The sequence below is a fragment of the Watersipora subatra genome, chromosome 1, assembly GCF_963576615.1.
Source record: "Watersipora subatra chromosome 1, tzWatSuba1.1, whole genome shotgun sequence".
NCBI classification, from domain to species: domain Eukaryota; kingdom Metazoa; phylum Bryozoa; class Gymnolaemata; order Cheilostomatida; family Watersiporidae; genus Watersipora; species Watersipora subatra.
The window spans coordinates 8,294,887-8,559,890 of NC_088708.1; the positions used below are offsets into that span (position 1 = coordinate 8,294,887).

The following is a 265,004-nucleotide window of genomic DNA, read 5'->3' on the forward strand; positions in this document are numbered from 1 at the left end:
TGATTTGAGATTTTTATAAAAGGCACTTGATATTAACTCTGTTCAATAAATTTTTCTCAAGTTCATCCGTTTGCAAAAATATCAGGTCTAAAAAAAGGCAGGTCTAGACTGAAATTGTCTTCCCCTAATTATTGTCCTATATATTTTTTCAAGCTTATAAAATAGTAACTAAACAGTGTCATTGTGTGAAAAACATTGATAATAACTGTAAGAGTTTTGGTAAACCCTTGGTCCTCAAGCTACACTCCGAATAATGCAGGGTCAAACATAGTCATAATAACAACCATGAAATTTCTGAAAATGTTAATTTCAAAACAAAAACAAAGATTCTCTAAACACAAGGTTTATTCTGAATCATGTTTGATTTTGACAGCCTTGCTGAGCATTTTAGTAAGGTTTAGGGCTATGACAGAGCTATAAGTTAGCTTTCTTAACGACTACCACCCACGCATTGAACAAACCCTGCAAGAAGCTCAGGCATTCCCTGAGCGTTTGTATTATTTACTCTACGCATATTTTGATCAATGCCTATTAGCTATTGCCTGCTTGTATAGCTTCAAGGCTCATAGCATTCAACTGAAGACCTAAAATAGCCACTAATATGAATTTTTTTTTAAAATCAATTAAAAATATTTGGTTTGAAGCCCTTACTTTGTACATGTAATTGAGTGAAAGAGATTAGCCTCAGATAGCACTAATTGGTTGCGGAGCAACTTCAGTGCAATTACAGTACGCTAATCTCTTTATAAATACTAAATAGATAGATTGCCATGAGATTCACTCAGCATGGCAGCGTGTTCACAGTCAGCGATGAGCGTCTTCTCACCTAGATCATCCTATCAATATCCCAACTGCGATAGTCTGTAGATGTGAATATAAATATAATTACTTAATGTAATGTATTCTCACGCTGCAGCGCAGTGTTAGCTATCAGATACAATATTTAGTACGACAAACTACTAAGAAAGCTTCCAACAAACTTACCTTAGCCCCTTTTGAGCTATCTGGTTTTTCTAAAAGATTCCAGACATATTTTCTTGCAAGATTGTAACGGTTGTCTCCAAACACTTCCAGAGCGTCTGAGTTCATATACTCCTTCTCCTTTCGCATCTCCTCTAGCACTTGATCCTTCCGAAGGTTAAACTTGTTAAGGCAGCACGGCTCAAGATAGTATTCCTCAATACCCCAGAACTCTAGTTCATCTCCGTATGACATGGTGCAGATATCATCCATTAGGTGCAACTTTCCTGTTCTGTAGAAGTCTATTATGGTCGCAAATGCAGTCGGATGTCTGTCGAAGAAATATTCGTTGCGTAAAATGTCATAGTCATCGCAAATTTTCATGATTGCATCATGGGTAGTTTGGCTATGTAGTCGACCAAGTCGTGTGTTTGGAATTCGATCGAGAGTTGACCAAAGCACTTCGTGTCTTTGTCCTCCAACATTTAACATTACTCTTCCAGACTTATTTCTACGTTGGAGAATATCATCTGAAGAAATTTTCGGTATCATATGGTAATCGTCTGCGGCACCGTTGCTCGCTCGCTCTTCGCTGTAGTCTCCGTGATTAGCTCGAAGCTTTGATTCTACCTCTGACCCAGTAGACATCGCGTCCCTCTCACCAGCGAAGCCGATTGTGACATAGGTATCGGCTGGTCTTTCAGTAGAGCCCAACAAGTCATCCGACTCGACTGTAACGCGAGGGAGGGTGCGACGACGTCCTCTCTCTCTTGCTATGATAGACGCTTTTCTAATCTTCTCTCGCTGCTTTCGATATTCTGCTGCAGACACGCTGTTCTCTAGTGAATTACTACAGTGATAATCAAACACAAACCAATATTATTGGAAAGTTCCCAATTACTGACTAAGCTCAACTCTACACAATGAATAACTGTTATTAGCTCATGCCTCCCTCAGCAGCTAGTATTTGGTGGAGACTAAAGTGTACAACGATCCTAACCCTTTCACCTTCTCTAACGCTCTGCCAGAGTTCTCTAGCTGTGCTGTTAAACTAGAATACATCCCCAGCTTAGATTGCGCAATATAATTTATTAATCACTAATGGAACAATATTAGCAATAGAGTCCACAAGAATAGGAATACGAAATTGATTTGCATGTATATTGTTGGCTTGTTTGCTGATAGTATTAGCTGGATTTGTATATAGATATTTCATGCCAATACCTGGACTTCTTTGGATATAATTTTTGAGCCCAGCTGTTGCTGTCTCATTCCCTGTTCTGTGTGCACTTTTGTTACACAATACACCCATGCAGATCTGCATGCGCTACACAGAAATTTATTCAGTTTCATACGCAGACCTCAACACATGATTTTCAGAAACTAAATGTTATTACAGTTATAATAATAATAAACCTGAAAAAGTTGTTAGCAGCCTTGCTGGGATTTACCTACTGAAAGAAAATTAGTGATTGACTGGGTTGTTATTTACATTCAATTCACAAGTTTTTTTTACAGAGCTCCACTCTCTATTTATTTCTTCTTGTAAACTTATTGTTTCTATATAAATAACGTATTTGTTGTATATCTATAGTCAATTTTATATAATGTTATAATTCTAATAAATATCCCTAAATGTTGACCAAAGAACTGAAACAATTGAAATCACTAAAATGGCTCCTAGAATTTATACTTTCATATGCACATCTGAGTAAACATAAGAAAATCACGCAATAGTAAAGCAAACGTTTCATGTAGTTTGATGAATAGAATAAACAGACAGACTGAGAAATGTTTAAAAACATTAAACTACTAATAGATTATAAAGCTTCCTTGCTCACTCTCTACTAGGCTGTTGTTCAATGGTATGTTTAGTAAAAAGGTGAAATGAATTCAGAATAACTCTTGGAAGCCTTTAGAAATATCACAGCAGGTGCTTGAAGAAATATAGTGTCAATTCTGAGCAATGCATGCTAATTAACTCACGCCATGCATTTCTCCTCTACCTCAGCCTTCCTCACTTAATGTTAGAGCTATCGAATGCTACCTCATTATCTCTTATTGTCTTCTTAGCCAGTAGATTGATATGCTTCAGTGAATAGCTACAAATGTTTTACACTCCGCTCTACCAAAACATCAAAAATATTTTGATATATGTTAATAGTTCTAGATGTAACAACAAAGGCACTATCGATAGCAGCTTGTGCGCATGGAAGACCCCAATGAGCCTAAAATCAAGAGTTGTTCTTTCATGAACAAAAAAGACATAACTCACACAGCAGCCACTTGACTTTGCTGTCTGTTCAATGGGTCTGCTTCTTCTCACGTAGACCTAATTTATAGCATGGCTTATTGATAGCATGCCTTATAGCGTGTTTCAGTCACCGAGCTTTATTCGTGCCATGCCTTGTTCATAGCATGCTTGAACCATAGCAAGCTTCTGTTGTAACATCCCTGTTTTTGCGGAGATGTATGTGATCATATGCTACCTGTACTAACAACAACTAGATGACTCGCTTTCAAAATTCAACGGTCAAATGCTTTGCGCTACTCAGGCTCGTTGTAAAATGATAAATGAGTAAAATGTAAATTTAAAATGGTAAAACTTTAACAGTACATGCACACAGAAACAAACTAAAAGATTGTTACCGCATAGTCTGCTATGGAATGGGTAAGCATGCAACAAGTATACACTTGTCTGCATTTGGCAATCTATATTAATTATTTTTGCAGAGCAAAGCAATATATACATTTATTCCTATCAATAATTAGCTTGCTAGTTTTTTAGACTATCCTGTTTGCATGATATCGAGAGAAAAAGAGAAAAACTTGCTGTGCACAAAACGATTTTGACATCAAACTCTTTGTATTTTCTCAATTCAACTCTAAAAGAATCTTTTGTTATAGTGTGTAAAAACTTGGAAAGACTTACATTTAGGTTTAGTCTATGAGTAAGTAGATTAACCTATCAAAGAATAAAAAGTTCAGTGAGCTAACCTGCGAGATGTGAGAGGTGACAGTGAGAAACTTCGATTGATGTAGCTTTTAAACATCCTTATGTCAGGACATTCAGTGCAAATAAGAAAGAGCTGTCTACATAGATTACTCTAAAGAAATTCTTAAGTTGACCGTTAGCAAATGCGTCAGAAGGAAACAGCAAGTCTCGTGTTAACCACTTAGTTATGCACAGACACATTAAGGAGTAGACCGTGGTCCTCAATAATGAAATTATCATAATTTTAACTGAAAATAATCTAATTGTATATGGAGTGTTTTTTCCATGTGTATATTAATGCCTCAGCCGTGACCATTCCTCTTTTGCAGTTCACATATGAGTTTTCTCATCTACCTGATACCCATCATCCATTTATCCATCTATGCAGTATACATGTATAGTTATCAATTCATCTATCTACTATCTACTATCTATCTACACAGTATTTAGTAATCTATTCATCTATCTACCCAGTATATAGTAATCTGTAATCTGTTTATCTATTTACTCAGTATATAGTAATCTATTCATCAATAGACTTAGTATATAATGATGACTTGGCATCTGTTCAGTCGTTCATTTCTTTTTCAATATACAATCTATGCTCTCATATACTTCAAGTATATATATATATATATCATTTTATGAATTCATCCAAGATTTCTCATAGACATGTGATTGGCTATAAGTCTGTTGTAGTCCAAAAATAGGAAATAACGTCATAGCTTTATAGTATAATTAAAACTATATTAACTTTGGTTCAGTTGCTGCTCAAAGTGCCTGCCAAGCACTCTAATGCTAGCCTCAGCTCCAATACACTCAACACCTCATCCTCAGTAATGCACACGTCATCACTATACACCTTGGTTCACATTATCTGATTGTCCAAAGCTGATTTTGATATTGCGCTAGTGATTCATGAATGCTGACATGTACGGAGGTCTAACCTTCAGGTTGCAACAAGTAAACAGATTTACAAGTATTTGCCTGATACATAAAACAAACCATAAAACCCTTGCTCACCTGAAAATATAGCGATCTATATATAGCATATCCTGCATTGCACAACTTGTGTTACAATAGCAGCACTCAGAGTGGTTGTAGTGTTTGTTATTTAACAATGCACATTATATGTTACGAATATAAATCGAAGTGTGTAGCTGAGTTGATCGGAGAATAGAAGAATGCAATGCTTTGGGCTAAAAACAAACAGCTGAACTAATTTGTATGAAACAATGTTGACCTGTTTATGGATCTTATTTGTTCAGTCAGCAAATATACTAAAGTCTGTTCAGGAGATCAACTCCAATTGATTTAGTAAGCCAAGCAACTATAGTTGAATGTGCTATTTGTATAGATGAATCGTTCATAATAAAGTATAACTTCTATTGCATTGATGATACTAAAACTCATTTGCACAGCAAACATTACTTGCGAGTCGTCATAACCTCTATATACAGACAGCAAGGGCTCTATGTACAGACAGCAAGGCCTCTATGTGCAGACAGCAAGAGCTCTATGTACAGACAGCAAGGGCTCTACGTACAGACAGCAAGGGCTCTATGTACAGACAGCAAGGGCTCTATGTACAGACAGCAAGGGCTCTATGTACAGACAGCAAGGGCTCTATGTACAGACAGCAAGGGCTCTATTGGCTATTGCTCTTTAGATGCAAATATGTTATTTGTAATTTTATAAATTGCTCATTTTTTTTGCAGTGCCATGTAGTGGCATAAGCTGTGAGCTAAGATAGTTTGCTTACTTTTACAAAGTTTTCAATTTTGTGACCCTGTTGGAGGGTCCATTCAGAGTGCTAAGATCAAAAACTTTCTGTCGTGAGTAATGAAACAAAAAAACACATGCATAGGTGAGGAAAAAATTCTGACCTTTACCCGACAAGTGTATAGGTATGTCAAATGTACATACATCTTTTGTCGCTATTCATTAAGTGGATACAGGGTTTGCTAAGTTCATTCTGTAAACATCTCTACTGACTATATCTACAATGAACTTGGCTGTAAACTTATTCTGGTTTTAGCAAAGATTACCCGATAGGATTTATGACAAATACAGTGTGTATATTGCAAGTTGGGTGGTAGGCGCCCTCGTTTCTTCGCTGTCTAAATTAAAAGAAAACAAAAGTTCATTAGATCAACACTTTCCTTTAGAGATTAATGTAAACTTACGATTCCAATTTTTATCATAAATCCTGTATAGAAATAGTATATAAAAAGGTATTCATTCATGGGGTATGCTAGCATAAATTTTATGTTTCCGCGCATAGTAAAACTGATTGGACATCCTACTAGCAACTGCAAAGCTAAAAAATATAGTGAGCATATAAGAATTCATAGCCAGCGGCAGCCAAAGGTCATGGCAAGCCAGAGGTCACGACAATCCCAGATTGTTTAATAACGTGATTAGATTGCGTGTACAAGCTGAATTTCTAGACAAGACAAAACAAGACACCGACAAATGAATTTTCAGCATACAGCTACTCCACCTATTTCACTCTTACTCTAACGTACTTCACACTTACTCTAACGTACTTTACACTTACTCTAATGTACTTTACACTTACTTTAACGTACTCTGCAATTACTCTAACATACTTTACACTTACACTAACATACTCTGCACTCTCTCTAATGTACTTTACACTTACTCTAACGTACTTTACACTTACTTTAATGTACTCCGCAATTACTCTAACATACTTTACACTTACTCTAACATACTCTGCACTCTCTCTAATGTACTTTACACTTACTCTAATGTACATGTACGTATTGTATAGTCAACTCATTATTTTCACTCAGAGTCGTTGGCCACCTGTTAGACAGATGGAAGTGCCCCCTAGAATAGCAGTTATGTCTTCAGGCTGCTATGATTTTCCATTGACATTTACAAGTTGACATTATACAATGAGCCTCTGCCTGTCTCGCGATGACTCTATGAGATAATTGATGACTGCTGTCACAGAAATTAGCTGATGAGTTGAGTTGATTAAAAATCCAATATTCTAGCTATGATTGTGTCCTTAACCTTTGAGTCAGCTGATAAAGGTCTTCTTTATATTACTAATTGTTACAAGAAACTACTGCCTTACCAAAAGAGTGCTGCTGTCAGTTGTCATCAACGGATCTCAGACTATTTTTTGTTAGTATATGCGGAAAGGACAGGCTTGGAGAGAGATGTGTGAATAACCCAAACCCTATTAAGAACATTCAATATCTAACAACCTAAAGCTAAGTTTTGAAACATGTGCTTCTGAAATAATGTTTTTGGTCATTTCAGTAAGCTGTAATAAATTGACTGAAATGTTTTGGAGAATTTTGTTTTTGTTTCAATAGCCATAATGCAAGAGACTTCGCAGCAGTTACCGTGGCCCACATTAGCCTTACCTACAGCTACCTCTACTGCAAGCAGCTTCTCTGCAGGAATGTTTATTGCTGAGCTGTTTACTGCTGAAACAATCACCATGTTTCCATGCTTTGAATGGATTCGGAGTTGCTTCTACTCCAAATCATAGAAACGGTAAAATCTGAACTATTTGATGCCATTTTGTTTCATTAACTTAGTGCAAAGGCATTCACTATGAAAGTACTTCGACAGCATAAAAACGCTCACTGCTGATGAATTTGTATCAATAATACTCGGCGAAGTTCTCCCCAGTGGAAGCAAAAATATTTTCGGCACACTTCAGCCGACAACCATATAGATGGTTGTTAAAAAGTGTTTTTCTGCTACTCACTATTGTTTCTACTTGATTTTTTTTATTTGCCTGAACATTTATGTGTCAAGAATACGTTGTTCGTACGAAAATGACAAAATAATTACTTTTTTAGCGCAAGTAGTTGACTACGCATGAATTTGGATAGTAAATTTGACCCCAACATGAGTTTACTTTAACAAGTTTTGTTTTGAGAGATACATCACACATCTTGGCAAGATCTCTAGTACAACTCCAAATCATTCAAATGGTAGGGTGCAAATTCATCAGCAGTGGACAACTCCAAATTCATTTGAAGCATGGAAACACATTCCTGTAGACACATTCACTGCAGAGACATTTACTGCAGGGACATTCATGGATGCTTGCTTCACCGAAAAGAGTTTTTATTTTAACACATTTACTACTGGGACCTGTTCTGCTGCCAGTACACACCCTTCAGCTCACTGAAACCTGTGTTCTGCTGCCAGTACACAGCCTTCAGCTCACTGAAACCTGTGTTCTGCTGCCAGTCACACCCTTTGGCTCACTGAAACCTGTGCCAGTAAAACCCTATTCGTACAGACCTGATCTATTGAGTGTTTCATGATTATTTTACAGTTTTGTGAGATTAAACCAGCCAGTACATTGATAACAAACAAAAGATTAACAAAAACTTTCATGTGTATGATTTTCACTTGTTGACTTGATACTGGTATATATGGTTATTACAAGGTTTCTTTTCTGCTTCTGGGATTAATATTCTCTCTCGCCTTTTGGTGCTATTTATTACCAGTTATTTTTGTGTGCACTGCATACGTATACATTAAAACTGGCTACCTGCTTCTTAGATATTTAAACCAAAATCTAAAAATGGCCATTGACAACATGATGGTAACTAATTTAATAAAATTAGCTTTTTTTGTACGACAGGAAGGTCTAATGGCTAGCATATATAGTATACACTATACATTCATTCACCTTTTCTGTCAGAAGAGAAGATTATAGCACAAATTGTAGCAGGATTCTTACATAACCTGATTTACATCTAGAAAAAATGACAATTGGTTGACTATGTAATCTTACCACAACATATTTTCTCAAATTTACCCATATATGTAACTCAAATTACTCAACAATACACAATATAATGTTGTTTTGCTATTGCATGCTGTGGAGGCACTACTAGAAATTATAGGTTTATTTACCCATAATTCTATGTATATATGTAAAGCTTTGATTTAAGATGTTGACATGGCATTATAATTGGTTATCTGACTTGATAAGTAATACAGCAGGATAATGTACAGATTATCAGGTTTTACACTTGATTGCTATTGGAATTGTGTACCAGTCTATATTAGAAAGGTGAAGTTACTGAACTTTATTGTTGAAGATGCTAAATATTAGGGCTTTTAACAAACTATCTCTGTACTCTAGAGTCTCATAAAATTGGTCCACAAAGAAAAACGCTTTTTGAATAACAAATGTAGTTCTTTGTCTTAAAAATATTTAGTTGACTCGTTACTTTCAACTGAGGCTATGAAAGGGACTAGATAGTGTTAGCTGACAACAATATGATGAAATAAAAACTTGGTCTATTTCATCATCACCAGTAGCTCTAAGCACCTTCATACCTCCTGGATTTATATTACTGATTGTGCTTTCCTCAACAACTATAAAGAGCTCACTCAAGTGTCGCTTTCGAGGTAAGAATGTCTACGCATTTCATACAATACATTGTAGTTATTTAAAAAAGTAAACGCGAAAGCAATTTTGTATCTTAGAGTTAGTCCTAAAATAGTTTCATTAAATATTTCCCTTATCTGCAATCCATTATTGTTTGAAAATAAATCGACTTGTCAGAAAACATGTTTCCAAATAAATTGTTAATAAATATTTTTAACATGTTCATAGTCATCAGTAATGCTGTCCCTCATAGACATATACAGCGACTAGTCAAATCTGTTAAGCCAAGCAATTCTTCGCAAAAGCTGAACTGCTAGCTTATTTACACAAATATCAGATTTAGGTAACTTCATCCGATAATGAGAACATGATAATATAAAAGGAAACAATGTAATACTTACATGCTATTGTCGACAGGTATACTGCTAGGTGAACCAGCTCCTAAGGCTATCGCGTTGTACATCGTTTTATTTCTGGGTAGTTAGCTATTCTGGTTTCTTCAGCGACTTATTTGTCACTCGTGGGCACGACAAAGAATGCGATTTTTCTTACTAAGATTGTCTTGAGAGAGAGCAAGTGTCTATGTCATTAATATTTAATATATGTGACTTATTATCATCTCGGGTCTGAGTCAATATTAACTTAAACTATGAACACCAGAAGTATCCGAGCTCGTCGCTGCCACCATGATATGCTCGAACACGATTTCAATGCTGCTAGAAATGTCTGTCATGAAGTTGACAGACATCTGCAAATAGACACGAAGTTACAAGTTGCAGAATTTAAGCAGAAAGATATGATTCCTCTGATAAAAGAAAGATGAAAGTGACAGAGCTCAACTGCCAGTGGATATTTGTGAAGAGCAAAGCTATCAAAATGTCAACTCATAATCAATAGAACTAATTGAGCCAGTTCTTCCCTTCTTCAGAGCTTCCTTGTAAAGCCGAGCTGAGGAGACGAGATGATGTCTGTGACTATATGCAAATAGTCTTCCAGTTTCAGTAATGATTCACATTGATTAAAATGCCTAAGGCGCCAAGTATGTATACTGTTGAACAGTTATCGTACCCTATACCAGATATATAAATACATACCTTGTCTTTGGCCTTCTCTACTAGCTGAGACGTAACTTCGATGTGAGAGCTGATTTAAAGAAAAATCAGACTTTTCCACGAATAGCTAAACTCAGAATTGTCCGTTCTAACTAGCATATCATACATCTCATTTACAGTGGGTGATTTAGGATAGACGTTTGAAACAATAGAGTAGCTTTTTCTGTTTATGCTGCCAACAAACACTAAGAAGCAATTTCATGTTTAGGCAAAGTTCCTATGACAACTAGAAAGTAGGTTGCTAGTAAACCTATAGAATTATCCTTTTCACTGAAGATATGATACATCTGAAACTTGACCTCTGGTGGTTAAACATGCTTGTTCTTCAGAATTCATTATGAACACTCTCATGTAACTGTAGTTAGAAACTCCATTGATTTCGACCATCTGGCAATGACACTAACAAGTTGAAAGATTCGTTAATATACAAGTACCCTGTTTATCAGCTGCTAAGCAGTGTCATATTGTATGTATTATATATATGTACTGTATGTATTTGCATAGATGAGCGAAAGACACAACGTGCTATGCCTAAATACACAAAACTGACAACGCTGTGAGATACAGCTGAGAACAAGTACTGGTAGAGACAACATGTAGCTCTGGCAATTGAGATGCAGAGAGGAGTAAAGAATGATACTGTGTGATAGAGAACAGACATTTAGGACAGACAATGAACAAACATTCAGGCATTTTACGAGCATTAAATGTTGGGAACTAAATAAAATATCCTCCATCATTCTCACCTTGGATATGGAAAATAAGACTAAGGAATTAGCAATACAGCGAGGATACAGCTAGAATTAACAAGAAATTGAAGGCGCTTCAAAAGTTCATTTGCTTCGTGTAGTTTGCATGTCTTTGTTGTGGTAAACATCGATGATAGAAACCAATTCAAATGATTCATTTGCTAGTTTATATAAAGAGTGGAGTTTATAGTCGCTACCTGCTACTACCAGATTTCTGCACGAACCCTTTAAAATCATCCAGAAATTGATCTTGGAATCCGTGTCTGCTATACAAACCCTTCTCAGGTCGAATCATTACAAGAGCACAATCTCTTTGTATATCACCTGTTATATTAAGAAGTTGTGTATACGTTCTTTGCAATTGCTGATGCTAAGCTACAAATGCATGTAACCAACTAAAGCCAACTGTTTCCCACTCAATAGTTTAGCAACAAATTGGAACAAGACAAAATCATTGTCAATTGAACAATATGAGTGAAAATCAATAAAAGTTTTCCTACATTCTAGTTTATAATTATTACTAATTTACAAAGAGTGTGCTGTTCTACAGTGATATTGTAGAGCATACATTTGACTTTGCTATGAATATGGAGAAACCTTTTGACAGTTAAGAGATAAGTGGTCTAACAACCAAATTACTTGACTCCATATTGATGACTAATTGAAGCTTATGTCAATCAGTATTTGTATTCAGGATGCACAAAAATGCAGAGTTCAATTCATTACATTATATATGCTATAACTAGAAATCAGAAAAATTGTTAATGATTGGAAACAGTTCACAAAGCACTTTTACAGCATAAGTAGCGCAGTATCTACTACAGGAAGTCTACTAATGGACGGATGTCAAGGAGGTGCTAAATCAGGTGTAGTCAGTCCAATGTTTTGGCTGACTAACATTTCCGGGCTGTTTGAGGAAGTAAGATTACGGCCATCAAGAGTTCTTGCCTGGTCAGCCAGGGGAGAGGCATAGAGGATCTGCCCTCCCATATCGGAACTTGTACTAGCCTATTCAATAAAGCATAGTAATATAACTGGGCTGACAATGCATGACTACACACAAGTACCGTATGCGGATGGGCAACAGAGGGTAATGTTGAGTAATATCATAAAAACAAAAAAATTTTTGCAAAAATGTACAATACATAGGCGTGGATAGTGTGCAGCTAAATTTTCAGTGAAAAACTGTTCATTTGAAAAAAAATTAACATATTTTGTTATTTTTTCTCAGTGGCAGATACCTGTAGACATCAAAGTCTACCCTGTAGAAAGCAGTCTCTGCCACAGGTAATTGAGAGACTGAAGAGGTTTTTCTGCATTCAATATTTAATTGTGAAAAACAAGTTTTTAAAATAGTTTTCGAAATACATACAACAGCCACTAAATGCGAATCCTTATATCAAACTGTTTATGGATTTGGGTTACCAGTGATGTTTGAAGCCTTAATATAAACAATACTATGATCAAGGTACAATTGATACTTATTAATACAGTTTGATAGAACAAAGTGACAGAACTGTGTAGTTTAGCACGTATTCTAGTAGATAAGACATATCCATAACTAGGACTGATTTTTTTTGTTAAAAAAGTTGGACCTATCTGGGAGTATATACGGCACTAACTTGTGCAATTCTCACCTGATTTGGCATTACTTTGTAACAAGATGAGTCAGTCACAATTACAACGTTCTCTGGAGAGATGTGGGTGAAATGCAACTGCTGATCATCCGCCTTTCTATTAGGAGAGGACAACAACTGCTGAGTGGGCACCATGACCCTTGAGCCAGAGAACTGAAACCAAAACACAGTAACGAAGCAGATGCATACATCTGCAATAACTCAGCAAGTCTGTCAACCGCTGTCAGTAAGATGACACAATGGACAAACTATAAGAGCTGTGAAGGAGTGTGATGAAAGTACAGATGGGAGGTTGAAGGTCAGTGTAAGCTGTCGCTATGGAAAGAATAGACTGACGAACTGGTGATCATCTATTACTTACAACGACAGCGTATTGAGAAATAAAGTACATATTTGAAAGTACATATATTATATATATATTGTATATAATATAAATATATATTATATATATTTGTAGATACTTGCAAGCAACAGCAGGCATACTAGATACAATCTGCGATGAGGACTTTGACAGACTTGAACACACAGAGTAAATAAGCGAAGTGAGGATTACCTGCTTATTCTGAGGGGCAACCATCCCAACTACCTCTGCAGAGAGAACTCCTTCCTTCCCCTGCTCCACTGTAAGATTTCAGAAGCCTCCGTTAGATATATTGGTACATGTAGTATTTGAACAGTATATAATGATGTACAACATGCATGTACATGATGCATAGATATAAAGTACAAACACAGTACATAGATATACGGTATATACACAATGTATAAGTATAAAGTACAAACACAGTACATAAATATACGGTATATACACAATGTATAGATATAAAGTACAAACACAGTACATAAATATACAGTGCATACACAATGCATAGATATAAAGTGCAAACACAGTACATAGATATAAAGTACAAACACAGTACATATACATGTAGATATACGGTACATACACAACACATAGAGAAGCAGTACAGACACAAATCCTAGAGAAACAGTACAAGCACCATACATAGAGATAATATACATATATGGTATGTGTACAGTGTACAAAAATATAGTACATGCATGTACAATGCATACAGATCAATAGACATACAGACTGCATATAGTTATTAGCATTTTTACATAAGATATAAATTAATATATAAAATATATGAATAATATATAAATTCCCAACTGACTCATTAGATTTGTAAAAATTTAAACCTTTTCCATAATGCAGGAAATATTTATGCAAGCATGGCTAACTTTAAATACAGCGCAATGCTGAAAGACAATAGGTCACTCTAAGTATAAAACTATAGAACCAAATGCTTAGGAACATGCAACAAAGCATCTACAAGAGTGTACATAATAAAGTGTATACAACAGAGTGTATACAATAGAGTGTATATGAAAAGAGTGCATACAAAGAGTGTGTATACCAAGAGAACATATATAAAAGCGTATATACAAAGAGAGTATACATAAGGTCTATACATTAAAGTGTATAGAACAGAGTTTATATAATAAGTGTATACAGAAAGACTGTATACACCAAAGTGTATACAAAGAGAGTATATACAACAGAGTGTATACAAAGAGAGTGTATACAACAGAGTGTATACAAAGAGAGTGTATGCAACAAAGTGTATACAAAGAGAGTATATACAACAGAGTGTATACAAAGAGAGTATATACAACAGAGTGTATACAAAGAGAGTATATACAACAGAGTGTATACAAAGAGAGTATATACAGCAGAGTGTATACAAAGAGAGTATATACAACAGAGTGTATACAAAGAGAGTGTATACAACAGAGTGTATACAAAGAGAGTGTATACAACAGAGTGTATACAAAGAGAGTATAGACAACAGAGTGTATACAAAGAGAGTATATACAACAGAGTGTATACAAAGAGAGTGTATACAACAGAGTGTATACAAAGAGAGTATATACAACAGAGTGCATAAAAAGAGAGTGTATACAACAAAGTGTATACAAAGAGAGTATATACAACAGAGTGTATACAAAGAGAGTATATACAACAGAGTGTATACAAAGAGAGTATATACAACAGAGTGTATACAAAGAAAGTGTATACAACAGAGTGAATACAAAGAGAGTGTATACAACAAAGTGTATACAAAGAGAGTATATACAACAAAGTGTATACAAAGAGAGTATATACAACAGAGTGTATACAAAGAGAGTATATACAACAGAGTGTATACAAAGAGAGTATATACAACAGAGTGTATACAAAGAGAGTATATACAACAGAGTGTATACAAAGAGCGTATATACAACAAAGTGTATACAATAGAGTGTAACCAAAAAGTACATACATGCGAGAAGCTGACTAGAAATCATATCCGCCTCAGCCATGGAAACCTCTGTCTCCCCGTGGGCAGTTCTCTTATGCATGGCGAGAGTAGAGGCCTGTCGATAGAGTTTACGGCAGCGGTTGCACATATATGGCTTGTCAGCGCTGTGTACTACCTGATGCTTATAGAGACTAGAATATTCTGTGAACCTTTTAGAGCAGCCCTCGTGAGAGCAGGCATATGGTTTCTCACCTGGAGCAATAGAAACAATCGAAGGTTTTGACTAATACAGGAATCTTACATTACCAGATTGAAAACAAGAGTAAATTACCAACATGTTGGTTGTCAGACAAGAGTAAATTACCAACATGTTGGTTGTCAGACAAGAGTAAATTACCAACATGTTGGTTGTCAGACAAGAGTAAATTACCAACATGTTGGTTGTCAGACAAGAGTAAATTACCAACATGTTGGTTGTCAAACAAGAGTAAATTACCAACATGTTGGTTGTCAGACAAGAGTAAATTACCAACATGTTGGTTGTCAGACAAGAGTAAATTACCAACATGTTGGTTGTCAGACAAGAGTAAATTACCAACATGTTGGTTGTCAGACAAGAGTAAATTACCAACATGTTGGTTGTCAGACAAGAGTAAATTACCAACATGTTGGTTGTCAGACAAGAGTAAATTACCAACATGTTGGTTGTCAAACAAGAGTAAATTACCAACATGTTGGTTGTCAGACAAGAGTAAATTACCAACATGTTGGTTGTCAGACAAGAGTAAATTACCAACATGTTGGTTGTCAGACAAGAGTAAATTACCAACATGTTGGTTGTCAGACAAGAGTAAATTACCAACATGTTGGTTGTCAGACAAGAGTAAATTACCAACATGTTGGTTGTCAGACAAGAGTAAATTACCAACATGTTGGTTGTCAGACAAGAGTAAATTACCAACATGTTGGTTGTCAGACAAGAGTAAATTACCAACATGTTGGTTGTCAGACAAGAGTAAATTACCAACATGTTGGTTGTCAGACAAGAGTAAATTACCAACATGTTTGTCGTCAGACAAGAGTAAATTACCAACATGTTGGTTGTCAGACAAGAGTAAATTACCAACATGTTGGTTGTCAAACAAGAGTAAATTACCAACATGTTGGTTGTCAGACAAGAGTAAATTACCAACATGTTGGTTGTCAGACAAGAGTAGACAATTACCAACATGTTGGTTGTCAGACAAGAGTAAATTACCAACATGTTGGTTGTCAGACAAGAATAGACAATTACCAACATGTTGGTTGTCAGACAAGAGTAAATTACCAACATGTTGGTTGTCAGACAAGAGTAGACAATTACCAACATGTTGGTTGTCAGACAAGAGTAGACAATTACCAACATGTTGGTTGTCAGACAAGAGTAGACAATTACCAACATGTTGGTTGTCAGACAAGAGTAGACAATTACCAACATGTTGTCAGATCAAAAGATCAGGATATCTCATAGCTTAACAATTAACTTAGACAACATTTTGGTAGATTTTATCAAAAAGTATCGATATTTTTTTATCATTTGTGATTGTTTTTGATGTTTGAGGTGATCTGACGGCCACGATGATTCAAGATCTGAATCAACAGAGCTTGATCACGGTTAAAATGCTCAGAAGAAAAATTTGTGCGAAATGACATTACTAGTTACTATTGCTTCTATAGTTAGTATCGGCTATTGCGTTTAAGTTGCAGCATTACGCGTCTCTATTCTGTGCGTCTCTTTGCTACTATAGACGTCATGATCAAACTATCGCTTGATCTGAGCGTTTTAACCGCGATCAAGTTTTATCGATTTTAGTCTTTAAACATCCTGGCAGTCAGATCACCTCGAACATCAAAAACAATCACAAATTATTGAAAATACCAACACTTTCTGAGGATACCTACTAAATTTTTGTGCAAGTTCATCTTTCACCCGCCTATAAAAGGAATACTCAATAAGCAAGCCACCGAGGCAGATATCGATGCAGACATCTTTACTGTAACGTATCACATGAATACGGTTAACTTATCGAGTAAAGAGAGAACTAAAACCGCGAGCGCTACTATAAAGTTTACTTTTATGGCAGGTCACAAACCCTAGAAGACTTCCAGTAGGTCAGGCTGAAGGCATCAGAAACAAAGCACATGCTAGAAGAATGAGTAAAGAAGAAAGCGATTCAAACTCGAGCTGCCCTGGGAGAACATCATCTCCTATTATTGCTGAAAAGATTACTAGATTACCGGCATGGCAATCCATTAATTGATAAGCGCAGTGTACTCGCAGTCTCCAGACCAGCTCTCCAACAATCCAATTAGTTCTTAGTACGGTTGGCATGCCCGCGCAACAGACAAAATACGATCGAGATGTCTATCAAAGTTGCTTACCCGTGTGGATCCTCATGTGGTTCCTGTGATTGGTGGCGCTCGCAAACCTTTTACCACACTCGTCACAAGAGTAAGGCTTCTCTCCCGTGTGTGTACGGATATGCACCTTGCGTATGTTTGTAGTGGTGAAGGAGCGATCACAGTCCTGAAAGGGACATCTAAAAGGCTTTTCTCCTACAGAAAATTAAAACGAAGTAAAACAAGCGCGCATAGGAAATGGAACATAAAACAGACAACTACATATGTCCACAATAAACAAAAAGAATGTAAACACATTTCTAACCGGTATGTGTCCTAATGTGCTTCTGTAGATCCCCTGATGTCTTGAATGCCTTTGTACAGTTTGCATTGACATGAGGACATTTGTACGGTTTTTCTCCTGTGTGAACTCTGATGTGGCTCTTAAGGCCATAGCTTGTAGAGAAGGTCTTGTCACAGCCTGTATAGCCACACACAAATGGCTTTCTCTCAAGATGACTGCGCTTATGGTACTGCAATTACACTAATACTTCTGCAGTCAAAGATATGAAAAAGCAGATATAAAAAGGAAGTTGTCAACTCACAGCAAAATGATGGAGATTAATACGTGTAGTTGAGTTTCGAATGCAAAGCAAATGTGCTTGAGATACAAGAACTATTGCAATGACAATAGTAAAAGTCTACCTGCAGATGGTGAATTGTGGTATAGACCTTCCTGCATCCTTCATTTTCACACTTGAATAACTTTTGTTCGCTAGAATGGTCGATAACTGTAGAAGGCATCCGCTTGTCCTAAAGAAGCCACACAATAACGCAAAAACATCTATGCAAAGACATTACAATAAAGAAGGTTAAGCGTGGCAACTGTGTAGATAATTGTGGCAAGTGTTTAGAAAAAGACTAATGGAAATTGAAAAGCATCACATCAGTATCAATGATACTAACATATACACTCCTTCACCAAACATAACCGTGATCAATTATTTGTTTAGATCCGTATCTATGACAGGAACTTGTCGACAATTTGATCAAGAGGATATAACTCTCAGTTGAATGTCTGTGTCCACTAATCTTCACATGCAAACTAATACAAGTAGTAATAGGTTCTATAGCTCAGTGGTAACCAACCCACGAATCAGCACCAGTTCGCCGACCAATCAGCACTGGACTGCACAATAATTAATTAGTTATCTCTGTTTTATTTATTATCTATGTCTGGGACAATAATAAAGGGGGACTTACTACTTCGACTACGGACTGTAGGATAAGAAAATATTAAGTATAAATGCAAATTACAAAAGATAGTTAATTGTCCAGGTGGTTGTTAGTTACTTTTGGGTTGATAATTCTCAATTGACTCTTCGGATTTCACGGGCAACAAGCCACAATGATTGCTACATATTCTCCACGCTCTTTTGTTATTCGCATTCATACTTAATATTTTCTCCTCCTACCAACTGTAGATAGAGTAGTTAGTTTCCCTCTAACACAGTCCCAGTCTAAGTCTTAATATTTTCTCTTTTATTCTTCTTTTATTCGTAAGTCTTTTATTTGAATGACCTTATCTTTTTCACATACCTGCCAAAATTTAATCCATCCAGGAAAGTGAGTAAGAAACAGGCGTCTTTTTATTATTATTAAAATTAATAATTTTAATAATAATAAAAAATAATATTTTTTATTAATATTTCAACCAGGGGTTGAAATAATAACGGGGTGTTATCATTTCAACCCCTGGCCCCAGTAAAATTGTCAAGCGTTGACCAGTCCGCAGTTAGAAAAAGGATGGGGACCACTGCTATAGCTCATTGAGGGTATCCAAGAGTAACAATTCCATTTACGTGATTTGAATATCTAGTTCAGATACCACAGACTTTGACAATTTTTAGAAACCTAAAACTTTTGAAAGCAGCAGTTTATGCAAATTTGAATTAACAAATTACAAAAAATGCATAAAACTTTTCTTCAAGTAGTCTGCAAATTTTAGTTTTGATGTGGCAGAATTGAAGGGATGAAAATGTAATCTAAAAATAAGAAAAACGGGAAAGTTTACCTCTGGCTCACCCAATTCATTCAGAATGTGCAGAGCAGATGCATCAATCGGTGAATGAAAAGCAGTTGCTGGAGGGTCATGACTGATGTACATTGTCGTCCCATCTTCAAAAATGATGGGTTGTGTCCCCTCTGCAACACCCGTTACCAATTTGGCCTCATACTGATTTAAACTTGGCAAAGTGCAGACAGACCAGAGCCATTTAGTGAGAGACATGGCATGATCTCAAACAGCTAAAGGATAACTGGGCAATTTAACGCTGCCAGTGAGTCTGTCATGCAATCATTTGACAAGGCGCTCCAAACTCATACTGCAACCAGCTTCTATTTGGCTAAATAAGAAATACAGTTAAGAAGAGATAGAGGTAACCTTTAGCGACACATGTAAACTAATCAAACTACAAGGAAATGTTATACATCCTAAAGCATAACTTGCATCTGAACCATAAAGGGCTCCAATATAATACAAATTAAAAAATATTTTATCCTAAGCTAAATGCAGTAATAGCTTGCAGTGCTGACCTACAGCGGTTATAAAGCAGTAAATTTAAACGCAAGAGTACCTTTGTATCTACTGAGCACATAGGCGGTCGAGCCATCTTCTAAGGTTACTGGCTGGCCATCCGCAAATTTAAGCTGCGTACCATCATCTGGAAGCATTTCACTTTCCCTTTCTTCTACAATACCAGCAACAATTATCAGTTGAGTGGGGTATCCATACGGGTATGCATATGATGTACAAATCCCAGTAACGTGCCCTTATAATTATACTGGAATCAATGCTGTTTTATGACCGATGAGATGCATGATGGCAAGTTACAACTGAGCCATAAAAGACTCATCAACAGTTAGTAAGTATTGTCTCTCATTGCGTCATTATAACTGGGACCTGAGAACTTTGTAAATTGATCATTCTGGTAGACTACGATAACTGACTGCTTCTTATAAAACAGACGTATTTGGTGAATGCTCAAGCGTTTTTATTGGATTAATACATGGGTCATAACCTTATAAATAGAGTAAATACCGCACTGAGAAAATATTGCTGAAAGTGGTGTATATATGATAACTCTTAGCTTATAAACACAAGTAGGTTTCAACAACTACTCAACTATAAATATCACACCTTGCCATACCTCAGAGAGGAATGCTGGCAATTTGAAAACACTCTAAAAAATTAGCAAAAAGCATCAGCTAAACAGAAACCATCACTGGTACATTTGTAAAATTTGAATAGTTGTTTGTTAAAATATCATTCTGAAATGTTTATATGAAAATGCAATAATTTAAAATAAAATTTTGAAATATGTTCTAGAAAACTATAAAGACCAGAATAGCTCCTGCAGTTACCAGGAACTATTCCTATAGTCCGTGGTAACTACAGGCGCTATTCCCATAGTTCCTGGTAACTATAGGGGGTATTCTTACTGCTACCAGGAACTAGAGGGGGTGTTTTTAGTGCTACCAGGAACTAGAGGGGATATTCTTACTGCTACCAGGAACTAAAGGGGGTATTCTTACTGCTACCAGGGACTAGAAGGGGTATTCTTACTGCTACCAGGCATTATAGGGGGTATTCTTGCTGCTACCAGGAACTAAAGGGGGTATTCTTACTGCTACCAGGAACTAGAGGGGGTATTCTTACTGCTACCAGGAACTAGAGGGGGTATTCTTACTGCTACCAGGAACTATAAGGAACATTCTTACTGCTACCAGGAACTATAGGGGGTATTCTTACTGCTAACAGGAACTATAGAGGGTATTCTTACTGCTACCAGGAACTATAAGGAACATTCTTACTGCTACCAGGAACTATAGGGGGTATTCTTACTGCTACCAGGAACTAGAGGGGGTATTCTTACTGCTACCAGGAACTAGATGGGGTATTCTTACTGCTACCAGGAACTATAGGGGGTATTCTTACTGCTAACAGGAACTATAGAGGGTATTCTTACTGCTACCAGGAACTATAAGGAACATTCTTACTGCTACCAGAAACTATAGGGGGTATTCTTACTGCTACCAGGAACTAGAGGGGGTATTCTTACTGCTACCAGGAACTAGATGGGGTATTCTTACTGCTACCAGGAACTATAAGGAACATTCTTACTGCTACCAGGAACTATAGGGGGTATTCTTACTGCTAACAGGAACTATAGGGGGTATTCTTACTGCTACCATGGACTAGAGGGGGTATTCTTACTGCTACCAGGGACTAGACGGGGTATTCTTACTGCTACCAGGAACTATAGGAGGTATTCTTACTCCTACCAGAAACTAGAGGGGGTATTTTTACTGCTACCAGAAACTAGAAGGGGTATTCTTACTGCTACCAGGGACTAGAAGGGGTATTCTTACTGCTACCAGGGACTAGAAGGGGTATTCTTACTGCTACCAGGAACTAGAGGGCGTATTCTCATAATCCCTGGTAACTACAGGAGATATTCTCATAGTCCCTGGTAACTACAGGAGATATTCTCATAGTCCCTGGTAGCTATAGGAGCTATTTTAGGAACTATTAGGTATATAAGAACTATTTCACGAACTAGATTTCCAAACTTGTTGAGGCTCAGATACATCATCGAGTTTCTATGAAACAATGTTTTATTGATAAAGAAATAATGTGATTGTGTGATGTTCCAGCACATATTTTCATACTAAAAATTTTAAACAATGATTGTTGACACTTTAGTTTCAGTGTCAGAGACGCATTGCAAAGCTTAGTCTAAACCATGAGTAAATATTTTCAGTAGCACAACCCATTGTAATAATTCTCTTAACATGTTATTGCCTCAGATTATGATTGGTAAGATTTTATTGAAGAGCGAGAGTGACATTCTTTTATAAATAGATGATGAATCATTGAGTACTGTTTGTTAAAAAACACATTAATTACATAAGTACTGTTTCAGTTTATTCAGGTTTTTCAATATCTTGGCTTTCAAATGAGCCATTGTTTGACATGATGAGACAGACAATGGTTGGTGTTTATAGGATTTCCCCAGAGCTCTACTGCAGAGATGTTCAATGGTATAGGCTCGAAAATTGTGACGTCACAATTTTTATATTAGGTGTTGTGTGCTCTTATCGCTTATTTTATTGCTTACCGGTTATATTTATCAGCTACGATAATGGCGCTAATGGCAGGCAAAGGTGGGACAACTCCAGAGAACCAATTAAGATGGCAAAGGAATCCGTGTCATTAGCTCTCCATGTACAGATTATTTCTATGATAAATAACTCAGATTCCAAGCACCATACTATGTTTTCCCGATTATATTATGCACTAGCCCTCTCTTTTTATTGTGATGTTGAGGGGTTTCAAGCATTGCATGATCTCGCGAAAGTGCAATTGACATATAGTCCTATGGCCATGCCACTGCAGGTCACAATTTATTCGATGTGATTTCATTACCTTTATCAACGACAGTATATTTATTGAAGCATAAATAATTAACCCAGAACATGTGTTTGTATTGGTCGGGCGTTAGCACGATCCCCGGGCTTTGTTGATTATCTAGAATCTTAGTTTATTATTAGCGCTAGCTCTCTGGGTTTAACAGAACCGATTGTCACAGAAAAGCGCAGCCTCAATGGCAGCGAAAGGGATCAATGACCTAAGGCTAAATAATAATTATGACATCACATTGTGTATATCACAACCAAGTGTTTTTTTATTGCAGGACATACTTTGGACACCCTGTTTTTCATAGTTCCATTATTCTTTGTGTATTAAATATAGGCTCATTCGAAAGCCAAGACTCTGATGTATTGAAATATATGATAAAAAATTATGTAATATATGTGCTTATGGACTTTAGAAGTTAACTGACAGCTTTTTAAATTACATCTATTTGTAACAATGTAATCATGATATTTCATTTGCAGCAATGATTGTGCTGTTAGAGATCCAAAAACCAGCTTTGGAGACAAAAATGATGCATGCTCCAAGCAGAGACAGAAGGCAGTCATTTGTTAGGCAAAACGCAGACTCTTGAATGAAATACGATGTCAATGCCTATGATTAGCTAAAGCGTGAAGGCGAAACAAAAGCACTTCTGTTAGTCGCCACTCTTATAAATTTTCCATTTAGTCACTATGTTTTGGTTCTCCAACATGACAGATAATTATAAGGACAAAGTCGAAGCAGATTCCACAAATACCAAAAAAGTTTGTGCCATAGTTATACATCCATAGTTATACATCCTGTGTTAACCTGTCAACATGTTAACCTTCGAGCGATGGAGCTAACAAAGTTATAGACTTATAGCCAATACTTGCCAGGCTTCAAATCGGGATGTACTTCTTTTTCTAAGCTCATAGAAGGACTGATATGCTCTAATCCACCTAAAATATTACAGTCATGCAAGCGCTTACTAGCCCTAGAAAGGGAATTAAATTACTGTTTTTGAATTTTGCAGAATTCTATGTAACAAAACTCTACTAGAAATAACAACCCCGGGTTTTCAGATATCCCCATCCAACAATGTTAATAAATTAGAGTATTCAGCGCTATACATAGCTATAATTGAGAGCAGCATTTAATCATTTATATAATATTTAATAGTTGTTTACTGAATATAATATATTTAGTATGTTATGGAGGCTGTTAAACAAACAGCTAGTTTAACAATAAAGAAGACTGGCTACACAGCGAAATGCAAAATAATATGATGACAAAAGAATGACAGACCTTTATCAACATCCGATGTGATGAAAGTTGAGTCAGTTGGTAAATGAACATCTGAAAGCAGATTGTGACCTGATGATGCTAAGCTGCGGTTCTCATCCTAAAAGAAGGCCAGAAGTTTTTGGTAATACCATAAGTTTAAGCAAAAGAGCAAAAAAGAAAGACACATTTTCAGTGATACAGTGTAAATAGGAATATGGACATAAGCTACTGTGAGCCAGTAGAGACTGATGACTGCTGAACTAACATTGCAATAGTATAAATATAAAGCATTTATTTCAACATTTTGTAAATATTTAAAAAAACTGTAAATAATCATGGAATAAACCCCTAACGAATTGTGAACCAATTTACATAACATTTGCGTGTAAATAAAAAGTTAAAAAAGATTTTGAACATGCTACTACATAGAACACCCATAATTTAACTCCCGCTGTAGTCGAATCCCAAGCCAATGTTTTGAAAATGAAACACATATATTCAGTGTTTTTGGATATTTTAAAACTTCGTGCCTACTATTAGTACCATCAAGTTAAATGTCACAAAAGTCGTTCTGTTTCACAGTTGCTTCTAAAAAAGGCAGTACACTGCCAGATTATGCAGAAATAATGGTGGCTAGCTTTACCCCTGACTGAAGACAAATCGTGAGTTGAGTAAACTAATTCAAAGTAGCGCAGGATGTATTTATATATTTATGGAACTCTATATAGCTAAATAAATGTGGTTAGCCGAACAGCAGAACTTTGACGACGTTAATAGCTAACGAAACAGGGGCTGAGCAATTCATAAGTCATTTGTTAAGGTATGTAATCTGCTCAGGAGATATACGCATAGTCATATACGTTAATAATATAAACATACAACATTATATCCAATTGGCAAGTGTAGAAATAATAAGTTTTATTTTAGCTCGCCTGAAACTGAGTAGCTAACCTAGACATTTAGTGAACTTAGACAAGATTAGTTGGCCATTTTCAGTTCAGAGGAATTTTCCCAAAAAACGCGTTGTCTTTAGCATAGCAAATGCTATTTGATAAATTATTTTAAACTAGATTTCACCACTTACACATCTACACTCGACCGAAAATTCATCAGTTAGTCTAAAGTCCAGGTTAAATATACATTGTAGTAGAACTATTCAGTAGTAATGCAATCACATTTGTCTAATAAGTTTCTCAAAATTTTTGCATGGCAGCATTCTCACCTCATCATCAGGATCATGCATCAAGAGAGGGCCCATATGTTCTGATGTGTCTTGGTGCATATTTTGATCGGTTGTTTCCATCATCATTGTCAGTGTACCTAAAATACAACAGAGCGCGTCATTGCATATGATTAGGAGAGTTGTGCTCTCACCATTTCGTCTGATAGATGATACAACTCCAAAATAATTCAACACATGAATAAATAACGCAGATCGACGGAATAATCGCGTCAAGAATTTAACAAGGCTATATTATGCTACAAACATGTTGTGTCAACAAAGTAAAACAACCCAAAAACTACCTACAGCTATCGGTTTAAAAATGTGTCTCAAACAGAAAGATAAGCATGCGGTGATTTACAAAAAGTGGATTCTGGGATTATTTATTACCCAAAAGTCTCCTTCAGTCGCAGGCATTTTTATGCTACGCAAGCGCATCACCCCAAAATGATTATTGATTTTAACTTTTGTTGTCTAGTTTAGAAAAATATTTTTAAAAATAATATGACAAAGTTTTGTATGTAATTAAATTAAAAAAAAAATTAAACAAATATATTTTTTGGGAAAGTCACAGGAAACAGCATGCGTTTGATTCGCAGTGTGACCTTTGACTATTCGTAAAGGTAAGATTTAAAAAAGATAACTATTTGTGAGTTTCTAGCCCGCAGTTCCTAACTCGTTTGCGGAATGTTGTACAAATGTTATAAAATTAAAATGTTATAAAAGTTATGCAAAACTGTTTTCTTATGTCCATGGTACTGCTGATTACATATAATCGCCAACATAGCTACACATTTTTCAAACTGACTGAAACTCGCAGGCTATGATCTCACAAATAATTATCTTTTTTAAATCTTACCATTCGTAAACTAAATCTTAACATTTATCGAAACTGGAATAGTTGTAAATTCGGATGTTTTTTTAATGCACGGATTGTTACAAAAATTATTAAATAATATTATGTACGGTTAGAATGAAAATGTGACTTTAAATGCTCAATCTTGTAGCCTAGATATTGGCTAGATTCCCTATGTGCGCATCATAAACATACCACTAATTGTCGTAGCTTCGTTTGGAAACTGAGAAATTTGATTAATGTCAATAAAAACTTGTTACATTTTAGATTAGAACTTGAGTATATGGTTTTAATTAGTTCTAAATTTTTATGTTGGGAATATTTGAGAGATGACTTATTAAAAAGACCTACTGAAGGAAACTACTTAACACAAGATCTCATGAATGGTTGTTAAAACATTAGAGCTGTTGGAAATATATGAGTGTATTCCAACAAGGTGGATGAACATTGGTTCAGTAGACGAAAAACGGCTCACTATACATGAACTCATGTCTGAAGGCGCTCACTCGGGCGCTATCAGTTTAGTCAGTTACGTGATACTCAAACGGTTGGCTGGCTGTGTTTTCTAGGTTTCTCAAAGCTAGTGGTGGCCTAAGCATTGTCGCTAATTGTGTTCAGCAATATATTTACCACAATTTACAAGAGCGCTCTTAATCAAATTACTGTAGATAGATACTCTGATTATGTAGTAGGAGAGATTTGAATATAAACTAGTAGGGGATAGTGGGACACATTGCAACGTGGGGCACAATGAAACACTCCTCAAATTTCTTGTTTGTTCACATCATTTTAAATTCTTACCTTACTATTTAAAGAGCTTTCTAGGTCATCTTATGAGATATTTTAATTGCATGAAATGAAAAGAACAGCAATTTAGGTGAGCCATGATTATGTAAAATTTAATGATAATGTTTTACCCTTTCATTTTCGTATCCAAATTTAGAAATTTGCATATTTTCTTTGTACATCATCCCATGTTAACAGAAGTCAATGGAGGCAGCTATAGACATGTTCTCTTCACAATGCACCCACCAACTTCATGATGTTGCATCATCATGAATTGGGATGAACATTTTGGTTACTCAGTGTCATGTGGGCACGTTGAAACACAAAGGGTATGGGGCAAGTTGCAACACGTTTTAATGATAAGAATGAAGGAGCAAGTTGCAACATTTCACAACTTACCCTTCTATTACTTACCCAACTTACCCTCCCCCTTATAGAGGGAACAGCTCGAGTAGCATTGAAACTGCTGTTTGATACAAACCTTGATGGCGTAGCTAAAAGTTAATCCTCTCGATGAACCCCTTAATTTCTGGACAATTTTAATATCATGACTGCAAATACTAATTCATAGAAAGAAAAGTTTCATCTTTATATCAACACTAGCTATACTACCCAGCGTTGCCGGGTAATATAGCTAGCTATACTACTCGGCATTGCCCGGGTAATAAAAGTCTTTGGACAGAAAATTGATTTGTATTTAACATATAACAACATTTGCCATTCTAACATTCAAACTACATATCATGAGAAAAGTGTTTTGTGTATTTGAAATAAATTAAGAGAGAAAATGGAAACAACTGTAACAGTTTTCAAACTTTGTCAAACAACTGTAACTTTAAAACTTCATATTACGAGGTAAATGTTTTGTGCTGGTCAAATAAATTGAAAAAAACATAAAACGTCTACAAAAGGATTTGAATGCAAATGTAAAATAATTAGCAAGTAATAGCTAAATTAAGTCTGTTTTACTATAATTACAATACAAGATGATTCGGTAATGATACAATTAATACGAGTTGAGAAAACAAAATAAAATTCTGATTATGTTGAAATAATAAAGGCAATTCGTGCATAGAAGTGTGTGTGTATAAAAAAGGTTACTGTTCCAGCAGAAGCTATCCATCAGAACTTTGAATACGATGATACTGATACCTCTCGATACTGGTACAAATGTAAAAATGAGATATCGTGCTCTCTTTGTCTGACTGAACGGAGAGGGAATGTCCAGGTTATTCCTACGGAGATAATACAATTATCCACGTAAAATGAATTGGCCTTGACTGCGATTTTTAGCAATTGAACCATCCAAAAAATGAAAATAGAAGTTCAAGAAAACACAAAAAAACATTGTGTTTCAAAGAATTAATAAAATTCATAATGTTTCAAATAATACGTCATTTAGCGTGTGCATACGCTACACAATATATGATTGTGTCTTTGGTCACCACGCTTTGTATAACTCAGTGGTAGAGCGCTTGAATTTAAAATTTGTGGTTGCAGTCTCCATGAGTTCAAAGTCATCAGAATGCGGAATTTTAAATTCAAAGATTTCAATAGCTATAGCTGGACAAACACACAGAAACACATAACGACAAATTTTGAGAGATATATTATAGATGTGTATAGGTTTTGTTTTACTGTGGTAGTTTTTTTGTTGTGATTGTTGTACAAGGTGTTTTGAAGTTCATAGCAAACTCTTTTCAAGTTTTTCTTGCTCAGATAAATGGTGGAAATTTCAATTGTTGGGCTGAAAATAAATTCAAGAAAACACAATTGTAAAAATAAAATTTACTATGAAATCAAAGACGTTTCAACATGCCCCATAGTTTGTTTCAACGTGCCCCTACCAGGCACATTGACACACCGATTATGCAATTAGTACTTTTGTGATATTTTCCAAAGTATACAACCACCATAATTGGCATTTGACATACAAATGGAAAACATATTTCTGCATCCTTTGTTATTATCTACATTATATTCCAATATTTTCGGAAAAAACGTTATACCCAAAATTTTTTTGTTGCAACGTGCCCACCTTCCCCTATACGAGTTACGTAGTGTGATTGTGCGACACTAATTCAACACTGGTACAGTTAGTGAGCGACAGGAATAAAAACAAAACAATGTTACTCATAGCATTTATTTGTCTGTTTTTATCTTTAATCATTGTGGGCAATCAGAAAATCTCATATAGATTTGATTTGTTTTATGCTAAATATATTTTTGATTTTTGCAAATTGTTAGCTATTGGAGTTTCTATTTACAACCTTTGTCGCAAAACCTGTTCCACAGTTTTCTATCTCATGCCAGTACATAAGAGGCCATGTTGACCGTAAAATGTGTTATGGTGTTTGAAAGATCTGCAAATTAAACTGGCTTTTTTATTTAGCAAATGTGTCCTCAATTACAGATCAACATTACAAAAATGCATTGGGACTGACAGTTGAGTGTAGAATATTCACTTGTGCAAGGTGCTGCTTCGTACAATAAGCACATACCATAATTATCCCATATAACGCATGCAGTGGAAATTAGTGATTTGATACTGTGCCATTCAATTTTAGTAGCTAGACAAGCTCCATTAAATGTTCGCATCAACACATAGTTCATTTAGTTGTTTTTGGTGCACGATTTTATACAGTTATACGTTTGCTAGCGATGCTGCTAGCAAGTTCAAGTAGCCTTTGTCAATCACATATGAATTACCCGGAGAGCTGCTTTCAATTCATAAAATTCTGTTTTGTTGTAAGAATGTAAAAAAATCAACAAAAATATCTTATTAGGCAAAAGAATTCTAGCATGCTGATATAAAACTATTAAGTGAGCACAACCAAGGGTAATGTATATATACTGAAACCTCTTCCTGTCTAAGCACTGAAATATGAAATCTTTATTCTTGAAATGAAATCAGGTTCTTCTCAGTTTGCTAGCGAATAGAAAAACACAACACAAATATAATGAAGAAACCATGCCTGCTAAATTTAAATGCTTGTGTCAACTGAGCAATCTGCAATCTATACTATAATAAGAGCCTGTGTTTCATAAATATATACTATAATAAGAGCCTGTTTCATAAATCTATACTATAATAAGAGTGCTGTCCACCTCTGTCCGAAGCCACGCCAAGAGCACTAGCAATAAAATTTCCTTGCGCGTCTATTGAACTCCAGTACTCCGATTTACAGTCCAGCACTCTAACCATTAAACCACTAAATTACTCTATTGTAACTGTCCTTGAATGAAAGAAAACAATTACCTGTATGCGTTGAGCCAATAACAAATATGTTAACAACCCATGCTCAGCGTAGTTTCGCTTTGCAAATTTTTTATTTTGATTGCAGTTAATTGTTAGCAATGACCAGTCGTGCTAGACGCATTACAGTTACGAATTTTTACTAATTTTAGATCTAAGGACTTTGAGTAATTGTTATTGAACAATAGTACGTACTACTGAGAGTTATTATTCATAAGTTATCAGTTGTATGCTTTAGTTCAGCCAAGCATTACGCCGTTCACGTATTATTTAAAATCTACAAAAATTAGTACATAATGAACATAGATATAAACAATTTTGGAACGATGTGTCAAAAGGTTTGTCACAAAAATGTGTCGAGTGCAATATCCTAACGTGATTCCATATTGAAGTCGTCTGTTCCTCTTACGAAAAATTAATTTGTTCTTTGATGTTTTAGAGTTGCAATGTTACTGGCACCAGCTGTTGTTATAAACGGCGTCAGATGGCTGGTGCCTGCCCTATGCATGGTTGCTCCTTCACCTCTCATCTTCTGTCTCATACAAATACTTCAGCTTGTCAAACCAGCATTGGGAAACAAGACGTTCGAGTTTATCGATGAAGTGATTTGGTCCTCTTTTCAGCGGACTGTTTTGTGCTTCTTTTCAAACATGAATGGTACTAAGGTAATATTGATTGTCAGGTTGTAATGTAGACTGTAGTACAGTAAGATTGTATCTTGTCTATCATTGTCTATCATTGTCTATCTTGTCGCTTGGACCACATGCTTTAATCAAGGTGTCGTGTGGCTGTTGGTCAACAAATAAATTGCTATTTGATTTATGTGCCATTTTGCTTGCAGCGTTTGAAATTTTTTTTTGTTTTGCTTGTTTATGTATAACCTGAGATCTTTGTTTTTAGGCTGTCTTTTCCGGAGACTATAAGGAGTTCTTTAACACTAAAGAAAATGTTTTGGTTATAAGCAATCACCAAACAAACGGTTTGTTTATCTCACCAAACCTTTCCAATGTGCTATTAGAGGCTGTCTAAGGCTACATATTAATAAGCAAGGGGTTGAGCGAATGCTTTGTTTCTAGAGAATGAGATAGCTGGCCTGCAAACCTAACACAGCTATTTCTAAAGAATACGATAGCTAGCTTGCGAACCAAACACAGCTGTGCTACTTAAAAACCTAGTTTTTCAATGATTCAGGCAATGATCAAGCTTGTAGTTGATTCCACCAAACATCCATAAACCTTTTTCTATTTGTATTATAGATTTCTAAATTTCCAAATTTGCTGAGTTTGTACAAGCAGCTCCTTTCCATCCATCAATAAACAAAATTAACAAACATTTTGCTCTAGTCATCACATGTGTTGCTGACATTCCTGTAAAGTTCCCAAAACTTGGACAGCAAGAATTTAGAGCAGGTCTGAGACATGTAATAAATTTCTACTGCTTCGTTTTGGAGGAGACTCTCTTGCACAATTGGTGCAAGGCGTTGTTGTTCCAAAAATGTATTTGAGGCTTACTCATTTCTAGTTGTTTTCAAAAACACTCAAATAAAAAGACAATTCGCCCATTTTGTATGGTTTTCCGTTTGTGAACCTTTCTTATTTTATTGAATGACTGGTTTTACAACCATTTAAAGCATTGTATATTTCAGCTTCGGTTGCACTCTATGGTTTGCAGTTGACTGGATCTGCATGAACATGCTGACATTAAGAGCAAAGGCTATGGGAAAGGTCAGATATATGCAGAAAGATGAGCTAAAATATATTCCACTGTTTGGACTGTATTTTTGGCAGGTACAGCTCAGCCGCAGTAAAACTTGTTCTCACAAGTGTATCATACATGTATAGGCATTCTTACCATATGAATTGACTGATTTTTCCTGAAAGAATGCGAGTCTTAGCTCATTTTCGAACCAGAAACGTCCCTTTCAATATCCCAGTATGCAGGAAATAAAAAACATCAACGAGCACCTGCTAAATCTGACACTTGATACTCATCATGACACTGATGTAATTACTCTAGCCTTGTTACTGAAAGATACCTTTTGAAAAGATACTATTTAAATATATTACTTTTAGCCAATACATCACAGCAATCGGGCGGTCCTAATACAATACATCTTAAATAGCAATTTTTTTTTTACCAACAATTAGCAGTTTTTATATTTAGAAATTTGGCTGGTCAGATGTTGGCACATAAAAACCTCACCAAATCAGTCTGCAGTTAAACTAAGAATTTTTGTAATTGTGTATTTGTAACAAGCTGTAATTAGGTGTTGCATTCCATTATATAATGATGTGCAACTTTGACAATTGACAAGCGTAAACATAACAATTACAGATAAGGATTACACATCTAATTAAGTTTTTGCTCTGTTGTAGCATGGATGCATAAATGTAGGTCGGCACGGCAGCTTCAAGGAAAGCAAGACTGTGTATCAGCTGAACTACCTGAGAAACTGCAACATACCGGTGCGTCATACACATACTTATTAACTAGCTGGAAGTATCCGAATTATCGGCGGTTTATTATTCAAGGTTTACAATCTGTACATAATTGCTAGCAGACAAATGTAGTCATGCTACTTGTCATTAAGGTCCAAACACACTAGGCGATTTTATCGCCTAGTCATGAGGAGGGCGGAGATATTGCTGGCGTGTACAAAAACGCACTTGAGCGATTCACTAGCAAACGATATAATGGGCGCTCTCATAAACTGCCAATAAACTTCCGTATCAATAGTTTCTTCGAAGTTGTTAATAAATTTAGGTAAGTCAAAATGGCGCCGTCTAGGAAACAACGTAAACAACTTACGCAATTGTTATTAAATCTATCTCACTTTCACGGATTGTACACTGCCTGCACTACAAGAAGACGTAAGAAAAAACGATTATTGTATTTTTAACTGTAATATTTTTACGATTTTTATACGTATTTTATTTTGTAGTGGTTTTTTATATTAAATATATTAAATATTTACCGTTCTCAAGATGGTCAACCTGCGCAACGATTGACTCCAAGTGTTGGTTTTCAACTCGGATTTTTTGTAATTTTTGTTTGTTATGGTGTACAGGACTGGGAGTGCTATTATTAAATTTGTGAACAATTCAGTGTTCCTTCTGAAGATGTTTCAATCGTAACAAAATAGCAAATTGTCGCTGCTGTACATTGGTGAACATCGATAAGAATTACCCGCCATAAAATTGCATTCGGGTAAAAACCAACCAATCGAAATGCATCTCGCTAGCGATAAAGTTGTGTAGAGAAAGTCTAGCGTTATTGCTCTGCATGAGCACGCTGAGTGAGTTCTAGCACAGATTAGCACCACGCAGCACGATATCGCTCTAAATATCGCCTAGTGTGTTTTCACCTTTACACGGAGCTTTGGTAAAATATTACTAATTTCGTTCGACCAAGTAAACAGGAGAACAGTTTTATCGTGTACATTCTTGTAGACTTGGTTAGTGATTTTCCCAGAAGGAACTCGTTACAACCCAGACAAGCCCACTGTGTTAGCCAAGAGCAAGCAGTTTGCTAGTAATAATGGTTTGTCTCACCTAATATGTGCCTTTCCTGTATATGACTATATGTATTTTTGTTTCTTGCACGTGTGTATCATGCTTTTGTATTTCATGCATGTGTGCTTTCTGTCCTGTGAGTGTGTTAGCACTTTACGTCTTATGTGTTCACCCTTTGTGCATGTGTGCACATTCTGTAGATGCGTGTAACTTGTGTATGTGGACATGTCTTGTGCGTGTCTGTGTGTTCCCTGTGCATATGTGTGTGTACCATGTAGATGTGTGCGTGCATGCATGTGGGTCCGCTTAAGGCCGGTTCACACTATGTCGTCATTTGTCAGCGTTTCCCTTTCGGGGTCCATCATCAATTATGTGAACCGTGAATTGATGTCTTTGATGAAGCATCGTAGACACGTTTGACAGTTTGCAGCTGTCAAACTTTCCCGATGTTTCGCCGAGCATTAACAACCGCCTTTCAAATGTGAACCATTTCGGCAATGGTAATTTGCGGTCGTGGATAGCGTGATTTATTCATATCCGTTCATGATAGTCACTGCGGGACTAGTTTTTGAATCCCGCATGCAAAAACAAAGAGGTTTTTGCGAAGATTTAAAAAGATGAATGTCACAGGGTATTTCCTGATGCAAACGCGGATGGGTATGTGAGGGTGAACATGGTTATCATCGACGATCACCGAAGTATAGTGGCACCAACGCCGAGATACAGCGATATAGTGTGAACCAGTCTTTAGGTCGATACAGGATATAATTTCCTCTATATTTATATCTTTTAGGTACACCACTTTTATATTGTTTGCTGATGGCTCTATTTAAAGGTTTACTTGCAACAAAATTCACATTACAGTTATTTAGTATCAAAAGATTCACCATGTCTTACTCTGTGGTGTTGTGGGTGCAAAATATATGGAAATGTGATTACAAGCTCTTAAAAGCTCAAAAACGAACAGTTAATCGCCGCTGTCACGAAACCGCCGTAGATTAGAATCAGTTTATTTCTCTGACGTAGTCAATCCATTTGGTTATTGTTTTGACACGTGATGTTCTCACGTAAATTGAAAGGCCAATAAAAGGCTCAGTATAAAACTTCTCGTAGCACTAGTTTATGACAAACACTTCGGGTTTTACCGAAGACCCGTATCAAATATAGATGCTCGTGATAGATTAAATAAATTAAATAGATGTAGGGCATGTATGTAGTGCAATATGTGTAGTGCAATTGATGCAGTACCTGTATGTAGTGCAATTAATGCAGTGCACGTAGGTAGTGCAATATATGTAGTCCAATGAATTTAGTGCTATGTATGTAGTGCAATGTGTCTAGTGTTTTGTATATAGTGCTATGTAGTTAGTACATTTATGAAGAGCTCACTATCTAGTGCTATATATAGCATAAAAGATGGCAATAAACAGTTCTATGATAATTTGCCATAAAATTGTAGTGCGAATTTTAAACAATAGCTTGTGTTCTTGCTTTTACTTTGTTCGTGCAGTCATACTTAAGCATTCAAACGTATCTGACCTTTGACCTCTGACCTTGGCCAATTTAACTAAAAATCTTGAGATTTTCATGCCTCAGACTGACCAAATATTCAACTTTTTACTTAACCGAAGGAAGCCTTTAATTTGTTCTGTTAAAAAATTTTATAAATAGAAGAGAAACAATTTTTCTGCTGTTTTTTATTTCCAACGATCTTTGCTAGGATTTATTGCCGTACTCTTTCATAAGATGTTTTTAGATTTTATAGTAGGCTAGTCTTTACTACTTTAATGTTTGTGTTTAAGTTGGTAAAAATAAAACATACAAAGTTTTACAAAAAAAAACCAAAACAAAAAACATACAAAAATACAAAATACACAGTATATTTCTACAGTTTTTTTATGGTATACAGTACAGAGACCCTAAGTAAACAAGGCTGATACAAGTTGCTACAGATACAGCAGTACAGTACATTCCTCAAGCTAGTCTAGTTTAATAATAGAATATTATGAGACAATCACTGTATTTTACATATTACCCACTCTCTTATTACACGTGGAAGCAGTTTATGATATAAAGCAGATGAAGTCTATGTTTACACACTATTCAACTCCGCATCAAATATAGAATATGCAGGCATGGAGTTTATCTATGGCTATGATTGAGCTTATATCTGGCATATGATAGAAACATGTCAGTTTCATATATTTGGCTCCACCTTCAGGGTTGCCACTACTCGAGCATGCACTGTCACCGAGGTATCGAGGTACATTCCTCGCTCTCCGAGAGCTCCACAATCATGTTCAGTCTGTGTATGACATCACCATAGCTTACGAATCCACAAGACATCTCTCAAGAGATGGGCAATATGAGAGGATTCAGGCTCCTGGGATGGTTGAGTTCATTCAGAGCTACTCTCCTAAGCTACATATTAACATCAAAAAGATAAAGGTAGCGGACATCCCGCATACAGACAAACTGGCCTTGACTCGCTGGCTCCATAGCTGCTATGAACGCAAGGACAGGTACTTGTATTCATTACATCTTCATGATATGTAATTTGCACAATGGCATATGCAGCTTTGGGGGCGCTGGATCCACACTATTTCTCTATGTGATGCCTTTGCAGTAGGTATTATTCAGGCGTTTTTAAAAGCTGAGTATAACAGTCAGTTTTATGTTTTTGATAAACTAATATTTAAAAAATTGTATTCAGATATTAATTTTGATAAACAACAACTGCCATGTTACGGAAAAATTTTGCCGTGTGTTAAAATATGATATGTTGATGTCATTATCCACCACCATTTCAAAGTGGAGCAAAGTGTTACTACTACGTGACTCATTCCTGATAGTAGAGAACTAGTTGTTATTGTGTGTGCGGATATAGTACCGCTTCTTTACATTATGAAAGGCTTGCTAAATAGTGAGATTTTTTGCTGCACAGTATCTTCTCATGATGTAAGGACACTGCAACCTTGCACCCACCAACTGGTGGCTTCTACCCCCTCCGACAAAACAGAGACCACCGTATCATAGTACGAACTTGCACCAGGTCAGGTGGCAGACCCCAGGGTCGTGTCACAAACCCGGGGTAGCATGGTACACCAGCCCAACAACCGTTGGGCCCTTACACCGCAAGAGAGCAATGTCAAAGTCTCACGACCTCCACGGTTCTCTGCCCCTGTTCCTATGGAACGCTGCCAAGTGATAGCCAGCGATCGAAAAACTCGGAAGAATCCAGAAGAGCTGAACACGGCGTCGCCTCTACCACGTCGATAGAGCGATGTAGTGCACACCACTCCGAAACAACTAGCTCTACCCCGAGCCCGGGAAGTACAAACCCCTAAGATATCACGCTTGAGTCAGCAACAGAAGGATGATCCCAACTTACGGCCCATTATCCAGGCCATATTGGGACAGACCAGCATTGACTCTCGAGTGGTGAGCGCTGAAACAGCACAGCTGTGGAAAACCCGGAGCCACCTGTTTCTGACAGAACAAGAGGAGCTTCAGATCACGGGACCTGAAGGGAAACGCCGGGCAATCTGCCCCCGTGCGCAAAGGAGGTCTTTGATCGAAAAGACTCATCAGGAGGCTCACTTTGGGGCGAACAAAGTCATAGCTGTGCTGAGACGAAATTGGTTTTGGCCTGGCCTGACGAGTCAGGTAAAGAGACTGGTCAGAATGTGTGGGGCTTATCAGCAAGCCAAGGGCACCGATCACCGCCGCAGCCGAGCTGAGACTCATCTGTACGCCGGTCGGCCTTGGCAGATCGTGGCAATTGATCTGTGCGGTCCACTCCCCCCTACCACAGCTGGAAATAATCTTATACTCGTACTCACAGGCCATTTCACGCGTTGGAGCGACGCCATACCGATACCAGACGGGAAGGCAACCACCATCGAAAGGATTTTGGATGAGCGAGTGTTCGCATATTTCGGCATCCCAGAAGTCATCCATTCCGACCAGGGAGCTCAGTTCCAGTCGGAGCTCTTCCAAGCATGCTGCGAAATCTGGGGATGCGACAAGACGCAAACATCTCCGTGCCGACCACAAGGCAACACTGTGGTTGAGCGTCTCAACAGAACGGTGGGCAACTCGCTGCGAGCCCTACTAGCAAGACAAGAGGTGGATAAGTGGGACAGACTGTTACCGCAGATAATGAGGACTATTTGGGCCACCCCCACCGCGTAACAGGCGAATCCACCAATTACCTGATGATGGGAAGGAAAACTCGGTTGCCCCCGGATATTCACCATCCTGTAGAGGCGCCAGAATTTACGGAGTAGGAATATGCCGTCGAATTACAGGAGCGATTGCAACAAGCCGGACAACTCCTGAGATACCAACAGTATCGACCCCGTGGAGAAGCGGATGTCCCACCTCTATTTACAGTTGGAGACCAAGTATGGCTGAAATCCTTCTACAAGGGGAAAGGAAAGAGGGCTAAACTCCAGCTGAAGTATATCGGGCCGTACAAAATTACGAAGAGTCTTCCGTATCAGGTATACGAGATGGAACGACACGGCAAGCGTACAGTCCAACACGAAGGACGGATCAAATTGTATCTCGAAACTACACCCACCGCTACCGAGACAACCACGACCGTGAAAACACCACCAGATCCAATTCCAGCTGAGTACGAGGAGATAACCATGGATGAAATTTTTCCGACACCTGCCACAGGCCCAGCCGAGACAGAAGTACCCGACGCAGCGGTCCAGGAATACCAGGAGATCATAGACCCACCGTCAGGAACTCCTCTGCCGGTCCAAGACGAAGAAATCCCAGGGTTAGAGACGGGGTCCGAGGATGGGTCCGAAGAAGGGACATATCAGTCCGCTAGTGATGAGGAGGGGGAGTCGGAAGTAACGGTTCCTCCCTGCCCAAGGCGCTCAGAATGGAAGCGACGGGTGCCTGAAGATGGAGAGACTACGTGACCCATGCGATAAGTTATCTCCCCGGAGTCCGAGGACGGACTCCAGTTTAAGGAGGGGGCGATGAAGTGAAATTATATAGATAGGACAACTATCGATAGAGGAGCTGCCTGGAGAGCTAAATATGATAACAGCTAAATAGATGAAGACCGTTCGGCTGTCTACCGGAAATCGCCCTTTAACAAACAATTGTATAGTAGTGATAATAGGATAGGGCTGCTAGACGGTACTGTTCGACCTAGACTATCATATAGTATCAGTTGCTTATTTTTATTGTAATAGTATAGCCGTAGGTACCTTTTATAATTGTTTTTAATCTGGCGATGGCAATTTCTTTACGCATTCCACTCGTATTTAATCTACATTTATTCACCCGGACTGAAGAGCTCAAGAAGCGGATATACAAAAAATTCTTGAGTAACTTTAGATTTTTATCACGCAGCTTACACCGACGTTATCACAACTACTACGTATCATATTCTCATTGCATTACTACGGTTGTACCTATATAATATTGTTATTATCGTGACTGCAATTGTGTTACTCATAATACAAACATCATCTCGCTTCTATACAAGACACTGCCTACGCTTGCTGGCTAATTTCCGTGAAGGTTGGAGCAATTTCTCTGAATTTAAACAAATTCCCTTTACTAACAATTATTCAAACTCCACGTCTATACAAAAATTGCATAGCATTAATATCATAGAGTGTAGCATTAATATCATAGAGCGTAGCATTGATATCATAGAGTGTAGCATTAATATCCTAGAGTGTAGCATTGATATCATAGAGTGTAGCATTGATATCATAGAGTGTAGCATTGATATCATAGAGTGTAGCATTGATATCATAGAGTATAGCATTGATATAGAGTGTAGCATTGATATCATAGAGTGTAGCATTGATATCATAGAGTGTAGCATTGATATCATAGAGTATAGCATTGATATAGAGTGTAGCATTGATATCATAGAGTGTAGCATTGATATCATAGAGTGTAGCATTGATATCATAGAGTGTAGCATTGATATCATAGAGTGTAGCATTGATATCATAGTGTAGCATTGATATCATAGAGTGTAGCATTGATATCATAGAGTGTAGTATTGATATCATAGAGTGTAGCATTGATATCATAGAGTGTAGCATTGATATCATAGAGTGTAGTATTGATATCATAGAGTGTAGCATTGATATCATAGAGTGTAGCATTGATATCATAGAGTGTAGCATTAATATCATAGAGTGTAGCATTGATATCATAGAGTGTAGCATTGATATCATAGAGTGTAGCATTGATATCATAGAGTATAGCATTGATATAGAGTGTAGCATTGATATCATAGAGTGTCGCATTGATATCATAGAGTGTAGCATTGATATCATAGAGTGTAGCATTGATATCATAGTGTAGCATTGATATCATAGAGTGTAGCATTGATATCATAGAGTGTAGTATTGATATCATAGAGTGTAGCATTGATATAGAGTGTAGCATTGATATCATAGAGTGTAGCATTAATATCATAGATAGTATATATAATATATAGTATTGATAATATAGAGTATAGCAGGTGGCAATTAGTACTGAGTGTTTGGAGTATGATCTGGTTTTTCACACAATCACATTAGGTGCAAAATATAATAATATATGGTCTGTTTGTACAGAATGATGGCTAAATTTATGGAGAAAGGAAAATTTGTTGAAGGAGACACACACTATGAGCCTGTCACTAGTTGGGCCCAAACACTGCCGTATAGCTGCCTTTTCCTCAGTATTACTGCCCTCACCCTCTGGCATCCATATGGAAGACGGAGCTATATTGTTGCCACATCACTGGGTGGCCTAGCTGGCATAGTCTGGATGAAATTTCATTGACTGATCCTAGTTGCTTTTATTAAAGAATATTTTACAATTCTTTTCGAACTCAGGTTGGAAAGTTCTATTAATTGAATAATTACATTTGAGCCACTAGGTGTAGTACATTTTCGACACAATGTAAAATATTTGATAATAAAGAGAAGTTTGTGTACAAAATGAATTATATTGAAAATTTAAAAAAGATAAGTTTTTGTTGATATTGTGCCACTACCTGTTTGCCGATATCAACAGTTATACACAAAGTATTTTCACTAAGAAAGCTGCCTTGTAAGAGTTTAGCTTTGGAAAATAAGCCAAGCAGAGGGGAGCGAATAAGCATATATAAAAGTGACAAAGGATATCAAAGTACAGAATATTGCTACTCGGGCTCATCATCACTCGAGTGGGCAGCATGACCGAGATTCATATTCTGCACGAGTTGGGAAATGTCCACTGGCTGCCTTGTAGGTCTTATAGGGTCTGTTGAAAATCTGGCTGCATTATTGTTTTGACCAGGATTGGTAGAAAGATCTCTTTGGGAATCTGGCGCAATGTCATTCTGAGAAGTTGCTACATAATTTTTTTCGGACCATGCCTCAGTTTGATGCGGTGTTGAAGCGATAGCAGCGTTAGATGTAGGAGGAGTTGTTGAACCACCTTCAACTGTTCGGTTTGCTGAAGCATTAGACACCCTTATACCTGCCTTTCCTTGAACTTCACTCACATGTTTAATACAGTCTCGCTTAATAGCTCGGCTTACATTTCGGTCATCTTTGCGATACTGTTCCATGTTTTCCAGATCTATAGTGTAGAGAAAACCAGCTATCTGCAGATCGAATACAGCTTTTGGATCTTCCTGGTACCTAGTGAGATCAATGAAAAATCACATGAGGACTGCTAATAGCAGCAGGCGCAAACTGCATTAGAGATGTTACAATGTTAGCTACTGACCTTTGTTCTATGTCTAAGGCTATTCGTTTCTCATAGAGCCACCAACCACGCCTTCTGGCCTGGTAAAACCACTGAATCTCATCAGTAAGAGTGTGAGGCTCCAAGTCAGACTTGTCAACCATCTCAGGATTTTCTAGATAGCTGAGAGGCACCACTCGCCGACACATAGCACAGCTCCTTGTGCGCGTTACTACTCCTTTGAGGCACAGGTAGCAGAATATATGGCTGCATGGTAGTTTCACGGGATGCACACATTCCTGGTAGCACACTGGACACTCCATCTTCACTTGTTTATCTACAATGTAAATAACATTTTCACTATCTGTTTGTCAAGGTTTGTCACTACATGCAAATACAAACGAGCTGTAACTAGTTCCAGACTTTTATCAACCCTGAGGGCTATCTACATGTGGCAGCAAAAACGGCAAGCTAAGTAAACAATTGCAAATAGCCTTTGCTTAGTTGTTGCCATCTAAAATAATTATTGAGATCTGTTTAGAACTAACTAATTTCGCAACTCCACAAGTGTTGTCGATGATTGCATTATATCAGGTTCTTATTTTCTGTTTGTTAAATTTTGTTTATTCAAAAGGGTAAAAGGCAATACTATAAAAAAAAAGTGGTATATACGTGTATGATTGTACCATGCCATTTCATCATAATTGGGCTTGAAATTATCCGACATGTCAAAGGTTTTTATGCGATGTATTTTACATTCTGTGACGAACTCTAAAAAGGTCAATTCGTGATTCTATCCAAATGGTAGTCTTTTGAATAACGTTCAAATGTAGGCAACCATTAGAAGTGTGAAAGTTTCTCTAACAAAAGCTCATAAAATCGTTGTTACTAGCATCTTCTAGTTCTACTAACTATCCCTTAAAATTTCTTCATTTTGTGTACTTGCCCTATGCCAAAACATAGTTTGAGCCTCCACTGATCACTTTAGATGGTAATATCTAAACAACATACTTTGAATATTTAAGGCAGATTCAAATCCAAGAAAGTTCTGGTCAGCTTGTAGGAGTCTGCAGATTTATCTGATCTCGATTCTATAAATTATAATGTTACCTGTTATGTTCGCTCATGATTAATGATTAACTCCTTTTTTGCATATGCATTTGAATAGCAGTGCAGTTTTCAATGATAGATATGCTAAAAACAACACGCTGTTCTTTTGCCAGGTCCGCTAAATACATTACCTTCTTGGTCTCCCAACTAATTTTGGGAAATGAAATTTTATCATCAAAATTAGCTCATAATATCTATAACAGCCTGATCCTGATTTGAAAAATAAAATGAGGGGCATTGACGAAAGCAATGTGATTGTTGACAGGATCACACAAGTTACCAGCATAGGAAAAACATGGCAAGCCCTGTATTCAGTCGCTTCGGCTGTGTAATGAACTACACGAAATACAATGTGTTCATAAAAAACAGTTGCTCCAACATGAAGACTTTGACATACAAAACCAATAACAGAAAAAATATATATTGAGGTCTGACTGCATCGCTTAGCTCATCGATGAAGTATACTATATTGTTAAATTTACAACTTATTATAAATTGCAGTTTGTTGATTATTAAGTAATTTATTACTTTAAGGCATCTCACAATATAGAGCATTTAAAACTCCATTTACTGTAAGACCTCTAATTGAATGACATGGCGCTCTATTTTTAACCCGTCCTCTAAAGTGGAGGTGGTAATTGGAGGTGGCATTTAAATAGAGGCTGGCGGTGTTTTTTGCAAATAGCTCATCAGAATTTTCGGAAGATAAATTTGGCCCTTTTACGGGTGAAGCGAATGTCACCTATATTTTGTCCTCTTTTGCCGGTGGAGCGATATTAAACCTTTTGGGTGCAATAAATTTACTAACTTACCTCCAACTTGTCAGAGATCTCTTAATAAATATGCATTGAGAAACCGAAAAATATTTCTAACAGTTAATATCTATTGCTTACATTTAACCTGCGATGATATTATAATCTGTGTACTGCTTTGCAATTTGTTAGAACTGTCAATTTTGATTTCATTTTAAATTTGAAAACATATTTTTATTTTATATCTATATTTAACAATATTGCACAAAAGCTCATTGCACTCTTTGATATGTTTGCTACAGTTGGCAGGGAGAACTGGCTTTTTACGTGCAATAGAAAAGGAGTTATGAGAGCCGATCCATTGTAAGCCGTGTTAAAATAACCGCAACGATGCTATTAAATAATATGCTAAAAAATAATATGCTATAAATCTGCACACTTATAAGTTATATTATGATAATTGATTAAATGCTACAAATATATATATTCATAAACAAGTGACATAAACGAACCATACTTATATTACTTGCAGAAACAAAAATTAACGGTTTTAAAACAAAAATATTTGCATCGTTTGCTCGGATAGCTGCGTTCTGATTGTTGCTTTCGGTGGAACGAACATCTTCTGCTCGTCCAATACCTTTCACAAGGGTTCTGACCTCAACTCTTCTTTTGCACTGCATAACTAGTCGATATTAGCGTCTAAACAATTTTTTGGTAGAGCAAAACATTTACGCGTTGCATTTAGCACAAATGCAATGTGTAAAAGTTTTGCTCGCCAAACACAACCTTTAGCCTAAAAATAGTCGTTCATCTACCATCATAGATGTAAACCGTTTATATACATGTACTTCAAAGTATCAAGACCATGTTAAACAAGGAACTACTATATTAGCCTGATACAGTTATTAATTATTTCTATGGTGTTGCTTTCCAAGTTTTAACAAAAAAAATCTTAGGAGTTGGACAACGATAACATTAATTGTTATTGATGTAACGTTTACAAACGATTAATTATTAATATGACTTTGTGGACACTTTTCTACCGAAGAATTGATACTATGGGTTCGTAAAAATCAAAGATTGTCAACATGGCGGTCAAATGAAAGTGGCGTTCAATTAGAGAATGGTGCTCTGTTTTTCAACCCTTCTCTCACAGTGGTGGTCAAATAGAGGTGGTGTTCAAATAGAGGGGGTGTTCAATTAGAGGTGGCATTCAATTAGAGGTTTTACGGTGAATCTTCTTTTGAAGATGGGTTTACTTTATGGTAGAATCAAACTTCAACCATGTTGAAACTCCTTTTCAAGGCAAACAACAGTTTTCATTAGGATTCATTAAAGTGAGCTTTGACTTCTGTGAACATCAGGTCTAAAATTCTTGCTCAGTTATATCTTGACAATCGGCAACTCTAACGTGAATCTATGCTGACAATATGTTACACCGATAAGCAAGCAGTGATGTTAGTGGATCAATATATCAATTCACTGCTGAAATGAAATAATTATTATTGATTAATAATTGTTGTCACGATAAAATTTGTGTAAATGCCTTCATAGATCACAAAACATGAAAGCACACATGTGGGATAGGTCAAGGCTACAAATGCTCTAAAGTCATTATGACACCATAAATATAACTTGAGCAGCATATGGCACTCTAAAAGAAACAATGCAAACTGTTATACAGTAGTACCTCTTGGCTCACATGAGAACACTAATAGAGCGTTAGACCCACTAATAAATCAAGAGTTTAATTGAAAGATCTAAGGTTAGATTTGAAGTTGGCTCCTAACAGCTAAAAAAACAAAGAAACTCTTTAGGCTGATCAAGACTAAGATAAAGATGACATAATATTCTAGCTATAATAGCCTATGCTGAAATTTCAAAAACTGCCAAAAATCTTCATGATCTGACCACCACAACAACTGTTAGACCTCTGCTTATGCTGTACCTACCATTTGCAACACGGACTGTCTGTTAAAGAATATCTGACACGATGTAAAATACACACCTAGAACCCAGCATTGAAAGTGGATGCCAAACACTAAATTGCATAAAGGTGTTTAAAAACAACAACAGTTTGCAGTAGTCCTCATGGTTATACGGTAGACACACGATGTTTCGCATACATTTGTATTTTATGATGTTCAAACCTATCTACATTTTTAATTTGGCCATATACAAGGTGAAAGCCATAAAAGCTTCATTTTCAAGTTTCATTTTTAAAAATTTAGAACACATGTACCTACTTTGCAACTTGATATAGAACATTCAGTTGTTTCACTATTTCAGTTTTACTGAATAATTTAAAGGGCTCTATGCATTATGCTAATTTTATTTTAAGGCACAGATGCCGATGAATAAAAATATATTGTGACAAAGTTCAGCGGAGCCAAACATTAATGTACATAGTATTGCGAGACCAGTTGCTGATTATTCCTTAAACCGTTACGTAGAAGATAGTACTATGCATATTCTAGTCTACAAAAATTAAAGATCTGTATTAGAAAAATAGTCCTGCTGGTCGATTTTTGGTACTCCTGTCTGAAAGTACATAATTTCAAATCGTTTCTTCCTCCTGAACACTATTGCCATTTTATTCTTTTAGTTAATAATAGGTTTGTTTTATATTTTGAACCACATCTAATTCACTAATCAGAACCTCTCAAAATAATGACAAGTTTAAATACGCTTTGCAAAATATGCTGAGCTATAAATTGCAGATAAGCAAACGGTATTTGCTAGGAAAGTGAGTTGAATTGTAAATCTTGGAAAGTACAAAGCCTTATTTTGAGTATATAGGCTAATTCTAAGGTAAAAAAAACTATTTAAACTGACAAACCAAATCAGCAATACATTATTGTGCATATACAGTATATGCATACGAAGATGGCTCTATGTGTGGTAAATACTACATATTTTTCAGCCAATAAAATAAGGTGACAGGTCTATGTTCCGCACGCCCTATGTTCCGCAAGGCCCTATGTTCCGCACTTTTCCGCAAAATCGGATAAAATTTCTGAAAAGGACAGACAACTTCTAAAGCAAATGCAATTATTGCTGTTTAAATTAAAACCGTCGTTGTGAAATCACGCCGTTGGGAAAATACAAACCGCTCTGCTGAACTTGAGAGAAAATAAAAAGATCTGACGAATGAACGTTCACTAAAAATTAGTAGTGATAATACACGAATTATCAAATTAGAATACGCAAAAAAACCATCTTTTTCAGTCATTTTTATTTTAAAGTAATATAGATAAATTCAAAGGCTACTTCATTTTTTTATTTAATTATAGACAAGCGTTCATGTAAGCCTACATTTCTAATTATAAAAGCCATACTCTATATATCTCACTCCATAACAATATTAACATAATCATGTAAGCCTATGTTACGTACTCTGTAATATTATACAATTTTTTTTCTAGGCGTAATGTTCCACCATATGATATTGTATGCCAAGAAAACCGATGCTCTACACTAAATTATATAGTAAATAAACATAATCATGAGGCTATGTTCCTCACTCAATTATAATACTGTATAAATATAACCATGAGGTTTATACTCCTCACTCAACTATATTATAAATAAAATCATTAGGGCCAAAGTTCCTCATTCGATTATATTATAAATATAGTAATAAGGGCTTATATTCTTAACTCTATTATATTATAAATATAATCATGAGGGCCTATGTTCATCACCCTAATATATTATAAATATAATCGTGATGGCCTATGGTCTACACTCCGTTATAAAGATAACCCTGATGGCCTGTGTCCTTCATTCTATTAGCATAAAAATAAAAACCGTGAAAGGCCTATGTTCCTCACTATACTTTATTATAAATATAATTATGTTATATTATAAATATTTTATTAGTTAAATTATTTATATTTATTAGCTATGTATAGTTACGTATATTATAAACATAATATGTTTCTCATTTTATTATAATATAAACATAATCATGAGAGTTTTTGTTCGTCACTCTATTTTATTATAAATGTAACAATGTTGTATTATATATATTTTATTAGTTAAATTATTTATATTATCAGCTGTATATAGTTATGTATATTATAAAATAATATGTTCTTCATTTTATTATATTATAAATGTAATCATGAGGGTCTCTGTTCCTCACTCTATCATGTTATAAATATAATAATGAAGGCCTATGTTCCTCGCTCAATTATAATATAAATACAATAATGAAAGACTATGTTCCTCACTCTATTTTATTATAACTATATTATATTTTTAATATTTTATTACCTAAATTAGTTATATTATTACTAGTTACGTATATAGTTACTCACTCATAACTATATATAGTTATTTATATTATAAATATAATATGTCCCTCATTCTATTATAATATAAATATAATCATGAAGGTCTCTGTTTCTCACTCTATTTTATTATAAATATAATAATGAGGGCCTATGTCCCTCACTCAATTATAATATAATTATAATCATGAGGGCTTATGTTCCTCACTCGATATTGTACAACGTACTCGCTTGAGCCTATGTTCCTCACTCGAGATATTACGATATAGGTATTCACTAGGGCCTAAATTCCTAACTCCATAACGAGCATACTACACTTGCTTGGGTCTATGCTCCTCACTCAAGATTGTGCAATATACTCAAAGGGCCTATACTCCTCACTTCATAATGAGCATATTATAATCCCTTGGGTCTATGTTTCTCACTCGAAATTGGGCAATATACACAAAGGGCCTATATTCCTCACTTCATAATGAGCATATTTCATTTGCTTGGGTCTATGTTCCTCACTCAAGATTGCGCAATATAATCAAAGGGCCTATACTCCTCACTTCATAATGAGCATGTTATACTCACTTGGGTCTATGTTCCTCACTCAAGATTGCGCAATATACTCAAAGGGCCTATATTCCTCACTTCATATTGGGCAATATACTCCCTTGGGCCTAGGTTTCTCACTCGATTGCTTGGGCTTATAATCCTCAATTGGTAATGCGGAACATGCTCAAAGAGGCTATGTTAGTCACTCAATCCTGATATAAATACAATCAGTAGGATCTGTGTTCTTCATTCTGTTATATCATGAATAGTCATATGGCCGAGGTTTTTCCTTGATATTGCATGCTAGTCTTGCTAGATCATATAAAGCTCTTAAGATCTCATAAAGTCAGACACGGCCATTTTTGGCATGATTGTGAGGCGCAGCACATTGGAATGCTCCCTCGCATACTTTACAGCCTAGATGTGAACTTTTGCTATCATTTATGCTGCTTTAGGCAGCACTTGGCACCAACTATCACTGAATGAGGTTTCATCCTTGTCATGTAATGGATTGAAAAATTATTAAATATCAAACCTGGTGTGATAACCATAATTTGACATCAAAAACTGATTTGTGATCAATTGCAAAAATCTTCTGAAGTTTTTGACACATGACATTATTGTTCAGCAAGCTCATATCTCTACTACCCTTCTACTAAAAATATGTACTGTTTTGTTTTTTAGGACCAAGTTTAATGATTCTGTGAGGTTTGAAAGAAGACTACCACCTGTGACGCGCGGAACTGTGACGCGCGGTACTGTGACGCGTGGGACAAAAATAACACTACGAAAAATCCAGAATTTCTCTACGTTTTGTAGTATTTAGACAACAAATTGTCATGATTTGGAGTCACAACATCTACCCATATACATGTGGTCAACCAACTAATAATTTAAAATTAGTATATATTATACTTATTTTATTTAACCGTAAATTATAAGACACATACGATTCAAAGATTGTGAGACTTTTATGCAGTAAACAATTTTTTCTTAAAATCGTCATATTCTGCCGTTATCATTTTCTCATTTTTTAGTAAAAAGTACCACAGTGACCTGATAGTTACCCCTGGTGCAATAACTAGAGATACTTTAAGAGGAAAGTTCATCTGGGTGGTTCTTTTGTCATTGGGGTTTGGCTGCATGAACTTCTTGCGTGCACTGTGCATGTACTTTATAGTTCAGCTACTTTCATTGGCCTTTGCAATGAGAATTTCTCCCGTGTTGACTTCAGAGTCATAGGCCAATGCGACCAGCATTTGTGGTGAAAACTGCATTAATGTTTGTGAAGTATCTCTTGTGGTAACTTCTTGATTAGGTTCGCTGCTCTGTGTGTGTGGAATTGGCTGCCAGGTGGGATCAATCAATCAGAGCAACATAACTATTTTTTAATTGCAATGTGATGGCACGATCAAATGCCATGAATTAAAGGCACCATGGACCAGGGTTCTTTGCACATTTGCGCAGTTTCAGTAATCTTATCTTTTGAGATAGAGAATATCTTTATTGGTTTCGCTGATTTGGAAGTTATTGTTGTTGCAGCTTTCGCAAATGACTGCAGAGTTTACGACATACTTTTTTCCGGTACACTGCCATTAGCACCTGTTGTTTGATGCTTTTCCTCAATACCATCTATTACACCTTCGCCATGCGATGTGATTTTTGTAATCATACATTAAAAACACACATTCAGTTCAAAGATTACCTCACAATTTGACGGACATCACGCCAAGTGTTTGTATCAGTAGGGTAATATTGACCAACTCCATGTTTTGAGTTCGAAACATCGTAAATTAATTCTAATTTTTTATTTCTCTCAAAGAAACTGGCTTTTTTGCCTTGGAATATCCAGCGATGTTTTCCCATGCAAGGTATCAAAATGAAATCTCAAACAAAGACAGACATCGTCATATTATTAAAATTGTTCGGCGTGTCACAAATACTTCCATATGCCCATAAAACCGAAACTAGCTATATTTTCAGCTAATTAGCAAGTTTGGCTGGTCAAACTCGCCAATTCTCGCCAAATCTCGTTTTATAGATAAAAGATTTTTACCTCAGATAGCTTAGGAAGAACAGGCTGCAACTGAATGCACTAAAATTGTGACACGCGGAACAAGCTATTCTTTACTCACGCGAATGGTAAAAAAAAGTTGCATTTGTTAGGAAAAAACACCTAAGCTAAAAATCTACTTTTGTATTGATTATAAAAGAAAAGCAAAATTTATTTCAGAATGAATAGCAAAATTTTAAGAAAGATGACCTATTGTGCCGCCCGTCACACACCATACCAGAAAAATCTACTTGCATACCCCATATCATCATGAGAGATTATTTCATTATAAAAACTTTCTTGTTTCTGTATGTCTGAACATGTTTACTCACTAATTGACAGAAAATTATGATCACAAAAAAGTAAAAAAAAATTGCCTATGTGTGTGACCCTATGTTTGGCTCTGCCCAGTCGGATTTTTCTTGCTTGTTCTCGCGTAAAACAACTCGCTGTTGCTCACTGGGGTGAGCCATGCTGAAACTGACAATTCAGTTATGTATACTGTATACAAAAAAAAACCTTTTTTCTGGCATTATACAAAACATGCCTTTATAAATGACCTCAAGACTCAAATTTTGGAGTAATACATTTACACTCTTTCCTTTTAGAATACAAAAACCTGTGGTGAAACCTTATGATGCTCAAGTTAATCAATAACTTTTGGGAACTTGGGTTTGGGAACGTTCAGGAAATTCAATCTTATTGCATTCTAACCATAGCGTGATGAGGTATTCCAAGTAGTGATGAGATTTTGAATTTAGCGATGTATAATGTATTTGTGTTTACTTGCTACCAAGCCAGCAACAGCGCATTTTAAGCAGCTTTGGAAAAGTTTGCAACTGACCAAAGAGGTGCAGTTTATCTTACAACTACCAGCAAGTATGTTTGGGGCCTATGCTTATGTGATGTTAGGCCTATTATAAATGTAGGTTATTCAGGGAGTCCTGTTTGTCATTCTACTCTAATTCAACTTTGCTTATGCAGGCTCCCTGGGTGGTGTTCATAAAGCTGAAAGATCATAATTTCACATCAGAAGGTTATGCTCGCAGCAACAATAAATATGTCGTATGTTTCAGCCAACTCATACTCACTCAGGCTCTGTAACTCTGAGTCTGATCATCAGGGACCACCGAGAAAGGAGATGGCTGTAGATAGCCGTTTTCTTATGCCTATGGTGTTTTTATAAAAGCACCTATACTGATCATCCCACTGAACACGTAGCCAGCAGAATAAATCAGGCTTATGGGGGAATATGGGCACTAATTCAGGACTGACAACTGCCAGCTTATCAACCTGAGAATTGTTATTCACTTTTTTAGTTTTCCTTGTGCCCAGCAGTAGTTGAGCATAAGTTATGTTGTGACATTATTGTTTGTGTTCATAAAAATTAAGGCTATTGGAGGGTATGTCAGAAAAGTGTCTTATTGCAGCCACATTTATATACATGTAGTCGTAAAAACTTGCTCCGTTTGATTGTCTGACTTAATAATTTAAGTCAGAAGTTTAAGTTCTTAAAATAATGTTTTTACTTTGATAAGGTTTATCATCACCGCTATGTACAATATCTTTAACATATCATGAAATTTTTAGTAAGTGTTTGTCTCAACACACAAAGTAATGACATTACATGAGGTCGAGTTTTTCAAAACATTCTCTTTTTGCAAATTAAAATAAAAAGGCAAGTAAAAATAATAAAGCATTAAGGCTTTACTGTATACATTTGTAGATGCTCAAGGTAGTCAACGGCACTGAAGAATTCAGTGCCTTTGAGGTTGTTTGCGACTTTGAGATCAGTCTGCACGAAGCAATAAAAGCAGCAGGACCCAATGTAGAAGTATGTGGGTGCTATTTCCACACCACCCAAAGTATTTCTTGAAAGGTTGCAGCTTTTGGTTTGAAATTGGCATACAATAAAGATTGTAATGTACTAGAGATCGTACAAACACTCTCAAGTATAGGATCTTTTTCGCCACATCACGTGATCGGGGCATTGAGTAAGTTGTATTAAATTAATATGATTATTGTAAGGTAGATTTTTGTTGTTATACAATTTTATTAATTTCATTTGAATATTATTTGACATGATAAACATTTGAACAAAAGCTGATGAGCAATTGTGCGCATTAAAAAGTTATTTAAAAGTTAATACACCTGGTTATCGAAAAATGGTGGTGATAGGACTAACGATCAAATCAAGAGTGGAAAATATTTTACTGATTAATAAGCAAACTACAGTAGAAGTTGTTTAATGCTATAGTAATCAATGCAGTTCTATGCCTGGAAGATTAGCTCTACATAGAGTATTTGGTTAATAGAATCTTACAAAAATATATGAAATGAACGCTTACATTAGTATAAATGGCAATTCTTTACAAGTGGATAGGCATTTTTAAGGCAAAAATTGTATTATTATAAGTATTACTCATGTATAAGTTCACCCCGCTATTCCAGAATATTTTAGAAGCACTATAACTGTATCGATTGTTGCTATCCGAAAAAAAATATAGCTTTCAAAAGTTTTTTATTTGATATGATAAATAGAGTTCATCGGCATGTTTTAAACGAGGTTTTGGTTGACTCACTTATGATATTGTTTGTGAATGGATCACATGCTAAAACAAAAGTTAAGCATTGCCTGTTCTCAATTGGGTGTGGGCTGCTCAGGAGGTAGTATAAAAACAAACAGTGCATATCTATAGTCTATTTAGAATTTACAGTTGGAATATTTCGCCTAATGTTTTCCGAATATATTACCTGTTAAACTTAAAACCGATCGGTAGTAGTTCAGCATAACATTAGCGCCTGCCATATTATGATTGAAAGTGCTGTACTAAGCATGTTCAGTAGAAATATATATGGTATCTTCGCTGATATTTGATACTGGTACTTTTGTGAAATAGCTTTAACATTTATATGCTGAACTATCATTAATATGAGTGTTTGTGAATCCGTAGACAAATGCATGCTTCGTCGCCATTAAATTTGCTATTTGGCTTATTTGCTATTTGCTATTTATGAAAGGGTTTCAATAATAACGGCTTTTGCTGGAAAGTCTTTTGTCTTCAACAACCATGAACAATTGTTTTTTATTTATCCACATTGCTCGTGCCATCAAGATTTTGTTAATTAGTAACTATGGATAGTATGAACACGAGCTATATGGATAAGAATTGATTTTCATATTTAAAAAATTTTTTTTTTTTAATATTTTACTGCATTTGTGCATATAAAATTTTATGTAGACAACAGTGCGAATGCGCAGTCGTCAGTATTTAGGCTAAGATCCTAAAAGGCTAGTGAGCTAACAGCAATCTGCTGTAAATCAGAAACAAGCTTCCACAAGGTTAAAATAAAAACTGTATGCGATTTTCATCCAAAATTTTGGGTTGAAAAAGATAATTCGTATAGCTTAATCATATTATAAGCTTATTCAGCAAAGTGTTTTTCCTTAATGCCTAGCCTGGAACAGTCATTTCAATGCATGGTTGGAAAAAGCACCCTTCGATATTGCTTCTCATTTCATGTTTAGAGGACGAAGAAGTATTGTATAAACAACAAGCCGCAGCAGCTGCTGAATGTGGGAACTATCATTGTAATCTAATTTCTTTGGCAGACTTTGTGTGACATAATGATTAATTTGTATTGCTGAGTGAGTATAAATTGTGTCATAGAGCAATAATTGCTCTATGACACAATTTATGCTTAATACTTAATTACTTATAGGCATAGAATTTACCAAGTGTAACTGAAAAACACCTCATAGTCTCAGATTTTGATGATTTTTTAATATGTTGTTGCCTATATTGAAAAACGCTCAAATCCCAAATTTTTATCCTCTAGGGTCATCGGTTCAGGTGCTATGAGGATTTGAACTTTGACTATTTGTCGCCTGAGTTTGAGGGCAAGTCACACCTAGCTTACTTTAGACTCATATAAATTCAAGAATATACAAGTTAGAGGTCTAGATTTTTATTTGTCTACACACAATTTCAATATTTACACAAACAAATAGTTTTGAAATTTTTCGGATGAATAATGTGGGAGATAACTCCGAACAAGAATGACCGAAAATGCTATTTTAGCCACTATTCAAAAACAATTATCACTATTAACATATAATTTGCCATTGTTTCTGTTAATATTTCTGAAATTCTCCAGGCCTCAGCTATCCAAAACAAGTCTCATCTTCTCTGTCGATTCATCGGGTCAGCATCTAGAAGCCATACAAGATTAAGCTCTTTGTAGAAATACTGCAAAAGTAGAAGTCAAGGTCAACCTGTGGTTTCAACAAAGTCACACATTCTTCTCATGTTTCATACCAATTAACATATGCAAATTTTATTAAAACCACCAAAAGTTTGTGTTTCAGATTGTAAAATGCTTAAAATTGAGTTCCAAATTCAATGCCCTCCAGACACCTTTGTAAATCGCCTTAATTAAATGAGATTATCCCCCCTTATCAAGCTTTAACTTGGCTGATTATTATTCTATTGAATTCAAACTTGCTGTGTGCTTGTGGTTTGTGATAGTAATGAGTTTTAAAATATTTTCTTAACTTACATTTCTCAATGTTATCCATTGTTGTAGCTTGGTAAAATCTATGCCTATAAGAAATTCTATTTGACGCATACATGTATATATATATATATATATATATATATATATATATATATATATATATATATACAATAAAGTATAGGCTAAAAGTCAGCATAAAGTGCTCGATACCAAAGTAGAGCTTACTATAAATTTGGTAAGAAATTTATTAAAATTTGACTAAGCAAAAAATTACTAAAAGTTTCGTATTACACAAAAGGTGTGTAACACTCATCAGATAAAATGCTTAGTGAGGACTATACACAAGATTCTGCATTAGCTGGTAAGCTGAAATAAAAGCTCAGGTATTAAAAGCTAGATGGATAAGATCTATTATGTAATGCTATTTCGTAAAAGGTTGTTTCTTAGCATGTCTACATGTAGATATTAGTTCACTACGTTTGTTAAGAGTTGCCTTCTCAGGTCTGTAAATGATGAAATATTTTTCTAATGTACATAATCTACCATTTCCGCTGCTTTTAGAGTATGGCTTGGCGTGTGATAAAATCTTCCAGGCTATGTTGTAGTCAGTGCCGCTTTCTTTGAGTTTCCATATGTGGCTGCTTAGCTCGGTAGAGTAGCGTTTAGAAGAGTCATTAAATGTGGATTTGTGAAGGTTATATCTAGTTTTGAAGCTGTTTTCGGTTAGCCCTATATATGTGGCTGCAGGTTTATTGTTATCGGTGGTTGTTACGCTTGCCTGGTATATCACTGATTTTGCTAGGCAATTGTCTGGTAACGGGCAGGTGTTCTTATTCCTGCAGATATTTGGTACAATATGTATGCACCTACTAGCTCACATGTTTCAGCACCATCAAAACATCCCATAGTTACATCAAATAGATTTTGGGAAGTTTTCTTACCCCATGGCTGTCCATTATTATACAAGATTGACTTTTTGGTGTGTAGGATTATTGCCTTATCTCTTTCTGTGATGTAGGTGCATACATATTGTACCAAATATCTAAAAAATACAATAACAAATTTGGACTATATAGAGACGATGGTCTGGGAGCTTTAAATGCAACACCCCGCCTAGTTGACAACATCAAAAAAGACCTGTGCGCTATCTTTGGCTCACACGATCTAAGAATATTAATAGAAGCCAACAGGAAAATAGTAAATTTTCTAGACGTAACCCTAAACCTAGAAAACAGGAAGTATGAGCCCTACACTAAGCCAAACACCACCATTATCTATGTTCACAAAGATTCAAACCACCCGCCTAACATCATTAAAAATATACCACTGGCAATCAACAAAAGACTCTCAGAAATTTCATCAGATGGAAATGCCTTCAGCAAAGCTGCCCCTATTTATCAGGAAGCCTTAGAAAAAAGCGGATACCAACACAAGCTAGAATTCTCTTCACCTAAAGCTACACCACTAAAGGCAAGACATAGACAAAGAAAAAGAAACATAATCTGGTATAACCCCCCTTACAGCAACACCGTACACACCAACATCGGGAAAACTTTCTTTAAATTAATTGATGAAGAGTTTTCTACTGACCACAAGCTACACAAAATCTTTAACAGACATATTATAAAATTAAGCTATAGCTGCATGAACAATGTGAAACAGGCTATCAACTCTCACAATCAGAAGCTACTATCACTGAACCATCAAGAACCAACTAATCCTGGCTGCAATTGCAGGAATAAGAACACCTGCCCGTTACCAGACAATTGCCTAGCAAAATCAGTGATATACCAGGCAAGCGTAACAACACCGATAACAATAAACCTGCAGCCACATATGTAGGGCTAACCGAAAACAGCTTCAAAACTAGATATAACCTTCACAAATCCACATTCAAGGACATTTCTAAACGCTACTCTACCGAGCTAAGCAGCCACATATGGAAACTCAAAGAAAGCGGCACTGACTACAACATAGCCTGGAAGATTTTATCACACGCCAAGCCATACTCTAAAAGCAGCGGAAATGGTAGATTATGTACATTAGAAAAATATTTCATCATTTACAGACCTGAGAAGGCAACTCTTAACAAACGTAGTGAACTAATATCTACATGTAGACATGCTAAGAAACACCTTTTACGAAATAGCATTACATAATAGATCTTATCCATCTAGCTTTTAATACCTGAGCTTTTATTTCAGCTTACCAGCTAATGCAGAATCTTGTGTATAGTCCTCACTAAGCATTTTATCTGATGAGTGTTACACACCTTTTGTGTAATACGAAACTTTTAGTAATTTTTTGCTTAGTCAAATTTTAATAAATTTCTTACCAAATTTATATATATATATATATATATACATGTATATATATACATGTATATATGTATGTATGCGTCAAATAGAATTTCTTATAGGCATAGAATTTACCAAGCTACAACAATGGATAACATTGAGGAATGTAAGCTAAGAAAATATTTTAAAACTCATTACTATCACAAACCACAAGCACACAGCAAGTTTGAATTCAATAGGATAATAATCAGCCAAGTTAAAGCTTGATAGGGGGGGATAATCTCATTTAATTAGGCAAATTTACAAAGGTGTTCATATATTCCACTATTCATATATATGAATAGTGGAACTGATAACAAACCCCAAAATGCTTTTTAAATGCATTTTTATTTATATGCAATAACTTTCATTTCAGGGAAACTGATGGTTCGCAGGCGGAAAAAATAACAGAAGTTAGAGGAACAGATTCAAAAGCTCAAGAGACAGCTGGAGCAGGGAAAACGAACAATAAATAGCTACTGGCGGGCAATAAAATATGCTGCGAATTGAATAATTTAAAATTACCCCCATTTACTTTATACTGCATCCATTTCCTCATTCGAGCGGTTTGATAGCAAACTGTCAGACTCTTCCAGGGCATCCAATGAGTCATAAGTGATCAATGAAGCAGAAGAAAAGATGACCATGTTGCAGCATTTACAGTCATCCACTATGCTTGTAGAGCTCATGCTAGATAGCTGGCTCAAATTTTCTGCAGAGGATTGTACAATGTGCTCAGGATGGAAGTTCCGGATGCATAGCCCGTTTGCAGTTCTAGAGCTACGGCCAATTGTCCAGGCTTGAACATATTGTTGCAGCATACTTCAATAATATCAAGCGTAATTCCTTGGGCTTTGTGGACTGTCAGTGCAAACGCTAATGACAGAGGCAACTGTGACCTGCAGCCGCTAGTCATGTGACGTGAGGGGTTGAAACTACGAACAAAACAATGTGATTATAAACTAAAAAAGCTAAACAACTGAGTCACGGGGTACCATAAAGTCGTGGTCACACGATGGCCGAACCAACATAGGTTTGGTTCGGAGGTCGTTTTGCATTGTTTTGTTTTGTCCATACGCATGGAGACAGGACACTGTTTCATTGGTAGTTTTTATGTATTTGAGCTAAATATTTCTATTGTAAACAAAAAACTTTGAGCAACAAGCAAGATAACTCACTTCAAGCAATGCAGCAGAACAACAATTAAACAGAGAAATATATTATGTAAGTAATATTATGTAAGTATATTACATAAGTAATATTATGTAGTATATTACGTAACATATTATGTAAGCAATACTGAATAATAAAATGCTGCTTAGCATAAAACAATCAAAAATTTCGCTGCTAAAAGCTGCAGACCAACTATTAACTTTGTGGTATTCAAATACGGTAGCCACACCTCATGAGCAGGGCTTCTGCGTAGTATTTCCTTAGAGCCTGAGTCTTTAGCCAGATATTTTGAAATTTTCCCAGACCATCGGTTCACACAAGCAATATTATGAGCCCATGCATCAAAATTACGCGCATACAAAACGGTCTTGTCTCGATCGGAACATGGAAGAGGTCTGCATTTGGACTTCAAGAATTCCATGGTTTCTGCCGAAACTGAACCATCACTTGTCTCTCTAACAGCATTGGCTAACATCATATCCCTTGTTCTTACTATTTGCAACAGCATTCCAATTACATGAGGTTTTTGCTCAAAAAATAATTGAACAAATAACAATGTCTTCTCGTAAGAACATTTGCTTCAACAAGAATTTTGAAAAAAGCTGATTATTGGAAAGAATTTACTGTAAGTGCTGAGGTTTGACTGTATTGAAGTTTAGTGCAGAATACTGGGTTATATTATGATGTGGTCAGTAGTTGTATGCTACCTCAAATAAATTCGCTTTCTGAGGAATATAAGCAGAAATGTTTACATGCTTATATATAGGCTCGCCAATGTCTCCATTGATCAGATTGGCAACTGGAGCCAGAGGAAAGAGGTCACCAACAAATATGTGCTGCACTCCTCCTAGAGGCAAGGAATTTCTTTTAATATCTGGCATTATGGCAGATAATGACAATAAAGTCTGGACCGACAGCATGCTGATTTCATCAATCAGCATCACGTCACACTCTGCCAACCTGCAAACAATTCATTCGGCTAGAGTATTTAAAAGACTAACAGCATAAGCAATTATGTGTGGCTTGTCCAACCAAATCAACTTTAATGACGCAACGACATGTTGTGAGTCACAATGCCTATTAGATGTAGAAACATTTACCAATTAATTTATGTATACAATTAATTGAGTTCTAGGGCTAAAGTTGATAGCCTTGAGAAACAAATGAGAGTGAAGTGTTATAAATTGGCTCCAAATTACATTTTGAGAAATACAAACTCTGCCCTGCAGATCATTACGCATTTTTTGCATGTTTATATGCATCTGGCGTTTATCTTTCTGTTGCAAATAATTTGGTTAATGTGGTAGTCTTCTTAACATGCGAATATCCAGTTTATTTTAACAATTTCACATATATGAAGATTGTTTTAAAACACTCATGGTAGAGCCTATGCTATCCATCGTTGTTTTGACGTCATCACCCTGTTTGCACACGCGCTTGTTCACGAAAACGCCGCCATATTTGTAGAAAACGATTGTCATTCTCTTATTTAATAGTATTTTTTGTGTTGTTTTGACACTATAATAAAAAATTGCAAACAAAATAACCGTTTTCAAAAATCCATTGCAGAAGCTTGGTGTTTTTAACGATAAAAGTTGTCTATAAGGATGGCCGACAACGATAGAATGAGGTCACAAAAAAACGAAGGATAGGGTCGTTCATAAGGCCAAGTTGTAAGGCTAGCTACCATGTACAACTACATAGTCCAATTTTGCGTTCAGGTACAATTAAATCAAGATGATCTACAGATTAGGACATGGATCCATGAAATCTCATTTTAACCATAAAAGCACTCAAATTTTCATATAGAACACATAAATTTTTGCAAAACTGAGAAAATTTTTTGCATCTTCTGATGCTATTGTTGTTAAAAAAAATTTTAATATGAAAAAGTAGCACGAAATTGCGGTTTGAATAAAACTCGTGTTTCACCAATATATTCAACTACTAAGGGCATTTAAACGCATAAATGTTGAAACACTAATCAGCAATTAAAACATTGTCCTTTGTATAGAATACAATGAAGTAGAATTGCCCTACTCCTAGTACAGGGTCTTTGAGTGGTAGTTAGCAAAACGTGATTTGGCAATAATTTTCACAAGTGATCTGCTAAAGTTGTAGCTAAATCTAATTCCCAGTCAAAGTCCGTAAGATCCCAAAATCACCAGGACCCTGATCTAGAAATTCTTCTTCTGTAATTGCTGTGATTTCCTAATCATCACTCCACTCCAAGTCCAACATTTAGATTGCTCGTACTTCCTATGGGTGTCTATTAATACTAATCTACAAATCGTAATCATCAACTGGCCGGATGTTGAACTTTGAACAAAGATTACTAAGAATTTTTTCATTAGACCCACCTGTTTGACAAACCAAATGTTTGCAGGCAATCTCTAAATATAGATTGATGAGTAACGCTACTACGCTATGCCCAAATACCGGCTCATGAACTTGAATGAAATGCTCTGGAAGCAGGGATCGCTAAACATATTATGGAAATGTTTACTTTTCCATATCCATTTCCATAAACATAAATATTTCCATAATTTTATGGAAATGGATATGGAAATTTTATTTTAGAAATATGGAAATGTTATGGAAATGGAAATAATATGGAAATGAATTATGGAAATGTTATGGAAATGGAAAAAATATAGAAATGAATTATGGAAATGTTATGGAAATGGAAATAATATGGAAATAAATTATGGAAATGTTATGGAAATGGAAATAATATGAAAATGAATTATGGAAATGTTATGAAAATGGAAATAATATGGAAATAAATTATGGAAATGTTATGGAAATTGAAAAAAATATGGAAATGAATTATGGAAATGGAAATAATATGGAAATGAATTATGGAAATATTATGGAAATGGAAATAATATGGAAATAAATTATGGAAAGGGTATGGAAATGGAAATAATATGGAAATTATGGAAATGAATTATGGAAATTTTATGGAAATGGAAATAATATAGAATTGAATTATGGAAATTGTAACATACACGTAATCCAAAATATAAACAGAGGGGAGTTATATTGTATAGACTAGGCTACATGAATAGACAATGGTAATACACAAACAGCTAACATCAGTGGTATTACAGAAACTATTAAAGGGGTCTGAAAGAAACTAACTCAAATTGTCTCTTGCTCGGCTACATGTATAGACAATGGTAACACACAAACCCAGCTAACATCCGTGGTATTACAGAAACTATTAAAGTGGTCTGGAAGAAATTAACTCAAATTGTCTCTGGACTTGGCTACATGTACGGACAATGGTAACACACAAACCCAGCTAACATCAGTGGTATTACAGAAACTATTACGGGAGTCTGAAAGAAACTCTCAAAACATCTCAAATCGTCTCTGGCTTAGTTATAGGCAATGGAAGCATACAGTTTTGATGTTGCCTGGACCCTAAATAAAGTATATTAGCAAGCAAATATCATATTCACATTATGTATAAATTAATCACATATTCGAGAAAAGTTGACGATTGCACACACACACACACTCATTTGACACGCAAGCGCGCACACATACGTACACACCAGGGATCGCTAAACATATTATGGAAATGTTTACTTTTCCATTTCCATAAACATAAATATTTCCATAATTTTTATGGAAATGGATATGGAAATTTTATTTTAGAAATATGGAAATGTTATGGAAATGGAAATAATATGGAAATGAATTATGGAAATGGAAAAAATATGGAATTGAATTATGGAAATGTTATGGAAATGGAAATAATATGGAAATAAATTATGGAAATGTTATGGAAATGGAAAAAACTATGGAAATGAATTATGGAAATGTTATAAAAATGGAAATAATATGGAAATAAATTATGGAAATGTTATGGAAATGGAAATAATATGGAAATAAATTATGGAAATGTTATGGAAATGGAAATCATATGGAAATGAATTATGGAAATGTTATGGAAATGGAAATAATATGGAAATAGATTATGGAAATGTTATGGAAATGGAAATAATATGAAAATGAATTATGGAAATGTTATGGAAATGGAAATTGTGACAAACACGTAATCCCTGTCTGGAAGTGGCTAAACCGGCACACGCACCCGAAATGGCTATCTGTAGCATTTTAGTTTCCTTTATATCAAAAGCAACTATGACCTCTAATAAAAATCCATTGTCAGCAGTAATAGTTGTCCAATGATGTCCAGTCTATTTTATCATAACTATAAAATATAGTATATGTAACAGCGGGATACGCTGCTCTAAGGTGGCTTTTAACTCCTAAAGATTTCTTGAGAGAGAGAGAGTGTGTTGGGTCTTATAAGCATTTATTAGCAAAACTATCATGAGTACTGACAGGCTAACAAGGCTAACAATGATCACACTCTTAATAAAACGTCCGCATTCCTTTATATAGTGTTGGTAGCATAATAGTCACTAATAATACTGTATAATGAGCCAAGCACAAGATACAAAAAGGACACAAATAATAAGTAATACTATTACAATTTTGTTGCAGGCACAATGGTCAGACAAAGAAGGTTAAAATTGACGCAGATGGCAACTTTGTGCTTTACAAGATCATGTCCAGGTGTAATGGTGGATTTAGTGCAGTTATTATGTAAATGAATGTCTTAAGAAATGAACACTAATAAAAATGTATGTAGATCTGTTACACAATCTTCTGAATGGAATAATAGCTGTCATATAGAGGAGATATCGCAATATTTCAATGTTGAGATAGACATATTTCACACATATCACAGCTACAGATATGCTCAATATTCTGATTAGAAGTTACAAAAGACAAAGTTTTATTTGTTAGGATGTAACAATTTCCAAGAATGAGCGAAACAAAAAGATATTTGCACATGCTGAACACAGGAATGATCACGGAATGAGAGTTGATTTGGTTTTACTTGTCACACATGACAAATATCAAGTAAGCCATTGTCCTCATAGCCTACTATTTTATGGTATGTCAACATAAAGTTTGTATAAACATGCACAGTATGATATCACTTTATATATTTACGTAAATACAAACCTTAACTTCCTAATGCTGTAGTATTCATCATGCTGGTCCTTGAGCAGTGACAGCAACTGTGATACTGAATATCTAAACAGAAACATTTTGCCATGCATTGTAACATCAAGAATTAGTTAAAAAATAACAAGTAAATAGAGGTCGACTCGCAGGCAATAACGATAGATTATCGCATAACAAATTTTATATTTACTTTTTTTAACAAAATCAACATGTAACTCTTGTTATTACTAATATTCTAGGAACAGATTAACTTTTGTAGAAGTCATGGATGTGTTTGAATGAGCCTATTAACCTTCCGTCCTTGAGCCCGAAAACATCATGTACAGTTCGGGCTTTTGTACCGAGCTTTGATAGCACATCGCATGCCATTCCTGTGGTACATCAAACCATTACCAATTTCTTCATGGAAGACAGCTTTTCTACCACTTTAGTTAGAGTGTACAACTTTCCTGTCCCTAAAATTAAATTAGTGAGCACGTGTGCAAACATAAGTATTGTTTTAACATGACATAATTATATCCAAATATAAAGTAGAAGATGCATAACGCGGGCTCTACCATCACCACAGGTGTCCATGATAATTAAACCATTAGTTTGGGAACATCCGGCAATTACTGTATTACAAATGCAATTGCAGTTGGAAAGCATCTCAAGGCCAATGAGATTTGTTGTTGCTAGTTTGCTGGTTCAAATATAACCACAAGTGTGTATGATTTTTTAACCATTGGTTTGGGAATATTGACCAATTTTATCGGTACGCACAGTAATAAATAATATGAAAGCTGCTATAAAAAGTTTTCTTCAACTTGTTGTTACAATTGGTGAGAAAATAGGAAATATCAAAAATTTGGAAACCCCAATATTCCAGCAAATGCTTATTACAATCGAACCATCAATTTGGAACATTACACAACTATTATAAGAGCACAATTAGTCATTAACAATCTCAAAGCAATTGTAATAAGATGTTGCCAAAATAATGGTAAAAATATAAGAGCAAGAGCATTTGTTAGTATAGCCATTGGTTGGGAAACCTTGAAGGTTGACTAGCAACAAAATTCACATTACAGTTATTTGGTATCAAAAGGTTCACCATGTCTTACTCTGTTGTGTTGTAGGTGCAAAATATATGGAAATGTGATTACAAGCTCTTAAAAGCTAAAAAAAACAAACATTTCATCACGAAAACGCTGTAGTTTGGAATCTCTTTATTTCGATGACATACTCAAACATTGTGGTTATTGTTTTGATGGTATCCCATGAAATTAAAGGCCAATAAAAAGCTCAATATAAACGTCTCGTAGCACTAGTTTATGACAAACACTTTGGGTTCTACGGGAAAGCCTGTATCAAATATAGATGCTCACTACATTACAGTTCTGCTTCATCCAGGTCTAATCAGCTAGTGGCAATCTGATCATGTGACCCAATACTTCCTGCTAAATAGTGCTAACAAATTCTTCAGCATTTGGTTCAAAGAAGGTATGTCAACAAACTGTTTTATTGCAGTCACATTTATGTACAGTTGTAAACATTTGTAATAATTAACATTTGTAATTCTGACTTAATAATTTAATTCAGAAGTTCTTAAAAGTAAGTTTATACTTTGATAAGGTTTATCATCACTGCTATGTGCAATATTTTTAACATACCATGAGATTTTCAGCAAGTGTTTGTGTGAAAACACAAAGTAATGCCATCAAATTAGGTCGATTTTTCACAAACATTGTCTCTTTGCAAATTAAAATAAAAAGACAAGTAAGAATAAAGAATAAAGTGTAAAGTATAAACTGTACCAAATTATTCTCAATAAAAATCTATCCTAACATTATTTTGATGCAATTCAACTATATCTAGTGAGTTTACAGTGAGCTATGTCATATACTTTTATGACCTATTCTCCCATCAAACGCAAGGATTGCAAAGCCTACATCTATGTTCACATTTTTCAAAATTAAATTACCAACATAAGCTGCTTTTGATTAATAATCACTTTGTAAATTTAATGTTAAATTATTTTATTTATTGATTTTGTTTTTCTGTAGAGTCTGAAGTATTGTTGGTTTTCAGGCTGTTGAATTTCCACCTAAATACAATGTAATTGTTTTATGAAAAGATTTGCTCTAACATATGAATGCTTTGCCATACAAAACTAATGTTGAAAGAAAATAACCTATCATGTCATTCTTGACATTGCCGTATTATTTCTAGCTATTTTGAAAACAAATTTATGTAAGACCGTATAATGTATGTCCCAGTTTATAATGTAGTATTGCAAGATGCAGGCCTATCATCTAGTAGAACCTTTATTGTTAAATTGAAGGTAACTGCCCAGAGACAAAATAAGTAGGTGAATTAGGGCAATGTCTCATATACGACAGTGGACAAAATCAGCTGCTGCCGATTTTATTGGCCCATGATTGCATGACCTACTTCTTCTCTCTAATATGTGCATCAAATCAGTATAAAATAGGACTGGCAGATGTTCATTCTTTCCATTTGATCATCAACCTGATTCGTCACATATCCACTGATTTAAGAACATACAAGGTAAGATGATGTTACCTTAGATTAGTTACCTTAGATATAGGAGACAAGACTCAACAGGCTTGTTTATCATTTTCAATGATTCAGCTTTAATATTTTTCTCTATACTTTTGTTGTTTAATCAGACACAGTTTTGCAAGCATATATACATATAATTGTTTCCTCACCCCGGATACATATATATATATATATATACATATATATATATATATATATATATAAGTACAAAGACGGAAAAAGATTTTAGCAACAGTTTATGACTAAAAGTTTCATACTGCATGCAGTAATCATCAGATGCTAATGTGAAGACTATATATATATATATATATATATATATATATATATATATATGTATATATACAATAAAGTATAGGCTAAAAGTCAGCATAAAGTGCTCGATACTAAAGTAGAGCTTACTATAAATTTGGTGAGAAATTTATTAAAATTTGACTAAGCAAAAAATTACTAAAAGTTTCGTATTACACAAAATGTGTGTAACACTCCTCAGATAAAATGCTTAGTCAAATGTCTAAGCATTTTATCTGATGAGTGTTACACACCTTTTGTGTAATACGAAACTTTTAGTAATTTTTTGCTTAGTGAAATTTTAATAAATTTCTTACCAAATTTATATATATATATATTTATATATATATATATATATATCAACAAGATAATGTATATATATACATATATATATATATAATACTTTAAATATATATATATCACCTTAATATATTTGCAAGAATGCGTTCCGATTTCCATTTTATGTATTTGTTGTGTACTTATAAAGAAACAGGCTAGCCGATACATATTCTATGTGTTTACGTAAGTAGTGTACCGTGGTACATAACATTTAACTGCTGTTGTAGTCCACTAGTCGCACGATGGAGTCATTCTCTACCTTCTGTTCCATCTGCAAGACTGTTCGCACTGGTTTGTGGATACAGTGTGATATCTGTAATAGCTGGATCCATCTTCACTGTTTAAGCAAACCTTCGTCAGCAGATTACGCGTATTTCAAGCGCAAGGCAAGCTATTTCCGCTGCATTGCATGTAGTCTAAATAGTAAAGGAGAATACGACTGTGAAGCTGCATTGCAACGGTAAGTTTCTTAAAACTAGTCTTTTTCAAACACCTTAACAATGCTAGTGTCTATGAAGTGATCAAGATGTGTGCCATTGAAGAACTTTAAGCCTTGTCATTATTAAAATTTTATTACTTATATGGGTATTCATAGTGGTTATTGCGAAGGCTTCACCTTTAATATTCTACCTTAATTCCCACGAAAATCATTCATACCAATTTTATATACAACCAAGTTTTTTTTAGAATTTGTACCAGTAAGTACACAAATATAACAAATGAACAGAAGCTGGTTCAAGTGCATGGCATTCAACTCCCCAAAATGTCGCCAGTCAATCCTGAAGGTGAGGACAGTAAACAATTATTTAATGCTAGAACTTCCACAAAGATAAGTTTTTTATTTTCCTTGTCTTGCAAATGCATGCTGACATAGAACAACCAGGTCATGTGTAGTAAGCAACAGGTGTTTCCAAAATCAATTTGTTAAGAAAAGGTCCAAAAAATATAAAAGCCTACGAGTCTTCTGGAAGCTCGGTAAATCTTTTTGATTTGTTGACTAATGTATTTAGCAAAACCTCGGGCAAATCTATCTATATAAATTTCAAAGTTTATCGTCTCTCATTCAGTCTGTCCAACTGTAGTGATTAGTATCTAGCAATAATAAATGCAGAAGATTTTATCTCGGAACCTCCCGTTCACCAGGCAATATGAGTCGTTTTCTGGGTTAACATACGCATAGCACTCTGTGTTCCGCAGTTCACTAAAGCTTGCTCTCACGACTCTTATCAGTAAGTTAGCTTGCTCAAATTAGCCATTGGCAATGAACCAGGCTAATGGCAGGCAACTACATTACCTGTCACTGTTTATAAGCTGTTTTTCGGGATTTCGGCTAATCAGAATATTATAATCAGAATAATTGTCTTCCTCATGCTTTAGCTCTATCACAGTAAAGCTGCATCCAAAAGAGTTGCTAATATTCTTGTATTTTATTGAGACATCTTCTGTGTCTACTATTGAAATACTACGTCTGAAGATGTTGAACAAGCCTTCTTGAATCAAGACTTTTGATGACATTTTGTAAAATCCTAAATGTTTAGTAAATCGGATATTTAACTACCTAGTTTATTTTGATAGTTTTTTAATACCGGCATATGAAAAAGCTGTCTTCTAAATATCAGATTGTGTGAACACTTTTCAGTTTGTCAAAAAATTCCTTAACTACAACAGTTGCTTTAGAGATAAATGCTATGACTGTTCTATTATCTAGGCATGAAGATGTGCAACGTTTCCACTAGCATTCTCCAACATTACTTTCCGGTAGTGGCTACCAACTACATTCCCCTCTATGTAGTTGGTGATGGAAACTGCCTATTTAGAGCTCTCTCACTAGGAATTTTCAGTAGTGACAGGTTTCACTTATTGCTTCGTCTGCTTGGAGTATTTGAAGTTCATGCGCATAAAGAGAGTTACGGTAATGCCAGGTGAGCATAAATTTAAGAAGTTTCAAATCGCCCATTATATCTGTTTCTACAAAATGTTTACAACAAATTTAATCCATTAAGCTGTCAATGTATTAGATTTGCAAGATTAAACACGCTCAGTATTGTTATTAGACATAGAGATAATCCTTTTATGCTTGAGCTGATCTTAGTAGAATTATTTGTTACACATTTTCAATAGAAGTTATTGTGAGATTTTTACCTGTTTCATTAAAAACAGTGAACAATATGCGTTTAACAGTAAGAGAACTAAAAACAAAGCTTGATGCACATAAGAGTTTTAATAGACTCAATCACATATATCTACATAGGAGCAGCAGTACTTGAGGCTCTTAGATATAACTAACTAGGCTATTATTATACTGCCCTAAGCAAGCAAAACACCCTATTTGACAATTTTTCCAAAATTCACTTTTTTGTGTCTATATGTGAGGTAGGCTGAGATGCAACATGTTCCAAAATTTAATACTTCTGAGACCACCAGAAATAGCCCTTTTCACTATGTGCAAAACGCCCTATCCACATTCACCACACATAAAGTGGCAATCAAAACACCCTTTCTGCAGATAGGGCAGTTTTATTGGCCTGAACAAACACAAAGCTGGGCATTATGAGTAGCATTATGTAACCATAATATTATAGTATATAAACAATGGAAAGCGAAACTGAAGCAGATATATTTTGTTGTTTCTAAGGCAGCTGTTACACAATAGTGCACTGCTAAGGCCTCAATTCTATTGCTATATGTCTTATCATAATATATTTATTATGACCAGACAAGTGACATAAGTTTAGATCATAAATTCTGGCTTTGAGATTTGATGAGTTTATTTTAATTAAATGTACATGGAAAGTTTTTGCTTTCTTGAAATACTGCAACTATTCCAGTCAATTGTTAGTTTTAAATCATTAGAGATAAAAGCATTTGATCTTATTATTACCTTTATGTTACTTACTCCTTTTATATCATAACATCAGATTTGAGTGAGTCTTAAATCTTTGATCATCTCCTAACTTTTGAGCTGAAGAATGGTTATTACAGAGCTTTAATCCTTGTGTCGAGTGATTTAGTAATAAAAATTGCAACCTTTATCCTTCTGCTGACTGGATTAATGATCCATATTGAAACTTGTAATCCCTTGATAATCCAGTCATAACAATTTGCCTTGTGGCAAAGTAACAATGAAAAACCAGTCCAATTAAGCAATCTATTGTAACGCCTTAACTGCCGTTGAGATTGTCTAGTGCCAGCTTTGTAAAATGTCAATTTAGGCAATCAAAACGCTCTAAGTAAAATAACTCTTTTGATTTTGAATTTTCACAAAAAAAAATTTCTGATAAAGATTATTGGATATCTAACCATAATAAATCGGAGTAAATAATTGAAATACTGCTAATACTGTTGCCGAGCTTAACTAAAACGCGTTTGTGCTTGTACTGAACAATTTACAACAATTAAGATAGGAGTTGCTTGCTCAGGGCAGTATAACTAACCCTAACTGATTAAAAGGCTACTAACATTTTACTAAATGTCTTACATGGAAGAGTAATCTCCCATTTATTACTTCCTATGTATAGTCTTAGTTAAATCCAGAAAAGTTTTTAATAGTTTAATAATGCTAATTTGAAATTAAAAAATATTAAATTCTATCATAACTGTTCTTCAAATTACAGTCGTTGTACGGAGGTAGACATAGCGAGTGCTGAACAGCTGGTAACGGATATTGTGCAACTGGGATGCTGGCAAAGCATAAGCTCAATTTATGCTATTAGTGCTGTTGTTAGCTGTCCGATTCGTACCTTTTATCCTGCTCAGACAACACTTCAGACGCCCGCCCTGTCTCGCTTAGTTGTTGGCCGAGGAGTCCGTCCAACAAAGTCTTCTGTTGCTGATGTCATGTTCAGTTCGACTGACTTTGATGGAAAAACTTTTTTGTTTAACCATTATGTGCCAGTTACGTCCAGAAGAAAGGTAAGTTAAATTTCACAATGTTACTTGTTTGTTTGGTCTGGCGCAAAACCATTTTTAAGCTTTGCAAATTGATCAAAATCTCTCGAGTCTGCTAGCGGTGAGCTATAAGTTGCTGAATATTTTCAGTCAACAGATGTTGTTCTACTGGAGGAGTCACGACGGCAAGTATCAGAAGAGTCTGTGGAGCTGCTACAAAATGTAGGCGTAGATGCAGAGGAATGCTATCCTCCTATTCCATGGACCAGTACACCGAAACCCGCGACTAAGCTAGAGGTAAATATTGAATTTTAAAATTTCATGTCAGAAGATTACACGAAGCAAATACTTTAGAGTGACGATGTCTTTAAGTCATTAACAATTTGACTCAGAATGCTATTCGCTCGATCTCTTCTTTAGGCACTGGCTTCTAAGAAAAGCGTAATAGACGATGAGGAATGCTATCCTCATATTCCACGAACCAGTACACCAAAACCCGCGACTAAGCTAGAGGTAAATATTGAATTTTAAAATTTCATGTCAGAAGATTACACGAAGCAAATACTTTAGAGTGACGATGTCTTTAAGTCATTAACAATTTGACTCAGAATGCTATTCGCTCGATCTCTTCTTTAGGCACTGCCTTCTAAGAAAAGCATGCTAGACGATGAGGAATGCTATCTTCATATTCCACGAACCAGTACACCAAAACCCGCGACTAAGCTAGAGGTAAATATTGAATTTTAAAATTTCATGTCAGAAGATTACACGAAGCAAATACTTTAGAGTGACGATGTCTTTAGTCTTTAACAATTTGACTCAGAATGCTATTTGCTCGATCTCTTCTTTAGGCACTGCCTTCTGAGAAAAGCGTAATAGACGAGGAGGAATGCTATCCTCATATTCCACGGACCAGTACACCGAAACCCGCGACTAAGCTAGAGGTAAATTTTGAATTTTAAAATTTCATGTCAGAAGATTACACGAAGCAAATACTTTAGAGTGACGATGTCTTTAGTCTTTAACAATTTGACTCAGAATGCTATTCGCTCGATCTCTTCTTTAGGCACTGCCTTCTGAGAAAAGCGTAATAGACGATGAGGAATGCTATCTTCATATTCCACGAACCAGTACACCAAAACCCGCGACTAAGCTAGAGGTAAATATTGAATTTTAAAATTTCATGTCAGAAGATTACACGAAGCAAATACTTTAGAGTGACGATGTCTTTAGTCTTTAACAATTTGACTCAGAATGCTATTTGCTCGATCTCTTCTTTAGGCACTGCCTTCTGAGAAAAGCGTAATAGACGAGGAGGAATGCTATCCTCATATTCCACGGACCAGTACACCGAAACCCGCGACTAAGCTAGAGGTAAATTTTGAATTTTAAAATTTCATGTCAGAAGATTACACGAAGCAAATACTTTAGAGTGACGATGTCTTTAGTCTTTAACAATTTGACTCAGAATGCTATTCGCTCGATCTCTTCTTTAGGCACTGCCTTCTGAGAAAAGCGTAATAGACGAGGAAGAATGCTATCCTCATATTCCACGAACCAGTACACCAAAACCCGCGACTAAGCTAGAGGTAAATATTGAATTTTAAAATTTCATGTCAGAAGATTACACGAAGCAAATACTTTAGAGTGACGATGTCTTTAGTCTTTAACAATTTGACTCAGAATGCTATTCGCTCAATCTCTTCTTTAGGCACTGCCTTCTGAGAAAAGCGTAATAGACGAGGAGGAATGCTATCCTCATATTCCACGGACCAGTACACCGAAACCCGCGACTAAGCTAGAGGTAAATTTTGAATTTTAAAATTTCATGTCAGAAGATTACACGAAGCAAATACTTTAGAGTGACGATGTCTTTAAGTAATTAACAACTTGACTCAGAATGTTATTCGCTCGATCTCTTCTTTAGGCACTGCCTTCTGAGAAAAGCATGCTAGACGATGAGGAATGCTATCCTCCTATTCCACGGACCAGCGTATCGAAACCCGCGACTAAGCTAGAGGTAAATATTGAATTTTAAAATTTCATCTCAGAAGATTACGCGAAACGAATACTTTAGAGTGACGATGTCTTTAGTCTTTAACAATTTGACTCAGAATGCTATTCGCTCGATCTCTTCTTTAGGCACTGCCTTCTGAGAAAAGCATGCTAGACGATGAGGAATGCTATCCTCCTATTCCACGGACCAGCGTATCGAAACCCGCGACTAAGCTAGAGGTAAATATTGAATTTTAAAATTTCATCTCAGAAGATTACGCGAAACGAATACTTTAGAGTGACGATGTCTTTAGTCTTTAACAATTTGACTCAGAATGCTATTCGCTCGATCTCTTCTTTAGGCACTGGCTTCTAAGAAAAGCGTAATCGACGATGAGGAATGCTATCCTCATATTCCACGAACCAGTACACCAAAACCCGCGACTAAGCTAGAGGTAAATATTGAATTTTAAAATTTCATCTCAGAAGATTACGCGAAACGAATACTTTAGAGTGACGATGTCTTTAAGATTTTAAAGGTTGACTTGAATAACATTCACATTACAGTTATTTGATATGAAACGATTCACCATGTCTTACTCTGTTGTGTTTTAGGTGCCAAATATGTGGAAATGTGATTACAAGCTCTTAAAAGCTCAAAAACGAACAGTTAATCGCAGCCACACGAGACCGCCGTAGTATGAATTTGCTTTCCAAAACGGCTTAATTGGGACGTAGTTATTACAGGATGGTTTCTGTTTACACTTTCATGCAATCTCATTTGTCAAAATATTTTCACAAATACATTTCACGCATTCAATAAAACCATGTCTAATGTTCTTACGTGTCTGTTTTATCGTCATTGTAATGCTGTCACTTTTAGCAGTGATATCTTATAACTTACCGTAAAAAATCGCTAAACTTTTCAACCTTAGCTCGAATGAGTACATATCATTGTCTGATAATCATGACGAGCCTGTTGGTTACCTGTGATAATCGAAAAGTGCTTCAAAAATTATTTTCGAAGTATTGGGTCACATGATCAGATTACGACTTGACGATTAGTCCCAGCCGAAACAAAACTGTAAAGTAGCAGAGCATCTATATTTGATACGGGGTCTTCGGTAAAACCCGAAGTGTTTGTCATAAACTAGTGCTACAATAAGTTTTATATTGAGCTTTTTATTGCATTCTCAATTCACGTTTTTTTAATTTAATTTACTCCAAATTTAGGGTAAAAATTTACTGTACTCCAATTTCAAAAATAATTTCATGTATTCTTGTGTTAAAATTTTAGCCCATACATGTACTTATTGATCCTTATATTCAGTCCTCCTTTACAGCGAAAAGTGAGGGGAACATTGTAGTTCAGTATTGGTCAGTACAGCAATTTGATATGGTTTCTAGGGACAAGTCATTCGCGGAAACAGAGGTGGTTATGTGTTAATATACGATGGCTATCGATACCAGCGTAACCGCAACCTCGTGAGCTCAACTCGTTGGAGATGCTGGCTTCAGTGTGGGGCATGGATAACGACTCAGCGATACTCTGTCTCCCGTGAAGGTGATTTTGTTAAGGTGTATGCCACAGAAGACCATAGCCATCTTCCCAATGAAGGCAAAATAAGGCATGATAAGCAAAGACAGATTCTAGAGAAGTTGGTTTTATTGAACCCAATTGATACGCTGAAAAGGACATACGCAAAAGAGGCTGTACAGCATGCCGAATTCCCTGAGTATGGCGCTGTTTCTAGTGTGCTGAAGAGAGCAAGGTGGGTTGAGGCTGCTACTGACATGTTAGTTTAGTAACGTGGATAACTAATAACTAGTTAACGCTTAATAATAATAACAATATTGAACTGTATGGGCGATCACCATTTTTCGCAGTGTCGAGAAATTGTTGGGCTACTCCATATTAAATAAACAAGTCGCTGAATTCAGAAGAATTTAGTTTAGTTAGTGAAGCTTAATACAATTGATGGAATAAAATATATATTATTCTTTTCTCAGATGGCAATGTGCATTTAACAAAGCTACCATAATCTAAGAATAACATTAAAAACACACCTAGCTCGCAAGTTTGTAATGAGGGTTGAAATCAGGGTATTATACCTTTGAATTAACAATGGTGAACTTTTCAATCCTGACTCATTACTTGTTATTAATTTTCATAGTGTTCAGCCTATTCTGAAGTCTGCCTATTCTACATTATGCAATATTGTGATTGCTCATCATTTTTTACAGTTTTTATTTAAGTTTGCTTTTAACAGGTCAAGCAACCTCCCTAAAATCCCAAAACTGTTGGACGAAGTCCAGATACCACTAGAGTGGCAATGTACCCATGATAACCGGCCATTTATGTTTTACCAAGTAAGTATAATTCTAAAAATATAATTCTTTATGTCCTTGCAGTTACTTTCAAAAACGTGGTATCTAACCCAAGGCATTGTTATAATAAAATATTTTAACAATGGTAAGTGAGTCAACTATCCACCAGACAAAAATAGTAGTTGTAATTTTTAGTGAGTTAATGAAGGCGTGTTCTATTACTATTGAAATTACTCATCTCAAATGCAAAGTTTTAACTGTTAATTGTCAAATGGCATTTTGTATAGCTGTTAGTTTCAATCTAATTACTTTTCACTTATAGAACAACAAAACTGGAATATTGATTTTCGCCACACAAGAAAGCCTTGACATTGCCAGGAGTTCGCAGACCATCTACATTGATGGAACTTTTAAAGCCGCACCATTTCCATATCGGCAGATTGTTTCCATCCATGCCACTGTTGCCGATACAGTGGTGCCTACAATATTCTGTTTGTTGGCTTCAAAAAGTACAACACTGTATAAGGAGGTAGTATTCTTTGAATAACAGTCTCTTGGAGATAAGCAATCTTGATTACCAACTTCTACATTGTCTAGTGTACATAGTTACATACTAGTGTACATAGTTACATACTAGTGTATATCATTACATACTAGTGTACATAGTTACATACTAGTGTACATAGTTACATACTAGTGTATATCATTACATACTAGTGTACATAGTTACATACTAGTGTACATAGTTACATACTAGTGTATATCATTACATACTAGTGTATATAGTTACATACTAGTGTATATAAGAGGGCCAATGTTACAAAATGAGCTTCATGGTGAATCTGATGATATCGAGTTTTAATAAATAAAAATCATTCAGTATAGTAAACACTTCTATAACTTAAATTTTTACGCTATTTGGAATTTATGTGAAGTTTTTGCTTCGCACACCATAAAAAAATATAACGTAGAGAGTCAAGTCAGGTGAGTTCTCAAATTATCTTCGAATGGCAGCACATCTCGCCACACTTGCAAAAGAACAAACCGAATGCATTACTATTACATATGTATAGCTTCTGTGACATTCTAAATTGTCGAGATAAATCGTCAGATGTGTCGACAAAACTGAGGATAAGGTAGCTGCGCAATTATTCAGAAATACTTGAGGGAGATCGATTGGTGCAGGTGTTACAGCGTCAATCTACTAATCTGAATGTCACGAGTTTTAGTACCACCGAAAGGTATATTTTATACTAACTTTGACCCCTGCATACAGATAGACTACGAACAGGTAGTACCGCTAGTTTTATAGTGAAAATATATTTTTTTGCTTTGCTTACTTTTAGATGTCTGAAACATTTGCTATTAGTTTCACTTTGTTGAATAGGCTTTGCTGTTTAGAAAAAATAAGCAAATCGTTGTAAATGAGCATTGTCGCTGCAAATCAATAATACTGCTGACAAATTAAAATGTTGTTTTTTGTATGACTAAGGGGTGAGTTTGGGAAGATATTGGAATGGATTAGGCAATATACATGTAGTTTACTATTCTTATAACGTAAAATCTCTATTATGTAAAGGTTCCTGGAAGCGATTATTTACGTTGTAGGCACACGCCCTATATGTTTTAATCTACAGAGCTCATCATTGATTTCTTAATTACATTTGAGGTATTACTGCCTGCATGGGTATAAAACGCTGCATTATGTACTGAATCAACGAGATCTTTTTAAATTTTCATGAGGCTGCTGAAGACCGTAAGCCTGATTGATCGATGTTTGACTCTTCATTACGTGTACTGGACTATCCGCCTAGTACAATATAGTCCAACTACTATGTCCCACTAACCGTCACCGGAACCACAGTTCTATACAGTCACGTGAAAATTAAATGACTATCCTGATTAAAACACATTAAACAATTAAAAAACGCAAATAATTTGGTGGTTTTATTTATTATATTGAAATTGAATCTTATTAAAAACAATAACTTGTTGCTTCAGATTAGCTTATGCTGATGATAACAGCCCGAGTGTTTGATTTAAAAAGTGTCTTTAGTAATAATATTATTATTTTCTAGTAAATATTACTAGAGACACTGTATTACATATCACTAAATTATGTACATGTACTCCTTATGGAAATGAAAGCCCGTTGGCCAATTATTTTTAGACCGCATCGGCTTATTAGTCAATGGATAAGCACAGAGGGTTCAATCCTTTAGAAAGCTTCTTACACTTATCGCGCTCAAGCGGCTTTGATGAATAACTCCTAGAAAAAGCTTCAGCAGTGTTGAATAATTGCTAACCATCTTATACTTATTACACATTATTGCCTATCATAAAATCTAAGCTAAATGTGCCCTACAATGTATGGTCGCTAATTATTAATAATTATACCATGTTAAAAGTTTTTTGTAATTTTTCCAAATTGCTGCCTGAATTTGAATGACTTTATAAATTTGTAGATGCTCAAGGTTGTCAAGGGCACTGAAGAAATAAATGCTCTGGAGGTTGTTTGTGATTTCGAGATTAGTCTCCACGAAGCGGTAAAATCAGCATGGCCCAATGTAGCAATATGTGGGTGCTATTTCCACTTCACCCAGAGTGTTTCTCGGAAGGTGGCAGCGCTTGGTCTGAAATCCGCATACCAGAAAGATTGTAATGTACAAGATATTGTACAAAAGCTATCAAGTATGGGTTTCCTTCCACCACATCACGTGATTGGGGCATTTGAGTGAGTTGTATTAAATTAGCATGACTGTTTAATGAAGATTTTTATTGTTATATATGTTTATTTATTTCATTTGAAATTCCTATAGTAAAAACGTGGTCTGCCTTAACATGATAATCATTTGAACAGTTGAAACTGGGTTGTGAAATGTATATATCCTTGGATAGTTTTCTCAAGTTAAAAACCTTTATTAGACAAAGTCCAGGCAACAACTGTTACAGGTGCGATGACTAATTATGCAATGAACTGGCTTATTAAGATATAAATTATCTAAACATACAAGTAGGAGACAATAATGATGTAAGGTCACAGAGAAAGGGTTATAGTACCATTTTCAACATGAACAAATGCTGATCAGCAGATGTGTGCATTAAAAATTGGTTTAAAAGCAAATAGGCCTGTTTTCTGAAATATGGCATTGATAGGATTAACCATCACTTTATTACTAACGAATATATTGGATGAAACCTTTCATCTGGCTTCTTCAAAAATAATATAACTTATAAGTATAATATAACTTCAGTGTAAATTCAAAGCAACCAAAAAATATGAGCTACCAATTGCCATGAAACAGTTTTACAAAGTACATATTTTGCAAGAGAGCAAATGCAGCAAACGTTTGAGTTCGCCACCTATAAATCCAACCAAACATCTCATAGTATGATTTCCACCATGCTTTCTCGATGACATCTGAATCCTTAATTAATGTTTTCTCATTTCTTATTGTAGTAGCTTAAAGAACTCAGTAGCTGTAAGGGAGGCGACGAAACATTTCCCAGCCATGGAGATGTTACTAGCATATTTCCATGATACCTTTATACACGGAGTCATTCCAATCAGTGTATGGAATGTATATTTTCGAGACATAAGCACACGGACTAACAACTATGTGGAAGGTGAATATAAAAAGCTGAAACAAATTACAATATCAAAAAACTCAGACATCGTCCTTTACACAATATTAGTGATGCTTGGAAATTAGGCTTCCCCGGTTATTGCATATTGTTTACATTTGTGGAATATGTTGAATCTTGTTAACAAAAATATCTGTCAGCAAAACAATTCTCGCCAGCAGTATGCAGGCAGATTTTTATTCTTAAGACTATATTCTATAATGATACATCATGTGCCAATATCCTTTGATTCTGATTCATATTATTCTGCTGTTTTAACATATTGAAAACCAGGAAAGTTTATTGACACTCAATTTATAATTGTCTTCCTCAAAGTAATTCAATAAAAAAGAGAAGCGTTCAAAAAGCCGCTGCCTTCACTACAAACTTTAAGTATTTTACTGCATATGTGCATATCAAACATTACGTAGACGACAGTGCGAATGTGCAGTCCCCAGTATTTAGGCTAAGATCCTAAAAGGCTCGTGAGCATACAGCAATCTGCTGTAAATCAGAAATAAGCTTCCACAAAAAAAATAAAAGCTGTATGCAATTTTTATTCGAAATTTTGGATTAAAAAAGATCATTCATATAGCTTAATCATACTATGAGTTTATTCAGCAGTGTTTGTCTTTTATGCCTAGCCTGGAACAGCCATTTCAATGACGTCGTTGGAAGGAAGCACCCTTCGATATGGCTTCTCATTTCATGTCTAAAAGATGAAGAAGTGTTGTATAAACAACGAGCCGCAGCTGCTGAAAAAGGTTTGTCTTTTTACGAAAAAATATAGGAGCGATCATTATAATCTACCTTCTTTGGCAAACCATATATATATATATACCCTAAACGCTTTTCAAATGCATTTTTATTTATATGCAATAATTTTCATTTCAGGGAAACTGATAGTTCGCAGGCGCAAAAAGTGGCAGAAGTTAGAAGAACGAATCCAAAAACTCAAGAGACAGCTGGAGCAGGGAAAGCGAACAATAACTAGCTATTGGCGAGCGATAAAATATGCTGTGAATGAAATAATTTAAAATTAGCCGCAGTCACTTCATAAAAATCTATTGTGTATTGTATTTATCGATTCAGTTGATTGTCAGAGAACACTTTTTGTATGTAAAATTATTTATTAAAAAATAGTTCATACCTGTTGGGGCTCTCAGATGAAATTGCTAGAACAAGATAAAATCCTAAATATATCGGCTATATAATATCCAAATAATCCGTTAGTTACTTGGCTGGTTTGTTTATGGTAGATGTTTAAAACACATTTTATTATTATAGTTACATAATATATTATTACATCGATTAGCTCATTTCTTTTATTTAAATTAGGCATGTAAAGAGTAGAACATGTAAAGTAGAAAGAGGAGATGTAGAAACTTTTTTAACAAGCACTTGTTGCAATTTATGGCACTAATGTCACATGAGGATATTTTACCAGTTTCCACTAAATAAATTACTAGACAATGTCATCATTTAGTTGCTAGATATAACTACACGTACTTGGTTCTGTTGCTGCTTTTTTGAAATACCTATTAAGTAAGGAACATAGGCCCTTTGAGTATATTGCGCAATCTCAAGTGAGGAACATAGACCCAAGCCAGAAAAATATGCTCATTATGATGTGAGGAATATAGGCCCTTTGTGTATATTGCGCAATCTCAAGTGAGGAACATAGGCCCAAGCAAGTAAAATATGCTCGTTATGATGTGAGGAATATAGGCCCTTTGTGTATATTGCGCAATCTCAAGTAGGAACATAGACCCAAGCAAGTAAAATATGCTCATTATGATGTGAGGAATATAGGCCCTTTGTGTATATTGCGCAATCTAAAGTGAGGAACATAGGCCCAAGCAAGTAAAATATGCTCGTTATGATGTGAGGAATATAGGCCCTTTGTGTATATTGCGCAATCTCAAGTAGGAACATAGGCCCAAGCAAGTAAAATATGCTCATTATGATGTGAGGAATATAGGCCCTTTGTGTATATTGCGCAATCTAAAGTGAGGAACATGCTATGTGAAATGCTATTGTAGGGCCCAAGCTATATAGGGCTATATAGGGCTGTGAAATGCTATATGTATAGGCCCAAGCAAGTAAAGTATGCTCATTATGATGTGAGGAATATAGGCCCTTTGTGTATATTGCGCAATCTCAAGTGAGGAACATAGGCCCAAGCAAGTAAAATATGCTCGTTATGATGTGAGGAATATAGGCCCTTTGTGTATATTGCGCAATCTCAAGTGAGGAACATAGGCCCAAGCAAGTAAAATATGCTCGTTATGATGTGAGGAATATAGGCCCTTTGTGTATATTGCGCAATCTCAAGTGAGGAACATAGGCCCAAGCAAGTAAAATATGCTCGTTATGATGTGAGGAATATAGGCCCTTTGTGTATATTGCGCAATCTCAAGTGAGGAACATAGACCCAAGCAAGTAAAATATGCTCATTATGATGTGAGGAATATAGGCCCTTTGTGTATATTGCGCAATCTCAAGTGAGGAACATAGGCCCAAGCAAGTAAAATATGCTCATTATGATGTGAGGAATATAGGCCCTTTGTGTATATTGCGCAATCTCAAGTGAGGAACATAGACCCAAGCAAGTAAAATATGCTCATTATGATGTGAGGAATATAGGCCCTTTGTGTACATTGCGCAATCTCAAGTGAGGAACATAGGCCCAAGCAAGTAAAATATGCTCGTTATGATGTGAGGAATACAGGCCCTTTGTGTATATTGCGCAATCTCAAGTGAGGAACATAGGCCCAAGCAAGTAAAATATGCTCGTTATGATGTGAGGAATATAGGCCCTTTGTGTATATTGCGCAATCTCAAGTGAGGAACATAGGCCCAAGCAAGTAAAATATGGTCGTTATGATGTGAGGAATATAGGCCCTTTGTGTATATTGCGCAATCTCAAGTGAGGAACATAGACCCAAGCAAGTAAAATATGCTCATTATGATGTGAGGAATATAGGCCCTTTGTGTATATTGCGCAATCTCAAGTGAGGAACATAGACCCAAGCAAGTAAAATATGCTCATTATGATGTGAGGAATATAGGCCCTTTGTGTACATTGCGCAATCTCAAGTGAGGAACATAGGCCCAAGCAAGTAAAATATGCTCGTTATGATGTGAGGAATACAGGCCCTTTGTGTATATTGCGCAATCTCAAGTGAGGAACATAGGCCCAAGCAAGTAAAATATGCTCGTTATGATGTGAGGAATATAGGCCCTTTGTGTATATTGCGCAATCTCAAGTGAGGAACATAGGCCCAAGCAAGTAAAATATGCTCGTTATGATGTGAGGAATACAGGCCCTTTGTGTATATTGCGCAATCTCAAGTGAGGAACATAGGCCCAAGCAAGTAAAATATGCTCGTTATGATGTGAGGAATATAGGCCCTTTGTGTATATTGCGCAATCTCAAGTGAGGAACATAGACCCAAGCAAGTAAAGTATGCTCGTTATGATGTGAGGAATATAGGCCCTTTGTGTATATTGCGCAATCTCAAGTGAGGAACATAGGCTCAAGCAAGTAAAATATGCTCGTTATGATGTGAGGAATATAGGCCCTTTGTGTATATTGCGCAATCTCAAGTGAGGAACATAGGCCCAAGCAAGTAAAATATGCTCATTATGATGTGAGGAATATAGGCCCTTTGTGTATATTGCGCAATATTGAGTGAGGAACATAGACCCAAGCAAGTAAAATATGCTCATTATGATGTGAGGAACATATGCCCTTTGAGTATATTGCGCAATCTCAAGTGAAGAACATAGACCCATGCAAGTAAAATATGCTCATTATGAAGTGAGGAACATAGGCCCTTTAATTATATTGCGCAATCTCGAGTGAGGAACATAGACCCAAGGGAGTATAATATGCTCATTATGAAGTGAGGAACATAGGCCCCTTGATTATATTGCGCAATACGAAGCGAGGAACATAGGCCGAAGCGAGTGTATTGTACAATATCGAGTGAGGCCTTTTGACTATATTGCGCAATATGAAATGGAAATATAGGCCATCATGGTTATTTTTAAAAAATAATTGAGTGAGAAACATGGTCCTCATGATGATTTTTATACTATTACTGTGTTAGAAACTTAGGCTTCAATCATTATATTTATATTATTATCGAGTGAGAAATATAGGTCCTCATGATTATATTTGTAGTTAGTTAATCTTCATTGAAATAATATTAATATCAAATATAATATTATTTGCGCTTCTATTTGCAGGCAAAAATAAATACCTTCAATTATATTTCATGAGAAGGAAACTCCTCATCTGTAGGTGAGATTGTCAGATGTAAATAGCGAAACGGTTATGTAGAGAGGGTAATTACAAGTAGCAAAATAAAATCATACTGGCAGCAAACAGAAATTGCTTTACGGCAAGACTTATATGCAGAGTTTATATACAAGACAATACAGAATATATTGTAATTATAAATTTAATCACATTATATTAAATAAAATAATTACAAATATAGAATTATATTTGTAATATTTTTGAGTGAGAAACATATACCTTACTGAGTGCATTGCAAAATATTATGTGATGAACATCAGCCCTTGCGAGTATACTGCGCAATATTGAATGAGGAGCATAGGCCTCCATGATTTTATAGATGTTATTATTCAGTGAGGAAGATATGCTTTGATGATTTCATTAACAAGCAGCGAGTAATATACGTTTTTTGATTATATTTACAAAATTAAATAATCAGAAAACAGGCTTTAGTTTTTTTTAATTTAATTATAATACAATCGCTTGGACAACTTATACAGTACCCATTCCTACATAAACTTGTTTATTGTAATCTTGCGTGAGAAACATCGGCAGAGCTAATGTGCTGAGACGAATCATCAGTCACTTTTACGTCCGCAACGTCTAGACAGCAATAAATTTAGTGATTGAGCCGTAGCGATTTGCGGAACATAGGGCCTTGCGGAACATAGGGCCTGCGGAACATAGGGCTGTCCCCTAAAATAAACCTACTTTGTAAATGCGTCTAAAATCTGATGGCTTCGTGTATAATCTTTAAAACTCTTTGATAATATATAATCAAACTAACATAAGCGTTAACAATATTTGTTTTATAAAATAAAGTATTAATTAATAAACAAATTATAAATGATTTTTGAATATAAATCTATTTGAGAGTAAATCGCAACATCCTTTATACCTGCAGGCAACCATCGGCTTTTATCGGCAACTAAAGAGTTTGTCCCGAAATTGGGCATCCGCTATATATTTTTGATTGATATCTCGAGCAAGATGTTTCGGCGAACATTGCGTTTAGTTTTTACTACAAAGGTGATCAAAATTGCTATGCGTAATTACTAGTATTGTGCTAAGTAAGGTTCTGCCACAATAAACATGCAAATACTTCACAACTGCATTTAATGAAATAGCGTCCTAAAAACAGCATACTCTGCACTAGCATAAAGTCGTGCATAATTACACCTTACTGCACATGAAATTTAATATAGTTAGCAACTTCTGTATGACTTAACGGTGCAAGCCCGTTCAAACCATAAATAAGCCAGCTTTCTATTTGTTGAAAGCACCCAAAAGCTACCTTTTTTCTGCCATTCATTACAAGCCATACTCACTTTAGTTGGGATAGTTTATGAAAAACATTGTTTTAGGCTAAACGAGTACGTTTCTTTTTCATAAAAGAAGTGTTTATCAAACATGTAGCTAAGACCATTTGCCAGTAAAATAAAGACATTCAATTCTGCGATGATAGGAAAGAAACATCAATGACTTGAAAACAGTCTGTATGCTAAAAAATGTTTTTAATTACTGAGAATTTTTCCTCTTACTGTTAATTTTAATATCCCTTGAAGCACTAGGTAGCTCTTGACAATTATGGGAATTGTTTTAACTAGCTATCACTGAAGTCTGATATGTAAAACCTCAAAGCAATACTTATGTCAATAAGGACACCCAGCGTAAGCTTCACTGGCTGTGCAACATTATTGATATACAAACAGCCTAGAGTTTCAGAAATTTAGAATTAATTTTGGTGATATGCACTATAAAAGATGGAGTAGACTATTGAAAATTTAACATTTAGCTGCGACAAATGAGTTCTAGTTAGCTCTGATTTTTATTTCTATAAATTTAAAGCGCCGACATACCATTAAAAAGTAATTAATATTAAGATTACCTAATGCTTCAAATATTTAATTCTGCATTTAATAAATTGCATTTTGCTTACTTGATTGTGCACTAACATATATGCATACGTTTGCAGGCATGCTTGAGGAAACTTCACAACACTCCTCGAGTACTTAGTGATCACTTATTTGTGGTAAGTGACTATGATTTTCTGTATTCTTACATAATCAATATGAAGACATTTGCAAGGTTTTTTTGTTGGTGAATTAGTCTCCAACCTGCAAAGAATTCTCAAGGTACATGCTCAAAAGGACGATGATGATATAATAGTAGCTTGAATCAAATTGTTTTGCAAACCTTCAAATATTCAGTTTACACGATTATCTTTAATTTTGTGATTCAAAGCATGTAATAAATGTGGAACATTTGTCAATGAACGCATTAGCTCGGGGTATTGGTTCTTTTATTTGTTCATGAGTAACATACCATAGGCCCTAACTCTCTTTTAAATTGAGAGATTAGCGAAAATTCTTTTTGATGAAAATTTAAATCGTAGACCAATTTTAGTCCAAATCCAAAAGATCCTCAGGGATTAAAACTGTAAATTTTCTGCGAGGACTTCTCAGATACTCTTATTTAATTATTGGAGGTATTTTGTTCAGTAAGCTCTGTGCACACTGGAGTCGTAGGTAATAGTCTAAAGCTTTTAGCTCAAATTAGTCGGAGGCTGTTGCACTAATTCATGAGCATTGAGAAAAACAATAGAAGAATTTGTTTAAAGGTTGACTTGCAACAAAATTCACATTACAGTTATTTGGTATCAAACGATTCACTATGTCTTACTTTGCTGTGTTGTAAGTGCAAAATATGTGGAAATGTGATAACAAGCTTTTAAAAGCTAAAAAAATGAACAGTTAATCGAAGCCACACGAGACCGCCGTAGTTTGGATTCTTTCCAAAACGGCTCAAATGGGACGTAGTTGTGGTAGATGGTTTCTGTTTACGCTTTCATGCAACCTCATTCGTCAAAATATTTTCACGAATATACTTCACGCATTAAATAAAGCCATGTCTATTGTTTTTACGCGTCTATTTCATCGTCATTGTAATACTGTCACTTTCAGCACTGATATCCTATAACCTACTGTGAAAATTCGTTTAATTTTTCAACGTTAGCTCGAAAGAGTACATATTATTGACTGATAGACATCACGAGCCTGTTGGTCACCGGTGATAATCGAAAAATTCTGTAGAAATTAATCACGAAGTATGGGTCACATGATCTGATTACGACTAGACGATTAGACCAAGCCGAAACAAAACTGTAAAGTAGCGAGTATCTATATTTGATACGGGGTCTTTGGTAACACCCGAAGTGTTTGTCATAAACTAGTGCTACGAGAAGTTTTATATTGAGCCTTTTATTGGCCTTTCAATTCACATGACAACATCACGTGACAAAACAATAACCAAATGTAATGACTACATCAGAGAAATAAACTGATTCCAATCTACGGCGGCTTTTCGATTTTTAGCTTTTAAGAGCTTTTAATCACATTTCCACATATTTTGCACCTACAACACAACAGAGTAAGACATGGTAAATCTTTTGATACCAAATAACTGTAATGTGAATTTTGTTGCAAGTCAACCTTTAAGTAGTGTGGATAGTATTAAGTAGTATGGATAGTATAAAGGGTTTCACTAGTTTGTGATTACATTGCATTCATTTGCTTGCAGCATCGTGATTCTCCACAAAACAATGAGAATGTCAAATTTGAATTTACACCTGAGAATCTGAAGGTATGTCACATGCTCCCATGCTGTTCATATGCTGTCTTAAGCTGATTATATGTAGATGTCTTTTGTTGCAATTTAGTTTTAACTTGATTCCTGTGTGCTTTGTTCCTGGCAATCCTGAGTATGACCATGCATAAGGAAGCTTACATAAGTTACGATTATTGCGCCTTGCAATGAAAAAAATCTCCTAGTCCTTTATCTCAGTTTGGTTAGCATGTGCTTATCAACCCATTATTGTTGCTAGCCCTGGCTTTTTATGCTGCAGGGTATTTTAAAATCCATTCCTGTCCTTTTTGGGGATTGGACCCAGGTGTAGTCTATCGTTAGTATTAGGCTGGTGCTTGTCCTGCAGATCCAAATGCATGTTGAGTAGTCATCAGGAAAATTTGTGACCTGCTCATCATACACATACTTTGCAAGTTTAGATAGCATTTGTGTAAATCGCTCACAGAAAATTGTACGTGTACGTTACTACTTGGCAAAGCACTAAATTGAGAATTATCTTCTCTTGTATTTTAAATAAATAAAAGCAGACAACTTGGTATGTGATGTTTCATTGGCATTCATCGACAGCTGGGTTGAGTGTTCAGTGAGCAAGGTGTGTCTTTACCTAAATATATTCCTTAGTGGCACTTATGTTTCTAATGGTAGTTCAGTTGTCTTATTTGATCTCTGAGTTGAGAAGTATCAAATCAGTGGTTTGTGATACTTATCAACCATGTAATATATTTTTCTGAAGTTGTACAAAATTAGAGGTTAATAGGAGGAGGTGATGATATGAACAGGTTAATAAGTTAAGACTAATAATGGAAGTAGCTCTGGTGGGTACCACTTCACCGCTGCAAACATGAATATGTTAAACACTTGGACATGCCAAACATTTCACGTAGGTCTGCTGAAGTTTGACGCATCCCATGCATATAATTCAGCTGATGACGCATCATCCGATTTTTCTTAGAGATTAATTTGGGTAAATATATAGAAGCTGAAAACTGGAAAACTTCCTGAATAGTAATTACCGCTCCTTTATCAGTCTGCACTGGTATTTAATTTAGACTGTACTTTTTGTGCTGTTTATCGATTTTCCATACTTCATGCGAAAAGGGTCTTAATATATGCTTGGCTGACGTTGTGCATTTATAGACTGTTTTTAAAGGTGGTATAGACTGTCGTTATTTCTGATGCGCAATGCATAATTGACACGGATTTCGTTGCGTTGTTTAGAGAGCTCAGGCAATAATCAGCAATTATCCAAAGGGACACGAGGCAGCAGGCTGCCTTCCACTGCTTGACCTTGCACAGCGACAGAATGACAACTGGCTGCCCATCTCAGCCATGAACTATGTGGCGAAACTACTTGGCATGCCCAAGATGAGGGTTTATGAAGTTGCTACTTTTTATACCATGTATAACAGGTGTGTGAAGGGTTCGTTACAGTTACGCGCAAACCTTATCTCATTAACATCTAATACGCAATGTGAACCTACTCGTGGGCTGGCTACTGCATGTGTACAGGGAGTACTTTTCAAGAATTTGCTATGGCAATCCTTGTCTTTATGCATTCAATATTTTAGTGATTACTTGGCTACAATTTATGTAGTTATTTTTTCATTTGAAATATTTGGTGTAAATGTTTTTGTCTACAGAGAGCCTGTAGGAAAGCATCACATTCAGATATGCACGACAACACCGTGCGTGCTGGGAGGGGCTGGAAGTGATATTATACTGGAAACTATAGAGAAAAAACTCGGTGGGTCTGCTTTACCATTACGAATGACCCGTAGAATCTTTTATTCAAGTTAGTTGCAACTAAGCTACTGTATGGATGGGATTATGTAGTGCTAGTCTGCACCTTTTAGGTATTAAAGCAGGAGAAACAACGAAAGACAAGATGTTCACTTTGACCGAGGTCGAGTGCCTTGGTGCCTGTGTCAATGCGCCCATGATACAGGTTGGGGATGACTACTATGTGAGTAGCTTTCAGTACCAATTGATCAGTATTGAGCATTGTGATTTTGTGATGTGTTTTGGGTCTATCTTTTAATGTTATGACGCTATAGTATGAGATATGTTATACGCTGGTGTTGAGTTACTTAGTGCATCTGATAAAAGCTTCCAATGAAGTAGGGTTTGTCTTTTACTGTATACCTGAGGTGAAGGTTTCATATTTGCAATTTGGGTAGTTATGTAGTCTCAACTTTTTATCATTTTTTCTTTTGAAAGTAACAGTTTGTTTGTCTGACTCAATATTTTGTAGTCTTCCTTGACAAACTGGCTAGGAATAATTATACTACCATCGAAACCACTCTGACAAATTTAGTCAGGAAGGCTAGGTACAAATAAAACTTAAATAGAAAAGTTAAGTACATGACATACTTGAATAGGAAGGTTAGGTACAGAGTATACTTAAAGGTTGACTTGCAACAAAATTCGCATTACAGTTATTTGGTATCAAAAGATTCACCATGTCTTACTCTGCTGTGTTATAGGTGGAAAGTATGTGGAAATGTGATTACAAGCTCTTAAAAGCTCAAAAACGAACAGGTAATCACAGCCATCACGAAAATGGCTCAAATGGGATGTAATTGAACACGATGGCTTCTGTTTACACTTTCATGCACCCTCACTCGTCGAAATATTTTCACAAATATACTCCACGCATTCAATTAAACCATGTCTATTGTCCTTGCGCGTCTATTTCGTCATCATTGTAATGCTGTCACCTTGAGCACTGATATCTCAAAATCTACCGTAAAAATATGTTTAATTTTTTAACTTTATATTATATCGAAGGAGTGCATATCATCTTCTGAGAAACATGAGTAGCCTATTGGTCACCTGCGATAGTCAAAAAATGCTGCAGAAATTGTTTGCACCATTTGGCAGGAAGTATGGGTCACATGATCAGATTACAACTAGACGATTAGACCAGGCTGAAAGGAAACTGTAAACTAGTGAGCATCTATATTTTATACGGACCTTCCGGTAAAACCCAAAGTGTTTGTCATAAACTAGTGCTATGAGACGTTTTATATTGAGTCTTTAATTTCACATGATAATATCATGTGTCAAAACAATAACCACAATGTTTGAGTACGTCATCGAAATAAAGAGATTCCAAACTAAGGCGTTTTCGTGATGGCTGCGATTAACTGTTCGTTTCTGAGCTTTCGATAGCTTGTAATCACATTTCCACATATTTTGCACTTACAATACAACACAGCAGAGTAAGACATGATGAACCTTGTGAAACCAAATAATTGTAATGTGAATATTGTTGCAAGTAAACCTTTAAATAGAAAGATTAGGCACACAGTAAACTTAAATAGAAAGGTTATGTACATATTGTACTTTAATAGGAAGGCTAGGTACATAGTATACTTAGATTGGAAGGCTAGGTACAGAGTATACTTACCTTAAAATATCTATTTGAATGCCATGGCGCTCTATTTGTCAACGCTTCCTCTATAATGACATTTTATTAGAGGTGACATTCACATAGACAGTGGCGTTGTATTTTTCGAAAAGCTTGTCAGAATTTTGGGAAGGTAAATTTAACCTTTTTACAGATAAAGCAAACACCACCTATATTTTGCACTCTCATACGAGTGGAACTGCATAACTCTTTGGGGAGAGGCAGGAAATCTGCTATAACTTTTCTCCAACTTGTCATATATCTCTAAAAAAAAAGTGTTGGGAAGCTGAGAAATGTCGCTACCAGTTAATATCTATTGCCTGCAATTAACCTACGACAGTCCTATAGCCTGCGTTGCGATTTGTTAAAGCTTTCAATTTTTTATTTCATTCTAAATTTGAAAGCATATTTTTGTTTTATAACTATATCTAACAATGTTGTATGAAAGCTCATTGCACTCATTGATATATTTACTTCAGTTTTCAGTCAAAACTGGCGTTTTATGTGCAATAGAAGGTGTTATGAGCATCAATCGATCGAAAGTTAAGTTTAAATAATAGCAATAATGCTATCACATATGCTATAAACTTGCAATTTTATAATTTGTTCAATAACAATCTGTCAGGTGCTACAAAATTATATAGAAGAACAAGTGACATAAGAAAACCGTATTTATAATACATATGGAAGCAAACATTAGCCTTTTCGAAACAAATATTTGGATCGTTTGCTTGGCCAGTTGCGTTCTGACTGCTGCTTTCGTTTGAACCCATTACATCTTCTTTTGGCTGTTCAATACCTTCTACAGTGTTTTCTGACTTCAACTTTTCTTCTGCACTGCTGAACTAGTCAATATGAGTGTCTAAACAATTTTTTTAGCAAAGCAAAACTTATGCGTTATTACTTAGAATACACTTTTTCGCAAATAAAGATAAAATTTTAGCTGTGTAAGCTGGCACATGCGCGCTAAGCAGAAGTTTTAGTCTCGAAATAGTAGTACAGATTCCATCGTAATTACTAAAACGTTTTTTCATATACATTAAAGTGCAGAGACTTCGTTAAACAAAAAACCACTATTAGTCTGATACAGTTTTTAATTTATTCTATGGTGTTGCTTTCAAAAATTTAATAAAAAAGCGAAGCATTGGAGTTAGAAAACGAACTTCGATACGAACAGCAACGATGAAAGAATTGATTGTTATTGATGTAACTGAGTCATTATAAGTATCATTTTGTGGACACTTCTACTGATCACTTGCTATTACGGGTTCGTAAAGATCGCAGAATGTCAAAGTGGTGGTCAAATAGAGGTGGCGTTCAATTAAAGGGTAGCACTTTATTTTTCAACCCTTCTAATAATAGTGGTGATCAAATTGAGGTGGTGTTCAAATTAGAGATGCCCCGATTCTAATTTCACCATTTCAGGTACCGATTCGATATACCGATTCTTATTGAAAAATAATTCGATTCAGATCTTTTGTGTTGCTTAGATAATTGTTAATTTTATTATGCAAATATAAATATAATGCAAAGAAAGTATAAATATTGATGTATTTATTTGTTTGTATTTATGGAAAAAAGATATACAAGTATATATATTCACATACTGCCATACCGTGCATCTAGTAACAAAACAGTCCATGTTTTTTTAAATCTGTTATTAATAATGGTAATTACTGTTAGTGGTACAGCTTTCTCTGTGATAATGAAGTCTCTCTTCTACTGCTGAAAAAACTGCTGCGCCTGTACAAGTTTAAAGCAAATAAATGTTTATTTTAATTATCGTTAGTGATTCAATTCTCTCAGTGGGACGTCTTTATCTTCTATTACTATCGATGTAGCCAGTCCTACTGAAGATGGACTCACTTGCCACAGATGATGGAGGACAGGCTAAATACCGATAAGCCACTGAGGTTATTTTATGCGTTACAAACGATACATCATAATTATCGTCAGGATCAAGAGAGATGAGATAACTTCGTGCATCGATTGCTCAAATTACTTTCGTAATGCTACTAAATAGAAACATTACACCGCATTCTTGTTTCTCATCATTGTTCTCTTGTTCGTGATTGGCTGCAATAAATCATATCGCTGTAATTGAGAAATACCGCACTTTGTGATTATGTCCTGACTAAAGCCAAAAGATTCTTCAGTTGTGTGGATCTTTATTAGGCTATAGACATGAAATAGATTGTGACAGGCCCAGAACTCATTAGGTAAAAGCAAGGAACTTGCAGCTGATGATTTTTATTAGTGTAGCAGACTAAAATACGGTTTTCTGCTAAATAGTTGATTTCTAAAAAGTATCTGAAATTTTCGATTTTTTAAGAAAAGATCGGCCGATACCGATTCAGATACTTAACATCCATATCGGCACCGATACCGATATTAAAATTGGGGCAACTCTAGTTCAAATACAGGTGGCATTTAAATGGAGGTTTTAAGGTAAATAGGAAGGCTATATCTTAGCCCACTTCTTAATCCTCTTTTTCACCAGGCCCTTCATTAATACACTTTCGTTTCGATTTAACTGTATTTTGCAGGCCACTCGCTAGAATTATTGATTTAGCATTAGGTTTGAATTTTAGGAGGATTTGACTCCTGAAGATACAACGGCCATTTTGGATGACTTGATAGCCGGAAGAAAACCAGCTCCTGGTCCGAGGTAAGTGTTTACACAAACAGCAAACATGTTGAGGATTTTTGGCGTGTCAGCTCTGTTCATATCCGACTGTAAGGATGAAATACTCAGTCTATGTACTAATTTGTCCTTTACTCTATTTTGACTGTTACAATATGGACAAATAAGACCTAGATAAATCTCCATTGAGGATCACTTGTAAGAAGTTACATTATGACAGCTCTAACCTAGGCATATATATATAGCTACAACTTAGATATACATGTAGCTACAACATTCAGACTCCAATTCACCTTCTACGTGTTTACCTTCCACGTGTTCTCTTACATTTTCACCTACGTGTTCACCTTCTACCTATGCATCTACCCATGCATCTACCCATGCATCTACCTATGCACCTGGTAGCAAATGTCCTTGCAGAGAATCAGTTGTGTTGCGCTGAAAGTCAGTTTATGGGAATGTTGAACTGGTATCTGTTCAGTAGCGACATGATCAAGTAGAGTAGAGGTGATCATAAATCAATATTTGGCTGCACGATGCAATTTTTTGCTCTATTATTATGTTATGTGTTGCTAAATTGTGGGCAAGCACCTCAGATATAGGTATACACATATATTTATGTCTACACGACACTAGAAAGGAAAACTTTTGATTGAACGCCATGTTGTTGAACATATGGCGTTCAATGAGCACAGCATCAAGCACAGTTATCTGTAGGCTTTAAATATTCTAATTATTTTGTTTTGTGTGTTCGTAGGAGTGGCCAGAATCACAGGTTCACTTGTGAACCTAAAGGAGGTATGACATCACTCACAACCCCTCCAACTGGGCCAGGATTTGGTGTCAGAACTGATTTGTAGTTGTGCTATCTCTACGAGTTTTATAATTTAACAATGACATTGGATTGCATTCATCATATGAATTGACCTTGGTTCTCTTTCTGTCAATACAAACTATATTTATCATTGGTGTTTTGAAGTGGCCATCAGTATAAAGAGATTTTATGAGTGCATTTATGTCACAATAATATTATTTGTTAGAGATTGTGTACATTGTACATCAAACTAACACAGTATCTCATTTCCTGTGATGAAATCAACAAAGTAGTGGTTACATCCTCCGCAGTAGTTTGATATGCATCGTGCATTTGGATTTGCTGTGCATTTTGCATAGCTGCATGGATCAATGAAGCAGTTGACCATTTGTCCCGTTAGACAGTTTTTGAATAGGAATGCTTCACTTTGACTCCAGCATATCACGGCCGCTACAAAACAAAATTGTCGTAAAAGTATAATGCGTGTGGAAAAGTTGAAAAACTCATTAGGTTTATTTGGATCATTCCAAAATCAATCGTGCTCTGAAGTGCATGTAGTCATCCTCTTGTGGTCATACTGGATGCATAATAGATAAGTCATCTCTTTTAGGGATATCAAAAACAGTAACATGATATTAGCTATGCAGACCAGTTATTATGGAAATCACTAATTATGTCAATTCGCGAGCTTCAAATATTCACGTAGATATCAATTACTGCAAAAATAGTTATTATTTATACACTTTAGATTTTGAATAAAAAGTAAAGTGAGTTTTTTACAGGGTTTGAAGAGTATTGCATGCCTGTAATAATGTTAAAATTTGATGCTTGTTCAACTTACCTAGCAGAAAGAATACTGACAAAGATTTTTGTAGCATGCTGATCTGGACACTGCTCAATAATGACAGGATGACGGTGGACTGTTGTGACCTATGGCTGCCAGCTGGTCATTCTCATTTTCAAATGATGATAATGGTATCCGCTAGCCAGCATGGAGAGCAAGCGTCTGATAAGATTATAGCAGGTATTTCATACCAAAGCATTAGGGTCAACACACTGATGTAATCTGCACCAATTTGACTACCCTTTAGCTTTTTGTCAAGAGTCATCAGAACATCACCAAAGGCGGCATACTTTTAAGTGCACATAGGCCTCACTGCTTTGGCCACGCCATAGCTGAAAGAAGTACAAGCGTTGTTAGGTAAGTTGATATCGTGCATTGTATTAGCAATTAGTCAATGAGTTAGGGCATTTACTACCATTAAATATCTTGAATACCTCAACACAATTGTATCATTCGTTATTTGTGCAAGCCTATTGTAAATGTCCTTATGAAAACAAGCTGTCCAGTAAAACTTTTCATACCAGGAGTTAGCTCTGGTATGATTGTAAGGTAATAAGTAGATGTAAAGCAAGTGTTTGTTGTTTACTTAGCAGGATATATTTAACAAACTCAATACTATGCAAGGGCACTCAGGGTAGTGTCTATCAATTATAGGATTGGCGAGCTCTGAGGTTGTTCTGATGCGTTCTAACATGTATGCAGTTGTGGAGAGCTTTGATATGCCAATGGAAGATATTATTCTATAGCATTTTCAAGTTATGGGGCCATCCTACCCTTTGGTTTTCCATAGATTCCCAAATACATTACAATTCCCAGATACCTTACTTGTCTGTAGCTCTTGAAGAGCACATCGTACAAAGATTACTATCATAGGGGTGAATATGAGAGAATGGATGAAAGCGATAGAGAGTAGGAGCAAAACATAAACAAAATTAAACTAAAATTATGAAAATGTCAACAATATAGACGCAAAAGTGGAAATATAAAGCTAAAGATAAAAATGAACACATACTACCGCGCTTGTTTCATTGACAGCAATAATACAAAGTTTTCACAGTTTTGTAAATGTTCACCTTACAAGATCAAATTGTAAGATAAATGATCTTCAGATTTTGGAGCTGACTCCGTTACACAGTAGCATGTGCCAACTTCATCAGCGTGACTGAAGTCGACTTCATCAGCTTGCACCACTGCCTGGCTTTTATAGGTTCTTACGCAGAAACAACAGAACACAGGAAACTCCTAACCTAGCTATTATAGTTGAATGTGTGAGCATTTACAGCAACTTTCAATGAAAAAACATAAAAACCTAATTTTAAATTTCTCAAAAAATTCTACCATTTTTTTGCTTTTTCATAAAACAATGAGCAATTTTAGCAATGCCTTTTTCAACATAAAATCAACCTCATCGCAACCTATTACTCTTCAATAAGAATTTTAAAATAAATGAAAAGCAGATTGAGTCTTTTAAAAAAGGTTTGAGCTCAAGTTATCGATCATATGATATTCCTCTTTATATATCCTCTTTATATCATATGATATATAGAGGAGTTAAGAGGAGTTACCTCTCTACCTTACGTATTCTGTTTGATTATTCAAACAGTGTGAGGCCGGTTTAGAGTTAATATTACACCAACTTCTGAGGGCATTATAACAGGTCTTCAACTATTCTGGATTATTGCTAGCATAACCTTACAAAATATTCTTATTTCTCTTGAGGATTGAATTTGAACAAGAACTATGGGTATTTCTTTAAAGCTATCATGGCGCGTCCTGCATGAGTATGTATTTTGTAACTATTTACCCTACATGATGAAATTATTTGTGAAGTTATAATTGTGCAAAAATTGTTTTTTCAAGCATATTTGCGGACCAAATTATTCGCGGATAGTAATAGAGTAAAACTAGCAGCTAGTAATAGAGTAAAACTTTCACTTGCGTATACCACATGTTTAGGTTTTTGTTTAGCTAAGAATTTTATGTTGATCACGCTAAGCTATACATTTTTGGCTTCATCCAGAGGTTTCCATGAATGTTCATTGATTTGGAGGCCTTTGGTGAACCAACAACTTGTGGCAAATTAGGAGTTTTTCCAACGCAAAAAACTGCAGGAGATTTTTTTGCAATGATGATGCCATGCCGAATTCTGAATAACTTGTGACAACCTTGAAAAACTTTGTAAAGAAGTGTGATGCATTGGCAATGGGCTTAACTCAAAGCCCCGGCGAAGATTTTAAAAGGGTTTAGAACTCAGCTACGTTTAATAACTCTGCCTAGCGGCTAGTTTTTTATTTGAGGTAGTAGTTACTCTCCCTTGTGTTAAAAATAAAACTAATTATTCGCGGGTTTTATCAATTGGCGCATTCGACTGTATGCGAACTTGCGAATTATTAAATCCGTCGTATATTTTCATCCTGTAAGGTATGTCATACCATCTATTGCAGTATGCAAAAATATTCGCTTGGTGTCATGGTGTTGGTTAATAGAGCAATGTGTCTTCATGTGTGGCTGTCAAAAAACTTTGATCTCAACTTTATTGTTCTGTCTAATGTTGAAAAAAGTTGCTGTTAGGTTGGTATCAACCGAACTGATAAACCGAGTTATATTTACAAACTCGAGTTTTTAAATATAACTCGGCTTATCAACTCGGGTTGCAAACCCGGGACACTTTAATTCGCCATAAGTTCTAATTTTACAGTACATACATAGTTCAATTTCTATTAGCTAACGTGTGCTTGTCGGTGTACCAATGTTAATATAACCAGATTTACGGTTATGCTACTGTAATAACAGTATATTGCACCTTATTTTTACAAACTCGGTTTGTAAATATAACTCGGTTTATGCAAACCCGGTGCACTCTAATCCGCCATAAGGCTCCATAAAAATAAGCAAGCTGCGTCTTTGAAAAGAATATGTGGCGTAACCAACTGCATCCCTTAAAGTCATGTACATTGTATAGTCAACTTTTTCAAGTCATTATTGGTATCAATTTGTAGAAAAAAATTCACTGGTCACATTTGATTAGCTGATTCAAGTACTAAACAAATAGTCGAGCTATGCAAAAGTACCTGTGATACAGCTCTGATTATACTTCATAAATCCATCTATCAGACAAGATTTCAGCACAGGTGTCAACAGGGCTATGATGTATTCAATGTTCTGCAAATCATGTTTTGCAGCATCTTCAACAATATTATTTTATTATATAATTTTTACAAGCAAAAAAATTTTCATCTCGGCATAAAGATTTTATTAACGCCATCCATCCATCCAAGCCGTGGCCACTCACATAGTTCAGCTCATACAATAGGACAAATTCATCTACTGCAGCAAACTCAAACAAAGCATCATGGTTTATGCAGCACAGATTCAAGTCTCTCTTTCCCATTTATGGCAGCTTCCACACTGACAAAGCTGCTTCGCTGGTGGGATCACATAAACATCCTGTGATAAATAAAACAAGTGCAATAAATATATGTCATTCATAGATATGTCATTCTAACGCGTATCTACTGAAAGCTTTCAAATTAAGAGTTACATAGATTGCGAGTGTAATTTTAAAAATAAATAAATGTTTAACAGAAGCATAAGTACGCCAAGCCAACGATTCGAAGCTTTGGTTCTGGAAGTTAAAGATGTGCATTGACCAATCGATTTTCCTCACTTTCTACAAGTGAGAAGTGAACATCTAAAGTTTAATCATAAATCTAATTTACTAGCTAAAACTGCGAAAGAAAATTTGAAGCAAATATAGCTAGGTGAAACGATAAAAAATTATAAAATGATGATTGTGATAGCAAAAAGCTATAATTCTATTAATTAGTAAATGTATTTATGAGTACTAAAATTATTACCTTCAGTATATTCATCAATCTAAGCCATTGTATTGCTAGATGCTATGGATTAAAAAGAAACCGTCAATAACTCACTGTGCATCCGTATCTCGGACGCGCGCACAGGAAATTACATCATAGCCTCAAACAGGGAAATATAATCTGAATGTAATGATGATGAACTATTTATTAATACAAATAATACATAAACAAAAACAGAAAAATACCTCTTTTTGAATGTAAACACAACAGTATATCTATAATAGGAAACTCAAAGGAAAAATAAATTTACCTCCATTCTCCTATCTTCCTCTGTAGCATAACGCTGCTGACGCCTGTCAGCTCTAACTATAAGCTGTCTGTCCCAATGCTGCTCCTGATGCTCAGAAAACTCAGAGTCACCTTCGCAGGAACTGGGAGCATTTTTACAATTCTGTTGTTCATTAATAAAACGTGTCGATCGAGTAATTTATTCAAGTAATGATGTTAAATAGTTTAGTAAATGTCAATGCGATCTAATAATAGAGTAAAATCCCTAACTTTGAGATCACAGACAACGTGTTTTATGAGTGATAACATATATTACGACCTATATAAAAATTTTGTGCTGATGATTGGCTAATGAAGCGATTTTATATTTATCGCTCGTAGACTCTTTTCAGATGTATCACTCGTTACGTCATGAATGAAGCACCCGCTGGAATCTGAGCTTTTTAAAAGATGGCCTCATTTAAACGCATATATCTCTGGACAGGGTTTGTCTACAAAGACAAAAATGACATCAAATTGTAGCCAATGTTTTAGCCTTATATTGGTCTTAACTTCATTAGATCGACCTTTTTGACGCAACCACATCTTGAACAGGGTGCAATGTTATTTGAAGAGCTATACAACAATCAGTTTACAACGGAAGTCCTTCAACCTCATCGTCAAGAAGTAGTTAATAATGTAAGACATAGATCTGTGTCACATTCACCGGCTTTATATGAATGCAGCTTTTGTTGGAGCAAAAATCTTAGCCAAAACCAGATCATTTTACTCTTATTAAAGAAAAAAACTGTATTCTGCAAATCCACACATATTTATACTAGAATAAACCTTTTTGTTAGTAATGGTGCACTGTATATTACCTCAAACTTTCTCAAGCCATTAGCTTATCTTTAATGGAATGTTGACTCCCTGGTCACCTAATTTAATAGCATTTTCCGCTAACTGCTGGTAAGATTTGTATCTTCGTTATAAACACTATATGAAATGGTAATGTCGCAAAGTCTAAATTCTTTGACTGAAAACTATAAAAATGTTATAATAAAAACAGGCTGGAAAGTAATAAATACACATACATTTAGCTGTACGTGAAGTCATGAGTTACTATCGCCAGTCGAGAGAGTTGGCAGTTGGTAGACCTCCATGTATGTGCATCCCTCTTTTGCTATGTCAGGATGATTTGGGAATAGTTCTTTACTGTTAATAGAGTGTGATAGCAGCTATTATAAACACTAAATGCGAGTGATTCTGTACAGGTATATAGCAGATTCGGTTTTTGAAATGGCAGTCCTACCAACTGCATTAAATTTCACAAGGACACCTGAACATGTGGTTTATTACGCGGAATGACTGTTACACATCTGAATAGTAAGTAGTCCAACCTCTATATATGAAATCAATTTCTCAAAAGTCTTCTTTTGATGTTAAGACAATAATAAGTCGAGGTTTGACTGTATAACAGTATACGCTGTAGAGTGTAGACAGTATCTAAGGACCAGTCATCTATTTTACTTAAACTAGAATTTGAAAGAATTTTTGTCTATCGATATCAATATTTTCTGTATATATCTATACCTTATGTACTCGGCATAATAAAGTGTTTGTTGGTTGGTTTGTCTATGTCCAGTGATGGCGATAAGGTATAGAAACGAAAAAACCACACCGCACAGAAATTGAACTTTGAAACATCGGGTTTGCAAACAGGTGTGCTAACCACGGCGCCGTGGGTCCTTCTTGCCATACTATGGAATATTGTGGACATACCTATTAACCTGCTAATATTTAATGGCGCATGGGACTGCCAGTGTACTAGAAAAAAAGATGTGCCCAGACTTCCTCAAAACGCTATAAATATATGTACATGTATATATAGCAACAACTTAAATCAACTTATAGTGCACACAGAAATAAACAAACACCTTCATTTACAAGTTAGAATGGTGAATGCTGTATACATTGATTAGAAATAAATTTTCTGTACAAAAACTTTTGTATTAGCAAATCATAACCACAAAATGCACTAAAGTCATTGTAGGTACCTATTATAGTTACTGAGGTTAACATAGTATTTTGGTACTATTTTAATGATGATGATTTTTACCAGGAGGTGATGGCATTAGATAATGACTATGGGTTTCTATATCACTCTATGTACGTCTATAGCCTATGGTATTTTCATATACCAACACTGAACTGAAATCATAATTGTATACCAAATAATTTTTGATTGTAATCGTAACAAAATAGACTATATTTAGCCATTACTTACTAATTATTTTACAGTTAAACGCCTTTACATTTTTATTTTTTCTTCTAATTTATTTTAACGAAACGCTTCTTTCAAGTTTTGAATTTTTAAACTTACAGTTGTTTAAAAACCTTTACAGAAGTTTTATTTATTTTTAATTTAGTTGCTTGCACAAAAATTTTTCCTCATGATTGGAAGTTTTAAAGTTACAGTTGTTCGACAAAGTTTGAAAACCTTTACAGTTGTTTTTATTTTCTATCTTAATTTATTTCAACTAAACTTCTCTCATGATATGTAGTTTGAAAGTTAGAATGGCAAATGTTGTTATATGTTAATTACAAATCAATTTCGGTCCAAAGACTGTTATTAGCCGGGCAGCACAGCTAGTAAATATATACACATGTATATATATATAGGAGACTCAAAGTTGAAGATAGATGTACCTCACCTCCATGCTCCTATCTTACTCTGCAGCATAACGCTGCTGACGCGTGCCAGCTCAAACCATAGGCTGTCTGCCTCAATCTTTAGCCACTTGATGCTCAGAAAACTTTAAGGCACCTTCGATGGAACTGGAAACATTGTTACAATTCTGTTGTTTTGTCAGTAAAACAAGTCAACACAGCATGTGCGATCTAGTAATTCAGTAGCTTTCCTAACGACGAAAAATCTTTGATATCACGGACAATGTGTTTTACTAGCAATAATATTTATGAAGACCTATATAAAAATTTTGTGCTGATGATTGGTTAAAAAAGAGATAGTATATTTATCACTCACGGACTCTTTTATACATGCTCACTATATATGTCACAAATAAAGCACCCGCTTGAATGTACAACGCACATGTTCTTTCAACGATTGATGGTAGGGAGGGACTGACTTGCCCCATACCTGGACACCTTAGTCAGTTGAAGTCTGTGTCATTTTCCTGTTTGCTAGATTCTTGGCCGTAAAGTCTGCATGTGTAAGCCTCAGAGAGAATGCACACACAATGCCCCAAAACTTAAATGATTCTCGGAGTCCTTTCATTGCCTGCTGAAAGTTGACTTCTGTTTTGATGAGTTTCCTATGACCCTTTTTCCCTTTGCCTGCAAAAGAAGAAACTGCACCACAGCCAGAGAAATCGTGCAAACCTATGAAATTTTCACTTTGGTAGATTACCTCTGAGCTTACTAGCCATTGCACTGACACCTAATAGCCACTTATCATCTTTCTGCCAAATAAGAAAAACGGAGCAATTAATATTCTTACCATGGACAAGTGCCATGATAGCTACACCTATGTCAAAAGATTTGATCACCGCCAGTGAACAGTCATCTGCAGCATAAAATGCATGCAGCACTTATGCTTGTGCGTGTCTGTCTTTTGTAATTGCAAGCTGAAGTAGGCGCCTGTATAGTGGTGGGTTAAGCATAATTGTTAATATTAAGCCGGAAGCATGATTTTGTTGTAGTAGTGTAGAGTATCAGGTTATCATGCTGGACAATGTTAGCATTCATTAGCTTCCAGTGTGAAACAATGAATGCTAACATCACTTCCTTGTTGCTTCTTTGTGTACTTCTTCTTTTTGTTGACTTTTCAGTTTGATATCTTTTCAGCGTTATTACTAAAATGAAGATTGCTTTGTGGTTTCTTATCACTTTTTGCTTTATCCTAAATTCTATTCTTGCAATTGTCATCACAAAATCCACACAAGCAGCCTTGTGCTTCTTAGCATGAGCAATAAGCACATCAAGATTGGTATCAGCGAGTTGACGAAATGTTGAAGGAATGGCATTGGCAAGCAAGGCTTGGATAAGCGCCATGGCATCCACAATGATGACCCCGCATCCTCAATAGCTTGGAATCACTGCATTTATGGTATTATGATCATGTCCGACATAGATATGAACTGGCCCTCTGAGAGCCTTTCTAACTTAGTGGCGCTCTGGGCACCTCGGCTGTAATATCTAAATACTGCATTTACAGGCATGGCTCTCTGCTTGTCCCTTTGCATAAAAAGTTCCAAGGTACCATAGGTAAGTAGTGAACAATCTTCTCAATTGATTCTGTCGAGGCAAGATTGATCAACATTTTTTCCACTTACGCAGTCGTGTATCGAGCATATCGCAGATATACTCGTCATAACACTTGTTATGAGAGACCATCTCTAAAGCAACTGCATCTTGGTCAACATTCTATAAAGGACACGTTCTTCCTCATTGATGGTAGCAGCATATTTCAATCCATATGCAGATTTAAGCAGGTGCACCGCTCACAAAATTAGCCAGTTGTTTGCGTAAAACCAAGCTTGAACATGTCGATAAGAGTTTAAATCAGTTGCGAGGGCTTTAGTTGCTTGTAGGGCGATATGATGCAAATCATTGATACCGTACCAGTACAAGTTGGACTGCAAAACAATACAGGGCACTGCTTATTTATTACTTAATCATATTTGAAGCAACAAAAAATCATATCGCAAGATAATTTACAGGATAGATGGACATACCAGCAGACACAGTTTTGATCACATGAAGTACAGCTTTGAGAGTAGTTGATTTGCGTGAGTAGTACCACACTTTTTTCCACAAACCATGCATACATGTTTAAATGCAGGTCTTGAAGCTCAATCTTGCTGTTGTTAGTCAGTCTCTGATAGCATGTTCTGTGAATCTAGGAGCCCTTGCAGTCACGTTGAAGGCATACACCATTGGAAACTGACCTTTCAGGCTCTTTAAAAAGTGTTTTTCCCCAGCTTCCTAGATAGTGACTAAGTGTTTGACTTTTGCGCTTAGTCAATGGCTATCAAAAAAATTTGAGAACCATTTATGTGGGCTACACAAGCCATGTCAAGCTCAAACCATGCATGCACGACAAGAAAATAAATTACAGCAGACAATGGTTCGACCTTGACTTTTGTAATAAATTGATAAACTGGGACTCACTCTGTAAATAGCCAATTACATTTCAGTGTGAAAGGAGACAACTCCTTGAAATCTAGCAAACCTAAAATGCAAAAATTTTCCCACTATTGGGAATGATAGGCATGGCAACTCCTCGGATATGAATTCTACACTATCAATTCTATCTGAATGCAAAAAATTGCCATTGAAAAGGGCTGCCAACGGAAATGCAAAATACACTGCCTTGGCCCACGGCCTACAACCTCATCAACAAAGCTTTGGGATGCCTGCACCAGCATTCTAGTGTATCACTTTTCTATGGGAGGAATTAGGAACACTGAAAGAAAAACTTGTTAGTGAGTGTACATTTTTGTAATTGAACTCCTTCGTTTTCTTTACAACTCTTGACTACTCAAACGACCATATGAACTTCTATTCACATTGCAATATCTTGACAGTGTACCTATGTAAGTAAACCACATAATATGAGCTGTAGGTAAGATGCAGGTGCAACACATATAGGTACCTAGATATTAGGTATGTAGATGTAAGACGTAGTATGATGTATTACACGAGTACTACATCGTGTTTGTATAGTACTGTTATGTGTGAATGTGTAAAAATTATGCTATGCATAATTAATCCAAACCTACACACACAACATCGCTGTTGAATTTGCTTTGTCATTTCATTCTATTTTGACTATGTTGAGTTTGTGTACTTTGCTTTGTCATGTAGGAACTAATTTGACTATTACTGGTTTGGGTACAAGTGAAGGTTTTAAGCTGTTGTAAGCAATATTGATATTTACCAGTAAAGGTTAATTCTTTATTCCGTCAGTTCAACAACTAAAATACACAACTTAACAAAATTCTAAACAATATTAATGATAAAAGGTAAAATAGCTAATAAAAGTTACACCCTTACTCGAACGATCGGCCATGTTTGCTTGCTCGGTCTCGTACGCCTGCGAGTTTCGATAGTCAGTTGAGAGTCATGGCGGTCCCTATGTATAAAGGCTTGGTAGTTGAGATAGGGAAATAGAAGCAAATCAGCTGATGATGGAGAAGGAAGTCCATAGGTAGGGAAAGAGATAGAGGCTTCAGAGGGAAGAGAGAGAGAGAGGATCCAGAAGCAGAAGAAGGTGCCTCAGCAGGCAGAGGAAGCCTCAGCAGGCAGTTCAGGAAGAAAAAATAGGTAGATGGACAGCACATGATAGAGGGAGTCATTGGAGTTGTTCTCTTTTATAGATGTTTCTGTTAGTCTGTGAGAAAGTGTTCAGGAGCTCAGGTTTGGTTCTTTATGCCACAGAGGGTTAGAAATTGAGTGAACTTGTTTTAAGTACGTCATGGGAGTGTAATGATTAAAAATGATGACTAACTCCAATCGTCTTGGTCGTGTCTGGTACAGGTCTAATATCTTTTAATGGTTTTTTGGCATATCAATTGATGTTCCTTTCCTCATGAGCTACATGTATTTCACAGGAGGTTTCTAAGCTGTTTGTAAATGCGTAAATGATGACTGTCTTTATTGCTCGTCCTCTAATGTATTATGTGTCATGTTCATTGCAATAATGCGTATGTCCATGTTTAGTCGGTTCTCCATTACGCTATCTGCTTTTGCTAATACTTCTATACAACAGTACACAAAAAATCCATTCACAACTTGCACAATTTCATTAGCCATACTACTCATAACGTCATCTACAGTCAAATTTTTACTTGAATGATAAAAACCACAGTAACCACAATTCCAACTGTATTCAGACCTGCTAACCCTGGAGTGGGGAAAGGTGTGAGAGTCTATTTTGGGGGCAATGAGAACGCGAGGATGTGATAAGTGGGGTAAATTTTCATAGCGTACAACAACACCACAGCGAATGATGATACCTATCATTCCATATGGAAACCACATATCGTGGAGGTTATTGATAGATGAGAATGCCACAAATATGTTTATACATAGTTGTTTATTAGTAGTAAGTATATGATTACTACTTGAAGATTGGGGCAAAAAAACAGGTTTGCTTAGGTAAAAGAGGTTCTTGCGTGACACAGGCGTGAGATGTGTGAGGCATGGGGCAATTGCGTGAGCCTGACGCCCAATTCGTGAGAGTTGGCAGGTATGACTGTATTCCAATTTCGTTGATTTAAATAAAAATACGTAATATTATAAACAGTGCGTATAAATATGTCGTTGTAAAACTTAACACACACAGGTAACTAAATGAGAAAAAAAATTAAAGTAAAAATTTATGAAAACTTTGTCAACAAAGTACGTTTAAGTTAAAAAATCTCGGCAATATCCTTGTTATGCTTAGGCTTCGCCAAAATCATATTTGCTTCGATTACTACGTCACACAATTTTTTTTTCAATAACGCATCCCCTTTGTTCCGGATCGTTTGGATAGCCTTGATTACTGTCGCTCGATACTAATGATTGATTAAATTTAATAGCCAGGAGCCCAGGCGTAGGCATAGATATTTCAGTCCGTCCTCAGTTCAGTATATTGACTTCCGAAGAAGGCGCTAGTACTCGCTCGCTAAGTATACGGATAAACAACCGGATAAATATTTAGTATCTACAACTCTGATTTCAAGATACACTAAATAATTTACCTGCTGCACCACCAATGTTAACAGCAACACTCATTGTGAAGTAACTGTGAACTAAGTAGCGCGTCTGACTGCCATTGTTGGCATGTAAGTAACAACCTTTGAGCGTCTTCCTAAAAAGCCTACGCTGCACTCTAATCATATGAAAGTAATACTTTCCACAGTAAACATTTGCCATATTTTTTGTGACGATCATCTTTTTGCTTGTTATAGTTTATTGTTATAGTTTATAATTTAGCTGGCATTTATAAACTTTAGTTTTTTAATTTGCTTCTAACACAATTTCGTAACTGTGCTTCGTATAAAATGATGTTATCTTTGCCCTCAAATGTTACCAATATTTTTGAAATGTGTGAGTGATACTGTTTGGTGATTTGCGTCGCTACTCCATTGAAGGGAGGTAACATGGCATACTAATAGCAACTACTAATTTGATGCACTAATATTTTTTTCATATTTTGATTTATATTAAACAAAATTTCTATTTGCTTCTGTCCGTCTGCCTTTTATATGATGATGCGTTAAAATTCTGCGTACTACGCAACTTTTCTGGTACCTACGCAATCTCTTATATACATTTATAGTCACATATAAGAAAATCTGTTGTCATAGTCCTAATGTAGCAAAAGAATTAGCCTTCGCATGTGCTATTTTTGTGATGTTTGAACAAACGAGACAAAACGAAATAATTCAAGTACTCGATCACTTTGCTTAATCTTATAATCTTGTTCACTTTGCTAGACAAGATACACAATTAGGTATATACACATAAGTTATGTGTATAACTTATTTAGTAATGTATATACAAAAATATTATGTGCGGTAACAATGCATCCATAATTATTTTCATATTATTTGTTTTACCATGAACATGAGATTTTCCTAAACAAATTTCTACAAAATCATTTACAATGTTGCTTCTGCTGATGTGCAGCATGCTGAACTATTATAAACTATCTTACGAACAAATTACTCCTGATAAGCAGAGTTGTGTCCCATAATAGATTTCGCAATTTGTAGAGTTTACCGATGATATGCCATTTTAAAAAGAAAATAACAGCTTATGTGGTTTTGAAAATTCTATCACATTAGATGACACAACCAACTACCATTTTCATAACACATCTAACTACCTCTCATAAAGAAACATTGGAGTAAGATTTTCAGAAAGATATTTTATGCAATTGAACTTTTTCGATTTTCATGTTAGTGTAATAACTCCATACTGATACTGCCCTTTTCGAGATGTTTGCTAGTGGCATTGACCCTTAGATATTAATTAATGTTATGCAGAATGATTTGGTGCCATAACACTCATAAAAGTACCTGTATACCAAAGTTTTTGTTTGCGCAGAAAATGTTAAGATGAAAAAAGTCTTGGATGTTAAACCAATTCTCAGCAACATAATTCAACAACCCTCCATAAAATATTTAGGTTTAGTTTTTTCTGTCATTACTCTAAATATTTTTGCAGTTTTTGGTAGTTGATGCTCGAACTGCTTATTTACTTTGATATTTTTGCATTGCATCAAAAATATAATGTTGTATTTTACTATCAGGCTTATTATTGAGGAAAGCAAAGTGTGAGACAATTTTATCAAAACTAAATTTTACTTATTCTAGATTGATTTATCGGAATCTTTTTTACAGATGTTCATAAAAACTACCACTTTAGTTCAATGAAGATTTGCATCGATTCAGAAACTGTCAAAGAGTTTTGTATGTAATCACTTGCGATTCAATATACAATTCTGACTGGTTGCAGTTAATGAGCACCAACACTGGTCTTGAAAAGTGCAAACTGTGAATTAGTGTCCACCTTTTATTTTTTTATTTATTTTTATTTTTTATACATTAGTTCAGCTTTAGCCTTTATGTCTCGAGTCAGATTTTGTAAAATCAAATTTCGCCTCCAATTCGAATATTTGGCTCACTGTGTGGCTTTACTTGAATAAACAATGGTACAAAATATGCTGTAGCAGTTCTTACATCCAAAGCAGTGCTTGTGAATTGCCTTCACTTATGTAGTCTTTGATAAATAACAAAGCTACTCTAACAGTGTTTGTTTTTCAAAGATAGTTGTTTTCTAAAAGGCTCAAAGGCTAATAGCTTGCTCTATATTTGTTCAAACTATTGTAAAATTTATATTGACTCCAAAATTTCCTTGTGCATGGCACAAATGTGTGATGAAAGCGTGGTTATTAAAAAATTCTCAATGCAGTGAGATCAGCAAATACGCGGTGCAAAGTAGCGAGTGATCACTATATTGCATGGATTTAAAATTATAGACCAAATTTATAGAAACCATCACTATATTAAAGTAGAATTGGAGATATTAAAATTGAAGATTGTATTCCGATTATTATATGCTGTAATGATTAATTAATTTGGTTGAGATTTACTCCCCTATGAAGCTCAAACTGATGGATACCAAAACAAATATTCACCTCTGAGTAGCCAGTCATTTGTTCTATAGACTAAAACGTATTATAACTTTTGAGCAGGTACAAATAGATGGAAAGCAAATATATGACGTAAAACTTTGTACAAATCTAAATTAATGACGTAACAGCGGGCAAAAAGATGTGTTCACTGTTGCTCTACCTTAGGTTCCTGCTATAGGAAGTGTATACATGGCGATTTGCAGGCTTGGGACAGAAGTGGTAATTGAGATACCTTGAGATATTGCTTAACTTGGTCTCGTTCAGACTAAGTAAAGAAACCTCCCTCTTTACATTTACTTACCAAAACTGGGATATTTTGAGAAATCTTGAATGCCTGATTTGGGAAATTACTTTGGGTTTAGGCTCTAAACCAAGCTGTAATTTTATCTCGTATGTTGGAAGATTTATATGTTAAAGAATTTGTAAGTAGAGGTTCGACTGTGTTTGTAAATTTCTATTTGATGATGGTCAAAAAAATGGATCAAGAGCATTAAAAGAACTGTCTTGTAACTGAAAGAACAAGGAGTGCACCATTTTTCTTTTCTCATTGGTCACAGTGGCGCAAACTAAGCCGACGAGCGAAGCCTTCACCGAAACCCTGCGTACTACCATTCTTGCTTCCTCCCTAGCGCCGATTGTTCGTTGTAACAATACCAAACCCATTTACAATATGAAGCCATCATAGTAGTTTGAGTGTGATACTACACTAAAGAGTGTTCATGTCCGTCTTGTCTTATCATTCTATACTTGGTAGTTCTATACTATATAGACCAGTCCAACTCGCTTATCTGGTACCTGTTATCATCTTACTCTATGAATGATGCTTGCTCAAATGGCTTTCTAGTTCAATACGCAAGTAGTTTCTCTCCCAACATGATGATTGTTAAAATAATTGCTATGAGAGATTAAACCACAATTGGATTGATCTTTAAAAATTTTGGTAAGTTTTTTCAATTAATTTCATAAGGCCTTATTCCATATGTTGATGGATGATGATGTAATAACAATAGTAGTCACGCAAATGGTGTCAAGGTCGGTTTCAAGAATCCTAAGCTTTAGAAGTTATACATGTTTATTTTGATTTTCCGCTTTTTAGTTTTATTCTTTACTAAGAGGTTTTATACTTGGAAATATCTTCTTGCGCCGTTATGCCTACCTTCAGGGCAGATTCGAACCATGAGCAATCTTGTCTCGACAGACTCAGTTCTAAAAATTTGTATCCAATTTCTATCAATCCTTATGGTATGATGTCAGTCCATAAGCATATTTCTACTAAACTTACCTTTTGTTGGTCAAATTTGTGGTATTAGTAGTAGCTCATTATCAATACACAATCTATGGTATGTAGTTTTTAGTGTTCAGCTTGTGATGTATGAAACCACGTTTGGCTTTATAAATGGTATAAGTTTGATGCTTAAATAAAACCATCATAGTTCAAATCACCAAGAACCATGCATTGATTTGGCATTAATATGGTCAGGCATACTTGTTATACTCAAGCTTATCAGACATAGTTTATTGGCATCTCATTCATCATCTGAGGACATATTCAGAGGACTGGGTTAATAGGGGGCAACAGTCTGGTTAAGGCTTGTCGGCAATTGTAACGGAAGTTGTAGCTGACTTATCTTCTTACATTCTGACTCTCACGCATTGCTTAAAGGCTGGTTGAATAAGATTAGTTCCGTGTGGTAAATACTTGGTGATATGATAGATACTGGGCGGGAGCACTACCGGAAATTACCTTATTATTCCCTAGCCATTACTAAGGCAGGGTTACTTATGTTAATTGAATGGTGCCTAGTTAATGAACTAGTCACTGAATGAGCGCATGTAGGTTGCTATAACATGGATTAAAAGAAAGCTGTTGCATCTTCGATTGCGAATGCAAACAAGCAATATCAATGCGGCGTTACCTGTACCACGAGCCGAATTTCTTTTGTAGAGAGAACGAAGAAGAGATAAATAGTCGATCGCTCTGATCTACCCCTCATGCCCGACTATACCAATGAAACAGACAGATTTTTACAATTGCTTAAAGTTGCTCTTGCTCTTACTGTTGATGGTATCACAATGCCACTCGGATTTCTGGGCTTCTTCGTACAAGTACCTCATGGCTGACTTCGACAGATGTCACCGAGGTAGGGGCTGTTTTGTTCTGTTTGTGAATGGCATGTCTACCATTGGGAGATGACCTTGACATCCAGAGTCAGGCTTTCACTATATTTTTGTAAAAAAAAAGGCTTTACGGATTGATCTAATGTTTGTGCATTTCCTTTAAACGCCATTATAATTATAGAACGATGCAATATATTTTACGATATTCAACGCTGATGAAGATATGCGCATAAAATAACTTTAAAAGTTTTGTGTTAAGTCATATGCAGCACAATAGATTTCATATCGCCAATATTTCTGGAGACGTCTTAAATCTGGTTATATTTTAGTAAAATCTTTCAACAACGCTTGACAAATGAACAAACTAAGATAGTTATATAAACACATTTTTACATTCTCATTTCAGACATACTTTTGGTAATGATATACAAACGTACAACACTAGTAGTAAGTGTTTTTTCAGTGTGAAATATTTGTTGCCACCGCAGACTGTGTATATGTAATGGGTAGGGTTTGCTTGATTATTTTTTCTCCTACGTTTTTGCTTCATACGCTTAGCACCAATCTTAGCTGCTGTTGACTTATTACCACTATTAGACACGCTAGGCTGCTATTAGTAGAGAATTAGCTTACATTTATTAAATTTCTATGCATTCACAGGACTTGAATTATCACATGTGTGTTCAAGAAAATTAGCGGTCTAAAAGGCTGTGCATCAAGTTTCATGAAGTTGGCATTGTGAGAATTGTGTCAGACTACAAAAACAAAATGTGCATCAAATTGAATTGTACACTTGATGTCTTAGCTATATATTGATATTATTTTCACTTGTATTTCATTGCAAGTTCAACTTTAATGAAGAATTAACGACTTTAAAGAATAATAACTTTAACGAATCTGTTAGCCAATAATAATGTTACACGGATCACCCAGGGTAGAGCTATATTGGCACAAACTGCTAAGGAGCCCTTGTGGAAGAACCTTTGGTCAGAAGTACTGTATAGAGTTTTTACCACGGGCTAGCCGGGTCACGCAAGATTTTCGCCACGCATATACAAAACAAAAACAACAGGGTAGACACACTTTTCGCGGTCTTCCGCACGAATATTCAAAAATACTAACAGATGTCAATTCTATCGGCCAAACACATCCTACTAATAGATGAGCAACCTATTAATGTATCCGAATACCTTATATAAAATAAGCCAACCATGTTACATAATGGTTGATACCCACTTTTTCTCTGGAAATAGGCCTGCCCGCGGTTTTTGGCCAAGAATAACCAGGGTTCATTATACACCAAAATGTTTCTCACGGGTTCTGGAGGTAGCCCGTTATTGGCATTATCAGGTGGGTCCATTGCTCCCGTACCGAAATATAAACTATTTTTAAGCCAATCAAATTCAACTGCGGTCAAAATGGAGTTTGCGGTAAATTCAAGCGGACGAGCATTTGAGTATTGTATGGTTGTTGAACTGTGTTGTGATTGGCTTATATTGTAGCCTTCATTTGGGCCCGGGTCTTTATATGGACACCCGAACTTAATTTACAGTACGGCCTACCTCTGGAACCCGTGAGAAACATTTTGGTGTATAATGAACCCTGGTTATTCTTGGCCAAAAATCGCGGGCAGGCATATTTCCAGAGAAAAAGTGGGTATTAACCATTATGTAATATGGTTGGCTCATTTTATATGAGGTATTCGGATACATTAATAGGTTGCTCATTCATTAGTAGGTTGTGTTTGGCCGATAGAATTGACATATGTTCGAATTTTTGAATATTCGTGCGGAAGACCGCGAAAAGTGTGTCTACCCTGTTGTTTTTGTTTTGTATGTGCGTGGCGAAAATCTTGCGTGACCCGGCTAGCCCGTGGTTTTTACCTTCAAAACAGATCTAATGGCTGAGACAGACTTGATAGCAACGCGTTCGGTACTTTTGTAATGCTACGTGATTCCCGACTTTTGTGATGCTACGTGCCGTAACAAAAATTTTGAATTTAACTTAAATTGATTTATTTTACTATGCCATCACACCCTTGAAGCTATGTTTTGATATTTTATTTAATTTTAATTTTGTCATCGTCTCAACTTATTTTACCTATCTGTTGCCGGCTTGGCGCTTTTTGCGTTGCTTTCACTATAACTTTTAGCCGACCTTGTTAAAATTTTTCAATATAATTGGACTAAAGTTATTTTACCACAACTCGGGGGTTCACTGTAGTTGCTTTTGAGTTTATATGGCAGTTTTGTCAAGGACCATGCGTCATTTCCAAATTTCTGGTAGCTGAAAGAAATGGTATAAGTGGTGAAGCTAAGGCAGGTCCACCCGCAACTCGTCAACTTGTGGCTAGACTAACCCACAAAATTTAGGTCTACACACGGTGAAAAAAACTGATTCATGTGTGATTGGCTGAAAGAGGTCGATTTCTGATTAATATAATCAATTCTGATTCCATTTTATTCATTTCCATCGCAAGCTGATCTGATTTGGCGCTATAATTCAAACAACCTTTGGGTTCACATGAGCTATTTGTGAATGGACAAAGGTGTTGTTACCTGTAACAGATATGGGAAGGCCTTTGGTATCTATTAGGTTTGCTAAAAAAGAGCTATAGGTTAATTCTTTACCTGATTTAATCTATCAAAATGCTATTGCAATTGCCATTTGTTAATGCTTTAAAATAAATAGTTAATACAAAGATGTTTCAATAGCGATTTTGCAAAATACAGCTGACCTACACCTATGTGTACACACTTGGAGTACAAGCTCCAATTCCACACCCCTTATTCAATTGCAGCAAAAATGTGAAAGTTTTGCCCTGATTGGGTACATGAGGTACTCTAATACCTATTTGTGCATAAATAAAGCTCTGTCTCGAGTTCTTCAAATAGTTTAAGCTTGTAGGTCACAATAGCCGAACGCTTGCTGTATAACAAACACGACCAGTTAATGGTAAAAATGTTTTATTGGATTCATTAGTAGGCCCTCTTTTAATCAATAGAGTTATCAATTGTGCATCATTAAAAGTGGCATATAGAGGATATGCATTAGACTAAATCCTGGTTCAAACTATATCGCTGTATGTAGGTGTTGTCTTGTCGGCGGTCGTCGTCGACTACGTGCACCAAGGAATGATAGCGTCGACGAATCAACGCAGATATGTCAGGAAAGTTTGCAGCAGTCAAATTTTTCCAATAGTTCGTCGAGCATCGACGACTGTCTGTACAGCGGAACCATTTCGGCGATAATAATTCGTGACTGCGGATAGCAGAATTTATTTCCATTTATGATAGTTGCTGCGGGACTAGTATTTGATTTGAGCTCGTAGAAACAAAGAGGTTTCCTCGGGAAAATAAATGATAATACTAGGTCACGAAATATTAGCTGATGCAAACGCTGAGCATTGTTATCATCGGTGATCACCGAAGTATTGTGGGATTAACACCGAAATACGGGGATATGGTGTGAACCAGCCTCAAGTGATATTTTATTCTTATTGCCTACTCTCATTCTATGATAGAGATTTTTAGATAGTTTGTCATGCGAAAGCGTCCTTGCGTCGGTAGGTGTATAGCCGCCGTAGATGTCTCCAGGGGATCCCTGCATCACCTCCAGATTACGACTTAACTTTTACAATAAAACCTTCTCCTTTTCATGTGCATGGCGAGTTAGCTAACCCGTAATAGCTCATTTAACAAAGTATAATCAGCAGCACCGTCACGTGTTGTAGCAATTTTACATATTCTCAAAGACGCATTTGCAAAAACAGTTAGATGATATATCTTGGTTTCTAGATGAGTAACAGTTGAATTATTCTATTATATGTTTCTTAGTTATATTGCAGGATTCTAACATTTTTATAAACAATTAATGTAATTTGTTAGAAACAAAAGTTCAACCTGTATGATCACCCTAACAACATTATTATCATGGTTTAAGTGTCGCTGTCAGGATAGATTTTATGCTTGAAAAGACACATTTGCTTAGGACAGTATTTATGTCCACAAATGGTGATTTCGCTTGAAACAATGATCAATTACCAGGTATGATCACCCATGTAACTGAAATATATGATCGAATGAGTTGATATCTGTTTTGGGAAGTGGCCAGTTTTCGGTTACACAATTTGAATTTTACGTAGATTTATTTAGGTATAAGCAATGATATACAGCCCTCCAAGGATAGGCGACGGCTATCATATGGGCGGGGTTTAATATATCGACCTCTGTTGGGATTGTGCTAGCCTGGGTTTCGGAGCAAACACAACTCTCGCGGGGCGGTTACGTTGCCTTGTTAGGTTTTGGAAAACACGACTCTCTGTTATCGTTTCATTAGCTCATTCAGTCAGTAGACCCCGCGGTTCACAATAGCAAACCTTGAATTTCTACAATGTAAGGGTAATACCTCACCAAAATAATGGATCCATGCAAAATAAAACATTTCAAATTACTTAATTTTACTAATTTTGAAATTGGTAGGTGTCGTAGTATATGCTTGAAGTTGAATATAATTTACCCGAACTACGGCCTTTTTTTCCTAGTTTTTGATTAATATTTTGCCACCCCTAATATAAAATGACAGTCTTTCATCGTTGTCACATTGTTTTACCTGGCCAATAAGATGGGACAGCAGGCAAAGCTGTGTAGTGTAGTTTTCATACTCAAAATCTAAATATAAAACCGAATTTGGGCTATTTTACGATTGTGACTATTAATATCACGAATGCTTGTGAATGACAACTGGCTGATCATAACAGTGACAATATTGGGATACTATATTTATTTGACAACAAAATGAATTCAACAGATCAGTAAAATAACCGATATAGTTCATAATATTTGTAAATTTACAAGGGGCTTTATTCAGCGTATTTGTTTGTTCGAGTGCCGTGTTCGGGTTCATCCCAACGGAGCTCTATCATTAAACCCCGCCCATATGATAGCCTTCGCATATTGTTGGGGGCTGTATATCATTGGTATAAGGAAGTTTCACTCGATTTGACTTGTAAATTGTTCTGAAGAATCCCAATATCTGTTTAGTTGATTATGTAAACATGTGTGTAATAGCTAAGGTCAGTTATGTAGCCTATCATGCGGTGATGTAACAGTTAGACATCTGCCATGTCAACAACCTGTGATAATCATGAAGTACTCTGAAGGTTTCAATTGGTTGAACAAATTATTGGCGATTGCGATTTTAGCAGCTTTTGCGATTGGTATAGTCCAAGACACGTATTACGACGCAATTCAACATAGTAAATAGGATGCAACTGCCTAGATTGCGCTATTGTTAGTTCTTCATCGTTCGGACAGCATGGCTACAAATCATTTCTTTTTTAATAATAACAATTTCTTTCTAGCAGCAAAAGTTCCGTTGTAGAAAGAGTTGCCATCTTTAGCACAATCAAGTTAGTTGCATCGTATTTACTTTGGCAAATCGTGTTAGTACTTTTCTTGCGTGTCGCGTTATGTACCTCGAACTATATAAATTACGAAAGCTGCTAGAATCGTGCTCGCTAATAATTTGTTTAGCCAATTAAAAGAGTTTCGTCGACAATTTCGGTATGCATGCACAACTCTGACAATTCTGTCAATTTCGGCCGAATAATTCTGTGTTTTTCATTCGTTTCGTGAATTCGGTCAGGACTAACAAAAAAATCGGCACGTATGGCTGTCTCTTGAGAACCCTTCAGATTAGTTGCTAGACTTGCACAGATACGGATTTTACAATTTGGTAATAACGGAGCTTTTATTCCGCTAGTAGGCTATTAATGAATGAATCAAGTAGTTTATAGCATCGTTTGTTAGACCGTTTATAGACCGTTTTGCTAACTTAGCCCATGAAATTGGCTTCTTTTGTGCAAAGCTAGAAATTCTATTGCTCTTCGGCTATGTCCTTATTCTTCAATGTTCACAGTTTGGATACGGGTGAAGTTTGTTATTCCATTTGACAAAACAGGTATTTGGGTGACATGGCAAATCAGCTGGTCTCCAAAAAGCTGAGCTATATAACAAGGCTTGTCTGTTACTTATTGCAAAGGACAATAGTTCGGTCAAGATAAAACAACATTGTGTTTAATTTTGAGCTATGTTCAGGTAATTAGTATATATTGCAAAATTTTCAAAATATATATATTTTCTCTTTTTATTTTTTATCATCAATGAGACCATTTAGTGATTTACAATATCTACGACTTGGGACAGCACCACTATTTTCAACATTGATATTTCATAGCCAGTTTGTGTTTCTATTAGCATTATTTGTTTTGCTTTTTCGATCTTTAATTGCATCATACAAAATTGTATCTACTCAAGTTTCATTAACCTTCATCGCCCAATGGCAGCTCATCGCGTTCTACCAATGGTTTCATCTTTCATCGGCCTATCCGTTTCATCAACTATTCTACATGCTTTATCTGCTTCCGATTGGGACATAGCTCAAACTATTTTCGTTATCATTTTATATACATAATTCGTGATATGCCTTTACGGCAACTGTTTGAACGGGACAAGTAAAATGTAAATACCATCCTATCTGCTGTAAAGGTTAATATGCGTGTCTACTAAGTCCAAGTATCAACTAGTTATTCTCCTTGTCTGACACACAACCAATGCACTAGTCTCTCAAGACAAAAACGTCAGTTTGATTGCAATAAATGGCATTGAAGCGTATAATGTTGAATAAAGTTATCACCAGCGGCTTGGCTAGTAGGCTATTTTATTTCCTGATAAACTACATTATCCAGTCCCTCAGCTAAGCTGTCACCTTGGCCAAACTGTCATGTACTTGCTGACTCGTACTTATTATGCTAACAGAATAATACTGAAACTTGTTCAGCTGTCCTTTGATATAATCAATACCCATTACTGCCGAGGCAAGAAATGCTATTACCAGCTGTCAGCTGACATTTCACCTTACTGACTCCTGGTGTATGATTACCAACCAGCGGGTGTTGAACGGCGCTTGGCTACCATAAACAGCTCAAATGTTAAGTTTTCAACACAACATTGCATTACTGGAGATGGAAACTCAAAGTTTACACTTTCAGTCTGGTTGCTAGCGAACAACAATTCTCACTAATTTCGATGCATAGACCTATTAATTATACATTAATAGTATAGTTAATAGGTCTATGTTTCTATGTACGAAATATAGTCCTTAAATGTTTAGCTGTTGCCAAGGTTTATACACGATTCAAAGGCTTTGAATTTCACTTTCGAATTGTTCTTAAAAATGGCTATTTTGCTATAATTGTGTGAACATATTGCAAAGCAATATATCGAGCAATGGCGAATCACAATATATTTTTTATTTTAGTTTTCCAAACCTCAAAGCAAGAATATAATAACTCTTTGATGATATAACTTGAGATTTATTGAAAATTATATTTAACATTTTTTTTATTATGATGTCGTACACTTATTATAATAAGTTATTAATTTAAAAACAAAAATAAGTTATGATGAATAGTAATTTCATATTTGACTGCTTACAGCAATCGTACCAAATTAAAATATTTGAAAGATTCACTTCTACTAAATTTCGGCAAACATATTTCTAACACACATCGACGCGTACGCCTAAAAGGTCATTGATTATCGTTATTGTAATAACCTACCTACTATTAACAACTACCATGTAAATAAGTGATTTTATAATATGCTAATCAATCACTGCCTAGTTCATAAGCATATCTACATTTCAGTTTCCCTCATCTCTTCCCATAAACGAATTTATCAATTGTTGTATGTCATTTTCTAAATTATGCATAGACAATCACAAGTTATACTAATATGCTTATTAGTATAACTTGCGTATAATTGATAACATATTAGTTTATGTTAGAATTTTGCAGATTTGGAGAAATTTTTGGTTGTTTGGTATAATACTCAGCTTTCATTTTGCCTATCAACAGCGTGTGAATTGAAATGACGAGTTGATGCTTTACTCTACCGCAAATGGTTGTCATTAAGCGTTTTAGCCAATTTTATCCAACGATTCTGAGCTCATAATTTGTGATGAGTCTACGCGTCAGCAGCTTTCTACAGGTGACAAATCATGACGAGTATTGTCGTCGTCCGATGCAGTGTTAAAGATGAACTGGCACAAAAATTTAGTAGGTATCCTCAGAAAGTGTTGGTGTTTTTCTATCATTTTGGATCATTTTTAATGTTTGAGGAGATCTGACTGCCAGGATGTCTATAGATTAAAATTGACAAAACATTAGCGCGCTTAAAACGCATAGATGAAGCGAAAGTGTGATTATGACATCTATAGTTGTAAAGAGACCAACAAAATTAAGACGTGTAATACCAATATCAACTATTATAGCAACAATAGCGACTAGTGACATCATTTCGCACGTGTTTTCTGTGCGTTTTAACCACAATCAAGTTTTGTCGATTTTAATCTTGAAATATCCTGGCAGTCAGATTACCTCAAACATCAAAAACATCGCAAATGCTAGAAAGAGACCGATACTTTTTGATAGAATCTACTAAAAAATTTTTGTAAGTTCATCTTTAAAAGAGGGTGTGCACCCAAAAGCCTTGTCTACATTCCTCGTGAATATTTCGGTAAATGTCTAGCCGACCTTGGATGACAGGAAAGACGCTGTATTATGTACACATGGGTGGTACAAACCAGACAGCGGTTTAGTTAGTGGTACTGAGAATTAGCAGTATTTAACTACCAAAATAGTTTGTCAGAATAGTTAGCGCGCAGACGGAACACAATCAATGGTCATTAGCATAGTGGATTGAGTGCGAAGGTCTCTCTGAGATAAACTGTAAATCTTTTTAATGTTCGCTGTGTGATGTAGTTTTTGTACATTTGAATCATAGAAGCTTGTCAAAGTTCTCGAGTCACATGATGATGAGTGATGATACATTGATTGATCTGCAAATTTCTTCATCCAATATGGTAAATTACTTTTTCTTCTAATTTATACTTATTCTAGAATGCCAGAGCAAAATAATGCTTCAGTAGGCCAGACAGACAAACATGGTTGATAACATTGGGAATGTGAGATAAAGGTAGACTACCTCTCTCAAATTACAAAGTTCAAAATTTGCTAGACATGCAGGAACAAGAGGCCGTATAAGCCACATACATGGCTTCTTGCTTTTATCTTCTAGGTAGCAAACTATAGAACCTCTAATTGAACGCCACCTTTATTTGAATAGCCATCTCTATTTGACCACCACTATTATAGGAGAAAGGTTTAAAATAGAGCGCCGCCCTTTAATTGAATGCCCCCTCCATTTGACCGCCACTTGGAAATTCTTTGATCTGTATGAACCCATACTAGCAAGTGATAAGTAGAAAAGTGTCTACAAGATCGTATTAATAATGAATCGTTCATATCAATAACAATTAATTCTCTCGTTGTCCAACTTCAAAGCTTTTTTTCGTTGATACTTTGAAAGCGTAGAAACATAGAAATAATTAATAACTGTCTTAAGCTAATAGAAGTTCCTTGTTTAACGCGGTCTTGATACTTCAAAGCACATGTACATGTATATAAAAACTGTTTACATTTATGATGGTACAAAGGTTACGTTTAGTGAGCCAAACTTTTATGCGTTGCGTTTGTGCTAAACGCAACACGTGAAAGTTTTGCTCTGCCAAAAAATTGTTTGGACGCTAATATCGACTACGTAGTTCAGCAGTGCAGAAGAAGGGTTGAGGTCAGCAGACATTGTAGAAAGTATTGGACAACCAGAAGATGTTCGCTCCATTGAAAGCAACAATCAGAACGCAGCTATCTGAGCAAATGATGCAAATATTTGTTTTAAAAACGTTAATTTTTAACATTTTTTGGTTTTTGCAAGTAATATAAGTATGGTTCAATTATGTCACTTGTTCATGAATATATATTTGAAGCATTTGATAAATTATCATTATGTAACTTGTAAATATGCAGATTCATAGCATATTATTTAATAGTATCCTTGGGTTTATATGAAATCAGCTTACAATGGATCGATGCTCCTAACTTCTCTTTTATTGCACATGAAAAGCCGGTTTTGGCTGCAAAATGTAGCAGACATATCAATGAGTGCAATGAGCTTTCATTCAACATTGTTAAATATAGATATAAAATAAAAATATATCTTCAAATTTAGAATGAAATAAAAATTGAAAGCTCCTACAAACTGCAAAGCAGGACACAGGCTATAATATCATCGCAGGTTAATTGCAAGCAATAGATATCAGTGATAGATATGGTAGAGATATTTCTCGGTTTTTCAATGCATATTTATTCAGAGATCTTTGACAAGTTTGGAGTAAATTAGTAGATTTATTGCATCCAAAAGGGTTAATGTTGCTCTGCCCGAAGGAGATTACAAAATATGGATGACGTTTGCTTCGCCTGTAAAAGGGCTATCTTCTCAAAATTCTGACATGCTATTTGAAAGATACAACGCCAGCCTCCATTTGAACGCCACCTCTATTTGACTGCCACTATAGGGGAGGGTTAAAAAGTAGAGCGCCATGGCGTTCAAATAGAGGTTTCGCGGCATTTGTCTGTTCGTTAGGACTATCTGAAGGGAATGATGTTGTTTTAGTAGAAGCCTCAGGTTTCTGAGGCTGTATTATGAATTGCCAGGTTCAAGGTATGTTTAGGTAGACTTAAGTTTGCATCCACACTAAATGACTTCACAAAATATTATGAAAATAAATGAATATTATCTTCTAATCTGGTCTTTTCATTCAATATTTGTAAATAAACCAATTATAAAGGTTATGTGCTTTCTTAGCCTGTGTACTATTGAAGAGTCATAAAGAAGCGCTATGACAGCTAATGGTTATTCTTTGCTTAAGCATTAATCAACTTGTCAAAAAAGAGGTTTTTTAGTTTTTCTCTTTTTTCCCACTTTTGGACAAAAATGAGTTTTTCCCGGGGCGGTAACCACCAGTATAAACCGGCGGTAATAATCACCATGGGAAGCACTATGCCAATCCTGTTATCTTTATATAAAAGCAATAAATTGCCCTTTCCCATCCCATTTTCAAAAACTTGGCCCAACAATTCAATTCCAACATTCTGGGATCAGCATACTGCGTTACATTTTCTACACAAATCATTTCTGTATGAAATATTGATAGTTCCCTCTCAAGTTTACGAGAAATGCTACGCTTTCGAATCATTAAGGTATGGTGATGCAAGAGTAAGTATTTGTTTTCACAAGATAAAAATCTTTAAAGCTCAATGGACTGTACCATTCATAAATTGTACATTTATTCAGATCAAAAGAAATTCCAAACATACTAATGGGTACCCGAAAAAGCTATTGTCTAATCTGATACCTGTTATGGTTGAAGGTGAAATTAATATACCGCAAATCAGATCGCATTCTGACTGTTATAATAGCAGTTTGTGTACAACTAGCCGATAATTGGGAAGGTTTTGCTAAAACATTAATCGGCTGATAAATTTTCAAAATTTGTTGTCTGACGACTAAACAGCTTGAACCTTTTTAATAGCACACAGCTGTTTGGTCATAAAATCTGATCATAGCAGATGAGTGTACAGTTTGACTTTCTCACACAGAGTAAGCTTTGTTTCACCATTTATATAGGGTTTATATTTAAATTCTATCTACTTTTTAGTAATACTCCAATAACCAATGGGAATAACGAACGTATTTGATGATTGGCAGCGTATTTGATGATTGGCAGCGTAAAAGATGTGTTGAAGTACTCGCTTTTGAAGTCTATTGATCATTCCAGAAATCGAATGAAATCTATTAACAGATTATCTGCTAGTGTATATATAGCTTATGACAAGTGTGGTATAGTGTACATACGGCTTATGAAACGTGTGGTATAGTGTACATGCAGCTTATGACAAGTGTGGTATAGTTTACATGCAGCTTATGACAAGTGTGGTATCAGTCATTCAAAGCTGAGCCTAGTAGACAAACAGGAAAGCATTTGACCCTACAACCATTCATATTTGTTTGGAACAATAGGGTGGGGGATAGTTGTGTAGTTGATTGATTACATGACCCTTGATATTCAACAAACGACCTGTTAGCGATGTCCTGTGTAGGAAGTTTAATACATATATTGGTTTAACCTGAAAAGTCAATGTTGCGCAGCGAAGTTACCGAATAATCGTCGAGCTAACAATACCGTCGAGTTAGTGGTAAACTCTACCAGCATGTGATGTTATCGCTATTATATCATGCACCATGATGCAATAGCTTACTTAACCAGAAGGTAATCAGTATTATTTAGCATTTATGAGGTCAGCTAACTGGTCATCACGAAGTGATAACAAACAACTGTCGGCTGTTTATAATTGTATCACTCGTGTCGTCTAAGAGGTGCGTGTCGTCTAAGAGGTGCGGCTTTTTCATAGCAAAAACATAAAATCCGGATAATGGAAGTTTTCGTATAAGATATACAGTAATTGAAAGTAAAAATATTTTACCCTAGTAGTGAACTCATCTTAATTTCGAAAGCTCTAGTTTTCATAAAACTCGAATTGTTAATCTGCCAAGTCATGTGATAGTCGAGAGTTGAATATTTCTGATCATTTGGATCGTACTTAATATGGCGCCATCAGCTTTGTTAGAAAAAGGTTGGCACTCGGGGAATAACCTGTTTCCATTTGGTCTATTATCATCACTCAGAATTAATTGTCACTCGTCTCCTCACTATATCAACATAATGATGAGACACTTCGCTCAGTCGTTAGTTGCTACTAAAGGATCTAAAGCTGATGCTGAAAATCGATGGCTCGATGAGGAAGTGAACATTTGTCAAGGGGTGCGTTTTTATACTGAGCACAGTAACAAGCCATATGACTTTTGAAAATATACCAAAACAATATATTTGATATTATTAGTGATGCCTTTGGTTGCTTATCACCTTCAAGCTCATATAATTTTAGGTAAATTTGGTTTGTTGTTTTTAATAGTCTATGTTACATCTACAAGCAGAACAGGATGCGTGCCACACATATAACATAGTATTATCCCCTCATTTATAGTGTTGCATTTAAACTGTTATAAAGCTGTATTCACGCTAATGTAATGTAATGGTGTAGTTACACTGGTGTATTTACACTGGTGTAATGGTGCATTTACACTGGTGTAATGGTGTATTAAGGCTAATGTAATGCTGTATTTACATCAGTGTAATGAAAGATAAGCCAAATGCAGCTGAAATTAATTCTAGTATTTTGGTATTTTCTCAAGTTTGTCAATTGTCAATTTTATGCACACATGTCCGATTGCTAACCAATATGAAAACATACATTCGTAGTTAGAGTTGATCCACTTGCAACAGTGCTATTGTGGCTATCAACTTGTGGAAATTTGTTAGAAAATTGAAGGTATGCTCCAGGTAAGTTGGGCCTGTGGATTAATTAAGGAGATGCTGTTGAGGTAAAATGATTTTGGAACAACTACTAACATACAATGTAGGGTAAATGGTTTGTCTTTTGTTTGCTCGTTTAGGAAAGCTATGTTTGTATGCAGGTCAGGTGGAAAAATAGATCTGTCATGTATGCATACATGTATTGCAATGGCATTTGCAAATCTTTGAAAACATACAAACATATGGCTCTCTATGGTCCGTGTGGCAGCATATATTTTGCCTGCAGTTAGCTGGAAGCTGTTTTGCCAAGACCTGTCGGTCTTGGAAATACATGTATTTCTGGCATTGTATAATGCGGGTTAAATTTTGGTTGCAGAGAAGGCAGACGTTGTTATGTGGGTACAGGGGAGAGCTGGCAACCCGACACGTCGTGCCATCATAAGGGAGCTGCTGGCTAATGGCAAGGCTTGGCCAAAGAACATCCGAGTTGTCACGTTTTTCATGGTTGGCACTTTCGATGATCCAAATTTACAGATGCGTCTACAATATGAATACGAGTTGTACAAGGATATAGTGCAGAATGACTATATAGGTATGCGTGTTATACACTTCATACCCATACCGGCATACATTACCATTATCTCATGAATTGTGTCTTGCTATATCTACAGCTGAATTAGTGTGTGACTAGACAGACTGATGTTTGCCGAGGGATGCCACGTGTTCTGGTAGTTCCTCCCCAATGCTTCGTGTGTTCACTATCTATGAATAATGAATGCTTGAACAAGGTGTATATGGTTTTTTTATCTAAATGTGTTTTATTTAAAACATTGTTTTACGATTTTGCTATTGCTATTATGGACATACATGTAGACTTACAGGGACACATACATGCACACATGCATAGACATATACATACATGTATGCATGGACATATACATAGACATGTACATAGACATGCAGTGACATGCATTACATACACATGGAGATTGACATACATGTAGACATATAAATATAGATGGACATAGATATGTATATATAGACATAAACATCTAGGTAATTTATGTGAAAATAGCCATACACAGTGGAACCTCTACTTAGGCAAGTAATTTGTTCCGGAAGCCATTTTATAAGTAGAAAATTTCGTAGGTAGAAACGCATTTTATCATATAAATTCCCTAATCCGTTCCAAGCCTCTACAAAATTCGGACCATAAAACCTTTATTTGAACACAATGACACTGTATTTTTCAATCCTTCCTCAAAAGTGGCGCTTTATTAGCGGTGATGTTCAAATGGCTTTGTTGTGTTTTTTAAATGGCTCGTCAGAATTTTGGGAAAATAAATTTAATCCTTTCATGGCGAAGCGAATTTCGCCTATATTTTGCACTCTCCTTTGTGCAGAGCGACATTAACCCTTTTGGATGCGAGGAATCTGCCATAACTTACCTCCAATTTGTTGTAGATCTTTAAATAAAGATGCATTGGGACACCGAGTAATATTGCTACCAGTTGATATCTATTGCTTGCAATCAACCTATGATGATCGTATAGCCTGTATTGCAATTTGTTGGAGCATTGAAATTTTTTATTTTATTCTTAATTTGAAGGCAGTTGTATTTCATCACTATATTTAAGTCTTGCATAAATGCTCATTGCACTCATTGATAAGTTTGCAGCCTAAACTGGCTTTTTATGTGCGTGAGGAGTTAGGAGTGTTGATCCATTGTAAGCCGAGTTTAGATAGCTACAATCATGCGATCAAATAATATGCTATAAATCTGCACATTTATGATATATATATATTAATAATCTATCAAATGCTACAAATATATATTTAAGAACAAGTGACATAAACCAACCATATTACTAATAATTGCGGAAACAAATTAGCATTTTTGAAACACAAATATTTGAATCATTTGCTCAGCCAGTGGCGTTCTGATTGTTGCTTTTGTTTGTCCCCAGACTCATTTTGTCTTTTGGCTGTTTAGTACCTTCCACAGTGTTTTCTGACCTTAACTCTTCTTTTGCTCTGATGATCTAGTATCTGATGATATTAGCGTCCAATCAATTTTTTTAACGGAGTAAAACCTTTACGTTTTGCTATTTAGAATACACCTTTCGCACAAATAAAGAGAAATCATGTGTAACGTTGCACATGCGAGCTAAGCAGAAGTTTTAGCCTCAAAATTGTTTTAGCCTCGAGATTCTATCGTAATTACTAAACCGTTTTTCATGTACATCGAAGTATCAAGACACAAGAAACTACTATTAGCCTGATACAGTTACATGTATGAATGTTATGCTATGATGTTGCTTTCAAAGCTTGAACGAAAAATCGTAAAGCTCTGGAGTTGAAAATGGACATCGATATGAACAGCAACAATGAAAAGATTAATTGTTATTGATGTAATTGAGTCATTATAAGTATCATTTTGTGGACACTTTTCTACTGATCACTCGCTATTTTGGGGTTGTAAAGATTAAAGAATGTCTAAGAGGTGCTCAAATAGAGGTGGCGTTCAATTAAAGGGTGGCGTTCTATTTGTCAACCCTTCTCCTATAGTGGCCGTCAAATAGAGGTTGTGCTCAAATAGAAGTTTTAATATATATACAAATATATATATAGTATTTGTATAACTTATAAATACATGTAATGTTTAAAACCTGTAACAAACACATCTTAGCATAAATAGAAAAGACACGCATAAAAAGGACACAGAAATATCGAATAAAAACTATGAACTTGGTTGTTTATTTGATCTAGACGAGGTTATTCAAAGACTGTTTGGGAGTGGGAGAACAACTGTCAAAGGACATGGGTGTTTTATTGTTATCTTGGTTTTGTTTTGCTCAGAAGAAACGTACTAAGAATGAAGTAAAAAGGTTACATCAGCGCTAACTGAAAAGCTGCAGGTCATCATAGAAAAAACGACCTGAATTGTTGGCACGTACAGAATAAAGTTGTCTTATTCTGTATGTGATATGAGACAACTTCAAATTAAACAACAGAGTAGGCAGCCAACAGTTGACAATTATTAACAACTGTACTGTATGACAATGAACACCTGAATGTTGAATGAAAAACTCATTATTTTTCAGAAAAATTGGATCTTTTTGATTTAAATTTATTTCTGTCGATGCTAATGATTGTTTTGAAAAATTTGATTTTTTCATTCATTATTGTTTGTTTCTTGTCTGTGTATTGTATTACACATCAGAATACCGGTACACCCACTTTTTATTATTAGTGACTTACATGCTTTAATTCGACAAGTTCTTATATCTTTTGCATTCAACAGCCATATGAATTATTATAATGTGCAAACTACACGTACGTTAGTGGATGAGAGCTTATTTATAGCAGTTTCGCACAATGTACAAATGAGAGTCGAAGATATAACAAGTCACTATGAAATATTTAAGCACATTCTGTCTTAGTGTGATCGATGCTGTTGATCATGAGAAATATAAATGCCAGCTTTGTTAGTATCGCGCCTTTATCTTATACATGTATGTATTTGAATGGATGGAACCAAATGTGGAGAATACTCTTTCGATGCTCTCACTGGAGCTGATTGCAGTAACGAGTTTTGATGCCACAATATCATGGCATGTAGTGAGTACATCATGGCTGAGTAGTGAGGAAAAACTGTACTAGATATAGTTGCTACCGGGCAAGATTGTATTTCAAAAAATATTGATTTCTACCAACATAAAAAAATCAAAAAAGAAAGTTATGATTCTTTTTGAATGAATCAGATTTGAATTTTTTGTGCCAACCTTGATGAACTCACACAATAAATTCAAAATTAACACACAGTAAAATTTAACTTTCTTTTTTTTTGCTTTTTCGTTTTTTATCATTGTTTTGTTTTTCAAACAAATGGGCCAAAATACGAAATGTCTTGCAGTCTTTAACATCTAAAAATATATTTCGTAAGTTGAAGCAATATTTCTACAAAAAGATGTTTTGAAACTTTAATATTTCGTATGTAAAGTCTTTGTTGAGTATAAGTTCCATTGTACTGTAGGCGCTCCAACATAAATAACCCGTTCCATGAATGTTTATGTTACAAGGATTTTACGTTATGCGAATAGTAAAATACATGTAAATTGCCTAATCTATTCCAAGTTCTTTCATAACTCACCCTTTGTCCATACAAAACAAAAATACTTAAAAGGTTGACTTGCAACAAAATTCACGTTACAGTTATTTGGTATCAAAAGATTCACCATGTGTTACTCTGTTGTGTTGTATGTGCCAAATATGTGGAAGTGTGATTACAAGCTCTTAAAAGCTCAAAAACGAAAGACTAACAGTAAAGACTATTCTACAAAGTAAAACTATTAGCAAATACTTTATACGTCTACAATAAAGCAAGACAACAAAATATTTTACTATAAAACGGTACTACCTGTTTTTATAGTAAAATAAGTTAGTCGTTTTTCTGTACCCAGGAGTCAAGGTTAGGATAAAAGATAACTTTCGCCGATTCTTCAACTCATGAAATTCAGATTGGTGGACCGACGCTGTAACACATGCACCAATCGATCATCTTTAGTATACATGAACAATTGCCCAGCTACCTATTCATTGTTTTGTCGACATATCTGACAATCTATCACGGCGAACTAGAATTTCACGGAAGTTGTATAATAAATATTTATATATATATATAGTAGATATAACATTATACAAATAATGTATGAATTGATATAAGATTGATATATTGAGATAAGATTGATATAAGAAGCAAAAACTTCACATAAATTCTTTACATTATTCGAACTTTACGTTATAGGAGTGTCTACTGTACATTGAAATGGATATTAACATAGACATATAGGTAGATATGTATGGATATGGACATGTCGGCATATACATAGACCTGAACATGAACGTAGACAGTTATATTCATATACATAGATGTATACATATACATATATACAAACATAGACAAATTCATGGATATACAGTATACATAGCCACAGTCATGGACATGATGGACATGAAAAAATACATGCACACGGACATACATATACTTTTTCTTAGTTTAGTATACTGAAAGACTAAGTACAGTGCACCCTCGAGATACGATGTTAATCTGTTCCAAGACTGGCATCGTATGGCGAAAAAATCGTATGTCGGGGTATAGAAACCATTGTAATTATACAATGGAAAAATGCAAGGTAAAAATCGTCTAAAATTTTATAAAATTGCGGTACATATTGAAAATTAGTAACAAAATAGTATGCTAATTTATGTTTAGTATGTATTTTGAATTAGTTTACTGAATTTCAACTTATTATCACGAAATTTTATCCTTAATAAGTTTCTGTCTTCACTTTCATTATAAAATTTAAAACTGGTTTAAATTGAAAACTGCTTTAATTTAATTCTGGTTGAAACCTTTTTCAACCAGAATTCAATAAGAAAGGCCGAGTGATGCAGTTATCGAAAGCGGCCTCTCACACACCTGACCGTTTAATGGCTACCGAAAAGAAAAATTTTATTTACTATTGTACAGGACGTACATACCTTTGGAGTAACGTGACTTTAGCTGGTACATGTAGCGAATAAAGTAGAGAGGAGGTAAAAACGTATCAATGTTAATTATGTTGCTATACACTTGAAGGTTAATTTAATACGTAATGAAATGGAATTTTTAGCAGGCGAAAGAAAGTTGTCTAGTCCTGTCCAATTTTTCTTGTGATTTAAAAGAAAAAATGCTGGTGCAATGTAGAAAACTGCTAGCTAGCTAACGCTTGTAGAAGGATCCAGAGAAGGTGCTACAGTAGTTTTTCTTGTATGAAACGTGCACAGGAATCAATGTAACCATACGTACAAAGTTTGTACGTATTTATACACTAGAGGACAAGGCTTTAACAAGTTTTAGAAAGTAACGTGAATGCATCAACTATCTTGAGTAGCTAGTTATATGAGTTACATACATACGATGAATTGTATTCACATAGGAGATAACAAGCCCATCTGCAAAGACATGGTTAAACAAGAAAATAAAACATAAAATCAAAAGGAAACAAATAAAATGAATAAAATATGAAAAATGTGCCACACAAGAGATAAATAACATATATTATACATGTATTGTTTTAATGTACCATTCCACATCAGTAAATTGAACACTTGAAATATTTCTGCCAATGTGGGGGTTTTCTGTATCTTCTACCTCCTCGCCCTTACTAATTGGTTGCTCCTTTTGAATGGTGATCGCGTGCATGGCCTCCTAACTCCTTCAAATCTTCAGTCGTAAGTTTCTTTTTGTGCTTGCTTTAATAGAGTTCTTGTTTTAATAATAATTGCAAATGCTGATTGGTTGCGATCATATTCCTTGACAATGTTAATAATATGGGTGCCTTCTTCTTATTTACAACATCCAACTTTGTTGACATAGAAATCATTTTTTCTTCGTTTTGTATCAGTCTCAGATTCCATAGCTAACGAATTAAATGTAGATACTCGTAGTTATATACGTATGCTGACTAAAAGTTTATAGTAAAAGATATTATAACGCTACAAATGAATATTTCCTCTGCCTTGAGTATTTTACACGAAATTTTCCACGCGGAATTCTGACATGAGAGAAGTCGATCATCGTGTCTCTTCTAAACGTTCTGAAAATGGTTTCCGCACACTATGTTTCGGTGTCTTTTTTTATTTCGACGTGCGTTATGAGCACACCGACCGCCAAATTTCAACTCGGGCGAAACTTTTCTCACAATCGTATGGTGAAATAAAATTCGTATAGCGAGGTGAAGATCTCACAATGTTTGACTATGTAAGGTGAAAAAATCGTATATCAGGGTAATCGTATCTCGAGGGTACACTGTATTTACATACAGTCATATCGAGACATACGAATGTTCTGACATACTAGAAAATCGAGACTTGAGCAGGATTTTGAGCAAGTTTTTTCCTTGACATGCGAGCAATCTTTGAGGTACGATCGTGCGAGCCAGTTCTTGATGGCCACTATTAATAGGCCCAAGTATACATAAGTATGCGAGAGGCCGCTTTTGAAAACAGTATTTCTCAGTCTCCTCGAATCAGTTCAATTTTTTTTAAATGGTTAAAAGTGAGGCAAAAAGTGCCAATGTGGAAACAGATAATAAAAAGTCAAGACGATAGAATTAAAGTGAGTTTAGTAAAAGAATAAACCTTGACTTAAAGTGTGTGTTTAGTATGCTAAATGAATTCAAGTTAAATTTTAAGTTTCTGTTATATAGCGTCGCAAAGGTTTAGTGTACCGAATGTGTTGCTATCAAGTCTCTCAAACTGCTGTTAGTCGCTACGTCTGTCTGTAAGGTAAAAACTGACAGTGGTGTACATAGTTATGTTACATTTTATTGCAGATTTTAGCAACTAAATAGGTATTTGTTACTTTGTTTGTGTATGTACTGAATTACAACAATTAGAATTACGTTTTCCCTCAGTAATATCCTGCTTTGTGTTTTTTCATAGGATGGTAACGGATTAATTTGTATTTAGATAATATATATAGGTAATAACAGTGCCTTGAAGGTATGACTGTGCATAGTACTTAACTTTGATCATAGTGGCAGTTACCTAAAAATTGAACACAGCTATCTCAACATTGACTCGATTATTTGGCTTATAATTACAAATAGCTCTAAATAATTGATCGAGGTCGTACTTACCAAATCAACCAGAATATCTGCTAGTGTGCATGCAGTGTAACGCTGCCATGATTTGTGGTTACACATTGACTTCATTGCATGTAGTCAGTCAACCACACATGCTTTGCCGTTATATTTCCTTAGTTTTCTACACTCTTTTATAGAACACTATAAAAACCAGACAGCCAAAATGATCTCAGCTATAAATTTCCTTTCGGACTATTGCGGCAAAAGCAAGCTGGCCATAAGGATGGATGATGACGTAATATTTCATCCAGCTACAATGTTTGAGAAAGTTGTTCATCTCATGCGGGAGAATGTGACTAACAGTTATAACGCGAGTGAGGACTATCACAATCACACTCAGTACATGAAGTCTTACGATGCAGCCAAATCTAAACATATACCTTTAATACAAGTCGACAACCGTGGTTCCTTGTTCAATGAGCGGGTGGACGACTTGTCAACAGAACGTGAATCTACATCATCCTCAAGTCTTGTAAATCAAAACACAATTTTATGTCATATATTAGCTCAAAGAAAAATTATCAGACCTGATATGAAGCGAACATATCCGGTAGCTTTTTCAGTCTTGCCCAAAGAAACTATATATCCAGACTTCTGCGCCGGTTTCTTTATAGCCATGTCTACAGATTTGCTTCCAAAGTTTCAACAGCTATTTTCCGTAGAACCGCCATTTTGGATTGACGATTCTTATTTAGGTGTTCTTCAACGCAGATTAAAAACTGTTAATGTGGCTGCAAACAAATTGCTATTTTTTAATGTGCCCAAAACATCGTCACTTCGTAAACTTATATCCGGTGCTACAGATACTGATACGATTGCTGTGCATCTGATGCAGGGTGAGCAATATTATAAAAGATTAGCTCGTAGCAGTGCCCTCGATGACCTACGTTACTATATGCATTTATAATTGGGTTCTCCATACTCATCTCTCATGTTTATATTTGAAAACTAATTCAGCACCATTTTCTTGCATATTTACTATATTACAACTGGACTACTTCTGATATCCAATTTTTGTTTAATGTGAATTAAGATTAGACCATATTCGCTGTTGGCTCTCAGAGGTGCTTTCCTTACATCAGTTATAACGAGGATTGTTTTTGTTAATGGATTTTTGCTCAGGCTTCCTCAGAGCTTTGATTTTTATATCGTAATGTTATTTTTTTATTTAGATTTAGTGTAACGGTATATGCCTTATAATAATGTCTAATATCGATAGTCTTACAGGTGATCGGTGCTAAATAAATAGCCATAATTTCTTTGCAGTCCATGTTCAGTCTTTATAGAAAACATCATAGCAAATATAATCTAATTATTTATCACAAGATTACCGCAACATCGTATGAGTTGATATTGACATCTACTGCAAGTGAGCTTACAATTAAGGAATTTACAGTAAGTTTTTTCAAAGAAGCAACAATGTTTTCGTCTTCTAATATACATGTATGTATAAGCAAAATTATAATTTGCTTCCTTTAAATAGCCTATTGTTGTTTGATGATGGTACATACAAGATCAGTGGTCTGCTCATTTTCACTGCTACCTACTCAATAGTTCATATATGCCATATGTATAGTATGTTTATATTATATATATAGTAAAGGTAAAATGATCATTGGGTATCTTTAGGTCAACTATAAATTTGCGATTTGATAAATTTTTTCACATATCATTTGCACAGTTTTTATAATAAATAAAAAAACTGCTGATGAACTTCAAGCTTAGTTAATTCTCAGAATGCATGTGATGCAGCAACTCGATACATGTATATAGCTATCACTTTAGATACACGGATATAACTATCTGATTAGATACATGTACATGACTATCAGATTACATACATGTGTATAACTATCAGGTTAGGGGCATGTATGTATGTAGCTATTATATGTACCTGTACATATATATATATATCTATCGCATTAGATACACATATATAACTGTCACATTAGATACGTGTGTAACTATCGGGTTAGATGCATGTATATGACTATCAGATTAGGTACGTGTTGTAACTATCACATTATATACATGTATATAACTATCGTAATGGATACACGTATATGACTGTCACAATACATACATGTATATACCATCACATTAAATACATATATATAACAATCAGAATATGTACATAACTATCAGGTTGTTTACAGTTATCAGATTATAACTCGGATAATACATGTACATAACTACCAGATTAGATACAATATCTGTCACATTGAATACACACATACAACCATCTCGTTGGATACACGTATATGCTATCACATTAGATACATGTACTTGTATATAACTATCACATTAGATACACATATATATCCATCAGATTAGATACATATATACAGCTATCAGATTAGGTACACATAGCTATCACATTGGATACATGTATTTAACTATTACATTGGATACATGTATATAACTCACATTGGATACATGTATATACCGTAACTATCCCATCAGATACATGTATATAACTATCACATCGGATACAAGTATATAGCTATCACATCAGATACATGTATATAACTATCACGTCGGATACATGTATATAACTATCACATCGGATACATGTATATAATTATCACATCGGATACATGTATATAACTATCACATTGGATACATGTATATAACTATCACATCGGATACATGTATATAACTATCACATCGGATACGTGTATATAACTATCACATACCTGAAGCAGATGCTTGAATGTGTTGCAAAGGGTAGCTGTTTACCATAATCGCAGATGTACAGCTTTAATGAGCCCACTCCGCGTGTGCACTACTTAGAGCCAGACAACAGTGTCCGGTAGAGTACTCACACTAAAAGAGGCAGCCGTCCACAGATTCATTTGGTGTTGCTATAGATCAATGAAACAACACAATTTAAAACAAAATTTATTTAAGAAGTACAAACAATTAATCTGTAATATTTTGTAATTGGTATCAACAAATCCAACTACATGTACTTGTCTCTAAAGCAGCCATTACATTAGACTCTACATGAGAAGTTAAATTATACATACATTTGAAATGGTTCAAGCAACTACCACAACATAGGGTCTATTTAAATAACGATCATATATGGTCATTGATTACTGTAACTTACAAATTACCGTACTAGTGTCAGTTTTTATTTGGACATGTCAAACTCCCATGACATCTATCGTTACATTGCTCTCCAGCTTTAAAACATTTATGTTGCACCGCTTGCCACCACTCTGTCTGCAGTTAAAAAGATGTAATACACAGTACTTGAAACGGTGTTAGTGGTGTTAGTATACCATAATCCAGCGATATGAACCTTTAGCTATGGACTGCATATCTATGAGATCAACTTGACCCCTGGAACCGAAGTCGTGTGAGATAATTGGCTTTACAACTGCACCTTTCCTGGGAGCACACCTGCGTTTTTGTTGACATTATATTCATAAGGATTTGTACAGCTCGAACGAATGGCTCGCAATGTTCGCATGCGTTTCATTGCTCTGATCATCTTGTCGCAGTCACCATGTCCATTTGAAACGTGGGTACATTTGATGATATCAATCATATCCTCAATGTGAATGAATCTTCAATTTGAACACTTTGATTCAGAAAATACACATTTTATACCATAGGTATTACAATCACGATCGCTCATGTGTACATTATTCTAAAGACAGAAGATTTCACTCGGTGTTTCTTTATGCACTTTGTAGATCAGCCATTATAAATTTCACCCTCGCTTGTACTAGTGTTTTACATTGCATCTTATTTAACCTTCAGTGAACTTTTGTATTACCTAAGGATTTATCTCTTCAGCGTGCATTGTGTAGTGTTATTTCTCTCTACAGCACAGCCTGGTTTTATACAAATAAGCTATTTGACAAAGAGTGCAATCGATTTCACACTTTTTAGTTTTTAGTAACACCTAAAAGAAATAATTTATGAAAAGATATACACGCAATTGCCTACTCGTAATAATTTTCTGTCTACTTATGGAGTGTCTGTTTAGGTTTTGGGGTGTCTTTGACAATAAAAATTGAACAAGTAAAACTGTTGAATCTATTGCTTTCTGTGATCACACATGCTGTGTGAAACCATTAATGTCGCTCAATATTGTAACAAGTCCCTCAGAGCTACCTAAAGGCGTGAAGTATTCCCAAAACCTAGTCTTCACTACCCTGGTAAACGATTTGGTCATAAAACACTTGTTCAAAGTTGCTCCTGCTCGGATTTCATAGTGTTCTAAAGACATAGAAAGCCAGCTGTCTTGCAGATTTGAGTCAGTAATTAGGTTGAGGATAGTTTGAATTAGCCTGCTCCTCCTAGCTGCCCTGCACTGACATATTCAAACCAATAGACATATTCCTATGCTATTGTATCAAGTACGTAGTGAAGTAAAACTTATTTGGAGAGGGTAGGTAATTCCAGTGGCCAGCAGATAGGGCACCAGAGACGCTGCCCATTAACGATCTCAAGAGTGAGACAATATGCTAACTCGCAAGTGAGCCGATACATAAATTTATTACTGTGTCCTAAACTCATCTATATAGGAGCTACAGCTATTTTTATTACAAGATTCTCTTGCAGTCAGTCAAGGCAACTAAATCTGTCTATGGTTGTGTCTATGATCTGTCTATGGTTGTGTCTATGATCTGTCTATGGTCCTATAGTTGTGGCTTGATTGTGACATTTGCCATTTATTACAAAGAGCTGCACGTGAATGTTGAAGTGATTTCTGGTTTGTGCCAAATCAGATTCACTATCTCGACAGGAAGGATATGGTATTCAGAAGGCAAGAACAGGTCGAGACATGCTAGCATTTCTATCCTGTTGCAATGGCAGGCCTATAGAAATTTTGTTCATTCTCGACCTCTATATGCTGCCACGGTACATCACTACTATAATGCAGTGCTTTTACAGATGTTGTTTTTGGCTCTGCAATGTGTCCAGTTCACCCTTCCGTGTGTAAGGAGTTGATGCTTTAACAGCCATTAGACAATGCTGCCCTGGTGGTACCAGATTACATGGATTACCGCTAGCAAATTCATATAGCCTGATCAAGCACAAGCACTTCAATATAAAAACTCTTTATTTGTATTAATTGGTCACCTTGTTTCAATCATCATTAATTCAGCTAAGCCAAACATTTCATATACAAGCCACAAAATATATTAATTTATACAGCACAAAAGATAAGTACAAAATTTTGATCAATCAGAACTATAAGGTGCTATTGAAACTCACTAAGCATGACTATTGCTAATTAAACATAATCACAGTCAAAACTGTACAACATTTTATTTCAAATATGTGCTACATGTGTTTTAAAAGAACCATGGTGCTGAATGTCAATGAGCCTTGGGTGTCAATGAGCCTAAACAGTTGAGTTAGATTATGCTGTTTTGCTGTTGAGCAATGTCATGTTGCAGGTGTTAATTTTATGTGTAATCATCCTAATGTTGCGGTTCTTATTGCTGCATAACCTTTCAACTTTGATTAATTATATTCTTGCAATGATTTAATTTTCAAACAGTTTAATCCCTTTAGCAATTCAACTAGTGACTGACTCCAAAATCACTCTAATTCTGTAATTCTGCATAGTTGTAGATGAATACTAAACCTCTGAAATTAACTATTTTGCAAAACATTAGCAGTAACGTAAATTGCAAAACATGCTGAAATCATTATAAGTTGTCCTCACATTGTTAGCAAGTCGAAGAACCACGTATCGTCTTTGGGATCTCGGCTGAAGGTAGCCTGTCTTGACAAGCTGTTGTTTTTGCGTAGTTGTACAAAAATTTCGAAAAGTTGTCCCCCCCCCCCGTCGAGCTGCGAGCAACAATAGCTGTTGTTGCTCGCCGCTCGACGGGGGGACAACTACGCAAAAACAACAGCTTGTCAACACAGGCTAGGCTGAAGGTAACTTTCAGAAAATCGGCCTTGTACCAAAATCATCGGCGAGTCTAAACTCTCTTGCTTTTGAAATTAAAAAATATTACGCCCAGATAATCTCACGTGGGTTATAGCGTTCTCATGCAATAAATATGTCTGTTCTCTGACCGTAGCCTAAATCATCACTCTTTGAAATGTCGTCGTTAGCAAAAGAATTAGCGGAACAGTTCTCCAATTCAGCACCTGTTTTTTTGGACCCCGAAGACGATCTCAGAAATGGTAAGATACAACAAGTCCTCAATTGTCAAGAAACGTACGTGTTGATTTTTTTAGCTGGTATAACTGGAATAAGCAGATTTACATTTTTACGTATTTCATAGTTGGTGAGATATGATTTAGTTTGCATATTGATTTAGCTGGTTTGATTTAAAATAGCTTGGTGCTTTTGTTTACTGATTTCAGCTGCTTGTAATGAAATCTGATAATTATATCATCAGTTACAAGACAACCATAAGCTCATTCACCGTAGCAACGGTCATTAGGATACAGTTCAGTTATGGTCGTGGCTAGTAAAAGAACATGAACGTATAGTTGGTACTTCTTATGCTATAGTCTGGCCAGTGTGTCAATAAATGAAACATACCAACTTGAAGCTCTACATGCATCTCCTTTATAGAATAGCCTACGTATTATAACTAGTGTTACTGAAGGCTATGTCGTAAAAAGTCATGCTTTATGTGCAGACAGAACTGGAACGTCTGCAATTCGTGGAGTTATTTTCGTGATACAAAAAAGATCCACTAGTATAGTGGTATTGGAAGTTTTACTAAGCATCCATTGACTTTTAATTTCAATTTTCATTTGCCATGAAAATGTTAAGCAACGCAGTTTTATTATTTGCAGTCACGCTAAGTTTCAGGAACCTAGGTGTCTTAGCCATGGTGGTCTTGGTGTATGACTACTTTTTATGGTTGTTTATGTGTGTGTCCAAGGAATTATTAACCAGAGCATATGTTCGACTGGAACAAACAAAAATAGACTGGAACTAGTAGATATGAATGCAGCATCAAGGGTGTAAAGAGTCCACCTATTGTACAAATGCTTGTCTGTCATTAACAACTACGGAGGAATAGATTCAGGAGTCATTAAACTATCAATTGGTCTTTTGTTTTTATATGTCTGTCACATATATTTAAGTTTATAGTTACTCAAGTTATTTAAGTCTTTGCCAAGTCCAATTCTTGTACAACATTTGTGCTTGCGTTATCAAATTTTGCATTATTGCGTCTTTAGCAACACCTTTCATAAAGGCCTACAAAGATGCGCAGGATAAATTATTAGCATAATTTATGTTTGCATGTGAATATATCAGTCACTTGAATTTGATTACCTAAGCACAAGATAACTGTTTATTATGTTATATTTGTTTGTTAGTTTATTTGCTTATTTGCTGATTTTATTTATTTGATAACCTAAATGATTTACCTAATGTTTGTGATCTCTGCATTGTGTTTGTTGCATAATTACTTTACTACTATCTGAATTTTTATTTTTAAATGTTAGACATTTGATTAGCGTTTTTGACCAGCTCTCAGGACTTATATGCAGTCATATCTCAACTTTCGATCACGCCAGCCTAACACTTTTTGAATATGAAATGTGCGAAATTGGCGCAATTATCTATCTACAAATAAAGTAATTATTAACATAATTATGATGTATCAAGTTAATTTAAGTTATATTTAGTGTCAGTTAGACGATTCGTTTACCTTTGAGTCTGTAGTTCTATGTTGAGCAGCAGTCATTGGTTTCTTTTGCAGAGACTGTAGCTAAGATAACATCAGGTGCTATTGATGAAGAAGATGTTGTTGAGTCGAAGAGCACACTTCGCAGAAAGAGCTCGGCTCTATTGGCTGATGAAGACAAGCGATATGCAGGACGAACGGTTAGTGATTATAGTTTCTTTAGCAAGTAGCATATTCGTGTGTTGATCTGTTTCTATCTGGCCCGCAATCCACTTTTCTACTTATTTCATCACTCTGATTTGCAGTTGAGATGTTCAATGTAAGTTTGTGACATGGAAAACAAATTCAAATACTATATTGACTTGTTACACGATGGTGTTCCTGAACTGCAACGCCATTCAACGAGTTCTACTTGTGTGAGTATTTGCTCAGGTAACTAGAAAGTCGCTGCTTGCTAGTGACACAGATAATGACAGCGATAGTGAGGCAGACCAAAGCAGCAACGGAGGAAATGATTCGCTTGATGGCAGCTTGTCCTCGGAAGAAATTGATTATGATTTGACAGAAGACGTTTCTGGTGTGTGTCTACTTGTACATTGTTAACATGACATCTCTTTATAGACATGCTTTCGTTGCAATCCTACATTTGTGAATACCATTTACATATTATGGTAACTTTTCCTGGATACATGCCCACATTGATAATTCATTATTCACGCTGATTCAGGACTCAAGTATGTAGCGGTGAATGATGATGTAGTGTATAATACGGGTATGAGAGATATCACTAGCAACCAAAGTGATGACTCCATTAAAGAGAGTGGGATGAGCGGGAGTGATGACGAGTTCTCTGATGAAGACCAGTATGACATGGATCTCTCAGCCTTGTATGTCACACCTTAATAGTTGCTGGTTGAAGTACTCATTGTAATAATTTAGTTTCAGTATGTATCCGCTTGTAATTAACCCTTTGGCTGAGTTAAAGCCTCGCAAAAACACCCCGAAATCGCGTAATTTATTTTTGAAAATTAAATAACATTGGTATTCTATAAACATTCATAGCTCAAACTGAAATTTATTTCTATTAACAAAATCTTTTGTACTTAAACATTCATTCACATATGTACTACTACAAAAATCTACGACTATGTACAATTGTCCCTGTATGAAATGCTTGGAAGCATTCCTTTCGGTGGAGTTTAACGCCACAGCGTAGCCGTGCGAGCTACCATAACAATCACTTTTCTCTGTATATTCAAAAGTCTTAAGAGTTTACACCACTCCCATCACCTGAATTCTTTTTATACTGATCAGACAAAAGATCACTAATGATCGCAGGATAAAATAAATTTTTGTTTTACCGTTTTGAATTTTTTTCAAGAAGTCGCGATTTTTTTTAGCTTTTAGCACAAGGCAACGTCTCTCAGATAATCGTTTAATATTGTAATTCATCGACTAATATCTTGTTGATGATATTTAAAATTTACTAGCTTTTTATCCATTGTTTAATGTTACTAGGCGACAGCTTTATAAACGCTACCGAAAGCGACATAAAAGTCATTTCCTAACACAACAGATTAACGACAATTTGGTCATTTCCCCAGCCAAAGGGTTAAACATTCGTTTTGACTAACAAATCTTTTTATATCTTGCAGTGCCAAGGGAACAAGACTGGCTGATGAATCTGCTGCGGATAGTTCTATGACTCATGCATCTGGTATGCAGCATTTTCTATGATTGTTCTTCCATAACTATCATTGGTTGTCTGTCCCTCACATCTCTGTCGGCCCACGTAACAGAGCTTTAGGTTTTGACTACTGTCGACCTTTTCTTCATAGATGCAAGCGATGTTGAAAGTGATGAATCTGAAGGAGTGACTGCTCTGAAAGTTTCTGAACCAGCAGCTGATGTGAGGAGAGGTCAGGCTGTACAGAGTCAAATAAGTAAGTTAGAAAAAGCTCTCCAGCCTTACTCATATTTTGTCTTGGTATTGTCTGCAGGCTGACTCTTGCTTCTTTCTCTGCCTAGTTGTTAAATTCTTAAATTGTTTACTTACAGAGCTGTGGGAAACACTTTTGCAGCTACGCATTCTGCTACAGAAACTATTGATTGCAAGCAATATGCTGCCGCAACACGATGTCTGGCAGCAACTGAGCTCAGATGAGTCAGAGAATTCTCAGAAACTTTCTTCTGAGACACTATGTGGAGGTTACTCAATATTCTCTTTATCATATTCGTTGCATCGTCCTCTCTGCGTCGCAAAATTTATTTGGAAATTTTATACGATTAGAAATGGTTATCATCTGCAATTAATACAATTCTACTACTTCAAACTCATTTGTATCTCAATTGAATCAGATTGAATTGAGATACAAATGAGTTTGAAGTAGTAAAATTGTTTTAATGTTTTGTCAATCAGTTCGTGACGTATGGTACTTGTCTTAAATATGCGAGAGTCAGTTCAGAGAGTGATGCGCTATTTTCAGGTCTCCTCACTTATTGTACATGCTCTTTTTTGTTACCATTTTGCTTCAGTACTTTTTGTGAAAATGTCTTTTATCGATCAACTTTGATTATGTATCGCATACGAACACAGTATTAGCACATTAATTGCAAATAATCAAGAGAAATAAAGTTACTGTTACCATTCAGAAAAAGGTAAAAATACACCCCAAGGCTAAAAACTCAGACTGTGACATTCAATACATGTTCTTAGATGTGCTTTAAAAAATAAATCCTTATTTCTAAACACCTATGGTATCATACACATATTTTTCGTTTCTTGCTTATTATGTATCAAGTTTTACACGATAAAACAAATCTGAAGTTCCTAGCTCTCTCATCTGCACTTCAATATAAATAAGGTTTTTTCCTAAATTTCTGCATTTGTTTGAAGTAGAATTGCCCAACTTCATACAAGCTTAAAAGGTTTAGACTTGACTTGAGCCAATATTGTTCTTTAAAATATTTCATAGCTTTGCCACCTAAGTCGAATTTTTATTTTGAGCCTTATTGGAATGGCTAAACTTTTTCTTATTTCAACAATTGGACCAATGGAATAATAAAGTCAAATCTCAACTTCCAAATTTTCCAACACATAATAATTCAATTTATATATACAGTCAAACACGGATAACTCGAACATCACGGGACCGAGCGAAAGTGTTCGAATTATCAGAGCGTCCAAGTTATCAGAGCACTGTCACAAGTCCATGTATTTACTTATTTATTAGTAGATACATGTATATATACAAACTATAATATAAATCAAAAGCACAAATGGTTTGTTTCAAATTAAATGCTTCTAATGTAAAGTTTAAAACGTTTTTATCAAAAAGTATATAGATTTTTCTATCACTTGAGATTGGTTCGTTGTTTGAGGTGATGTTATTGCCAGGACGTTTTTTAGATTGACATTGGCAAAACTTGATCGTTGTTGAAATGCTCAAAAGAAAAGACATTTTTTTCTTTTGAGTGTTTTACCCACGATCAATTTTGCCGATTTTTCTTGAAGTTTTTTGCAAAGATTACCTCACTTTACCTCGCTTCCGAAGGGCGATCGCTAAGCGGATGTTTGGTATAAATCAAATTTCACCAAACCTTTAGAAAAGTCGTTGACAAAAATATTTTTCCGATGGTGGTAATAACGACGCTTATGAATTACGAAAAGTTGAGGTTTACCTCTATGGCTTGGAATAAAGTGATTTTCTAAAGCGATAACAACCGTTCCGGTAGCCGTTAGGCAAAAAACAGTTCGAGTTAACAGTGTTGAGTTCGAGTTATCTATAGCAATTTATCATTACGTGGGAACGGACCAGAGAAACCGTTCGAATTAACCATGTGTTCGAGCTATCCGTGGGCGGGTTATCCATGTTTGACTATATATATATATATATCAATGTTTGTCTCTTGTTTTCTGTCGTCGATGTGTCCAGCTATAGCGATTAAAGTCCTGCAATCAAAAATCCCAACCTTACTGGAATTTAACGAGCGACGGAGCGAAGCCTTTTTATCTTATTTAGTTCAACTACAATATCTCTCTCGCGATTAAAGCTAAATGTGTGCATTTTATTATGAATTAATATTACCTCATGTTTGTGTTCTCGTGTTAATATTGTGTTTTGTTCTTATTTGGAAATTTTTTATTCATTTTTATTCATTTTCAATTGTGCCGTTTTAATTTCAATTGTCTATTTCCGGTTATTGCCAAGGGCAATTGCTAGAAATTGTAAAACTATAAAATACCCACATGGACATTCTTGAGTAGGAATTGCCTCTACATTCTCTCTTGGTTTGGTCAGACAAAGTACCCTCGTGCGCTTCACTGATGTATTTAATTTTGATATCTCCTTTTTACATTTGTGCCAGTATCGACTATCGAGAGATAACGGTATTGTCATATTCAAAATTTTGATGGATAGCTTCTGCGGCATCAGTAACCTTTTTTATACACACACTTCTATTACTCCTTGTTGTTATTAATTCAACATATTATTTGTTTATTTTGTTTTATCAGTTCATTTTAACTGTATCAGTATCAATTCACTTTTCATTGTAACCATTGTAACTAATCATACTTTATCTAGCTATTACTTGATAGTTATTACTTGAATTATTTAAACAATCACATTTAAACACCTTTACAGTTGTTTAATTTTTTTCTTAACTTATTTGAACTGCACAAAACACTTTTCTCATGATATGAAGTTTAAAAACGTTTAAAAGTTTAAAACGTTTGCAAGTATTTTATGTCAACATCTATGAAGCCACGTGCCATAGATGTTGTTATATCTATGTTTGTGTTTGTTATATCTGCTGTATGTAGCCACGTCTTACTGTTTGTTATATATCTATGTAGCCACGTCTTACTGTTTGTTATATATCTATGTAGCCACGTCTTACTGTTTGTTACATATCTATGTAGCCACGTGTTAGTGTTTGTTACATATCTATGTAGCCACGTGTTAGTGTTTGTTACATATCTATGTAGCCACGTGTTAGTGTTTGTTACACCTGTATAGCCACTTGTTACTGTTTGTATTGCAGCTGAAGAATCTTGCATGAAACTTTCGTCAAAGTTGCTAGTTCTGCAGACCATCATGGAAGGGGAAAAGCCTGCCAACAGGTATTTATCATTTGTTTTTACTGGATTAGTTAGAGATTTATTTGTACAAAATGTTATTAAAGATTATTTTGAAACAATCTAGTAAGGAGGAGTCATGTTTGGGTTGTTTGCGTGCTGCTCCCTCAATCCTTGGGCTGTTATCAACAACGTTTACCTGCAACTCTCCTAGTTCTAATGATTTATTGCAAGGTAATATTATGTTGTAACTATTTACTATGCATGATTGAGGTTAGCAACTGCGCTGGCCACAAAACTGACCAAATATTGTTTTGAAGTAATTATACTAGGTAGCTATAGCAACTACTTATAGTAACCAGTGCACCTTTCCTTTTCACTGCAACTACCCTAGGACACTTATATTTCGCTAGTATTTAGTTTCGTGAGTAGCATACAGAGTTAAATTTCGCTGCAACTTAATTTCGCAGCTCTGACGAGTGCAAAAATATAGTGATGTGAAAATAAATGCAGTGGAAAAAACATAATTAGATTCCTCAGGTTCGGTTCACTGGTAAGAAAAATTTTTTCAATTTGGGACTAGTTTGTAATTGTAAACCGCAGGTAGAATTGTGTGGCCGAGATCGATAATGCAATTTGATCGCTTGCTGCCATTTGTTTTTTCGACTATCAATAAACAAAGCTATTTCATTCCGCTTTTTCGCTCGTTCGTTATGACAGTTTAGTTTCGCTCATGAAATTTTCGCGAGAGTTAGATGAGGCGAATACATAAGTGTCCTAGGGTAACTCTATGCTAGCGCAATGTGATCAATATACCATCATCGCCCCGCAATAAGTAACTAATTTACATACAAATCTGAGTATTTGTCGGCCATGTCTCCAGATATAGCAATATATATTGCTATATCTGGCTATTGTAATTGTAAGTATGCGGTAATAGCAATATATATGCACCTGCCAATCTTTAATGCCGATTGGTTACAATAGCTCGCTTCAGCTAGCACACTTGAATGCAGATCATGATTGCGTGAGAGATCATGACTCAATCTTTTTTCTAACGCTGGCTTCAGCGGTACTAACTAGCATTAGTTACTCAAATTCATTGGGTAAAGAAATTTGAGCCAATTAAACATAAATTTTCTATGCAAAGGCTTTTTTTATTATTCGTGCAATATCGAACATTCAGTAGTTTCAACATAAATTCTTTAGCTTGGTTGTGTTGTTCAAGTCTGACAAGCAAAGCAAATTGCAGGTTTCACTTTCGTTCTAACCAATTGATTTGTATTTGTCATTCCGAAGAAGCACTTTCTTTTCGATATTGGAGTTGTGTTAAACTGCTTCAATTTGGAGCTGCCAGCTGTCAAGAGTACCAGTTGGTGATGGTACTCTTAGTGATGGTACCCTTAGTGATAGTATTTGTAGAGACTGTAGTGATTGGTGATGGCATGTATCAATTGGTCAGAGAGCGGTTTGCTAAGGGTACAGGTAAAGATAGTGGTGGCAGTTATTAGCCATGAAAAAATTAAATGCACTTTAGCCCTTACAAGTCTGATTCCGGATACACCGCAATGGAGTTATGCTCCCTCCATCTTGATTCTGGAATAACGTGGATTCCAAGTAGGTTAGGTTTGTACGCACAGTTTACCGAATGTCCAGCAATGTCATAGAAAAAATAATTGTTTTCTTCGATGTTTGGACATCTTAGCAATAGATTACTTTGTGTTCCTCATGCTTATTGGTCACCATGCTATTTTGATTAACATTTGAAAAAGTGCTACGCTACTAGTGGTTTTAAGCTGTTAGCCATTTTGTTTGCTAAATTTGGTAAATTTTTCTGGTAAATGTTAGCAAATTAAGTAGATTTGTAAATGCATTCAGCATTGCTATTAGCTCTGATGAAGTTGATTTAGTTGATGGTAGATATGAAGCCCAAGACATGTTTGATGATTATTTAGAGGAACAAAGTGAGCACAAGTCTTAGTAACTAGTAGGAGTACTAGTTACTAGGACTCCTACTAGTAACTAGTACACATATGCTTGACGCATGTGTACTAATGTACGTATGTGTATCTCTTGACCCATTATATATTTAGCTTTGATTTTTTTTAGTTCACTCGAAACATATCAGGCAGAATCTTAAAAAATTTCATTATGGTGTGAAAAATTTTAGAAGAATTTCTTTTTTGCCAAACTTGAAAAACATGGAGCTCTGTTCGAAATTCGATCTTATATGCTCGTTTCTATAATGTTCAGAAAAAATGATAACCAAATATATATTATATTCTAATAGGAAGATATGTCAGGTTTCTAATGCAAAAACGAGAACAAAATCTGACAATCCTAGACTAAGCAATCACAGTTTTGATGCACATTTGTCTTGGTGTAGAATTGCATGAAAAATTAATTAGTCACAGCAGAACAGTTGATGCATTCAAAATAGGATTGGAAAGGGTTGATTGAGTTTTAAAACTCTTCAATTTAATTTCTTAGGACTATCTTTGCGATTTTTGTGTGCATAAATGATAAGGAATGCATCGTGGTAGCTACCTGTGTACAAAAGAGTTAATGGACACACTGCATCAGAATAACAATGGACTTAACAGAATATACATGTAGATGTAACGCTGCAAATATAATTGTAATGGAACAAGTTGTGTTTGTTGCATTCATACATGTGTTTTTCTAGTTGTGCTCATGCAGCAAATGAAATGTTCCTGTGCGCCATGATTGAATTGGTCATACGAAGCGTTTTTAGGTATTTAATCCAGAGTGATTCCACTCTTTGTCATTTATCTCTTTTTTTACCAATAAAAGATAATTGGAAGAAATCATTTACTTTCATCACAAATATAGATATCGAGCGTCAAAAAGTCTTCATGATTTTTGTATAGTCCTAGGACGAAACCGGACCAACTAATTACAGTGAAACATGGATAACTCAAACTTCACGGGACCGAGCGAAAGTGTTTGAGTTATCAGAGCGTTCAAGTTATCAGAGCACAGTCACAAGTGAATGTATTTATCAGTAGATACATATACAAACTACATGTATATATAAAACTAAAGTATAGGTTGTTTGTTGTAAGTTAAAGGGCATCTGATGTAGAGTTTTAAAGTATTTATCAGAAAATATAGATATTTTTATACACTTGAGATTTGTGTGTTGTTTTAGGTGATGTGACTGCCAGAACTTTTTCAGATTAAAATTGGCAAAACCTAATCGCGGTTAAAACGCTCAAAAGACATTTTTTCTTCTGAGTGTTTTACTCGAGATCAATTTTGCCAATTTTAATCTTAAAACGTCTTGTCAGTCACATCACCTAAAACTGCAAACAAATCTCAGCCCAATAGAAAAATATCTATTTCTGATAATTTTTAAAACTGGACATAAGTAAACATTTATGACCAATGCAAAAAAGCATGCTTTACATCTGATCAGTTGTTTCATTTAAAAAACTTATCAGTGTAGTCTGTGACAAGGTATTTTTTTTGACAAAGATCAACAGTGTGACTTATTGTAGAAATAGATTTTAAACAGTTATTATAGTCCTTAAAAACTTGTTAGCCTTTTCTAACAAAATTGGCCCATCGATAGGTACGCCTTCACTACACACTTGTCTAAACCAAGTCAATAATACACCATCCAAATCATCGTACGACGTTGAACGATCTCTTAACCTTGATGAATTTTGGTCACATAACGATCTTATTCTTTCTTTTTGTTTAATCCATGTTGACACTGTACTTTTTGGAAGATTTTCTCTTTTTGATAATGCTGATAGCTTTTGTCCTGCTTCGATTTCCTCAAGTACTTTAAGTTTGTCAGAAGGTTTTCACGCTTTTCTTTGCTTGCGTGATGCCATCGTAAAGCGGATGTCTGTTGTAGCGTACGCCAAGCCACGAGCCTATTTGTGACATTTTATCTTTATGTATCCGCATATAATCACTCTTACAATATGTTTTTTGCATGCTGTGTCTATTTTTATTAAATTTTTATCGCTAATACCTTCCAACGTTTATAGCTTGGCCGTAACTAAGCGAACGTCTTAGCGACCCTATTAATCATTTTCATACGATTTCTTTTTCGGTTCCATTATACGGTACGGGGGAAATTATATGTACACTATACGCGTACTAAAAGCGCTTTCGTTAAGAAAGCAGAGTAGTCTCAGCTCCGCGACTAGTGGAAACTCCTTCGAAATAAATTGAACGGAAACCGTTTGTGAATTTGCCAAAAAACTGTTCGAGTTAACGGTGCCGAGGTCGAGTTATATAAAGCCATTTATCATTGCGTGGGAACGGACCAAGCAAATCCATTCGAGTTAACCATGTGTTCGCTATATCCGAGGGCGAGTTATCCATGTTTCACTGTATTTCTAAAATATTGAGTAAACTTTTGTCTGAACTATGACCATAAATTTGGTTTTTGTGGTTGTAGGAAGCACTGGGTTGTTTTATGGAATAATAAACAAATTACTGCCTCAAACTTCTGGAAATTTATTAACCCACTATCATGAAACCAAGTAGCACACCAATGATGTAGTTGAAAAATGTATTCTGTTTTTGTCAGCATCCTATAAAGGCCTCAAAAATGCTTCTCACACTTTTTTATTATCACAAATGCAGTTAAAATTTGTTATGAATCATTTTTCAACTATTTAAACACAATCATCTTGTTTAGGTTTTGTTCTCCCGAAATAACATTTATTCATTCAATGAATCTTTTGGAGTTACGCTTTCCTGTTATATTGTCAGCAAAAACATGCCAAGATATACATCATATGCCGAAACCATGTCGCATGCTTGAGCTAGGACTTCCACACATTAAATTGTATTTCACTTTACTAGTTTCACAATCCAAATGGTAAAAGTTTCAGGAAATTACATTCACTAGAACAGAAGCTCTAGCTTACATAGAGCTACGCGCAAAACTAAATTGATTATTAGAAACTATTTTAATACAGTAATAATAAATAAAAAAAGGATTTCGTTGTCATGTTGTTATGTTAATCATAAAGGAGGTATGGTCTCAGTCATACAAAAGACAAACTGCACGTTGTTAAATGTCATAATAGAGCTAGTCTATTTTAGACTGCGAACGTCATAAATTAATATACCGTAAAACGTCTATTTGAATGCCACCTTTATTTGAATGCCGCCTCTAATAAAACGCCACTAAAGGATAAGAATTGAAGAATACAGCTCCACCCTTTATTTGAACACCGCCTCCATTTGACTGTCGCTTTGATCTTTATGAACTCATATTAAAAAGTGATCAGTAGAAAAGTGTCCACAAAATCGTACTAATAATCTTATCTTTGATTATCAACTGTCAGCCTATCCACTTAAACTCCTGTTTACTTTACACATTTACACTATCACTTCTTCACATCACTCGTACTTTCTGCCTCTATGTTATATTAAATGGCTTTCAAGGAGCCATTTAATAGAGGTGAACTCTTAAATGGCTTGGAGAATTATGTAAAAATTGATCCGATGGTGTTTGCTCATTTTACTGTAAAATTATGGGTTTATTCCGAGGAAAGTTCTTTCTCTTTGACCATTCATGCTGGTTCTTTTTGTTTTATAACCATGAAAGTAAGATACAAGCACTGTTTAATATTATTTGAACATTGTAGAACCGAACTATGCGGAAAATACGTACATAGGTAATGATTTAGAAAACTGCTGTTTTGATAAGCTTGGAGCATTCTATGCTTGAAATTAATCTGTATATAGGATGAAATACTTCCTCAAAATTTATGTTTATGTCAAAACATTCCTATGTTAGGGAAGTGTAAGTTGAAGTAGGATTGTTGAGCAACTTCTAGGCCTGTCGTACTAAAATATCATCGTGATTGTATTTAATATTTCCTTGTAAGAACAACAGAAAGCTGAGGTCTTGTATTACTTTATACATGGGCAGTGTTTGCGTCTGCAGGGGCATGAAGAGATCATTGGAGGAGGTGGAGGAGTGCGTAGAAACGCAATATGGCGTGGCTCAAAAGCGGAGAAGGGAGGTGATACGCAAGTGGGATGAGAAGACAAGATTAAGTATGACAGCCATGGCTAAACGCAAGCATACAGAGAATACACACCAGTCTACTCTGAACCAGATAGATCATGTGAGCCTCAACTACTATGGCATGCTATGAGAGTTTTACAATACAATAGATGTTCCAATGACATAAATAAACCGTTATGTTATAGGGACTTTATGTTATACAAACCATAAGATACGTCTATATTGCCTAACCCGGTACAAAATAGTCCCAAACTCACTCCTTTGGCTCTTCAAATAGAAAAAACAACAAAACCTAACTTTTTGATTTAATGACTGTACAATAACCGACATTATTGTTTTGTATCTACCACTTTTTACTTTTTTTCTCATCACTGTCACTTGATTTAGGGTTCACGATTATGGTTATTTTACGTTAAGCTAGGGGGAGCGCATATTTTTAAAGGTTGACTTGCAACAAAATTCTTATTATAGTTATTTGGTATCAAAAGATTCACCATGTCTTACTCTGCTGTGTTGTAGGTGCAAAATATGTGGAAATGTGATTACAAGCTCTTAAAAGCTCAAAAACGAAAAGCCTTAGTAGATTGGAATCAGTTTATTTCTCTGACGTAGTCATCACATTTGGTTATTGTTTTGTCATGTGATGTTCTCACGTGAATTGAAAGGCCAATAAAGGGCTCAATATAAAACTTCTCGTAGCACTAGTTTATGACCAACACTTCGGGTTTTACCGAAAACCCCGTATCAAATATAGATGCTCGCTACTTTACAGTTTTATTTCGGCTTGGTCTAATCGTCTAGTCGTAATCTGATCATGTGACCCATACTTCGTGATTAATTTCTGCAGCATTTTTCGATTATCACATGTGACCAACAGGCTCATCATGTTTATCAGACAATGCTATGCACACCTTCGAACTAAGATTGAAAATTTCAACCAATGTTTATGATAGGTTATAGGATATCAGTGCTGAAAGTGACAGCATTACAATGACGATAAAATAGACGCGTAAGAACATTAGACATGGCTTTATTGAATGCGTGAAGTATATTTGTGAAAATATTTCGACGAATGAGGTTGCGTGAAAATGTAAACAGAAGCCATTTTGTACAACTACGTCCCATTTGAGCCGTTTTGGAAAGATAATCCAAACTACGGCGGTCTCGTGTGACTGCAGTTAACTGTTCGTTTTTTAGCCTATAAAAGCTTGTAATCACATTTCCACATATTTTGCACCTACAACACAGCAAAGTAAGACATAGTGAATCTGTTGATACCAAATAACTGTAATGTGAACTTTGTTGCAAGTCAACCTTTAAGGCTACCTATAAAACCCGTTATTCAAATTGTATTTGAGAGCTTGCACCCACTGGACGCTTTACATAGTATAGAATTTCTTACGTATTACGAAGCAAAAAAATTTTTACATAAACTCGTCAAGTAAAATTTATATTATAGGAGGTTTATGTTATAGGAGCGTCTATTGTGAGTATATTTATATCTATTTTTAGTTTCTAGTTATTCTAGTAATTAATGTAATGCAGTTACAGGTTGTGTTCACCTAGTCAACACAAACATAATGATTTTACTACTATTTGTGTCATTCATTCACTTCGCAGATTACATTGACTGATTGGTGGAGTACTCTGTGTCCGTGCTTCATTTACTTGCTTTATATCTTCCTTCAATTCATTGAATAGCGCAGAGCTTCGAAGGCCCTCGTCGATGAACAGAACGCTTTGAAAAGCATTGTTATTAGAAGATTTCAACTGCTCCTGCTCATATCCAGTGTAAAAGTGTGCAGTCAAGGCCACCCAAAGTGGACATATCTCATTCAAAGCAACCAACATTTGTAAAGTGTGGCTGCATCGATCGAAGCATAAAGCAAGATTATTGCCGAAACAGCTATCATTGGTCGGACGGTCGCAATATTTCCTGTTAGGTTCTGGATCATCATTGAATCGATCATCTATGATGAAATTGAATAAACATTGTATTCCTAACAGTATATTATCCAATCAATTGTAAACTTTAATAATGCCTATCAACTAAGTTTAGCATTACCAAAGCTGTTCGGTTGAGAACTTCTGTCCTTTGGTTTTATTGGCTACCTTTCCCAACCGAAGCTTCTGATGTTGGAGGCTTGAGTTGCTGTGTGGCCTCCATGGAAGTGTAAGAACCCAAGCTGAATGAGGAAGAAAACTGTTTGATAATTTAAACTGTCTCTAACTCGTAGTACTTAATGTCAGTATTGTTAATATCAAAAATTGAATATTATGAGAGAGTGGATTTGTTTTTTTAATGAAATACGATTCCCATGGCCTAGATAGTTTGCGCGATGAGTAGAGTTTTGGAAGTTACGTTGATCCAAGTTTTGCCAGATTGTCGAGGAATAGAGGAAGGAGTGCTCATACTTCTGGCCATGATTGTAATTTGTTACTTGTTATTCATCAGAATCATGTGTGCTAGTAGAATCATTAAGGTACTAGGCCTTAATGATAGGGCAGCCTCACTTACCGCTGATTGTTTTAACTCTGGGTGTTCAGAAAGTATTCTGTATGCCCTTTTTCTAGATCCTGTCTGACTTCAACAGACTTCAGAGTCGCTCTCAACAAAACAAAAGTAATTTTCACATCATAGGAAAGACAGCAAAGGTGAAAAATGAAGAATTGCAGGAGGCAGTGAGTATTTATCTCCCCATGAGTAGTGTGCAGATGTTCTAGATTTTACAATAAATATATCCATAGATTATCACTATACGTTTGCAGGCATCATATATTTATAGAGTACATGTGCATAGATTTATCAGCGCTTGTGAGCAAACATCATAGACAGAATTCAAGCTCATGAATTTTCACAGTTGATGTACAGACAACGCAGACTTATGCAACACATGCACATAAATTATTGCCTTCAGGTTTCATTCAGGCTCTCCAACTGCTGCCTCCTTCATTCAATCGTAGCCTGTTATACACGGAGAAACTAAAGTTTTGGTATTTGGTATTTATGACCTTGTGAAGTGAGCCTTCGTTAAAATTTGATTTGTCAGGCACATAATTATTTGTTGGAGATTCAGATGAGATCGTCATTAGTTGGATAAATAAGTTCTTAATTTATGTGTTGAATAAATAGAATTTGCACATCTATTGTGGTCCTGCAGTTGATTAGCTTTGCTGGAGTTTATGACCAATTATTCGGGATACAGTCTATTCTGAATCTACCCTGTTCATTGCTCAGAGTGTTAGGAGAAATGGTTATTTACTACTCCTTCCAATTTCCTCGTCTTTGAAGGAGGAAATGTCAAAGGAAGGCAACTCTAAACCTGAGAGTGATAAAAGTGACCCTGAGATATTCTGTGATGACGACTTCTACCATCAACTTTTACGAGAACTGATTGAGCAGAGGACAAGCAGATCAGATGATCCTATAGCCATGTCAAGGTAAATATTGTGTTGACATGGGAGCCGTCTGAGTTCTCGATATTATGCATTGTATGTCAGCGAAAATGGCCTGCAGCTAGACAGAGAGCATGCCATAACATGCCCTATCTGATCAGTACATTTACCCCGTATCGACTTTGATGCTTCTAATCTTAGATAGGCCAGGGGTTTTCAAACACAATACAGTCAAACATCGACATATGATTACCTTGACGTATGATTAACGTTTGGACAAATATTTCAAAGTAATTTCAACATGTGACGATGGAAGTTTCTTTAAACACTACAGTTTTGTAAATCGCTACATAAGAATGTAGTTCTCATTCACATAGTATTTGATTCCACGGTGTTCTAATAATTTTAAATGGTGCTTCATGCCTTCCTTACTAAGTTGTTCTATCGTGGATCCTAAGAAGTAGTGGTGGAAAAGGTAGGAGGCAATTCCTTTCTTAATATTAGAGCAAGAGAAGTATGAGAGCAAACGGCTTTGATTTCAATACATAAGAAAAATTGATGAAGTCATCTAGGAGTTATCCCGAGGAGGAAAGAGATTCGAGGAAAAGAAACCTGGAGTGAGTCAAAGCGAAGAAGCTATATGTGATAATTTAAAATTTAGTGTAAAAAGTATCTTACATAAAAACAATGAATATAAATAAGCTATCATAATTTAAATGTCATGTAGGCTGAGTTAGATTTGCTCCATATCACTATCGCTCGCTGCCGTCACCTGCGCACTATTTGGCTCCTGCATTGTCAAGACTACACCTCAATTCACATATATTTCACATAAGTCTTCTACTCATTGTTACTTTATAGTTTTTTTACATAGTTTTAACGCTCTATAAGGAAAATATTTAAAGTATTGTTTGCTAAGTTCCTGCGCTGCGAATTTTTAGTAATATTATGATAATATTTACTCCAACACCATATGAATCTGTTTTGACATATGAAGGAATACTGGAGTGGTTTAAGAGCATGTTAAAGTTGTTATCTTGTTCTAATAGGTTAAAGGTTGACTTGCAACAAGATTCACATTACAGTTATTTGGTATCAAAAGATTCACCATGTCTTACTCTGCTGTGTTGTAGGTGCAAAATATGTGGAAATGTGATTACAAGCTCTTAAAAGCCCAAAAACGAACAGTTAATCGCCGCCATCACGAAACTGCCGTAAATGGAATCAATTTATTTCTCTGACGTAGTCAAACAATTTGGCTATTGTTTTGACACGTGATGTTATCACGTGAAATGAAAGGCCAATAAATGGCTCAATATAAAACTTATCGTAGCACTAGTTTATGACAATCGCTTAGGGTTCTATCGGAAAGCCTGTATCAAATATACTGGTAGATCCTCGCTACTTTACAGTTTTGTTTTAGTTGTGTCTAATCGTCTAGTCGTAATCTGATCATGTGACCCATACTTCCTGTCAAACAACGCGGACAATTTCTGCAGCATCTTTCGACTATCACAGGTGACTAACAGGCTCCTCGTGTTTATCAGAGGATGATATGCACTCCTTCGAGCTAAGGTTAAAAAATTATCAAATTTTTACGGGAAGTTTTGAGATATCAGTGCTCAAAATGACAGCATTACAATGATGATGAAATAGACGCGTAAGGACAATAGACATGGTTTTATTGAATGTGCGAAGTATATTTGTGAAAATATTTCGACAAGTGAGGTTGCATGAACGTGTAAACAGAAGCCATCTTGTTCACCTACGTTTCATTGGAGCCGTTTTGGAAAGGGATTCTAATCTACGGCAGTTTCGTGATGGTGGCGATTGACTGTTCACTTTTGAGCTTTTAAGAGCTTGTAATCACGTTTCTACATATTTTGCACCTACAACACAGCAGAGTAAGACATGGTGAATCTTTTGATACCAAACAACTGTAATGTGAATTTTGTTGCGAGTCAACCTTTAAACATTAAGTTTTATAATAGATTAATGTAGAACCAAAAGTGGCCATTTCTATGGGCATTTGGGATTAGTCATGTTATATATGTGTTTAAATGTTGGATATAATATTTCTAACGTATTTGTGTCGATATGTATTCGGTTTGACTCGACACAAAATTTGTAACATGGTTATTTAATAAAATCATCCTATATTATATCAGTCTAGCCAACCATTTGCCTTGTCTAACAAAAGCACTGGTTTTTCACTTGCTGTATCCGTACATGTAACTAACACATAGGGAATTGCATGGACACTAATGTGTAAATGGAGCAAACAAAATACATTTTCTTATGTGCCAGCGATAGACAATGTTTGGGCAATATGGATGCGTGATGTTCGCTTCATTGATCTGCTCGTATTGACTAAAGGGTTGAAATATTTCTGCCTACTGGGGGAGATAATAATTTTTGTCCAAAGATAATTCTTGTACTCTGCGAAATGTAACTACCGCATGCCACATTGCCTTGCATATTCTGAACACAATTTGAGGATGTTGCATTGGAACACAGGATCACACATTGTAGGAACATCTTACAATTTGTGCATATACCGCAGAATGGCGTGCATACAGTGGAAATTATGACAAGTACGTGTATAGCGAACATCAGGCTTGAATAGTATAATTAATTTGTCACTTTCGCTGTAATGTTTTAATGTTGTTGGATCTTGCTAGCCTGTGGAACCCAGAAGGATTTTTATTACCAGCTGTCGATGAATATGCATTTTTACGTGTGGTCAGAGTCAGTCATCCAAGTTGATCTATTCAACCAATTCTTTAGGTCACTACTAATGTCGTGAGACAACTCTGACTCGCTTGTTTCTAACCTGCACGTATTCAAATGATGAATGCGCCCATGCATCATCATACTCGTGATTTTGTGATTGCTTAGTCAGTTTTCTTGCTTACAAAGCATGCTTATCGCTGGATCGGATGCAAATGACTGTGTGGCCGTTGTAACATCCTATCGACATGTTCTGAAATGCGCATAGCAACCTATCAATGAGCACAACGAAGCTACTGAAGTGTAGTTAGCACCTATTTTCAAGGATCTCATCAACAGTGGCAGGGGACTAAATGTTCAAATCTCTTAGCATCAGAATTCATCTTGAAATTTACCTGGGTGTGTCTATCTGTCTTGTTGAAGTTTTGCAAGTTAACCAGAGTAAACACTGTATATATACATACGAAGCATGGGATTTGTGGAATACTAATGCGCCGAATACCTGTTTGGTCACTATCTCCCTCAAACATTCCTTTGTGTACAGGTAATTGAGATGTTTGCATAGGAGGTGTTGCCTGGTAGCTGCTAGCTTACATTCGAGAGATAAAGCATTATAAAAATAAGGCTATACTGGAATATACCGATATAAACTACTATATACATTACTACAAGTATATACAGTATTATATACAGTACTACATAGACTACTATATACAGTACTACATAGACTACTATATACAATACTATATAAACTCCTCTATACATTAATTTAATCAAGACTTTTCATTCTTGTACCATAAATTTCTATCAAATTACCTAAATCATCATTACACTATTTGACAATACTACCATTTGTACTACTGGATAGCTGCATAGGTTAGAAGCCAGTATCTGTTCATTGCATTTGTCTTTTTACAGCTATTTGTAGGTAGCCTTTTTTGCATAAGCTTGCACCGTTAGCTCCGTCTAATAGGCTAGTTCTATTGCTATTGGTCAGAATAAGTAGATTCCGACAGCATGATTTCTTGCTGGTCTCACAGTTTATCATCATTATCATATCTTGCCTATCTTTGGTATGTTTGTATGGTGAGATTCAGTTTATCAGCGCATTGATGCCATGCAGTTGCAGACCGACTCCCTCTAGTTATCTCAAGTTTGGTCATGAGATGCGTCCGTCTTGCATGCGTTTGTCATTTCCTTCCTTTGCAGACAGTGGCTGGAGGTGCAGGCCCTCAGGAAAAAGATAAAAAGAACTATAGACACCAGAGCTAGCAAGGGAAGAAAACTCAGGTTGGAAGGCTACGCTGTCAGTCTTTCTTGCCTAACACAAACATGACACGCTGGTTGTGCTGGTTGTTGCGCTGCAGCTACACTATATAAGCATGCTATAGAAGCGCTGAGCGCACTCATATTTGATAGGCTGACACTAGGACTAGTTGTTTTATGGTTGGCCATTAGAACACTTGTAGATAATGTAGACTACCTCTATAAATGCTAACGACTTACACTAATATGTTTGAATAGGCCTAAAGTATTTGAGGACACCAAACAATAACCTTTGCACTCGGCCAGCTCCCAAGCTTGTCTCTAGCCTCTCCCGATCATCTCCTCAAGGAAGAAAGTGTGCTTCATTCAGTACTTCCTTCTCCTTTTTTCAGCTTGACCTTTCATCGATACCATCTTCCTCTTCCTTCTAATCTTTCCTTACAATTACTATATCTTGTTCAGCAAGCGTAATTTCTTTCGCTTCCTTCTTTGTATTATGTCTGGTGTCAGTAGCATATCTTCCTCTCTCTTACGGACATTTGATGCACTACTCTTGGCGTCTAGTCTATTTAAGCCTCTCGAACCTAAACACATCTTTACTTCTTTACGCACGCACACTTACCTTACACAAGCACACTTATCTTACACAAGCACACTTACCTTACACAAGCACACTTATTTTACACAAGCACACTTACCTTACACAAGCACACTTACCTAATCGATAACTCTATTTCTACAATTCAGTTTCAACAGTTACAGATGTTCAGTTAATTTCAATGAAATACTAAAAGACTCCTTGTAGATCAGACATGTAAAAAGGAGTCTGTAGGCCAGAAGGATTTGTTGTCTACTACAGTAAAGATACGGCCATGTGTAACTAACTTTTCATTAGTCCTGACCGAAATCATGAAATGAACGAAAAACGCAGAATTTGGCCGAAATTCACATAATTGTCTGAGCTGTGCATGCACACCGAAATCGTCGACGAAATTCTTGGCTAAACAAATTATGAGCGAGCACGATTCTAGCAGCTTTTGCAATTTATATAGTCCAGGACACGTATTAAGACACACAATAACAGTAGGAATGCAATTCAACATAGTAGATATGATGCAACTGCCTAAATTGCGCTTTTGTTTGTTCTTTATCGTTCAGACAGCATGGCTACAAGTCATTCCTTTTTTAATAATAACAATTTGTTTTTAGCAGTAAAAGTTCCGTTGTGAAAAAAAGTTGCCATCCTTATCGCAATCAAGTCAGTTCATCGTATTTACTATGGCAAATCGCATTGGTTATTTTTCTTGTGTGCCGTGTTGTGTCTTGGACTATATAAATTGCGAAAGCTGCTAGAATCGCGCTCACTAATAATTTGTTTAGCCAATTAAAAGCGTTTCGTCGACAATTTCGGTGTGCATGCACAGCTCTGACAATTCTGTGAATTTCGGTTGAATAAATCAGTGTTTTTCGTTCATTTCGTGATTTCGGTTAGAACCAACGAAAAATTTGTTACATGTAGCTGACTAGCCGTACCTTTAGGTATACACTTGGTAAACTGCTGGTGTACACCCCTAGACATGTCATTGCAGGTATAATGTAATACCTAGGCATAGTAAACTGCTGGTGTACATCCCTAGACATGTCATTGCAGGTATAATGTAATACCTAGGCATAGTAAACTGCTGGTGTACATTCCTAGAAATGTCATTACAGGTATAATGTAATGCCTAAGCTCGTTAACTTCATGGCACCGATTCTATCAGCCACAGAATGGGATGATGATCGCAAGTATGACTCATGGTTATCAGTTGCCTTTGTGACTAAGCGGTGATGTTTCTTCTGTATCACTTATCTTATTCATGCCGGATATCTGGCATTACTGGTTTTTCATACAATTGCTTATTTACACACTAAGACATGCTATAGACATCAATTATTCAATTGTTGTTCATTGAATGCTACTTGTCAGTCACTGTTTATTCATAATTGCTAATGAATCATATCATAACTAGTTGCTACTAGTGTTGTTATGAGTTTATAGCGTCAATCACTTAATGGTTTGTTTTTAGAGATGAGCTATTTGCCTCCTTGTTTGACAAAAAACCCAAGTACCGTGTGGTAGAAGAGCCAAGTGATGTTGTCATCTTAGCAAGTTAGATCATCGGCTACCAATATTCATCACTCACTCTGGCTCTATTCTATCTCCAGCCTGCCAGTTCATGTCTGAGCCGTTGTACACCATGTCTCAACAATAGGCAACATTACAAGGGTTACCAGGGGAAGGTATAACCTCTCTCATCTGTCGTGTAACCATGGTGACTGTAGTATCCTGTATATACAACTGTTGCTTAGATTTTTATTATTAATTAAGATTTACATCGTTGTGCTATGCCAGGTTTCATAAAGCCCATTTTGCCATTCCTAGTGGTATAAATCATCAATTTTCCTGTTCATAATTTCTTATGCTTTTGAACATTATGCTGGCCAATATATTTTCTAGAGAAAAATATTTCACAGCTAGTACAAGCCAACTAGTAGTTGAGTTTTGTAGATCAAAGATTGTTCATGCAGGTTATCCGTGATTTTTCTCGGATAGCATTCAAATGTACACATTTGAATTTTGTCAAATGGCAATTTTTCTCTCAAAAACAAACCTCTATTAAATATAATTATGTAAAGGGATATTTATTTTCTTGGACATTTCGCCACATTATTCTACGATTAACACATGCATTACATCATTTAGTTTCGAATGGAGACTGGTAGTAATGATAGCGACTCTTTTACTGGGTATGCTAGATAGGTATTATTAAACTTGCAACATCATATTAGCTAGTTGTTACTTTGAATTCATTATTGATAACTATGTATTTAAGCTATAGATCCCCACCTACGCAAGGCAGTCTAAATATGCAGTTGCTTAGACATCTTAAGATGGTATAGTTTTTTTAAAGGTAACGAGTGATGGGATTCACAGGGTAAAAAAATTGGACGGGCTGAACCGCAATTGATGACTCACCGCAGATGTTTTTGGGCGTGACCATGGCCATATATGGCGCCGTATCAAGCTGCTTTCGGTTTCTTGTCCAATCAAACCGCCTTCAGCAAAATATTGATCACGTGGTTTCATTCTATGCGTTATGTAGCAAGAAGAGGAAGTAGTCGCAGCATTTCATAGAATCGAGAAGGAATTGTAGTTTGGCTAACAAAATTCTACTAAAGTTATATACATAGAACGCTCAAGTGTTGTATTACTAGAAAATGTCTTCCCGCCCACCTTCGCTAATGCTTGCTGATGACCGGCTTGATGAACTAATTAGTCAGTTCAATACGGTAAGTTACATATAATCACCCATATAATCATTTAGTCAAAATATGCTAGTTAGCGGAATAGAATTATGGGTCAGAAGTTTTCAAGAACGAGATGTGTGTTTAGTATACCTATCTATGCCAGTACATGCGTGAAGTTGAATCTGGATGTCTTATTTATGCTAACACTAAACTGCAAATGAAAGTACCAGTCGCCTCGGTATCCGATCAATAATTTATATGACCTGACAATATTGTTGGTTTATTTTTTTCGACAATAGTAATTGGACAAAAGAAAAAAAGTGATGAAGCCCATAATACGCATTAGCATAGCTTGTCGTCGTCGTAATTAGGCTTTATTCACTTGTTAAAAGATGTATTTTAATTGTTCCAACTGTTTGTGTCTACGTAGGATCAACCACGAATTCGTGAAACGAGAATTCTAGTCTGATCATTGTCAGTTTTTACCACTTTGGTTTAGTAACACTGAACAAAGTGTAATATATTTGGCTTGTCTCAAAAGCTACTGCAGAGTAATCGAAGTCGTCTATTTTCTACACAGTTTTCGCATCCTTCACATTTTCAACTCGTCGAATACATGGGTTGTTTTTATTTTGAAATGAATACGCGTTTCTCTATGTATTGCGTACACCGTATTAAATTTTCTCAAGTGGCATTTTTCGCACTTGAGATTAGCCTTATAGGCTACTCCAGTAATTGTTGAACTACGTTTTCTCGGATACGAATTATTTTATACCAACTTGAATGTTATGATAAATTTGTTGCCTTTGCGCCATTCGCTCAATGCTGGGAAGTGCCTAACTGAGACTGTGATTACCTGAGTATTTCACGAACTGTTTTACTAAGACCGAATTAGCCGTAGGCATCTAGGGGTCCTAAGGGTTGTTCGAACATACTGATAACTATCGGTCTTCCGGTGCAAATATCTTAAACATGTATTCCTTCTTTGTCTGTCGGTTAGAATGTTGTGTGATACTTCCTGTTTTATGATAAAAAGGAAACATTGAGATGACGGTTGATAATTACCCAACACAATAATCCACAACTAAAAAATGTATCCATTTGCTCACTTGCTGTCAGCTTAAATACGATCATTTTACAAGGTCATATTTAGGGGTCAATGTTTTGCTTTTGTGCTTCTGTTCTAGCTTGATACTGATGGCAATGGCTACATTTCTGTGGAAGAAATTGGTCGGGCATTGGAGGTAGTTGGACACAAGTTACCAGGCTTTGAGATCAGAGATCTTATCAAGGAGTTTGATACGAATATCAAGGATGGAAGGATAGACATAGAAGAGTTCAAAGCTGTAAGTGGCTATAATGAATCATGTTAGGACATATTTATTTGAGTTTTTATATAGTTAACCTACAGTGCATATGTACAACAAACATACAAATAGTTATTCTGGGCACTTCTCACTAGTGAAGTCTGATTGTCATTTATACACTATGTTTCCATGATGCGCAGTGCTTCGGAGTTGCGCTATCTCCGAATCATGGAAACGGCGTCTTCGCACTGAAATCACTGCGCACTGATCAGTGCGAAGCCAGTGCAAATTCGCAGCAAGGAAACAGCGACTGCGCAGTGGCTGCGCATAGCTCTCTTGCCGTGGAGACGGATTCTTCGAGGGCCATAAACTAGTACAAAGGTTGTCCTGCTAATCTTGTATTTTTCTATTCTTCCGATCTTCTTTCACCTAAATTTAATTATGGTCTGCATTCACGAGGATGATGAGGTGATTACTTTCCTGGACTTTGTTATCGATGCCAACACTTTTCGAAAAATAGGTGGCAAGTCCTAAATTAACGTTTAAATAATATATTACTTAAAAATACTTATTAAAAATATATTACTTTGTAAAAAGTGTGTTAAGGTTTGTAAAACCTTGTGAATGTGTATTGTAAATAAAAGTATAATGACGACAGAATCATAAAAAGACCGTTTATGACGTTCGGTATCCGTGATCGATTCTATTTCTCCATCAGGCGATTCGATTTATACAATTTTTCTTCTAGGGCTAATTTGATGAAAACCACTGCGCAGCATGGAAACGTACAATCCCTTGACTTCGGAGGGGGCTGCTTTGCAGTACTGCGCACCATGGAAACATAGTGATTGAGGGACGTCATTTCAATTTATTCACGTAAATAAACATCTATTGGGTTGTTAATAAACTCGCTGGTGGGGCTGCTTCAAAGATATGCTAGATAAACATCTCAGGAATTTTCAAAATTTCTACTAGCATGTGGTTTGCTATTCATTGAAAAAAGCTTTATGACTCGCTATTCTTTGCTATTGCATACTTTTAACTTTTGCTGTTCTTCCTACTTGACGATGCTGGCTGCGTCTATAGCATAGGATTTTGTCTTGAAATACCTTTTTCATTGGAGGGAGCTTAAATTTGAGCAGGCAGTGTAATTATGTTTATTAGATGTTTGCAAAATTGGAAGAAGTGCGAAACCTTGGTCGTAAGTTTAAGAAACATGTGAGGGAAACCGTTGGGGTGAAACACATTGCTGGTACTCATGACTCCTCTAGTGAAGGTACTACGCACTCTGTTAAAGACAACGAACTGATAGGCTTTGCTGATTGGATAAACAAGTAAGTCGCATTCCCCATATTTCTCAACGGTTATCTTAGCTGATCGCTAAGTCGCCCACGCCTTCTCAGCAAGTTCTCTGCTGCTGCTAATGATAGATAAGCTGTATCCATGTCCTCATCGTCGATAGCGGCGGTCCAATCTCTCATCATCACCATATTGTGGGCAGATGAATCCAATACAGGTTGTTAGTAATTGTATATCAAGACACTTCATGGTTGCTGTGTTTTGGCGGGTCCAACAATTTTATATGCGCTTCACTTGTATTAATCTTGATGTGACTTCACATGCTTGTCCTAAACGACCTAAATCACCTCCGTCCTTTCTACCATTGCTGCGAATTGTCACTACATTTTACAGATGCCTTGGTAATGATGCTGACTGTGCTGCCTACTTACCTCTTGACCCAGTATCTGGAGATCTGTACCAGAAAACTCAGGATGGCATCCTCTACTGGTTTGTGCTCAGTAATAGCTATTTATCCGTGTGCGTGTCAAGGCTGGCTGTCGCTTGCACCTGTTTGACTGCGTTATAATATTCCTTGAGTTAACCATGCGATGCTAAACTTGTATTGTATTCAAAAATGTCTCGTTCATCGGGTGTTTGTAGAGTCCTATCTGTGTCAGGTGGTTTTACATTAAGTAATTGACGGCTGAATGTGACAAATGATCAACGAGTGACTGAGTCTGGGCCATTGTTAACAGCGTGCTATATGCATGCGGGTGTGTAAGCAATTAGGGCTCTATCAGCAGCAGCCATACACCCCTCTGATAAAAACAGTGCATCTGAGAGTGAGGCTGGCTCTCTTATCTTTTAGCTAATCGCCTACCAACTCTCCACGCATTTGCTCATTTCTTTAGTGCCATATTGATCTTGTAGTAAAATGATAAACCTGTCGGTGTCTGAGACAGTGGATGAAAGAGCCATCAACAAGACCAAATTGGACATCTATAGAAGAACAGAGAATCTGCTGTTGGCCATAAACTCTGCTCAAGCTATTGGCTGCAACATAGTTAACATTGGTGCCGGTGACTTGATGGAAGGAAAGCCTCATCTTGTGCTTGGTCTTCTCTGGCAGATAATCAGAGTATGCTTTAACAAAGTTAAATATGCTTTCTTATTCTAGTCTTCTGGCACGCATATCCATATATGATCGCACCCGTTTATGGCGGCACCCATTTATGGCCGTACCCATATGTGATCGCAGCAGTATAAGATTGTATCCCCATATGATCGCACCAGTATAAGATTGTATCCCCATATGATCGCACCAGTATAAGATTGTATCCCCATATGATCGCACCAGTATAAGATTGTATCCCCATATGATCGCACCAGTATAAGATTGTATCCCCATATGCTCGCACCAGTATAAGTTTGTATCCCCATATGATCGCACCAGTATAAGATTGTATCCCCATATGATTGCACCCATATATAATCACACCCGTGTATGTGTATGATCGTGTTACATTGACCTTTGGCCCTGCGGATCTGCTCTAGCCATGTAATGAAAAACTATGCCGGAAGTGAGACACAGTTTACAGATCTATGCAATTAGGTATAAGGGTGGCCCGTTTTGTGCAAGGTTTTCCTCATTTACTACTTGCTGATGTCCCGGAGCATTCATTAACATTGATATAGCAGTTGCATGTTTAAGTGCGCACATTGATATAACAGTTGCATGTTTAAGTGCGCACATTGATATAACAGTTGCATGTTTGAGTGCGCACTTGTCAAATAGTGGTTAGTTAAAAAACTCCACTGCAAAGTTAGTGTTGTTTCTTGCAATCTTAAAAGCAACAATCGGTTTTAGATTAGTGCCTGTTGGACAGTAGTATATTCGTTTAAATTTTACCACAAAGGTCGCTAAATCTCTGCTAGGACAACCAGTTATTGTGGGTCCAATTGCACAATGGTAAACACTCTCATTACGAGCAATCTTGACCTGAACAAAGATTTTAGGTTGAAGAGATAACTGAGTTTTTTTATCAAACTTTCTGTTGACTTGTTGGTTTAAGCCAACATTTATGAGCAAGTTGAAAGTATTCCCAAAATATTCTTATCTTGTACTCATATATACTTCATCTTATAAGCAATAAAATAAAGAAATAAAGAGCTTGAAGCATGTTGCTTCTACTACTGACTGATACTTGTAATACTGACTGACATGGTTGCTTGTATTGTAATATGGTTGACATAGATTTTGGCCAAAATCTTATAACAAATTATTTTATGGTAGTTATATATGCGGTAAATCTTGGTGTATAAGTCAAAAATTTAACAAAATTTCAAGCTTAAAAATCTATCCTCAACTTTTACGGCGGTGACAATTTTCATGACTTGAATTCTAGTAAGATTTTAATTCAAAAAGCCATCACAAATCAAAATTACATGATACTACATATAAGGATTTATATATAAAATAGTAAAATACTAGTAATCCTACTCAACATGAGATGCATCAAACACCAAGTCCCATTTTTCACCATTCAAATTGTCACCACTAGGATTCTTTTTTGAAAAAATGTGTTTTTTTATAATGTAATGTTTTTTTTCATAGCATCTGCATACAAGCATTTTCTTGACATGAATCACGATTCCGGACAGAACTCTGTATTGCGGTATTGTTTTTCTGTTACCTTAAATATGTATTATCAGAAGTGGCAGTTTCGTTCTATTGTCAAGACGGGTCAATACGATGGTGAAATGTTGTTTTTCGTGCTCTGTGGGTCTTCACTAGAACTGTCTTCTCTTGCTCTTTTGTTAATTATTGTATTGCCTACGGCACCAAAAAATGGGTGTTTTTGATGATGGCATTTTTGAATGACCTTTCCTCAGCAAGGCATCGCCCTCTGATGTCGATTGAACTATTCCAATCAAACAATATTGTATGTATTACATATATATTATATAATTATAGTAAGTATTTATTAAGAATAGCGCTTACGTTTATAGTACACTTTTTGCAGAGATTACAGTGTTCACCTGAATCCACTCGCTATTTGCCCTCTTGTTGGCCATGTCGATAGTCAGTTATTTTTTTAACTTTTAGATTGGCTTACTGAGTGATATTAACATTGCTCACCATCCTGGTCTTGTGCTGCTGCTAGAGGAGAATGAAACTCTGGATGACCTGCTCAAACTCTCCCCGGAGCAAATTCTGCTTAGGTGGGTGAACTATCATCTGCGAAACTCTGGTTGTGGGCGTCAGATAACCAACTTCACCTCTGACATTTCCGACAGCGTTGCCTATCTGCACCTTCTTTCACAAATTGCTCCCCCAGAAAAGGAGGTCTCAACAGTCAGTGAACACGTAAGTTTTTCCTGATGCGATGAGGCAGCCTTAGGCGGTCTGTAGACTTCTAGCACTCGCATGTTTATTCTTTTTGAGCCACACTTGATTGTGTTGAAGCAGATAGTGGTGGGATAATATTTATCAGCTGCATTTTTCTTGGTCATATGCGCCAATTAAATTGGAAGATGAATGTGTGTTCTTTGTGTCACACGTAAAGGTTGTTAATTTTATGAAGCCAACTCTTTTGTTACTGTAGTTGCCACCGTTAACTGTTACAGTTACTGTTGTCATTATTGTTGTTTCTACAGTTAATTGCTAGTTACTGTTGTTGTTACTGTTATTGCTACATGTATATAGCGTTGAGAGAAATTCTTAACAAAGTGATAAAAAATCCTAGGATTATGAAATTCAATGAAAAATTTGAGAAAATTAGCTGTCTGAGTCTGGTCTTGTCGTCTGTCACGCGATATACTGTTCTTATGTAGTACAGGCAAGTTAGGCAAGTTCTATCCATACAACAGTACTCAACCCAATATATTAATATGATGGTGGTCATGAGAGCAAAAGGGAATATTATGCATTGAGTGTTACTGACTGCTTGTAGACAAGAGACTTGATGCAGAGGGCAGAGCTCATGCTCCAGGAGGCTGACAAAATTGATTGTAGAACTTTTGTTGGACCTGCCGAAGTTGTCAAAGGTCACTACAAGCTCAATCTAGCTTTTGTTGCCAATCTTTTCAACAACTATCCCGCTCTGGACAAGCCTGACCAAGAGGTAGAGTTCGTCGAAGAGACACGAGAAGAACGAAGTAAGTGTCACATCACTTTTACTATCCTTGCCAGAATGACCTTGATTTTGTAGCAGGGTTACCAAGACTTCATTCTTCAGTACATAGTCTATCAATGTTTTACTTCGGTTTAATCATTCAGTTAAGTATTTTTGTGAACCGTGTGAACTCTTATGTTGCGGTTATACTATAGTTGTAGAGTTTTGGTAATTTAGCTATTTTGGAAAGCTATCTCAGACCTCAAACTTTTGGTGCCATTTCTACTTTTCTAACATTCTTAGCGGCATGTGTTGGAGTCCAGAGGTAGCGAATTGTTGTGTCTTGTAGTCTAGGGGTAGTTAATTGTTGTGTTTTGTAGCATAGGCGTAGTTAATTGTTGTCTTGCAACACCAACATAGCAAATTGTTATTTTTTTGTAGCACAGGCCTAGTAGAACGACTTGCCTGAATACAAGTGAAAAGCCATATCGGGTTTAGTGTATAATGACATGCTTGGACTATAGTGTACTTTGACTTTAGCGTACTTTGCCATTCATACTAAAATACGCGGCTTTATTAACAGTAAGTTTGTGTAGATACTTCCTGATTAATACAACAATTACGCAGCGCATTGAAGAAATAAATTCCTTATTACTCAAGGATTTAAAAAAGACATGGCAAAAAAAGATTGCTGCCTAAAGGAATTTTAAAACTGCAGTTTAAGTTAATTATCTTTGATAGTGTAAATATCATGACTGTCTTTTGTAACATCCTATTGTTTTTGATAGTTACGATACTGTTAAAAGTATTCTGGTTTAAATTGGTTTAAATTGGCCACAAAGAAACTTTGCAAGTAGTTTCTTATTCTAGTTTTCTTTATATTCTAACTGATGAGTTTTTGTTTGTTTCAAATATCAATACTTGGATACTAATGCTGTGCGTTAGTATGATTGCAGTCATTCTATTTGAAGCCTGTTTAATAAGTGTACTACGTTTAAAAGGCTAAAAACTTGCCTCGTAGATTTTTAAACAAAACATGAAACTTACTACTTGACTCTTAACCCATTTATATGATTGCGGCAGGTTTGCAGGTCTTCAACTTTAGCTTCAACTCGTGCTCTAGAGATACATCAAATATCTAATATCTGGTGACTTAACAAACTGTTATTGCACCGCTGAATGAGGTTAAGTTATATAAAGTGAGTTCTGAACCGCATTATTCTCTCATAATCAAGACTGGTGCAAGTATTACTTCTGTTGATAACCTTCCCATCACAACAAATCAGCAGACAACCAATGGATGCTTCTTGGATAAACTCCGCGGTTAGCCAAGATCTGCCTACATATCTTCACATTGTTAGTCATGAGTGGACAGTCCCTGTGCTAAGGCACAGTCTGCATTAATTTACTTTTATTTACTCTTATGCGCTTAGTTGTGTTGCACCAGCTATCTATTTTGCAGCTTACAGGAACTGGATGAACAGTATGGGCGTGTCACCATTTGTTAACAGACTGTACAATGACCTTGGCAGCGGCCTCGTAATATTCCAGTTGTATGATATCATCCAAAAAGGGACTGTTGACTGGGCCAAAGTGCATCAGAAATTTCCGAATCTACGAAAGGTGTGTATGTCATTAACATAATTCTACATCGGAGCTCAGAAAAGTTACATACTTCTGTTTGACTGCTCATTGAATATAGCAGCAAAATCTGTTCCATTTGGAAAGATCACCTAATAGTTTGAGCTAATTGCGTCATTCTCTAAATGTAAAGCTTAATGTTTAAAAATGCAATATACAGTTGTCTTAGTACAGTGGACCCTCGCCATAAGATTTTAATTCGTTTCAGTGTTCACATCGTAAAACAAAAATTTCGTATAGAGGGTTATAGAAACCCATGGTAAATATCTAATGCAAACATCCCAGGTAAACATCGTCAAAATTTTATATAGGTACTGTACAGATTAAAAATTCGTAACAAAATAATATGTTAACCTTAGTAACTATAGTTACCTACAGTAACTTTAGTGTATTTAGTCGTTATGATCTGCAATAAAATGTAATATCACCATGTAATATGTGCAGTACGTACCGTAGGTAGTTCTTACCTTCGAGACAGACGTATAACATAAACGTTGAATTTAACTTGGATGAATTTAGCTTACTAAACACATACTTGGAGCTTAGTTTTAGCACGTATTTTACTAAACATCAACTTTGTCATTGGCTTACATTTTATCACCTATTTGTTTCTGGTTTCGTGTTAATACAATAACTCATAACGCCGAACTGATCGAGATTGAGCGTAGTATCTTATTAATTTGCTGTTAGAGGGATTTCGGCAATTAGCATATCGGTGTATTTTTTATTCCGACGTAATCAGTACACCGACTGCCAAGTTTAAATTTCGAAAGCATTTTTTGTTGATATCATATGGCGAAAAATATTTCGTATGGAGATTGATGAATATAAATGAGTTGTGTTACTACCGACAGCCAATGGGTATAATTCTGTTGTCATTGTCATCATTAGAACATACACTTTAAAACGTGACGTGAAATTACAAGTGCATTTTATTGTCCAGTGGTGAGTGCAGGGATCGCAATGCAAACATTTTTATTGAAGCATTTATGACAAATCACATAGTTTTTATAGCAAATCTACATTTATTTATTATCTTACAACTGTACCTATTTGTTGTACCCATACAGTAAATCCTCACAGCATATAAACCCAGGCGGCTAAATTTTTATCCATTGCATTTCTAACGCAGTGGCTAGTATTTTGTTGAGATTCAGAGAAGAATATATCAAACAAATCTTGAAATTGATGAGTAGTAAAAAAATATATAAGTTTTTTGAGCCTTATTAGAGGGTAACTATAAGCAAATTGAACTCGGTAGTCTGTTTGAAATTTTGCTTGCTGTCAAGTTTCAGTATTTTCGAGGTGTTAAAAGGGACATAACTCTATCTGGGATTGCTTTAGAGCTGATCTGCATTGTTTATTTAAATCAAAGTAAATCTAATTTACAGTTTTCAAGTTGTGTAGCATCGAATTGTTGCACCATATGGTAGATGAGAAGAAGTAGTTCGTTTAATCTATATATATTTCTCAAAGTTGGTTTTCTATGTATTCGTGTATTCGTCGATGGGTATGTCCATCTATAGTTATTAAAATCTTGGAATAAAGAATCAGTACCGCAGAAGACTTGATCGCAAACTCGCCCGCTCACCAGTCCAATGCTTTACCAATTCAGCCACACGAACTTGATAGAATCATTAGGCGATATACATGTATGTCACTATATGGAAGCAAATACGTTACCGCTGTCCGTTATGACGCAGCGTAATAGCGTGATGGCGTAATGTCATGGAGAGGTTGCAGCTCTTATTAGTAAGCCTACTCAAATTATTCATTGGCAATATGCCAGGCTAATAGCAAGTGGTGGGCAACTCTCATTACTTCTCATTGTTTATTAGCTGATTTTTAATACTCGGGCAACGCCGGGTAGCACAGCTAGTACTTATATACATGTATATATTATATATATTTCTAAGTGTTGGTGTGTGCGTCCAGCTATAAATATAGCTATAGTGCACGCTGATTATGTTACCGATGCGGCCAATTTATAAATTTTTTTCGTAAGGTGCAATTATTATATCTGGGGTCAAGGCCAATTCTTCTCGCGTGAAACTTAAAATTTGGCGATTTTTGTGCTGGTTTTATGCGTTACCAAAATATATAAGTTGCATCGACATTTCGTATTTTGTATACTTGCTATTTATTTTACATCTACATGTTCGCTACTAATTTATTCCAGCTGCTCAGAAGACTTCCCAGCTACATTTTGTTTTTTGGATTCTGATTTGGTACTTTGCGCTAGAAAACACTTAAAAATATAGTTGGATAGATTTACATCCTTTTATTACATTTATAAACTTTGTATAACTTTTACCTATATTAATTTTTCCTTCAACCTTTCTTGGCAGACATTGTTCTAATAAAATTTCTACTACAAAATACTACTACCATATTCTGTCATATTTTTTATTAATCTGTTAAATATGTGTATTCTCACAAGTTACACATTGTCTAATGCCTCCAAAGAAAATATCCTGTCCTGCACAAAATCATTTCCTCATGATATGAAGTTTGAAAGTTACAGTTGTTTGACAAAGTTTGAAAACCTTTATAGTTATTTTTATTTTCTCTCTTAATTTATTTCAACTACACAAAATATTTCTCTCATGATATGTAGTTTGAAAGTTAGACTGGCAAATGTTTATATGTTAAATACAAATCAACTTTTTGTCCGAAGACGTTTTTATTACCCGGGCAACGCCGGGTAGCACAGCAAGTGTATATATATTTCAAAAAGTTGGTGTGTTCGCGTGTATGTCACACTATAGCTATTAAAATATTGGAATTAAAATTTCGCGTTTCGATAGATTTGAACTCAAGGAGATTTCAACCGCAAGTTTTACATCTACGGGCTCTACCACTGAACTACGCAAGGCTATTGATCAAGGGAATTATCATATACCGTATAGCGTATGCACACGCTAAACGATGTTTTATTTTATCATTGCGCCCATGCGTTACAATGCTCCTGTTATAAAATATATTTAGAATAATAACTATGAAACACGATGCTTTTTTGTGTTTTCTTGGACTTTTGTTTTCGGTTTTTTGTAAAGTTCAATTGCTTTATCTTGGTAAAGGCCAATTCTTTTCACGCCGGCAATTGTATTATCTCCTTAAGAAGAGCTTCGACATTCTCTCCGTTCGGTCAGACAAAAACATTACGATATCTCATTTTTACATTTGTACCAGTATCGAGAGGTACCTTTATCGTCGTATTCAAAGTTTTGATAGATAGCTTCTGGCGGAACAGTTAACTTTTTTATACACACACACTTCTATGCAAGAATTGTTGTTTTTAATTCAACATATTCAGGATTTTTATTTTGTTTTCTCAGTTTGTATTAATTGTATCATTACCGAATCATCTTTTATTGTAATCGCAGCAAAACCGACTTAGATATTTAGCCATTACTTGCTAATTATTTCACATTTAAACCCTTTTATAGTTGTTTTATTTTTTTCTAATTTATTTGGCCTGCACAAAACATATTCCTCATGATATTTAGTTTAAAAATTAAAATGGCAAATGTTGTTATATGTTAAATACAAATCAATTTTTTGTCTAAAGACCATTTTTATTACCCAGGCAAGGCCGGGTAGCACAGTTAGTGTTTTTCTAGATTAGACATTCTTATATTCATGAGCCATCTTTTTTTTGTAGGTCTTCTTGATGATAGAGAACTGCAATTATGCAGTAGATCTTGGCAAGCAAATCAATCTATCACTAGTCGGAGTTGGTGGACAAGACATATATAATGGCAATGAAACCCTTACTCTCGGTATGGATTCCAAGTTTATCAAATATTTTATAAACTGTCCCGCCCAAGAATAATATTTTGTATTATTTGTACAAGTAGGTTAGGCGGGTTAGCCTCTGCTGTAGCCTCTCACATTGTTCTGGTTTCATTTCGAATTCACAAAGCCTCTTTTTTGTAGCTCTGGTTTGGCAGCTCATGAGGGCCTACACATTGGCTGTGCTCAAGGACCTTACCAAGTCTTCCAAACCAATCGTGGACCAGGACATAATTAACTGGGCCAATCAGAAGCTTGCTTCTGCTGGCAAGTCTTCTCAGGTGGCCAGTTTCAAGGATCCCTCCATAGCAGATGGACGTGTAGTGATTGATCTAATAGATGCCATTGCACCCAACAGCATAAGATATGATGTCGTGCGACAGCCAGAGAATGATGAGGTGAGCGCTCAAACTATTAACATGTGATTTGGCTAACTCATATTTCTTAACAGCTCTCCTCAGAGCTAGCAATTCTATACAAACTCTCATAACTAAACATTCTAAATTAATTGCTATCATACTACTCTTTGGTGTTATTCATTGTAATCTGGATTGTTTTAGGACCGTCTTGCTAATGCAAAGTATGCCATTTCAATGGGGCGTAAGATAGGCGCGAGGATCTATGCCCTTCCGGATGACATCGTTGAGGTCAAGTCTAAGATGGTTCTAACTGTGTTTGCCTGTTTGATGGCAAGAGACAAACAGAAGAGCGGTGATATGTAATGTTTGGCTAGAAACCATCTGTGACACTCTCTACATTCGCAGCCACACATTGGCACTTTTTACACATTCTATAAATGGCCCACCAACTTATCCATTACTCTTATTACATAGACTCAATCAATTTATTTTTACTTGTGGCTGGCGATTCCAGAAATGTTGTTTTTACTCTTAGTTAAATCGTTCTTCCATTGTGATAATTAATACATTGGTTTATTTATATTTTATAAACACGTCAGTTAAATGAATCAAATGATTTCTGTTGGTTTTATAGCTGTGCACTTAGCTGTGTTGTTTTGTATGTGTGGATCATCTGCATTCTTGCTGCTAAAAACATGGTTTTTAGTTTTACATTTTGTGATGGTTTAAATACAGACCATTTTCTACTTGAAATACGTGCTTTGAATAAAGTTCTATATTGTGTGACTTGATGCATCTAACTGCGCTAACCATTTTTAAATTAATTTTTCCATTATGATTCAAGTCTCTGCAATCATACCTGCTTCTAATGTATGAAATACACATTCTTTACGCGTTGAAGCATTTGTTACTAATCAACCATAACGCTAATCAAATGTGTACTGCACTGTATTCGTTAATTCCTTCAGATCATTTATACTGTGAGACTGCAGATGTGCAGAGAGACTTGTACTGTGTTCTAACGGATTAGCAAGGGTATTTCATTGCAGTCATAGATATGGTCACTTGCAGCGGCGCATTTGATGATTGATTGTCACAGTTCATTACAGATTTGAGCTTTGACGAGCACCAAAAAGATTTTTCTGATAGTCCGACATTTCACAGACATCTTCTAAATTCTATTGAGTTGTTGGCTTGTTCGCAGAGTGTATAGATATGGAGCAAAGCATAAGTGTAAGTATCCTTAACATAATCCACGCTCATAGATTGGTGTATCGCAATAAATAACCATTTGATCTATTGTGTCAACTTCAACCAATTTAATGCTATATATGTCTGAATTTTATTTTGGGTCTATGTCATTCATATTTAATGGTACAAAAAAAACCTGTTGTAATAAGAACACTGATGTGATATCCTATGAACGTGCATCACGGATTTTTAAATGTCAGCGAAAAGAGTACAGCTTGAACTTTAATATTTTTCAGGGTTTGTGAATTACCGATTGTCCAGTTGTGTAACTTGACTAGAACTATAATTGACTATTTGACTAAACAACATTATATAGTACACGCTGTCATGATAATATCCATACACTTGTTTGTAAATATTGCTTGACATGTACTACCGTAAGCACGATAATTTTATGAAATCACAGGTTTTGTGTACATACATGGGCAAGTTGTCAATTTTTGATTTCTTTTTCACTCACATCAATGTGCAGCTGGTATGAAATAATTTTCAGGTAACGAGCCTTTGCCTAGGCATCATACAGGTGATACTTTTATTTACTTTTGTAGGTAATATATGCCTTGCTTTAGAACCATTACATTGCTCCTTTAAAACTTATCAATCCAAGCTCAGGCAATGTTTAATTTCTAACTTTCGCCTGCCTGATGTCAACAGGCCTTACAAAAACTTTAGCATTTCACTATAGTAGGAGATAGTACTTATTACATCAGCATATGCTGATGCAACATATAGTACACGTTGAAATATGTTGGAACAACAGAGTTGAAGCACGTAATAACTAATCAAAATTGTAAATGTAACCGCAAGGATTATTTTGGGATGATTTTGATGAGGTTGGTTTAATGCAACAGGACAAGTTTTTGTTTGACGACAATGCTGAGTTATTCTCTCGGCAGGCCTTAACTTTTCACAAATGCAATACATGCAATTAATTCTATGATGGAAAATAACGGCGAGTAAGCTATTCAGTTATGTTATGCTATGCGGTTATGCAGCTATGCTATGTGTTAAATTTTAAAGAGAAGCTAAATTTCACAAACAGTTACATGTGTACAGAAAATCATAAGAATAGTTAATAGCTAAAGAGGCATTTAATTTGGAGCCTTAAAGTGCCCCGGGTTTGCAACTCGAGTTTATAAACCGGGTTATATTTACAAACTTGAGTTTGTAAATATAACTCGGTTTATCAATTCGGGTTGCAAACTTAGGACACTCTAATCCGCCATAAGTTCTAGTTTTACAGTACATACAAACATAATTTAATTTTCATTAGCTAACAGAAGCTTGTCGGTGTACCATTGTTAATATAACCAGATCTACGGCTATGCTACCATAATACCAATATATTGCACCTTATTTTTACAAACTCGAGTTTGTAAACATAACTCGGTTTATCAGCTCTGGTTGCAAATTCATGGCACTCTAATCCACCATAAATTAACGATACGCAGAAACTGTAAAGTTCTATAATAAACTTGCTGTACATGCTTTGAGTCCTTTAAACAGCTGACTTTTTAACATGTCATATAGTTCATATTACATAATATGGTGAAAATGTGCGGTTTGTGTCTTATACTCTGTGAGAAACTCAAAATGGAAAAGTATTTTTGCACTAAGTACTGGATACAAAAGTTTTAGAAACATTTAATTTGAATGAAATATGCTAAACGTTCTGAACATAAAGTTTTTTTATTACTTTTGCTAACCACCTGTTTCTCCTAAAATATTTCATTAATGTCACCAATGATATACAGCCCCCACATGGGGGGCTGTATATTATTGATGTCACAAATATTTCCTAAATGACTTTTATTCCGAGGTGGCGCTAAACTTGATTTTGTTAGTTGTTGTTATACTCATTTAATTTGTCAAGTGATAAGTATAGCTCGTTTAGTGTTTACTCATTTCATGCCAGTTTTTGTTTGATGAAATGAATGCTAATGAAACATTGAATGCTATAAAACATGACACGGCCATTTGTTACTATTGAAATATTGATAAGCATCACACTTGAATGCAATCCTTATGCTGATATGTTAGCAAAACACAACTATGTTAACGATTTTATTACTTAAATCTCAAACTAAACTTCTGAGTACTTCTGGGGACGAATGAGCAGCAGAATGTTCGTAAAACTCAGTGTTTTCTTTGGTGAGGCCACTTTTAGAGTACGGTTGCACGGTATGGGACCCGTTTATGAAAAAAGATATCAAAAGATTTGAGAAAATACAGAACACCGCTTTAAGGTTCATTTTTAAACTAAAGGGGCAAGTCAGTTTTACAGAAGTAAGAGCAAATACAGGGATCGAGAGTTTAGCTAAACGGCGAAAAGATATTAGGTGTGTATTTTATTTAAAAGCAGTGGAAAGGAACTTTACAGTCCCTGATTTTAAAAATACTATCAAGCACCACAACACTCGACAGAAAGCAGGTCTGTTTGTGCCAACAATCCGGACAAATGCGTTCTTTAATTCTTTTTGGCCGAGAACAACTCGAGACCTGAGAGGTTTTTAGTAAAGAATTTTTGTAATAAAAGAGTTCCCACACCTTTCCTTCTTTCTAGAAGGGTGTAGTGGGAAAATTTTAGATTAGATTAGATTCAACGTTTAAGTCATAAAACAGAAAATTAAGAGTTGCTTTTTCATGGAAAATATTAAACGACACGAGAAAACAACTCAGTAAATGTTTTTGCATTGCGATGTATTTGATGTGTTATTTTTACCCAATGTTCATTTTAGAATATGTATTCTCATTTTTATTTAAAATCTAAAAATTACTTAGCTAGAAAAAATGTTTTGTTTGAAAATTGAACATGATAACGCATGGCTATAAAACAGCTATACCAGAGCCAAATAGGTAGCTTCACACGTGAAGTCACTCGGCTCGGAGCTAGACCAGTGACATGACTGTGCATCATGGGTACTACGGGCGTTGCAAACGACGGCGGCACAGCCCCCTTTTCGCAACGCGTGTTATACCCGTGCTGTGCACCGACTTTACTCAAAACTCGCCTAGACTTACTATACTGCCGTCAAGTGTTTGGTAATCGTAGTCGGGCTAACGAATAGTCTTTTCTGTCAATACCTCTCTTTCGACCGAAGTACATGTACATGTAACTACGCTATGAGCACGCGGCCGACAACACTTCTTACGTAGGCTTAGGTACGTCGATACGCGGTTTTTAAATTGTAGCAGACGCGCTAGAATGAAATGCTTTGTAACCTTGTAAAACATTGTAACCAGTTCTACAGATTTTTATAACGATTGCTAACCACACACAATGTTGTTGGTGCATCATTTTTCACCTACCGGTGTAATTCTAAAAAGTATGTTAAAAAGTATAACGTTTCTATCTGCATGCTATCACGTTAGCCAACTATGAAATTCCTAGCGTGTTGTAAAACAGACTAGTTGGGCACCATAAAATATACTCAGACCCAATATCTATAATGCAACTGACTATAAAATAATGTGCAGCAGACCTATTTTTTACTTCATGTACTTCAGCACAATAATTCAACTACTAAGTACATTTTTATCAAACTGAAAACACAGTGCAAGACGTTGCAAAAAACTTTGGGCTTACCATTTTGTTGTGTAAGTTTTTAGACCGAGTGTAATTCTGCCTGTTGCGCCAATGCTGATACAAAACATCTTTTTAAAATTATTTTACAGTGTTTTCAAGATGCACCGAAATAATTCTATTTCTTGGCTATGCTTCACGTATATCTACAATTACACATTAAAAATACCTTAGTATCTTAGGCTGTATTGCTTTTGTAATATGTTATTTATATCAAGCATCATAAGCTATTTTGTTGCATTGCACACCATTTTTGTTTAAACAGCATAACCATGTTTGCTCTCATCACTTCCACTAGTGTTGTTACTATAAAGTATACTTACCTGTTGTTTTTCTACTAGACATTCCCTCAAGTGCATATCAATCTACTTCCAATTCCCAATGCATATTATATCAAACAACAACTTATAGCAAGCCATTTTGTGTAAATAAATTTTGAATTTTTGAAAAATTCAGCAACTTTGTAATATTATTTTGCAACTTTAGGAGATTATAACCATTTATTGTGCTAACAAGTGTTCTTGGTCAAATTTCTATCACCGTATTTTTGTAGCTTCCTAAAAAATTGAATTTCTTTTACTTTTGTCGCTTCAAAGTTGACCAGTCACAAATTCTAACATTAATGAATATATTTTTTCTCCTGAAGTTCTGCTTTAAAATGAACATTAGGTTTGTTTTTGTCTACCAGTTTACTAATAACTAAATTAAATAGACCTCCAAATGCTAACCTGCGAAAGGAGAAATGGGTCAAAATATATTGGGATTCCCTAGACAATCCCTCAAATAGTTTTACAATTCATTGAATAAATTTTATTACTCCTCTATTATGTAGCTCCTAAAGAACCTAATTAATCAATGATATGTGATGATGCTTTACTAATTGTAATTGCTGACAATGCTGATGGTTTGTAGGGACTTATACTCACTAACCTACATGTATATATAGTTCGAGTGTTAACGTGTATGTTTAAACATACTTAATATTATAAATATTGTACATTTTATAGATACAAGTAGCTAAAGTCCGTTGCGTGGGTAATAAAAATGTCTTTGCGCAGAAATTTTTTTTTCATTATATAACAGTTACTATTCTAACTTTCAAACTTCATATCATGGAAAATGTATTTTGTGTGGTTCAAATAAATTAAGAGAGAAAATAAAACAACTGAAAAGGTTTTCAAACTTTTTTAAACAACTGTAACTTTTATATTTCATATCATGAAGTAAGTGTTTGTGCAGTCGAAATAAATTAAGAGAAAAATAAAATAATTGTAAAGGTGTTTAATTTTGAATATTAAATAATTAGCAGGTACAGTAATGGCTAAACTAAACCTGTTTTGCTGCAATTACAATGAAAAATGATTTGGTATACAATTAAATGATTTTAATTCGTTTCAGTGTTAGCAACGTAAAGCGAAAATGTCATATAGAGTGGTATAGAAACACATACGGTAGTAATTATCTGATGCAAACATCCCTTGGTAAAAATCATCAAAATTCTATATACTTACTGTACATACTAAAAATTGGTAACAAAATAGTATGTTAACCTTAGTAACTATAGTTACATCAAATTTAGTGGTTATGATCTGCACAAAAATGCAACATTACAATGTACTACATTCAGTATGTACTGTAGGGAGTTTTTATCTTCGAGACAGACGTGTATAATATAAACGTTGAATTTAACTTAAACGAATTTAGCTTATTAAACACGTACTTAAAGCCAAGTTTGGGTATGTATTATTATCAAACTAAGCTTCAACTATTTCATCGCTAAAATTTTATTACATTTTTGTTTTCGGTTTCATTCTTACTGTAGCTTATGATGAATAACATTGAATTGAGATAGAGAGCAAACATTGTATCTCTTTCAGGCGTTGTGAGAGAGATTTCGATGAATAGCATATTATTGTCTTTATTATTTCGACGTAATCGGCGCACCGACTGCTAAATTTTAATTTCGATTGAATCTTATTGTTAATATTGTATGGCCAAAAAAAGACAAGGAATTTTTCGTCCTGGTATGGCGAGGACAAAAAAAGCATCGTGTTCCTTTCCGTAAAACGAAAAAATCTTATAACAGGCATAGTAACCCAAGGGCGCACTCTATTAATTAATAACAAAAAGTGCGCGTTTAGCGTGCGCAGTCGCCAAAAGGATATGCAGTATATAGTAAGAGCGATGGGCGTGATAAGAACAGCTTAGCCTTGTGGATCCAAGATAGTTGACTTGCCAATTGAATGTCGCGAATTCAATTCTGGTACGAAGGTAGTTTTTCATTGCGAAAAATTTAACCGTACTGTAACTGGTCAGATGCACGACAGACAGAGAAACATTTACGCATAGATAGAAGATTTTTAAAGAACTCCAGCTAGATATATTCAAGGCCAGCTTTCTGTTTATTTCCCGACAATGAATTTTAAAAGATTTTTTGCTAATTTTTTTTGGTTGCTTTTAAGCAATTTAAAATCATCCGCTCATTGAGTTGCACTTATTGAAAATATAGCAGCAAGATGTTGAGAGGTGTTATTCTCTCTTGATTTTTGCTGTTTACAAGTGGTAATAACTTCAATTGTGTTTAATCTTGCCAATGTTATATTGTGTAACAAATAATGTATGAAAAATAACTGCAGCAAAATATGGTGATTGCAAATAATGTAATCTATTATATCACTCACTGCCTTTGGTCTTTCCAGGAACATATTGATCAAAGTAAGCGCATGCGTACTAAAGCCTAATAAATTCACAAAATAATGTTGTTTTGCTTGGATAATTGATTTTTTTAGTAGTGTTACACTCTGTGCGTGTTGTAACATGTGTAATCTGCATGAGATTAAATTTAGGATAGCGCAAGCATGACATTAGCTGTTGTGAGAAAACTTTAGCGTGAGTCTAAGGTGCCGTTATCATACTGATTAATTGATAAAATTATTGCCCAACTATTGGACACTTTTGTTACTAATGTGCGCTCTTTATTGAGGAAGGTATGGCTGTAGCAAAATATGTGTTTTGCATAAATAGTTATAGGGCAGATAACTTTACTTTACGGAAGAGTACTTTCTCCATAAAACAATTATGGCATGTTTACATATAGAGAGTAGTGTGTATTGTTGTTGAATTTTGTAGCAGATTATCTACTTGACCATTAAAAACTTAGAAGCTTTGCGCAAAATACTATGCGTCATTTTCTTCTTGACACTTTTGAAAAACTATTTAGGATGCCTAATATTCATAAGAGAACAAATCTTCACATTAATATACGTGTACTGTAAAACCTCTATTTGAATGCCATGGCACTCTATTTTCAACCCTTTCCCTATAGTGGCTTTTTATTGGATGGTGGTGACGTTCAAGTAGATGGTGACACTGTATTTTCCCCTAGCCCGTCAGAATTTTTAGAAAATAAATTTAATTACGTTATAGGTGAAGCAATGCTATAATGTTACCTGAATTTTGCACTCTCTTTCTGGTGAATTGACTTTAATACTGTCGGCCTCAGAATTTTTGCTAAACAGTTTCTTCTATTCGTCGAAATATCAGACTGAGTTAAACAAGGAACTACTTTGATTATAAATTATTAGCGGAATGCAGTTGTTAGTAATTTCGATGGTGTTACTTTTAAAGTTTTAAAGAAGAAGCTGTAAAGCTCTATAGTTAGAAAATGGATGCAACATTAAGCCTTAAAGATTTTTTTTAACATTTTAAAGTTAGAATATGTCATAATAATAGCTGCTATCACGTCGCACAATGTTTCTGAATAATATTCTCATCGTTTTTCAAAATGCTTTAAAGTCTTCAGGTAAGATTATAAACTACCTTATAAATAAATCTGAAAACAATGAATAGGATTTAGCCCATTGTGACTTTGAATCATAGTGTAGTTCTGATGATTGTGACTATTGATCTTCTCAGGTACACTGTCACTAAAGTAATGGCAACCACTGCAGCCACAATGAAATAATTGGTATTGGTGTAATTGAGTCATAATTAGTACCATTTTGTGGACACTTTTCTACTGATCACATTCTATTATGGTTCGTAAAGATCAAAAAATGTTAAAGCAGCGATCAAATGAAAGTGGCATTCAATTAAAAGATGACGCTCTATTTTTCAACCCTTCTTTTATGGCGGCGTTCTATTAGAGGTGGTGTTCAAATAAAGGTGGTGTTCAAATGAAGGTGGTGGTCAAATAGAGGTTTTATGGTAATTATGCATGTGCTGTTATTCAACCTAATTATACAGATATGCATAGCTAACAAACTTAAATTTATTTCGTAAATTTGTTCATCAAACAAGCATTATTAAATCACAACTGCAACAGCTCGGAAGCCAGCAAAATTAAATAATAGTTATATTTTTTTATCACGCTTCAAGTATTTAAAAAACTAGTTACACTACAAGTATGAAAACAGCTCGATAGTTTCGTTTTTGCTGTATATATATTTCTCAAAGTATGTTTTCTGTCTACTGTCATCGTGTGTATATCTGTACACGATCCGGCTATAGATCTTAAAACCTGGAATGAAGAATTCGTATCGAAGAAGATTTGATCTTGGACCCACCCATGTGTAAGTCGGACACCGTACCCATTAGGCCAACGAGATTGAGTTGCTAAGTTGCCGATATAGGTCATTATAAGAGAGCAAATACCCAACGGTTTTGCGTACGACGCAGGGTCATAGCATAACATCACAAGAAGCTGTTGGCTCACATTATTAAGCGTACTCAAATTTTCCATTGGCAATGTGCCAGGCTAATAGCAAGCAACTCTCGTTACGTCTCATTGTTTATAAGACAAAACATTTTCTCATGATATGTAGTTTGAAAGTTAGAATGGCAAATGTTGTTATATGTTAAATACAAATCAATTTTCTGTCCAAAGACGTTTCTAATACCCGGGCAATGTCTGGTAGCACAGCTAGTGTATGTAATGTATATATGACGCATTACACAGACATCAGCATTTTATCAGCTCATTGCACAAATGGCAGACCAATGACGACAAAGCTGCAATTTGTTTTGACATAAATTCAGGTATACTATATGTAAATGTGTTAAATTTCATGTCAAATCTTTTTTAATTTCATATGTTGCATAAGTGAACCTCACCCATAAAATGAGATATACCAGAGACAAATTATCAGACTACGAGTTGTTATTAATGGTCTATGTATGAATACTTATGACAGGTCTTCTCTGATCATTCACTGTTATAAAGATACTGATTTATGGACAGCAGAGGCTGCTTTGACATCCTTTTTGTGACAGCCATTATTGACTAGTATCAATATTTTCATGACTTTCTGTTTTCTTTCTCATGCTTGCTGTTCAACAATTTGACAGTTATAACAAATAACAGACTTTTCAGCATTCACCTTAAACAACAGGAGGTAGTTTGGAGCAGCATTATTAATATTGAACACAAACATCGCATTGGTCATTGAGTATCTTGTGATAAATCATATAAATCATTGCAAATTCTGTTTTGACGTTGCCATGCAGCAATGTTAGTTTTAGTATTTCTGTTAACTAATTGATTGTACAATTAACTAGTCACTTTTTCTGGCTTTTCTTAGGTGTGTATACTGTGTACTCTGTAAGAAAATGGCTTGAAGCGTTGCTCGGAATATATGTAAAGGTATATGAATAACAACAAAATATCGAAGTAATAACACATGTTTATTTTAGATTTTGCCATCTGTTTTATTTTGCGCTGTTCTTGATAAAAATGTACATAAAGGCTCATAACCTACTGTAGATCTTTTGATAGCAAAATTTTCAAAAACAAGTTTTGGTTTCATTCCACCTTTTTTGTAAGCAGATTTTTGGCTATTCTATATTGAATGACAAAAAATATGCTATCAAATGCTGTGTTCTTCACAAAATCCATTTAGGTTGATTTAGAACCCAAAAGAAGTCTATGTTAGCAGTAATGGAAATATAGTACAAATTCCAAGATGGCTTAGTGATTGTGTTGTTACTGATTTCCGTTATTAACCATTTTTAAAGAATCATGTATCTGACTTAAGAATGGCATACAATCATGTTAAGATTTGTGTGTGGTACTCAAAATAGTGGAGTTGGAAATATCCTATTCGCCTTAGCTTCAGTGCATAAGCAAGCTATCCTCTTCTGGCTAATGGAAAATTGATGATAGATTGAATTGCAGCACAATGCACTGTTGATGGCATCCATTCTGTGATTGGTTGGCTGTTCGAATTTGTCTGCTACCCGGTCATGCTAAGTTCCCTGTGGCCTGTTAGTAATGGCAGCCTATAGCGTAACTGTAGCACACTGTTCATAATTACCTACAGTAGTTTTTTGACAAGAACTGATACAAGTGCTCTAACACTTTGCCCGTTCGCTCCATAACTTGGACTACGTATTACGTACTAGCGTATTAGCTGTAAAACTTAATTGTTTCCTTTATACTTACAATTTTATTAAAATTAGGTTGTTGCATTTCGTGATACAATTGTTTTGATACATCGAGCTGTCATGTCTATTCAACATAAAAGATTGAAGGAAGAACCTTTGCCTCTTTCGGTAAGTCAATTCCAAAGCTGATAATATTGTTTCTACAAAGCTTTACTATTGGCTTATATTATCAGGCTATGCATGATTTTAACATGGAACTAAATAGCTGATGATGATTAGAATAACTGCTGTTTGACTCATGTATGTCTAGTTAAGCATAGGAGTGCTTTATGTGCTGGTTCTATACACAGTGGACTGTCCCTTTTAACCGGCTGTGTATGTCAGCAGATTTTCTGCATTCACATCGCTGCCTACATAGTTATGGAAGAGAAAAAGAGCGAGCTAGTAAGTCTTTACGTATCCACTCATATAGCGTTGATTTACCTAATTAACTATATATAGATACTTCATTGCTGTAGATCATCAACCCTGTCTACGATGATGACATATCAGCTGAAGCTCATACTACATCCAATGGTGCTAACAACAATAGTAAAAATAGCCCAGCAAGCAATGGCGATGTCAAAGTCGTTGTACCTGATAACGTGGATAACTCCACAAATGCTGCCTCAACCAACTCTACTAATGCTAATGTTGTGGCTGCTGAAACTATATGGTCCAGTGACAAAAAAGTACGTTTAACATCTTCTGTTAGTTATAAGCCTATGTCATGAAGTAAAGTTATAAAAAGCGGGGAGTTAATACTGTTCTGAAGCTTATACCAGACCAAATTAGATATTAACATGCAAATACAAGAATAAACTCTGCGCAACTCGTACTAGGCTACTTGTAGCTTGAATGCATCGAATGCTTTCTAGCTTACTACTCATGCAGACTTCCAGTCCAGTGTAATATGTTGAAGCTAGCTTCATGTATTGTTTGTTGTAGTTTACAATCTTTTGTTTCTTTATTTTGACACGGACAGTCAGATAATGGCGTGAGTATTGCCTGTGTATTCGTGCATACCTAAAATGCCTCACATGGCATCTTGCTTATTTGTTTTGTTGTGATATGTTTCCAAAGTCAGGTATTTGGCACTTTTATATGATTCTCGTAAATTTGTAGCCTGCTCACCAAGTACTCCATGAACCTTCTTATCGCAAATTTAGCTACTAGTATGGTGAACAGGCCAGGAATACACCACAAATGACTTTATGTTACCTGTTGGAAAGCAAAAACCTATAAGTTATCTGGTTCTTTATCGTAAACATTATTATAAGAATGGCAACTCGTGATGCAACAATAGCTTACTGCAGTTAGTCAGACTTGTTGGGCTGATCGTCCAAACCATTTTAAAAATCTTCCATCACAATTTATCGGTAAACGGGTATAGAATCTCTCTTATATGTCTGTCCTGCACTATGTTCTCTGTGTCCTAATTTCACACAACTAGGTTTTTAGTCGTATTTGTTGCTTTCATCTTTCTGTTTTTAAATACTTCTAATATGCTTCTTTTTGTGTTCACCTTGTGCTTCTATAACTGTTTGTTGTCTCTGTCTTATCACGGATGATAATTTGTTTCTATAACTCTTCCTTCAACAGTAGAGAATACAGTGTAGTTGTTAATTAGACGGTTTGCGTACTCCATCAAATATACTGTGAATCAACCGCCTTCATATCAACAGTTTTAGTGAGGCAGTATTTATTTATACTCATGCTGGTATTAAAACTGCATTGGTATTTTGAGATTCTATTGTCCTGAAGTGTTCTTGCTGAGTTGGCTTAATTGTTCTGTTGCCATTTTTAGAAACTGCTAGAATCTAGCACACTTTGTATGCACGGTTGCAACAAGAAAAGATGTTTAATTGCATCAGTGATAATCATTGCAACATGCCTCATTATCTTCCTCATCTCATACTTCCTAAGTAAGTATTTAGAGAGCTAACAACTCTTCGCTCTTTATCATGCACTCATGCTTGTTGACGCTGACGGTTTGCTATGAGCACTATATCATGTGATTCGTTTAACATATCCATCATTGATGGCTTTTATTTCAATTTAAATTAACAGAAGGAGTTTAGCTTTGAAAATGTGGTAGTGTTGGTTGCTCAGCTCTTTACTCCATTCAATAAACTAATGCTGGTAGCGTTGGAATATACCAGTAATCTTACAAAAATGAGTGGAACATATATCAGGTGCTATGAACTTCCCTCATTGACTCGTCGAGTGTTTCATATTGCCAGAGTTCAAAGAAGACATAAAATTTGAAGAAAATCTATGAGATGAGACGTTGTACATATGACAATATGCTCATTGGTCCAAAAAAATTCTGTTTGCATTAGGTGCTTTAGGAATGCCCATTTTATGTTATTAGAAGTGGGATTCTGATGCTTCCTCAACTACTTATGCATATTTTACCGGATTTTTTAAAGCCTCTAGAAACTTGTAAACTAGCTAAGCCAGGCTTTTTTCTGTAGAAACCCTTCGTAGTATATTGTGTGCATTTTTAGTACATAGGCCTACATAGTACATTGTAGTAGTCAATAGCTGCTATTTTGGCCAGCAGTTCATCTCTCTCTTCAATTCTTTACAGCCACTCGCACACACTCTTCCCAACCTGCAGTACACGAGGCCAGTACAGGTACTAAAGGTAGGTCCAGAGGACAGTGCTGGCTTGGCAGGCAGCATCATGTTATTCTTGTAAGCCATCGATAGTGTATTGATCACAGTCCATGTTGATCCGGATTTAAGAAAAACAAAAACTAGCAAATACTGATTAAATTATATGGGATAATCAAATCCAGTCCAAGGTATCACTTTTTTTGGCAGATTCACTGCTTCGGTAGTTCGGCTGCCGCCCTTTGGACTCCGTCTCGCATAGCCGCTGTTTTGAGTGCCTTTAACATCGTCATGGTTTGTACTTAGATGGACTTGCTAAAAACCTGTTTGTAACATGCATTGACCTGTCGAGCTTATAAACAATAAGGCCAAAGTTATCAGATTTCAGGCTGGATGGCTCGATCTTCGTATAAACACTTGGATGCTGTTTTTAATGCGCTAGGTGCTGCCTATGTGAGCCGAGTTGACAGTAAGAATGCTGAATATTAGCGAGTTGACCTTTTAGTTTATGCAGCTGATTGGTCGTTAACCTGTAATGTTTAAATGATAGAGTGGCAGCTAGTTGTCTTGATGAGTAATACATGTACAACTGTACTAGGGCTTGTTCTTTGAGTTGTAGCAGCTATTTAACCATTTCACTACCGCAGTTGTTGGTTTTGAGTTTTTTGGCCATTTCAAATTGAGGCGCAAAATGTTGTCGGCCTTAAACTTTGTCAAAAAGGCATATACAAGGGAATGTAATGAACCGGATTCATACCACAATGCAAGCGGTCAGTAATCTTTTATCCTTGGAATAAAAATATATGGCTATTAATTTCAAATAGCACCAATAACTAAAAGTCCTGACGCCCAAAAACAGGTACTCTGCAAGAAACATAGTAGCAAGCGGTTTTCAAAGACACCTAAGTTTCTTTTGCAATATACAATCGGGTACATATTTGCTGGTCTAAGTAAATTTTCGCTGATGTACTGAGTTTCCTTAGCTCAAATCACTTGGACTGCAAGTATCTAAATATAGAATAAATGTGATCTATGCGTGGTTCAACCAACAATTCTGTTTTCTGCTAGTTCTGGGTTCAAAACGCACACAAAATGATCACCAAATATAGCAGAAACTCTTAAGTTGTTGAATCTCATTTCATATTATACCTTAGGTCAACATCTCATTCTTTAAGTGGTGTGGCAATGAAAACTCTTTAGAGATATATGGGAATGTATCATTATCTGTATGAACATGGACGATTCACTCCAATCCTCCATTAGCAAGCGCTGTGTTGTTTCCGATGCTGACTTGCCTTTACATGGCTTTCCAGTGATCAGCAACTCATTCAACTCTCATATTTGGTGCCATGAGGCCTGCTTTTTTCATTTACTGATGACATAGATACAGACAAAGCGTGTGTTTTTGTTCACGTAGACGGGCTATCCACTGTTTGTGGCAAACCACCAGTACAATTACTGGTCTGTCTAGCTAAACTCGAATACGTTGAAAGTTGATCTCAAGTGCGGCTTCACCAGCAGGATTTGTCTCTACGACTAATAATACTTTCAACCTATGCTTGCCGTTAGTCTGACTGATGCCCTCTTTGCCAGATGTCAATTGAAGACCAGTTTTAATGATATGCTGAGTGTGCCATATTCTCTGATTCTGTTTCTTGAGATGACTAAATATTATTTTGCAGCTGCTCAATACGAGGTGAGGCTGAGTAGCAACGCTCAGGGACTAGTACAATTTAAAACTGGGAATAACTGGTTCACCTTGTGTATTGACTCTTGGAGCAATGACAGCGCCAATGTTATCTGCCGGCAACTTGGATACAGGCAAGTACTTGCATAGAAGACCTTTAGATATAGCTCTTGTGTGTAGTTTGTTGTTTTATTTCATTGAAAAAAAGTACATAACAGTGAGAAATGGAAAAAAAGTAGGCGCAATGAGGGCCTGGATACGCAGTAGCATAGCTAGTCGTGGCGCTGGGCCCTGGTTAGCAGTTGGTTAATTTATTTAGATGAAAAAATACACAACAAATATTCAAGTGAATCAAGGTGTTACTTGTGACTTGATTTAAAGTGATTACAACTGCTTATTTGTTGGAGGTTAGTTGACAATTAGTTTCATACTGCCAACACCTGAAACATGGCCTGCCTATGAGCTAATGCAGCGGATGAAGGTGGATCTGGTAAATCCATCAATGAGTGCCGTGTGTTATACATGTGTGTAATCAAAGGAGTAGTGTTTTTAGAAGCTTGCAAGGCTAAGAGAGAAATACGAAATTTGTAAAGTGTATGAATGGGTAGAATTCTAGATTTGTTATAGAATAAAACCGATGGAAATGTTGCTTTTTTGTGGATGTAGTGCATGGAAGCTCTCAGGGGGTCTGGTCTGGTAGGTGTTGGATTGGCTAGAATTAATTATGTACTAGCAGCTCATTGATGTTATGTGCAAGAAACTGGTAATAGTTCCTATTCCTTACTAGCACTGCGTTGGTCGCATATCGTTGCAAGCGGATTACGGAGGGTAATTCCAAGTTGTGAATACGTGCAGGACTCCCTGTATCAAACAGCTTTTCACCTAGCAAATTATTTTTGATTAATTTGTTTTCCCTCTAATTTTTCACTATTGTATGAAAGTCCTTGTGTTAGCAGTACAAGCGTTTACTTGGTACGCGCTGTAACAGAGCTCATTCGCTATGCTGTTTTTTCCTTTACTCCTTACTTACTCTATTCCTTACCCTCTACGCCCTCTTCTTTCACTCTCTTCTTTCTTCTACATATAAATAAATAATACATTATCTATATTATTAATATAAAATATATATTATAATATATATAATAATTATATATATGATATATATTAAATATACATTATATATAAAATAATACATTATCTATATTATATATATAAAATATATATTATGTATATTTTAATGTATATATATATTAACTAGAAATTCCACTGTCATACAGCCCACGACCAAAGTAATAATGGAAAAAAGAAAGGGTACTGTTGGTTGTCGAAAAAGTAGTTCTCAGCAGGAATTGACAGAGTATAATGTAAATGAGACTTGTTTGAGATGATATAAAATAAATTTGAGGGAGCACGACTTTAAAAAGGCGCAACAGAAATAACAGAAATGTAACAGAAATAAATATTAATAAAATAAATAATTAACTATCTCAAACTTATGTTTTACAATAATAAAATAAATATTAATTCAAGCTGTAGACCTAAACTACTGTACGTAATTTAAATAACAACAGCAATAATGATATATGTGTATTATATCTCTTATTATATTGAAATACAATATTAAAAGTAAATGGCAAGCTGCCGTGTAATATACAATTTGAAAGTTGTTTGTTGGTTAAAATAAATATTAATTCAAGCTGTAGACCTAAATTACTGTAAGTAATTAAACTAACAACAGCAATAATCAAATATGTTTATTATATACATGTATCTGAAATGCAATGTTAAAAGTAAAATATATTGTAATATACAGTTTGAAAGTTGGTTGTGTTGAATGTAGAACGGTTTTGACAGCGATATGTAACAGAAATAAATGTTAATAAAATAAATATTTAACTATCTCAAACTTGTTTTACAATAATAAAATAAACATTAATTCAAGCCGTAGACCTAACCTACTGTACGTAATTTAACTAACAACGGCAATAATGAAATATGTTTATTAAATATCTTATTATATTGAAATGCAATATTAAAAGTAAAATGGCACGCTGCCGTGTAATACACAATTTAAAAGTTGGTTGTTGGTTAAAATAAATATTAATTCAAGCTGTAGACCTAAACTACTGTCCGTAATTTAACTAACAACAGCAATAATGAAATATGTTTATTATAGCTTTGAAATGCAATATTACAAGTAAAATATATTGTAATATACAGTTTGAAAGTTGGTTGTGTTGAATGCAGAACAGTTTTGACAACGATATGTAACAGAAATAAATATTAATAAAATAAATATTTAACTATCTCAAACTTATGTTTTACAATAATAAAATAAACATTAATTCAAGCTGTAGACCTAACCTACTGTACGTAATTTAATTAACAACAATGCCAACAATAAAGAAATATGTTTATTATATCTCTGAAATGCAATATTAAAAGTTAAACGGCAAACTGATGTGTAATATACAGTTTGAAAGTTGGTTGTGTTGAGATGAATGTAGAACGGTTTTGACAGTGATATGTAACAGAGAGCAAGTGTTGGCATTTACGCGTCTGGAAGTTTTATGCAAACTGGAGTGAAATAAAGAAATATTCTTGTCATAAAAGGGCGTTGTAGTAACGCCCTACCTTGTAGATAAGATGTAAAGAAATCTGGCTGATGTTCTAGATAATTTGAAAAACCTTCGGTAATTGGACAAAAACGTAGGCTGATAAACTGTGTACCACATTTTCGTACCTGTAAATCGGTCTACGCCTCAAACAGTACACAGTAAACAGTTCTACTATCTGTCGCACGGCTTTATTGGCGTTTTGTAGGTCGGTCGAAACTATTAATAAACCAAGCTGTTCAAGCGATTTGTGGCAAGACTTTATCGTTCTATTATCTGTCGCTCGGCGTTTCAATTTCCGGTCTGAACTTTTATTAAACCAAGCTTTTCAAGCATTTTGTGACGATTTTCGTCCTAATAAATCTGTCTATTTATGTATAATCCGATCAGATGGGTTAGTTTTAGAAATTTAGTCAACCTTTCAAAGGCTTGGTAACATATTTAAATAGGTTTATATGCGTTTTGTATCATTATTATACTTAAGCGACTTTACTGAAAAATAGTTAAATTTGTTGATAGGATTTCGTTGCAAGGGTTTGGTGACGGCCATTAACGGATAATTTTTCGGGAGTTGTGTACACATGTGCATTTATCATAATTCTCCCAATCAATCGTTTCACTCTTGTTTGGTCGTGGGAATATACATTTTATATATAAACTAATACATTATGTATATTATATATATAAAATATATAAATGTATATATATGTAAAATATATATTATAACATATATGCTTATTATATTTTACAATGTATATATACATTGTAAAATTATTATGTATATACATTGTAAAATATATATTATAACATATATATTATAATTATACATGTATGTATATATATATATATATAATAATAATACATTATATGTAAAATATAAATTATAAAATAAAATCAATAAAACAGACTATAACTTTAGATAAAACACTTGATTACTATTACTTTCATGCTTAGTAAGAGCAATCTTACCAAGCAGTCTTATCAATATTATAAAATATATAATACTAGAAATTCCACTGTCATACAGCCCACGACCAAAGTGATATTGGAAAAAAGAAAGGGTACTGATGGTTGAGAAATGCAATATTAGCAGTTAAATAGGATAACTGGCAGCAATGGTAGCTGTAATGTACTGGGTGTGGGTGTTATTATATACCACAAATAGCAATAATGAAAGGAAAAGATTATATGTTTATATCTCTCCTGCAAAAGAGAAATGCAATATTGGCCAATATTAGAAGTAAAATGCACTGATATTATTAGAATAACCAATATTATTAATATAGTAATAATATAAAACCAATGCACAATTTTGTTTACATTTCAAAACGTCATAGCTATCAATATCACGAAGTTGTGATATTTATATAGATTTTTAGAAAATCTGTACTACGTAGTCATTGTTCTGTAGTCATCCAAACTTATAATTAATTATTGTAATAATCTCATTAGAACCGTTAAAAAACCTATCATCGTCATTCCCTTTACTTACACTGCGTTAGATTTTTAGAAAATCTGAACTACGTAGTCATTGTTCTGTAGTCATCCAAACTTATAATTAATTATTTTAATAATCTCATAAGAAAATGAAAAAATTGAAAGCGGCAAAAATGAAACGATTTCTGTACTCCTATGTTAATTGCCGAAACCTTCGGCAATTCGACAATGCTATAGACTGGTGAAAAGTGCACGTTATTTTTTCGTGAAATGCGCACGACTTGATCGTTCTATTATCTGTCGACCGCCGTTTCAATTTCCGGTCTTAACTTTTATTAAACCAAGCTTTTCAAGCGTTTTGTGACGATTTTCGGCCAAATTAATCTGTCTATTTGTGTATAATCCGATCAGATGGGTAAGTTTTAAGAGAATTTCGACAATTTACAAAGACTTGGTAACATATTTAAATAGGTTTGTATGTGTTTTGTATCGTTATTATACTTTAACTAATCTACAAAATTATGGTTAAATTTGTTGATGAAATTTTCAAACGAGGGTTCGTCTCATTGTTGATGAATAATTTTCGTAAGCTGTGTGCACACGCATTTATCATAAAAACTCCCTAACTTCGCATCCGCTCGTTTGGTCGTGGAATAATCATGTATTTCTCAAAGTTTGTGTATATATATACATGTATGTGTATCCCTCCAGTTATAGCTATTAAGATCTTGAAGTTAAAATTCTGCTTCTAGTTGAATTTGAACCATTGACGAATGCATTAACAGGTATTTTATCCAGACACTCTACCACTGAGCTACAGAGGCATATTGATCAAAGATGTTTACATAAATCGTATACCGTATGACACGCTAATTAAATTAGCAATGCGCCCCGCGTTATGATGTCCCTGTTAAAAAATATTTTTTGTAAGGTTCAATTACTATATTTGGGGTCAAGGCCAATTCATCTCACGCGGAGAATTATATTATCTCTGTAGGAATGGCCTCTACATTCTCTCACCGTTCGGTCAGACAAAGACACTACAATATCTCATTTTTACATTTGTACCAGTATCGAGAGGTACCAGTATCGTCGTATTCAGAGTTTTGAAGAATAGCTGCTAGTGGAACAGTAACCTTTTTTATACACACACTTCTATGCAAGAATTGTTATTATTAATTCAACATATTCAGGATTTTTATTTTGTTTTCTCAGTTCTAATCAATTGTATCATTACCGAATCATCTCTTATTGTAATCATAGCAAAACAGACTTAATTTAGCTATTACTTACTAATGATTTCACAATTACATATAAACCCTTTTATAGTCGTTTTATTTTTTTCATTTATTTGACCTGCGCGAAACATTTTCCTCATGATATGAAGTTTAAAAGTTGTTTGACAACATTTGAAAATCTTTACAGTTGTTTTTATTTTCTCTCTTAATTTATTTCAATTACACAAAACACTTTTTTCATGATATGTAGTTTGAAAGTTAGAATGGTAAATGTTGTTATATGTTAAATACAAATCAATTTTCTGTCCAAAGACTTTTTATTACCCGGGCAATGCCGGGTTGTATAGCTAGTATATACATATAAATGAAAACATAAAATCCGAGCAAAGTGCTCAATGATAAAACAGAGCAAGTTAAAATCAGTAAAACAGATTATAACTTTAGATAAAACTCTTCATTACTAATAGTGTCATGCTTGCTAAAAGCGATCTTCAGCAAGATTGCTGAAGATCGCTCTTAGCTAGCATATGAAACTATTACTAATCCTTGCTATCAAAAGCTTGTTAGAGATATATAGGTTGTGAATAATACACTTACGACACATTGTTTGTTCCTTCTAGGCCCCGGAATGAGAATAATACCTTTATGACACATTTTAATTAAAGTTTTGTATTTGCCTAATTATGTAAACTCACAGACTCATTATTACATATTCTGTATAGTTGGAGCAGATATTTTTAATAATAGAATAAAAAGGGATGAAATAACTCCTAAAAGAATAGCGGGCCGAAGTTTGAAGATCTGCTTATCATTTTGCGACTATGCAACATTTAGTGAGATGGCAGAAAATAATCACATAGTAAGTTTAGCAAGAATGATATTAGAAAAGAGACATTTCAAGACAGGTGATTCCATCACCATAATCGTGCCAGTTTCCAATGTCTATTCAACAACATCCTGATCAATAGGAAACACGTTTTGTCAGCGAAGATTTTCGGTGATGACAAATTTTTTGAATGAGTTCGTTTGTTAAGGAATATTATGACTATTAGAAATCATGAATAGTAACAAACAATTGTATGCTTGGACTAGATGGCGCTCTTCCTCACTTTGTTTTTCTGTTATACACTGCGAAATTCTCGAAATTTCTTAAAAGTCAAATTTGGCAGTCACAGCGCGCTGATTACGTCAGAATAACAAATATTCCGATATGCTATTTACGGAAATCCCTCTAACAACGAATGCAAAAGGTGTTATGCTTGATCTCGCTCAGTTTGGCGTTATTCAATATGATTGAAATATAGTTATTTCAAAAACGAAACCAGAAACAGGTGATAAAAATTTTAGCGATTAAAAAGTTGAATTTCCGTAAAATAGTCAGAAATACATACTAAAACTTAGCTTTAAGTATGTGTTTAGTAAGCTAAGTTCATTTAAGTTAAATTCAACGTTTATGTTATATGTCTGTCTTGAAGATAAGAACTATCTACGATACGAACTGCGCATAGTACATTGTAACGCTACATTTTATTGTAGATTACAACCGCTAAATACACTAAAGTTACTGTAGGTAACTATATTTACTAAAGTTAACATATTTTTTGTTACTAATTTCTAATATGTACTGTACGTATATAAAGATTTTACAAATATTACGTATATAAAATGGTGATTTTACCAGGAGGTGTTTACATTTGGTATTTACTATGGGTTTCTGTACCACTCTACACGAAATATTTGCCTTACTAGGCTAACACTGGAGTGAATTAAAATCGTTCGGCGAAGGTCCATTGTATGTATTTCTTTTTCACCCCATGCACTATCCTATGGGTCGGAAAGCATGTTTCTTATCTTTCTAGCGTCTCAAATTCATTTGGCGAGAAATGACTGCCAGCCGGTCTTAGCATTTTATTGGGAAAGTTTACATGTTCCTTGCCCTCTATCATCTGACTGGTTTATTTGTGTCCCTCAGTCTCCAAAGCATACTTCTAGGGACAACACAGTATAGCTGGTTATACATAAGTTGAGTACATTTGAATCTTTTAGTCGGCAATGGTAGTCAACTAAAAACAACAGAGCTTCTAATCAAGAATCTGTATCCATATATTTACTGCGATTTTATTAATCTGCATTGTTTGTGGGCAAGTTAGATTATATAAAGGAGCTTGAGCTCTAAAATATTGCCATTAGTGAAAGACGAAATTAGCTGCAATAGGTAAGTATGTAGGTGTTACTAATATGGGTCAGATTGGGCGTTTTGCTTGCTCAGGGCAGAATTATCAAATAGTAAATAAGTAGACCTAAATTAGTAATATACAGTGTATACATGTAATGAGTAAAACGCTCAACAAATTTTTGTTTTAGAAAAAAAACATGAAATGAATAAAAAAAGTAAAGAAAATAATACCAAACGCATGGTATATTCAATGCTTAATTTGTTGGTAGGAAATTAGATTTGTCAAAAGTTGTTATAAAAATAGCGATATAACTTGTTTGCAAACCATATACTGGCTGCGTTCTGAGGCGGTGATTCTGTCTGACTCTGTAAAGCAGTCACGCTCTGAGTAATAGCTACAGTAAATGCCTAAACATAGTCCTATAACTAGCAATCCATTTAAAAAGGTGTTTTCTACTCTGTTAGTCGCATCTATTATTTTTACAAACTTGAAGAATGATATGTTACAAATGTTGCAAAATGTTATGTTACAAAATGATCTTTCAGCACTGTTTGCATCTAGGGACAATTCATTCAGGAATATTGATAATTTATAAAGACTAATTCGAGTATTAATCTATGGTTAGTAGTTGCAATTCTATTTGTAATGAAACCGCACTAGCCAAATCAGATGGCAGTAACAAAATAATTAAACGAAACCTAATGAACGTTAATTTTAAAAATGAAAAAAGTGTTTTCGTTATTGTTTAAACAGCCCAAAACTACCTGCAACTAATGTACAGTCATACTTCGACTTACGAGCTTAATGCGTTCCGAGACTGAGCTCTTATGTCAATTTACTCGCATGTTGGTGCAATTTATTTATATATAAAACAATTAAATATATATTGATTGGTTTCCATACTCTAGAAAAATGCAAATAAAACACTCAAAACAAGATATTGTAACAGAAAGAACATGTTGGTTATTGTCCTAAATTACCACATGCTTTCAAAAAGCAACAAATAAAAAAGAATGCAAGGAAATGTGATTAATTAAAAGGTAAAATTAAATACATACAATAGCAGCTAATGCTAGCATTTGCCAGGGAGGGAGATATAAGTGTTATCCTTCATTACGACAGTTGAATTTGATATATTTGGATTTTATCAAAGTCTTAAAAGACAAATTTAGAAGCAAACCTAAAAGCAAACTTTCATTTTTAACTTGACGTAATTAAAATTTCTTCGGCGTTCATACTTTGAAGTTTCTCGCTGGTTAGCTAATTTTGCCTTTGTCGCACTTTCAACGTGTTGCGATTAGGACAAACACTGGTGTCGTCACAAAGGGTTAATGCACGACCACTAGCCAACTTGTCCGAAAGTTTATTTTTATAGTTTTGATAGATAGCACCGGCCTTTTCACATAGGCCTTTTGGCCTTTTCACTACTGGCCTTTTCGCCTTTATTGAAACATCGTTTCAGTTACGCTGTCACCGGCCAATTGTTTATCTTTTATCCAATGCCTGAGCAGTCTCTCCATCAGCGGTGGTGAAGATCGCTGCGCTGTTTAGAAACTATGGTTAGTCCTGCAAACTAAATGCCCCGAATATAATCCTTCTGTTTGATAATTGTGGATGTATTTCTGTCATATTGCTGAGCTAGCTCAATCACGCATACACATTTTGCATATTTTACAATAATTTTCCGTTTAATATCACTTGTTATCATTTGCTTTTTCTTTCCATTATCTTTCATTTTACTGGCAAACTTTTGGTCTACGCACCGTACTTTTAATTCACATAATTCTGCACTGAAAATCGCGCACAAAAAAAAACACGGTACAAAAGTTATAACCTGAGCAGTTGATAAATACAGAGTGATGCTGTTCTCATCAAACATCTCCGGCATACTTGGGCAACTGAATCACGTGTTCGTATCTCAAACATGGCTCGTATGTTAGTGCTAAAACTTGCTTAAAAGCTGGCTCATATCTCAAGTTTCTCGTACGTTGGAGCACTCGTAAGTTGAAGTATTACTGTATTGCGACTTTCTATCTAGTTCAATATAAGGAAAACTCTCCTTAAGTGTTTTATTATTAAAGTTTATACACATAGATGTTTTATTGTGTCTGCATCTATCGTTTCTTCAGTTGTGTTTATCATTCACTATGTTTCCATGATGCGCAGTGCTTCGGAGTTGCGCTATCTCCGAATCATGGAAACGACGTCTTCGCACTGAAATCACTGCGCACTGATCAATGCGAAGCCAGTGCAAATTCGCAGCAAGGAAACAGCGACTTCGCAGTGGCTGCGCATAGCTCTCATGCCGTGGAGACGGATTCTTTGAGGGCCATAAACTAGTACAAAAGTTATTCCGCTAATCTTGTTTTTTCTATTCTTCCGATCTTCTTTCACCTAAATTTAATTATGGTCTGCATTCACGAGGATGATGAGGTGATTACTTTCCTGGACTTTGTTATCGATGCCAACACTTTTCGAAAAATAGGTGGCAAGTCCTAAATTAGCGTTTAAATAGTATATTACTTAATAATACTTAATAAAAATATATTAGGCCTACTTTGTATAAGTGTGTTAAGGTTTGTAAAACCTTATGAATGTGTATTGTAAATAAAAGTATAATGACGACAGAATCATAAAAAGACCGTTTATGACGTTCAGTATCCGTGATCGATTCTATTTCTCCATCAGGCGATTCGATTTATACAATTTCTCTTCTCTGGCTAATTTGCTGAAAACCACTGCGCAGCATGGAAACGTACAATCCCCTCGACTTCGGAGGGGGCTGCATCGCAGTACTGCGCACCATGGAAACATAGTGATTGATTCCCAAGTTTACTGTGATGTAGTAAAAAGTGAATATTACAGGATTAAAAAAATATGTCTGCATCTGTGTAGAATTGCTAGGCCTCATAATAATCATTCTCACAATTGCTTTTAACTGATAAAATTATTTTTTACAAAAAAACTAGTACGCTGGCCATCTGGTGCGCTGTGAGAGATTGCCATGCGTAATAAGTATGTGTACAATTATTCCTACATATAGAAATGTGATCGAGTGTTGTAGTGGCAGCATTCTTGTCTGAATCTGTATATCTGGGCTCGGTTCCTGTGTGGTGCAATCGTTTTTCCTAACGCTCTCAGCATTGCTTTGGATGGACACGGCTTTCATTATAGTAAAGGTTGTGTTAAAGAATAGAGAAAGCATAATATTATTATGCTTTATTAGTTATCTTGAGGTGTTGACTGATGTTCTAAAAAAGAATCAAGGAGATTGACTCACTAGAAGCTGAGATATAGCCAGCCAAACACAGGTCTACCTAATAACGAATCAGAGGAAAACCCTTCGAAAATCCCGGAAATTGTGACGTATAAAATCGACTTATTGGTCATGCGCCGGAGTTGCGCACCCTTACCGCCGTTACGTATAATGATTGTTTTAGGCTACGAGATGTGAAACGCTTCTCGCGATAGTAAAGAATTTACAGACTAGCTCTGGTTTCTCAGGAAAATCAAGCAAACTTTGTGTGGTAAAGGCATTTGCCCACAACCCCTCGCCATGATTTTTCAAAACAGAAGAGCAGATTTTGACTATTGTGCTTCAAATTTTAACTCGATCTCCACGGATATGCTCCGAAGATCCTCTGTTCAACGAACGGCGCGTGTATAGTCTATATACGACATCCGCGATTTGCAATTTGTTTAGAATAAGAAATGGGAATGTGAATTTTTGTTCATTCATCATTTTTCTACTGGGTACCTACTGCAGCATTCAGTTGATTTTCATGATTATCGTCACTATTAACAGGCTGTAAGTTCACTACAGCCATAATTTTAAAAAGAATAACTTGACCGTGCTGCTCTTGCTGTAAGAAAAGAAAACGATAACTTTTGATTTGATTTTTCTATTTATCTATTATCTTATCTATGATTATTTTTTATGATTAATATAACAATCATAATGCATATTATACAAAATAATAATATAACTGCGTATAGAATAAATGATGTAACTAATATAATTTGTAGAAAATTCCAAATGATAACGGAGATTGATGATTGATTTAATTGATTCCATTTATTAGCTATATTTAAAAAAATCTGAACAGCGCTAAAGATGAGTCTGAATAGGGAAGCTAAGTAGGAAAACAAAAAAACTGAGCTGAACTAGCAAGATAGCGAAATGTTGCGAAATAATAGATGCGTGTAATTATTTTATGCTAATACTAATCTACACGTCAGAGGGACTGGTTCGGAATTCTCAGAGCAATGATTGTTAGGCCCAATTTGATTGTTCTATACTTCCGGGATTAAACCAATTGAAACGCCTTGATTGTTATAGGAGAGCGCATTAGTTGGCTTAATTGACCAATGGCACACAAGTCGATTTCATACGTCATATATTGATGATTACCAAAACACTTATGTTTTTTGGTAGACCTGTGTTTGGCTGGCTATATCTCAGCTTCTGGTTGGTCAATCTCCTTGATTCTTTTTTAGAACATCAGTCAACACCTCAAGATAAATAATAAAGCATAATAATATTATGCTTTCTCTATTCTTTAAAGATTGAACAGACTATGCTATACAATAAGCTATACGATATGCCATACAATATGCCATACAATATGTTATGCCGTGTTAGTTATGTAAGAGTTAAGGTACTGCAAGCTATTAAACCAGCTAATTAAATATAGCAAAAACCTGTTTAAACACAAAGCGTTTAAACAAGGTACAGCACAAAAATGCTGGACGGTGAAGCCATAATATATAAATATGCCAGTAATTGATCACTGCTGTTCATTTGAAATGATTATGGCTTCCAAAGTCCAGGCCCGGTCTATAAGTGAATTAGCTGTACTACCCGGCGTTGCCCGGGTAATAAAAGAGTCTTTGGGCAGAAAACTTATTTGTATTTAACATATAACAACATTTGCCATTCTAACTTTCAAACTACATATCATAAAAAAAGTGTTTTGTGTAGAAATAAATTAAAAGAGAAAATAAAAACAATTGTAAAGGTTTTCAGCCTTTGTCAAACAACTGCAACTTTCAAACTTCACAACTTGAAAGAAGTTTCCTTGACATAAATTAGGATGAAAAATAAAAATCTAAAACTGTTTAAATGTAAATGTGAAGTCAAGTAGCAAGTAATGGCTAAATATAGTTTGTTTGCTACGATTACAATGGAAAATTATTTGTTATACAATTATATGATTTTAGTTCGTTTCAATGTTGGCATGCGAAAATTGGCATGCCAAATCGCATGCCAACACTGGCATGCGAAAATATTGTAGGCCATAGACGTACATAGAGTGGTATAGAAACCCGTAGTAATTATCGAATGCAGTCACCTCCTGGTAAAAATGATTAAAATCATCATCTTTGAAAATAGTAACAAAATAATGTGTTGACCTTAGTAACCATAGGTACCGACAATGACTTCAGTGAATTTTGTGGGTGTGATCTGCAAAATAGTATAACATTACAATGTATTACGGAAAGAGTTTTTACCTTCGAGACAGGAGTGTAATATAAACGCTGAATCTAACCTGAATGAATTTAGCTTACTAAACAGAATGAATTAGCTTACTAAGCACATACTTTAAAAAAGTTTTAGTATGCATTTTAATAAACTTCAAACTTTTAACTAAAATTTTATCATTCATCTGTTTTAGCTGTTTTTACTACATTTGTATAACGGAAAATGCTGAACTCATCATGGCGAGCAATGTATATCCTTTAATAACGAATATATTCAGAACACAAATCGCAAATTTCAATTTCGAGATGAATTGTCGTTGATATCGTGGGGTGGAATAAATTAGTTAGGTAATTCGTTAGCATATACTTAGGTCCCAGAATATTTTTTAACAGGGCATCGTAAAGCGTGGTCGCAATGCTAAAATAATTAGCGTGTGCATACTAATGGCTATAGTTGGACACCCACAACGACGACAGATACACAAATAAACACACAAACTTTCAAAAATATATAGATAGATATGATAGAGAGGGAGTTTGCGTCGCTATGGAGATATGTTCATGAAGTATAGCACTTTGCTCATACATCGATATTCACAATGCTCTATTGTTAGGCTCCCTAACAATAAAGTTTGTCGTCTATTTCCATAAACATCTCTAACCTTGGTTGCTCAAGTGACCTCTGGTTTATGTAGTTTATGTTGCTAATCTGTAGGAATGCCGTCAGTTGGAAACTTGAGAAAGTTTTGCACAAGAATACCTACATGTATAACAGTCGTATGCCGAAGTGTACTGGGGAAGAGAGACATCTGTCTTCCTGTCCTGTTAGGATGAATGTTCGCAAAGTAGACCAATGTCCAGGATCAGCGCTGTTTGTAGACTGTGATGCAAATATGACTACCACCGACTCCAATGTCTCTCGTATTACTGAAACTAGTGAGTATTCGAAACGAATCTTTTCACCACGATCTCCTTTTCATTCTCTAGCGCACCGCATATGTAATCAACTATTCACTTGTCTATATACAATGTAATTATGAAAACTACAAAGTGAAGAAATTGTTTTAACTACGAATTGTAGGAACACGCTCTAGTTGAACGTGAACTCGTGTTAGGTTAAGAAATGACCAACCTGGCTGCCATTTATAGCCACTGATGTTCAGCAAGAGGGGACTAGCCAGTGTGCTAATGGCTATGCAGGCCAAACATTTCAGATGATATTTTTGCAGCTTTATACGAAATTGGTATATTTTTTTTAAGGTTCATGATGGTATCAGGCTATGCTTTTAAGGTTCATGGTAGTATAAGGCTATGCTTTTAAAGTTCATGATGGTATAAGGCATTGCTTTTAAGGTTCATGGTGGTATAATAACATAGGTAATCTGTAAGGGTGTTACCTTAGCGGCTTTCAAGCTTTTGAACAGTATGGCTTCTGGGGTGTATTTTCCCACCTTTTAGTCTACAATCAGCTGAGATCTGAGTCTAATGAATGGTCAGTGATAGCGTGAAAGAAAGCAGGCAATGTTGAGTAATCACATGTTGCATTTTCACAATTACTGTAAAACCTCTATTTGAATGCCACTTTTACTTGCACGCCACCTCTATTTGACCACCATCTCTATTTGACTGCCACTATAGGAGATGGGTTGAAAAATAGAGGGCCACCCTTTAATTGAATGCCACCTCCTTTTGACTGCCACTTTGACATTCTTTGATCTTTACGAACCCATAATAGCAAGTGATCAGTAGAAAAGTGTCCACGAATGGTGCTAATTACTTAGTTACATCATTAAAATTATAAGTTACCAGTAGAAGTGTCCACAAAACCGTACTAATAATGACTTAGTAACATCAATAACAATTATTTCCAACTCCAGAGTTTTTCGGATTTTTCGTTAAAACTTTGAAAGCAAAAAATAGAAATGATTAACAACTGTAGCAGGCCAGTAGTAGTTCAGTAGTACTTCATTGATCAACACGGTCTTGATACATCTTTAGGCTAAAAGTTGTGCTTAGCAAACCCCCAATGTTTGTGACGTTGCATGCTTGCTCATTTGGTTTTACGCTGACATACTGGAACAGCCCTCTTATTAGTTTGAAGGCGCAACTAAATCAACCTTGCTAGTACAGTCATACTTCGACTTACGAGCTTAATGCGTTCCGAGACTGAGCTCGTATGTCAATTTACTCGCATGTTGGTGCAATTTATTTATATATAGAACAATTAAATATATATTGATTGGTTTCTTTACTCTAAAAAATGCAAAAAAAACACTCAAAACAAGATATTGTAACAGAAAAAACATGTTGGTTATTGTCCCAATTTGCCACATGCTTTCAAAAAGCAACAAATAAAAAATAATGCAAGGAAATGTGATTAATTAAAATGTAAAATCAAACACATACAGTAGCAGCTAACGCTAGCATTTGCCAGAAAGGGAGATATAAGTGTTATCCTTCATTACAACAGTTGAATTTGATATATTTGGATTTTATCAAAGTCTTAAAAAACAAACTTAAAAGCAAACCTAAAAGCAAACTTTCATTTTTAACTTGACGTAATTAAAATTTCTTCGGCGTTCATAGTTGGAAGTTTCTCGCTGGTTAGCTAATTTTTCCTTTGTTTCGCTTTCACAAGTAGCCTTTCACTAGTATCTGAGGACGTTTGCCTTTGTCGCCCTTTCAACGTGTTGCGATTAGGACGAACACCGATGTCGTCACAAAGGGTTAATGCACGACCACTAGCCAACTTGTTCGAAAGTCTGTTTTTATAATTTTTATAGATGACACCGGCCTTTTCACATAGGCCTTTTCGCCATTTAACCACCTGCCTTTTCGCCTTTATTGAAACATCGTTTCAGTTACGCTGTCACCGGCCAATTGTTTATCTTTTATCCAATGCCTGAGCAGTCTCCATCAGCGGTCGTGAAGATCGCTGCGTCGTTTAGAAACTATGGTTAGTCCTTTTGCAAACTAAATGCCCCGAATATAACCCTTCGGTTTGATAATTGTAGATATATTTCTGTCATATTGCTGAGCTAGATCAATCACGCATACACATTTCGCATATTTTACAATAATTTTCCGTTTAATATCACTTGTTATCATTTGCTTTTTCTTTCCATTCTTTCATTTTACTGGCAAACTTTCGGTCTACGCACCGTACTTTTAATTCACATAATTCTGCACTTAAAATTGTGCACAAAAAACACGGTACAAAAGTATAACCTGAGTAGTTGAAAAATACAGAGTGATGCTGTTCTCATAAAACACCTCCGGCATACTTCGCAACTGACTCACGTGCTCGTATCTCAAACATTGCTCGTATGTTAGTGCTAAAACTTGCTTAAAAGCTGGCTCGTATCTCAAGTTTCTCGTACGTTAGAGCACTCGTAAGTTGAAGTATTACTGTATAACTTAATTTACGACACAAATTTTGTGGAGAAAGGTTGCTACTCGAGAAGATCAGTAAAATATGGTCATAGTTGACATTACATCAGCATAGAAAAATCGAATTTGAATCGGTAAAATTATTGTGATATGTTTACCATCGATTTTCCCAAAAAACATATTGTTCATGGAAGAACATCAGCCAAAGAGAGACCGATGAAAAAGGTACCAAGAAGGAGTTATAGGGTTGTGAAGCAGGAAATACGATGCGTAAAAACGGCGGGTAATAAATGTTTTCACAAAACTTTGAAAGAAAGAACGAAAAATGAAAGAACAAAGCAAAAATTCACATTTTTGGAATTTCCCAATCTACACTACCGACTGTCATATTCTATGTTTTCATAGTTGTTGCAGTACTTATTTTAGCTTCTATCATTATTTCAAGTGAAACTTCATAGGAAGCGGGTCCTACCATGTTTTATGACGATTTTGACGACCTGATGACAGGAATAATTGAAAAGTGACCGACGAGATGGCCATTTATCACTGTAGGTGACGTTGACGAGGTGACATGGTAGTGTAAGTAGGATTACTAACTGCCTTATTATTTGTCTATAAATCAACACGATCAAACGGAACTTCACTAGTTTTGGTTTGAAGCATCTGGCCCAGCATTCATAGGCTGACAGGTAATTTATGTATACAGCTATGAAATGCCACACTGACAGCAACTGTATTTTTGAGTCGGTGACTGACAGTGATTATTGAAGACAGCCTCCGTCTATTTTCAGTACAGGAAGTGTAGCCCTAAAAACCTAAGACGCCTGTCACTCTCCGCGGAGTAATCAGCAACGCTCCCAAACATCACTCCTAAGTTTGTGAAGGTCACTGGTTGAGCCATGCTTTTGACTAGCAGAGGTTCAAGCCGAGCAAGATTCAGGTTTTCAACGCAACCCAGTGCCACCAGAATGAATATTTGTATTAAAATAACGAATGGGAAGAAAGAGGTTGTTTTGGTTACCAACTTGAAGATAAAGTTGATCCAGTCATATGATGATTTTCTAAAGAGGTGTAAACAACTATATATCATGGAAGCCGAAATACATATATAATCGAAAAAGGTGCCGATTGTGACAACAGTGATTTTAAAAGTGACTATTCTGACCACAACTTTGTGTGGTAGAACCCCCATAGGACTAATTAAAACAGATCGACTTGTTGATTTAGACCATAGACCAGCAGACAAACATCATAATTTTATGTTTCATTTAGCAAAATGATTTTTTCAAAAGATCAGCTATATTTTGGTCATGAAATTTAGAACTATGTTATATGTGTGACCTACCTTTTTGTCGTGTTTTGGAATATTGTTGTTATTATAATATTGCAACCTTCGTGTTTCAAACATGCTATTGCAGGCTCTATCATGTTGTCAAAACTTTGTTTTTATTTGTAACGTCACAACAATACTATTCCTTTGGCAACCATCAAAATCATTGCCAGTCTATTTAAGACTAGTTAATTTTGGCTCATCAACTACATGTATCTCCACGTTTGGTATTTAGGATGGACACTGAGTTTTCCTTATTATTGCTGTTACAGTAGGGGAATGGTGGTAGCTAACGCCTCACAGATGTGCCCAATGAAGTCTTCATGCTTAGTGAATATTTAGTTGCAGCTGAAAACACTTCCTCATCGCACACCGCTGCCCCTACTACTCCACTATCTACTTCAACCATTCCTACGACCCCTTCAATCCCTCCCTTCACACCCCTGGAGGTAATGCTCAATGGAAGTTCGAGGGGTCTAAATAATGAGGGCAGATTACTAGTGAAGCACAACAATGTGTGGGGGACAGTCTGTAATGAGTTGTGGAGCAATGAAGATGCCTTGGTAATCTGCAGACAGCTCGGCTACAGGTACACCATTATTAATAAATTGATTGCTGGAGAGGAAGTGTGATGAGATAGGTATATAAAACATAGGCAGATCACTATATATCATTCTGATCTTTTCATTTTCTTAAGGCTAGTTCACACTATATCACTGTATTTCAGTGTTAATCACACAAAACTTTGATGATCGTCTTTGTTCACACTATCACAAACCTATCCGCGTTCACATCAGTGAATAGTCTGCAGCAAAGCTTTCTCATATGCTCATGTGTTTCTCATATGCTCATGTTTTTCTCATATGCTCATGTGTTTCTCATATGCTCATGTGTTTCTCATATGCTCATGTTTTTCTCATATGCTCATGTGTTTCTCATATGCTCATGTGTTTCTCATATGCTCATGTTTTTCTCATATGCTCATGTGTTTCTCATATGCTCATGTGTTTCTCATATGCTCATGTGTTTCTCATATGCTCATGTGTTTCTCATATGCTCATGTGTTTCTCATATGCTCATGTGTTTCTCATATGCTCATGTGTTTCCCTAGCCTGTCTTGACAAACTGTTGTTTTTGCGGAGTTGTCCCCCCGTCGAGCGGGCGAGCAACACAACAGCTTGTCACAAGACCATAGAGTTATCTCCCCCTAGAGTGATAACAACACGAGCGTTTCCAGTGCCAACAAGGTCGTTTAGGCCACGCCCCTTTTTTGTGCTAGTCAGTCGTAGTGATTGACTAGATCAGTAACATCAGCCATGAGAAGGGTTAAACAAGGATCATGAATTTCCAGTTAAAATAGTAATTAATGCTCATATTAAAGAAATGATGATTTTAGTTTATTACTCTAATATATGCTTATTATTTAAAACAATTCAATACCTACCAGGAATGGCTAAACATATTATGGAAACGTTTACCTTTCCATATCCATTTCCATAAACATAAATATTTTCATAATTTTAGGGAAATGGATATGGAAATTTTATTTTAGAAATATGGAAATAATCTGGAAATGGAATTAATATGGAAATGAATTATGGAAATGGGGAAGTAATATGGAAATGAATTATGGAAATTTTATGGAAATGGAAATGAATTATGGAAATTTTATGGAAATGAATTATGGAAATTTTATGAAAATGGAAATAATATGGAAATGAATTATGGAAATGTTATGGAAATGGAATTAATATGGAAATAAATTATGGAATTTTTATGGAAATGGAAGTAATATGGAAATGAATTATGGAAATGTTATGGAAATGGAAATAATATGGAAATGAAGTAGGGAAATGTTATGGAAATAGAAATAATATGGAAATGAATTATGGAAATGGAAATTGTGACATACACGTAATCCCTGATACCTACATGACTTTCAAAGGCACTGAATTGATAGTGTTAAGTAAGTGAGTTAATGCAATCAGTTACTCAGAGATAAGATAGATAGTCATACTGGGGTTGTATTACATTAGTGTGATGGGAAGCTAATCGACTGCCATCAACTATGAGCTGTACTGCCCGAGTAATAAAAAAGTCTTTGGACAGAAAATTTATTTTTATATAACATTTAACATTCTAACTTTTAAACTTCATATCATGAGAAAATATTTTTAAGCAGTTCAAATGAATTAAAGAGGAAAAATAAAACAAATGTAAAGGTTTTCAAGCTTTTCAAACAACTACAACTTTTAAATTTCATATCATGAAATAATTGTTTTGTTAAAATGAATTAGGAAAAAAATAAAACTGTAAATGTGTTTAAATGTAAAATAATTAACAAGTAATGGCTAAATATAATCTGTTTAGCTATGATTACAATGAAAAATTATTTAATAAGGTAATGTGAAAGTCTATTTTATTTTTATATAATTATAATTTAGTATAATTAAGTATAATTTATTTTTATTTAACATATAACAACATTTGCCACTTTAACTTTCAAACTACATATTATGAGAAGTGTTTTGTGAAATTGAAATAAATGAAGAGAAGAGAGAAAATAAAAACAACTGTAAATGTTTTCAAGCTTTTTCAAACAACTAAAACTTTTAAATTTCATATCATGAAAGAAGCTTTTTGTTAAAATGAATTAGAAAGAAAAATGAAACTGCAAATGTATTTAAATGTAAATGTGAAATAATTAGCAAGTAATGGCTAAATATAATCTGTTTAGCTATGATTACAATAAAAAATTATTTAATAAATAAATTAATAAAAAAGTCTATTTTATTTTTAAATAATTATAATTTAGTATAATTAAGTATAACTTATTTTCATCTAACATATAACAACATTTGCCACTCTAACTTTCAAACTTTTTGCTTGCTTACATCAAGCAAAGATGTCCACTAACTAGTGGACATCTTTGCTTCAAGCTAGTCTATGTATTTGATTGATATGTATTGAAATCTAATATTACATGCAAGGGCTGTTTGTGAACTGTGATGTCAATGAATCACTATCACCATACAATGTCAATACTTTCAGTTGATGGCAGTCGATTAGCTTCCCATCACACCAATGTCATACAACCCCAGTATGACTATCTATCTTATCTATGAGTAACCAATGATATACAGCCCCCCCATGTGTGAGGGCTGTATATCCTTGGAGTAACTGATTGCATTAACTCACTTACTTAACACTATCTATTCAGTGCCTTTGCAAGGCATGTAGGTATTGAATTGCTTTAAATAATAAGCATGTATTAGAGTAATAAACTATAATCATCATTTCTTTAATATGAGCAATAATTACTATCTTAACTGGAAATTCATGATCATTCTCATGGCTGATGTTATTGTTCTGTCAATCAGTACGATTGACTAGCACAAAAAAGGGGCGTGGCCTAAACGCTCCTTGTTGGCACCGGAAACGCTAGTGTTGTTGAAGGCACAGTTATCACTTTAGGGGGAGATAACTCTATGCACAAGACGTACTGCACCTAATGCATCAGCTGCACTGAAAGGGAGTTGTTCTCTTCCGTATATGCGGCTTGGCTGCGATGTTATGTCGGTCGCTCCATTGGTAATCATAACGGATTTCGCGCAAAAATTTATGTAGAAAAAAATAAGATTACAACGTTTAAGCAAAGACCAGTCTCTGTTGTAAACGTTAGTAGCATTTAAGAATAAAATAAATTGAAAATAAATTCCATAAGAACAAATAAAATTGACTGATACAAAAATAGAAATAAAACTGACTGAGCGCACAAATAACGACATGTTTAGTCGCTGTTGTTGCCTAAGTTCTCAAATTCTACTAAAGTTTACTGCAGAGACTGGTCGCTGGTTAAACGTTATAATCTTATTTTTTCTACATAAATTTTTGCGCGAAATTCGTTATGATTACCAATGGAGCGACCGACATAACATTGCAACCAAGCCGCATAGACAGAAGAGAACAACTCCCTATAAGTGCAGCTGATGCATCAGGTGCAGTACGTCTTGTGACAAGCTGTTGTGTTGCTCGCCCGCTCGACGGGGGAACAACTCCGCAAAAACAACAGTTTGTCAAGACAGGCTAGTGTTTCTCATATTCGGTCGCAGAAACGACGAAATAATAATCCTGCAGCAACTGTCATGAAAGAAAATATAGCTGTAAGAAATTCGTGACAACCAATCACCATCACCAAAGTGGCATGCCTTACACAGACTGTTTAGGAGGCTCGGTAAACCATCGAGAAAGGTTGACAGCTGCAATATTTTCCGACATATCTGCATTGAATCGATGATGCCATCAGTTTGACGGTGCACATATTCTCATTGATGACGCCATCACATTGAGGTGCACATATTCTGATTGATGATGCCATCACTTTGCCGATGCACATATTCTGCGGATAATTGCTGAGAGGACAATGCTGACAAATGGCGATATAATATGAACCAGCCTTTAAAGCTGTAGCCTTCAAACCTATACACAAGCGCATGTTTTGAATTACCTTTATTAAAACATATTTCAAGCAAGCATTCTGATCCAGACAGAATCTAAATACTTTGTTCGTACTGTAATAATCTCTAATTCTTCTGTATGATCAATACGTTGTATTGTTGGTAAATACCTCACGTATGCAAAATGGTTTAATATTAGTACGCGCATGTGTGGCCTTATGAAAGTAGACCTTCAGATGCGTTTCAGAGAACTTGTAGTAAGAAAATCATTAACGCAACGTCACAATATACAAGGTGGATTAGTCGAACATAGCGTTTCCAATGGAAACATAAGTTCTGGGATATAAATAGATCCAACAATAGATCCTATCATCCGAGAATCAAGCAATGCAGATTAAAATTGTGGATATCAACTTAGTTGCATAGCTCTCCATGGCCTTCTTTTAAAAGAAAACTTGCACTAACATGTACAGGAGAGTAACATAACAACTAAACATGTGCAGGAGAGTAAAGTATCAAAGTATCTCACAAAGTTTCAAAACCATCAAGGAAATTTATAAATTATCGATTTTATTTCTATATTCTCCATAGTAATTTTTACAAACTTTAGACAACATTGTCAAAGACTGTTCAATTACCGTATGTCCCAGTATATGAGGGAGCCGATCTTGCATATGAGCAGACCCTAAAAAAACAGCCCTGAAATCCAGGAATTTATAAGAATTCGCATATAAGCCAGCTCTATAAGTCGTGACGCTCCATACATAACCTACCATACAAATTTGTTTAATTTTTTAACCATAACTCGAAGCAAAGCAAAAGGAAAGCCGTAGATTTACCGCTAACTACATAAAGGTTGACTTTATGCTTTCATACACCTATCAAAGCAAAAGGTTGCGGAAAGGGAGCGATTTTTGTAGGCTAGCACAAAACATTTCATTTTTGCTTGGTGAGTAGTTGTTTAATTAGCCTATCGTGTCTCCCCTCCATCGAAAGGAAACAATCATCTATTTGCATTGAGCAAATGGAAAACATGTTTGCATCTCATGCTGACCTTAGTTTCGCTTTGCAAAAACACTTTTTATAGCTATTACTTCTTCGAGATGATCAGACGCATTACAGCTACGTAGGTTTCACAAATTGTAGATCACTGGACTTTTAAGTTTTAATGACTTTAAGATACTTATAAGGTAGCATAACGCTATTTCATTTGCTTTCAGAGTTACGCACGTATCAGTCGAACACTTATGTTTGGTAACTTTTTTTCGTTTTAGAATCAGCCTATATGCGGGGTTTTACGGTAAATGGAAAGTTATCCGGTTCCATTTTTAATACGTACTATATATCATGACTTGTCAACCTGCCCTCCATCTTTTCTCTTTTAGCAACTACACAGAAAGTTCTATACACCACTCCATAAGTAGATTTTATGAGCCAAATCTACTCCAGGTTGTCTGGCTGACTTATGTCAAATGTCAAGGAAATGAGACAAATCTTGGGCAGTGCGAGTACACGGGATGGAATATTACCAAGTTAGAGTGTACACACACTTTTGATGTCAAACTCAGCTGCCTACCAGGTCTCTTTTTGTCTTTCACTTTTATCTTTGAAATTCTTAAAAGTCTCTGATTGTAGTCTCCTCCAGTCATGTTGGTCTTTGTCAGTGAAGTGGTAATTGACTCAGTAGTTATTGTATTGGCTGACAGACAAAATCCTGATTTCATTTAATTCGTTTATAGCTAGAGCTGTTTTTTAAAATTAACTCACAAACAATGAAAAAGTCTTCATTTTTGTTATTTACCCAAGTTTGTAGCATGGCGTTGAGTAGGCTACACATTCTAGCTGTTTTCGCTATGCTTGACTGGAGAAGCAGTTTAAAAACTATCACTTTCAATCAACTATTATGGATTTTGTTAGCAAACTTAACTAGGTGTTATATAAGAGAAACATGCAAAGCCTTTTCTAGCTGCATTTAATGTGTCAAAACAGTCCTATTTTTTGCTATATCTACTGTAAAAAGTTGAGTTGGCGGGAATGAACATATTGTCATATAAAAGCAGAGGAAAGAAGATGAAACTTTAATAAGCTTGGAGACAAATCGGATACGCAAAAGTTATTGCTTCTATAAGTTTCTAACATTCTCAAGCCCCATTTCTCTGACGCTTGCAGACGAAGCTTTTTCTTCAAGCAAGCTGTGTTATATGCTTACATTTATGCAATGCTCCTTTTATTAGATGAAACGACAACTCTCAGTTCACTGGCCATACTGAGCACAACTACCACGACTGTTACAACAACGAGGCAACCAACAACTGAATCTACTACATTCCATGCCCCTGTCTCTACTACGCCAGTTACTTCAACTATTACTCCCTCAAGCACTACCACTGCCCTCCCTATTCCAACAGATGCTCTGGTTACTCTCCAATTTGGGAAGCAACCGAATGAGGGCCTCCTTGTCATTACAATAAATGGAATTAACTACACGGTCTGTGATGATTTCTGGGACGAAAATGCTGCTGCTGTAGTTTGCAGGATGAACGGATATTCGTAAGGACACTACTCATATCCAAACACTTGCTTTGAAGTCGGCAAACTCTAGACTGTCTTGCTTCCTCCTTGGAGTTAGCAAGCTCTAGACTGTCGTGTTTTCTCCTTGGGGTTAGCAAGCTCTGTACTGTCTTGTTTCCTCCTTGGAGTTGGCAAGCTCTGTACTGTCTTGTTTCCTCATTGGAGTTAGCAAGCTCTAGACTGTCTTGTTTCCTCCTTGAAGTTAGCAAGCTCTAGACTGTCTTGTTTTCTCTTTGGGGTTAGCAAGCTCTGTATTGTCTTGTTTCCTCCTTGGAGTTGGCAAGCTCTGGACTGTCGTTTCCTCATTGTAGTTAGCAAGCTCTAGGCTGTCTCGTTTCCTCCTTGGAGTTAGCAAGCTCTGTACTGTCTTGTTGCGTCCTTGAAGTTAGCAAGCTCTGTACTGTCTTGTTTCCTCCTTGGAGTTGGCAAGCTCTGTACTGCCTTGTTTCCTTTTGAAGTTAGCAACTATGCTTTGGAAAAGCACTTGCTCTAAAGGCTTAGATTTTCGTATGTAAATATGGAAAGTGAGCTATTATAGATTTGAAGTGATTTTTACCATTGTTATATGAACTGCTCGGTGCGACTTAGATTGAATCTATCCACAGAGTGCGCTGTGAGAAAAACAAAACTTTCAAGAATGGCTACTCGCTGCATCATTTTGATTCCCATCCACTAGGTGATCGCTCCATGTAAATAGAAAAGTAGTGCGCGGTACTACATTGTAGGGTATAAAACCGCTTTTTGGGATCACTGTTGATTTGAAGTTTTTCGATAACCAGCAGACTATCTAAATTATTAACAATGCCATGCACATAACTTAATGATAGCTTACTATGATGAGCTACTGTGCCTACAGTACTTAGGTTTATATTTAATGTTGGAATAAAAAATGAAATAACTCAGCTCAAATGCAATTATATAGTTAAAGAAATCATATTACTGTTCAAGGATATTTGTTTAGTCAGCTAATGACATAGATTTTACTGTTAACCATTAAAATTGGAAAATTTGAATCAGCTTTAAGGTTCAGTAAATAAATTCGCGATCAACAATAAAAGCATGAAGTAGTTTATTGAAAGTTTATTTATCTGCAAGGTCAATATTGCCTTTTTAGATTACCTAATCAACACTTGATATAATACTCTTGTTAAACTGGTATAAAACATGAAGGATCTTAATCAACACTTGATATAATACTCTTGTTAAACTGGTATAAAACATGAAGGATCTTAATCAACACTTGATATAATACTCTTGTTAAACTGGTATAAAACATGAAGGATCTTAATCAATACTGGATATAATACTCCTGTTAAACTGGTATAAAACATGAAGGATCTTAATCAACACTGGATATAATTCTCCTGTTAAACTGGTATAAAACATGAATGATCTTAATCAACACTTGATATAATACAACTGTTAAACTGGTATAAAACATAAAGGATCTTAATCAATTTTAGAGCTGGATACATAAATTTGCATGTAGCAGCCCGGAGTATTGCATGTAGCTGTCAGGAGTATTGCGTGTAGCGGTCAGGAGTATTGCATAGGAGTATTGCATGTAGTGTACAGGAGTATTGCATACAAGTATCGCATGTAGTGATCAGGAGTATTGCATATAGCGGCCCGGAGTATTGTATAAGAGTATTGCATGTAGTGTACAGGAGTATTGTATAGTAGTGAACAGAAGTATTGCATGTAGTGGACAGAAGTATTGTATAGGAGTATTGTATGAAACTGACAGGAGTATTGCATATAACCTACAGAAGCATTGTATTTAGTGTACAAGAGTATTGCATAGGAGTACTGCATGTAGTGGCCAAGAGTATTGCATAGAAGTATTACATGTAGCGGATGGGAGTATTACATAGAAGTATTGCATGTAGCGGCCAGGAGTTGCATAGAAGTATTGCATGTAGGATATAGAAGTATTGCATGTAGGATATAGAAATATTGCATAGTAGTGAACAGAAATATTGCATGCAGTGGACATGAGAATTGCAATTAGCAGACAGGAGTATTGCATAGGAGTGTTGCATATACGGGAGAAACGTATTGTATTGCATGTAGGGGACAGGAATATTGCATACTAGTAAGTAACTGCTCGTATATACCTAAATTTTTTCATTTCCTTTTGTGTAAATACCTCAGTAATATACCGTATAGGCATAAACTTAATTGTGGGGTAAAATTAGTTAGGGAAAAGATGTCAATAGATTTGAGCGTTAGTTGTCCAGTATGTAACAGTATGTAACAGTATATAGCAGTATGTAACAGTATATACCAGTATGTAACAGTATATAACAGTATGTAACAATATGTAACAGTATATAACAGTATATAACAGTATGTAACAGGCTACCCAACTATTTACTTGCATACAGAAATCAGACTAAAACGTACTGACCCACAACCTACGGTATTTGCGATGTCATTATTTTTATTATTACTTATACGAATAACTCCTGTCATTCATGCAGGGCCTTCCCATATAGGATTTTATTAATTTTGTGGATGGTCTGAGATGGGGTATTTGGGGTGTCCCTGAGCAGTTCATGTAACAAGCATCTCTCTGCTCTCGTGACACCAATTAAAAAAGATGTTATCAAACAGAGACTGGGAAAGTCCTTGCTGTTGTTGGTATCATTGCTCGCATGCAATGGTTGCACAGGCTTTGGTCTCCTGTGAATATATTCATGGGAAAAGGTGATAGTCAAAACAAGCACCGCTGTTATCATTGCAGGGAAGTGATTAACAAGCAAGATATATTCTTATTAGACGTCGGTGATCACTACATGGCTTCTGAGTTCGATGTATTCCCTTCTAAGATGGCGTGTAGAGGGAATGAAACAAACATTTCAGACTGTATTTTCTCAAGTATGCACTCATGCATGCACGCAGATGATGTGAAGCTCGTGTGTGGGCCTGTGCCTGCAACTCTTCCTCCCACCACTAGTACTCCTCTTACCACGACTCGTGCAACTACCACTACAGTTTCTACAACTGTTACTCCTTTCACCTCTACACTTGCTGAGGCTCATGCTACAAGCACCCCCTCGATTTCGACAACTTCTGCATTGCCGGACAATCGAGCCATAAAAGCCAGAGTGCCGGTGCGACTGGCTGGTGGCAGGGATGGCAGCGATGGCCGACTAGAGGTATACATAAATGACACATGGGGTACTGTCTGTAGCAATCGATGGTCTGAGGAAAATGCCGAAGTGGTGTGTCGGCAGCAGAAATACCCGTGAGTATAGCTGCAATCATTGTTCAGGTAGCTTATGCGTGGATGTTGTGGTCCCACACTAGGCTTGCTTACTTCCATGACCGACTTGATCTTATAATATTAGGCAAAAATTATTCATCTCGGAAAAAGATCAGGAGTTGTAGCTTTTTTATATTAGATGTCTGCACTAGATTGTAGAAAACAGAACAGACTAATTATTAATACTGTACTTGTAACATTTTACATCGGGTGCTTTTCTATTGAGTAAGTGTCGCTTAAAAATTGCTATTCTCAAGGTTGATAGTAAAGGAGTAGTTACATTGGTATACAGTCATACTTTGACATAAAAATGAGTTCGTATGTCAATTTACTCGCATCTCAAGGCACTATTTCCTATATAAAATAATTAAGTACAAATTAATTTGTTACCATATTATGAAAAAACCACTTGAAGGTTGACTTGCAACAAAATTCACATTACAGTTATTTGATATGAAAAGATTCACCATGTCTTATTCTGTTGTGTTGTAGGTGCAAAATATGTGGAAAGGTGATTACAAGCTCTTAAAAGCTCAAAAACGAACAGAAAATCGCAGCCACACGAGACTGCCGTAGTTTGGATTCTCTTTCCAAAACGGCTCAAATGTGATGTAGTTGTGGAAGATGGTTTCTGTTTACACTTTCATGCAACCTTATTCGTCGAAATATTTTCACAAATATACTTCACGCATTCAATAAAACTATGTCTATTGTTTTTACGCGTCTGTTTTATCGTCATCGTAATGCTGTCACTTTTAGCAGTGATATCCTATAACTTACCGTAAAAATTCGTTTAATTTTTTAGCCTTGGCTTGAAGGAGTACATATCATTGTCTGATAATCATGACAAGCCTGTGGTTACCTGTGATAATCGAAAAGTGCTGCAAGAATCATTTTTGAAGTATTGGGTCACATGATCAGATTATAACTTGACGATTAGTTCAAGCCGAAACAAAACTGTAAAGTAGCGAGCATCTATATTTGATACAGGGTCTTCGGTAAAACCCGAAGTGTTTGTCATAAACTAGTGCTATAAGTTTTATATTGAGCTTTTTATTGGCCTTTCAATTCATGTGAGAACATCACGTGACAAGACAATAACCAAATTTCATGGCTACGTCATCGAAATAAAGAGATTCCAATCTACGGCGGCTTTTCGTTTTTGAGCTATTAAGAGCTTGTAATCACATTTCCACATGGTTGGCACCTACAACACAACAGAGTAAGACATGGTGAATCTTTTGATACCAAATAACTGTAATGTGAATTTTATTGCAAGTCAACCAGGAGGATATTATGGTGGAAAATGTGTTTTTAATTGTTATAATTGAGTATCTACAATAACAAAGTAACAAATACCTATTTAGTTGTCATGATCTGCAATAAAATGTATCATCACTATGTACACTACCCAATAGAGTTTTTACCTTCGAGACAGACGTTGTGGATAAAGGTGGTCTGAGAGAGACTTGAGAGCAATGTGTTCGATACACTAAACTTTGGTGACCCGACATAATAAAAACTGTGAATATAACTCGGATGAATTTAGCTTGCTACGCATTAACTTGAAGCTAAGTTTTAATTTTCTACTAATCTTACTTTAATTTTGTCATATTTTTTTAGTATCTTTTTTCAGTTGAGCGTATAGCGTAATGTATTTTAAGGTTATTTACCGTAAGGGTGATGTTGACTACGGTCTCTCCTTCGCGTGCCTCACGTCTAGCTCACTTGTCAAATCAAAAGTGCTCTTGTCTCGCTCCTCTTATCTCTAGCTCGAAAGCCTCAGCATACCTGGTCCCTTTTCATCCTCATTCATAGACATCAGAATTACTATACTCTACAGTGCGCTTTTACTTCTCGTCGCTATAACCTTTAGCCAACCTTTTAAAAAATTTTTCAAACCGAATAAAAAAAAGAATTTTCGAAAGTGGCCTCTCGCATACTTGGCCATATAGTGTAGTGGCCATCAAGAACCTGCTCGTATGCTAGTATCTCAAAGATTACTCGTATCTCAAGGAAGACACTTGCTAGAAAACCAGTTTATATCTCACATGTATACATGTGAGATATAAGCTGTTTTTTCACATGTTGGAGCACTCGTATGTTGAGGTATGATTGTATTCTGGATCCTGTTACACTGTTACCAAATGTTACATGCAGAACTGACAGGAAATTTCCCTAACATGTACATGTATGTGAACACTTTAGACATTAGACATGGTACATTGAAAATGCTTGGCTTCCAATGCCTGGGTGTGGGCATTCGATGTAAACTTAGCTTTGATGATAGTAGTCTTTAATACCTTATACATATATCTCCATTAGCCTTTGATTTTATTGCAGAGGGATCTTGCATTCATCGTTGAATATTATCAAATGTTACGATAAATGAAGCACGAATATACAATACAAGCCACTGTTAGAACGAGTTGTAGATTCAATTATTAAATATTCGTAACTAGGCAGTCCTGTGCGTCGTGAGCTATCGGCAGGTGCAATCAGTAACCGCACAATTACTCTGAAATGTGGCAAGCCGGTTGGTTGATAGTGTCGGTCGGCGAAGCCAAAAGTCACAAGTTTGAACCTCGTTGAAATCAATCTGTTTTCCTGACCTCAATGCATGGCATTGGACAGACAGACGGACCTGGTTTATATTGTAGTAAACAGCTGACATCTGACAGCACTTTAGAAAACACGTGTAGATATAACAATATAATCATGGTAATTCGTTTCGTAGCACTGATGTGCAGTTTGATGTTAACTCTCTCAGGGTGAAACCTTTACATCTATATATATATATATATATATATATATATATATTTCTCAAAGTCCGTGCGTCGGAAATTCGGCTATAGATCTTGAAACAAATATTCCGTACCAAATATTCCGATCTCGGACCAAGCCGTATCACAAGTCTTACGCCTAGCCCACTGACTATGGAAGTCGAATTGCTAGCCTGTTAATATAAGGCATTATATCAGAGCAATACCTAACTGCTTTACGTATGACGCGGGTCATAGCATAACGTCACGAGAAGCTGTTCGCTCGCATTATTAAACTGCCTAATAGCAAAACTCTCACTACTTCTCATTGTTTATAAGACAAAAAACTTTTCTCATGATATGTAGTTTGAAAGTTAGAATGGCAAATGTTGTAATATGTTAAATACAAATCGATTTTCTGTCCAAATACTCTTCTATTACACGGGCAATGCCGGCAATGCCGGCAATGCCGGGTGGCACAGCTAGTTATATTATAAAGCAGTTGGCTTTTAGTCTTAATATAAAAGCTCACAAGAACAATAAAACTGCAACTACATATGGTATAATTGACATGGCTTGAAAAAATAAACACCTAACATGGTAGGATATAATAACTCCAAGTTATGAGAGCATGTTTTCAATTACCACCCATTTTCATCAGTGGTTTTGATGTTAGGGGAACACAAAACCAATTTTAGAGACAAAATCACTCGTGAGACATGTTTTCGGATGCAATGTAAGAAAGCCAATTTTTATCAAAACAGGCAGATGAATTACCAACATTAATACCGCTGATTATCCTAAATGTGAATGTGACACAAAGGAATGCATGTTTGCTGCCATTTTTAAATACATTTTTCCTGTCCACAGCGTGCTACACTCACGTTTTGGTTATTTGTCATGGCAGATAATTACAATGCAGATTCTACTAGAGACTTATGACGGAGAGCAGCTAGATTGAAAAACTGTTTTTCAAAGGATAACTGTTTTTAAAATGAATATTCAATGATAACAAGTACCTAAACAGTTACACTTTAAAGTGTAAGAGTATAAAAGATATATGTATGTGTAGACAGCTTAGCTAATTCATGTAAGATATATTTTAATTGTAGCATTCCTCTATATGGTTAATTTGAATACAGTTCTCGTCCTTCATTTAATTTCTTCCCAGAACAATTCACTGCAGAAGCTAATTCTCTAAGCTTTATCACTGTGCTGTTTCTGCAAGCTAGCTTAGATATTCTAACCAGCCAACTAATAGGGTAATAGCACTTCTGCATTATTAGCTGGCTGGTGAGACTAAATCTGAACTTCCGAAATCCATTACAATTGTCAATTGTTGTTTTTTTATAGTTCTATATTATTTTTGCATGTTTTATAAAATGTATTTGTTTTAATGCTACATAAATTGTCTGAAAAATTTGTTGTTAACTTATGCGGCTGTAGAACTAAACAAAATTCCGTGTATTGTTATACGAACGAATATGTGCATTAATGTACAACCTGCTGGACAAAACCTGCTGGACAACCTGCTGAAAAAACTATCTTGAAATAAATTAGCTTTATATATCGTGGTTTGACTGTGCTTTTAATATATGAACAATTTTCATACTGTAATTTTTACTACATTGGAGCAGCTTTTTAATCTTCCGTTATTCTTATGTTCTATCCATCACTACGCACTGCTTTCTGATTCTGCCACAATTTCTCCATATCCGTTCTCCCATCATTCTTTTCTAGACTGCAATGTCATTAGCTCAATAGGAACTTCATTAAACTCTCCAGATCATGAACTGTTATTAACTCAGTAGATTTCGCAATTACTGTACATGGGATGACAATTAGGCGATGTGCTGGATATAAACACCCAACTATTTAAAGATTGACTTGCAACAAAATTCACATTACAGTTATTTGGTATCAAAAGATTCACCATGTCTTATTCAGCCCGTGTTGTAGGTGCAAAATATGTGGAAATGTGATTACAAGCTCGTAAAAGCTCAAAAACGAACAGTTAATTGCCGCCGTAGGTTGGAATCAATTTATTTCTCTGACGTAGTCAACTGATTTGGTTATTGTTTTGACACGTGATGTTCTCACGTGAATTGAAAAGCCAATAAAAGGCTCAATATAAAACTTCTCATAGCACTAGTTTATGACAAACACTTCAGGTTTTATCGAAAAGCCCGTATCAAATACAGATACTTGCTACGTTACAGTTTTGTTTTGGCTTAATCATCTAGTCGTAATCTGATCATGTGACCCATACTTCATGCTAAATAGCGCCGAACAATTTCTGCAGCATTCTTTGACTATCACAGGTGACCAACAGGCTCATCATGTTTATTAGAGGATGATATGCACTCCTTCGAGTTATGGTTAAACACTTAAACAAATTTGTATGGTAGGTTTTGAGATATCAGTGCTCAAAGTGACAGCATTACAACGATGATGAAATTGAAGCGTAAGAACAATATACATGGTTTTATTGAATGTGAGAAGTATATTTGTGAAAATATTTTGACGAATGAGGTTGCATGAAAGTATAAACAGAAGCCATCTTGTTCATCTACTTCCCATTTGAGCCGTTTTGGAAAGGGATTCTAATCTACAGCGTTTTCGTGATGGCTACGATTAACTGTTCGTTTTTGATAGGCTGGATATACACATCTGCTAACTACTTAACATATATTCATAACAGCAGTTTGAGGTTTAAAAAGAAAACATTGAAGTTCTTTTTTCGCATAATATTATCTCTCACGACTCATTTTCATGCAATAACTTAAACAATAGTTGATACTAGGTGCAATTATATTAAACTATTAATTATAAATCTGCACTATTAATATCGATATGAGCACTTAATTAACCCAATAAAAGATTAAAAAGGTAGAAAAACCAAACATTGTTATTATTAGCTATTATTGTTGTTATTAGTTTGCATACTGAAATAATAATAAGTAAAGTTTCTACCGAAACTTGAGTGCAAATATATTTAAAAAGTGTCATAACACAAATAAATTCAAAAGATTAGTTTACGATGGTTTTAAAGTTAGTTACTGCACTGCCTTGAATTATTGTTGATATGTAATTTGTGTAAAAGCAATTACATGTACCTATTTGTAGTGGAGTGGAAGAATACCGAATCCTTTCACAACGGCCCGATGAAGGCATAATACGAGGAGCTGACCCTCAGGTGATATGGCTTGACAAGATCAGCTGTGATGGTACGGAAGAGTATCTAACAGCCTGCGAGCATGAGCTAGCAGGGACGCACTGTGCACATGTTAATGATGTGCTCTTAAGGTTAGTCGGAGCTGTGCTTATCTTCATGTCTTTTATTAATTCTAATCACTGACAGAAAAGATATGGTTGGAGCAAAGGCTCTTTCAGCTAAAACTAAGCAGTCTGCTTACATGTATTACAGGCATAAAAGAAAAATGCTTCATTGCTTGTTATTTAAGTAGAACTGATTCGCCAAGCTTATCAGATTGTTTTGGTTTCGCACAAAGAATTTTTTGACATACAGCATAATCTTAGCGCAAATATTTGCCGCAACATATGAGGAAGTTCTCATCATGCAATGTCTGACATTTTTGTTAACTATTAATATTATGTGAATCAGTACTTAAAAAGCACATCTCCCGCAGATAGTTGGTTCTACGTTGTTTGAATAATATTTAGGTGCTTCATACCTTCCTTTTTAATCTACAATCATGGTTTCTAGTTGTAGCAGTTGTAATAATGGAAGAAGAAAATATTTTTCTTATAATTAAAACAACAAATATGAAAAACATGAGCAAAAATTTTAAATTAATTCTTTAGAAAATTGCCAAAGCTGTCTTGTGGATGTCATGAGAAAGACGGTAAAAGCTATGCGGAAAAAGAGCCGGAAACATGCAAAAACAAATAGACTGTCTGTGATTATTAAAAATCAAAGTTTATAAAATAAAAATATCAAAACAGAAGTAAATAATTGAATTATGTTATAGAGTTTCCAACCTAAATTAGACTAGCTCTATCTCGCTTCCTGTGACCTCTACGTACACGCTGTTCATTCCTATATCACCAAAATCACCTGTCTTTAACATGACGGTGGCGTGACAATAGACATGCCTGTTTTATTGACTATCACTTTAAAAGTAAATTACTAAAATATATGTAAGATAAATTAATAGTTTTTATATAGTTTTAATAAAATATTGGTCTCGATGTTGATGTATTTTCCTGAGCTATTTACCATTAAATTTTTAAGCTGTTAAACAGATTAAATAGGATATATGTACAATGCATTTTATAAACAGATTACCATAAAACCTCTAATTAAATGCCATGGTGCTCTATTTTTCAACCCTTCTTTTTTAGTGGCGGTCAATTGGAGGCGACTTTCAAATAGAGGGTGGCGTTGTACTTTTCAATTGGTTCGTCAGAATTTTGGCGAAGCGAATTTCGCTTATAGTTTGCGCTCTTTGTCCGGTGAACCAATATTAAACCTTTTGGGTGCAATAAATCTGCCAACTTACCTTTAACTTGTCAAAGATCTCTAAACAAAATATGCATTGGGAAGAGAAATATCTCTATCAGTTGTTTATTGCTTGTAATTAATCTGCGATGATATTATAGCCTGCGCCTTGCTATGCAATTTGTTAGCGCTTTCAATTTTTTATTTCATTCCAAATTTGAAGGCATATTTTTATTTTATATCGATGTTTAGCAATGTTGAATAAAAGCCCGTTGCACTCATTGATATGTTTGCTAGTTTGCAGCCAAAACTAGCTTTTTATGTGCATTAGAAGAGGAGTTACGAGCATCTTCCACTGTAAGCAGTGTTAAGATAACCGCAAGGATGTTATTAAATAATATGCTATGAATCTGTAACTTTATAAGTTATATAATGATAATCTATGCATATTCTATGCATATTTATTTAGAGATCTTTGACAAGTTTGAAGTAAGTTAGTAAATTTATTGCATCCAAAAGAGTTAATATCGCTCTGCCCAAAGGAGATTGTAAAATATAGATGGCATTTGCTTCGCCTGTAAAAAGGCTAAATTTATATTTCTAAAATTATGACGAGCTATTTGAAAGATACAACACCAGCCTCCATTTGAATGCCACCTTCTATTTGACTGCCACTATTATGGGGGTGGGTTGAAGAATAGAGCGCCATGGCATTCAATAGAGGTTTTGCGGTAATTGCCTGTTCACTAAAACTTGATTTGAAGAGAATGTCGTTTTTTAGTAGAAGCCTCAGGTTTTCGAGGCTGTATTATGAATTGCCAGGTTTGAGGTATGTTCAGGTAGAGTTTGCGCCCAGACTAAATGACTTCACAAATTTTTTGCAGGCTTTTTCAAACTCTATACTTTTGGTAGAGATATTTCTTGGTTTCTCAATGCATAGTTGTTAAGAGATCTTTGATAAGATGGAGGTAAGTTAGCAGTTTTATTGCATCCAAAAGGTTTAATATCGTTCCACTGGAAAATGAGGGCAAAATATGGGTGACATTCGCTTCACCCGTAGAAGGGCTATATTTATCTTCCCAAAATTCTGACGAGCCATTTGAAAAATACACCGTCAGCCTCTATTTGAATGCCACCTCCAATTGACCGTCACTATTAGAGGAAGGGTTGAAAAATAGAGCGCCATGTCATTCAATTACAGGTTTTACGGTAGCTTTTTGAAAAATGTATTTCTATGGAGTTTATGTCTATTGCCTTGCCACTGTCTATCATGGAAGCAATTTCCTTTGCAAAGTTTAATATTACCTAAATTTCTAGGGTGATATTCAAATGAGTTTGATAACAACAAAACCAAAGATTTGTCAACACCCATTATTGAGTCAATTTGTTTGCTATATAAGTATGTGTAAAAGGATGTATAGGCAGCAGTAACAATGGGTTGTCGGCAGCATTGAAATGCACCTTTGCATGAAGTGCAGAGTGAAAAGACAACTGTGAAATCTGTTTTTGCAGAGTAAAATACAAACGGGTTATTACTACATAGTGTTTTTGAAGTTGCCGTATCACCCGTTTAATTCAAAATACAGTAGACGTTCCTATAACGTATACTTCCTATAATGTAAATTTCGTATAACATAATATATTTATGTAAAGTTTTTGCTTCCTACTATGTAAAAATTCCGTATAACAAAGTTTCAAGTCGGGTGAGTTCTCAAGTTCGATTGAAATGCTAATTTATCTCGCCGCACTTGTGGAAAAACGATGTGCGTATAGCGTTATACTTACATATTATATATGTATAGAACTTTCGCAATAATCTAGTTCGTCAGATGTGTTCATAAATACATTAATACTATAGCGTTATAATAGTTATAACGCTATATGCACGGTGTTTTTTCTTCCGCAAGCGCAGCGAGATAGACTAACATTTGCCCGACTTGACACTTTACGTTAGATGGCATTTTTACATAGTATGAAGCAAAAATTCGCATAAATTTTTTATGTCATTTGGTATTTACGTTATAGGAAGTATACCATATAGAAGCGTCTACTGTATACATTATAGGAGCGTCTACTGTATCTGTTTTTTGCTTGGTGCTGTTTGTTTACAATTTATGGTTTGGCAACAAATCATTTTTAAGTAGGTCAGAAAACATATCTTTGATTCAATAACTTTTACTAGAGTTTTTTTTATCTTCCTAATAGATTCTAGTGTCTTCAATAATTCAGCTTGAGTTTTCATGACTGTTGAGGTCATTATTGGAATTCCCAAGTTAATGGGTCATTCCCGTGTTTATTGGTTTATTGAGTGAAGAACTTCAATATTTCACATGGATTACAAACTTGATGTATTAGACTAGTTGTCACAGTTACTCTAATAACAAGCCAAGAAAATACCACTGGTAACATTTAATTTACATGTATTGCAGATCTACTAATACCTTGAAATTTCTTTTTTCAAGTCGTCTTCTCTCCGCTAGACATCATCCGCTATTTACACTATTATATCTATCATACATAATTTGTGTTTCACACTTTCTTTTATAAGATATATTCATTTGTGATTACGAAGTGCAGTTGATGATAATTAGATATGTCTTTGTGTCATGATTTTTTGTTCTCTATGATTACAATTAGGGCCATGACACAAATTAGCATCATTAGATGGTGCCAACCGTGACCATGGTAAGAATTTTGTAAGATTTGGTTGCTAATCAGTTTTCTTTCACAATTAGCAGAAGATAAAACGAGACTGAGTAGAGAATGATGCTAGGGCGGCTAGAAGTTTTCTGTTTACCCTAGTTTGGTATACTGAGGGGGCAGTAGCCTGTAGATCACAGGCTATACCCCTCGTTGGGCAATCCGGTACTCTGGTTTATAATGGAATTTTCAATTTCGTGTTAGACATGAAGGTGTGTATTTAAATTGTTGGGTAAGGTGTTCACGCAATTTAACTAACTTTTGTAGCTGTGAAAAAAATGTAACAGATGTACCAGATGTAACAGAAATGCACGTAAATGGTGACATAAGGCTCAAAGGTGAACCACACAGGGGTGTGCTTGAATACTACTGGGACGGCGCGTGGGGCAGTGTTTGCGATGACGGCTGGGATAACAATGATGCGATTGTTGCCTGTCGACAACTTGGCTACAAGTAAGTACGCAGTGGCTGCAGATTGCAGTATTGGTGTTCGTTATATAATATTAACTATATAGACAGATTTGTATACCTAATAACTATCCGGCAACATTATCAACCCTAATAATGCTAGCTACTTATCCTGTCCTCATCAATTTTTTTCTATTTTCGCTGATTGCTTCTTCTATAAAATTGTTGTGAGAAATATACATGCAGGTATATAAAGAAAATTGTAGGTCAAACTATCCTCTCAATGTGATTGGTTATCGTTGAGATTATGGTAAGACTGGTACCAATTAGCCAGTCTTTGGACATGTGATATGAAAATCCCCAAGTAAGTATAACCCATCATGAAGGTTTTTGTAATGACATGTTTTACCATAGTAGAAACTTCTGTAGATGTTTCCTTTGTTTGTAGCATGTTATTCTTGCTGACTGACCCCTTTTAAAACCCCACGTTTCCATCTTTATCAAACAGCCATTCATCAACTTTCTTTTAGTAAACTCAGCCTTTCAAACCATACTTTGAAGTAGCTCATTCGAAACAGTATTTAATTACGTTACTCCGATATTTGATTGATTTACAAATTGATTTACAAAGTTAGTAGGCTACTCGCTACGCGTGTATGTGTTAGTAATTAATAGTTTTTTTTAGCTCAAAGTTACTTATTATTAAGAAGAGCCACTTCGAACAAAAACTAACTTTAAATTTGTCCGAATCTGAAGTTTGTGGTTCATGTTACAAATGACTTTTATTATATTTGCATTTTGTGTTAATAACATTGTTTATATAAGGTGAACATTGGCCTAAACAGTTGATTTTCTATCATATTTTTTACAATATTAATTTTCGATGCTGCTTACCAATCAAATTTGATGGTCGAGCAACTTTCTATACTGTAAAATAAAATACACAGTGATTACCAAAACACTTTTCCATCAGTTGTTTTTTGATATCTGTGTTGACCCACAATCAAATCTTAATGTGTTTATCTTCTACATGTGTTGTACATGTTGGTTGTGATCATTATGCTACTGGGGTAGGTCTTTCTTCATTGTATCTATTAATATTTTGTGTTTCCAATGTCATTGTTATGACTATAGTTATAAAGGTACTAGTGTCTCGCTTAAGTAGTTGATGAATATGCTTTGATTAACTTGTAACCTTAATAACATCAGATAACTGTCCATATATAAATCTTTAACATATGTGGTTGCGTCATATTTGATTTGATTTTAAAAGAAAGTATTTTTCTTTGTTTATCAGTTGATATGCTGTTTGTTGTGTTAGGCGATCTCATTGTCAAGATATTTGAAGATTAAAATCAAGGAAAATTGATCGCGGTAAAAACGCTCAGGCCAAAATAAGATGACCAGACTTGCCCAAAATGATGTAACGCGTGATACAACCTGTCTCTATCTCTCGTATTCACATCGGCTATTGCGATAAAAGTCTAGTCCTATAATGCAGCTCTATTGGCATATATTTTATCTTGTATTTGCTCGTGTTGGCTAGAATAAAATTGTTAATTCAGCTACAGATACATTATTACCAATGTCTCAAACGTCTCAAACAAGGAAAATTAAAAACTTGTCATATTAGCTTCTTCTAAATGCTGTGTAAACATCTTAGCACCGACTACCAATTCGACCGGTCTATGGTAATTCTGTCAAGCAAACTATATAGAATAAGGTCTTTGTATCGGCACAGTACCGTCACTACCCGCACTAATGATATACAGCCCTCCAAAAGCCTCGCCCGCTTTATGCCCATCGCCTATCCTGGAGGGGGGCTGTATATCATTGCCCACACCGAAAACTAGTTTCTTACTAAGTAAAATAAGCAAGCCGCGTCTTTGAAAATAATATGTGGCGAAACCAACTACATCTCAAAAGTCATATACATTGTATAGTCGACTGTCAAAGTTATCGAGTCATTATTGGTATCAATTTGTAGAAAAAATTTCACTGGTCACATTTGATTAGTTGATTCAAGTACTAAACAAATGGTCGAACTATGCAAAAGTGCCTGTCCATGCAGCTCTGATTGCACTTCATAAATCCATCTATCAGACAAGATTTCAGCACAGGTGTCAATGGTGCTATGATGTATTCAATGTTTTGCAAATCATGTTTTGCATTATCTTCAACAATATTATTTTATTATATAATTTTTACAAGCCAAAAATTTTTTATCTTGGCATAAAGCTTTTATTAAAAATATCCATCCAAGTCGTGGCCACTCACATAGTTTCAGCTCGTACATTTAAGACAAATTCATCTACTGCAACAAACTCAAACAAAACATATCATGGTGTATGCAGCACACATTCTAGTCTCTCTTTCCCATTTTTGGCAGTTTCCACACTGACAAAGCTGCTTCGGCTGTTGAGACCACATAAACATCCTGTAATCAATAAAACAAATGCAATAAATATATTTCATTCATAGATATGTCATTCTAACGAGTATCCACTGAAAGCTTTCAAATTGGGAGTTTGATTGCGAGTGTAATTTTAAAAATGAATAAACGTTTAATAAAAGCATAAGTACGCCAAGCCAACGATTCGAAGCTTTGGTTCTGGAAGCTAAAGATGTGCATTGATCAATCGATTTTCTTCACTTTCTACAAGTGATAAGTGAAGATAAAGTAAAGTCAAATCATAAATCTAATTTACTAGCTAAAACTGCGAAAGAAGATTTAAAGCAAGTATAGCTAGGTGAAACGATAAAAAATTATAAAACGATGATGGGTGATAGCAGAAAGTTAAAATTCTATTAGTTAGTAGATGTATCAATGAGTACTAAAATTATTACCTTTAGTATATTCATCAATCTAAGCCATTGTATTGCTAGATGCTATAGGTTCAAAAGAAGCCGTCAAGAACTCACTGTACATACGTATCTCGCACGCGCGCACAGGAAATTACATTATAACCTCAAACAGGGAAATATAATCTGAATGTAAACTCAACTATATATCTATAGGAAACTCAAAGTAAAAAATAAATTTACCTCCACTCTATCTTCCTCTGTAGCACATTAACCATCTGATGCTCAGAAAACTCGGGAGTCACCTTCGCAGTAACTTTACAGTAATTTTTACAATTCTGTTGTTCATCAATAAAACGTGTCGATCGAGTAATTCATTAAAGTAACGATGTTAATTAATTTACTAAATATTGATGTCCATGCGATTTAATAATTGAGTAAAATCCCTAAATTTGAGATCACGGACAACGCGTTTTACGAGTGGTAACATTTATATATATATATATATATATATATAAATATCACATATATATATATGTATCACATATATATATATATATATATATATATATATATATATATATATATATATATATGTGATAGAAATCGATCTTTAGTTTTGGATTTTAGTAGCATGTTGAGGCTAACTGGCTTGTTCTTGTATCTCTATTCTAGGAAGTTGACAAAATTCTTGTTGTCAACTATTGACAACAAGAATGATGACAACAAGAACTTGTTGATTTATCCAGCTATACTTTTATGAATTTTTTTGTTTAGTAACGTCAGTGTCCACAGGATAGAAAGCGCTTACGATTCTGATAGTTCACCCTACAGCCTAACTGATGTGGATTGCTTGGGTACAGAGGAGAGACTCTCCAGTTGTCATTACAAGAATGACTCGGAAGAAATACGTTGCTATGATAGCCGCGTTTTTTTTCTATCTGGATCTGGCAGCAGAATAGCTATAGAATGCGACCCCTCATCTAAAGGTGAATTCATGAAGCTAAAGAGTGGTGGTTTTAAGGTGTTTGCTTATTGGCCTTATCGCCCATTGCCTTCATTATTTTATAAGCTTTCTATACTGGAGCAAATACGTCTGTCTATGCATTCATTGCAATTTAGTGCTCTTCAATCTTCCATAAAGACAAAACTAAGAAGCTGTTTGTTTGTTTTCAAACAATTATTACTAAACTTTCTTTGGTAGATTTTAACTTTAACATAAGACAGCATTGTATTGTTTGCCATAGCTACAAAAGCCTGGCTGCGCACATGTAGTACTAAACTAAATGCTTTATATAAAACTATGTAAAAAACTATGTATATGAACATAGTTGAACATACATGTATAAGCTAATTATATGTAAGAAACAAAATAAATGAAGTGGTAATCAATAAAAATAGGTTCTTGATTCTCACCGCACCTTGATGTTAACTCTAGGTAAATTCAGGACTAGACTTGGCAAAGCATGAGACAGAGTAACGTAGACTACATGAACTTCAAAATGACTTATATATTATTTTGTGTTTCTGTATTTGATATTTGCTTAAATTGTATTGTTAATTATCATGGCTAGCCTATTCACTATTACTGTATTCATTTTGGTTTTTTTGCATCTCTTTCCAAGATGGCTTTAAAAAGTTTGTAAACAATTAATATGAAGCTGTTTGTTCATTTTTCTTTTATTTGTTGTTTTAATACCGAGAAAAACCTTTTTGTGCTTTTCAGTGCTGCTACCACTTGCACTAGCTTTCTTTGAAAATTTGTATGTCACATATCGTGTCTTGGAAATTACTTTGTATGTTGAAACCACTGTATATTAACCACTGTAAAATTTGGCAGCATATGTCAAAAGATTTGTCTGTTGAAATGATCGAGAGTCAGGCTTTGAATGAACCTTGACTCGCAATCGTCAAGGTCAATCAGTCAAGGAACCTCATACTCTTGTCCGATGTGCGTAAGGAATCTGAATGCACCTCAACTTCTCTCTACTGGCACAACAAATTATGCTTGATCCACGGGTACTACATGCATTGTGAGCGGCAGCTGTGAGGAGCTGCCGCTCACAAGGCATATCGCACCCTTGGCTTGATCTAGACCTGCACGATGTTTCGATTTGATCCGGTGGTTGCGGTTAGTTTTTATTAAATCGAGTTGAATCTTTTATTTTCTGACATGAGGTTGCGGTGCATCGACTACGGTGCAGTTTCCGTTTCCATATCATTAAAACTGCGCCTGCGTGCTTGGACCGGATACACAGGATCTTCCATGGAAATTGATACTATTTTCTCTTGAAAGGTCTTTTTAATCTTTGCTTTACATACATGTGTATGTAAATATCACATCCATTCTCGAAAGCTATTTATATTTCATTACAAAAATCTGAAGTTAAAGGGTGACTTGCAACACAATTCACATTACAGTTATTTGGTATCAAAAGATTCACCATGTCTTACTCTGTTGTGTTGTAGGTGCCAAATATGTGAAAATGTGATTACAAGCTCTTAAAAGCTCAAAAACGAAAAGCTGCCGTAGATTGGAATCTATTTATTTTTCTGATGTAGTCATTACAGTTTGCTGTAATGACTTATAGTCATTACAGTTTGCTGTAATGACAGTCATTACAGTAAAAAGCTCAATATAAAACTTATCGTAGCACTAGTTTATGACGAACTCTTCGGGTTTTACCGAAGACCCCGTATCAAATATAGATGCTCGCTACTTTACATACAGTTTTGTTTCGGTTTGTTCTAATCGCCAAGTCGTAATCTGATCATGTGACCCAATACTTCGCAAATAATTTTTGCAGCACTTTTCGATTATCACAGGTGACCAACAGGCTCGTCATGATTATCAGACAATGATATGTACTCCTTCGAGATAAGGTTAAAAAATTAAATGAATTTTTACGGTAAGTTGTAAGATATCAGTGCTAAAAGTGACGGCATTACAATGACGATGAAACAGACGCGTTAGAACAATAGACATGGTTTTATTGAATGCGTGAAGTATATTTGTGAAAATATTTCGACGAATAAGGTCGCATGAAAGTGTGAACAGAAACCATCCTGTAACAACTACGTCCCATTTGAGCCGTTTTGGAAAGCGAATCCAAACTACAGCGGTCTCGTGTGGCTGCAATTAACTGTTCGTTTTTAGCTTTTAAGAACTTGTAATCGCATTCCCATATGTTTTGCACCTACAACACAATTAACAGAGTAAGACTTGGTGAATCTTATGATACCAAATAACTGTAATGTGAATTTTGTTGCAAGTCAACTTTTAAGGTTCATGAAATGAGGATGTTCAGGTGGCCTCGGTGTCAAGTTAACCGCAAGCAATTGTGACATCATTTGACACCGGGGTGAGTCATCATGTGTGTGGTTATAAATGGTGTTCGATTGAAGTTGAGGTCTTTAACTGAATTGGTATGCGGAGACAGATCGTGCAGGTCTAGCTTGATCATATTTTAACTATATTGCCTTCAACTTTTGTGTCTTAACATGGTTTGGTGATGCTTCACACTTAGTTCTAATTCTATTGTTTACAGCCTACTTATCAGGTAACATCTTGTATTCTTGTCTGTTCCTATCTTATCTCATGTTGTATTGGGCTCTCTTTGTGAATGGGTATGAATTGCTGGACTAATGCTCGCTGATCGTGGTACTTCTTTGTACTGTACTGTCTCATCTTTCATCAATGCCTGTTACTTATGCGTTATAAACTATAAACAATTGATGGGCACGGCAGCACTTCTGCTCTACTCCCTTCGTTGGATTTGCCTTTTCGCTAACATACTGTAAAACCTGTATTTGAACGACACTTTTATTTAATCGCCACCTTTATTTGAGCGCCACCATAGGAAAATGGTTGAAAAATATAGCGCCACCCTTTAATAGAGCGCCACTTTTATTTGAACTTCTATTTGACCGCTACTAATTGACATTCTTGATCTTCACAAACCAATAATAACAAGTGATCAGTAGAAAAGTGTCCACAAAACTGTACTAATAATAATTCGATTACATTAATTACAAAAAATTTGTTTGTTGTTCGTGTTTGTGTTGAAGTTCATTTTGCAACTCCAAGTCTTTACATTTTTCTCGTTAAAACTTTGAATGCAACACCATAAAAATAATTAATAACTGTACAAGGCTAATAGTAGTTCCTTTTTTAACCCGGTCTTGATACTTCGATGTATATAAAATTTTTCGTATTTAAGACAGACTTTGTGCTACTACGTATTTTGAGGCTAAAATTTTGAGGCTATGTTGATTACAAGCGGTTTCTCTTTATTCGCGCGAGAAATGTGTAGGGCCTACATGTATTCTAAAGTGCATCGTGCTTGGCCCAGCTAAAAAATTGTTTAGATGCTAATATTGACTAGCTCAGCTATGCCGAGAGAAGTCAGGTCAGAAGACACTGGAAGGTATTGAACAGCCAAAAGAATATGAAATGGTTCCAAACGGAAGCGGTAATCAAACCGCAACTGGTCGAGCAAATTATGCTAATATTTTTGTTTAAAAAACTTTAATTTGTGTTTTAAAATGTTAATTTTTTTTGTTTCTGAATGTATCATAAATATAGTTTGTTCATGTCACTTGTTTTTGAATACATATTTGTAGCATTTGATAGATTATTATTATATAACTTAAAAATTTGCAGATTTATAACGTATTATTTGATAGCATCACTGCGGTAATCTGAACTCGGCTTTAAATGGATTGATGCTCGTAACTACTCTTCTGTTGCACATAAAAAAGCATTTTTGGCTGCAAACTGTAGCAAACATCAATAAGTGCAATGAGCTTTTATGCAACCTTGATAAACATAGTTATAAAGTGAAAGGCCTTCCAATTTTAAATACAGAATGAAATTAAAAGCTTAAAAGCTCCAAAAAATTGCAACGTATGCTGTAAAATTGCAGGTTAATTAGGCTAGGTTAATTGTAAGCAATAGATATCAACTAGTAGAGGCATGTACTAGCTTCTCTGTGAATATTTATGTAGGGATCTAAGACAAGTTGGAGGTAAGTTGATAGTGACTTTATTGCGTACATAAAGGTTAATGTCACACCGCCCAAAAGTGAGTGCAAAATATAGGTTACATTCGATTCACCCGTGAAAGGGTTAGATTTATCTTCTCAACATTCAGACAAGGTGTTTGAAAAATACAAGGCTATCATTTATTTGAATGTCACCTCTAATAAAGCGTCACGCTAAGAAAAGGGTTGAAAAATAAAGCTCTGTGGCGTTCAAATAAAGGTTTTACGGTATTTGACTAGAGGTTGTTTTATTTACATGAAAATGTAAATATTGTTTTTAGCATGTCAGGTTTGCTGCAATTGTAAAAGGTTTTTGTAATAAAGATTTGCAAAGGAACTTTTGAGACTTCGTTTTAGTATAAAACTGTTTGCAGAATATTTGCTCAGCCTTACAGATGCTTGCTCGTATGTTTTACAGATCCGAGAAATGAGATAAAGCTTCTTCACGGTTTAAATGCAAGCAATGTCGGAATGCTTCAATACAACCTTGATGGCATGTGGGGCAGTCTGTGTCGGGAGAGCTGGTCGTACAGGAGTGCTGAGGTCGCCTGCACCCAGCTTGGGTTTCCGTTAGTAACTTAAAGGTTGACTTGCAACAAAATTCACTTTACAGTTATTTGGTATCAAAAGATTCACCATGTCTTACTCTGTTGTATTGTAAGTGCCAAATATGTGGAAATGTTATTACAAGCTCTTGAAAGCTCAAAAACAAAAGATTGGAATCTCTTTATTTCGATGACGTAACCACGAAATTTGGTTATCGTCTTGTCACGTATGTTCTCACGTAAATTGAAAGGCCAATAAAAAGCTCAATATAAAACTTATCGTAGTACTAGTTTATGACAAACACTTCGGGTTTTACTGAAAACCCCGTATTAAATATAGATGCTCGCTACTTTACAGTTTTGTTTCTGCATTATTCAATCGTCAAGTCGTAATCTGATCATGTGACCCATAACTTCGCAAATAATTTCTACAGCACTTTTCGATTATCACAGGTGACCAACAGGCTCGTCATGATTATCAGACAATGGTATGTACTCCTTCGAGCTAAGGTTGAAAAGTTTAACGATTTTTTACGGTAAGTTATAAGATATCACTGCTAAAATTGACAGTATTACAATGACGATAAAACAGACGCGTGAGAACAATAGACATAGTTTTATTGAATGCGTGAAGTATATTTGTGAAAATATTTCGACGAATAAGGTTGCAAGAAAGTGTAAACAGAAACCATCTCTCACAACTACATCACATTTGAGCCGTTTTGGAAAGGGAATCCAAACTACGGCGGTCTCGTGTGGCTGCAATTTTCAGTTCGTTTTTGAGCTTTTAAGAGCTTGTAATCACCTTTCCACATATTTTGCACCTACAACACAACAGAGTAAGACATGGTGAATCGTTTCATATCAAATAACGGTAATGTGAATTTTGTTGTCAACCTTTGTTAAAGTCAACTTTAAGCTATCAAGACTACTTGAATGGATTTGTCTCACTGTTTGCGTGTTCACAGTGCATGTTGAGCGAGTCAATGGCCTTTTACAGCGGGGTGCTTGTCTATGACCTCCCAGTAACTGATGTGGTTGGCTTGAGGTCATCTGATTTCTCAGCTCCATTTCATGGCACATCCTATCAGTGTACTGAGCAAAATAAGAAGATCTCTGACTGCCCTCATCTACTTGTCACATCGTCGGCCCACTGCATGAAGAGAGCCGATGAGGTAGCAGTTATTTGCCAGCCTAACGAGGAGACCACTTCCTTTTTCACCACCCAATTGCCTTTAAATTTCACAGCTGGTATGTGTGCACATCTATGGGTACAGCCAATGCTAGCTTTTCGTTAAGCAACTTGTGAAACTAAATTATGTCTGTCATTCTTTATGTTGCATCTTTTTGGTGAATACTTTAATTATGTCCAACCGAGAGATTACAAAAAGTTATTGACTTGATAATAATAAAAAGGCTCATTTAAAGCATCATGGCCCTAATTTAGGTACAGAGTTTTTGCATAATGATATTGTGTAAGAAACGGCCATGTGTTCTATAGATGATAGCGTACGGCTGGTTGGAGGCACTACAGAGTATGAAGGCAGAGTGGAAGTGCTTATCAATGGTACATGGGGCAGAGTCTGTGACAAACAAGAATCTTGGAGTTACACAAATATGGCATTTGTTTGCGGGGCTTTATTTCGGTAAGTGTCATGTGTAGATATGGGGATTTTCAGTAAGTGTCGCCTGTAGATATGAAGAATTTCAGTAAGTGTCAAATATGGATATGAGAAATTTCAGTAAGTGTCACGTGTAGATATGAGGAATTTCCGTGTCACCTGTAGATATGAAGAATTTCAGTAAGTGTCATATATGGATATGAGAAATTTCAGTAAGTATCACATGTGGATACGAAGAATTTCAGTAAGTGTCACATGCAGATACAGTCAAACATGGATTACTCGAACTTCACTGGACCGAGCGAAAATGTTCGAATTATCAGAGCGTTCAAGTTATCAGAGTACTGTCACAGGTCCGTGTATTTACTTATTTATTAGTAGATACATGTACATATACAAACTATAATATAAATCAAAAGCACAAATGGCTTGTTTCAAAATAAATGCTTCTAATGTAAAGTTTAAAACGTTTTTATCAAAAAGTATAGAGATTTTTTTATCACTTGAGATTGGTTCGTTGTTTGAGGTGATGTTATTGCCAGAACGTTTTTTAGATTGACATTGGCAAAACTTGATCGTTGTTGAAATGCTCAAAAGAAAAGACATCTTTTTCTTTTGAGCGTTTTACCCACGATCAATTTTGCCGATTTTTCTTGAAGTTTATGCAAAGATTACCTCACTTTACCTTGCTTCCGAAGGACGATCGCTAATATAATATCGCTAATATAAGCGGATGTTTGGTATAAATCAAATTTCACCAAACCTTTAGAAAAGTTGACAAAAATATCTTGCCGATGGTGGTAATAACGACGCTTATGAATTACGAAAAGTTGAGGTTTACCTCTATGACTTGGAATAAAATGATTTTCTAAAGCGATAACAACCGTTTCGGTAGCCGTTGGGAAAAAACAGTTCGAGTTAACAGTGTTGAGTTCGAGTTATCTATAGCAATTTATCATTACGTGGGAACGGACCAGAGAAACCGTTCGAATTAACCATGTGTTCGAGCTATCCGTGGGCGAGTTATCCATGTTTCACTGTATTAGGAATTGATGTGTCACGTGTAGATATCGTGAATTTCAGGGTCACATGTAAATATCAGGAATTTTGGTAAGTGCTACCTGTAAGGGTGAGAATTTTAGTGTCGCATGTATGTAAGAATTAAAACTTTTAGGAAGAACGCTGTAAACATAGCAAAGTTGTTGTCAAAGATTCAAATGTTATGTGATGTTTTTATCTTCTAATAGTTTATATATATTGATTAATACAAGTCTTCAGCTATAGATGATGGAAGAATGGCTCCATCAATAGGAAAGTTGTTGTTCAGAATAACGAAACTTATCATAACTTGCCACAATGCACAGATCAAGCTGTGTCAAATCCATACTTCTGTAAAGGAACAATCCAGCAAGTCTTATGAATATTATTAAACTCACCTTGGTATCCGCAGCGTGAAGAGAAATAGATGACTTATGATAGATTTTGGATAAACCTAGGTGCACTAGTTTTAAACAGTATTTTCCTCTAGGCCAGTGGTTCTTAACCTTTTTTAGTGTATTTCCCACTTTGACAAACCACACTTCGAGATTTCCCCCTCTCTAACAGCCAAAATTGTGATATTTTTGCCACTCTCAGATTGCAGGAGGAGGCTTTTCAGATAGCATTTTGCCATACAGTCAAAATGAATCAATTATTAATTGAACTGTGATAGAAATCATATTTTATGGATAGCTTGTCATGATATACTTTTTATTTATGGAAAAATAAAGTTCAAGATAAACACAACAATAGAGTAATTTAATTATCCAAAAAGCTGCTGATACATCACGAGACTTGGTTTCCGTATTAATACAGTTGTACCCACAGTAAAAGCATGTATCTGCACCATGTATGTGGTAAAAATACAGTACAACAGCTATATCCTTGAAATGTGCGTAATCAATATTCTCAATCTGAAGCTTGAGAGTTTTCCACCTCAAATCCTCAAATTTCCCACAGGTGGGAAATTTCCCCTGGTTAAGAACTAGTGTTGGGCCGATATTGGGTTATCCGCTCTTACCGATACCGAGGGATTCTCGGTATCCGAGGAAACCAATCATTTTCGGTGTCATCTAGGTATTCGCGGCCGGTTTGATATGATCGGTATTTATCCGTAAAAGCCTACCGGTAAATGGTTATACGGATATCCGGAGAGATTTTTAAAACGCTTCGTGACGAACATGCTAATCTCAGCACGCATTGGCGAACAAATTCAACGAAAATTTCCACGCTTACTGTATCTACTATTATATTACGTTACATTGATAATGCCACCAGCCTCGAAGGTTTGGGAGTTCTGCACAGATGGGAGGACATATAAAGACTCTAACGGGACTGGACTCTAATTGGACTGCGTATAATTATGTGATAACATTACCTGATTACAATATGTGATAGTAAGATTTTTTTAAACTGTTTCAGTATATTTAACAAAGAGAGCCCCTTGCCATTATCTATCTGTTCTTTATCATACATAACGTTTGTATCAATAACTATATTTTTTAATAGAATAAACAATAAAAACATTCATCATGAAAATTATATTTTCATCTTTCTTTTCTTTTTTGGCTTTCTAAAACAAGGAGTCTCTTTGCCGTAACAATATACTGCTGACTAAAGCATTTTTTTTGCACAGGCTACTTTTTGTACAACGATAAAAGTTGTTCGAGACAGTTATGATTTAAAGTTTAAACCATTTAAAGACACACTGATAACCACATACCGAACAATAGTACCGACAATACCGAACTTTCTTAGTTGGCAAAGGATACCGAAGATGGTAAATACCGAGGATACCGATACCGGGAAAACCGATAAAAATGTGCAAGGATATCCGATCCGGCACTAAATTAGATACCTGCCCAACACTATTAAGAACCCCTGCTCTAGGCAATAGTGGAAATACACCATGGTGCTACATGTGTATGAACGATGTTCTAGAAGTTGTCTACTCTTTGCAAATGGTGGAGTAATTATGCAACTAGTAAATCTTAACACTCTTATTATGTTGTTTTTAGAAAAGGCTATTCTATTGAAATGCCGGATTATCTTCAATCGCTGAGAGGAAACGGCACGTTTATAGCTGGAGGATTTGACTGTAGTCAGTATCAGCCAGCTTTCGATGATTTCTTCAGACTGACTGATTGCAGTTACGACAGTCGGGAGGAGTATTTAAGGGACTGTGTCACTGATGCGGTTGTCAAGTGTATATAGACTAAGTAAAGTCTCTCTTACCTACTTCCGTGCCCAACACAGCCTATTTTTATATATCTACGTGCCTGGCTACCAGGGTGCAGTGATATATAATTGTCATGGGAAGGTTGTACGAATCGTTCTGCTATGGTCTCAGTAGTTTGAGTCCTACAATAATTTATGCAAATTTCAAGGATTACCATTTCTGTCCTGTTTTTTATTGATGTTCCAGTGCCCTCGGTCACAATAATACCTGTGATTGCACCAGGATCTGTATAATATTTGAATAGATGAGATTTCTATGCATCATATGCAGTTTTACGGGTCATTTTTTGCCATATAGGCACAATAATACGGGTTTACTGTTGTCACAAATCATAGAGGTACAGTAATACAGGTTTACTGTTGTCATAGACCATATACATGCAGTAATACGGTTTAACTGTTGTCACAGATCATAGAGGAACAGTAATACGGTTTAACTGTTGTCATAGATCATAGAGGTACAGTAATACGGTTTAACTGTTGTCACAGACCATAGAGGTGCAGTAATATAGCTGTAATGTTCTCATACATAATAAATGCTAATTAACAGAGTCTGCTGTTGGCATGTTGATTAAATTATAGCAAATTTTATTAAATTTAAATAAATCAAATTTTATGACTAGTTTTATGAATTATCCTGGGTATATTGAAAAAACTTAAATTTGAATGTAAATGAATATTAATCTTAATATATCTATGTGATTTTATGAGGTTGCTTTTTGCTCATTCTGTTTCTATGCACAGAACTACAAGGGCTCTATTGTTTCCTTGTACTTTTTCTGAGTTATGTAACCTTATGCAATGGTTCTATGATTAGTTGTATTTGCGTTATTTCTTTGGCACGAGTGGCTCTATTGCCACTCGCTTTAGCTCTATTCTACGCCTCTGTTTGTTCATACAAATAAACATACCAATGTTGTAATTAAGGAGAGTTCTCATGAATACACCAGCAAGTTTGACTAATTAGTTAATTATTCGGTAAGTATCTGTGTTAAGTTTATAAGATGAATAGCCACATGCTGGTAGTTATGTCTCGAGGTTGGCGAATTAATGCTAAGTTTAACAAGTCTGTTGGCAATAACCCCTGGCCCGTAATAGCTAAAACGTGCCTTATATCCCTTTCAACCCTATTTCATAGAGCTAGAGTAATGGGTGCATAGCGTCCATTTCGATACCCCTACCCTCCTCACTGCGTTCATGTGATGTGCACAAGGAGCTAAGCTTTAGTGAAGCATTCTTTTATCGTCTCTCCACACTGCGGTATGATATGAAATAGCACTGATATTAATAGAGGATGCACAAACTATATGACACCTTTGTCACCAATCAAGCTCTCATTACTGTGCAGTCATTTTAGTTTTATCAGTACGGGTGCAGATGTTTGCGAATTGTTTGTAGAACTAAGACAAATATTTGACCAGCTTGGTTGTCTGTTGCTGCTTTTGTTTTCAAATCTACCACGTGTTATGCAATCTTACAAACTTTTCATCACTTGGAAGGTAAAGTGTGTGATCGTATCTATGTGCCATTCATTGTGCTCCTTTACCAACATCCATCTTATTTCACTGCCTTTACCAAAATTTGGCAATAAATATTTGACTGGTTCAAAGCTGAATGATATTGTTCCGTAACAAATGGAAGTGAATAAGTCTGACAACTGACTTTGCTCAAATGTAAATTTGAAAGGTCTGCAAGTTTACTTCAGTATAGGATATTAGCCAGTCAGAAAATCAGTGAAAGGTCATCAATTATATATATAGGATTGTACTTGAGTACATTTGGGCTATATATATAGAGTAGAGATGACCATGTCCTGGTCCTATCACCATTCTTGAATACTAATGGGATAGCTATGGCTCATTAGCTATGGCCAAGTTACCTGGATTTTTCAGATGTGAACATCACTACTTGTATGTAGTTACTACAAATATCGTATCTGGTTCACATTCAGATTTCAAAATAGCCTAGTAATCTTTGCTTAAGTTCTCGCTACCATTAATCTGTATCCATATCCAGGCCTGTGGAGTGTGTTATGATATGGGATGTGGTGAAACCTAACTGTGGAATGAAGATCTCATGATAAATTTCATCCACCTGTGTTAGCTAGGCCATCTAATCGGTTTCACATCAACTCGTAAATCCTTGTAGAGATTATATTCATGTGACAGGAGAAGCTCTTTGCATTGGAGAGTAGACTGACAGCTGTGCTAATCGTTTTTAGTCAGCAAAGTTCTAGCCAGCCACTGATGATGTTGCTAACGAGTGTTGGAGGCTGGCTGCCAGCATACAGTTGACAGCGCTGTGAGCTGATCTGGGAGTCTTTGCTATGAGCATTCTTGCGAAGTCTACTAGACTACTATATGAAGTATAACAGTAAACAATCGGTTGTCACGTTTGTAGTAATGTTCGATATAGAAAAGGCAATTATGCATTGATATCTTCACTCGCTGCTTCCTTTTTGCATACCTCCAGCTAGTTGTAGCCAAAGAATGTTTTACATTTTCTAATTGATTTATTGCAACCGATGCTCATTATTGATCATGCAACCTTTCCAAACTCCTTTTCCACACACATCAATGAACGCTCGGCTCCTTCAATTGAGCCAATCACAACGCCGCCTTCTCATTGCTCCAATCTATGCGATGCCCACACAAGATCATAGTTGGCTTTTCAATGACTTTAATGTAACCAGCAGATTACTCCAGAAATTCACAAGAGTCAGTCGAGTGCGGCGACAAATCTCTACCTACACATCCCTTAAGACTGGACGACAACCTACCTTCGGATAATTTGTGTCGGTAACAGAATAATTAAAGTTTACATAGCAGACGTATAGCTAGTATCCTGTAATGAGCTCGACAACTCTCTGAACTGATCTCTTCCATCGGAGATGATCAGCTAGACCTTCATCTATTGTGACATCTTCGCTAGCTGTTCAGTCAAAGGTAAGCTCTTCTCCGCTAGTATCTTATACTGCCATGAGATTGCTAGGAGTGTTTAGTTCAGCAGAGAGTAAATTGTATTCAGCAACCTTATTAAGAGGACATAGATGAAACTACAAAGGTAGATCAGTGTGTATACAGAAGGTAATGAAATGGCAGCTGTTTATACAATTTAGTACGTAAAGGAGAACATAATATAACATATAGTGAACATGATAACAGCATGCCGAGAAATTCAGTAAAGTATCTTACGGTGTGAACATGGGAGATGATTAAGAAAGACTCCTGCATAGCGTACAGTCAACACAAAGAATAAAAATGGGTGGCAGCTTTTCGAGGCGCGTAGTGCTGTTCTTGCTAGTCTGTAGGTTTCTCAATAGTAAATAGTAATTTTCTGCTATAAAATGGCCAGTGTTCTCAGTTGTTGAAAGGTCTGTAAAAATAGGCTAAAATTTGAAGTGATTTGTTTTTATACAATGCAATCTTAACATGAGTACTATGTGCATTGCAAAAGGCGGCGGCGAGAAGTTCAGTACCATTGGAAGAAATGAGTGTTTTGAGTGGTAAAGCTTTGGTTTCTGGTTATTTGAGGGTTATTTTTTCTTTGAGAGCATTTGCAAGGGTGAATAAGATGGTGTGACTCTTTGTAACATAGCTCTCTCCTTTTCTTCTCGCTGCTGCCATCTTTCGCAACGGCGTGTAGTACCCATAGATCTTAGCTATTTGTAGTTTCTGCTAAATATCTGTTTTTACATTGTTTATGTGACCAAAAATATTGTGAGCTTGGCAAAAGACACTGGATGAGGCCAGACATGTTGGCTATTGTTCAGCATTCCTGAGAGTAAAACTGCCAATTTGCGATTATACAATTGATTTGTGAAGAGCCCCTGAAGGCCAGTGGGTTCAACTGACCTCCCGACATGGCAGCAACAGCTGGTTCTACTGCATTAATACAGAGTTGAAGTGCGCATGAACAGGCCCCGGAGTGTGTAAATAGACACAGTGACCCCCAGCAACTTATCTATCTATGGGCTAATTATGGTCTTAGACACTGGACAGGTTCAGACACTAGTAATGATGGGAGAAGAAACAATGGCTCCAGTGGCACAACTCACTATAAAGCTGGAGTTTGTAGCAACTAGAGTAACTAGCATTCCTATGAAACTCTCTATCATTTTCACATCAATCTATTAATGATGTCCACAGCCAGGTGCTCTTTGCCTTTAATCTCTTCCTACTGTTTTCATTGATAAATATTCATTTTTAACTAAATAATGTTGTGACATGGCTTGTCAAGAAGCAAGTTATAGATCTCCTGTTTCTGCAGTTGATCGATAAGGAGTAGCGGGTAGCCCCTATCTACTCATACTTTAGGTTTGACCGCTTGTAGATGGCTGTGTGTGTTATACCTGATGCTTACCATCTAGCATGGCTAATTATCCATCTTAACTACTAACCAAATACGGCCCTTATTGGCCACCATATTTCATATGACTGTATTATTAGCCTATAATTGCCCACAGCACATGGTCGTGGCTAGTCACTTTGACGAGAGCAAACAAATAGCCTCGCACAACTTTCCTTGAGAACTTCATGGCTTTCAAATCATTACTTCGTCTTCTTAGAGACACTGAAAAGTTATTAGGCCGCTAACTGAGTTCATTATATTTTCCTATTGAACTCAGCGTCTGCATTAGCTTTCAACAAAAACAAGTACTTGTGACACTAGGCCAAACAATGCTTCTCTATCAGTTTTTGAAATTTTAATCAGACAAGAGACAATACGCCTATCTAACACCATCCTCATCGTAGGCTTCTCTCATCTTGGGCAGGCAAGAGAGCATCTGAAGGTCCTTTGTTGGCTAGCAACTATCAGCAATCTCATCCCTCGTCAGTCTCGAATATAGATTTCTCCCAGACAGCAACCCATCAGCTCTAGTTATCTACTGCACAATGTGCGAACAGTTCTATGAAAGTCGTCGCAGTCGCTTTCAGCTGTTTCGTTTGTCCTTTTATCTCTTTATATCCCTAAATCGCCAACATATTCGGGTCGAGTATTTTTTTATCGAATGTCCAGGCTTCGGCACACCCTGAACTGATAACTACAGTAAATAAGTAATGTAACTGTTGGCTTTATTTCATAATCCCCAATTTTGGTCACAAGGACCATATTACAGCGCTGCCAAGCAAAGCCTCTGGTCTGCTATATTGGATAAGTTTTTGCTTTGACAGCGATTTGACAGCCCCCTTCGTTTTGATTGTTTTGTACTGTACAAACTTGGCAAGAGACGCTATACTCATGAAGTAGTCAGCAAGCAGCATTTAATATAGTGTCAATTATGAAGTATTCATCTAGTTGCGAGATGAGGTATGTATTGGTAATATGCTACAGTGTATGCTGAGAGTCAATTGACATTTGAGTAGTCGCTAGCAACAATAAACTTGCGGTGGTCTATGTTATCGCTGGCAGGATAGTGTATATTGTACATTAGGCTGAAGTGCGCCCAGCCAAGTATTGGACAACTGATATAAAAATTTTCACTCCTTCAGCAGTCCGACAGGAGAGCTGATAAAACTCTATTCTCAATCATGACCTCTCCAGTTTCAGATTCATTAACATCTCACTCATAGATAACCATCACTAATTAAGGAGACTAGGTTTAATGCTTTCAAGTTGGCCATTACGGTTTTGTGCAAACTTGAGATTCTCGCGGATGGCTGACTTTCTGGGACTAATTTTAGGTGCTTTTGGATTCTCTGTGTATAGTGGGCATGAGAGTGAGTACAAACGATGCACTCCAATTCTAATCACACACAGGAAAAGTATAAGAGTTTTGGCCTTGAGTGAGGCATGCAAGGGTACATAATACCTGAGTTCGTTGACGGAAAAGAAGCACATCCGCCAGCAAAAGCTGTAAAACGAGATATTAATAAATATTTTACGGTTTTTGGCTATGATAACTGAACTCATTATATATAGCAAATGTGATCAGTGTTTGCTGAAAAATTTATTCATTTTGTCAGCAGGTCTTCAATAGAATAATTAGCATGAGTAACCTTTTCATATCTTTGGAAAAGGCTTTGAGAAAGTAACTCCCAAGTTTGTGAATATGAGTCGGAAGAAACCAATGTTTATTGCATACCACATGGACAATAGACATTTTTTCACCTACTTGTCAAATGTACACACTCCCTGGAGTAAACTTAAATAATCCAAAAATGCGTTTTAACTGATTTTTCATAAAACATTAATTTTTGTAGAATCTATCTTCTGTCATTGGCTAGTGGAATGGAGCTAACGGAATACCTTCTGTTTATCAGCATAGCATGGACATCATCAGTTAGGGCAGCGTGTCCAGATAGCTGCACCTGCTTCAATCAGCGAATTGATTGCTCTGTAAATGCTGTTGATGAAATACCAAACACTGGAAATAGGAACGTAACAATCCTTGACCTAAATGGTAACCGACTGGCTGACTCAACACTCTCTCGAAATGACTTCGCGCATCTACTGAATCTGCAAGAGCTTATACTATCTGACTGTGGCATACAAACTGTTCAACCAAATACATTTGCTGGTAAGTTTTCTTTATTTAAATATTATTTTCAGTTCAAGGAGCTAATTTATCTTTGTCTGACCAAAAGCTCTGCGTTATCTGCGTGATTCACTGGTGACAGCGACTTGTAAACAACTCAGGTGCAGAGCATCAGCTCACCCCTTGTTTTAGCCCGAAGATATTGTAAATATAATTTGCAATGACAGCGGCATGGCAGATTCATCGTAACATGATACGCTCCCTTATCCGTTAAGTATTTACCTTCATCAAGGAAAACTTGAATCAAATCTTCTAATTTTACAGTATTCAGAAGAAAATTCACAATAATTTTTTATATTCAACTTACATTGTCAAAGTTTGAGTTAAAATGATAAGCATCATTGTTACAAAGACTGTTTAAAAGTGGGTCAGTTTAAAGCACTCCTCTTGGAGTGTCAGCTGAAAAGCAGATTTTTTATAACGTAGGTACTCATAGCTCAATGGCATTCTGGGTTATGCCTGAACAGGTAGACAGCCTCGTGCAGAAAAAGACAGTTGTTATACACTATTGCTTTCTAGTTTTTTAGACAACTTTTTTTGACGATCGCAAGCCATTTGTATTCACAATCAAGATCGGATAGTTGGATTTCTGATAGAAAAATAACAACACTTTTTTATCGGATGAAGAACAAGCTACATTGCTTCAAACAGCGTTGTTTAGCCTTCAATTGAAGATTGGCTTCATGTGATTTGCCTGAAATTTAAAAGTGAACTGCACCATGTCAGGTTTTTATAATTAACAGTATAAGTTAGTACCATAAGAGTTTTGCTAGTAATCGTAAAATGCTAGCTTTACGTCACAAAGTGGTATTCAACAAAACGATAGAAACAGCGATTCTCAGTAGATTGTGAGTGCTTGAGCAGTGACAGTGCAAGTCAAGTGGGTGTGAGATGAAGGGATGTGGCAGATGCTTGCGCTGTCACTAATATCTATTGATTAGAGCTTCAGCAAGATTAATGGGTAAGCCAGGCTTGGCTGGAGACCCGCTGGTCTCTTCGTTCAAAGGTGGACCAGGGTTTTTACTGTATGCTAGTGTGAAGTCAGTAGCCAAGTCTCCATGGTTTCCAAAACTGTGTGTACTCTAGCCAATAACCAAAAGTTAGCAGTAGAATAACTAAAAATATGGCTATTCATCAATGAGACACACGTCTAAGGATTTAGGTGATCCACAAATTTCTGGTGAATGCCTATTCTAATGCATACACAGCTCAGAAGATATTCCAACGCGCAAAGAACCTCATGACATTTCATTCCTTCAAAAGAAATGAATTTAATTTGGTTTAATTAAACTAATTAAAATTATATTAAGCTGAGTTTAATTTCTAATTTAAAGTTAAATTAATGTAATTTAGTTTTAAATCTTCTGCCGCTAACTTACAGTTTTATGTGTCGGAAGTTTCCATATCTCTGTTGGTACTAAAGCTAATGCCATTCTGTTGTAAACGATGCTAAACACGCTACGTATTCAGATATAAAACATAGCCTATCATCAACAAAATCACCAGACAGTTAACAAATGACTGCAATAGGGAAGGTGCATCATAAGTGGAAACAAAATAAAATAGAACGATGATAGTAAAGGAGACCTCACATCATGTTACCAAATATAGCTGAAAATTATGAGAATATCAACTGACAGAATTATTAGCTGTACGGTCAATATCAGCTGAAGAAAATCATTTGAAGCAAACATCAGATTTTTAAAACAAACACTACAAAGATAGTTGAACTTTGTATTTGAATCCGTCACTCAACGTTCCCACATCTTTGTGTAATTAATAAGGAAAATTATTTATAAAGAACATTAATATATTGTAAGCTGGATTTATCGCTGTATATTAGATATTTTTTGTATATTGTGTAACTTAAACAGCTGGCAACAGAAATAGTTGCTATTATATAAATCTTTCAATTGCTTCGAACTGGTTAAGCTTACCACTAAAAACAAATAGCCATCGGAGAGTTGAATACTTAATAAACCTACAGCAACCATAAGTATTACAAAATAATTTCATAGATATTAGAATTCCTTAATTAAAGATTGCAACAACTCAGCGCCGACACTCTATATCAAGATTAAATTACCTAATTGAGCAGAGATCGTTGATGTGTATCACATGTACTTAATGATAAAAATGACATGTGTTCATCTTATCTGTCGTATGATCGCTTGCGTAGCAAATCAGTCAAAATGAAAATCTTGTTTTATGTTTTTTAGCAAACTCAGTTTAATTTTAAATTTCTCGCTTTAAAATAATTTTAAATATTATTTCATGGTCTTAGCTGATATTCGCTTATTTTAACACTGCCGTAGGCAGCCATTTGTGTTAATTTGATAAAAACCAGCAGGAAAGTATAATTTCATAGGCTGACCAACATATGTATTTAGCAGCGGAGTAGAGGCAGCATATCTTTTACATGTACATCAGGAGATCATGCCTTACTAGTCAAGGTGGTGCCACCATAACACATGGTGATTCAAAATTGGAGCCTCAAATCCAAAACGTTGCTTTAGCCTTCAGTAGTTTCATATGCTGACATCAGAAAATAACTTTGTTTGTCACTCAGTCTATAGTTAACAAACGGAGTTACGGTAATTACAATCTCCAGGTGCAGTCATACAACCGCTTCTCTCCTGTAATCAGACGCGATGAAACAGATTACAAGCCTGATAAAAGCAAGATCAAATAGACAGCCATACGTTTGCTGGCCAGTAAACTTTACCAGCCTGTCAGATAACCAGTTTGTACAGTTGCTAGGCATTGTCAGACTGACCTAGAATCTCACTGCTAGTTTTAACGGGTCTGGTAAAATAATGAGGACAGACTTTTGTTCACATAAAGTTTTGTTGGTCTTGCATCTTTGTCAGGGCAGCCATGACAGGACAGTTGGGTTGTAACCTAAACCTTCTAATCATTATTGTCTTTCCCTCTAAGCCAAATACGAGGATATTCAATAGCTAAATAGAATTAGTTAAGTAAACTAACGTAGATTGGCTTAGGTGCTTCAGCATTTTTGTCGAACAGTCCAAATAATTTCCGTATATTATTGCTGTTGAGTGAGACTAGCTCCTAGACGGTCTAATAATATATCACTAGTTTAATAGCTACTCTCATCCTTCCATCCTTACTTGCCGAGCTCGAGTGAAAAGCCATCTGCAGCGTAAGACTTGTCAAACAATTTTCACATGGAAGAGAAAAGCGACTTTAGGCTTGAGAATTAACAGACAAGGAGAAGACTTCAGATTGTTGCATGCATTTATATCTGTTGTGGCTTAACGTCCTTTACAATTATATCGGAATAAGTACTAGTAAATCAGTCTGTAACAGACGTTTGACAAAAGCAAACAGCTATTATATGATTTGTTTGCCTGTCTTCGCTGGTGGTGCGTTAATCTACACTCGCATCAAATATAAGCTGTTTTAATTACAGAAGTGCCTTTAGCTAGTATTTGCTGTCGGTCTCTTATTATCGGAGTGGCTCTGGTCTAATGACATCGGGTACGTGTAGCTAGCGCCCCGTCTGCATATACTTTATTACTGTATAGCTTGGATCGCTATCGATGGCTAACAAAGAAATCCAAACGCACTTTGAAGCAGCAAACAAATAGATCTTCTTGCATGCAACTTTGTTTTTACTGATTGTTTTGCGACCTTGACCTGTACATTACTCCGTAAATGTTTATTTTTTTAGATCTCACCCAGCTGAATCTAATCGACTTGTCTCTCAACATCCTGCAGAACGTAGACCGAGAAGCGTTTGCAGGTTTAACACTGAACTACCTGTTTCTGGGAGACAACCCAGGCATCGCTCTACCCGATGCAGGATTCACAGACCTTTCAACAGAAGTCTTGGACTTGCAAAACTGCAGACTAGAAGAGATCACAATTTCGTTTTTGTCTCCTCTATCACCGGAGCTACGCAAATTGTTTATCAATGGCAACCGTATCCAGCGGTTTCAGCCAGAGCTGATCGACATTTTTTCCCAATTAGAATCTATTAGAATTCAGGAAAATCCGCTCATATGTGACTGCAAAGCTCGTTTTCTTAAAAACTTTTATGATGGTAATATGGATAAGTTTCGACAGACAAGCGACGGTAGTAAGACAGAACCTCGTTGTTCTGAGCCACCAGCAGTCGCGGTAGCATTCTTCAACACTCTGTCTGCTGCAGACTTCCCCTGTGATAAACCATCTATGGACTCAATAGTTTCCTTTATGAATGACAAGAGTGTATTGAGATGTATTTCTAAAGGACAGCCACCTCCAAAGCTAGCCTGGTTCGGGCCCGATGGCAGTCTTGGTGAGACAACTCCAGGCCAGAATGATGTAACGGAAGCTGAAATAGAAATAGCCCGAGAAGAAGGATCTGGCTTGTACAGGTGTGTTGCTTCAAATGAGGCAGGAAACACCTCTTTCTCGGTCAACCTCTCATGGCCTCCTCTGATTATAAACGATGTGCAAGAACCATGCAAAGAAGTGGTTGCTACAACCGGCAAAGAAGTGATAATAGACAGCAACAATTTTGACGAGGATGATGTCGTTTCTGAGGAACCTGATGTTTTTAAAAGGAAATACTTCACAATAGTACACATAATCGTCGCAGTTTTTGGTACGTTTGTGCCAACTCTTATCATAACTATAGTTGTCCTTCACGTCTGCGTTTATAAAAAAAGAAAAAACTCGTCTTCATACAGTACATCACCGAACAGTGATTATAGCAGCGGCGGTAGTGTAAAAAACGAAACGTTTCCGCAGGCAAATGTCCACCAACTACAAATTCATTCCTTGCAACACATGCCAACGATTCAAAGCAGACCATTGCCTAGTGAACCTTGCCACAAAGCCTATGATGAAAATCATTATATGTCAACTCAGTTGGCTGACAATGAAGACTTAGTATGCTTCGGGCAGCATAATGGGGGGACATTGATCACGTCCCATCCTCAACCTACTTGTCAGTGCCAGCCAATGAGATCTCAAAGTAGGCACTCCCAAATCTTATAGCCCAATGGTTAATTCAGTTATTATTATTTCCTGTACAGAATTACGAACATATCAGCTTTTATTTATATCATGAATGCTCAAACGCATATGCTGAGATGGTCTAACCATTCATATGTTGGCTGATTCAAATATATAAACTATTTTACAACAAATTACTACATTTTTTTGTATTTTTCTGTCTGATTGTTTAGAAAGTGGAATCTTTGAAAGCTGCATTATTGTTGTGCAAAAACAAGCAGCTAATTGTTTTTTTCAAATTAAATATTATGTTCTAAAATATTTTGTTGTTTGTTAATGTAAATTTGAAGACTTTTGTTGAGACTAATAAAATATGCAAATATATTCATTTATGATGTGCAAATTGATTATGAAAAATACTCAACACTGAAAAATCATCAATTAAGCAGCAAGACAACCAGCCAGCTCATTTGCTTTTATTACCACATAGACTTAGAGTTTAACTGGTCTCTCATTACCTCATAGACTTAGAGTTTAACTGGTCATTTAGAATAGCTTTTGAAGTCAGTTTTGTATGCCTTTAGAGTTTAGGCTCATCTACTCGAGGCAACCAAAATTATCAACTCTTAGTTTGATCTCGAGAGGAAATAGCTCTGCAAGTTAGTGTGATTTACTTAAACCAGCCCTTACTATCTGTCTCATTCATCAGATCACACCCAATGATAATAAAGAATGTCTGTTTGTTGAACTGGTTTTTGTTAAAAATTGGTTATTAGTGAGTCAAATACAAGGCAGACACAAGGCAGACATGGTCATGCAATTACAAATGATAATAATAATAATAATAGCAAGCGCAATAATAAAGAATTGTGCAATTGCTGAAAGCAAATCAGATTTGCTATTGGTCAAATCGATGCTAACAGTTGCTTTTGCTGCCATTTAAAGTACAATTGGCACAACACGCAGGTTATTCTTCATCCATTGAACAGTGATTTCCATTGAACAGTGATTTCTGTTACCTGTATAGGCAAGTTCAAACTGAATCAGTTGCTCAAAAATAGCTAGTATAAATATAGTATTATATACTTAGTACAGTATAAATGCATCTTTGACTATTTGTCAGCCGTAATCATGGTAAGTTATACTGAAGAAGTTATACTGGAAGAAGAAGTTATACTGGAAGAAGTTATCAAGACAGTTATACTGTAGTCTAAATCCTCTGAGAACGGTGAACTGTATTTATACCTTCTAAAATAGCAGCAGGCTGACATTTCAGTAGGTTCTGGAAGATGTTATAGACTTCATTACAATATTTACTGTTAGTGAATTGATGATTACAATCATTGCAACACAAACAATCAGACAAAAAGTCGGAGAGAGAAGAGAGTTTGATCAGATGGAGAAAGCAGTCTACATCCAAGACACCAGCCTTGGCTGACATCAGTCATCTGCTGACTTTATATATAAACATTTTCCTTTAGAAGATCTTATCTTCTGCACTAATCCCGAGATCTATGAGGAATTATTGAGGCTATTAATCTCAAGCATTTTACTGAGATGGTTTCATCAGATCAAACTGTCTCTAAAATATTTTAATCCGAGGACAAGTCACTTTTTCAAAAAAAAGTTTCATACGCCTTCATTCTCAGCGGCTAAGCTATTTTTTAATTGCTTAAGATATTGAAAAGAAAGCCAACTTTAAATATCAGGTCTTAAAAAACAGCTAACCAAAGGAATTAAATCTCATGGCAAAGGTGGCTGTGGGTGGCCTCACCTGTCGTGGGATTAGAACTGAATGGCTGCATTAGGGATGTTTGTATAGAAAGTATTTGAAGGGTCAGAGAATGTTATTCTATTTGCACCTTTTCCTCTGAGTGTTTACTTTTGAGTCACCAGCCCTAATAGTTACATTGAAAAGAGGGGGTAACCCAAAACTCTCTCGGCCTACTCGCTAACCTGGAATGGTTGGTTATGGCAAATTGACAAGAATTTAAATGGTTTACGAAAGGAAGCAATCGTATAAAGGTTAGAGAGATCGAATATCTGGCACTAGAAACTAATATGGCTGTAATCTATGCAAACACTCAGTTTGATAGGTTTAGGATGAAATTGGAGCAACCAGTTTTATTGATCCCATCAGCTGCTGCTTACTCATCGATAGCACCAGAGTGCAAAGAAGGAATAATCATGTAAGGCAGCATCATGCAGAAGAAAGTGTTTTTAATTGTAATTGACTGATAGGCCTTTATACTTTGTATGAATAGTTGGAACTGTGGCTCAACATCGTTATGATACCATATCGAAAAACAGCATCAAATTAATATATACGCACTGGGACCATTAAAGTGATTAGTACTGGCTACAAATGCCATCGACCCTATCGCTAAGGTCCTCGCTCTCAACTCCCGTCTGACTGCAAACAAAATTTGGTATTCGCTGCTCGAGAGGAGCGCTGCGTTGGCATTTGAAATTAAAAGACAAGCAAAGGATTACAAATGTCATACAGTGATGCGCTCTAGACTTTCTCGCTGCTCAGATCTAATAATATATGAAGTGCGGTCTGATTGTGGTTGGGCTAACCTCACACCAGCATTCCATATTCCAGTTATGGCTTTTACAGCCTGTCCCTGTCATTCTCCAGCCTGTCCCTGTCATTCTCCTTTTATACTATACGTCTCGGACACAGAGATTAACATAATCTGTATTTATGTAGCGCAGTCAGCGCCAGAAGCGAGACGATGTCCTCTAACCTAGGACACATCCCTAGTCCAATGTGGCTGAGAGAATGTTGTCTCTGTGAGATCAGCTCCTAAAGCTTTTCTGTAAGCATTAATGAAGTTTCTCTTAGCAATTGACCTTCGCTATAAAACTTTCTAAGTTGACAACGATATTACTGTTGTTACCGGGTCGACTAGTTTTAAGCAAGACTGGTGCAAGTCACTGGAGGTGCCATGAGAGAAGATAATTTTTCAGGTGTTCTTCTGCAACGACTCGTCATCTGATTTGCCCACAAAACAAGTGAAAAATGGTGAGCATCGCAGATCTTTAGCTTATAAGGTCATTTTGTTGATGACTGGGTGCCATTGTCATGTGGAATCAAGATCGAAAAACTGATTTGCTGATAGTCAAGTGAAATGGTAAAACTATTGATGCTTCTTTATCGCGATAAATAAACACGCTCAGATATGTCTGCCAACAACGCACAAAATTTACATCACAATGCCTGTCTGTAACCAATTGGTGGTTCCGCCTTGTGAGCTCTTCCTAACAGAGTTGGATAGGTGAAATAGCCTGTAAAATCTGTAGATGTCCTTGTAGACTTACCAAAGTAACATTACCATACTCCTAGAAATTCAAGTACATCAAGATTTGAGACTTCTGTTCTGTTTTTGAGGCTTGTGATAGTGCAGCGGTAACACACCTGCATTTCGGCTCAATGTTTTGAGGAAATTCTTTTAGTTGTCATTCAAAGAAACAATGCATTTAATAAGCAAAGATTGCACAAGCCGGTATTGTAACCGGTATGATTACCATAACAAAATACACACTTTTAGTTCACGACCTACATAATTGCACCTGCTGGTTTTTCCGTTTATCGCTGCACATTTATAACATTAGTAATTAATTTTTAGAGTTATATAAGTTAAACCCTATTAATTGTGTTCACTCGCTTACTTTCGCAGTTGTACGTTTCCGGTAAATTTACATCATTTAGCAGTTCAAACTTCTAGTCATGATTGTGAACCTCTCTTGTGTCTCTTGTAGCAGTTGTGTGTCTCTTGTAACAATTGTGCGTCTCTTGTAGCAGTTGTAATTTTAAACTATTATCTATTGCACGCATCAGAAGGCTTCACTATATAGAGTTTTAGAAAAGCAAATTTCTTATTTTGTCGCAATTCCACTCATTGTAGAGTACTATGAAATACAGTGATTAGTGATGGCTAGCTCTTCCATGGGCTGTCCATCGCGCTTGGACGTATAACATTTAACAGTCACCGCCCGGACTAGTGACTGATGACCAAAATGCCGGAAGTCAGCCGCTGTCCACTATCACAATATGATAGATCTTCTAAAAGATCGATATTGTCTCGATGTAAAGTTGTGATATTTGTTAGCTGGTCTGTGATACTTAACAAGATCGTCTCCCTTTATTTGTTTATGAACGTTAAAGTAATGATTGTAGCTGTAATGCCAGAATTACAAACTAAAAAAATAGTTTGATTTTATTTTGCTTTTTTATTTGGTCTTTTATTGCTATTATGACAAATCTGATCTCATATGTACGCAAACTGCTCACCATATTTGTCACTTTGTAACGCTATGACTTCCTTTGTCAAAATCGAAGTCGATTTTCTTATGTGAGCAATACTTTCTCAACTGAATTTATCTTTCAAATTGCATTGCAACATTTGCATCTAATTCCTACCCATCTTTGTTGGTGTGATGTCATCCTTGACTGTATTTTTACTGATCTTTTAATGCATCCGACATTTAGTTGATTAAATTTGTGTCATGGACAGTGGCCCGGCACTACAGGGATCGGCATTCTATGATGTGACAAGCATGATGAGTTCTGCGGCTGGCTGTGCTGTGGGCAGCTGATAAACAAAGCCCAGGCCCCAGCGTAGATACATATTTGAGGTAAATACTGCACCTGCTCCATTCAGTTGACCCTCTTCATCTTGCATAGGCTTTAATAACAGGCTCAGTATTGCTTTCTTCTGCAGCAGATGAAAGTTTTATTTTCAGTGCTGATTGAAATCAGCAAAGCTTGTATAGCCTTGTTTTCAAAATCTCTTTTCCTCATTCATTCATTTTGGCATTGCAACGGTGTGTTATACACATATACACATACAGTACATATATATGCACATCATGTACAGGGCCATGTATATTGTTATCACAAGTAACATTCAGGACTGAGTCACCTTGACCTATCCATTAATTAGGAAAATCTTACAAAACATGATTTACTATTGATAATCTTGGATTCTTTATGCACTGGGGGTTATACGCTATGCCATTTGGGTACACATGGGTATTTGAATTCAAATTGCGCATCCTTCACAATATTAGAAGAATTATGATAACTTTTGTCTTGACTGCCATGACTGAGGACGCAAGACAACTCAGTTGATTAGTGTTCACCAGCCAAATGCCCTACGTTGCAGGAGTATTAAAAATGGCTTATAAACAGTTGCAGGTAATGTAGTTGCCTGCCACTTGCCATTAAAATGGTATATTGCCAATGGTTAATTTAAGTAAGGCATTATTGCTAAACTTACTAATAAGAGCTGTGAGAGTAAGCATAAAACGATAGTGTGTCGTAACGCAGAGCGGTATTTTCACCCACATAGCAACATATACCGCCCAATAAATCTAACAATCTTGCGTAGCTCAATGGTTTAGCATATTGTCTGGAGAATTAGAAGTTCTGAGATCAAATATTCTGCAATACAGATTCTTCATTCCCAGATCTTAATAGCTATAGCTGGACAGGCAGACATTTGAACAGATGACAAACTTTGAAAGTTATATATATAAATTGACAATGGATGACTACATGCATGTGGATGTATCTTTATGTATCATCATAGCCGGAGATCTTTATAACTATGCTAATGGTTTTATGCTATGGTACCCAAAAGTTTGCCATATCGGTTTAGTTTGCGGGCCGTTGATAAAGTAATTACTGTCTCGATCACATATCACTGACAGTTGTGTGTAGGAGATAACTCCATGCTTATAAATATGTATAGGAGGAAACGGATGATTGCTGCTTACCCCACAATAGATATTTTCTGATACATTGTCATGCCTATCCTTCCATAGAAGCCTAAAGCTATCTAAAAATTCAGCGAATCAGGTAAATGCTGTAGCTATATTATTTTTGCAAATTTTTTGTATTGAGAGTGAACATGCCTTAGGTTACTTTATATACAAACAATGTAGGGTCATCATTGGGTTACTTTTTCTTTTTTTAAATTTATTGTTGCAAACCCAAATGACATGAAGGCGCCAACAAAACTGGTTTATTAACCAAAGAGCCACAATACTTGGCTACTTTTTTAGTTTCACATAAAGCTGCTCACTAGCGGTTCATCTGGATAGGTGTGAGCTACAAATGGACTTGTTCTAACATCTTTCCAATGAAATGTTGTTCTAATATGGCATGCTCAGTCAGCATTCCCCAATCTGGGCAAGCCCGATTGGGGGAATGCTTACCCCAACCAGGCTTGCCCTGAGAGCCGTAACAATGATCATTAATATACAGGTACATGAATAATAAACACCCCTATAATACTGGCAGCTGAGTATTGCATACATGTAGCAGCTCTTAACCTGTTATCCTGATTACAGAAAAACTGATTCACTGCTACTTAAAATTCTTACGCCGTGCCAATATTAAGTAAAAAGAAGTCTTTGAAAAGTTATCTGGTTTCGAAATAAATTCTAAACTGAATTTAGCTACTATAATATGAGCCATCCTGCCAATTTCATTCTCTTTGTTGCTGAAGATTAGCCACTGATTGACAGCGAGTAGATGTTTTCAATTCAATACAATTTACTGATGTTAAACAATTACATGTAGTTCACCGCTAATACTGGGGCTGATCTAAGATGGTTTTTGCGGGTAAATTACAAACTTGACTACTTCCTTGAGGAGAAATATGAGTTAATTGAGAATAGAAACACTTATTTATAGTTCAGTTAGAGTTGGATATATAGTTCAGTTGGAGTTGGGTATATAGTTCAGTTGGAGTTGGATATATTGGCTAGTTCAGTTGGAGTTGGATATATAGTTCAATTGGAGTTGGATATATGGTTCAGTTGGAGTTGGATATATAGTTCAGTTGGAGTTGGGTATATAGTTCAGTTGGAGTTGGATATATAGTTCAGTTGGAGTTGGATATATAGTTCAATTGGAGTTGGATATATGGTTCAGTTGGAGTTGGATATATAGTTCAGTTGGAGTTGGGTATATAGTTCAGTTGGAGTTGGATATATTGGCTAGTTCAGTTGGAGTTGGATATATAGTTCAATTGGAGTTGGATATATGGTTCAGTTGGAGTTGGATATATAGTTCAGTTGGAGTTGGGTATATAGTTCAGTTGGAGTTGGATATATAGTTCAGTTGGAGTTGGATATATAGTTCAATTGGAGTTGGATATATGGTTCAGTTGGAGTTGGATATATAGTTCAGTTGGAGTTGGATATATAGTTCAGTTGGAGTTGGATATATAGTTCAGTACGAGTTGGATATATAGTTCAGTTGGAGTTGGATATATAGTTCAGTTGGAGTTGGATATATAGTTCAGTTGGAGTTGGATATATAGTTCAGTACGAGTTGGGTATATAGTTCAGTTGGAGTTGGATATATAGGCTAGTTCAGTTGGAGTTGGATATATAGTTCAGTTGGAGTTAGATATATAGTTCAGTTGGAGTTGGATATATAGTTCAGTTGGAGTTGGATATATAGTTCAGTACGAGTTGGATATATAGTTCAGTTGGAGTTGGATATATAGTTCAGTTGGAGTTGGATATATAGTTCAGTTGGAGTTGGATATATAGTTCAGTACGAGTTGGGTATATAGTTCAGTTGGAGTTGGATATATAGTTCAGTTGGAGTTGGATATATAGTTCAATTGGAGTTGGATATATGGTTCAGTACGAGTTGGATATATAGTTCAGTTGGAGTTGGATATATAGTTCAGTTGGAGTTGGATATATAGTTCAGTTGGAGTTGGATATATAGTTCAGTTGGAGTTAGATATATAGTTCAGTTGGAGTTGGATATATAGTTCAGTTGGAGTTGGATATATAGTTCAGTTGGAGTTGGATATATAGTTCAGTTGGAGTTGGATATATAGTTCAGTACGAGTTGGATATATAGTTCAGTTGGAGTTGGATATATAGTTCAGTTGGAGTTGGATATATAGTTCAGTTGGAGTTGGATATATAGTTCAGTACGAGTTGGATATATAGTTCAGTTGGAGTTGGATATATAGTTCAGTTGGAGTTGGATATATAGTTCAGTTGGAGTTAGATATATAGTTCAGTTGGAGTTGGATATATAGTTCAGTTGGAGTTGGATATATAGTTCAGTTGGAGTTGGATATATAGTTCAGTTGGAGTTGGATATATAGTTCAGTTGGAGTTGGATATATAGTTCAGTTGGAGTTGGATTCATAGTTCAGTTGGAGTTGGATATATAGTTCAGTTGGAGTTGGATATATAGTTCAGTTGGAGTTGGATATAACAAACGAACCATCCGTTGGTCCAAATAACAACCATGAGTATTTGAGATGTTTCTTGATAAGAACTGTCACCATTCACCTTGGAGAGCCCGAGAGGGGCTCAAGTATGCGCATGTATTTAAGCAAAACAGTACCAGCAAGACATTCATCAATCGAAAAGCAATTTGCTGGCCTTGCAACAACTCATCACTCTCTGTCATCTCTCTCGCTGTCAGAGTCATCAAAATCATTAGTCGTGCAGAAGTATGGGTTAGCAACGACGGGCGACATACTTTCAATTTCTCTGCGCTTGGCTAAGTTTGAAAATTGGCAAGAGGTCTTTCCTCAGATGAGCTGAAAGCAAGCTAAGGCGGAGAAGCAACCCTATACTATTCCTCCACTCTTTTCTCCTTATCTCATTCAGCTTATATCTGCGCCACGACTAGCGGTTTCTTATTCATTCCTTAGTAAATTGTTTGTCTCTCTCTAGTGTCACAGAATTACACAACATTATTTGCACTTCTTAAGACTGTGAAAACCGATTGTGGGTTGATATAATCACTGACATGTGATAATGGTAGAAAAGATTAAAATCTAGCCTAGATTGTAATAAAAGTCTGGAATGAAGTGATAGGTTTAAGCTCCGAAGGCTTGAAGGCAGAAATAAGCTGATGTAACAGGAAAATGATTTGAAAGTACGTTGAGAGGTGTGCCCAAATTGGCATAACATGTAAATAGCATTTGCAAACTTAAAGAGGCAGTTATAAAACTACAAGCATCTACTAATTACAACTAAAAATGAAGCATTAAACTTGCTGGCTCAAGTCTAATTGACTTTTCATCTCAGAAGGATAATAACATTGTTGAGTGGAGGCCAGATTTCATGGAGTTGCCTGTTTGAGTTGGATGATTAATATAGTTAACATATCCACTAAAACTCAAGCTGAAATGATTGTTAAGGCCAACTGACTTCATGTGTTCTTATTGACAGCGGCCTGATTCTTTTGTCTAATAGACAATAGCGTGTCAGCTATTGAATAGCCATTGAGTATCATTCAATGCGTAGAATGGCATCCGGCATGTCTCACCGATTACGACAGCAGCCAGGTCGACCTTGCGGTAACGATATTGATTGGTCTCTGGTCTATTAAGAAAGTTCATTCTATGTCAATATGAAAAAACAGTAAACTGGAAGATCCTCAGAGCCTGCAAATATAACTAAGATGAATCTTATATTATAACAATCATAAAAATTCAAAAGAATGTTGAGGGGCCACAAAGAAGACAATATTGTACGTCTGTGTTGTTGGAGTTGGACCCACAGAGACTGCAGGCTGAAGTCGCTTGCAGACAAACATCAATAATTAGAGAAACCGCTGTTGGTAGAGAAATAGATGCCGCACAGTTTTAATTAAATCAACTTCATACCGCTTAAATACCTGGACTAAAATTATTAAAATATTTAAGTAAAATTGAGGAAGCCATAACTTAAATATTTTGGAGAGATGAGATAATACCTTGAAAATTAAACATAACAACTAAAATAGTCTCAGTGACTAGTACAAAGCTACTAATCTAGAGAAGAAAGTGATGGGTAACTTATTTACAAGCCAGCGTACCGAGGAGACACAACTCCCTTCTCCCTCTGTAGGTTTTAACTGATAAATGCACAGCGTTGACAAGTGAAGATAAAAACAGGAAATAGTTTGAAGTGTGCTGAAAGTCACACGTGTTTTTATCGCTGTTGGAAGCGTAATTAATCAAGGTTTTTAGAACTTTCCAGATTCCCATATCATTTGTTGAATATTTACTTTTCATGGATATTCAACATGTTGAATCCTATATCGAGATGTTAGTGAATTAACACATATTTACAGATCAATTATGAAAAAGTATTGAAGATAGAGCATTTGGGATGATCTTCCATGTTGTATTACCTACATGCCATATCATCATCGAGACATTGTTATAACATGCACACACCCAATGTGGTACTTTCTACTTGTTCCAAATACTAATTGAGAATGGCTGGCTCCACACGACATGCCAATAGAAGTTAAACACTTTTTTTTTTCAAAAGTTCATATTAGCACTTTGTGTCGTAGCAGAGCAATATGGTTATGTTGTTTTGAGTGAAAAGATATAAATTTTATTTAATCATGAATAAGTACATATTTTGATACCATTAACCACAAGTTAATCGGTTAACAGGAAACTGATACAGATTAGTAGGAGTTCAAAATAAAATTAAACGGAGAAAATTGTTTAGATATATGAGATAAGTGATGAAACAGTCAAGGTTGTCTCTCACCGTACTGCTACACGTATATATGGTTCACTAGTTCTTATTTGAATACGTAAAAATTGCAAAAGCAATGGATTGAGGGTTTAGCTAATATGTTCTAACAGAACCCAATCCTTAGACATAAAAAACTTTTTGGCATATTGAGACACCGGCAGCAGGCATCCATCTAATTGTGTGACAGTATAATATCTATCAGTTTTATAACAATGATAGATTTTTAGGCACATGCCTACCAGTATAATCGTAATTCCTAATAGGATCACAAAATAACCATAGATTCTTTACAGTATTTAGTTTTTGTAAAAAAATTAAAGAATAAAAATGTAAAAATTTAATAGTTTATAATAATCCATAATAATCTATATTAGCGAAATTGAGAATTCTGCTGACGCACTTATAAATAAAGTATATGTAGCATCATGAGTCATGCTAAAAGTTGGCAGGCAATTAGGCTGGATTCAACTTGGTTCTTCTCAAGCGAGTAATGCAATTGCATAAATGGTGCTTACTGGAGGGCCTAATAACACAATGTTTACAAACTGACTATTATTTAAAGTGCTAAATAGGAATTCCATGACATAAAGAGAGTAAACACAAATTTAATTGGTTGTAAAATAAACACTCTCTAATGGGGCAGAGAATCCTAAATTATTATGGCGGCTATTCAGGCTGTCCACTCTCTAATTCATGCAGGCCTGTGAAACACTCGGTGCGAGTCTCAAATATTTTCTCATGGTCGCAATGAAACTATTAACATATATAATCAATGCGTGCAATTTTTGCTTTACAGCCAACTCCTTTGACCGAATCCTTACTAGCTAGAAAACCGTGTGGAAGGGGGTTACAGCATGCCGTGCCCAGATTTGAAGATACACCGCTAACGTATAGTAGCTGGCGTAAAAATGCCCTTGACCCTTCAGAGCTGCCTGTGCCTAAAGCTTCTAATGCATGCTGTCAAAATTCACTTCCAAAACAAAGGGCCAATCATTGTTCTGGACAGCAGAATCCTGTTATAAATTCTAAGGTAGAAGCATTACATGCAAAACACTCTTTGATGACACGTGCATGATGATGTATGTACCTTTAGTTTATGCTAAATCCCTGCATTGCTTTGACTTGTGATCTAGAAGTTTCCACGTGTTTATATTCTGATAACAATAGAGCTGACTACTGAGGGTTAGTTCAGTACTGGCTACTGAGCGTTAGTTCAGTACTGGCTACTGAGAGTTAGTTCAGTACTGACTACTGAGAGTTAGTTTAGTACTGGCTACTGAGAGCTAGTTCAGTACTGACTACTGAGAGTTAGTTCAGTACTGGCTACTGAGAGTTAGTTCAGTACTGGCTACTGAGAGTTAGTTCAGTACTGGCTACTGAGAGTTAGATCAGTACTGACTACTGAGAGTTAGTTCAGTACTGGCTACTGAGAGTTAGTTCAGTACTGGCTACTGAGAGTTAGTTCAGTACTGGCTACTGAGAGTTAGTTCAGTACTGACTACTGAGAGTTAGTTCAGTACTGACTACTGAGAGTTAGTTCAGTACTGGCTGCTGGAGTGGAAACTTCGAAGAGGCGGTATTAAACATTTAGTATGTCGAGATCTTCGCTGCATGCTGACGGAACATACCATATTATTTCTATGAAGCAATAATATTTTGTGTGTTACAATTTAGGCTATCTGATCAGTGATGTGATGGTTTAGTTGCTGGTAGGTTAAGAGCACAGGCTATAAAGGATGCTCTCTAATTAAACGGGGAGACAACTTTCGATAATAATCGGAAAAAATTTCGTTGGATTGTTTACTTTTAGTTCAGGATAATTAAACTTTAAAATCATCTAAAACTTGAAATATATTTGTCCTGAGAATTGAAACCATAAGGTACAATGCTGCATATAGAATGGAGTCACGTATTTCACAACTTGTTGTTCTAGAGTCAGTTAGTTGGCAATCTACCTGCGTGTTTGTGTCTCACCATAAAACATTATGGGCTGCCTCATTGAAAAGTGCTCACAGGTAGGAGACCGGGCACAGAACAAACCAAACAAGTATTTAAAGCTACATGCATATGATTTATTGAGATTGGTTAAAAAACATACAAAGGCATATTGCCGCATCATCTAACACTCTAAGGTATTGTTGTGGCAAGCCTTCTTAAGTTCTTGGTGAACCAAGATATCATCGCTGTTCTGTCAAAATGGCCATAAATTTTTATTATTTTAAACGAACATGTATTTATTGATATTGGTAGTTGTGTCAGTAGTCTCAGGAGTTGCTAGTAGCAGGTGGTGATGCAATTGATCACACTTGAAATTCTTTGCCA

At 35.6% G+C, this 265,004-nt stretch overlaps 11 protein-coding genes and 2 long non-coding RNA genes across 17 annotated transcripts in view; 8 read left to right on the top strand and 5 right to left on the bottom strand.

Moving 5' to 3' along the window:
- The window catches only part of LOC137393070 (potassium voltage-gated channel subfamily B member 2-like), a 9,216-nt gene extending 7,611 nt beyond the window's left edge, over positions 1 to 1,605 (bottom strand). Inside the window, exon 1 of the mRNA XM_068079471.1 lies at positions 985 to 1,605. Within this exon, the coding sequence (XP_067935572.1) occupies positions 985 to 1,512 (528 nt within the window). The 5' untranslated portion in view covers positions 1,513 to 1,605. The remainder of the gene's footprint in view (positions 1 to 984) is intronic.
- A 9,977-nt stretch (positions 1,606 to 11,582) lies between these two features.
- On the bottom strand, positions 11,583 to 25,906 carry LOC137406434 (zinc finger protein 143-like). Its single transcript, XM_068093022.1, has 13 exons — positions 25,897 to 25,906; positions 25,507 to 25,604; positions 24,306 to 24,402; positions 23,894 to 23,959; positions 20,176 to 20,289; positions 19,614 to 19,744; positions 18,245 to 18,352; positions 17,865 to 18,072; positions 17,582 to 17,755; positions 15,182 to 15,412; positions 13,408 to 13,475; positions 12,855 to 13,007; positions 11,583 to 12,225 (listed from the first exon to the last, which is right to left on the bottom strand). Exons 2-13 carry the CDS (start codon positions 25,591 to 25,593, stop codon positions 12,064 to 12,066), a joined length of 1,599 nt encoding a protein of 532 aa, XP_067949123.1. The 5' UTR covers positions 25,594 to 25,604; positions 25,897 to 25,906; the 3' UTR covers positions 11,583 to 12,063.
- A 196-nt stretch (positions 25,907 to 26,102) lies between these two features.
- Positions 26,103 to 40,887, top strand: LOC137393002 (1-acyl-sn-glycerol-3-phosphate acyltransferase epsilon-like). Of its 2 annotated transcripts, none has more exons than XM_068079389.1 (8): positions 26,103 to 26,129; positions 30,844 to 31,069; positions 31,305 to 31,383; positions 32,076 to 32,128; positions 32,780 to 32,869; positions 33,854 to 33,944; positions 36,138 to 36,438; positions 40,525 to 40,887. In XM_068079389.1, exons 2-8 carry the CDS (start codon positions 30,851 to 30,853, stop codon positions 40,733 to 40,735), a joined length of 1,044 nt encoding a protein of 347 aa, XP_067935490.1. In that variant the 5' UTR covers positions 26,103 to 26,129; positions 30,844 to 30,850; the 3' UTR covers positions 40,736 to 40,887. The 2 variants fall into 2 exon arrangements, with proteins under 2 accessions (XP_067935490.1, XP_067935486.1); XM_068079385.1 differs by having other exon boundaries at positions 32,076 to 32,191; positions 40,525 to 40,884.
- On the bottom strand, positions 40,882 to 83,540 carry LOC137393017 (E3 ubiquitin-protein ligase RNF146-B-like). Of its 2 annotated transcripts, XM_068079408.1 has the most exons (4): positions 83,503 to 83,540; positions 42,638 to 42,717; positions 41,669 to 41,963; positions 40,882 to 41,580 (listed from the first exon to the last, which is right to left on the bottom strand). In XM_068079408.1, the coding sequence occupies exons 3-4, from the start codon at positions 41,947 to 41,949 to the stop codon at positions 41,097 to 41,099; spliced, it is 765 nt and encodes a 254-aa protein (XP_067935509.1). In that variant the 5' UTR covers positions 41,950 to 41,963; positions 42,638 to 42,717; positions 83,503 to 83,540; the 3' UTR covers positions 40,882 to 41,096. The 2 variants fall into 2 exon arrangements, with proteins under 2 accessions (XP_067935509.1, XP_067935502.1); XM_068079401.1 differs by lacking the exon at positions 83,503 to 83,540 and having other exon boundaries at positions 42,638 to 42,910.
- On the bottom strand, positions 57,937 to 66,982 carry LOC137395883 (ATP-dependent DNA helicase PIF1-like). The gene is made up of 6 exons (XM_068082266.1): positions 66,910 to 66,982; positions 63,751 to 63,829; positions 63,456 to 63,527; positions 59,179 to 59,366; positions 58,625 to 58,874; positions 57,937 to 58,168 (listed from the first exon to the last, which is right to left on the bottom strand). The coding sequence occupies exons 1-6, from the start codon at positions 66,980 to 66,982 to the stop codon at positions 57,937 to 57,939; spliced, it is 894 nt and encodes a 297-aa protein (XP_067938367.1).
- Positions 72,702 to 77,599, top strand: LOC137396042 (uncharacterized). Its single transcript, XM_068082278.1, has 6 exons — positions 72,702 to 72,773; positions 72,896 to 72,988; positions 73,941 to 74,305; positions 74,804 to 74,903; positions 75,184 to 75,390; positions 77,327 to 77,599. The coding sequence occupies exons 1-6, from the start codon at positions 72,702 to 72,704 to the stop codon at positions 77,597 to 77,599; spliced, it is 1,110 nt and encodes a 369-aa protein (XP_067938379.1).
- LOC137385969 (uncharacterized) lies at positions 78,393 to 79,498 on the top strand. Its single transcript, XR_010977812.1, has 3 exons — positions 78,393 to 78,488; positions 79,130 to 79,249; positions 79,380 to 79,498. It is a non-coding gene; the product is annotated as an uncharacterized lncRNA (long non-coding RNA).
- A 159-nt stretch (positions 83,541 to 83,699) lies between the features above and the next one.
- LOC137385666 (NADH dehydrogenase [ubiquinone] flavoprotein 2, mitochondrial-like) lies at positions 83,700 to 93,457 on the top strand. Its single transcript, XM_068072181.1, has 8 exons — positions 83,700 to 83,820; positions 84,767 to 84,823; positions 86,371 to 86,433; positions 87,655 to 87,845; positions 88,077 to 88,180; positions 88,290 to 88,399; positions 92,437 to 92,513; positions 93,247 to 93,457. The coding sequence occupies exons 1-8, from the start codon at positions 83,782 to 83,784 to the stop codon at positions 93,347 to 93,349; spliced, it is 744 nt and encodes a 247-aa protein (XP_067928282.1). The 5' UTR covers positions 83,700 to 83,781; the 3' UTR covers positions 93,350 to 93,457.
- A 174-nt stretch (positions 93,458 to 93,631) lies between these two features.
- LOC137385667 (uncharacterized) lies at positions 93,632 to 101,176 on the bottom strand. Its single transcript, XR_010977793.1, has 4 exons — positions 100,947 to 101,176; positions 99,327 to 99,447; positions 94,145 to 94,479; positions 93,632 to 93,753 (listed from the first exon to the last, which is right to left on the bottom strand). It is a non-coding gene; the product is annotated as an uncharacterized lncRNA (long non-coding RNA).
- Positions 101,177 to 105,893: 4,717 nt separating this feature from the next.
- LOC137394742 (protein AATF-like) lies at positions 105,894 to 160,387 on the top strand. Of its 2 annotated transcripts, XM_068081507.1 has the most exons (16): positions 105,894 to 106,085; positions 110,388 to 110,583; positions 124,272 to 124,487; positions 139,290 to 139,414; positions 139,647 to 139,791; positions 139,942 to 140,101; positions 140,870 to 140,931; positions 141,053 to 141,157; positions 141,273 to 141,422; positions 144,261 to 144,339; positions 150,236 to 150,419; positions 152,894 to 152,974; positions 153,612 to 153,760; positions 157,655 to 157,735; positions 159,425 to 159,499; positions 159,781 to 160,387. In XM_068081507.1, exons 2-16 carry the CDS (start codon positions 110,451 to 110,453, stop codon positions 159,866 to 159,868), a joined length of 1,833 nt encoding a protein of 610 aa, XP_067937608.1. In that variant the 5' UTR covers positions 105,894 to 106,085; positions 110,388 to 110,450; the 3' UTR covers positions 159,869 to 160,387. The 2 variants fall into 2 exon arrangements, with proteins under 2 accessions (XP_067937608.1, XP_067937616.1); XM_068081515.1 differs by lacking the exons at positions 105,894 to 106,085; positions 110,388 to 110,583; positions 124,272 to 124,487 and adding an exon at positions 137,578 to 137,748 and having other exon boundaries at positions 152,894 to 153,001.
- Positions 160,388 to 160,859: 472 nt separating this feature from the next.
- On the top strand, positions 160,860 to 174,400 carry LOC137385685 (plastin-1-like). The gene is made up of 11 exons (XM_068072210.1): positions 160,860 to 161,044; positions 162,190 to 162,348; positions 163,474 to 163,643; positions 164,002 to 164,097; positions 164,521 to 164,728; positions 166,697 to 166,957; positions 167,544 to 167,748; positions 169,168 to 169,328; positions 173,011 to 173,128; positions 173,286 to 173,539; positions 173,702 to 174,400. The coding sequence occupies exons 1-11, from the start codon at positions 160,973 to 160,975 to the stop codon at positions 173,861 to 173,863; spliced, it is 1,866 nt and encodes a 621-aa protein (XP_067928311.1). The 5' UTR covers positions 160,860 to 160,972; the 3' UTR covers positions 173,864 to 174,400.
- A 10,250-nt stretch (positions 174,401 to 184,650) lies between these two features.
- Positions 184,651 to 241,262, top strand: LOC137385665 (deleted in malignant brain tumors 1 protein-like). 2 transcript variants are annotated; one of them, XM_068072178.1, is made up of 17 exons: positions 184,651 to 184,883; positions 185,234 to 185,446; positions 186,562 to 186,679; positions 187,348 to 187,404; positions 189,056 to 189,194; positions 202,724 to 202,944; positions 207,071 to 207,317; positions 212,571 to 212,764; positions 213,420 to 213,735; positions 216,503 to 217,006; positions 222,913 to 223,092; positions 227,216 to 227,401; positions 230,936 to 231,147; positions 235,619 to 235,769; positions 236,746 to 236,996; positions 237,247 to 237,391; positions 240,424 to 241,262. In XM_068072178.1, the coding sequence occupies exons 1-17, from the start codon at positions 184,836 to 184,838 to the stop codon at positions 240,617 to 240,619; spliced, it is 3,378 nt and encodes a 1,125-aa protein (XP_067928279.1). In that variant the 5' UTR covers positions 184,651 to 184,835; the 3' UTR covers positions 240,620 to 241,262. The 2 variants fall into 2 exon arrangements, with proteins under 2 accessions (XP_067928279.1, XP_067928280.1); XM_068072179.1 differs by lacking the exon at positions 184,651 to 184,883 and adding an exon at positions 185,080 to 185,159.
- Positions 241,263 to 243,330: 2,068 nt separating this feature from the next.
- LOC137402823 (peroxidasin-like) lies at positions 243,331 to 252,534 on the top strand. The gene is made up of 3 exons (XM_068089334.1): positions 243,331 to 243,588; positions 246,847 to 247,163; positions 250,876 to 252,534. The coding sequence occupies exons 2-3, from the start codon at positions 246,875 to 246,877 to the stop codon at positions 252,186 to 252,188; spliced, it is 1,602 nt and encodes a 533-aa protein (XP_067945435.1). The 5' UTR covers positions 243,331 to 243,588; positions 246,847 to 246,874; the 3' UTR covers positions 252,189 to 252,534.
- The last annotated feature ends 12,470 nt before the right edge of the window (positions 252,535 to 265,004 follow it).

What these genes read in the sequence shown, in the direction of transcription:
- LOC137393002 (XM_068079385.1), top strand. Translation starts at nt 30,851, where the DNA reads ATGTTACTGGCACCAGCTGTTGTTATAAACGGCGTCAGATGGCTGGTG. An exon ending in TTGGACTGTATTTTTGGCAG is followed by an intron (nt 32,192 to 32,779) that starts GTACAGCTCAGC and finishes GCTCTGTTGTAG; the next exon opens with CATGGATGCATAAATGTAGG. An exon ending in GCAGTTTGCTAGTAATAATG is followed by an intron (nt 33,945 to 36,137) that starts GTTTGTCTCACC and finishes CTCCACCTTCAG; the next exon opens with GGTTGCCACTACTCGAGCAT.
- LOC137402823 (XM_068089334.1), top strand. Translation starts at nt 246,875, where the DNA reads ATGGAGCTAACGGAATACCTTCTGTTTATCAGCATAGCATGGACATCA. An exon ending in TCAACCAAATACATTTGCTG is followed by an intron (nt 247,164 to 250,875) that starts GTAAGTTTTCTT and finishes TTATTTTTTTAG; the next exon opens with ATCTCACCCAGCTGAATCTA.
- LOC137395883 (XM_068082266.1), bottom strand. Translation starts at nt 66,982, where the DNA reads ATGGATCCAGCTATTACAGATATCACACTGTATCCACAAACCAGTGCG. An exon ending in TCTTGCAGATGGAACAGAAG is followed by an intron (nt 63,830 to 66,909) that starts GTAGAGAATGAC and finishes GATGTACCACAG; the next exon opens with GAATGGCATGCGATGTGCTA. An exon ending in TTCGGGCTCAAGGACGGAAG is followed by an intron (nt 63,528 to 63,750) that starts GTTAATAGGCTC and finishes GTTTCTGTTTAG; the next exon opens with ATATTCAGTATCACAGTTGC.
- LOC137396042 (XM_068082278.1), top strand. Translation starts at nt 72,702, where the DNA reads ATGCTAGACGATGAGGAATGCTATCCTCCTATTCCACGGACCAGCGTA. An exon ending in AGTGTGCTGAAGAGAGCAAG is followed by an intron (nt 74,306 to 74,803) that starts GTGGGTTGAGGC and finishes TGCTTTTAACAG; the next exon opens with GTCAAGCAACCTCCCTAAAA. An exon ending in GGCCATTTATGTTTTACCAA is followed by an intron (nt 74,904 to 75,183) that starts GTAAGTATAATT and finishes TTTCACTTATAG; the next exon opens with AACAACAAAACTGGAATATT.
- LOC137385666 (XM_068072181.1), top strand. Translation starts at nt 83,782, where the DNA reads ATGTTTCGGCGAACATTGCGTTTAGTTTTTACTACAAAG. An exon ending in TTACACCTGAGAATCTGAAG is followed by an intron (nt 86,434 to 87,654) that starts GTATGTCACATG and finishes TGCGTTGTTTAG; the next exon opens with AGAGCTCAGGCAATAATCAG. An exon ending in AAACCAGCTCCTGGTCCGAG is followed by an intron (nt 92,514 to 93,246) that starts GTAAGTGTTTAC and finishes GTGTGTTCGTAG; the next exon opens with GAGTGGCCAGAATCACAGGT.
- LOC137385685 (XM_068072210.1), top strand. Translation starts at nt 160,973, where the DNA reads ATGTCTTCCCGCCCACCTTCGCTAATGCTTGCTGATGACCGGCTTGAT. An exon ending in ACATAGAAGAGTTCAAAGCT is followed by an intron (nt 162,349 to 163,473) that starts GTAAGTGGCTAT and finishes TATGTTTATTAG; the next exon opens with ATGTTTGCAAAATTGGAAGA. An exon ending in CAGGATGGCATCCTCTACTG is followed by an intron (nt 164,098 to 164,520) that starts GTTTGTGCTCAG and finishes TTGATCTTGTAG; the next exon opens with TAAAATGATAAACCTGTCGG.
- LOC137385665 (XM_068072178.1), top strand. Translation starts at nt 184,836, where the DNA reads ATGTCTATTCAACATAAAAGATTGAAGGAAGAACCTTTGCCTCTTTCG. An exon ending in GTTAATGATGTGCTCTTAAG is followed by an intron (nt 223,093 to 227,215) that starts GTTAGTCGGAGC and finishes TAACTTTTGTAG; the next exon opens with CTGTGAAAAAAATGTAACAG. An exon ending in ATGCGACCCCTCATCTAAAG is followed by an intron (nt 231,148 to 235,618) that starts GTGAATTCATGA and finishes TATGTTTTACAG; the next exon opens with ATCCGAGAAATGAGATAAAG.
- LOC137406434 (XM_068093022.1), bottom strand. Translation starts at nt 25,593, where the DNA reads ATGATGATGGAAACAACCGATCAAAATATGCACCAAGACACATCAGAA. An exon ending in CCACAATTCACCATCTGCAG is followed by an intron (nt 18,073 to 18,244) that starts GTAGACTTTTAC and finishes GTGTAATTGCAG; the next exon opens with TACCATAAGCGCAGTCATCT. An exon ending in TTCTAGTCAGCTTCTCGCAT is followed by an intron (nt 13,476 to 15,181) that starts GTATGTACTTTT and finishes GAAATCTTACAG; the next exon opens with TGGAGCAGGGGAAGGAAGGA.
- LOC137393017 (XM_068079408.1), bottom strand. Translation starts at nt 41,949, where the DNA reads ATGGAGTGTCCAGTGTGCTACCAGGAATGTGTGCATCCCGTGAAACTA. An exon ending in GCCTTAGACATAGAACAAAG is followed by an intron (nt 41,581 to 41,668) that starts GTCAGTAGCTAA and finishes TGATCTCACTAG; the next exon opens with GTACCAGGAAGATCCAAAAG.
- LOC137394742 (XM_068081507.1), top strand. Translation starts at nt 110,451, where the DNA reads ATGAAACAGACAGATTTTTACAATTGCTTAAAGTTGCTCTTGCTCTTA. An exon ending in TTCTGAGACACTATGTGGAG is followed by an intron (nt 141,423 to 144,260) that starts GTTACTCAATAT and finishes TTTGTATTGCAG; the next exon opens with CTGAAGAATCTTGCATGAAA. An exon ending in AGCAAGGGAAGAAAACTCAG is followed by an intron (nt 157,736 to 159,424) that starts GTTGGAAGGCTA and finishes ATGTCATTACAG; the next exon opens with GTATAATGTAATGCCTAAGC.